This window comes from Amaranthus tricolor, chromosome 7 (assembly GCF_026212465.1).
Source record: "Amaranthus tricolor cultivar Red isolate AtriRed21 chromosome 7, ASM2621246v1, whole genome shotgun sequence".
Taxonomy (NCBI): domain Eukaryota; kingdom Viridiplantae; phylum Streptophyta; class Magnoliopsida; order Caryophyllales; family Amaranthaceae; genus Amaranthus; species Amaranthus tricolor.
The window spans coordinates 29,612,922-29,896,295 of record NC_080053.1 but is presented as its reverse complement, the minus strand read 5'-3'; the positions used below and the strand labels follow the sequence as shown (position 1 = coordinate 29,896,295).

General features: G+C 33.7%; 31 protein-coding genes, 4 long non-coding RNA genes, 1 other non-coding gene and 2 pseudogenes across 48 annotated transcripts; 21 read left to right on the top strand and 17 right to left on the bottom strand.

Moving 5' to 3' along the window:
• Nucleotides 1-5,964: 5,964 nt before the first annotated feature.
• On the top strand, nt 5,965-9,319 carry LOC130818140 (uncharacterized). The gene is made up of 3 exons (XM_057684190.1): nt 5,965-6,323; nt 8,132-8,337; nt 8,575-9,319. The coding sequence occupies exons 1-3, from the start codon at nt 6,234-6,236 to the stop codon at nt 8,792-8,794; spliced, it is 516 nt and encodes a 171-aa protein (XP_057540173.1). The 5' UTR covers nt 5,965-6,233; the 3' UTR covers nt 8,795-9,319.
• A 1,002-nt stretch (nt 9,320-10,321) lies between these two features.
• Nucleotides 10,322-14,303, top strand: LOC130818121 (uncharacterized). The gene is made up of 9 exons (XM_057684165.1): nt 10,322-10,634; nt 10,727-10,836; nt 10,920-11,038; nt 11,119-11,216; nt 12,549-12,636; nt 12,707-12,823; nt 12,994-13,105; nt 13,272-13,411; nt 14,112-14,303. Exons 1-9 carry the CDS (start codon nt 10,573-10,575, stop codon nt 14,154-14,156), a joined length of 891 nt encoding a protein of 296 aa, XP_057540148.1. The 5' UTR covers nt 10,322-10,572; the 3' UTR covers nt 14,157-14,303.
• Nucleotides 14,304-15,648: 1,345 nt separating this feature from the next.
• Nucleotides 15,649-21,630, top strand: LOC130818681 (uncharacterized; annotated as a pseudogene).
• A 1,080-nt stretch (nt 21,631-22,710) lies between these two features.
• Nucleotides 22,711-24,943, top strand: LOC130817784 (uncharacterized). The gene is made up of 3 exons (XM_057683675.1): nt 22,711-22,907; nt 22,990-24,042; nt 24,121-24,943. The coding sequence occupies exons 1-3, from the start codon at nt 22,727-22,729 to the stop codon at nt 24,798-24,800; spliced, it is 1,914 nt and encodes a 637-aa protein (XP_057539658.1). The 5' UTR covers nt 22,711-22,726; the 3' UTR covers nt 24,801-24,943.
• Nucleotides 24,944-33,457: 8,514 nt separating this feature from the next.
• Nucleotides 33,458-36,214, top strand: LOC130817564 (protochlorophyllide reductase, chloroplastic). The gene is made up of 5 exons (XM_057683336.1): nt 33,458-33,616; nt 34,150-34,248; nt 34,773-35,313; nt 35,410-35,768; nt 35,863-36,214. The coding sequence occupies exons 1-5, from the start codon at nt 33,563-33,565 to the stop codon at nt 36,016-36,018; spliced, it is 1,209 nt and encodes a 402-aa protein (XP_057539319.1). The 5' UTR covers nt 33,458-33,562; the 3' UTR covers nt 36,019-36,214.
• Nucleotides 36,215-36,708: 494 nt separating this feature from the next.
• LOC130817563 (lanC-like protein GCR2) lies at nt 36,709-40,631 on the bottom strand. 4 transcript variants are annotated; one of them, XM_057683333.1, is made up of 6 exons: nt 40,171-40,631; nt 39,781-39,959; nt 38,079-38,190; nt 37,871-37,987; nt 37,444-37,755; nt 36,709-37,334 (listed from the first exon to the last, which is right to left on the bottom strand). In XM_057683333.1, the coding sequence occupies exons 1-6, from the start codon at nt 40,327-40,329 to the stop codon at nt 36,996-36,998; spliced, it is 1,218 nt and encodes a 405-aa protein (XP_057539316.1). In that variant the 5' UTR covers nt 40,330-40,631; the 3' UTR covers nt 36,709-36,995. The 4 variants fall into 4 exon arrangements, with proteins under 4 accessions (XP_057539316.1, XP_057539315.1, XP_057539317.1 ...); XM_057683332.1 differs by having other exon boundaries at nt 37,871-38,005; nt 40,171-40,594; XM_057683334.1 differs by lacking the exon at nt 39,781-39,959 and having other exon boundaries at nt 37,871-38,005; nt 40,171-40,596.
• A 1,053-nt stretch (nt 40,632-41,684) lies between these two features.
• Nucleotides 41,685-43,840, top strand: LOC130817965 (peroxidase 5-like). The gene is made up of 2 exons (XM_057683957.1): nt 41,685-42,012; nt 42,924-43,840. Exons 1-2 carry the CDS (start codon nt 41,698-41,700, stop codon nt 43,698-43,700), a joined length of 1,092 nt encoding a protein of 363 aa, XP_057539940.1. The 5' UTR covers nt 41,685-41,697; the 3' UTR covers nt 43,701-43,840.
• Nucleotides 43,841-47,069: 3,229 nt separating this feature from the next.
• Nucleotides 47,070-47,141, top strand: TRNAE-UUC (transfer RNA glutamic acid (anticodon UUC)). The gene has a single exon. It is a non-coding gene; the product is annotated as a tRNA-Glu (tRNA).
• A 3,547-nt stretch (nt 47,142-50,688) lies between these two features.
• LOC130818249 (CBS domain-containing protein CBSX5-like) lies at nt 50,689-55,883 on the top strand. The gene is made up of 2 exons (XM_057684347.1): nt 50,689-51,263; nt 54,819-55,883. The coding sequence occupies exons 1-2, from the start codon at nt 50,893-50,895 to the stop codon at nt 55,675-55,677; spliced, it is 1,230 nt and encodes a 409-aa protein (XP_057540330.1). The 5' UTR covers nt 50,689-50,892; the 3' UTR covers nt 55,678-55,883.
• Nucleotides 55,884-56,864: 981 nt separating this feature from the next.
• On the bottom strand, nt 56,865-63,062 carry LOC130817958 (uncharacterized). 2 transcript variants are annotated; one of them, XM_057683948.1, is made up of 6 exons: nt 62,268-63,062; nt 60,942-61,154; nt 59,862-59,972; nt 57,906-58,274; nt 57,694-57,801; nt 56,865-57,609 (listed from the first exon to the last, which is right to left on the bottom strand). In XM_057683948.1, exons 1-6 carry the CDS (start codon nt 62,589-62,591, stop codon nt 57,268-57,270), a joined length of 1,467 nt encoding a protein of 488 aa, XP_057539931.1. In that variant the 5' UTR covers nt 62,592-63,062; the 3' UTR covers nt 56,865-57,267. The 2 variants fall into 2 exon arrangements, with proteins under 2 accessions (XP_057539931.1, XP_057539932.1); XM_057683949.1 differs by having other exon boundaries at nt 60,942-61,151.
• Nucleotides 63,063-65,902: 2,840 nt separating this feature from the next.
• On the bottom strand, nt 65,903-74,638 carry LOC130817688 (choline transporter protein 1-like). Of its 2 annotated transcripts, XM_057683537.1 has the most exons (11): nt 74,219-74,600; nt 72,620-72,978; nt 72,133-72,278; nt 71,397-71,580; nt 71,140-71,213; nt 70,243-70,356; nt 69,333-69,453; nt 69,097-69,218; nt 68,067-68,327; nt 67,169-67,396; nt 65,903-66,400 (listed from the first exon to the last, which is right to left on the bottom strand). In XM_057683537.1, the coding sequence occupies exons 1-11, from the start codon at nt 74,398-74,400 to the stop codon at nt 66,215-66,217; spliced, it is 1,977 nt and encodes a 658-aa protein (XP_057539520.1). In that variant the 5' UTR covers nt 74,401-74,600; the 3' UTR covers nt 65,903-66,214. The 2 variants fall into 2 exon arrangements, with proteins under 2 accessions (XP_057539520.1, XP_057539519.1); XM_057683536.1 differs by having other exon boundaries at nt 69,097-69,453; nt 74,219-74,638.
• A 2,534-nt stretch (nt 74,639-77,172) lies between these two features.
• LOC130817502 (putative F-box/LRR-repeat protein At3g18150) lies at nt 77,173-82,490 on the bottom strand. Its single transcript, XM_057683239.1, has 5 exons — nt 81,435-82,490; nt 80,776-80,818; nt 78,306-79,318; nt 77,932-78,108; nt 77,173-77,797 (listed from the first exon to the last, which is right to left on the bottom strand). Exons 3-5 carry the CDS (start codon nt 79,293-79,295, stop codon nt 77,498-77,500), a joined length of 1,467 nt encoding a protein of 488 aa, XP_057539222.1. The 5' UTR covers nt 79,296-79,318; nt 80,776-80,818; nt 81,435-82,490; the 3' UTR covers nt 77,173-77,497.
• A 63-nt stretch (nt 82,491-82,553) lies between these two features.
• LOC130817503 (vicilin-like seed storage protein At2g18540) lies at nt 82,554-88,039 on the bottom strand. The gene is made up of 8 exons (XM_057683240.1): nt 87,418-88,039; nt 86,430-86,475; nt 84,832-84,881; nt 84,719-84,760; nt 83,626-83,739; nt 83,249-83,327; nt 83,076-83,147; nt 82,554-82,972 (listed from the first exon to the last, which is right to left on the bottom strand). The coding sequence occupies exons 1-8, from the start codon at nt 87,939-87,941 to the stop codon at nt 82,925-82,927; spliced, it is 975 nt and encodes a 324-aa protein (XP_057539223.1). The 5' UTR covers nt 87,942-88,039; the 3' UTR covers nt 82,554-82,924.
• A 754-nt stretch (nt 88,040-88,793) lies between these two features.
• LOC130818094 (3-deoxy-manno-octulosonate cytidylyltransferase, mitochondrial-like) lies at nt 88,794-94,196 on the top strand (annotated as a pseudogene).
• Nucleotides 94,197-95,110: 914 nt separating this feature from the next.
• On the top strand, nt 95,111-98,248 carry LOC130817507 (ferredoxin--nitrite reductase, chloroplastic). Its single transcript, XM_057683248.1, has 4 exons — nt 95,111-95,704; nt 96,287-96,641; nt 96,902-97,190; nt 97,283-98,248. The coding sequence occupies exons 1-4, from the start codon at nt 95,302-95,304 to the stop codon at nt 98,021-98,023; spliced, it is 1,788 nt and encodes a 595-aa protein (XP_057539231.1). The 5' UTR covers nt 95,111-95,301; the 3' UTR covers nt 98,024-98,248.
• A 348-nt stretch (nt 98,249-98,596) lies between these two features.
• LOC130817506 (protein WEAK CHLOROPLAST MOVEMENT UNDER BLUE LIGHT 1-like) lies at nt 98,597-104,197 on the bottom strand. 3 transcript variants are annotated; one of them, XM_057683246.1, is made up of 5 exons: nt 103,875-104,191; nt 103,663-103,735; nt 102,848-103,038; nt 101,133-101,368; nt 98,597-100,867 (listed from the first exon to the last, which is right to left on the bottom strand). In XM_057683246.1, the coding sequence occupies exons 3-5, from the start codon at nt 102,990-102,992 to the stop codon at nt 98,957-98,959; spliced, it is 2,292 nt and encodes a 763-aa protein (XP_057539229.1). In that variant the 5' UTR covers nt 102,993-103,038; nt 103,663-103,735; nt 103,875-104,191; the 3' UTR covers nt 98,597-98,956. The 3 variants fall into 3 exon arrangements, with proteins under 3 accessions (XP_057539229.1, XP_057539230.1, XP_057539228.1); XM_057683247.1 differs by having other exon boundaries at nt 104,050-104,167; XM_057683245.1 differs by having other exon boundaries at nt 103,663-104,197.
• A 3,210-nt stretch (nt 104,198-107,407) lies between these two features.
• Nucleotides 107,408-117,130, top strand: LOC130817638 (probable histone-arginine methyltransferase 1.4). The gene is made up of 13 exons (XM_057683465.1): nt 107,408-107,597; nt 109,971-110,114; nt 110,366-110,469; nt 110,604-110,702; nt 110,785-110,854; nt 110,963-111,059; nt 112,965-113,019; nt 113,337-113,420; nt 115,216-115,293; nt 115,669-115,772; nt 115,871-116,043; nt 116,124-116,281; nt 116,697-117,130. Exons 1-13 carry the CDS (start codon nt 107,591-107,593, stop codon nt 116,778-116,780), a joined length of 1,257 nt encoding a protein of 418 aa, XP_057539448.1. The 5' UTR covers nt 107,408-107,590; the 3' UTR covers nt 116,781-117,130.
• A 942-nt stretch (nt 117,131-118,072) lies between these two features.
• LOC130817457 (vesicle-fusing ATPase-like) lies at nt 118,073-134,671 on the top strand. Of its 2 annotated transcripts, XM_057683166.1 has the most exons (24): nt 118,073-118,300; nt 118,814-118,973; nt 119,614-119,709; nt 119,791-119,875; nt 120,036-120,086; nt 121,686-121,853; nt 122,015-122,169; nt 122,252-122,360; nt 124,533-124,632; nt 124,752-124,807; nt 125,796-125,861; nt 125,958-126,040; nt 126,139-126,272; nt 127,424-127,634; nt 127,768-127,899; nt 127,972-128,032; nt 128,126-128,185; nt 128,460-128,518; nt 128,605-128,692; nt 130,336-130,458; nt 131,513-131,578; nt 131,746-133,268; nt 133,539-133,586; nt 134,333-134,671. In XM_057683166.1, exons 2-22 carry the CDS (start codon nt 118,816-118,818, stop codon nt 131,887-131,889), a joined length of 2,205 nt encoding a protein of 734 aa, XP_057539149.1. In that variant the 5' UTR covers nt 118,073-118,300; nt 118,814-118,815; the 3' UTR covers nt 131,890-133,268; nt 133,539-133,586; nt 134,333-134,671. The 2 variants fall into 2 exon arrangements, with proteins under 2 accessions (XP_057539149.1, XP_057539150.1); XM_057683167.1 differs by lacking the exon at nt 133,539-133,586.
• A 3,783-nt stretch (nt 134,672-138,454) lies between these two features.
• LOC130818047 (uncharacterized) lies at nt 138,455-139,957 on the top strand. The gene is made up of 3 exons (XR_009043914.1): nt 138,455-138,857; nt 139,485-139,526; nt 139,615-139,957. It is a non-coding gene; the product is annotated as an uncharacterized LOC130818047 (long non-coding RNA).
• A 365-nt stretch (nt 139,958-140,322) lies between these two features.
• LOC130818046 (uncharacterized) lies at nt 140,323-142,824 on the bottom strand. The gene is made up of 2 exons (XR_009043913.1): nt 142,682-142,824; nt 140,323-140,793 (listed from the first exon to the last, which is right to left on the bottom strand). It is a non-coding gene; the product is annotated as an uncharacterized LOC130818046 (long non-coding RNA).
• A 905-nt stretch (nt 142,825-143,729) lies between these two features.
• LOC130818378 (peroxisome biogenesis protein 5) lies at nt 143,730-158,474 on the bottom strand. Its single transcript, XM_057684540.1, has 16 exons — nt 157,997-158,474; nt 156,238-156,357; nt 155,989-156,145; nt 153,974-154,167; nt 152,942-153,178; nt 152,252-152,374; nt 151,193-151,360; nt 150,479-150,648; nt 150,086-150,332; nt 148,610-148,694; nt 148,170-148,279; nt 147,147-147,371; nt 144,566-144,631; nt 144,265-144,359; nt 144,059-144,186; nt 143,730-143,978 (listed from the first exon to the last, which is right to left on the bottom strand). Exons 1-15 carry the CDS (start codon nt 158,114-158,116, stop codon nt 144,108-144,110), a joined length of 2,196 nt encoding a protein of 731 aa, XP_057540523.1. The 5' UTR covers nt 158,117-158,474; the 3' UTR covers nt 143,730-143,978; nt 144,059-144,107.
• A 1,621-nt stretch (nt 158,475-160,095) lies between these two features.
• Nucleotides 160,096-167,109, bottom strand: LOC130818379 (probable hexosyltransferase MUCI70). 2 transcript variants are annotated; one of them, XM_057684542.1, is made up of 10 exons: nt 166,812-167,109; nt 166,133-166,575; nt 165,211-165,447; nt 164,643-164,856; nt 164,352-164,461; nt 164,074-164,273; nt 162,593-162,696; nt 161,219-161,406; nt 160,873-161,072; nt 160,096-160,624 (listed from the first exon to the last, which is right to left on the bottom strand). In XM_057684542.1, exons 2-10 carry the CDS (start codon nt 166,395-166,397, stop codon nt 160,409-160,411), a joined length of 1,734 nt encoding a protein of 577 aa, XP_057540525.1. In that variant the 5' UTR covers nt 166,398-166,575; nt 166,812-167,109; the 3' UTR covers nt 160,096-160,408. The 2 variants fall into 2 exon arrangements, with proteins under 2 accessions (XP_057540525.1, XP_057540524.1); XM_057684541.1 differs by having other exon boundaries at nt 166,133-166,498.
• Nucleotides 167,110-170,468: 3,359 nt separating this feature from the next.
• Nucleotides 170,469-179,388, top strand: LOC130817597 (probable serine/threonine-protein kinase At1g54610). The gene is made up of 8 exons (XM_057683398.1): nt 170,469-171,243; nt 172,571-172,855; nt 173,095-173,412; nt 175,257-175,484; nt 176,348-176,448; nt 176,655-176,766; nt 178,330-178,806; nt 178,910-179,388. Exons 1-8 carry the CDS (start codon nt 170,830-170,832, stop codon nt 179,114-179,116), a joined length of 2,142 nt encoding a protein of 713 aa, XP_057539381.1. The 5' UTR covers nt 170,469-170,829; the 3' UTR covers nt 179,117-179,388.
• Nucleotides 179,389-180,621: 1,233 nt separating this feature from the next.
• Nucleotides 180,622-182,100, top strand: LOC130817598 (thaumatin-like protein). Its single transcript, XM_057683399.1, has 2 exons — nt 180,622-180,779; nt 181,173-182,100. The coding sequence occupies exons 1-2, from the start codon at nt 180,707-180,709 to the stop codon at nt 181,844-181,846; spliced, it is 747 nt and encodes a 248-aa protein (XP_057539382.1). The 5' UTR covers nt 180,622-180,706; the 3' UTR covers nt 181,847-182,100.
• Nucleotides 182,101-187,284: 5,184 nt separating this feature from the next.
• On the bottom strand, nt 187,285-190,638 carry LOC130818036 (beta-glucuronosyltransferase GlcAT14B-like). Its single transcript, XM_057684062.1, has 5 exons — nt 190,349-190,638; nt 189,038-189,832; nt 188,880-188,955; nt 188,682-188,797; nt 187,285-188,152 (listed from the first exon to the last, which is right to left on the bottom strand). The coding sequence occupies exons 2-5, from the start codon at nt 189,621-189,623 to the stop codon at nt 187,653-187,655; spliced, it is 1,278 nt and encodes a 425-aa protein (XP_057540045.1). The 5' UTR covers nt 189,624-189,832; nt 190,349-190,638; the 3' UTR covers nt 187,285-187,652.
• A 7,529-nt stretch (nt 190,639-198,167) lies between these two features.
• LOC130817783 (proton pump-interactor 1-like) lies at nt 198,168-203,277 on the top strand. Of its 2 annotated transcripts, none has more exons than XM_057683673.1 (8): nt 198,168-198,361; nt 198,975-199,334; nt 200,231-200,422; nt 200,614-200,793; nt 200,909-201,103; nt 201,351-201,452; nt 201,535-202,047; nt 202,607-203,277. In XM_057683673.1, exons 2-8 carry the CDS (start codon nt 198,981-198,983, stop codon nt 202,922-202,924), a joined length of 1,854 nt encoding a protein of 617 aa, XP_057539656.1. In that variant the 5' UTR covers nt 198,168-198,361; nt 198,975-198,980; the 3' UTR covers nt 202,925-203,277. The 2 variants fall into 2 exon arrangements, with proteins under 2 accessions (XP_057539656.1, XP_057539657.1); XM_057683674.1 differs by having other exon boundaries at nt 198,170-198,361; nt 198,980-199,334.
• Nucleotides 203,278-205,027: 1,750 nt separating this feature from the next.
• LOC130817676 (uncharacterized) lies at nt 205,028-206,568 on the top strand. The gene has a single exon (XM_057683522.1). The coding sequence runs from the start codon at nt 205,468-205,470 to the stop codon at nt 206,362-206,364; it is 897 nt and encodes a 298-aa protein (XP_057539505.1). The 5' UTR covers nt 205,028-205,467; the 3' UTR covers nt 206,365-206,568.
• A 581-nt stretch (nt 206,569-207,149) lies between these two features.
• Nucleotides 207,150-208,654, bottom strand: LOC130818680 (uncharacterized). The gene is made up of 3 exons (XM_057684839.1): nt 208,369-208,654; nt 208,159-208,288; nt 207,150-207,159 (listed from the first exon to the last, which is right to left on the bottom strand). Exons 1-3 carry the CDS (start codon nt 208,652-208,654, stop codon nt 207,150-207,152), a joined length of 426 nt encoding a protein of 141 aa, XP_057540822.1.
• A 1,689-nt stretch (nt 208,655-210,343) lies between these two features.
• On the top strand, nt 210,344-215,955 carry LOC130818241 (dynamin-related protein 5A-like). The gene is made up of 8 exons (XM_057684336.1): nt 210,344-210,953; nt 212,338-212,529; nt 212,636-212,842; nt 213,054-213,482; nt 213,902-214,129; nt 214,214-214,409; nt 214,657-215,311; nt 215,404-215,955. The coding sequence occupies exons 1-8, from the start codon at nt 210,570-210,572 to the stop codon at nt 215,588-215,590; spliced, it is 2,478 nt and encodes an 825-aa protein (XP_057540319.1). The 5' UTR covers nt 210,344-210,569; the 3' UTR covers nt 215,591-215,955.
• A 1,105-nt stretch (nt 215,956-217,060) lies between these two features.
• Nucleotides 217,061-218,314, bottom strand: LOC130817736 (uncharacterized). The gene is made up of 2 exons (XM_057683594.1): nt 217,650-218,314; nt 217,061-217,564 (listed from the first exon to the last, which is right to left on the bottom strand). The coding sequence occupies exons 1-2, from the start codon at nt 218,312-218,314 to the stop codon at nt 217,417-217,419; spliced, it is 813 nt and encodes a 270-aa protein (XP_057539577.1). The 3' UTR covers nt 217,061-217,416.
• Nucleotides 218,315-222,738: 4,424 nt separating this feature from the next.
• Nucleotides 222,739-236,013, bottom strand: LOC130817593 (probable bifunctional methylthioribulose-1-phosphate dehydratase/enolase-phosphatase E1 1). Of its 2 annotated transcripts, none has more exons than XM_057683389.1 (12): nt 235,449-236,013; nt 234,626-234,762; nt 234,073-234,168; nt 232,721-232,840; nt 232,326-232,415; nt 225,236-225,409; nt 224,913-225,068; nt 224,525-224,674; nt 224,354-224,467; nt 223,598-223,707; nt 223,272-223,390; nt 222,739-223,181 (listed from the first exon to the last, which is right to left on the bottom strand). In XM_057683389.1, exons 1-12 carry the CDS (start codon nt 235,693-235,695, stop codon nt 223,090-223,092), a joined length of 1,605 nt encoding a protein of 534 aa, XP_057539372.1. In that variant the 5' UTR covers nt 235,696-236,013; the 3' UTR covers nt 222,739-223,089. The 2 variants fall into 2 exon arrangements, with proteins under 2 accessions (XP_057539372.1, XP_057539373.1); XM_057683390.1 differs by having other exon boundaries at nt 224,354-224,455.
• A 1,209-nt stretch (nt 236,014-237,222) lies between these two features.
• LOC130818015 (protein RALF-like 4) lies at nt 237,223-238,560 on the bottom strand. Its single transcript, XM_057684033.1, has 2 exons — nt 238,238-238,560; nt 237,223-237,569 (listed from the first exon to the last, which is right to left on the bottom strand). Exons 1-2 carry the CDS (start codon nt 238,456-238,458, stop codon nt 237,422-237,424), a joined length of 369 nt encoding a protein of 122 aa, XP_057540016.1. The 5' UTR covers nt 238,459-238,560; the 3' UTR covers nt 237,223-237,421.
• Nucleotides 238,561-240,561: 2,001 nt separating this feature from the next.
• On the bottom strand, nt 240,562-244,683 carry LOC130817985 (protein DETOXIFICATION 18-like). Of its 2 annotated transcripts, none has more exons than XM_057683994.1 (7): nt 244,173-244,683; nt 242,880-243,424; nt 242,225-242,311; nt 241,996-242,052; nt 241,659-241,897; nt 241,279-241,397; nt 240,562-240,907 (listed from the first exon to the last, which is right to left on the bottom strand). In XM_057683994.1, the coding sequence occupies exons 1-7, from the start codon at nt 244,425-244,427 to the stop codon at nt 240,776-240,778; spliced, it is 1,434 nt and encodes a 477-aa protein (XP_057539977.1). In that variant the 5' UTR covers nt 244,428-244,683; the 3' UTR covers nt 240,562-240,775. The 2 variants fall into 2 exon arrangements, with proteins under 2 accessions (XP_057539977.1, XP_057539978.1); XM_057683995.1 differs by having other exon boundaries at nt 240,562-240,849.
• A 4,604-nt stretch (nt 244,684-249,287) lies between these two features.
• Nucleotides 249,288-256,558, bottom strand: LOC130817639 (uncharacterized). The gene is made up of 4 exons (XM_057683466.1): nt 256,147-256,558; nt 254,401-254,622; nt 253,100-253,212; nt 249,288-252,835 (listed from the first exon to the last, which is right to left on the bottom strand). The coding sequence occupies exons 1-4, from the start codon at nt 256,330-256,332 to the stop codon at nt 252,469-252,471; spliced, it is 888 nt and encodes a 295-aa protein (XP_057539449.1). The 5' UTR covers nt 256,333-256,558; the 3' UTR covers nt 249,288-252,468.
• Nucleotides 256,559-258,399: 1,841 nt separating this feature from the next.
• Nucleotides 258,400-259,934, top strand: LOC130818044 (uncharacterized). The gene is made up of 2 exons (XM_057684071.1): nt 258,400-258,550; nt 259,480-259,934. The coding sequence occupies exons 1-2, from the start codon at nt 258,434-258,436 to the stop codon at nt 259,846-259,848; spliced, it is 486 nt and encodes a 161-aa protein (XP_057540054.1). The 5' UTR covers nt 258,400-258,433; the 3' UTR covers nt 259,849-259,934.
• A 449-nt stretch (nt 259,935-260,383) lies between these two features.
• Nucleotides 260,384-265,666, bottom strand: LOC130818043 (bifunctional aspartate aminotransferase and glutamate/aspartate-prephenate aminotransferase). Its single transcript, XM_057684069.1, has 11 exons — nt 265,502-265,666; nt 265,125-265,285; nt 263,053-263,287; nt 262,679-262,772; nt 262,484-262,587; nt 261,960-262,208; nt 261,760-261,873; nt 261,562-261,645; nt 261,290-261,460; nt 260,929-261,042; nt 260,384-260,812 (listed from the first exon to the last, which is right to left on the bottom strand). The coding sequence occupies exons 2-11, from the start codon at nt 265,238-265,240 to the stop codon at nt 260,672-260,674; spliced, it is 1,422 nt and encodes a 473-aa protein (XP_057540052.1). The 5' UTR covers nt 265,241-265,285; nt 265,502-265,666; the 3' UTR covers nt 260,384-260,671.
• Nucleotides 265,667-270,816: 5,150 nt separating this feature from the next.
• Nucleotides 270,817-273,091, top strand: LOC130817749 (uncharacterized). The gene is made up of 3 exons (XR_009043851.1): nt 270,817-270,859; nt 271,814-271,892; nt 272,730-273,091. It is a non-coding gene; the product is annotated as an uncharacterized LOC130817749 (long non-coding RNA).
• A 6,391-nt stretch (nt 273,092-279,482) lies between these two features.
• On the top strand, nt 279,483-281,966 carry LOC130817734 (uncharacterized). Its single transcript, XR_009043850.1, has 3 exons — nt 279,483-279,735; nt 280,690-280,768; nt 281,606-281,966. It is a non-coding gene; the product is annotated as an uncharacterized LOC130817734 (long non-coding RNA).
• Nucleotides 281,967-283,374: the final 1,408 nt, after the last annotated feature.

The window sequence follows — 283,374 nt, the reverse complement described above, 5'->3', positions numbered from 1 at the left end:
ATCCAAATACACAAAATAAAGTTTTAGTATATTAATACTGATGCAATTTAGAGATAAATTTTTCATTAGAAATGAGACACCTATGAATCAAATCTAAAGAAAATTTAATGATGAATGTGTTTGGTAGATAAATTTGGACTTTTGTTGATTAGTCAAAAAGCTAAAAAAAGTGTCAAAATAAAAAGGTATCAAGGTCAACTTTTTTCATTATAATATAGCTTGTTGGCCCACTCTTTCTTCATAAACAACTAATAGTAAAAGACTTCTCCTGTTGTTCTAATTAATCTTATTTGACTTTCATCAATTTTTTAGGTGGGTCAAATGGAATCACTTAGAAAGGAGAGAGAAAGAAAATAAGTAAATCGTTAATGATTCTTCATTTAATTAATTGTAATAAGGTAAATGGAACCACTTAGAAAGGAGAGAGAAAGGAAAATAAATAAATCGTTAATGGTTCTTTATTTAATTAATTGTAATAAGGTAATATGAGTAAGGGTAATAAGTTAAAAAGACATATTATATATAAATATCAATGAGACTAATAAGGTAATTCAACCATAATTGAAAATAAGACAAATAGAAAGAGTAGGAGGAAATATTTAAGTTTACCAAACATTTTGCTAAATTGTTGACCTGTATCAAACTAGCTTAAAAAAATTTTCAAAACAGTCAATACTTTCAATTAATTAAATCACCAACTAAAAAGACCAAAAACAAGATGATGCACCAAAAAATCCAAGTATCAGCTGTGTCTTGCATGTTTGTTTTAGATAACCCTTACATAAATAATATGAGTACGTGGTACGTGTGAGATTTAAGTAGAGTTAAATAATCAAAGCAATGTAGATAGAATGAGATAGTGAACTCATAAGTCATAACGTACTATTCCATTTATAGGGTGTCTTTTTCGTTATTGTTTGGTAATCATCGATAGCTGATAATTGTATATTGTATAAAGATTAAAAAATAATAAAATTGTTTAAATGTGGATTATTTTAAAAAAGTTTCATTTGAATTCTTAGGTATGACGACCTAATTCTCTTAAAGTTGAGTTAAAATGTTTAAATGAGAAAAAAATGTATGGACACGTTTCTATAAAAAGAATTGTAATAAAGTTAAATAAACAGATTAAAAAAGGAAAAATTGTCGAAAATAATTCAATATTTTACTTATCTGCTGTGAATAATTCCACCTATTGATTATTTTCTAATAATCTCATTTTTAATATGTATTAAGGTGAGGAAATGATGGGGTGCGGAGGTTTAGAGGGTGAGGTATGTTTGGGAAAAAAAATATAAAAAGTTAGATTATTAGACATCTTTTAAACACTAAAGTCCAAATGATTGTTATGTTTGGAAAACGGGAGTGACAAGTGTTGAGATAAGAAAGTGTATGAAATCATTATTGGACGGTTGTGTTAATGATTTGGCTTTATGATGCTGTCATGCAGATCCTTTGCAGACTGTTCTACAGCTTATCTTATCTCATCTCATCTTCTCAATTTTTATGCACTAAATAAGTGAACTCTTGATTCACCTTCTGAATTTAGTTGGTACTAGTTGAGATGAAAATGGGTCTGGTTGGCATCCGGGTCTTTTGGGTTTAGTCGTGTGAGACGGCAGAATACAGTTTACAACACAATTTTACATAGAATGATTCGATACAACTCTCGAGATATAAGTACGACGCATGAATGTGTATACAGTTTTCACTGTTAAACTGTACTTTATTTTTAGGTGGCTATTAGCCAAACACATTACGAAACAACTTGGCACGAGACACATAAGATATGTCACGTGGTGGCCCGACATGATAGGATTTTCATGATTAGTAGTATTAGTATGGCCTAATTGGCTTTGCTACACTTGTACTTTTGAGATATATCACTTATTTTGCCACATGTAACTCTTATCTTAAGTTTCTGTTTCCACGATTTTCATTGTCATTAATTAATATCACATATCCACATAGTAATTAGACTACCGAACTATGAATGTTTAATCCCCCATTACCCAAACAATGGTCTCAAATTAGATTAGATTAGTTCAAAAGATTTACACAATGTCTTAATCAAGAAAGGATGACAGTTAATTATAGCACTCAAATAATAATGGGGAGATTAGGGCACGTCTAAGATGTATAAAAATGGAGTTCTTTGGTAGGTCAAAGTAATACCTATAACAAAATACTTTAAGGGTGTTTGGAAAACGGCTGATAGCTGATTATAGTGGCTGATTTGATTAGCTGATTTTATTAACTGGTTTGATCAGCTGATTTTGAACCCACTGCTATGAGCAGCTCGTTCAAAAACAGTTTATTCATATCAGTAAGCTGTTCTAACCAGCTAGTTCACCAAACACTCGCATTAGCTGGTTTGTCCATCTAACCCTCTATTTATATCAAAATAAGCTAAAATTGCTTAATAAACTAATTTACCAAACACCCCTTTATGTGTGGTAGGGAGAATAAAGTATATGTGCAACAATTAGCTTGAAGATAGCTAGTTGAGTGCATAAAAAACTTTTAAGTCTAAATTCTTTTCGTCTTTCTCGTTAAAATTTGCTTTATTTTTTATTTAATATGTTCATTTAATTTTGAAATATGATATAATTTCTTTATTTTTGGACATCACCTTAATATTTTTGTTTTCATACTCTCTCTTATTTTAAAGGATTATACCGATTTAAGTCACCAAATTCAACCTTTTAATCACCATATCATTTGCAAATAGGGCAAAATAATCGTTACGCGATAGTAGTATGTCTTTTAAGTCAAAAGATCCAATTAGTATATTATTTTTCTTTGTTTGCACGAAAGTAAGATATATTGGTGTGGTATTTATTCTTTGCTCAAATTATGAGTTAAACAAACCTCTTTCTTTTAATGTTATAAAAAATCAAGTTGTTGTCATCCAATACACATTACTTAGCTTAGTAATTAAATTCACTTCTTTTGGCTATCGTTTTTATACACTCATCTGCTTGTTACGAACAATGATGTCACTTTAGACGTAATCCCTTACGTACATTTAACTATTTAAGCCTTTTACTTGCATGTTTATTTGTATTTCATGTGGGTTTGCCATGAAGTTACATATTTGGTATAGTTGAGAGTTGAGACATAGCTTAGCTTAAATCAAGAGAATTAAGAATCTAGTACGTTTAGGTTTGCCTAGGTTATAATTTGTTGTTTCAAGCGAAACTTTGCGACAATTTCTATTACAGCTCCTCTCCTAACAGACGCCTTTTAAGTCTAAAGTTTAATTCAAATTTAATTTATTTATAATATATGATTTATAATCTATTTTAATCTATTATAGTTGATATTTTAACCAATTGAAGTTTATATTTTAGCGCATTAAAGTTGGTATTTCAAGTTGTTGTTTAAACTTGTTAAATTGTTAACATATTAAAGTAAGCATTTTAACCTAGAGAAGTTGTTTTTTACCCATTGAAGTTGGTATTTTAACCTAGAGACCTGTTAAAGTTGGTATTTTAACCTGCTATAGTTGGTAAAAACACCAACACAAAAATACCAACTTCCACAGGTTAGAATATCAACTTCAACATTTAAAACACCACTTTTAATAGATTAAAATACTTACTTGAATAAGTTAAAACACCAACTTAAATAAGTCAACATATACGCTTAAGCAACATAAAATACCAACTTAAACAAGTTAAAATACCAACTTTGACAGTTTAAAACACCAACTTTAAGTTAATAACTTAACAGGTTAAAACACAAACTCCAAATAGGGTAAAACACCAACTTGAACTAGGTTTAAAATGCCAAATTTAATATGTTAAAACGCCAACTTAAGCAGCATAAAACACCAACTCAAACATGTTAAAATACTTACTTGAACATTTTAAAATAGCAACTTAAATATGTTAAAAATGCCAAATTCAATAGATTAACAACTTAACAGGTTAAAGCTCCAACTCGATATAGGTTAAAATATCAACTTTAATACACCAACTCAAATATGTTAAATATCAATTTCAATAGGTTAAAACAACAACTTTAATAGGTTAAAACAATTACTTCAATAGAGTAAAATAGGTTAAGAAGCAAGTGTAATCTTTTAATCAGTTTATGAGTTTGAATTTAGAGAGAGTATTATTCTGTTTGATTGCTGCGACTTTCTTTCTCCTTTCTTTTTTGAAAATTTGAATTGAATAAGAAAAACAATATAAAGAAGTAAAACAGTAAGCCATGTAAAAAACTATTTCTCATTATAAACACATTTTACCCGGAGCTGTGATTTGGTATCTGTTTGCACTTACAAATAGCGATCCATTATTAAGTTAATTGGCCGCTATTAGTAAAAGCGGCCCATCACTAAGATTACTTGCACTTTGTTTTTCGGTATATATTATATAATAATTTAATTATAATTAATATGATTATATATATGTATATATATATATATGTATGTATATATATATATATATATGTATGTATATATATATGTATGTATATATAATTAATATGATTATATATTTGAGTTCTGTTCAATTAAAATAAATCCTTTGTTTTTATTAGTGTTGAAGCTTTATTTGCTAACTCACAATCAAAATTAAATATTCCACAAGAACTAAAACCCAAAATTAAATATTCCACAAGAACAAGCTCAATCAAATGGGAATTTCACCCTAAAATTCAAAACACTAATTATCAGTTTACCCAGAAAATGGATGCAAAAACCCAATATAAATCCAATGCCCACAAACAAACAAAAAAATATTAAGTAAGATAGGTCGATTTCACAAACAACAAATCAAGAGCTAAACACAAAACCCATTTGCTAGAGTCCAATACAACAAGTATTAACAGTAAACTATGATTAAATATGAAGAAATGGAAATAAAAAATGGGTAATGAAGAAAAACAAAAAAGATTTAAGAATAAATAAGATAAAGAAACGTATCAGGTATTTTGAAGATTTCAATCAGAAATTGGGGAAGTTTCAAATCCATAGAATGAAAAAATTTTAAAGTTTTGAGGAGAGTGCTTAGTTTAGGTCAGAAAAGATTAGATGAATGTGAGATGAGAATCGTATTTGAAAATTGATTTGGGGGGAACTGATTTGGGGAAGAAGAAGGCTGGAATTTATGTTCGACTAACGCCTACTGTTAATAAGCTGTTAATAAGAGTGGCTTATTTATGAGTTAAAGAAAGTCACATTAGCAATGGACCGCTCTTACTAACAGCGGCTGATTGCTAAGGTGAAATTTTTTGACTCAACTTAGTAACATAAAGATTTTTTTTTAAACAAGCATTTGAATTCACACTTTAAAATTACAAAGTGATAGATGATTTTAAATTATAATTGTATGAGTCTATTCAATAAAAATTAAGGGTGTTTGACAAATAGCTAATAGCTAGTAGCTTGAGTATAATGACTGATTTGACCAGCTAACTTTAAACCCCGCTATAAGCAGTTTACTCAAAAACGACTTTTTTGTTTCACCCTGATTAGTTGTCAAACATTAGCATTAAATTGTTTGATCATCAAACCCTATATTTTTATTAAAATAAGCTAAAACTATCTAATAAGAAATTTTTCCAAACACCCTATGGTTTCATCATGAGACAGTCCCATTTAAGTATTTGTGTTCCGCAAATAAGCGTCTTTCACCCGAACCTCGGGTTTAATTCAAACACAAAATGTTGTATATGAGACGGTCTCACCGAGAGATACACCTCATACATGGGTTAAATAAACCATTCAAATACATACTCTAAAGGTATAAGTTCTTTTTTTATGTTGTTTTACCAAAATAATTATTGTATCAATTAACAACTTAAACTAACAATTATTTAACTGTGTTAATACAAGATACACACATTTCATAAGTTAAAGAGATATATAATATCTCAAAACCATAACAATGAAAAGAAGTACACTAATAACTTATAAAGTGTGCTTACTATATTGAATTTGTAGATAAATCATCCATACAAGCTGGCCAAACTACAGAGTCGAATTATTGTCTGTTGCAAACAATTTCGACTTCCAACGATCACATTACATGCTTTCACTTCTCTTCTTCTTTCCCACTTAATTTTAGCCCTCCATTTGTAAGTATACATACCCCCCACCGACTGAGGAAAACACAGTATAAACCCACAATTACGATTTACAACTACCCAATTACAAAAAAGAGAATCCCAGTCCCAGATCTGGTTCATTTGATTTTGATTGGAAGCTTTGAAGATCTTCAATTATGGCTTCTAAGCTTGTAATGCTTGCTGTTTTTGTCCTTAATGCCATTGCTTTTGGCCTTGCTGTTGCTGCTGAACAAAGACGAAGCCATGTAAGTTTCTCCTCAGCTAGACCGTTTGTCGGTGAAACACCCTCAAATTAAAAGAAATAATTGTTGCAAAACGTCTCGAACCATTTTGCTGTAAAATTTGTGTTTTCTCATTCTTTTTCTATTATTTGTTTTTGTTTTGTGAATTATTATTATTTGGGGTTGAATTTTAATTTGTTGATGGGTTATTTGGTATTCTCTTTGTTAGTTCATTTTTGTTTTCCAATTCTTTTGGAATGTTCATGTTTTGGTTAATTTTAGTGTTTTTTTGTGCATTTGGTGATGGGTTAATTGAAATTTCTAATTTATATTGTTGGATCTAGTAGAACTTGACATTTTGATATCAAAATCAAAGCTTCAATGTGGTATTATGAGCATTTTTGTTCAATAATTGGGTAATTCTGTTAGTACTTCCTCCGTTTTAAAAAAATATAGTCATTAGTCAAAATAGATCTTATTTGAATCGTATAATCACATAGTTTCATAATATTAAACTAAACTTTTATAATTTTTAGGCGTGTATAATTCAATATATAAATGATCAAATAATGGATTAGATTGCGTAAAAATTTAAATGTAACAATTATAATGATGGCGGAAGAAGTATTTGTAAACACTCTGGCCCAATGTCATGGTATGATACCAAGAAAATAAGAAAAGCGGGTTAAGTGTGTGATTTATGGAAAATTGGAAAAATTGTTTGGAAGACGTTACAATATAATTCAATGTGCGGATGTAAATTAGAGGAACATAATAGTGTATAATAAATAATAAAAATAGAATGCAGCAAATCTCCTACAGGTTTTGCTACAATATTTTCACGGGTTTTAGTATATTTCTATTTGGGAAGTCCTTTGTTAGTATATGGTATCGGGAAGGGGCATAAAGAATACGAGAGTTAAAGTGATGTATTGAATTGAGTCTGTGAACAGCTGAACTCAATTAAGTTGAATTGCAAACAAAGTGATCTGAACTAAACTAAATTAAACTAAACTGAAACTTATCAAAATTGGTAACATGCCCTAATTCTCATGTTTGAATTGACCTAGTGGATCTATTAAGTCTCGATCTCTCAAGTTAGAGGTGTTTTTCCACTTTGTAAATGATCTTGTTCTTGGGCGTGTTTGGGCAGGTAGCAGATTAGGGCTTGCTAGTATATTGGTTTTGTTTTCTTTTTATGGCTGAGGCTATTTCAACAAACACCGTCCGCTTCATGGGTGCAAAAGAAAAATTAAGAAAACATGTATTGTGTTGTAAGGAAGCATATGCACTAGTGGCCTCCGCACCACAAATTCTTGTATGAGACGGTCTCACCGTGAGACATGCCTCATACATGGATGAAATGGCCTAATAATAGAAACTTTTAGCTTATAGGCTTCTTGTTTTGAGTTTTTCTCACGGTGCGACGTTCTCATACAAGACGGGCTGCCTCTGAACCAACTATGTTTTTGAATCATAAGTTTTTGAGCTACTATTGTAAGTTGTAACCGTCTCTCGGTCAGACGACCTCAAAACAAGGAGCTCATATGATAATAATTGTTTAGTTGGGCTATTCAACCCATATTTGATTGTTTAGTTGGGCTATTCAACCCATATATGAAGCGCGTCTCACGATGAAACCGTCTCACATGAATTTGTATAAGTTTGAGCTTAAATTGGCAACATAATTAACCTCTATAGTTCCTATGCTTACTTTTTGTGGGGTAAATTGCTACGAGGTTAGCTTGTTTAGCATATAAGTTAAGTTATAATCACACACTTGTAGCTAATGATCATCGATTAATATGTGTTTGGTCACCGTGTTTCGATAGGCCCAGGTTATTTCAGACCCGAATGCAGATTACAAATACTGCAAGTACGATTCAGACATTGCCACAGCATATGGGCTCGGTGCCTTTTTCTGCCTTCTGGCTAGCCAAGCAATTGTTATGGTAGCTAGTCGATGCTTTTGCTGTGGTCCGACGCTCAGTCCTGGAGGATCACGGGCTTGTGCTGTCATGCTATTCATTGTCTGCTGGTACGCGTATTCTTCTCTTTTCTACTTCTATTAGTTAAAACTTAAAACCCGACTGAAATAATCATTTTTCCTTTTTGCTCGTTTCGAGTTTAAAAGGTTATAGTCCTAGATCTTAAGGTTGGCCCTTCTGTGCACCAAAAAGTCTTCGATTTTCATTGAGCTTTTGAAATCATCCGAATCTTGTCTCTTCGTAAAGCAAAATCTACTGTTAGTTCCTGATGAAATTGATGCATTCAGGCTTACATTCTTTATTGCGGAGATATGCTTATTGGCCGGTTCAGCTAGGAACGCGTATCACACCAAATACAAGCGTTTCTACGAAGAAGCTGCACCATCCTGCGAGACTCTTAGGAAAGGAGTCTTTGCAGCGGGAGCTGCTTTCACTTTCTTCACTGCGATTATCACTGAGTTCTACTATGTATGCTACTCAAGGGCAAAAGACTGCGTCCGATCTTGAGGTGCACTTCGCGGATCAGTTGGTTGGTGTGCTCGTCGATTGTTCGTTTTGACCACAGTCTTAGTTTTAGGCATTCTTGTGCGTCTCGTACGTCCAATGTTGTGCAGCTGTTTGTGTATTGTTTGATTGTTATGTACTTATGTTAGATTCTTGTGGGTTGTAAGAGAAACAAACAATAGTAGGTTGCAATTTCTTATCCTTTTGGCTATTGTGTGTTAAGCCTTTCTTCTTTTGGAACCCTAAACACTCGATGCGACGATGCCCGAAGGTATTGGTTCTTTCACTTAAACAGCATAGTCGAATACGCTTTCTTGGTTTCGGTTCTTTCACTTAGGGGTGTTTGGTAAAAAGAGCTTATTTCGTGGAGGTTCGGCTATGATTGCTATGTATGCTATGATGGCAAAAAATTAATTAGTACGTACATTAGCTAGCGAATAGCTACATTATTACTTAAGGATGATGATGATAAGGAAAGGTGCGAGTATGACATTTGCAATGAATATACAATTAATTTCTTAATTTCAATATTATTGAAGTTATTATTATTCTTATTATTATTATCATTATTATTTTTGCACAAAAATCACTTTAACGATAACGACGCTAAAAAGTGATATAAAAAATATTCCATAGATTAAATTTAGCAAAAACCTTCAAGAACTAAAAACACAAAATACAAGTTAAGAAAAAAACATCCTAAGATATAAAAAAATTAATTTGTATATTGCATGAGTTTCAAATTGAATTTAAAATAAAATGTCATTGGAATTAATAAAAGGCCTATACTAAAAGAAATAATAAAATACTTAAATATTTTTTAAAAAATAAACTGGTTTAATAAATGAAAGAAACATTTTATGGACAAAACCCTTTGGTCAACTTGTCCATTGGTTTTAAAATTGTTAATTAGTCAAAAAATTATAAAAATGTATTTATGAATAGTTGTTTAATCAGCTGAAAAATGACATTCAAGTTAAAAAGAAAAATTGTTATGATAAGTTATTTTTTATTGAATTTAGTGTATTAACTTATTTTTTAATAAATAAATAATAACTAATATCAGGAACATTTGGATCAACAAATAACTTATACTGATAACTTAACATGTTAACAAAAAATTATCTACATTACCAACTGATCAAACATGTGAATAATATCGGCTGAAAACTAACAATTGATTGTAATAGGTCCTATCCTTAGCTGGTTAGCCCTTATTACAAACAAAAAAATGACCCAAAATTTAGACGCAGTTTTTTAAAGGAAGAGAAGGTCTTAGTAAATAACGATTATTTGTGAGATTAACAAATCACCCTTATATGGTAGGATTTAATAGAGTGAAAATTTTGTTATTTTAATTTATCTTTTTTTATCTTATTTATTTTATTATTATTTTATTATTTTTTTTTATAGTGATTTACAAATCACGATGATTGAAAAAAAATAAAAAATATACTATACTCGTTATAAAAATTAAAGTGACGAATTAATGAAAAAAATACAATCAATTTGTTTTTTTTGGGAAAAGAAATACAAGCGATGTCACAGATGGAGTATTCCAAATTAACATAGATTGAAAAACCCTAATCTGGACTCTCAGTTCAGTTTCGGCCGACCCGCCGGATCAACCCAGCAAAACTCACCGCTTCTCCAATTTTTTCTGTAAAAAAGGGGGAAAAATCTAGTTCTTCTCGATTGAAACGTTTCTTAAGGTGTAAACCTTAAACCCTAAACCCTTAACCATCTATTTTAATTGTTCTTCAATTATTCTTTAAACAAAGATGCAGCACGATGAGGTCATTTGGCAAGTTATTCGCCATAATCATTGCAGTTTCATGTCAAAGTAACCCTAATTTCCCCCCTTATTAGTCATCTTAGATACTACTACTAAAATTGTTTCACTTAACTAACTCGTTTTTTCTGTTAATTATTTAGAATTGAAACTGGAAAATTTTGCCGAAATCCATATAATGTAACCGGTGTTTGTAATCGGAGCTCGTGTCCTCTTGCTAATAGTCGATATGCCACAATTCGGGAACATGATGGTATTTTTTTGTATTTATTGATTTGTTGTGATTTATATTTCTGATTTGAGAGAAATTTAACTTGTTAGGGTTTGTGTATGCAGGAGTATTTTACTTGTACATGAAAACTATAGAGAGAGCTCATATGCCTGATAAGTTGTGGGAAAGAGTTAAATTGCCCAGAAATTATTTGCAAGCGCTTGGAATCATTGATAAACATTTGGTAATTAACTTTTTGTGTTCGTTTTTAAGTTGAATATGAGGGTTTTATAATGTATTGATTGAAATTGGGGAAATTTTCAGATGTTTTGGCCGAAATTCCTTGTGCATAAAATGAAGCAACGATTGACAAAGATGACTCAAATGCGGATACGGATGAGGAAGCTTGCTTTAAAGACTAGGTGATTCTTTTCCCATTTATTTGTGTTATGTATATGCTTGGGTGTTTGCATTTGAGGGTCAATTGTATATTTTTTCTTTGTTATTACAAGAGCAAGGTACATTTGACACCCTAAAATTCCATATGTAGCAGCCACTTAGTGGCATTGGGGCTGGGACAATGCAATATTATTACTGTCGTTGTTGTATGTATATGTATGTTTCATAGTTTGTTGAAGTAGAGGTATTAGAGTAATAGTGATGGTTGATATAGGCTATATATGATATAGCGATTAAATGATGCATTTGTTTGAGCGGAATTAGAGAATTTTTTTAAGTAATGTTGTTGGTGAAGGTGTCATACGGTTGTTTGTAGTTTATTCACAATTCTTTTCTCCAGTCATGAGTTGTGAGAGGTTTGGTCTAGTGATTAGTAGCATAACCTAATCAAGTGCTCTTATTTTTAAGGAATTGGATTGGATTGTTCCACAATGTTTACTGATGGCATCTTATATCTATCTTAAACATGGATCACAAGTTTGATATTTCAATTTAGAGACTAGTTATGTGCTGATAGCTGATTTTATTTTTTTCTTGCCAACAATAATAACATTTTCACTCATCAGTTTTTTTTTATGCACAATAATAACCCATCATTTTAGTTGCAAATAGGGATGGACATGGGTCAGGTTGGATTTGGATTGGGTCCACCCAATTTGGAATTAATTGTGATTATTTGTGGAAGTTTACTTGTGTTTATTTCAATCAATCCTTGTATTCCCTGGATGTGTTGGTCATAGGTAATTTTAGTTTGCATTCCCTTGTACTCCATTTTATCCCTATGTATATCTGGGGTTACGTGAGTGATTGTTTGTGGAAGATTACTCTTTCCAAAATATGTTCATGTACTCCATTTTAGTTTGAATTTGAAACAAAGATGTAGATAATGGTTTAGGAGTTGCAAATATGAGGAAAATATAAAAGAAAAATTGTTTAAGATTTTTGAGCATTTGCAAAGATGGGTATTAGTGATCCGGTAAGGACTAAGGGCAATAGAAAGTTGGATCCTGGAAAACTTAAAAAGAGGGCAAGGAAGACTGAAAATGACCGTAAAAGAGTAGAAAGCATATGAATGACCTATACGTACCAATTGAAATGGTCGAAAATTAGAATGAAGAAGAATATCCATGTGTATGACCATTAGAACTGATATATTGGTTCATATAGCCGATCTCAATCTTTTGTGATCAAGGCTTTGGTATTGTTGTTGTTGTGCAAATCATTGTATGCAGACTTGTTCTTTCAGTTATGTATTTTCTCTTATGTAAATTTTAATTATTTGCTATTTGTTATAGGGAAAAGATAATGACAACTCCTAGGAAGGAGAAAAAGAGAGATGCTAGAAGATTGGAGAAGGCTGAGAAAGCGGCATTAATAGACAAGGTTACAGTCATTCCCAAAGAGCTGTGTTTATGGTCTTTGAAGTTATTGATTAACTTGGTGTTTGCTGTAGAAAATTGAGGAAGAATTACTTGAACGACTTAAAAGAGGCGTCTACGACGACATATACAACTTTAATAAAGAATTATGGGATAAAATTCTTGACAACCCTGAAGAGGAGCTTGAAGAGGTATGTTTTGAAATGCTTGATTTTCAGGATGTAGTAATATTGATGGACCACTTCTTTCCTAATATGATAAGGCATAGAAGAAATGTCGTTATTATTATAACTATGTAGCTATTCTGGGTGCATTTTGCCCAATTCTATTGTTAAATGACCTTAATCTTCGAATTATTTAGGAACATGAGGTGGAGTATGTGGAGGCTGATGCAGAACTTGAAGTAGAAGACGATGATATAGAGGATTTTGGCAGATATACAATGAATGACCTGCAGGATGACGATGGTGAAGGTAGTCTTCTGATTCTTTCCATTTTCACCTACTTAAACGTGGGGTGTAAAGATGAGAATATGAATCTCATATTGACTTTATAATATCTCTTCTGTGCTGATTAATTTTCTTATTGTGTTTAGTTCTCATCTATGCTCACCATTGTCTTATTTTGTTCATGTAATAGATGATCCAGATGAAGATGATGACTCTTCAGAACTTGCTTATGGAAAGAGAAGTCGAAAAGAATCAAATCTCGCAAGGAAGAAGATCGAGAGAAATGATCCTACATCCAAGTCAAAGAAGAAAGGAAAGGTTCTCGTTGAGGTATATATTCACAAATTTACAACATGATAATATTTTGTGTTTGGAGAGTGTAGGTATAGACTAGGGAAGCTCTTGATCAATCATAATTAGAATATTAACATGTGATGTTCAGCTGCCGAAGGCATGCATCCTCCTTGATCAAATATGACTTCTAATTGGTGCTGCTAATCCATTTTCTATTTGACTTCCAATGGCTAAAATCATTCAATCTGGAACGTCTTTGCATCGTCTCTGACGATTACATTAGGGAAATTGAGGGAGGAAAATGTAACATGAGATGACCTAGATCCATCCAAGAAGATTACCAAAGAAATGTTATGGCCTGAGTTTTTAATGTTAATTCGGTAAATCTTTAGATTGTTGGAGGAATTAATGAATGTTTTAGTGAGCATTCTATGAAAGCCAATTTTCTGTTCCGTTTTTTTTTTGACGCACTTTTGATTCTAAACTTTCCATTTTGAGCTGCATCCGACTGGCTAATGAGCTCCAAAAAACCTTGTATTAAGCTGCATCTCTCGGTGATTTTACTGTTTTGAGATTTTCACAAGCTAACACAGACTGCCTCCCCAACATTCATTAGTACAACTTTGAAACCTTGTGGTTCACTCGAAAGAACTTTAGTGTGTCGGTATTGGAAAGTCTATCTTCTTTTGGTCACCGGTCTTGTATATCCATTAATATTGAATCCATTTTTTTGCAGGTTGAGCACGAAGATGCTGAAGACAGACAGACGACAGTTCAGTGATATTACGTTCGATTTTGTAAACTAAGTTTAGGCTATGCGACTAATGACAAGCATCGTTGACAAACGAATTTAGCTTTAAAGAGGTCTTGGTAACTTATCGCTGTTTTTCGAGTTCGCATTACCTTGTTTCGTCTAGTGTTGCTAAAATGAGGCAAAAACCTACACATTTGGAGTATTTTTTTTGTTGTTGAAGCAAAGGAGCAAATTACATATTTTCTGGTTGATGCTATAGAGATTTTGAGTTTTGTCTGACAAAATACAAAAGAAAAATCTGAACTTTTTAGAAAAATTAATTCATAATAATTTTTTCCTTTGGTTTAATTTATTTGCTACCTTGTTTTTACTTTATTCAATAGAATATTTTATTCCTTAATATTCTTGATTGTATGTAATTAAAAAGTAGTACTATAAAGAAATTTATTATGAAAATAAGAATTTAGATAAATCAAATAATTTTATTTTTCCTACATAAAGAATAAGAAAATAATATTGAATGATGAATAATAGATACCTATTGTGCAAGTAAATAATTTGAAATAGAGGTCGTACCTTTCTAAGAAAACCTAATAGAAGTAGTGATTAAAAGTCTATCAAACTTTAAAATAAAAGTAAAATTTACAATTAGAACAAAAGAAAAATAGGATTCAAATATGTGTGCTTTTCAAATTGGTTTAAAAATTAACACGTTTTCTCGTTAAATTTTATTCTTATTTGGCTTTCAAATCGTTTAAAAAATAATGTATATTGTCCATTAATAAACAAAACCACACATTAATAAAGCAAATCGAAATCATATATTGAATGTGATTAGGAATTAAGTGGTCTATCCAATTAAAATTTTATCAAAATTAATCCTAATTAGAGTTTGATTTAATTTAATTTATAGACCGTAAGTCAAATCATTATATTACTTTTTCCATCCCAACGCAAGTGTCCCTTTTAACTTTTAAGGGTTATTTCCTCCGTTTCGAAAATTTTATATTAGACTTTCACGCAGTTTAATGTTTTAATTCAATTTTTAATATAACTAAGACGAATCAAATAAAATTTTATATGATTATGTTTTAACTTATAAATTTACTTATTAATAATCAAAAATTAAAGATTTTAAATAAATAATGTTATTTTTCTAATATTATATGCAAATTGGAACAGAGGAAGCAGTAATACTCTAATGGACTCAATGAGGGAAAAGAGGAAAAAAAAGCGCCATCTCAAAGCACAAGCCAAAACCTTGTACCATGAGCAACCTGTAATTTTACACGTCAATATATTTTTTCTCATTTCCATTTTCCGCCGGTCTCTTTTTCCAATCTCTTTTTTTTTCTTCTTTGAAGTTTGATCCCATTTTTCCCCAAATCAACAATCCAAATCCCTGACAATTTTAAACTGAAATTCAAACAGTGAGAGAGCAAGAGAACTGATACCCATTGTAGTTCTCTTTCTCTGTCTACTTGGGTGTTTCTCATTTTCTTCTAGAAATGCATTTACCATGAGCAAAAACACTAATACTGAAGAAGATGAAGATGAAGAAGAAGAAAACAATTTATCTTTACAACAATCTGAACAAGAAGAAACTTTCTATGAATCTCTTGATCGGACCCTTTCCTCTTCTAATTCTTCTACTTCTAATTCTGATGATGATTACGACGTCGTTTTACCCTCTTCCTCTCCTCGCCGCAATCGAACTCATCTTCGTTGTAATGGAAAGATTCCTACATTGCCAATGTCGGTTCAGAACTATGATGCTTGGATCTCTTCTGAGTCCTTTTCTCTTTCTACAATTGACCAGCGTCGTGATCGTCTTCTTCGTGCTCTCGGGCTTGCTTCAGACCCGTCTTTATCTCGTCGTGGAATGAAAAATTTACGATCTGGGTCGGTTGATCATCGGTTTTTGTTTGGGGAAACTGTTGAACAAGTTGGTAATTCACCCCAGGAGGATAGTGTATGTGGAGCTATAAACGGGTCAAAACCCAATCAGTGTAATTCTTCTTCTACTACTGCTTGTTCTACTTCTTCGATTCGTTCCATTCATTCTGTTTCTGATAAGTATACTGTAAATAGAGATAGCAAAAAAGATTAGCAATAAATATAATGCTGTTGATAAATTGGTTGGTAATGGGTGTATTGGGTCGGGTTTGAGTTATTCGAGTAATAAAGTGTTTGATCAGGCAAATGGTGGGCAACTAGGGATCAATGACATTGAGGGAGAACATGATTCTGAAAAGAAGATTATTGAGAGTGAAAATGTGTGTACTATTAATAATCTTGATACAGGAAAAGAGTTTGTGGTGAAGAAGGTTAGAGAAGATGGGATGTGTAATAAGCTTAAGGAGGTTGGAACTGGAAGGAATTTGACTATGGAGGAATTCGATATGTGTATCGGGCATTCCCCAATTGTTCAAGAATTGATGAGACGCCAAAATGTGGAGGATCAATTTAATTGTAGTAATAAGGATGATGGGGAATGTAATCTGACTGGGGAGGGTGGATCAAAGTCAAAGAAGAATGTTAGTTGGTTTAAACGTATTAAGAATGTGGCTAGTAGTGTTACCGGGTATAAGGAGAGGCGTAGCAGTGACGATAGATATACCTCATCGGAGAAAGGTGGTCTAGTTCTCCCGCTGATGATAGTCAAGATACCTCCTTTCATCGGCCAGAGAGAGTTCGGGTTAGACATTATGGTAAATCAATCAAGGATCTTACAGCATTGTATAAGAGCCAGGAAATTCAGGCTCATAATGGTTCCATTTGGACTATTAAGTTTAGCTTAGATGGAAGGTACCTTGCAAGTGCTGGGGAGGATTGTATGATTCGTGTTTGGCAAGTGGTGGAATCTGAGAGGAAAGGTGAGCTTTTGATGGATCGACAGGATGATGCATGTTTGAGTCTTTTTTTCTTAGCAAATGGATCACCTGAACCAATTTCTCTTTCCCGTAATTTGGATAATACATTGGAGAAGAAGAGGAGGGGCAGGCTATCCATTAGCCGGAGATCTGTGAGCTTGGATCATATTGTGATTCCTGAGACTGTTTTCGGCTTGTCGGAGAAACCTATCTGTCTATTTAAGGTGCATTCAGATGACGTGCTTGATCTTTCTTGGTCCAAATCTCAGGTTAATGATGTTTTATATATATACTTTCATAGTTTCATTTCCATTTTTTCCATATCATTGTATTGCTTTGCTTTGCTTTGTTGACCATATTCTTGCAATCAGCTAGTTATACCTGTGCGAATCGAAACCAATGTGTGTTCTATTGTTAGTTTGAACTTTGGGTATCGGAATTAATATGGGATCCTATTGTATGCCGGGGTTGTTTATATTTGTCATAAAGGTTAAAGCTTGTTTATGCATGGCGTATGAATTGATGTTGATGAATTCTTGTTGAATTTTCTCTTTGTTTACGGTTTTTTCTAGAATTGTCGTCTACTGAATGATTTTACATCTAACTGACAAAAAATTATTACCAAATTGAGAAGTATACTAGGTTCTAGGTAATTCGCATTTTACAGTACTATATAGTATTGGGGCGTCATTACATGGATGCTCATAGAGCATGTTGTCGCACCTTGAAATTGGTTTCCTTAGCTTGCTTGTATATTCGGTTTCAGCTTTTGCTTTCATCCTCAATGGACAAAACAGTGCGCTTGTGGAACTTATCTAGCAGGACTTGTTTGAAAGTGTTTTCGCACAGTGGCTATGGTCAGTATGCTTCTTATTATCTAGACTTTTTTGGGGGAATTTTCAATGAAGATATTCACTTTTGCTGATCAGCCGCTGGATGTTTTCTTATAATTTTTTTTGGGATTGCACAGTTACTTGCATCCAGTTCAACCCAGTTGATGATAGATATTTCATCAGCGGATCTCTAGATGCCAAGGTTCGCATATGGAGCATTCCTGATTGTCAAGTTGTTGATTGGAATGATCTGCATGAGATGGTCACTGCTGTGTGCTACACTCCAGATGGTCAGGTACGCTGGAAATGGAATGTGTTTAACTAAAGGCAGAAAGTGCTTCTAATGTCTTTAACAAAATCTACTGAGTTTTTATTTTTTTTGGTTTACTCTTGAAGGGTGCATTAGTTGGTTCCTACAAGGGAAGCTGCCGTTTATACAAAACATCTGGTATAAATATGCTGCTGTCTCTCATATGTTTATATGATTTAGATTTATATTGTGTTTATTGATTTTTATGTACTCAAAAAATCTTATTGTGATTCCAGAAAACAAGTTACAACAGAAGTGTTTGATCAACCTACAAAACAAGAAGAAATCCCACCTTAAAAAAATTACTGGTTTTCAGGTGGGGAACTGAAATCGAATATTTTTGTGTATTCTTAAAATCTAATCTGTTTGTTGTATCATTAGTTCGTTAGAGTGTTTTGTTTATACTAATTATGCTCATATTTATCTTCCATCTGCTGAACTGCTTTCTTTTGTTTATCAGTTCGCACCAGGAAGTTTTTCAGAAGTTCTCATAACATCTGCAGATTCAAGAGTTCGGGTTGTTAATGGTGTGAATCTGTATCACAAGTTTAAAGGTACATGACACAGTGGCTCACTTCTTTATTTCTCTGCTGTTAATTTTTTGATCATTGTGCTGTGCTTGAAATGCTAATTTATCTCATTATGTGGGGCACAATTTGGCTCTGGTGTGTTTCTGTAGACGTTCTTGCTCCTATCTTTAGTCATTAGATGTTGGCTTCTGTCGTTTGTGCATGAGCAGGGAATCTCCACACTGTATGATTAATGGTTTAAGTTGCGTGAGATCATTTTTTATTGACTACTTTTGAGGAGACAGAAGTGAATGGATGGATTTTGTACAATATTTACATAGGAACCTTTGATTTTGTGGTGCTGTTAGCACATCAAAATGTGTTATGTCTTGAGATTGTGGGCCTCAAGGTACTGACACAGGTTTATCTATACTGGTTTGAGGAGTTTTCTGCTCACTCACAATAGGTGTGAATTGATTATGTTTATGGATACACATATTGCCCCATAGAGGACAAGCGTAGGTTCCATAGTGTAGCAAAAGTCTTTTTCAATGGTAATTTCAGTGGATTTTTTTTTGTTGCCAAATAATTTGGCATTCTAATGGTAATGATTTTTTGTGTCAATTATGTGTCTTTAAGGCTCCGAGAAACTGCTTCTTTTCTGATTAGTTTTGTAGATGGTTCATGTTTGAGTGATGCCAATTACATGAATTAGTAAAGGATTTCACCTAAAGTTGCTGAAGATGAGCAATTTCTGTGCAATTTATGTGACTTGTTTTTCGAACATTATTCATTTGTTCTGTAACGACGTCGCGGTAAATGATGAAATCATATATGGTTGGGAGCACAAGTACATGGCATTGAAATTCGGAAGGATGCATTATGTACAAGAAGGCTGTTTTCAAAGTGATATATCAATGATGAATGCTTACAATGCTTTTTACATGAGGCTTTTCCCATTGATTAGGATGCATGTTGGGCTGTGTAAAGCTCACATTAGGAATCATTGGAAAGACTTAGTATATGGTGCACCAAGGATGTTCGTCTATGTAATGCTTCTGGATACTTGCTGACAAAAGACTGGTTAAATATTGAATGTAAACTAGAACTAATAAGGTGTTAAGCGTTGCTGAATGTCTATTATCATTATTTTCTGTTTGCTGTCAGGACATAGATATTGGTATTTGTTATTCAAGCTCAGTAAACTTTGGGTATTATGGTTGCCGGAATGTTTGATACATTGTTAGCGTAGTAATTGTCCTCTCGGGATGAGCTATGGATGTTAGGATATGACTTCTTGACCGAGAAGTCAAGGATCAAATGTTCGGAAATCTTTTCCACTATTTGATAAAAAGCATTTAAAGGGAGCGCGGGCTGTTCTAAGCATTGGCTGTTTAGATTGAATTATATTTCTTTCTCTATTTTTTTATACTTTTCAAATCGTCAATGTAAATCTGTTAAAGCAAGGATATATTTTGCACAGCTATTTGCTCTCTTGTGTTGGATTCTTCGGAAAAAAACTGATTCCGTTGTGATATCGCTAAAAATTGATGATGTGCTATTGTCGTACTATTTCTGTGTGTTCGAGGAGGATTCATCTTATTTCTTTCTTTTGTAAAAATAGGATTTCGCAATACAAACAGTCAAATCTCGGCTGCCCTCACCGCCAACGCCAAGTATGTAGTGTGTGCCAGTGAGGATTCTCATGTGTATGTATGGAAACATGAAGCTGAGTCTAGGCCTAGTCGAAGCAAGGGAGTCACAGTCACACGCTCTTACAAGCATTTCCACTGTCAAGATGTATCCGTGGCTATTCCATGGCCTGGAATTGGTGAATTATGGGGATTGCAAGATCTACGTTCTGAGGAACGAAACTCGGTTGACCATCATATGAATGAGGTCTCGACAGCCAACCACCCTCCGACACCGGTGGAGGAGTTTAATGGTAATGACAGCTCTTCTGCTGCTTCTGGTTGCAGTTATAGTCCTTTCCATGGTACGATATGTAGTGCACCCAACACTTATTTCTTCGATCGAATGTCATCAACATGGCCCGAAGAAAAGCTTCTTCTAGCCACCAAGAATCGAAGTCCTCGTGTTAGTTTAGACTTCTCCAATGGAGTGCTACAAAACCACACTGCTTGGGGGATGGTGATAGTAACTGCTGGCCTCCGAGGGGAAATCAAAACTTTCCAGAACTTTGGATTGCCATTCCGAATATAGGTATGTTTTTTGTTCGCCTGTGTTACCATACCGTGTACAGAGAAATTTGTATTATTTACGGGTTTTTTTTGTTCTTGCTTGCTTGTGACTCATTGTCGGATGAAGTGTAGAGAAGCTCATCCGACTTCCTAGCATGGAAGAAGTACAGATTTATTGGAGGAATGGAGAAAAAAAAGGTTTAAAGGAAAACAATTTATACTCTAAATTTAGAAAGTGATGGATATTTTTATGTAATCCAAAAATGTAGAGTTATGCCACAAAGCTTATAATATTTTGTTAATTGAATTCATTTACAAAATTGATTTTGACTGTATTTATGACGTAGGAGTACTAGCCATGTCCATTAGTGTAGTTTTATAGGGGTGATGTTATTTTTCGCTACCCCTTTTCATTTTATCGCCATCCCCTGTAAAATTATATTTTTGCCCCTTTTCATTTTATCGCCACCCCCTGTAAAATTATATTTTTGCCCCTGTATTTAAAAAAATTACAAAATTGCCACTATACTTAAAAATTAATTAATAAATGTAAATCACGCTTAATAACACTAATAAGAATTTAATGCGTAAGATTTGTCTATATATATGGAATTCTAAAATGCGTATGAAATACGAATTCAAACACGGTACTATCTCTCTAAAAACTGGTATTATCTGTCTAAAAAGTGTTAAAGAAGTGGTAACCCGTAATTGGTTAAATATGGCTAACGAAAGCGACTGTGAGTCGGTTGCGGTACGTAAAGTTGTCGTTGGAAAATTAAAAAAAAAAAAAAAAGGGGCACAAATCTGAGCGGCTGAACCATGGTTCAGGCGCACAGATCTGTGCGCCTGTGAATTTTTTTTTTTTTCCGTATTAATTTTTTTAAATTATTATTATTATTATTGTTAGTACTATTTTTTATTTTCCGTATTAATTTTTTTTTATTTTCCGTATTAATTTTTATTGTTGATAAATTTAAATTTTTAAGATTTTTTTATTTACGTAATGTTTTTAATTTGTTGTTGTTGTTGTCATTATTATTATTATTATTATTGTAGTCATTAATGTATTTAATTTATATTATTTATATTTCAAATTTGCAGGAGTTTGAAAACTTTGGAGACAACGTAGACTACTCCGGTAGCTTTGTTACGGATAGGGAATTTATCTCCTTAGATGAGTTACATAGTTGGGCCGATGCGATAGCAATAACAATCGGTTTTCAATTTACACGTGCTTCTTATAAAAAGAAAGAAGGACGTTCTAGAGTTAGTGTCTATTTAAGATGTCACCGCTATGGTAATATTAGGGGTGATGTACATAATCTAGATAATATTGCCCGACCTGGTTCTAAAAGTAGAAGTTGCGGGTGTAAATTTATGATTGTAGGAAGTAGTCGTAAACCACCAGAAAGACCTTGGACGGTAAGGGTGTGTCCTGGTGAAAAGGGAAAACATAACCACCCGTTCTTGGTGTACAGAGATGGTCATGTAAGGGCAAATAGGATTAATATAGACATTCGGGAGCACATACGACAGCTTAGTGCAACCGGAATGCAACCGGCCTTTATTATGAATTCTATTAGAGATAATTTTCCTGGTTTTTATGCTAGTATGAATCAGATATATAATATTAGACAATCAATAAGGAGAGAAGAGATGGAGGGTAGGACTCCCCTTCAACACTGTCTTCATATGGCCACAGAACTTAATTATGTGGTCTGGACAGACTTGGATAACGAAGGGCAATTGAGCAGACTATTAATTGCAAATCCTACCTCTATCCAAATGATACGTACGTGGCCGTATGTTTGACAGATACAACGTACAAAACGAACAAACAAAAGTGGCCACTATGTGAAGTGATCGGAATGACGCCAACCAATCACAATTTCTTGGTTGCGTTTTGTTTGATGCGAGATGAGGCGGCTGTGTCGTATTCGTGGGTGCTGCAGGGATTGAGAGATATTTTCGGCACTGCTCAGACTCCTAGCGTCATTGTAATCGATCGAGACGAAGGTTTATCTGCAGCTATTTGTGACGTCTTCCTAGGTAAAAAGGCTTTGCTGATTCATTATTGTGGTTATATCTAATGATAATGTCTTAATTACGTTCAATGTTTTGTTTAATATAGATGTGCGGCATTTGTTATGCATCTGGCATATTGGCAACGACGTTGAGAACATGGTGGACAAGTTGTGTGGCGGCAAGAAAAATCAACAAGGGCAGGTATTCAGGAAAAGTAGATGGAACCCCTTGGTTGAAAGTTCTACGATCGAGGAATATGAAGATAAATGGCAAGTGATCGTCAGTACGTGGTCGCTTAGGAACAAAAAGGTCGTTCGGTATTTGACTGGAACATGGATTCCACTGAGAGAGAAATTTGTCCGTGCGTGGACGAATGATTGTTTACACTTGGGTAACCGGACTACCAGCAGAGTTGAAAGCCAACACTCGTCTTTTAAGTATTACATTGGTAGCGGTAATAGCTCATTCGATATCCTTTTCAAAAGGGCGCACGCACAGATTACAAATCAGCAAGCTACAATCCGACAAGCGCTACAGGATTCCATGTCTTCTGTACAAAGATCGATGCGACAACATTATTTTAGACCTCTATATCGCCACGTATCTCTCTATGCCTTGGAGCAGCTCCAGCTTGAGTATAACCGCATGTTAGAACTCGGTGATTTTGTGTTTAACAAATGTGGTTGTGTACTTCAACAAACCCATGGATTGCCGTGTGCATGTTATTTACATATGTCCATCGGATCACATGGTGCTTTGTATTTGGATGACATTCATGAATTCTGGAGTACTTTGAGATACACCGAGGTAGGAGACGAAACCGATGAAAGAGTACGATACCCGAACGCCAATGACAAAGAGTACTTTCAATCTCTGGTCGATGAAGTCCTCAAATCTGATCCCGCTGTTGTTCGCCGAATGTCTCAGTTACTTGAATATGAACTACACCCAGATGGCGCGGAAATACCTGAGCCTTACGCTAGTCCACCGAGAAAGGGAAGACCAAGCACAAGTAAAAACATGAGAAGGAGAAAAAGTTCATTTGAATATAGCAGATCATCTTCTTGCGGTCGAGGGTCTACATCTTCTTCCCGCGGGAGATCTAGTGGTCGAGAGACGCAATCCTCAGTAGGAATTAAGTTCAGTTTCAACTTTTCCGGTACTTGACTATATTTTTCGTTTTTTGCATTAATTCGTCTCAGTTTACGCATATTAACTTTATTTACATTTATTGTAGATGATCCTGGAGGTCGAGATTTTTCACACTTTCCATGGCCTAATAACATCCCATTTATCCTTCCTCCTTACTTGTTCAACTGGATTGATGTGTTAGGTGATAGTAACTGTGGATTTAGAGCAATTGCCGTCACAGAGCTGGGAGGCGAGGAAGCATGGCCTCTTTTAAGGCGTGCTATGAGTGTGGAAATGCAAATGAATAGAGTGCAATACCTAACTTTGTATCTATCCCAGGAGTCACTAGACGATTCTATATTCAGAATAGGTTCACACGCAAACGGACCTGCTCCATTCATGCACTGGATGGATGCACCGATGGCTTTGTACTCTGCAGCAACATTTCTAAACATTGTCATTGCTTATTATGGTTCTGCTGACTGTAATCCACAATACAACTGTTTGATTCTCCCGTTAAGGAAAGCATCGGGCGTGAATAGTGTAAATAAAGTAATACATATATGTTGGGTTAATAGAAATCATTTTGTTCAACTTTTAATGAACGACGATTCGTCCCCTCTACCGCCATTCCATCCAAGTTGGAAACAAGCAGCTGACAATTTCACCAAACATCTTGACACACATTTCAGTACGAGGATTATGCTCTGGAATAATCTACGCGGGCCACGTTCACAACCAACTAATACCACCGCTGACGATGCTGTAAATTTAGATACTCCATAGAATTTATACACGACATTCATTATAAATTGTATATAATCCATAATTATACTATTGTATATACGAATGACATTCATTGACGAAAAGAAATGCAATAATTAATGTAAAATAGTTTCAGTACAGACTATGCAGGGTCATGCCCTTTAAAAATTTGCCATTCTTCAAATAAATTTCTACAATCATTAAGGTATATTTCTAACGCATGTCGTTGACGGGGGTTCAAATCCGCAACCTTAGCAGGTAGTCTTGCCAGTGGACCGAATCGACTGTGCCATTCATTCAGGAACTGAAAACACAAAAGGATAATGTCCGTTATTAATTCATTAAAAAAAAATCTGAAAAAAAAATGATAATAAAACTCACGTATTCAGATCTGCTTTGAGAAGGACCAGGACCGGAAGTAGGCCCTTCGTCCGGGGCTATGTACGGGTGTGAGCACACTTTGAACCAATCAACGTAATTAGGTTCAGCCTCAAAAGGAACAGAAGCCCGACGATGTCCCTGCTCAAAAAGGCGGGCACTATAGGGGAACCCACACCATGCCTCCAAATATACAGCAGAAGAAGGAAAGGTCACGTAGTAGGTACCGTGTGCCGGTCAGACAGCCTTGGCTGGTCTAATAGGAGCGGGAGGAATAGCCTGCACGAACCCAATCTGTCGCAATGTCCGCTCCGGCAAATACACCTCCACAACATCAAAGCACGTGATACCCCCGATTACGGTGGTGCGTGGGTGATCATTCAGCAACGCACCAGCAGCAGAATTGTAGGGAGTCCATTCAACCTGCATACAAGAGAAGTTCACAAAAAAATACTATAAATTGAAAACAACATGCATGACAAAATGTAATGTATAGTACCTGAGTCTCCGTCATTGAATCAAGAACCTTGCGGCAGTCCCTCAACCTGTCCAGCTCACGACATGGTTTTTTCGGTGTCCATATCTCCGCCCTAGTCATGTTTGGCACATCTTCTCGGCGAGCATGAGGGCGGAAAGCGGGAAAGTACTCATAGATCCATGTCTGGAGCAATGTGAAGCATCCAGCAATGGTCTTGCAACCAGCCCTAGATGCCATTCCGAGCTGCCTGTACAAGAACGCCAAGGTCACCGCACCCCAGGCCACGTCCTGCTGATCGTCGTTCACGGCAAGTATCGGGTGAGGTCACATGCCAATTCTGGACTTATCCGCCAACAAGGTAGAGCCGATGACAGCCATGTAGTACGCTGTCTTCTGGGTATCCATGGCCTGCGACCTATGACACAGCCGCATCAATTCAGCAACGGTTATGCATCCGCCGGTGAATGAACCTTTACGCCGAAGCTCAGACAGAGGCTCCCCGAACAGATTGGTGATACCAACCTCCCACTCCGCCTCCGAAGGCTCAGCTGGCAGAGAACCTTCAATAGAAATACCCAATATGCGTTGCACGTCGTGCAACATAATCGTCATCTCTCCCCAGGGCATGTGGAAGGTGTTCGTATCCGGCTGCCACCTCTCGACGAACGCAGATATCAAAGCACAATCGATGCGCTGGTGCATAATGACCGGTAGTCGGCCGAGGGAAGTGGCAGGTAGAACATCGTTTAGCGCATCGGACATATCCTTCAGTCCGATGATGCACTCCACCGGTCTCTTCCTAATACGGCATTCTAGAATCGGAGGCGTACGCTCGGAGCCGTCATAAATAAGTTTAGCTATGTGCCCGCCATAGCTAGGGATCAGTCGCGTATCTGTCGGCCCACCGGGCTGGGGTGATGTCACTAACCAGTCCGTGTCAGTGGACTGTGAGGGCCTGCTCTCCTGTGGCGGCTGATTATCGACAAAACTACGTCCTGCGCGCTCAGATGCGGCAGAAGAACTCGGGCCGCCCCGGGCAAATCTGTCGTCGGGGCCGCGAACAACAATCCAGTCCAATTGGCGACACCCAGTACCTTGGAACTGAACATCATCAGCATCATTATCATCATCACTATAAACCCCCCAACTACTCTTGAGGCTGTCAGCCTAGTCATCAATAGGAGTACGCACTTGGTTCAGCGTACTCGACCTTTGGGCCTCACTGTGTCTGACAGCCTCTTCATGCCTAGCCCTCCTAGCAGAACCCGTCACCCCCTCTCATGCGGGTCCCCTCTAAGTAAAGTAGGCCTTGAACTATTACCTCTCAACAATTGCCTAAAAAAACCTTTTCCTTTTCCTTGATTACCAGCCATTTTCTACATTTTTTACAGTTTTATTCAAAGATAAATAATAATTTAACAACAAAAAAATTAACATACAAATTTACACTAATAATTTATAAAACAACACATGAACATATTTATAATAATAAAAAAAATAACAATCACATTAATAATAACATAATTAATTATAATAACATTAACATGTATTTAATAAAAAAAAATACAATCACAATAATAATAATAATAAAATTAATAATAGTAACATTAACAACAATAATAACATACTTCAAAATTTAAATTAATTATTCCTAAATATAACGAAAAAAAAAAAATTAAAAAGGGAGGCGCCCAGATCTGGGCGGCTGGACCCCGGTTCAGCCGCCTAATTTTAAGCGGCTGAACCGGGGTCCAGCCGCCCAGATCTGGGCCCCTCCCTTTCAATTTTTTTTTTCTTTTGCATTCAAAACAATATATAAAATTTACTAAAAAATATAAAAATTACACATTACAACATACAAATTTACAATAATAAAATACACGAAAAAAAAAAAATTCAAAACGAGGCGCCCAGATCTGAGCGGCTGAACCCCGGTTTAGGCGCCTAATTTTGGGCGCCTGAACCGGGGTCCAGCCGCCCAGATCTGTGCGCCTCCTTTTCATTTTTTTTTTCTTTTGCATTCAAAACAATATATAAAATTTACTAAAAAATATAAAAATTACACATTACAACATACAAATTTACAATAATAATTCAAAATTTATATTAATTAATCCTAAATACACGAAAAAAAAAAAAAAATTCAAAACGAGGCGCCCAGATCTGGGCGGCTCTACCCCGGTTCAGGCGCCTGATTTTGGGCGCCTGAACCGGGGTCCAGCCGCCCAGATTTGGGCGCCTCGTTTTGAAATTTTTTTTTTCTTTTGCAACTAATTAAATTAAAAATAACTTACCTCGATTAATAATTTGGGGATTGTACTTAATTTTTGCTTCGAGATTTAGCTTTAGTGAGTTGTATTTAGTTGTAGTGAGAATAATTTTAGGTGGAGTGTGGTATATATAGGAATTTCACCCTTAATGGCAATGTTGTTAATTTTTTATAAAGTAAGGGTAAAATGGTAATTTACTCAGGGGTGGGTGGCGATAAAATGAAAAGGGTGACGGAATATAAGGATTGGGTTTTATAATTCATGTTTTGGAAAGGAACAGATTTCAATGTGTAATGACATTCTGTAATCATCATTAATTGTGCAAATGTCACTAATCATTCTTTTTGTGGGGGTTGGAAATTAGAAAGTAAGTTCCTTCCTGCTGGTTGCTGCTGGAATTTTTTGAAAACCGTAGGCGAAAAAAAAAATAATTAAATAAACTCAAAATCAAACTATTTCCAAAAGTAAGCGTCAAAATCCCAAATTTATAGTTTGGAGCTATTCACAGTTAGTAACTGCGAACAGCCATAAAAGACAAACTAGCTGTTCGCAGTTAGTAACGGCGAACAGCTAGTTTGTCTTTTATGGCTGTTTGCAGTTACTAACTGCGAACAGCTAGTTAATATTTTTTTTTCCTTTATTTTTGAGTTGTTGTTTGTTGTATTTGCACTAGAGATATTAGAATATGTAATTGCAAGTCGATGTACGTTTAAGGCGGCATGATTCATCGCTTAAACTCCGATCATTCATAAGTCAAAGATTGGAGGCTATGATAAAGTAATTAAACATATATATACAATAAAATATATACACATGTTTGAAATATACAACACAATTAAAATATATATATATATATATGTACATAGTCGATTCAAATACACAAAAGTTAAACGTTAACGCTCACGAACCCTCATCTACCCTATCCAACTGGGTTGGTCTCCTTCGCCTCCTACAATAGTAAGAGGTGTTCGGGTGTCGCTCTGGTAGTGGAGGGGACTGGTACTGTGATGGCTGTGATGGCCCAGCTGTCAACGGGGTATGAATGATCCATCTCCTTCAAATGGTACTCATAAGCAGAAGATGAGACGTGCGTATGGGCGGTAGTCGGTGAGGACTCTGCAGCGACTTCCTGTATGAAGTACTGGAACTGCAAGCCGACGAGCATGCCATGCGCAATCTCCCTCACCGGCTCCTCCTGGTTGTACCGCATCACGTCTGCCGCACCTTGTGCCTGCAATTAATATTTAGTTAATGTAACATTATATTATTTAATCGGCAACTTAATCATATAAATGCAAATGAAGACTTACAAGACTTACGAATACAAGCCATGAACCAGGACCATGCACTTATATTATCCTTCTCTACCAATGCAAAGGCCAACGAAAAGATTCCCTTATCACCATCTTGGGCAATGGCAGTCAATAAGGTATGACGATATTTACCATACAAGTGTGTGCCGTCAATGGCGATAAGAGGTTTATAATAATTGAAGCCTTCAATGCAAGGTTTAAAGGCGCAAAAGACACGTTGGAAGGTCCTAATATTAGGAATCACATATACACCTATGTCATTGTCCTCCTTAAAATACCACTCAACTACTAACCCCGGGTTAGAATGTTGCAAAGTTTCTAGAAAGCGGGGAAGGAGTGAGTAAGAACCTTCCCAGGTCCCGTAAATGGATAACAACGCTTGTTGCTTTGCACACCACGCTCTCTTATAATTTACATCCACACCAAAACGATCTTTAACCATCTGTCGTACGACAGATACCTTAATGGATGGGTCTTTAGCAACACAATTTCTAATAACATTGTTAATGACAGAAGATGTCAGGTGAATGTGTCCAGCCGAAACACTGTCACCACCCAATACACAAGAACCGTGCTTACCCTTATAGGTAACAATACGCCATGAAGATAAATAAGAGTCAAATGTAGCCCTAAGTTTCCACGAACAACCCCGCTTGCATTTCAAGGAAAGGACAGTTTGGTTCGAGGTCTCCGTTTTGTATTAGACATTTCTCCCAATATGATACACTCTGATAGCTTCCAACAACGATTCCTTGCTATCAAACATCATACCCTTCTCAAACTCTCCCTGTTCGGTGTATGTAGTATCACAAGCCCAAGTCCTCCATGAGTTGTCCTCCGCATACTCGTCTAAAGGTGGACAGAGGGCATAAGGTGTAGGAGGAATGATTGTAGGAATGTTGCCTAGAGTCATGTCATTTGCTAGCGCATCCTCATCGACATCCACGTCGTCCTCAGAAGGATCGTCAATGAGTTCATTACTATCATTTCCATCATCCTAAGGTCCCATCTCAGGAATTTCTCCTAAGTTAACCATTGAATCAATTGGAACTTGATTCGTAGGGGGTTGAGAAAAAACACAAGATGCAGAAGAAACGGTAGGATTTACAGTTTCCTGAGTTAATATAGGCATAGGGGTAGGAGTAAGATTAGAAGCAACTACATTCTCTAATGGTACTTATTCTACGTATAACTCCAAAGAGGGAATTTGGGTGGACTTTGAATGCTCCCACATCGCATCTATAGCCTCATCATCCTCAACAGGAAAGGAAATAAATTCTCCACTCAAGGCATATTTAAAGCTTATATTTACGGTACTTCTAGTAGGGTCCAATCCAATCTTAGAACATATAAAACGTCTAAAGTGGTTCAAATCCATGTTCGAATTGCAAGCAAACAACTTACGTCTTCCCCCAACATAATGAACTTTGCCATTATTTTCTCTAATACAACCATTCCAAAAACATACTATAGTCACGCGAAATGATGTCATTTTCTACATTAATACAAAGAAAATCAACATCAACATCAACTCATGCCCATACAAGTACATTATATTCATTTGATTATAATCTTTTTTGGTCTAAAAATTATTCAAATCCATAATGTAGCTAAGTTCATACATATATAATACACATAAAATCCAAATAATAAATCAATTTATAAGTTCACAAATAATATTTCTAATACCAACATCAACATCAACATCAACATTTCTAATAATATTCAACTAAGTCAACAACATTACTTCAAAATCCAACATAAAGCTATAAAAACAATTAAAAATTACCTTCAAAGCTTATGGATGATTAAGAATAGTCTTGATTTAACAACTAGAAACCTGCATTTGAAAAAATAAACAAATTTGGTTAAAACCCTAAAAACAAAAATATAAACAAAAAACACAAAAAAATTTACCTTTGAACAAGCTAGAGAATCCCACACTAATTTTGAAGTGCCAAATTGAAAGAGGAATGCAAGATTTGAAGGAATGAATTAATGATTTTAGATGGAGAATGTCGAATGAATTTAGGGTTTGCGAAATGGGAAGAATGCGTATAAACAGAAACTGACCTGGTATTTGTAGAACAGGTCTGTTCGCAGTTAGTAACTGCGAACAGCAAATAAGACAAATTAGTTGTTCGCAGTTAGTAACTGCGAACAACAATTTTGTCTTATTTGTTGTTCGCAGTTAGTAACTGCGAACAGCCCCAAATCATAGGTTTGAGATTTTCACGCTTACTTTTGGGATTTTTTTAAAAGTTGGTTTATTTAATTAATTTTTTTTTGGCTTAAGAATTTTCAAATTTTCATTGCTGCTGTGGAGTACTGCCTATCTGCCATTTTTTGGTTGACCCAGCTTCTTGTTTCAACACTTTCTATTTCTGGATGTTTCATGTTACTTGCAATATTATTCTTTTTGGCAAAAAGTAACTATTTAGTTCTCTATTTTACCCTTACTTTATTTTTTTTCCCCACATGTCATTATCAATCTTATCCGTGTAACATGGGGTAAAATAGTCATTTTGGTTCGGTAAAAGGTGTCTTAAATATTGCGCAAAGTTGCTATGTTGCAATTAAAACGGAACAGAAGTAGTAACTGTTAATATTAGAAATTGTATATTACCCCTCTATTTGATGAAAATAGCCTCAATGACAATTGGTGAAAAAATTATGAAAAACAATTAGTTTTATTTTATGGAAAGTTGGAAATAATGTGTGGATGATATGAACAAGTTAAATGTGTGCGATGAGAATTATAGGGGTGTTGATCATGGTTAAAAATTAAAATGAGATAAATTTTGTGTGATTTTAAGAGATTTTTACCCTTTTCTTTTTAGTTTGTCCTTTTTATTTTACTATAATTTCCTTTTATAAAAATGTTTCAACACTTTCTTTTATTTTTATCCACACATTTTAATTCTTCTTTAATATTACTTACACGATTCAAATGGTTTACCATTTCTTAATATGTGTAATAAACAACTGCAATAATTTTTTAGAGTTAGGGTGACTACTAATCTACCCCTTGATTTGCATCAATTGCAAATGAGGGTTTTTTTTAAGGAAATATGAGAACAGTTAGTCACTTGAGAGACCGTCTTTTTGAGAGACGTATCTTAAGTCTAGCTCATTAAAGATTAATGTCTACTTACCGTATTCTTAATGTCTACTTATATTATACGTAATTCTTACTTATTGTATCCTTAATGCCTACTTTCAATATCATAAATGTTTACATCATTCTTAATGTCTACTTACAATATTTCAAAAAATATACAATAGACTCACCCAATTAAAGATGGTCTCTCACAAGAATTTGTGAAATAAGAATTTGGTGATAAAAGAAGAGAAATACTTAATTGAGTGAATGATATTAAAAGAGAGTTGAAATATAAAAATGAGATCGAAACAATGTGATAGGATGGATAATCCATTATGCAAAATGAGTAATACAACTTTAAATACAAAATGAGACAAATTTAGTAGAATAGAGAAAATATAGATTAATTTTTTGAAAAGTATTAACGATGATAAAATAACCAAACCACTGACCCTTCAAGTTGAATTAAATCTAATCAAATTGAAAATAAACATACCCAAAAACAACCAAATTTAAAATTTAACTAACTCATATTAATTCTACCCAAAACCAATTTGATCAACCATTTTAATATTTACAAACAAAGTATCTTCTAACAATCACAATAACTTAGTTTTGATCTTGATCATCAGCGACGGTACAAAGTCAAGGAACAATCCCAATAGCTAGGACTTAAAAGTTGGTTTTAGCCCATATCATGGTCCCACCCATGTACTATAATTTGGGAGCCTAAAACACACATTCACCACCACAAATTAAAAATCTCAATTCTCATTGTTTGATATTTTAGTATTTACATAAAACTTTATTGTCATTTCTTCCCATGATCCCATCATATGCTAATCTTATATCCTTTTCATTCATTATATGATATCCTATAAAATACATGACCAACCCATACTAGGAGTGGTTCATCTAGAAATCTGAGCCATCCATAGTGTACATTTATTTAATCTTAAATATAAAGATTTCAAAAAACTTGTGATGGAAATCTAAAGCTCATATTTTGATTGGCTAATGAGTAATGAAGTGGCAGATATATTCCTCAAAATTATCTTATCCACACAAATCTTGAAACCCTCTTCACTTTTTTTTTTATTTGTTCAAAATCTTGCTATATAAATAGTTGGCCCTTCCACACCTATCTTAAATATCCTTTCTTTTTACAATCAAACTTGTAGCATAAAAAAAAAAAATACCCTTTTGTTAGTTTATTGGACTTCACATTATTATACCAAGAAATGGCTCTACAAGCTACATCTTTTCTTCCTTGTACATTGTCCATCCCTAAAGAGGTAATTTTGATTATGTGTTTTTACTTTTAATTATCAATATGTGAGAATTTATGAGAGCTTTTTTGGATGAGTTTTGCAAATTCAAAAATTATGGGTAGTTTTTCCATTTCATTATACCAATATCATGAGATGGCTCACAAGTGTTCGAGGGTTGGATGTATGCAATTTTACATTTGCTAGTGATAATAAATTATAAACGAATTATTTCCAATTGATCTTTGATTGCTAACATTATCTGAAACTTCGTATAAATAAATAATGCACCTGTTTTAATGAGTCATTTTACTATAATTCATTACACTCCGCTACCAAAAACTATGAAATCTTTAGTTCCATCAAAATCATATACTTCCGTCAATATATTACAAGAGTTAGGTTACCTGTTACCTACATCTGACCCTTCAAAACTATTTCCTTTGTTTTGAACATGTAACATGTAAGCCACAAAGGGAAGTAGTTTTTCCCAACTTGTTTATAACACAAATGATAGTTTTTGTGCCAATTTTAAGAGTTATGAATGTTGGATTATGTAGGGAAAGTCAAATGGTTGCCTCAAGGACTCCAGCTTTTTTGGGGTGTCCCTTTCAGACTATGTTAAGGCTGACTTCAATTCATCTGCTTTGAGGTGCAAGGTAAAATCATAAGACATGATTTGAGCTCTTTCTATTTTGCTGATACATTTGTCTGCTTGTTTGATTTCTTGAACTTTAAGAAACTCTACTCTTTAGCAGGGCGATATTTAAGGACATTTAATAATGTCAACCGACAACATTTAACTTATATATAAAAATAAATACCTAGAGATACCAATATATGTGCTGGTTAAGTGGATAGAAGCTTTGCTACGTGAATATTGATGCAAATAATAAAATATTGTGAAATATCGAATTACAAACAACTTTTCGAGTCATAATGTGAGATATTGATTCAAATAATAAAAATTTAGACGAAAAATACTCGATTGTAACTTGAAAATATTAATGCAAAGTTGAAGAATTCACTGAACTTTAGGAAAATGAGCCACAAGTTGGTCGGGTTTTTGGGTCGGGTCAAAATTTGATAGGTATAGTTTGACTTTAAAGCCATTCTTCAACGGAGAATCTTATTAGTGAAAGCTACATTGTTTCAATCTAACTGACATTTGTGTATATGGCAGAGAGAATGCAATGCCACAAGGCCAACTGTAGCACCAATCAGAGCACAAACCTCTGCAGTGGCAACACCAGGAGTGACCAAATCAACATCAGAGCAAAAGAAAACATTAAGAAAGGGCAGTGTTATAGTCACCGGTGCATCCTCCGGTCTAGGACTCGCAGCCGCCAAAGCATTAGCTGAGACTGGGAAGTGGCATGTAATCATGGCGTGCAGGGACTTCCTTAAGGCCGAAAGGGCGGCTAAGTCGGCTGGTATGGCAAAAGAGAACTATACCATAATGCACCTTGACCTTGCTTCTCTTGACAGTGTCAGGCAGTTTGTCAACAACTTTAGGCAATCGGGAAGGCCCCTTGATGTGTTAGTTTGCAATGCTGCTGTTTACCTTCCTACTGCTCGAGAACCTACCTACACGGCTGAAGGGTTTGAGCTCAGTGTTGGTACTAACCATCTGGGTCATTTCTTGCTCTCAAGGTTGCTGCTCGAAGACTTGAAGAAGTCCGATTATCCTTCCACGAGACTGATCATAGTTGGATCTATAACAGGTAACTCCCATCTTGCTGTGAATTCTACAATTTCGTAAGTCATTGTCACGGAACCAACTCAATTGAAAGTTTCCGTTTATTGTTTGTGTTAATTAGGTAACACCAACACATTGGCCGGAAATGTGCCTCCAAAAGCTAACCTAGGAGATATGAGGGGACTTGCGGGTGGTTTGAATGGCCTAAACAGCTCAGCCATGATCGATGGCGGAGACTTTGATGGTGCTAAAGCATACAAAGACAGCAAAGTCTGCAACATGCTCACAATGCAGGAATTCCATCGCCGCTATCATGAAGAAACAGGAATCACATTTGCCTCTTTATACCCAGGATGCATTGCTACTACAGGGTTGTTCAGGGAACACATCCCCTTGTTTAGGCTTCTTTTCCCTCCTTTCCAAAAGTTCATCACAAAGGGCTTTGTCTCTGAAGACGAGGCCGGAAAACGACTTGCACAAGTAAGATCATTAGACCTTATAGATTTCAAGTATTGGATAAGATGGGTAATTTTCATTGAGTTCATAAATTTTTGTTGGTTGATGTGTGATTCAGGTTGTGAGCGAACCGAGTTTGACAAAATCAGGTGTATATTGGAGCTGGAACAAAGCTTCTGCCTCGTTCGAGAATCAACTTTCGCAAGAAGCCAGTGATCCCGAGAAGGCTAAGAAAGTTTGGGAGATCAGTGAAAAACTAGTTGGTTTGGCTTAATATCTTGCGATGTTATTTCATCACATAGATTAGTGCAGATGCTTAACAAGGTTGCATCCAAATTTCTCAGGGTTTAGCTAGGTGCGAAATGATTGAGAATTTGTGCAGTTTGTAAGGAAACTATTGTTTTTGTAAGTAGTTTTCACATGTTTGCAAATCATAATAAAAAAACTACTACTCTTGTCTCTTGGGGATTGAGGTATTCTCAAACTAAATACTGCAATTATTATAAAAGGATTTCTTACCGAAAGAATGATTTTTCCATCGCCTCGTATTCAAACTGTAACGAAATATGCTATTCCTTAGAGCCATTGGAACAATGAGTAAGGGTGGTCACGAGTCACCACCATGTATAAACGTCTCAGCATTGAGCCATTAAGATCCTTTCAGTGATTCGCAAACGCTCATCATCAGCAGCACCAAAGGCTCATACGCCAAACGGTCCACATACCAAAGCAACACTTTAGACATCAGATTACTGTTAAACAACAAAAGTTTATGTATATTGTATATCGACTTGGAAACAAACAACGCAGCAAACGTTTGTAGAAAAGCATTCCAAAGATCCTTCATGATAACCGTAACAAAAGGCGGTTTCTGATTTGTTAATCTGTGCAAACAACAATTACGCATTCTAAGCAACATACAATATGATATCAAAATCAAAAGTTTGCTCAAACTAAATCATTCCACATAAATAACCTTAATCATAAATCAGTCATGTGTAGGAAATCAGTCACACCGTTCCATAACATTCTTACACCATTGTTATATATATATAAACGTTAGAAGAAGAAAATGTATTATAGGGACTACATATAGTACGATTGCAGGCTGTTTGTATGTCTTGCAGCTACAAACGTCGCTGTCATGCAACATTTACATCAGTAAATCATAAGCTTTCACCGGCCTTTTTCTATGGTTTCGAGTATTTCTTTACAAAAGCACACGAAATGTACAAGCACTTGTTAAAGAAGCTACAGTTCATAAGCAGGGAATCTTGCTTCAGCTGTTTCAATCATGTCAAAGAAGAGATGAGCCGTTCCTCCAAGCCCTTCGAACAATGAATAAGGGCGGTCACCACAATGCATAAACCCCTCAGCAATGAGTCTCTGAGATTTATCGAGTAGGAAACTGGCAAATGCTTTAGCTCTATACAAATACTTAGCATCTCCGGTTATACGGTAGAGAGCAAGAAATACATAGGTGTTTCCGCTTATACCATGGCAAATTCCAACTCTTTTTAGCAGACCTCGGTTCCAAACTACCTCTCCCGCATCTACAGCAGCCTGTAGGAATTCTTTATTGCCAAAAACCTGCACGTTTAAGATAAAAATTAGTCTTGAAATAGATTACCAAACCAAAAATTTAGAAGGAAATTAGCTACGATAACAAATCGTGATCCCTGCAGCAAATTGGTGTTACCTGATATGCTTTTGCAAGGGTAAGGGTTATTCCAGGGGCACCGTGGCACCAATGGACAAGACGATCTGATTCACTACCTTCACTAGAAGGATAGTTTCCACTAGGGAAACGACCTTTAATCATGTAGCGTAACACAGATTTTACATCTTCTTGCTCGTCTGTTGTCATCTGCATATCCATTAAGACGTGTAAAATTCCAGCCAAACCATGGGCAGCACCCCAATACTTTTTTCCGTGCCACTCATACATTAACGGGCATCTTCCCTTTCCTGAATTTCTTCCAGCTTTTATAATGTCCGCAAAAATTTCCCTCTGAAGAAAGTTTCATCGATATTAGTGCATCAAAATCTAAGCACGATAAAGTATTCACAATGAATGAGAATGATCTGTTCATAAAAACAGAAACAAGATATTTATTTAAACATACCATGGTTGAATTTGATACGGTGCCTTCGCCGATATGCTTGTTTAGGAAAGAACATGACCACAAGAAACCAACTTTTCCGTAGAGCAACTCATATGGAAGGTCAGAAGGAAGCCTGATCTGCTCAGACCAATGACACTGAAACTAAATATTCAAGTAATCCAATGTTTTAAAGATGTGTACGTTTAGTCGTTTACAATCTGGAAGGTACCTGATTGAACTCTGAGAGGTAGTGACTGAATAAATGTTCATCACCAGCTTGTTTTGCAACCACAGCACCAAGAGCACAGACACCAGATCGTCCACATATGAAAGTAACATTCCTGACATTATTTTGCAATAACACAGCAAAAGTTATTAAACATGTTTTCCGTAGTGCATAAACCGAAGGTTTGTAACAAAGCACAACAAGCGGCTTAGTTTAGAGAATATATACTAATTTAATATCTTGCAAAGAAGAATGCCATCGATACAGATTCCATGACAGGAATTCAAGCAACTGCAAGGCTTAATCAATGTATGTACCATCAAACCACAGAGGCATCTTGATTACATCTATTCTACTCTCTGTTTTCTTCAATCCCAATTTCTGACTATAAATCACTTTTCTTTTCACCACACAAAATAAGCTTCAACTTTAATAGCAGCTAAAACATTCAGATAAGGGCTAAGTAACGTGTAAATACAGAACTATTTGAGCAAACTTGTCCTCTTCGACTAACAGGGACTATGCAGCTATACTCTGTTCGAGAATAAGAATCATCTTATCTTAGCTCCTCACCATTAGGCATGAAGCAAGTCTACTCAAAGAATCTTCGTAACAGTCAGAGTGTTCTCATGGCGTCCAATCACTCGGTACCACCGATAGCACACCATAGCAAGTTTAGATAATGTAACAAGAAATTAATTAAGATATACTATCTATTTTATTATTCTTGAACTCTCACATGCTTTCGGCTTTAATTAGTTGAAGCGGCCACATGATCTCCATCCATACATCAGACACCAGTTATTGACAACTTGGATAGAGTCTATATCAGATAGGAAGCTACTTAAGCAAATTAAGTAAAATTTATCATTAGGCTGGGGAAATCTGAAGATGACCGACACATCATTATAGCCAATATAGTAAGGTTTATGACTATGGTATTAAATTTGTTATTGAGCTTGTAAACAACAAGACCCGCAACGGAGGAGAGTTGGTTGCACACAAACCCGATAAGGTTTCATCCTAAACCAATTGCTAATAGGAGTAGCCCATCAAGCATATATGTTATACAACTCTCTCTAATACTTCGATATGGGATACATATGGGTTATTTTTCCAACATTTGGTAGGATGGCCCATAGTAATCATGTCAGCGTTTGAGGTATGCACAAATTTAAACCCAGAAATTATCTTTAATCCTGTATTACTCGGAATAGGAAACTAATATCCAACAGGTTATGTGCCTATGTGCTCAGGTGTCGCATTTGACTAATTTATGGAAAAACTCCAGATTTTTGGTCCAGAGTAAAACTTACAAGGTACTACCTTTATCCAAAAGTGCACATTCTTTACTAGAATGCAAAAGTACACACTATTCAATCATTGTCAATTTAGTTAATTACCTTCCCACGGTATTTAATTAGTCATTAATTTAGTTAATTACCCTCCTTCCATAGTGTTCTATACACTTTACTAACACGTTCTTTGTTCCTTGATGTGAACTTCAACTTTTTGACCGATTTGCCACTTTATTTAACCCCCCCCCCCCAACCAGAAGCATACAAACAAAAAGTAAAAGCTTCGACAAATTCTGCTTATTTTAGCAAGAAAGCTAAACAATTTGCCACAAACAAATGTTATTTAACAATCATTAGGAGAATGAAATCAAGCAAAGATGAACTAGAAGCATAAAAATAAATATTACTTGGAAGCACGGGAAGCAGAATCACAAGCCTTAATGATCTGAGAAGACAAAGCAAGATCATGTTTATCACTAATCACTTGATAAGCTTTGAAGAGCAAGAAAGCAGTCCCTAAAGCACCCGTGTAAAGTGTATAATCTTGCACTCGTTTTTCACTATTTATCCATGTTTCTCTCACCACCTAAAACAATTGTCATAAACACACAATTCTAGCTCAGTAAAATCATCGAACACTTGGTGTGCAGTGTGCAGTGTGCAGTGTGCAGTGTGCACCCATCTTCACAGAATTAAAACATAGCCAAAATACAAAAACAATAATTTCAAGCTTCAACCAAAACCCAAACACAAAACAATAATTTCACCAAAACCCAAGAAGATAGAAAAGAATTTACAGCGTCTTTGAGATCCAAAGCTGAATTCTTGAGCAATTCACAAACAGACTTGAAGGGGAGATGAAGAAGCTTGGTAAGTCCATCCGCTGTTTCCGAAATGATTCCTGAAGTTTCTGGGATGTAATCAGGCATTTCATTGGGGAAGAAACGGTCAGCCATTGTTTGTGGACTTCTTCAAACTGTTGGCGGTAGTTTTTGGTTTTTCTGCAATGATAAACGGTGGGTTAAGGGGAAAAAAGCAAGGAATAAAAATGGGAAAGATTCATGGAGGTTTCGAGATTAATGGACAGGTGGTTCATCCTAGATTGCTGCTTTTTTTTTACGAATTCAAGAGTTTTTCGTCACCACTGTCATGCAATTGAGATTCGTGTGGAATGTGTTGAATGGGACAAGTAGTAGAAGAGAACAATTCTTCTGGCACTTAAAAGGTCAAAAAAGTGTCATCAAATTATACCGTTTCCACTCCCCCACACTATGAGAGAACCTTCTAAAAGACTGAATAAATTTAAAAAAAATTCATAAATTTTAATTTTCAAAATAAGGTTTGTTTGTTAAGGTAAAGTTTGTTTGTTGTTATTAACAGTGAACAAGAGGGAAAAAATTTACGACAACTTTATTTGCTGTTATTAACAGCAAATAAAAGGAAGACAATGTCATAACGTCTAAAAAGACAAAAAAAATTAAAATAAAAACAAGTTTGTTCGTTGTTAGTATCTTGTTCTCGGCCTTTCATTGCAGGAATCCATCTTTTTGAGGATCTTTCTCGAGCCGATGAACTCTTTAGTTGCATGCTTCTTTATGAGTATGGATTGTCGCTTTCCTTCTTTCTCCATATCTTGATCATGAGATCTATAGACAGAATATACCGGGTATGATGATGATTTGTTCGCGGATATCTTATAATTTAAGGTAAAGTAATAAGATTATAAGTGTTTTTATGATTGAACACCCTTTTATTCAACTTTTTTGGTACATACAAATAAAATAAAGTTTTATTAATCAATAACTCTAGACAGTGCTGTTTCTAGTAATTTTTGGGTCTTAGGTGAAAATTGAAAAGGGGCCCTTATATAAATAAAGTGTTGGTTATTTTTTCACCAACTATATAGTTCAATTGTAATGTACTTAAATAAAAAATCTAACGCTGCAAGGTTGTTCCATGTTAGAAGCTACTTATGTAAATACTGATTTCTAATTATAAAGATTAACTCAAAATTTGAGCCCTTTCATGAGTTGGGCCCTAAACGATTGCACCTCAATACTACCCTCAAGAAGGGCCTTCACTCTAGAACAAATGAATGATATTCAAATTTAAAAAACAAGAAAAAATATACAACATTTTGGTATTTATTTTTAGTTGTAAAAAAGAGAAAATAATACCAACTTTAGGCATCCAAAGCCTTGATGTTTACCATCCATTTTCTTAAAACTCTAAAAATAACATCAATATATAAATATAATTATTTCTCTTATCAAAGGTTTATTGTCTTTTCAAAAGGCCTTCAAAACAAAAAGAAAATTTATAATATGTGCTCAAAAACTGTATTTACCACACAATTAAAATTAATTCTTTTTGTTTTATTTGGTGTTGTTTCCCATCCAACAAATGCATTTTGGGTTGATTTGCCAAAATGGTTGAAATGGCCTCCCCCTCCTCCATGGGGAGATGGTTGGCATGAAAATTATAGCGGCGGCCGCCATAGATTGAATGTCGGATTCTATGCTTACTCATGCCCCCAAGCAGAGTTCATCATTGAGGATGTTTTTAGAACTGCAGTTCGTAAAGATCCTGGTCTTCCTGCGGCGTTAATTCGTCTTTACTTTCATGATTGTTTTGTCAACGTAAGTTATTTATTTAATTTGTTCTCCCTTTTGCACAAATAATTGGGTTAAATAACCGAATAATAGAAACTTTACTTGGGCTTATTGTTTTAAGTCATCTCATTATGAAACTATCTCATACAAGAAATAACCCAATAACAAAAACTTTTTACCTTATATGCTTTTTGTTTTGAGGTCTTATACAAAACGGACTGTACATGCGATTAGAGATGTTTAACAGGCCTAACTCCCCCGTTTATAAAAGGGTTTGCATGGGTTGGGTTGAAAATTTATCAAGCCGAAAACGGGCTCTAGTACATTTAAAATAAATTAAAAACGGATTATAAAAAGGCTTACTAAGGGCGGGTGGGCCTTTATAAATAGCATAATTAATAAATAATTAATTATTATAAATAAATGCAATGGGAATTATTTACGTCTCTCAAATTTAATAATAAAGAATTGATGATTGATTAATGGAGATTATAATAATTTCTAGTAATAAAAATGAGTTGGTTTAGGCTTTCAAACGCAAAGTGTATAAAGCCCATATTAAATTTAAAAGACTCTTATCTAATCCTATCCCTATTCGACCCATTGAACGGGCTACTTTTCTCGAGTTCTATTGGATTACATATTTGTGGTTTGATACTCAAATTTATTAAGCACAAACAATAATTTTTATTGACTTCTAAACTTAAGTTATCATATTTTTATTGCTAAAAATGTTTCAAAAGTGTGTTTCTAACATGTTTTTTTTTATAAATTAGGTAGAAAATTTACGTACTAGTATACTACACATTTAATCATTAATATTTTTAACTATATAGAAGTATCTTTTTTTTAAAAAAAACTAGGTAGAAGTATGAATAAAAATATTTCAATACGTTCTGTAGTACCTCTCACCAATCTTGATTTTCTCTAAATTGTAGGGATGTGACGCATCAATTCTTTTGGATTCAACACCATCCGGGGGACCAACAGAAAAAAGTTCCAAAGGAAACATAGGTGTAAGAGGCTTTGAAGTCATCGATGAGATGAAAAAACAACTAGAACAACAATGCCCTGAGACCGTATCTTGTGCCGATATAATCTCTTTCGGTGTCCGCGACTCAGTAACACATTCCGGTATCCCATACTACCACGTCCCTGCCGGTCGACGCGACGGGCTAACTTCTAACCCAACTCAAGTGTTAGAAAACCTTCCTAAACCATTCTACAATGTAGAACAAATGAACCACATTTTCACTAAAAAAGGAATGACCCAACAAGATCTAGTAGTATTACTTGGTGCACACTCCATAGGAATAGCTCATTGTTACTTATTCCTAAACCAATTTAACCATTACAATGCAACATATGACATAAACCCAAATATGGATAAAATGTTTGCTATGAACCTTAAAAAAATTTGCCCTATACATAATATAACTAATTATAATGATGTTATGCCCTTAAATATTTATAGAAATGATAAAGAAAGACTTAGTAATATATACTACTCAAATGTTATAAATGGTAGGACAGTTATTCCTGCTGATCACTCATTAGTTGATGATCCTAACACTAATTATATGGTGCATGTCTATGCTAGTGGATTGTACAAATGGGTTGTTGATTTTCGTGAAGCTATGCTTAAATTAGGGCAAGTAGATGTGCTCACTGGTACACAAGGTCAAATTAGGAGATCGTGTCGTTTTGTTAATTAATTATATACAGAATTTTTTTCGTTTCGAGTGAAGGATAATTTCCTACAGTAAAAAAGACAAATTAATCTTTTTATAGATGGTAAAGAATAAAACTTGACATTGAGTAAAAGAAAAAACCTTTAATAACTAAACTAACTCATCTCGGGCTATACACATAATTTCAAAGTATCAAATTCAATTAGAATATTGTACAAATCTTCTTATGTAATGTAACTAATGATAATTTTGTAATTAAATAGTTAATTACTACAGTTTCATTTTTTTAAAAAGTATTATTGTTTTAAGATATAATTCTTTATATATATTTAAAATTTTTTTTTGCATTTCTTTTTATTTGTCAACCTTTATAATTGAGCATTTTTTATATTGGTCTACTTTATTTTCTCAAGCTAATCACAAAAATTCTATTCATTTTTATATGTTCTTTTTATTTTTCACAAATGAAAATTTCAAAAGTTATTCTCATTCGATTCTTTTTAATTTGAGATTTTAACTTGAACAAGATTAATGTTATTTGTCTAATAGAAATACATTCTATTAAAAGGACATCATGTATTTACGTTTCCAACACCTAAAATTTATTTGATACTTTCATATTAGTGGTACCTCTTATCTCCTTAAAATAAAACGGTACTCCTCCAATCCTCTCTTTATAACGTCGTTCACTTTTTACTAAACCCCTTTATTCATTTCTTGAATTTTAAGTAATAATAATCATTATTTTAAAATTAATAATTACACGTAATGAAATTTTATTTCGCATTTACTCTTAATAGGTCCTCCTCATATTATGAATGAGAAGAACTTAAGAGAAAGTAGGGAATAGTATAATTCATTGGAAAATTTACTCAGAATAATTCAACTTATTCACGATTTTCTTACAATAATCTCAACTATCCATTAACCATTAATAATCCCATTTAATTTCACATTTGACCCCTGGTGTTGTTTGGTAACCCAGAACCGGTAAAATCAAGTAAACCCTTCTTTTTTTTTTATTTTCCTTTTTTTTGGATTTAAGCAATTAAACTAAAAAGTCACCCACTTCATTCACATACCCGCTTCATTACCTCACTCGTCTCTCTTCTGTAAAGTCATCTTCAATTCCCCATTTCTTAATTTATGCTTCTTCCATTGTCAATAAAAAGGAGGAACCTGCAATTGCATCAAGAAGCTGGGTGGAGCGCATACACACTGTCGAAAAATGGGAGTATGTTTCAAGAATCGCTTGAGCCAACATTTTTATTGTTGAATCAAAAGTACATGATGTTCAAGATGATAAACAAACAGGAACTAAGTTTCATATAATCCACATTAAATACATTCATTGTCTTACATAAGAAGCTTATTAAGTTAACATAAATACGAAGATCTAGATGATAAATAAGAACTATGATGCAACAAGCACAAACCCTAAAGCTTTGTTGCATTGGTTTGTTTAGCAAGTTCTATCTTCAAAAGGGATTCACACTTTTAATTTTTGTTTCTTCAATTTCAACTTGTCTATTTTGGCAAGCAAAATAAAGTTTTGTTCTTCAAAGCCAAATGACAAAATGTCATCTTCTTCATCTAAAGAGAATGAATGAGAGTTTTCAAGAAAAAAAAAGGAAAAAAGATGGTATTAATGGAGGAAGGAGCTTAGTTGCAATGGATATGGCTGTGTATTAAAGGAGGAAGAGTTGTATTCACAAACGGTCAAAATGTGACCTGCTACAACCGGTTGCAAAGATCCAAACAACACCACGGGTTAAATGAGACAATAAATGGGATTATTTATAGTTAATAGATAATTGAGATTATTGTAGAAAAATTGTGAATAGGTTGAATTATTATGGGTAAATTTTCCTAATTCATTTGGTTACGTCTTTTTTTACTTTCTTGATTTCTTTAATAATAGAAAAATTTATCTGATTTTTTCGTGAGATCAGAGCAATCTTCTTAAAGTGTTGCTCTTTTTTTTCATTATCAACCGATAATCTTTCAGACAGCACATTTCCTTGTTTATTGTTGTTGACCCCAACTTAAAAACAGGTTGTCGTAACAACCCTATGATGTGGCAAGCAACTCTAGCAAAATCACCCTAAGCTTAATAACAAACAACGTCGCACATTTAACTTATTTTTTTCTCAATATATATTTTATTCACCTTTCACGTAAAATAGATGTATTATTTTTTCTGATATTTATCCGACCTTTTAATCAAACCCAATTTGACCCGAATGAACATTTCTACTCCTAACTAAATATTTATAATTTAAATCCGTTTTGCATGAATATCTATATTTTTTCTTAATTGTCCTCAATATAATATTTTAGTTGTTTAAGTAAAATAAATGGTGTACTTTTTCCTTTTTATTTGTTTTCAAATTTATAAATTTTAGTGTTAAATTTTAATAACTATTATTTCGCATCAAATTATATGAAAAACATATTAATGTGAAATTTTAATAAATTCGTCTCAATATATAATTATTATTAATTTTTTATTATTTTGAAAATTTACAATTAAAATTATTTAATTTTTAAATTTATACTTTTAAGTTTATGTTAAAATATGTGAAAAATGAATGATAAGAGAACAGCAAATAAAAATTGAGTGAGTAAAATAATACCGGAAGTAGTATTACAAGTTACAGGTCTCCCCTATTATCTAAGAAAGTTTATTTACCTGCTAAACGACGTTGCGGTACAGCTTTTGTCTTCTTCCTACATCTTCATGTGAAGAGCACGTATTTTTGTGTCATGGGACCCATCATCCTTTTTATTTTCACATTTAAATGTAGCAAATTTAAAAAGATAGTTGAAATATTAGATTGAAATTTGAGTAGAGATTTTTATTATGATGAGTTGGACTTGAGTGAAAAGATATATTTATCGTTATCAAAAAGTAAAATAAAATATTGAGACTCAACAATCAATGCTCTAATAATTGTTTCACATTTATGGTAGAATAATTAATGAACTTAAAGCATATATAGTAGGTGAAGTAATAAAGAAAATAAACCCCGTAAATTGAATAAGAGAGCAGTGCTCGAACTAGCACAACTGCACAAGTAAGCAATTTTAGACAAAAGTTTATAACTCATTTAAGAAAGAACGCTCAGATAAATGACACAATTATATGAAGCATAACACTTATATAATTGTATTTATCATTTTTTTAAAATTGATTTAGTAGGTAAATTGCAAAATGCAAACAATGAAAACCAAGAGGCTTAACTCTAGCATTTTTTTTTAAGCAAAAGAGTAAAAACTGTTTTATGTGGAGGGCAAAATATAATTGATGTAGAACGCTAAATATATGTTGGCGTATCGAAAGAAAAGAAAATGCAGTTAAATTAATGACACATTAAAACACAGATATCAACTTCCGTTGTCGTCCAGCGGTTAGGATATCTGGCTTTCACCCAGGAGACCCGGGTTCGATTCCCGGCAACGGAATTTTTTATTTTTTTAGTTATTTATTTATTTTTGCAGACATTTGAATGCACATTTACAATCAAGAAATTTTACTTTTTTTAATCAAACATATTGGGAAATATTCACTAATTCATATATATGTTGAAATTCAATTTTTTATGGGCTTTTGTGTTCTTTTTTTACTAATAGGCTATTTGTATGGGTTCGTTTCACGGTGAGACGATTTCATAATGACATCCTAAAAAATATTTGGATTTGAGTATTAAGTTTCTAGACAATACCCACCCACTTATCCAAACAAGAATCACGATCCTCATCAAACCCAAAATCCAACCTAATATCTTGAGACCCAATGTGTTAAGAGTTAAGTCTTGATCCTATAATATGATCTGGTTCGAGTCTAATATTTTAAACCAAACTCGACTTATAGACCAAAACTCGACCTACATGCAAATCATATGTGACTCCCAACATAACCCATTTCTGACTTAAATTTGATCTTAGAGTAAGTGTCTAAGTCTATTTTGAGATCTAAAGACTTAGAATCGGGCCATAAAGTTGGGTTTGGGTTTGGGTTTGTTAATATCTTCAAATAACCAACCCACTGAATCAAGCCTACTTATATTTGGCTCATAGTCTGAGACTAAGACTCGTTTTGAACTCATATACTATTCTTTTTCTTTGTCATAATGGAAATACTAAATAAACCCTTGATCGAAATAATGGTATACACCACTCAAAAACATAGTACCGAGAATTATAAGTTGCGCTATTACTTACAAACTTTCAATTTCATTATTGTAACAGAGGTTCAATTGTCAGTATACAACTAATGTTCTTTTATGCATGAAAAAAAAAAGAAAAAAAAAAAGATAATACTTTAAATTGGTTTGATCTAATTTTTATCTATAAAAAACTCTTTTTCTTTTTTATTTTTCTTTTTTCTAAATCTCAAATTACTTTGATTGGATATGTCAACATTTAAAATAGTGTTACAACGTTAATCAAAAAATATACATGTGATGTCTGATGTATCGCTCACATGGAATATTCGTAAAGTTGGACTAATAGAAGCAGTCAGCAAATCAATACGTAATAAGTTATCATATTGTGATACATAATTTAGGAGTAAATGTAAATTAATTAATTAGAATTAGAATAATATTAATTATAGTGAAGGCATATTACTACATAGTACTTCGTCCCAGTCATTTAGCTTTATTGTTAAATGATACAAAGACTAAAAAAATTATGTGTAGTGAAATAATAAGAAATAAGAGAGAGTTTATAGAAAATAAAAATGATGAAGCCATATCTAAAAATAGTAATAGAATAAAACGGACTAAATAAATGAGACAATTAAAAGTGGCGCAAGTAATTGGCTTGGTACTTGGTAATAATGATATCGATCATAAAACTAAAAACTAAACTAGTTATTTTTTTTAATAATATCTAAACTATTCACAAAGTATAATTATGAGTATATTGTGTCTAATTATTAATTTCATCATCAAGATAATTTTCACTTTGTCATTCAGACCAATTCGATTTTATGTCAGGAAGGTTAACTATTGAGACAATTCATGTTTTGAAGAGACAGATGAAGAAATATAGAAAGCAAAAGAAAGATTTGCATATGGTGTTCATTGACTTTGAGAAAGCGTATGATAGCATACCACGACGTGTCATCTAGGATAGCCTCAAGGCTAGAAGTATTTCTTCAGTGTACATCGAGGCTATACGAGATATGTATGACAGAGTTTCGACTAACATCCAAACACCGGTGGGGATAACAGAGCTTTTCCTGGTTAAAGTTGGACTACATCTGGGATCGACACTAAGCCCTTTCATTTATACAGTCATTATGGAAGAGTGTAACACCCCGAGATTTTAATGACGTAATTAGTTAATATTTTAATAACTTTTAAAGATTTTACAATTATATTTAATTATTTTTGAATTAGTTTTAATAAATTTCTTTCATATACGAATTTAAACATTAACATACTTATATTAAAAATAAATTTGCGATTACTAAATATAAAGAGGTTGAATCGAAATCATTCTATTCATTAGAACTTGTGAGCACACATAAGTGAGCTTTCTTAGTTGGGCACTCCATAGTTTTTCTATTAGTGGGATACACTGGGTAGGATGATGATGATGTCTTATCTACATATTTATCAAATCTATTTGTTTTTTATTCCCCACTACAATTAAAAAAAAAAAAAAAAACTTTTTTTATGAATAAATCAAAGAGACTAACAAAGTATTAGTCATATCATATCATGTGATAGATCACTAGCAGCACGACCTAACCAGCGGCATGTTGCTTCGATAGGTTTGTCTAGGCATGATCCGCAAGCTGGCTGGGAGCAACCCGCATCACAACCGTGCAGCCATGCTTAGAAGAAAAAGTTATAATGATACTCATTTCGTCCTTATTTGCCCTAAAAATTTAATAAACTTCTTTTCGATTTGAGTGTCTTAACATATTTAACTGAACGTCATTACTACATATAACATATTGATGTTTTTATGCCAGGATTTTACTTGATTATTTTATATTAACTATACCTTTTTTTCTCATTATAACACTCCTATTTTTATGATAATAGTTACTTATTCCAAATGAAATTTTATTCTTTATTATTAATTTTTTTTTATTTCTTTCCAAATACTAAATAGCATCAACATGAGAGCATGAAAGGAGAAAGCATACAAAATACAAATTAAAAGTAATTATTAAAAATATTACTAAAAAACAAATAGAACATAAAAACACAATGTTAGAACAAATAGTAAGGTAGTAGCTATCTAACTATCATATCCTCCAAAGTCCAAACTACTACAACCCTCCTCATTCCATCAAAAGAACAAATAAAAGTCATTCTCCTTCTCCCTTCCCTTTCTAATTAATACACATCTAACTCAAACAAAACAATACCGTTTCTTATCAATTCTTTTCTTCTCCAACCATGCATTTATTTAGTATTACATTAATATAATTTGAGATCATATAATAATTAAGATACCTATGCACAAACTAAATTTTAATAATAAGGAATATTAATTCAATTTAGACCCCTTTATAAACTAGGTTATAAACAGTTACATCTTAAAAATACCCTAAAAAACGACCCTGCAAACAAATAACCCACTTAATTTAAAATCAAACAAAAGTTCATAATAAAGATTTTTTCTTTCATTGTTATTATGATAAGCTAGATTATCACCATCTTTAACAAATAATGCGAATTATCTAGCACACCCACAATTTTAAATTTATAATAAAACACAAATTTTATGAGATGATCTCATGAAGAGAATGAGACTATCTTTATTAAGCTAATTCATATATATTTAACATATTAAATTAATCAATTAAAATATTAAAATAATTAATTAAAAAAATAATTAAATATATAAGTCGATCTTAATAGGTAAAAATTGTCCAATAGTACTATACCTAACCACATGTCCTATACCCTTTATTTGTAACAACACAATCTCTCTTAAGTTTCATATCTCTGAAAGTGACCATCCTATAATAAAAAGTTCATCTATTTATTTTCTATTTATTTTTTATTAATTAAACTATTAAATCTATATATTTAATGTATTTTTCGGAGACACCGTCTCTCACCGCAAATTGTGCTCAACTATATAAACACACCCTTTTCTGGGTTCTTATCAATTATCTCATTTCCTTACCATTTCTTCTCATTTCTTCATCCATCCCCATTTCCCCACTAAAATTTCTGAACTTTGTATGGCAATCAGCTTACTAAACCATGTTATATCAGACCTTTGCCTGGGAAAACCAGCACTAAAATCACTTTCATTTTTCTCTGCAACAGTAGCTGATGCACTTTCTGCCATTAAAGCTTCACAAGAAAACTTCATTACTGTGTGGTCTTGTGATCATCATACTATCAACAACAGAAAATCAAATTATGATGATCATGATCATGAAATGGGATCATTATGTAAATGTGTTGGGAAGATTTGTATGGTAGATATTATTTGTTTTCTTTGTAGGGAAGATAATTTGAAATCCCCTTCTTCTGCTCTGCTTTCCCCTGTTTCTGCCATTTTCACTCATCATTCGCATTTCATCAAGCATGTGAATCCTTCTACTGGGTATGTTTAAATAAAGTATGTTTTATGTTTTTTCTTTTTGTATTTAATTTAGAATTTTGGGTTTAATTTGGATTTTTGTTTGTATTTTTATTGATTTATTTATTTGTTTGTTTGTTTATACCCACTCCGTTTTAATTTAATTGCATTAAACAATAGTTTATTATATTTTATATAGATTTGGTTATAGGTTTGGAATATTAATTTGATAGTAAAGTAATTAAGTTTCATTTATACATTTATTTCTTCTTTATTAAATTTAAATATATTTATTTTTAGTTCGAAAAAATTTATTTAGATTGACTTAGCGTATAATTTTTTTAATAAAAAATATAGTAATTAATTTGTGAAGATTTAAAACCGTAACTAATTTAGACACATACAGTGAAGAATATTTAGATTTTAGAGTACAGTTTTAACTTAAAATAAAAATTAATGAAAAAATTATCTAGAATAATTCAATATTTTCATGATTTTTCTATAATAATGTCACTTATTGATTAATCACGAATAATTCTAATTTTATGGGTATTTATCTAGAGTAAACTTGGGTAACCGGATGATCTACTATAACAAATTTTATTTTTTTTAAAAAAAGATAAATTAAAAAAATGGTCGAAAAAATGTTAAAATAATATTAGAATTTTTAATATAAATTTTTAAAATTTCATTCTAACTTTATATTAATTTTCAGTTTATTTTTTTGGTAAATTATCAACTATAGCAGATCATACAAATATTTATATTTATTCTAGACAAATATTCCATAAAGTTGGGATTATTCCTGATTAATTAATAAATTAGGAGTATAATAGAGAAATTATAAAAATGTTGAATTATTTTAGGTAATTTTTTTTATTAATTTGAGTTTTGTATTTGCATTGAAATTTATGTAAAGCCAAGTGCAAAGAAAGAATATAGAGTGTGAAACTAGTGAAATCAATTTTAAAATAAAAATATATCAAATTTATTGGGACAAAATAAAATAAAAAAATATTACAAACCCATTAGTACAATAGAGCAGACGATATTCAGTTCTTGTTTGTAAGTATTGACCACGTTTATTAGACTTTACTAGCCTAACATCTACCTTAAACCCTACGTATTGGTTGTACCTTGTAACTCTAATTATACTAATTTATAGCAATATTCATTTTATTGTTAAATGAGTTATGATATATTTTATGTTGATTTAAAGTCAACCTATATTATTATTAAGATTAAGGCGTTAATAAGTAATATTGTAAGTTATTTGTCTAAATCTAGATCTATTAACATTAATATCAATATGTACATAAGGCATTAATTATTTTTTCTTTGCATTATTTTTATTTTTAAATAAATTCACCACTTTTATTTATTTTTATTCATACATTTTGACATTTTTTTAATTCATTAAATACAAAATATCAACATTGTATTTAAAACACCCGATTTTCGCTTTTGACATACTAATTCAAAAAGTTTTATAAGGCTTATTTAAAAAAAAAAAATCAATTTTACAAGGGGAATAAAATGTGTGTGGGTAAATAACATTATGATTCATGCATGTATTACAACAAGGTCAAAACTAAGCGCCAGTTTCTGCTCAATTTAATGCTCATTATATTATCAAATTCATTCTTATTAGGAGTTTAATATGACTAGCTATTAATTTAAGTAAGTATTATATTGGTAAATCTCCATTATTTCAAATTACAATGTATAAATTTTTTTAAAAAATAGTGTAAAATGAGTAAAATAGAGCATTATTATATTTAGATTTAAATGGGTGAAATGAACAAGTGGACATTTATCAATGGTAAATTTTTAAGCATGGAACGCATGGGCATATTTAATTGTTCGTTTTGATTGAATACAATTGTATTAGTATTTAGTTATCAAGTTAATCTCGGGAAGTATATGGGCTAACTTAATAGTTAAAAGCTTTGCTATTCATCCCGGGCGAAGCAAATATTGAAATTTTTTTTAAAAGTTTTGTGCAATTTCAAAAATTATATATTTTCTAACATTTTTGTGTTTTTAAACACTTAACATATACTATATAATTTTATGTTAAGGCTTTTAATTTTTTAAGGTCCAGTACAGTAAAATAAGTTGAATATGCTTAGAACCTCCCCTGCTATTCATGAAAATGGGTCGATTCTCGATTCACTTTCTTTGTTGTTGATATTCTTTAGTCTATTCCCGAATTTAAAAAGTTATGGTCAAATTAATCTCATTAAAATTTATAAGTGGCAAATTCGCAATAGGACATCCAAAACGATTAGGTGAAGTATTTGTGAGGATAGAGCAAATTCATTTTGTGCTCAAGTATTCATACATATCCATGGGAATCCTACTAGCTACTTGTGTACTTGTGGTCCTTATGACATATTGTGATATCGCTTTCTTGTAATTACATCTAGTCCATTTTATAATTTTATAGTATATCTGTAACAGATTAGGTTAATCTGCTTTTAATCTACTTATCAGATTTAGAGTTTTATTTTTAATATTGATTACAATTTACTTTTTAGATTTAATTTTAGTTTTAAGTTTATGAGTTGTTTATTTTGTGTTTACTAAGAAAAATCTTTATAAATTAGTTTTGCTTATATTGATCAATCTTACTCAAAATAAACGCATTTAATCAAATGAGTTATACAGGTTTGTTTTAGGATTAAAACTTTAACCACAACCTAACACATTTAATTAACACATAAGTTAATTATGTTAAAAGCCTCAATCCAAACCCGCCTATTATAAATTAAATTAAGATGGAATTAGCTAATTGAAACATAATTTATTGGACCACATTAACAATATAAGCTGATAAGTATGTAAATATTTTGGATTTTTATTGAGGTTTGATTCCTTCTCACTTTTGTTAACTTATTTAAATATGTTGGCGCGACTATGCGAAAATAGCAAAGTGTTAGGTGAAGTAGATATCATTCATATGCAAGACATTTTTTTTCGGATCTTAGTAATTATTATGAATGTGGTTTCTATCATTTTTGCTATATTTGTGTTTTTTCTTATATATTAGTTTTGATCAAATTTGCATATAAAAGAGAGAAAAAAATAAGTTGATGAGAATGACTATAAATAAGATGTAAAAATAAATAAATTTATGAAATGATAAATCTAACAGATAAAAGTTAGACGTTCGAAATTTTATACAGTAAAATTATTATTAAAAAGTTGCGACCTCATGCAATATTAAAGCTTCTCTTAGCATTTAACTACCAAATTTTTATTACTTCACCTAATACTTCTCTTACCATTTAATTAGATGGAAAGAAAGAAGATTTTATTACTAAGCTAAAGACTCTATGTAGATAATGTGATATGTGAACCAACATGCAAAATAGATATAACTTTTGTAGCACTTGTAATAGCCAACAAGAAATGGCCAATTTTTTTTTTTTTTTTTTTTTTTATTATTATGATCGAATATCTTACATGATGTGTAAAGTCACATTCTGTTTGAGTATTAACTATTTGATTGCAAGCAGAAATAATTTCATGCCCATTTCTAATTGTTTCCTAATTTTCTTGGTGTTTAATTTTCAGCTTACTAGAAGCAATTGATCTGATCCTGGATGGTGCACAAAACCTAGTGGTGCCCATACAAATTACAGCTAGCACATGTTTTAGAAGAAAACATCAAAAGACCAAGGACAGTACGACCCATAACGGGCGTGAGTTCTGTTGGTTGACACAAGAAGACGTGATTCAATTCATCCTTAGTCGAATCGGGTTGTTCACCCCGATCCCAAGCCTCACTGTCGAGGAGCTTGGGATCATCCAAAGCAAAATTCTAACAGTGGACTATCACGCCCCAGCAGTGGACACGCTTGAGGCCATTGCTCAGTCGTTAGTCGAGCAAACCTCTGTTGGGGTGTTGGACGAGCAAGGCATTTTTGTTGGGGAAATATCTCCATTCACACTATGTGCATGTGACGAAACTATAGCAGCCGCACTTATGACACTGTCCTCGGGCAACCTTATGTCCTACATTGACCGGGGCGGGCCTCCTGAGGACATTGTACGAGCTATGAAAGCAAGTTTAAAGGAGAAAAAACTAGATGGGTTGCTAGAAATGTTGGGTGACGACTACTCATCATATTCTTCCTCGACATCCTCCTCATCAGACGATGAGTCCTTGTCCTCCTCATCATGTTCCTCGAGACTTGCACGATATAATAGGTCATGGAGCTACTCGGCTAGAATGGTAAGGAAGGCTGAGGCAACAGTTTGCCATCCTAAGAGCTCGTTGGTCGCTGTTATGATCCAAGCTATCGCGCATAGGGTGAATTATGTTTGGGTTATGGACAATGATTGTAGCCCTGTCGGAATAGTCACATTTCGAGATATGCTACATGTTTTTCGAGAACATTTGGTATCGATGCTCGAAGAATGGGATGCTTAGTATTATGTCTCTAACACAACAAGAGTAGTAATTTACACATTAAGGGCAAATCTAGTTGGTTTTGATACCCATGTTTAGAATTGTTTTTTTAGTTTATTTCAAAGTGTAATGTTGTGAATTGTTTCTTATATAGATTTTAATTCTATTTATCTCCTTTTCAAATTCGTAGGCTCATATTAAGCTTTTTCAACGTGTTTTTGAGTGTTTGGCAAATAAATTTTTAATTAAGTAGTTTTTTTGGTTAACTTTTAACTTTTATTTTCTGGTTCGATAATAACATATAAGTCAAACGTTGACTTTCAAACCAAAATCAAAAAGTTGATTTGTGGGCGTTTTGTATTTGCATTTAGTTTTTTAGCCAACGACTAATATTAATCAAACATCTCATAGTCATAATTAGGAATAACAACTAAGTTATACAATTGACTAATGACAACTAACGAAAACGTCAATGATACAATATTTATCACTTAAACAAGTCAACTGAATAAAGCAATAGCCAACGGTCAATTTTCAAAAGCCTTTCTTATCATCAGATCGGGAATTTGTAGGGCTAATAAGTTGGAAATCTGGTGTGAGGTTTTTGGCACAGCCAAAAGTGTTGAATCATTAAAGATCCTTTTGGTGAGTTTATGTTGTTTTCTTGATGTAAATGACATTTAGGTACAAATGAGTGTGAGAAGGTCAAATCTAATAGTATTTATGATAGCTGCAGCCTACATCAATGAATGGTCAGCTAACTTATCAGTTATCCACTTTGCAGGTAGTATGGATGGTCACTATTCACTCATCCTATGTTGTGGGGTATTTTATTTATTGTGCTTGTGTTAATTTAAAGATCAAACCTATTGAATTTGTTATAATATGGATAGTGGGGTGTTTTGACAAATAATTAATAGTTAATAACCGATTAAAATAACTGATTGTTTTAAATAATTCATTAAACATTAGCATAAGATGTTTTACTAACCAACTCTTTAGTTGTGGCAAAATAAGTTATCGTATTAGACATTCCTAATACGTAGTATAAAGTTCAAATTTAACCAGATTAATCAAAATCGAGTATGATTATCTCAACAAATAAAGTAACTGATGATACTCTTTATTTTAACATGACCCAATACACTATTTTAACCCCAAGAGCTAAAAAAAACAATATGGGACAAATAATGAAGATAATAGGAGTGTTCAGCAAAATAGCTTATCGAACTATTTTAGCTTATTTTAATATAAATAAAGGGTCAAGTGGTCAAATCAGTCAATACTAAAGTTTGGTAAAGTAGCTGATTGAAACAACTTATCGATAAGAATAAGTTGTTTTGGAACAAGTTGCTTATAGATAGTAAATACAACAGGAACAAGAGAAGCCATTAAAGATTTACTCCATGTAATTTTTTTTATGAAATCCTGCACACTAGGAAAAAACGAAAAGCTTCGGAGGGGGAAAAGGCTTGTACGGTTTACGCAAAGATATGTACTTACAGCTACAGACATTTCTACACAAACCCGACTCCAGTACCAAATCTAGCAAACCATGACGGAAGTTTACAAAATTCAATCATCCCTGGCTAAAAGAACACTTTCGTCGTGTTAAGCATTTGCATGGGAAGAAACACCACTCTCCACCGTCTCATCGACAAATATTTCAGTTGGTTGAAGGCACCCTCTCAAGGAATCGTGTCCAAGTTGAGCTCTTTCATTATCCCCGAAACCAAAAATCTGGCCCCTGCTGGTAATGACAACCGTGTGATAAAGGCCTGTGCTTATCTGAGAGACATAGTGAGCTCTCAAACTATCAAGGATCCGTGGCCTAGTGATCTTATCAGACACTCCCCTATCCGTGAACCCAAGGCTGCCAAAGCCCATCCACCCAAAGGCAAAAACGGAACCTGTGTCAACTAGAACAAATGTTTTCCTCTTACTAGCACAAACCTGCGGATAACAAGAGGACACGTAAATTGTAGCAGAAGCTTTCCAAATGTTTTGCGGGTGAAAGGAGGACAGCAAGATACTAACCTGCACGGCAAGATGATTCTTCAGGCTGCTGACAAGCGCTGGACTTGTCTTATCAATCTCATCTTCATGGCCCAATGCACCACAATAACCCTTGCCCCAAGTATACACCTTTTGAAATTGATTTTTATAAGACAGAAGATGGGAAAAGGTCATGTTGAAGTCTAAAAGTTCAAAAAAAGATCATAAGAATCAATCAGTGTTAATACACTTACATAGCCAGAAGAATCAAGGGCAACAACATGCTCATCGCCAGCTGAAACGCGCAATACATGGATACCCTTTCTTCTAAAAGACAAGATAGCCCGTGGATGGTGTTCATTATGCTGATCACCATGACCAAGACAGAAATTAGTACCTGAACCAAATGAAAAGACTGTCCCGTCACTAGCCACGGCTAAAGAGTAACTTGGGCCTGCCGAAATCTGTACTATAGAGCCAACACCAGCTAAAAGTTCCACCAGTGTTGGAGAAGGTCTATCCATCGTGTCACCGTGACCAAGCTGCCCGTGTGCATTTGTTCCACATGTGTAGACATGGCCATCTCTTGTGAGGAACATAGTAAAACTGAGTCCAGCAGCAACCTGCACAAGTCAAAGATTTCAATTAGAATTATCACGTACAAGAGAACAAAAAAATTATCAAAACACATTTTGCAAACTAAACAACAGAAGCAAAATGTACAAATGAAGCCTCATCCCAGCCGATTGCACACAGACAAATCATGATTTTTTTTCCTTCCTCCGAAGTTTTAGATAAGTACTAAGTAGTGACAATATTAAAATCTGATGGGCAATTAAGCGCATAAACCACTTAAAAAGTACAAATGGCGTCTTATTCATCAAGACTCGTTAGAAAGAAAACTTCAAGATATACAAGAACAGGTGCCTTATTAAGATAACAAAAGAATCAAAATTTTAGAACTTATTCCATCCAAATTCCATATACAATCATTATCCCAAGGTCAGCATACTTCGGTGGTCGGATCACTGATGTACGCAACATGCCATCCAGATTCTATATGCCCAACTCGTCCTTTATACTATGAAACGTCTTCCTCTGAGAAAAAGATGCTTCAAACATATTCCCTATTTTAGTTTTATTTACATCATTAAAAAGCATGAAAAAAAATGGATTTTAAAACTAGCATCAAGAAATGCTACACTTGTTGAGGATGTAAACATGAAAGATGATTGTGCAACCACTGTACTATGTTCTTCACTTCTTTTTTTCAAGTGAAGTATTAAATTCACAACAAAGCGCGTTTCGAAACCTTCATTTCCGAAACTCTAGTTGAACGTTTCAAAAACTACATTCCCCATTATTTTCTACCCCAAACCATATATATTACCAAAGCCCGTCTCATCTTTTCTTTTTAGTCATTTTCTTTTCTCACCTAAGCACAACCTAAGAGTACTACAATTCATCACCCCATTGCTAAGGGGCTTCTGCTCAGGTAGGTTTGAGAGGGGCAGATGATTCAGGAATCAGGAAAACAAAAAACTCAACAGCACACCACTAGAAGTCATTTACACTAATACAATTAAGTTTACAAAATGCTAATCAAACCTTTGAGTAATCAACAAAAGCCTGGAAAATATGTAATAAGGTATAAACATTTATGTTACTAGGACCTGTATAACCATGACGAACACATATAGTCGAAGTGTCAGACTTGACTGTTTTATGAAAAACCCTAAAATTTTACCACGTTTAAGCTAAACTATAAAAGTGTTCAAGTGTGGTATCCATGTTCGAGTGACAAGGACGAATACATAAGATGAAGTGAAAAGTCCAAGGAACATAGCATTTTTGAAAACAATTCAAAGCAGCATACTCATTAAAAGTGGACAATTGATAATTCAAGACAAAGAGAGACAAAATAAGTTATACATAAGAACATAAATATGAATATTAGTCTCTTTGTCCCATTTGAGTTGCCCCAATTTCCATATTGGATTACCCCACTTACTCTAGATGAAGGTCCTCACAATTCCCTAATACACATTCAATTTCTCTTTAAATCTCATGAACTTATTTCTTCGACGCACTTGTCATTTGTCGTATTCACAAAATACAAATTAATATTTACACATTTACTCACAAAATACAAATTAATGGCACAAAGAGAGTAGCTCTTAAGATAACAAAAATACAAAAACAATCCTTACTTGATTACATGGAATGCCTTTCAGAGCTTCAACAGATCGAGGCCGAAAAATGGGACGACCAGTGTCCTTATGCCCACAACAAAATGATGAATTGTCCCCACAAGTGAAAACCTAAGAGCAATAAATTAAATCAAGAATTTTGGTAAATGAATTGGAGAATAGCACTATCCCTTTTGGAGAATAAAGTGATGAATTATACCTCAACACAGAAATGAAAACCTTTTTAGTAATTATATAAAGCTTCTAAATAAACATTCATTCATCACTGAAAACCTTAACACATAAATTTCTTAAAAATTTTAAAACTTGCATTGGATTGATGAGCTAAAAGGAAAAAAGATAGTTCTAAAATTAATATATCCGAATAGTTTTATGTAAAAGGGGAACTGCAAGGGGAACTGCAAGGGGAATGTATTACTAGCTGGTTCCCATTCAAGATGGCACGATGGTGATCCTGAAAAAGCCAAAATACAAGCTGCAACATGAGCTCTTGATATAGCAAAGGAAAAGGGATGGAACAAAGGGAAGAATAAGGGATATGCCAAAAGTTTGATAGAAGGCTTGCAAAAGGAAGCAAAGAGATCACTTTATGCTAAGTACTTGATAGATAGACAGTTGCTTCTTTAGTTGACTATTATAACAATGTCTCATTTAAGTTTTGTGTTGGAGAATGTAACGAAGTGGCTCATACTCATAGACTGGCATCGCTTCAGAAAGTCCCAGGAACATGAAATTGCAGCTCAAATGCACTCTTTTTCAATGTAACAGTGACAAAAGAAAATGTATAGCTCTAACCCCCAACTTTTCCCCCTCATGACTTTGATTTGTAAAACAAAGGATAGCAAATATATCAAAAAAGTTATTAACCAAGCAGCAAAGATATCCAAGTCTAAAAGGTCAGTCATTCACCAAATATCAGACAATCCTACCAAAACTCAAAAAATAGTCCATATAGTTTTATCTAAGTTCTAACCAATAAAAACATAAACCAAAAGGTCCTTGTTTAATATCAAGTACAAAGCTAATATAGTTCAATGCCGTGACTTCCTAGTTCTTTGAAAGAGGTCAAATGTCACAAACCTCTCCCGATTGCGTGACAAAAGCAGCATGATTGTGGGAAGCTGAAACTTGAACGACAGGCGAAGAAGAAGGAAAACTGATCCGACTAAATGATACACACTGTGTCGTTTCTGAACCCTGACCAAGAACACCACACAAGCTGGAACCACAAGAGTAAACAGAAGAATTGCTGACAAGCAAAGTATGATACCTTCCCGCCTTTATCTGCATCTGCTGATAAATTTAACAACATATGCAACAACAAAATCATTCATCAATAAACAAATAAAACCATTGAGACCATGTTAACAAAAATACTACTAATCAGCAAAAGAAGAATCCACGACAAAATGAAGCAGGATTCAACCAAAAAAAGACAACAGCCTTTTATTTCAATAGCTACTACCCATACTCTACAATCTTTTCAAAGTGTAAGCTAGGATCTTTAAGCATTCATGATTCTCCACAAAAAGCAAAACTGAAAAACAATCCAACCAAAAGACCATAAATATGAGTCAAAATGTAGCAGTTACATGCTAAAATCTTCTATTATGGAAATCAACCTAGAAACATGTTCAAAACAAATTTACCGATATAAGGTAATCTTACAAAACAACTAAATAGGTGCAATCGCAAACCGTCAAACATGATATAGATGGTATTATAAAATCAACAAAAATAAACCAATAAAACAAAGTTTGAAACGAAGTTTGAATTTAACCAATCACTATAATACAAAGCCAAACAAACGAGTAAACTAACAGCTGAGCTCAATGTAAGTATTACAAAGTCAAATGAGTCGGTAAATAATCATATGAATTTGCTTTACGAATTAGCTATTCACCATTAATAATGTCATGATCATAGGACCATCTCAACCAAAAAGAGGTGGTTGACCCGTCAAGATATGTTAGATACTATATGACATCCCCTCACACGAGAGCTCTTAGGCTAAGTGTAGATGCAACACAAATTTTTCTCACACACATGCTAAATATTCCACTTGAAGTGAAGGGTTGATAAAATTCAAGCCCAGTGCTCTCTGTCAGGTTAATTCTGATACCATGTCAAGAAACAAACACAACCAAAAGATTAAGTAAACGTTTGGAGCCACAAGTACTCAAGATATGTCATATATCTATTAGTCAAATTAGCTAAAAAAAGAAAATCACAAGTTTCAATTCACAATTGGCAAGGAGATTAGCAAATAAGGTAACAAAGAGCTGAAATGATTAATGCATCAATACTAATATAATCGGAATATATCAACTACTTATCACACAGCTTCAATTACCAACTAAAACTCTGATCATAAAAATAAATATACAAACAAGAAGAATGTAATACATTGCCGGATGATGTCTCAACAGTGTAAGAAGCTTGTTCAACAGAGTGCAAGAACCTCAAAACCCTCTTCCAATTTCCACTGCAACGATCAAACAACTCCTTACGAGCATCGAAGCTCATAGGATCGAAAACCGGGTGCGATACACATAGCTGAAACGCAGCTAAATCAACCAAAGAACGAAACTTGAAAGGATATAACCCTTGATTCCCTCCAAAAATGGAAGACGCTAATTCCAGACACACAAGATCAACAGCATTTAATCTTCCTGAAGTCAATATTTCCAACACTATATGTGAAGGTAACTCCTCAATTGATGCCGCCATTGTTATCACGAATCAAAAAAATAGGGTTAATTAATTGAAATGAAAAAGATTGGGGAATTTAGGGTTCAAATTTTTTGGCGAAAACGAGAGCAGTTGAAGTAGAGTATTAAGAAAACATCAGAAGGGAGAAAAATTTGTGAAATTGTGTAGAGAAATGGAGTTATTGATGTGAAATTTGCAGGGGAATTAAACATGAGAAGTAATCAAATCAATTACCCAAACCCTAATATCGCGATTTCTTATGGAAATAATTGAGAAATCGGAACGGGTTGAATAAATTATGGAATCTGAAGGAGGAAAAAGGGGGAAATTATGGGATTTTGAGAGTGGAAAATGAGGAAAATGTGCCGGGAATTCGACTTTTTCTTGGGAATGAAATGGTGGAAGAAGGAAGCTTCTATTATTTGAAATAAGAGAGAAGAGAAAGTTGGTGACAACTGACAAAGTCTCCACTAGAGAGAGAAAGAGTCCAAAGTTGATTGTAATCATTCTATGCTTAAATAATTTTTTTTTTCTTTCACCCAATCATCTAATAAATATTATTATTTGAGAACTAACTTTGATTTGTTTTATATTAAAATAAATAAATAAGCACTTTAAAATAATATTTAATAAATCTAAAAAAAATAATAATAATATTTGATAAAGATAATTTTTAGATTTATCTTTTCTTAATAATTTGTAAAAATCATATGTCTAATAATTAAAATTAAAAATCGTATCTTGTCTTGATTGAAGTTAGTACCATTTTTTTTAAGTAAGGTTTTAATTTCGTTTTTTATCTAGTTGTCCCTTTTACTTGTACTATCTTGTAGTTAAAAAATTTTAAATTAGCTTATATTAAAACTCAATACCATATCAACACCAAATCCAATAAATTATACTCCTATTAAGACAAAATAGAGAATAAATGTCAAAGAATTATATTTTGGTAGTGAAAACTTTATTAACTTCTAAACTCAAATTTTAGTGCTTTAAAACAATTTTTCAGAAATATTAATATCACAATTTGAACAATTCCCAACCTTTTTGAATTATAATATTTTATTAAAATTTTGTTGCAATAAGGTTATCATGCCAGAAGAAATTTCTTTTTTAAGAGAAAAGGTATATAACTCTTCAAAATTTGAATCTAAGACTATTTAACAAATGATTGATAGCTAATTAAAGTAACTATTTGACCAATTAATTTTATAAGTTTGTTTCAACAGTTGCTATTAAACACTTACTAAGAACATCTTATTTAAAATTAATTTATTCATTACAATAAGCTGCTTTAACTTTAAATATGAGTATATTATACTTTGATTACTTAACTAGAAAGGAAATAGTTCCAACAAGTACTATGACAAGATACTTTGAGTAAAAAGGTGATGATGGGATTTTGTAATTATGAGCATTGATTGGTGGAGTTGAGCTGGTTCTTAGTTCATAGTAGTAGCAGCTAAAACAACATGTGCATGTATTGAATGAAGGAACTTATGTTTAGACTAAGAAGCTTCCTAAGAAGTTGCTCAACTCATGATCTTTGAGACTTCACGACATGGAATAAAAATAATAAAATTTACAATTAGAATCATCAATGTGATTTCAAAATCTATTTTTTTTTTTTCATATCGATTTTACCTATATTCAGTTTGTTTTTTTAAACCCCTGATACAAATGAGTTGAATGCTAACGGCCTTCAAACCACTGTCCGGACATAAATATGATGTATATTTATAATGTTAACTTTTGTCGTGCAGTACCAATCTATTAGTGTGGGAGATGATCTGCATGTATGTATGTTTGTCGTTGTTCTTTGTTGTATTCAGTTTTGCTTAGTTTAAATTTTCTTCATTTCAGCTATGCATATTTTAGTCACCTCTAATTTCGAACAATTAAGAATAGGGAAAATTACAAAAAACTACCTAATCTATAGAGCTTTTTGCAAAAAACTATACCTTGTAATGACATAATTGTTTTCAAAATACTACCATTTAACGTCAAGCGTTAATTGACCGTCAAGTTGTGCGTTGACCTAGTATGTGTGTGGCACGTGAATTCACTAAATGTACCCTTCTCTCCATTCAAATCGAAGTAATTACATAAGAAATTAAGCAGCTGAGAAAAAAAATCTTAAAAATCTTGTTGCAGTTTCAACATGTATCCATCTCTAATTCACCTTTTCATTTCTCATCATACAAATATTACTTTTTCCAACATCAATCAATGAAACACACCAATTTACTCCTTTTGGAATCCCACCCATATTATTCAACCCTTTTTATATCTTTATTTCCCAATTAAACTCCATTATTTCCCCTTTATTTACATCCCACCATATTTTCTTCTCTTCTAACTAAACAACCGCACTCAATTTTGGGTTTTTTATCCTAATTTTCAAAGAGAATGTAGAGAGGAAAAAGAAAATATTGGATTTTTGGTTTTTATTTGAAAATATGATAGTGAGTATGGGTGTGACTGTGTCAAAAGGAGAATCTAAAAAGGAAAGAGTTTTTTAATTTTTGTGACATAAAATAAAAGAAAATTGAAAAGAGCGAAAAGAATAAAAATCAAGAATGTTGATTCATGAGAAGAAAGAAAAAAAAAACTTTATTTAAAAACTTTATGTCGATATCGGTTGTAATTCAACAATCCGATTACATTAATCAGTTGTTTGTTTTCCTTGATGTCGATATCCATGAAATCTGACTCTTCAAAAATGGTGAATTTTGTCAGCAGATGGTGATGAAGAGAAAACTGAATTAAGAATATATGATTTTCATTGAAGTTAGTAATTCGATGGAGAGAGAATAAGGAAGGTTAAAAATGGTGGACTTCCGTTGATGAGAAACCAATCTAAGAGTTGCATGAAAAGTGAATGGTACTCTTAAGAGACATTTCATAGACAAGTCGTGTGGTAAGCCGAAAATCAATTTGTCAACAGAAGAATAAAATTGAAAAAATTTAAATGTTGATTGAATTGTAGCAGTGAGTGAAGAGTAATCTCTCTCCATGAACAATGAGAGAAGCAATGAGTCACATGCCGCACACATGCCAAGTCAACGCACAACTTGACAGTCAACTAACGATTGACGTTAAGTGGTAGTGTTTTGAAAACAATTATGACATACAAGGTAATTTTTTGCAAAAGGTCCTATAAATTAGATAATTTTTCGTAATTTTTCCTTAAGAATATTATTGTTGAGAATTTGGTATTCAGTATTGTCTAAGTTGGAGAATGTATCACTTTCTTAAAGAGGACTCTCGATTCGAATCTCGTTGCCCCTACTTTAACCCTCTCACCCACTTAGCCTACCATGTACCGGAAAAAAAAAAAAGTTGCCTGAATTCCATAAAAGAAACAAACTACTTAATGGGCATCTGTTATAATGTTAGACCCCAGAAGTTCTCTTTTCAGGATTACAATATATTGATATACCATTAAAATATCACCTGCTTTAGCAGGATCTTGCCCTAGCCCCTAGGCCATAATCAAATTTGCTAGAAATGAAAAAATATATACATAACAAAATAACTTTGACCTACCCAAAACAATTACAAATGATAAGCTCACGACAGGCTCGGTTCTTCTGAATTCAGAGCGCGATAAACCAGACTGCAAAATACCGGTATTTGTATCATTGTGTGAGTCTTTGTGTCTCATTTTGGTCGTTAAGAGTCTCGATGAGAAGGGGCGGAGCGTATTGAGCATTGCCCTGGTGTTCCTCGGCATCTTGGCAAAACGAGAGGATTATGGTATCAATTGACATCTCAACTACACCAAAGAACAATGTGGCGACAACGTAACCCAGAGCCCAACATGCCTGTGGAAAAGGACGGCCATAGTCAGTAGAAGTAGGCAAGTCGCATTCCGTGAAGACGAATTTTTCAAAGAAAATACGAGAAAAGCATAGTCAAATGTGTGGAGTTGATGAGGATGAAAAAATGGCATGTAGTACATCATAGCATTTTGTTTAATGTACATGATTACATCATTGTATTGTTATACGCAATTGACATGCAATACTAAGAGTCTAAGACCATGATCCGGTAACAAAACCGGTAATGCGGTAACAGGAGTGAATCAGAATTAAGACAAAACGTAATTATGTACTATTATTAGCAAGATGGACCATTTTATGTAACTCGCAAATCAACTTTCCACTTGAGCAGGAAACAATATCTAGGGTTTACATATTCTCTTTATGGATGGAGAGTCAGTTTGAAATTAATATTAGCAAGAAATCATCAACCTAAACTAACCCGAGAGGCCGAGACATAATATAGCAAAAAACAATTTCTGATTTTACTGCCAAATATCAAACCGCGTTTTGGGCCTTTTCGAGGGATATCTCATACTTTTGGCCGACATCTGGCGTTATGAATATGATAACCATGTCACTCCCGCTATCGCATCACCGTGTCTGTTACCGCAATTTCGAACTATAGATACGGGAAATAGAGAAAAACACATGACAAGTAATGGTTAACAAACTGTTCATCAATTAGTCATTTATAGGACGCAACATCTATAGCGCACAGCAAATTAACCATATCAAATGCTTAGAGTGAGATAAGATGAAAAGTCATACCAACACAGGGAATAACGGAGAGGAGATCTTGTTGTGGGCCGATTTATATCTGTGAGTATCCAACATAAGGAATCCGAACAACACACTTGATAAGCTGACACATAATTTTCCAAGAGATAGAATGACATCTCCGATAACGTTAACCTTCCCTATTCTAAGAATGTTATTCATAATCAATTCTGTTGCAATAGCAGATGACTTGAAGAAACTTTTACCAGTTATAGCAATCTGTAAATCAAAGTAGTAAAGTGAAAGAAACGACGTAGTACATACACGAAAAGATAATATAAGTAACAATTACAAAATTTATCAAATATATTGCTCATGCTTCTAAGATTGAATTTCGACCATAATAACAACAAACAAGGCATAACTTCAATGTCAAGTTGCTCCCGCTTAGATTTGGGGGTCAGATGTACGCAACCTTACTATTGTAATAACAAAGAGGATGTTTTCGAAGTTTATTACTATTATGCAAGTAGGTATGCATTTTGTCTTGCCTATGGCATGTTCTAGGTCTATTGTTTTCAGTTGCGGGTCTTTTCGAGATGAGAGTCTCATTGGCCGCAACCTCATTATCTACTTTAATAGGGTTTAGTATGTTGTCTTTCAACCCTCCCAAGACCCCCTGATCATTGGTATGGCACTTAGACACTTCATTTTAGGCGTAAAATTGAATATTTAGACATATCCAACACTTAGACACGTACCAGTATCCAACACTAATAACCGAGTCCAAGTAACATAGACTGAAACTAATAGACTCAAGTCGCTTTGTTTCAGGTGACATAAATCTACTTAACCGGACAATTGCCCTAGCTTCTTGATGGTCTTTTCAAGGTAAGCAGCAAACTTAACTCGGGCAAAAATTCGAAAACACTTAACAAAATCGGCTTACCATTATATAGGCATAACGATTCACGGATTTGATTGTCCACTCAACACACTTTAAGCAACACTTGGAAGAATGATGGACCATCTTCCCAAACCAATTATCTGGGGTAGTATAAGAAACTTTTATCTTCCGTCGAACTGACTCGAGTATAAAACGGATCGACTCCACAAATGATAGAATCAAAGAGCCAAGCGCAACAGAACCCAGGTTGTAACGGAGTAGCCTCTTCATGGAGGCAAAAACTGGTAGAAATGTGATGTCTGGCTGTAAATGCAAACAATAAAAGTGATTTCAGTTGACGTATTGTAATCGGTACCAATCATAAAGAGCAGTCAAAGAATATTTTTGTAGCAACCAGGACAGACGTATAAATCATTCTATGCACTCAATTTCATTAGTCATAGCATACCCCAAGGATCAAGCAGGACTCGGGTCAAGCACGTTAGAGGGCTAAGACTAAATGGGAGGCATACAAAAATTGCAAATTTTACCGATCTCATATGATAAAAACATAGGCATTACTATTTCGTGGTGGGGACGATTCCCCAATGTGAAAACTATTAGTGTATAGTACCTAACACTTATCAGTGGAGTCTCATCCTAGTCAAAAGAGGCAGAACTATTATACATTTAGATCCCCTCATAAACCATATATAATATACGTGATGATATGTGATCTATTCACGCCTGCTGATCCTACTTTGACTTTTATTTTTCCCTTAAATATTTACACTCAATCCAAGCGAGCCCTTAAATTAAGTAATTTATGGTTTGATCAGGTTTGAATCGACCCGAAAAAGGGTTAAATTTTTTTCTTATCGTCAAAAATTTTCCAAAAAGAAATGTATAATTTATTAGGTTGTACAGTGCAACGAAAATAGACAACCCGAAAAAATCTTTGATGCCCAGGCAAATAAGCTCACCAAATCTTGGCCTTCATACATTTGAAAAATCATAGAACAATAATAGAGTACTAAAAGCAATGTTAACACAAGCATTAATTGGAAAACATTTTAGCTAATTGGTCACCTACCGAGGTATCACCACGAGCCCAATAATACGAAGCAACAGATCCCGCAATGACAGTGGACGAACATGCAATGAAAAAATGTGTTGCCCAATAACCACCAAGCATGTGGAAGAGGATGGCAATTCCTATGTGAGGAGTATAATGAATACTGTAACCACAACAGCGTTCACAGCTGACCCTTTTTGATCCAAGATCATAAGCGCAACAATTAGATTCACAATTATTTTGACGAACCTCACCAGAGCTAAATAAATGGAATGCTGCAGATAACCATATCATGTAAAAGATTGCAAGTATGGCATATGGTATGACTGGAAATATCATAAGAGCTTGAACTTCTCCGATAACCTTAGCAGCAACCTGTAAAATATTAAATCAATCTGTCATCAGATGAAAGCACACTATAGGCGTTATTCTTAGCCAATTTCTTGGTTAGATTATTCGAACTAAAGAATGGTTTCAAGTAGAGGTGTTCAAAACAGAACCGATAGTTACCCGATCTTGTAACCGAACCCGACTTGACCCGACTTCAAAATAAATTTACAATAATGCAAAAATTAACATGGACACAAAAACCCGATTTTAAACCGACCAGAAATGGACCCGATGAACCGAATGAACACCTCTAGTTTCAAGTTACCTCTGGTTTTTGTCCTAAAGTTCATGATATCACCACTTGATCAATAAGGCAATTGTTAAGACGTAATTTTTGACAATAGACGCAATACATGCCAACTATTATAGTATCTACCACGGAATCTTTATGAAAATATCCAATACAGGAGTAATAGTTGAGCTTCAGAAGTTTCCTCTCTCATGCACACACCACTACGGATTCTAAACTTTGGGGATCCAACACATACAAAAGATGGTTCTAAGCAATTGCACGAGACAAATCAGGCTTTGCAAATGATTCCTTCAAATTTTAGCGCAAAAACCATCAATTTAAACTTGAAAAACTTCAGAGCGACTGGAATTTGAATACGATTGAAATTTTCAGTATTTTACCTAACTTTGAAGTCATGGGGTTTTAGTGTTTTGGACCTTTGACATCAAATAAGCAAATCTCAATCTCCAGGAATCAATACAAGAAATACTAGAAATAATTATTGTATCATAAAATATGTAAAAAATAGTGGGTTAACTTGCCTTGAGAACCGATGTTGCCATGAGGATGCGTCTGACTATGGCAATAGATGCAAGGATGGCAATTCCCATAACAGCAGTCATCACGATAGCAGCAACACGAAGATGAGTTAACTCCTGCAATTAGGTATACTTTAATTGGGCTAGTAGAGGTTTGAAACCGCAGGTTATCTCACAAGAAAATTGACAAGTGCTACAGAATCAAGTCTTTACCCTTTCGGCTTTTAGGTACCGTTATTATTAATCAGCCTTTGCACAAACTATCAACCAATTTGGTTTTGGGCGTGTAAGAAGTACATTTGTACCTTTACTCAATTAGAAGCAATACAACATCATCAACAACTACTTCCATAGTTAAATGACTTTAAAATTTTCCTTTTTCTCTTTATATATCACTCTCATTTGCAGATAATCGAAACTCGGTCCTAGTCATTATTTCTAAAATGATACAACAACAATGCCAGAGCCTTAATCCCAAAAGATTGGGGTCGGCTAATTGCTAAAATGATAGTGCTACAAATATTTCTCTTAATTGAAACTTTTTTCTTCTTTTCACGTTTTCATTTTGCATATTTCCACAAACTACTCATTACTTTCTCCCATCATCTTACCCACACTAGGGGGGATACAATCTCTATTACCATCTTTTTCAGTAGGTCACTGTAGTACGGAGAGTGGATGGTGCCTATGATTTGACAACGAATTGTTTGTTTGCAAATCAAAGTATTAGAATTCTTATGCCAATGGCCGAAGTAAAAGCAATTTACCAAACAATCAAATTTAGTTGCGGCTTAAACTTCACACCTAATCTTTTAGGCTCAAGATGACATCTCACCATCTCTAAACATTTGATAAACTTGTGCATTTCCAATCAAGTCACAGTTCAAGAGCAAAACTTACCCTTCCATATACGTGAACATATGGGTCATGCTCTCCAACAATTGGTGTGACGGCATCATTACCCATCCATCCAGCTGAAGGGAAAACAATAGAAAAATTAAACATAAGTAACAATTAATGGAAGCCTCCATGAATTAATATATGACCCTCTATTTAGTAATGAATAATTGAAATGCCCTTAATTGATAATAAACCAATCATGTTTTAGACTACTTCACGGAAAAAATGAATATTGTGCTAAAAGAAAGATCGCCAACCTTTAAGATAAAAGAACATGGTAACTGATATTACGAGAATGTTGAAAAGTACAACTGTTATCCACGGCATCCCAGAAACAAAATGTCGAATGAGCAGCAGCCAAATCACTGACAAGAAAAGTGGCAGGATTCCACCACAAACAATGAGTACCGGCCATGACTTTCCAATATCAGCCATGTATCTCTGCAGACGAAACAGCTAAATCAACAAAATGGCCTAAAAAATAGGAAATACTAAATGATAATATGCCTTTAGTCACATTCATTCATTCACCATAGGCATTATCACAGAGACACGACAAGATCCCGATGAAAACTGGCTAATTATGAAAATTCCACAGTTTTGGTCCAAAATCCTGTGACCAAGTGTCCTACCATATCCGAGTGTTGCGAATCCAACGTGCACGCATGCACTTGAAGTAAAATGAAAAGTTTGAATAACATAGACGATGAGTAAACTTGTCTGATACTATGGAATGGTTTGGTAAATGGGAATGGGAAGTTGGAGAATTGGAGGTGAGACTTGGTAAATTTCATATCAAGTCCGAATAATAGGGAGTATTAGTCATGTGATCATGTCACATTCTAGCATCCATGCAGCAGAGAGACAGCACCAATATATTTTGACAAGGAAGTTTACGACGAGAATCCCAAACAAAGAGAAAGGCGACTTTACAATATTGAACGGCTTTTCGCATGTACAAAATAATCACTGCAAACCAAAAGAAAGGATTACTTTTAGGACAGCAGATCGAGAGTTGATAGTTTTGTGGATTGTATTGTCAATTTCAAGGCCGTCATTGATGTTTACTCCTCCCATCTGTTGCCAATGCCGTAGCGACATATTTGATGGACGAGCTATAAATTGGCAGCTCCAAAAAACTACAAATCAAGCAAACAAAAGGACTTTTAGGGATATATTTTATGATATAAAAATCAAAAAAAAAAGATACATAATAGCTATGTTACTTGGACTTGGGTACTGATGTCAAATGTCGAGATACTGGTACGTGTCCAAGTGCCGGATACACCTAACTATTTAATTTTAGGTCTAAAATAAAGTGTTTAAGTGTCATACCAATGTCCGAGCATCAAGGATCGGACACGGGTACATGAAGCAAAATGAGGAGTCCGAGTAAAATAGCATAAGAGGTAAGCAATAAAACGTATAGATGACTACACGAGCTACAAGCACATCGTACAATAGAAAACCTTATACATACCATTAACACTTGGGTAGATGACAGGGTAACAAGGCCCTTGAAGTTGAAGTGAGCTGTTTCTCATATCTGAGGTAAGAAATTCAAAGTAATCATAGTTTCTGTCAATCCATTCATCTAAAGTGAGCTGAATATCTCCATCAGGATAATCACAGACCCAGTTAAGTGAATCTTCAGCTGGAATAGGACAATCTAATAAACAAATACTTCTGGCATCAGCTAGCTTGAACGCGCTGTTTTTCAATCCACTTTCATGAACCTGATTAGGGTTCACCCAATATCGGAGTTCCAGTTCACGGAGATTCGGATTGGCATGCCTGTCACCACATAGATTCCCCTTGTAATCCAACCCGTGATTTAACCTGAAAAGGCATTGGAGTTATTACTTAAACAAGTAAAAAGCAGGTTGAAGATAATGAAACATATTTAGAAGATCTTCAATGAGCAGCTAGCTAATTTGCAAACATTTAAAAATGGAAAATATAAAGAAAGGAGGGGAAGGAAGTCATGTAGATTGAATGAAACTATTGTACACATTTCGTTACCCCTAATCCCCAATACCTTTAAGCGGCTCCCACCTAGGCGGGGTTTGGAGAGGTCGGACGTAAATCACTTCCATTTTTCACCAACGTTATCTCTTATAATCTTATCACTTCCATTTTTCACTTGATTTTATATGGGTCCCTATGCTATTGTACAAAGCTCAGTACATCTTTTATGCAATTTGGGTAGAAGTTGTTGAAGGGTAGGAAGGAGAAAAGGTGCTTACTTTTTCCGGGGTCACATCTCCTTAATATCATCTTTCATGATGAATTTTGATTGGAGATCAAGCATCAGGGTATTCTAAAAGGATATTGGCTACCAGCCACATGAATAGCCCATATGATTAAGAATCTCAAGCTTCACTAAACACTGATAACCTATGTTTCTTGGACTTGGACTTGGGTACTGATGTCGGATACTAGTAGTGTCCAAGTGTCTGATACGTCAATTTTACACCTAAATGAAGTGTCTAAGTGTCATACCAATGTCCAAGCATCAAGCATCAAGGATCAGACACGTAACTAGCCAAAGCAATACATCTTCTGTCAAGACCTAAGCTTTCTTTACAAATCATTAGCAATGGCCAATAAGTACTCAACCATCAGTAAACTATTAACAACAAAAGACAAGAACCCTAGTCAAGTAGCAGAGTAAAAAAGTCTCAAAATTTACTCACAAATCATCCATCACTCAACTTCAATTCTACCCAAAAGCTAATCCAACTGTTTAAACTTAATATTGAGATCTTTTAGAAACTTATATCTTCTCTCTACCTTCTCTAGCTTATTTTTAGTTCTAAATAGAGGAGAAAGATTTCAATTTGACCCTCTCCATGAAACAAAGGTCACAAATTTACAATTTTCCATGATATTTCAAGCTTTACTCAAACAAAAGCTACAAATCTAAAATGGGAATTTTTGGAAAATAGAAAACAATCAAGAACTTACCATAAAAGAGTCACATCACATGCATTCCAAAAAGGGTAAAATTGAAAAGGAAAGTAACCCAATAAAGAAAACACAAAACTAAAAGCAAAGTTTCAATCTTTCTTGAAATTACCTAAGTGGGTTTCCTTTGTTGAATCCAAAGCTAGAATTGACAATCATGCCAATCCAGAAAGCAACGAAGGTTACCAAAAAAACTACATCTCTACATTTCCTGTTTTGCTTAATAACTCCACCACCAAGTTGCCCTCCATCACTTGATGGGTACCTTCCTATGACAGGCCCTAAAGGCCTCATTTTAGAGAGAGAAAGCTTGTAAGTGAGAAATGAAAGAAGGATTTTCAAGGGGGTGAGATTTTTGTGTGTAAAATGCTAGCAAGCAGCTGCAAAGCACTTGAAACAAGGAAGAATGGTGAAAGTGTGAAAAGTAAAAACAGGCAGTCATTGAAAAAAGATTCTTGTCTTAAAGAACCCAATTTAGTGTTTCATGTTTCACCTAGTACACGAGTAGTTTGAAGCAAGTGTACTAGTAGACTGTCTAGTGGAGAAGTCACTTTTTCCATTTATCATGCAAATATAACAATCAACTATATAAATCAATATAATTTAGTAAAATTACTTAGAATATTCTAATTTTTTATTATTTTTCTAAGGTAATCTCATTTATTAATTAATTATAAATAATTTTAATTTTAAAGGGTATTTGTTTATAGTGAACTTAGATAAGCGAATGACCTGCTATAATTGTAATTTATAAAAAAATGAAACTAAAAATTATAGTAAAACTAGAGAAAAATTTTGAAACTTAACATAAAAAATTCTGAATAATAAAAAAAGTAAACAAAAATTTTTACATCATTTTTACATATTTTTTGGCATTTTATTTTAGTTTATTTTTTTAAAAAAATAAAACCTGTTATAGCAAGTCATCCGGTTATCGGGTTTACTCTAACCAAATACCTCCTAAAGTTTGAATTATACATGGTTAATCAATAGGTGGGATTATTGTAGGAAAATCATACAAAGGTTAGATTATTCAGGTAATTTTTCCTATAATTTGATGATCGTTCACATAAAATTTTTCTTCTATATTAATTTTTCAATCAATTTCATTGAATTTGCAATATTTTTGCTTTTAGTCCATTAAATTGAATTTGCTACAAAGACGAAGTAAAAATTGACAAATTTTTTAAAAGTCCTGTGCAATTTTAAAAATATGATATTTTTCTAACAACTTTTACATTTGAAAACTTAACATATATAAGATACATAATTTATAATTGAGGCTCTAAATTTTTTAAAAATTTGTGCAATCAAACATATTAAATATGCTCAAAATCTCCTTAATTGGCTATATTTAATTATAATTAGTGCATATTAATATAGTGTAGACCAAATATTTACAAAACTTTCTCCTTTCTAGTAATACCTTAATTTATCTCGATTTTTTACAATCTATAACAAAATTTGTATCAATCTAGGCAAAGTTGTTAATACTCCTATGCTATTTGTTCTTACGTGAAGTATTTAGCAACTATAATAAAATTGTTGTGTTCTCTTACTACCCAACATCATTTAGTTTTTGCCTTTTTTAATACCTTAATTTATCTTAAATTTTACCATTTATAACAAAATTTGTATCAATCTACGTAAAGTAATTAATAATCCATTACTATTTCATTTTCACATCTGAAAAATATTAAAATTATTAAATAAGACATAAAAATATTTACTTTACAAATCAATTTCATTATATATAAATTTAAAACTTTTATCAAAAACTTACTCTCAAAATATAATACATGGTAATATATTTTAATACATATTCTTAGTGGTTTATTTTAGGTTAAAAAATGATGCATAAAAAAAGTGAGAAATATCCGTAATATCACTAGCACTACTTTATACAGTTTATTCATTCTCTTTCGTTTTTCTCTTTAATAGTGAATAATTAAAATTCAAAATTAAATTTTAATAGGAGTAGATTGGTTCAACGTATGTTTTTTATTATTTACGTTTAATCAAAATTTAAATTTGATATTATTGTGAAAAAATTAGTAAAAAGTTGTAAAATTCACACGAATTTTTCCTTATTATCATTGTTAGAAGGTATATATGGGTCACTCAAAGTTAACAATGCCAATAGTTAGTTGTATATTGACTTAATTATACTGATAATTAGGTCTATTTTAGTAGATAAGAAATAATTGGGTACATAATAGTGATATCAAAACTTTCCTTTTTAATTTATCATGAAATTTTTTTTATTAAGGAAGTTTAGATAATTGAATTCAATTAATACACATAATATTTTTTATTAAGAAATAAAGAAATAATTATTCATTAATACGTCATTTACTTATTTTGTTAAAAAAGATCATCATAAAATATTTTTTATTAAGCAAGATTTAATTATTGGAATTATTTTCTCATGGAATCTTATGGCTATAAGGAAATAGTAGATATAGTTATCATTTCTAAATTAGGAAAAATAAATTATGTATAAGACGGTCAAATGTCTTTCTTGAAACAATTAATTATTGTCAATAAATGTTGGAGTATTATTAAAATAACAATTTTTCTAACTTTATCTACCAAGTGCATGAATTTAGATTGCAGAATAAGTAAATTTATTGAATTTTTTTTAATATTCTCTAAAATTAATTTAAAATTTATTTAAATCATAAATAAAGATGTTCAAAAATCTAAAGGTTGAACTTTGGTAAAGAAAGACCCGTTAAGTTCAAGTAGACCCAAACAAAAATATTATTTAGGTCTAAAACGCGTTTTGTTAGCAAAATCCTTATTCTCAATTAATAACCCAAGAGAATTGGGAAAATGCCGGAAGAAACTCTTGGTTGCAAGTTTGAAGTAAGAGGACATTCAAATTTGACTCGCGACATAAGTTATGACGGTGTTTAACGCTGATTGTCACTAATTTACCGCAACTCTCCAGTTGAGATAGAGGGGCAATGAATGTAGAACCACGCCCATGCAAAGTTAAAAGGGGATGTGAAAGAAGTAAAACAGCAAAACAAAGCAACACGGAGGAAAGGAAACAACAGAACATTACAGAACAGAAATTTGAGATATATCAATTCAGAAAACCAAAACAGCCACTGGTAAACCGAGTTTTCACGAGTTCTACAGTTCGACATGAAACTCAGATCAAAAGAGTTGCCAGCATTCGGCCAATACAACAAATTCAAGACATAAGACTAAGAAAACGAGATTAATCGACTAGAATGTACTAGTAGAAGAATCTACCCCTGTATAACATAAATAAGATAACTAGAAAGTTTATGTCGAAGATTCGACCACCTGTGTAACATAAAGACAATTAAGCAGTAAGTATACTTCCAACAGCACAGAAGTATGGTTGAGCGATGCACGATTATGATGCTTGACTTAATTTAGGCATCAGTCGATACTTTTCAAATTGGTTGAGCTCGAAGGACTTTTCTCTTGTAGTAAATACTATCTTCTTCAGATTAACTGTGAAATGCATGAGATTCCACACTAGAAAATCTCCAGAGCTGTAATTCCGAAAAAATTTGTCCAGGTCGAAGTTGTCTGCTTCCCACGATTCATAATTACCAGAAAAGTTTTTGAACTCAACTGTTTTTAAGGCTGGCAAACCCTGGTCAAAAACATTATACCCCACACTACTCATCAATGTCGCCGGATGGTTGCACTGCAAATTTAGCAAAGACCAAAATCAGAAACTCATTGAAATTTCGGGAATGAATGAAACAGGCATGTTTGAATCGAGAGTAAAATATTGGAGCATCAAAATAGATGAATAAATTTAGAGAACTAAAAATGTACACTTATTTCTGCTGTATCTCCCATGACCACCACAAGACTCTCAAGTTTCCTAGCGCTCAAAAGCAGGTAGGTTATTCCTAGAAACTCCCATAATTCCAGTCCTGTCTCCAAGGTGAGATGCCTGAGATCAAAGCTTAGAGGACATTTCCTCCGGACGATAAGTTCTATTGATAGAACCTGCGATTAAACACAGCATATAAGGAAAACAAACTCCGTGGCTTTAAAATCGAGAAAAGTACACAATATATAAAAGAATGTAGTATAATAAGTCACATCCAACTCATTTTGATCCACATGCTAATAAACAAGATCATGAATCATGAGTTGCTTGATCAAATCATAAAAAAATATAGAGGAATAAAAGATATATGTACCTGAATGCACCAGCTACTCAATGTAATTGTTTCAGCAGCTTTGAATTTCTCGAGAAGCCCCACAAAATTATCAGTAAATTTCCCCTTGATTCCTAAACCAGAGACTCTCATTGCTTGACGGCTTTGATGCATCTGATTCAATCTGAATCTTACCTCAGAACAAACTAGAGCTCCTTCTATTTTATATCCTTTTCTGGGCAAAGCTAACACAAATTCAATAACTTTCACATTTTCAGCTCTGATAGACAACTCCGTTGTGTTTGCTACCTCTGTGATTTCCTCCCTTATTATCAACTGAAGGAGATTAGCAGTAGCAGCAATAACAATTTCCAGGTTTACTTTTGGGTTGCAATTGCAAAGACAGAGCAGAGAAAGAGACGGACAATTAGTAGTAACAATCTCCACAAAGTAATCGCCCAGTATCACTCTCTCAAGAAAAAGTTCCCTCAAAGCAACAAAGCGTGCAGGAAGAGTATCCAATTGCACTGACTTCAGACTCAATTTAACCAATGAAGAGCACACGCAATCCTCACATTCAGTTAGAAAGAAATAAGGACAACGTCTTCGCTGCCTTATTTTGCTGTCACTCCTAGCATTGAAATCAATATATATCTCTTTTGCATTTTTTATACTAGCATATGTAAACAGTAACTCCATATCAGTTAACATAGAAGGGCAATATCGAATAGACACACTCAAACAATGGAGTTTTTGCTCTTTGAGATAACAAAGAATTCTTTGAAGCGAAGGAAGGACATCTTTACCAGTTTTACTGACCCAGTCATTACCTAATTCAATGTTACTCTTATACTTCCATAGGTCCTTCCACCTTTTCGATAAAAAAGAGGTAGTCATTGCATCTTCCATTGGAAGTTTATCTAGTATGTCTATAAGAATATCATCAGGAAGTTCACTCAAGGAGTTAAGCTCACTGTTATCATCTAACACAGCTGACCTTGGGCGTTTAGGAATCAACTGAAGGCTGTCCATTAGCGAGAACTTGCAAGTTGCAACTGCTCAAGGATCAACAACAGAAAACATCATTGGAGTAAACATGCCTATGAATAATGTCGTTCTAAGTTAATGATTTAAGTTATTAATTTACAAGTCTATTCGGTCAAAAATCAGTATATCTTTATTCATGTAGCCAAGATGGCGTTGAACTTTGATATTCTCAACGGCTTTCTACCTCTAAAGCAAGCAAAGTTAAAACTGCCAAAGTTCATCAAAAGTCTCCAATAATTTGTAAAATTAAAAGTAGATACAAAAAAAACTAAGGTTACAATTTTCATCATAATTCTTTTAACACAGATAAATGCCTAGCTGATGAAGTGACAACTCAATTCAAGCCAAAAAATTCAAAATTTCATGCATGATTATAGTGTAAAAACAAGGTCGCATCGCATCGCGGCTGCATTGTCAAGGTGTTCAAGAAAACGAACTAATATTTCACGCGTCATAAAGATGTAAAAAAACCCCGCATTTTGGGCCATATCAAGGTTTCAATTGCGACAATTGCATCAATCCCATTACCGCATCATTATTTTGTTACCTCGATCGTGGCCGTTACCGCATTTTTACTCTATCAGTAAGAGCCCATCAAATGTAATGATTCCACATCATTTGCTATCAACAAAATACAAAAAGCTTCTCTAAAGTAAATGGAGTAAAATACATTGATACTTATTTTCTTCCGAAATGTATTCCATTAAGAATGCGATTAGCATCACCAATGAATCATGTAATGAAAACAAATATACTTCTAGCCAAAGGAATATATAAGATTGGTAATAGATGAGATTTATATAAAATGCTTTACCCTTCCAGTCACTTAACTAGCATAAAACATGGTTGTGACTTGCGACTCTGGCACAAAATTTGGACATGATTCCTTTACCAATAATTTTTTGAAAAAATAAAATTCGTTCCATCACAATTAATTATCAATACCTCAAAAGAAGTTCCAATCTACCCTCAAAACCAACACACATGTAAACTAAACAAGCAAAAACCACCCTACAAGATTAGAGAGGATGAGTTCACAAAGGACAAATACATAAATAAACACTCCTTGAATCATGAGATGCGTGCTCCTGGAGCCAACTGTTAAAAGAGGCTGATTCCACAAGGCCACTTATCAAGATCAAGCAGCACGCAACTTATCAGAGTAATCAAAATTCACAAACAGCAAAAACATTGAAGCAAATCAACTAACATGAACATTCAGGACAACACAAGCAAATTCAAGAAAACTTTGTTTCACTTTTAAGCAACAAGATATCATCACAGAATGTGAGCCTAAACAACTCCAAAAGAATACTATCCAGAAATTTAAGATTGCAAATAAAAAAATTATTGATAAGATCAAAACATGAGTGATCCAACATGAAACACAGGGTTTCTAGGGGAAAAGCACAGAAAATTGGAAACAAAAAGACAAAGGAGTCTGGATCTGAGAATCACGTCTCACCTTTGTGACCTGCGGCTTCCTCCACTGGGAAATCTTCAGGTAGCTAATAAAACAATAGAAATTTGTTAAAAGAATAGAACATGGGAATTTATAGTCATAATGTTTGGTCAGAATCACCCCTGCAACTCCCAAGGACTAGAAATGTTTATGTGACTTTGCCTTTTATGGGACATAATACAAACATAATTGGTAGAGGATCAGAATTATTATTTTCCAAAAATATTTGATTCACTTTCCCCTGCTAGCTAACACGTTAATGATAATAACGTGTCAACCTGACCTCCGGAATATGTTTGGATATATGCTACTGGTCTTACACGTGTTCCAGGTTAGAGGGAAATTAAATTTCAGAGACAGTATACAAAACATTAGTACAATAGGTGACAAAAATTAGAAAATAGTATTTCCCAACATCTATATATGTGACATGACACCCTATATTTGTTATAATCTCCGTTAACATTATAACATGTTGCAAAATCTTTAACCTCTCCCCAACAAAACAAAGGACTTGTACATTCACACTCTTGCTATTTACACCTACACCATGTTCATCAATGGTACGCATGTGTTGCAGGATCCTAAAGTGACATATTCAAATTAAAAATCATTAACATTAAGCAAGAAGCCAATAATAATATTAATGCAATGAATACTACCTGTAGATGCTAGAAGACGTCATCATATTGCAACAGCACTAGGTGGGAGCCACTTAATGACATTGCGGTATCGAATGATGTTGTATTCACCTTGCAATCCTCAGACTTAGGAAGAGAAATAGTTCCAAAATCAAGGTCTCAATTCTATAAGCAGGCTGCTATCATGAATTACAAAGCAGAATGTACAGAAGAAAACTGCTCTATTTAGAATCACATATGGAATGGCAGTCTAAAAGCTATATTAGATAGAATCATGTATGGATCGACAATCCAAAACCTAACTAAGCTCTTACATTTGAGGCATATTTCCAAGCATCAAACTAATCTGCTACAATGGCCTCTAAGACTATCTTATACAGGAAATATAAATATCAACAGCCATTGCCATCACTTATCACTGCATTGCTCAACATCACATTCAATACTGCAGCAAAGGTTACTAGTTAACAAATCAATGTCCACAAAGTACAATTGAAAATTATGAAACTGAGGTGTAACAATTCAAAAGTACTTCAAAACAGAAAACATATCATTCAACACAAACAAAAACCACAAAAGGAACCACAAAGATTCATGTTGCTTGAAAAACAATATTGTCTGGACAAACTTAATAATGTGTTTTTTGAAGACAAGGGTTAGGGAGAAAAGAAAAAATCATTCTGAAAATTTTCCAATTTCAGAAATTTATTCATTAAAAAGGATGAAATTTAGACCCTACAACTCCAAATGCATCCCATCCCCTCACATCAAAAAAAGAAAGATTGACCCCTTATTGTCCATCTACTCGTATTCTACACCCTTACTCGAACTAAACTATAAAGGAATATGTTAGCAGCATCATGGTCTACAATGGCACAAATTCATTGACCAATGTAAAACGAAGCATACATTCACACCTAGTAAACGGAAACAGAGTTGTTTTGGCTGGGTAGTATCACAGTAGGCTTGACAAAGATGGATTCTTACTTTCTCCATCTCTTGGAGATTGGGCAGAGGGAACGAGAGTACAAGGTATACTTCCAAGAATTCTAGTTGGTTGGGCAAAGAGAGGGGGGGGGGGGGGGGGGGGGGGCACAAGAATAGCAGGGCTACCACTCAGCAGTACATTCTAGTTAAATATTTCAGTTCAGAGAAGATATTAAGAAAGCAAAATAAGCTTGTGTAGAAAAACAAATTATATGTTATTATCTACCCTTCTAAAAAACAGAAATTCAACAAAGGCATACTTGCCACGCAAGTCCAGAATTTGAGCAAAATTTTACTTGCCTCACAAGTTCAGCATAAGTAGAACTCAGGTTAACTCAGCTCTTCCAACTTATTTCAATATAAGTGCCCAAAATGATAAAACTGCATCCCTAAAATACTACCCAACTACACTCATGCACCCTATATAGAAATGGCCCAATCTAGTATTTTGTCGCCTACCGGCTACCACTTCAAGCCTTCAATCCATGAAAACCAATCAGAAATTTTCTTCTTACTGTCCCCTTTCACATAAGAACATCAGGGTCCAATTTTTTTTGTATAGCTGTTGCCGCCTACAAATTCACATTTCAAATCATTACAGACTACAACAAAGTCCACAGTACAACCTCAGAAAGTGCACCAAGGAAAGCAGAATTGTCATTACTCTTTCCTCACCTCAATGTTTCCGATTTTAAATAAATAAGTCATTTCCTCCTTGAGCAGAGCTTGTTCTTTCATTGCTTGTGCCTAAGATACCAACAAAAAGACACGGATACACAAGCCCCATTACACGTGCAAAAATAACTCACTAAGATCAGATGATAAAATATTCAGTTACAGACACTAACCATGCCACTCTTCATAGCACACTTCAATGCTTCCACCTCTTGTTCCTTCTGTTTCTCACGTGCTTGCATCAACTCTTGCCTTCATAAGTAAAGAGACAATCACAAATGTTCGATAAAGATGACATGTTCAAATCTTGTCAAGCAAGATATACATAAAAGAAAAAAGAAGAGCTACTAATTCCAAAAGCCAGAAAGATAGAGGAAGTCATCCAACCATAATGATCCTTTCAACTACTAAGAGACAATAGCCACACTTTTTTGCAAGTGCTTTGACGACAATTAACAACTTCAAGAATAAAAGTGATCAAAGAACCAAAAAGATAAAGTCACAGGTCCAAGACCTCATCAAATTTAAATCAATGCACAGGAAAACATACCGACGCTGTTCTTCATCATTAAATACAGTGCGCTCTGATTTCACGACCTTTTTAAAACCTTTTTTCATCTCCTTTTCCACTTTACGACTGTGATAAGCATCGAGGTCATAGTACCTACATGAGAATTGAGGATTAAGGTAAAGCATTTGACAACTTATCACACAGATCCAATATTATAGGACTCAAGGTCCGACCCAAATTTTGAAGGATGGGGTTGCTTAAGTTTAATTACAAAATTAAAGAGAACAACCAAAGCAATACAAAAGTGCTAATCAAATGATCATATTTCCAGCAATTGAAAGCAAACATCAATAACCAACACAGATGAAATATTACGAAAACATAGGGAAATGTAGCTGTGACCAAGAGTCAAAATCTTAGTAGATTGTCGTGAAAATTATCAGCAAATTGCATCTGAAATTATTTCCAATTTTATAATCTAACAAATTTGAATAGAAGAAATTGCGCCAATACATAAAAAGTTAATATAGCAATTCGGATAAAAAGGGCATGTTCGAACTCTACTCTAGAAAACCCCAAATTAAACTAAACACATTCAAAAATGACTAGAGCAACATTAACCGGGATCTCCCAGTAATAAAAAGAGCTAGGAGAAAAATGTTAACAGAAAAATTAGGTACAGTACAGATTACACAATTAAGTCTTAAAGACAGGTTAATATACAGAAAAATGAGCACAAAAAAGCAAGGTCTCGGAATTACCATAAAAAAAAAAAAAGCAACTTAGCATTCTCTCTGGTCCTCTTCTACTGCCATGAAAGGCAGTGATGACAGATGTTTAATATATGTCATTTTTACATTTAGTGTTTATGAGGGGCTGTAAGTTTGAATCTCTATTATGTTTTTTTCGTGATAATTTTTGGGAGTCACACAACTCCTTGTTCATGGTTGGGTCCGCCATTAGGAATGGTAACATTGCATAAAAAAAACATCTGAGCAGTTTCAAAAGAATACAAAAAAAAGCGGGATCAGAGATTCCTTTGAATCATTTACATCCCTTGCCAAGTATTTCATACTCCCTAGTCTCTCCTAACAAACCAACAATGGAATAAAATATGGTGGAAAACACTCACTTTTTTGAAGGAAATGTAGCCGTATTGTAGTCCTCCATGTATCTGTCGAAAAGTTTGCAATTAAATCTATATCCCATACTTAATAGCTCAGCAGTATTTGAGATATTACTTACTCCTTGAACATCTTCTTCTCTTCCCAATTAGAAAGACTTTCAAGGTTCACCTAAAAAAGAAATTATGATGTCCAAACATCAAGTCCATAGTGTTTGAGATAATATAACCAACCGAAGGCACCACAACCCCAACACAACTTTGCAGGGCATTGGTACAATTGAATAAGCACACCCATCATACATGCACATCCATTCTACACATACATGATATTTAATAAAGAAACCAGCAGCTGTAGCTCCATATAAGGTATAACATGTATCGCTTGAAATGTGGAACATTTTGATATTCAAAACAAATGCAACAAAAATGAGATCACTTCATCATGCAATGTAAGCAGTAGAACATTAATTTTCTCAATGCAACGGAAGGCTCCCACCTAGACAAGGTAGGAAAGAGGGATCATGCACCTCCATGTAAGAACAAAAAGGTAGTTCTGGTGACCCTTGATGCAAAGAAAATTACCTCCTTCACCTAATCTACGAAGCACAAATGGTTTGATAAGCTATTCTGCTTTTGGTTGTTATAAGCCAAAACCAAATAACTAAGAATCTTTGACCTTAAAAATGGACAAATGGAATATAGAGTAGGAGTACTAAATATGATTATCAATTACTCCCTCTGTCCCCATAAATTTGCAATATTTTCTATTTTTGTCCGTCATTTTAACTTTACACATCGTATTATGAAAATATCCCCAACACCTTCTTCAATTTTCATTCACACATTTTCTCTCTCTTTCAATATTGACCACAATTTCAACGTCCCCACCACTTTCTTAATAATTGTGTCATTCCATGGTGTTGTGGGTGAAAGGAGTATTAACGACCAAAGAATTGTATGAAAAAATTACTATATTTTCAACAATAACAACGATGTAACCTTAATCCAACAAAATAAGTTTTCCATAATCCATTTAAACAAACCATGTGAGTGAACAAATCACGAAAAAAATTTGTTCTAATATCCCTATTGCTCATTCATATAACTAAAACAAAGGGTCATAAGCAGAATTCACTAAATCACCCATGATCCCAAATAGGATTCTTGGTGACAATCGTACCTATAAATCACTTCAAATAAGCAAATCTTCTAGGATAGAACAACAATGAACTAACAAGCTAAAAAAGCAAGACCCATTGTCATTATTGTTTCATACATTTGCTACTCGAACTTCCATTGGTTTTAGTAACTTTATGTAACAAAATAATCATCCAAAAAATACATTTGTTCAAGAATATGTAACACTCCAGCAACACTAAGTGGAGAGCTGCTTGATGACATTGGGATAATGAAATGTTTGTTGCCACAAGTCATATGCACAATATGACATTGCACTTTTTTCAAAAAAAAAAGTTCCAGCAAAGACTTAATATGAAAGAGCAAAGGCAAGGATTCGTTATTCAAATCCAGCTAAATTGGTGAACTAAAAATTAAAAAGCATAAAAAAAACAAATCCTGTATTTTGATTGAGATACAAGTTAGTTATTTGTCTTTAATAGCATTTAGACAATCAACTAACAAGAATAAACATGAAACATCATATACAGACAAAATGCTTTGATGCAAAAATTTAATACATCAGTTCAAGATAATATACCTGCTTCACTTCAGATAGCCATGCTGTGAACTCTGGCCGTTTACTCCTACAAAACAGCATATAATTGGATAATTTAAACCACAAACAAGAAACAGAGGCTTACATTAAGCAGTACTCTTATTTTAATGACAGTCACAAAAAGATAACTGGTGAGTTTATATAGGCTCTGAAGCTTAGACCCTATTCAACTGGTAGATTGCCATAATAACTTTCCTGCTCATCCATCCTTACAACTGAATTAGTTCCTTCCATGAGTATTTGTTCATGAATATAAGTAATCAAGAGACATTCTAAATAAGCTGTAGCATCTAGAAGTCTGAGCTAGACCACCTTAATCTCTATAAATGTTATTGCTCTCTACCTGGACCTGTTTACTTTTTGCTCTATCATAAATGATGTACTTACATCAAAATAACACATTAGAACCAACAAACGAGAAACCAATTAAACAACTAGCATTCCATTACAGCATTACCCCAACGCCATTAAATTGCTCCTACCTGGAGCAGATTTAGGGGTCAGAAACCTTACCCTTGTATGCAATTTCAAAGAGGCTGTTCCTGAATGACACTTGTTAGTGATAAGAACCAAGAAACCAATTCAGAAAAAAATATTTTAGAAAAAATAAATAAATTATCTCCATCCACAAATCCCAGTCATAAAACAACCAACCTCCAAACAAACCTACACAAACAAATCCCAAATGTTTCTGAAGGCATATCGCGCACAATCCCACAAAAAATTAGCTCTCAATCAACATAGCACAATAAGACACACATGAAGAGGAAAAACCCTAATTGTAGTTGTGCTTCAGAATAACTCTTCGACCGAAAACGAATATTAATTCGCAATTGAATATTGCAAATTAGATTTTAATCAACAATCAATGTGTAAGATGCACTAGCACTGATAATAAACAATTGAACAATTAAAATCAGACAAAATTAAATTTAAAAAAGTAACCCTAACTCTAAAATTAGAAATATACCACATATCAACTTCTCTGACAACTCCATATTTCCCCCAAGAATCAGTAACAGCTCCAGGTTTCCCTTTCTCTTTTTTCTTCTTCTTCTCCTTCTCCTTCTTCATCTTCATCTTCCTCCTTTTCCTCTTCTTCTTATCATCGTCATCATCATCATCCTCATCTTCACCTCTCTTCCTCCGTTTTCTATCTTTCTCTCTCCTCCTTCTCTTCTTCTCCTCTCTCTTCTTCCTCTCTCTCCTCTTCCTCCTCCTCCTCCTCCTTTCTTCCTCACTTTCAGAGTCTTCGGACTCTGAATCCGAATACTCCGAATCACTCTCTGAACCTGATTCGGACTCTGAGCCCGAATCTGAATAATCGTCATCACTGTATCGTTTTCTGGATGATGAAATTCGATGCTTCCTACGCTTGGTACTATGCTTTCTGTGATGTTCAAGCTGGGAATCCATGCTTGATTCGGAGGAATTCTCGGAATCCTTTGCATTTCGTTTGGATTTCTCTGGTCTCGAATCTCCATCCCTCGCCATTTCGGGCGATTTCTTATTTAACTTCTTTGTGTTTGGCACGAGGAGTTTAATTTGGTTTTAGCGATTGGCATTTGGGACTCGACTTCGGGACAAAAATTACTACTTTAGTTTGGCACCAAATTTGCATTATTTAAGTAAAAAAAATTTATTCCAAATATTTCAATGTATTGTCAATTTGTTGTAAATAATTTACATTTTTTTGTCATTTAAAATAATTTAATATTTGTCTTTTATTAGTTGGCGGTATACCTTGCAAATATATATTCGATTACTATAGGTCATAACTAGTCATTACTCGTTAAACACAATTCCTTTCTTTCTACAATGATCTTTTTGAAAATTAATCAAACATTACAATATCATTATTAATAAATTAAATACTAACTTCAATGGTTCTATACATATTACTTTAATTGTAAAATACTTACAACTTAATATGACGTATTACGCATAAAAATATCATTATTAGTTGCAGGTATAATAGAACGAATAAAGCATGAGACTTATCTACTAAGACCATATTGTTGTTCATGAAAGACATTATTGGACTTATTGTCAAAACAATAAGCCTCATAATATTTTCTAGCAAATTTATTAGAATTATTAATAAATTATAGTTGTAAATTTTAATATAGCCATAAAGTTTAATATTACGAGTATGTCCGCTATCAATTAAAAAGTGCAATCACTGTAACCATGTCAACAGATTATAATCATTGTCGGTTATAAATTACATTTAACTCTTATTAATCATATTTGACATTTGCTCTTTTAAGTTACCAAAACTACCTTTCTATAGACAATGGCAAAAGAATTACTTGAATTGAACATATGAAATATTCCGGTGGTCATGTGACTAACACGAATCTTATTAAACCAAAACATGAACAGACCACTCTCATTAAAAAATAAAAAAAAATAAAAAAAAAAAACTCTCAAACACAAATCATAAACAAAATTTCCAAACTTAAATACTAAAACAATTTTACAATGAATCCCATTTCGATTTGCTCATCATCATCATCATCATCAAGCTCCATAAAGACATGGATTGTTCATCGGCTAGTACTGGGAGTTACTGCAGCGGCAGCAATTGGTGCACATGCATACTTCTTTCTTCGCTGATCTATTAAGTATCGTTCTCGTGTAATCGGAATTATTCCTGCTCGTTTTGCTTCTTCTCTTTTGAAGGCAAACCTCTTGTCCATGTTCTTGGCAAACCTATGATCCAGGTTTTTAATTTATAATTTTACTCACCTTTTTGAAATTTGTTTGTGTTTTTGTCTCAAATCACAGTTTTATGATTTATAATGGATTAATATTAGAAATTAATTTTGCTTTTGTGTTGTTTTCAATTGTGAAATTGTTGATTGGATTTTGGTCTTCCTTCTAGTAGTAAGGTATTGTGTCATTGGGATGATGGGAAGCTTTATGTTAGTGTATATAACATATCCCAGAGCCTCAACTATCGGCTTAAGTTATGATATTAGAACCAGGAGGTTACTGATTCAAATCTCAACCATCCCTGGAATATTAAGCATCAGATATAAGGAGACTATATGTTGCATTCAGACTTCTAGCCCAAAGGGCTCTCGTGTGAGGGGGCGTATTAGAGTGTATAATATATTTTGGGGCTCAAGCTTTTGGTTGTGTTGGTTCCCGACAATGTGTAATTATAATTTGTAGCATTTCTTTTCTAATGTGGGAATCTATGGAGTGTTTGTTTGGCAAATGTCCGATACCTGGTAGAACTTTGTTCAAAATAGCTTATTCAACATTCCACAACAGTAAGATGTTTTAACCACTTAAGTTAGCTAATCAGAAAGTAGCATTAGATAGTTTATTCACCCAGCCATATATTATTTCAGAATACTATGTTTTTAGGAAATTAAGATATTTTAAATATTTAAAATATTAAGGTTATTTTATTTACTAATTATTTTGGTTTAGGTTAATATTTTTTTTCCTTATTTTAGTCCTTATTACTTGAATAAATAGAGGTAGTACCTCTCATTATTATTCGATACAAACCAAGTATTCAAAACCCAAATCAATCTTTATGTCCACATTATGATTTTCTACATATCCAACATGACTAGATGTACGTCCTTTGGTGCCATGCCTACTTGTTAGCCATATAAATGGTGGAAACAAGAATGCAGTTCTAGTGTAATTTTGCATATGGTAGTTTCTTCAGTTCCAAACATGTTTGTATATGTATCTCATTCCATCCATTACCCCATGAGAAAGTGATAAAATATATTCTTCTGTCCATTTGAATTTGTTACTTTTGAAAGTGACATATAACATATTATGAGGAGAATTGTCACTTTCAGTAGCAGGGTGATAGGTTAGTGTAAGAGCCAAATCACCAAGTGTAGAGGGTGATTTTGATCACATTATAGCTCCCACCATATCATGCACATTAGAGGAAGATCAAAGATGATGAGTCTATATTGGGGTTTGAGCACTTGAGATTTGGGACATTGATTGAAGCTTTGCAAGAAGCAAGGAAGTGGTTTCAATGTGTAACACAAATAGCAAGCTTCCAGAGACTAAGTTGTTGAGTGCTCGAACGAGTGGGTGTGATGCTCGAACGAGCATTTGCAGTCAGGCCTATACTCTTGCCTTCTTATTCACCAATGTGAGCAGCCCGGAAAAGTTTTTTTCTTGTTTGTTAAGGCCTAGTAACCAAAATAAATACCCTAATATATTTTGTAACAAATTTTACAATAGATAAAAAATCATTTTTGTAGAACAATGGTGAGGCCCCGGACCTACATGTCAAATTTTACAATATATTTTGAATGTGAACTCCTATTTCGTTCATTTCACTTTTCAATATATGAAGAAAAACACATGCTTGAAAATTAAGCTTCATTGCTATGTTTTTTTAAGGATGGAGGCTTTCCATGTACAATTTTACTCAAAGTTTATTACCATGAAATATTTTTTGAACCGGAAGATTTATATTTTAGGTGGTTACTGGAATTGCTTCTTGGTTGCTTATGTTGTTGAATAGCAGTATTTAGAATCTAATTTCTTGTGGATTTAAAAAACTTCTTTGGTATTAATTGTTTTTTCTTCATAGCTTTTCTCTTTCTTTGCTCAGTGCACATATGAAAGAGCAAAGCTGGCTTCTATGTTGGATCAAGTTGGTAAATTTTCTAGCTTAGTGGGACAATGAGGATGTAAGAGCTGCATGTTGGACTTCTGCTTCTGAGTTCAATTGTACTTTCTTGCAGTTGTGGCTACAGATGATAATAAGATTGCAGAATGCTGCCGCGACTTTGGTGCTGATGTAATAATGACCTCAAAATCTTGTAGAAATGGTACAGTTAAGTTTTGATTATTTTCTTGTTTGAGTGAGTTTGACTAATAAAGTTAACATGACAATTTTTTTTTGTTGCGTATAGTTTCACGGTGTTTTGCTCATGACCCATGTTACAGGTGCTGAGCGTTGCAGTGAAGCGCTTCAGAAGCTTCAAAAGAAGTATGATATTGTCGTCAATATTCAAGGGGATGAGCCGTTGATTGAACTTGAGATTATTGATGGTATAGTTAAAGCTCTGCAGGTTTGTCTATGATTCTACCCAGTGTTCTATGCATCACTTCTTGTGTTGTCCGATTTCAAACTTTCAAGAGATCATGTATCTGAGTATCTGTATCTAAACAAGGGGATATATGAGAAGTGTATACAAATTGGTAGTTTGATTCCTGGTATTCTTTTGAGTTACTACTAGTCTTGAATCTGGATTATCCACGTACTCATCTTCACATTTTTAATTTTTGCAGTCTGCTCCAGATGCTGTCTTCAGCACCACAGTTACACCTTTGAAACCCAAGGATGCTTTTGATCCAAACCGGGTGAGATGTGTTGTTGACAATCATGGATATGCTATCTACTTCTCCAGAGGCCTCATTCCATATAACAAGTTGGATACCGTGTCTAATTTCTTTTTTTTTTTTGTCTTTTTACTTCTTCCGGTCCTTCTGGATTAATGGTTTTTCTTTTTCATATTCTTATAACCCAGATTAGAGAAGGTCAATTCGGATTTGCATATTTGCTTCATCTTGGTATTCAGGTTTGACTGTATCATGTCAATTATGTCATTCATATATGATATAGTTTTGGGCAATTGATGATGATGACAGTTGTTTACTATGTTATTCGACTCTCCATTTTGCTTCACGTACCCGTGTCCAATCCTTGATGTTCGGACAGTAGTATGGCGATTAGACACTTCATTTTAGGTATAAAATTGATATTTAGACGTGTCCGACACTTGGACACGACCCTATATCCGACATTATGAATCTATTGTTCATGATTTTGCAGAGCTATGATGCTGAGTTCCTTAAAATATATCCAGATCTGCCTCCACACCATTGCAACTAGAAGAAGATCTGGAACAGCTTAAAATTCTTGAAAATGGCTATAAACTGAAGGTATTTTTTAAATTCAGGGGGGGAGGGTAGGGTTTTATTTCATGTATTTGCTGCCTGGGCCGGTGAAGCTCCGCATAGCCATAAACATTCACCAAATATTACTTCTATTTGATTTTACTTGGTGTCAAACTTGCCTTTTCACTTTGTTTCCATCATTCAATATTTAAATTGATTCAAAAACGAGGAGTTTGCCTTCCATTACCCAATACCATTAAGTGCCTCTAGGCTTCCCACCTAGGCAGTGCTTGGGGGTTGGATATTATCTTTATAATAACTATTGTGTTGTTTTTGTGGTTGAGACCCTTGGAAGAAAATAGCATCAGCCGTTTTTAAGAAATGCACATGATTGAACGCCATTGTACAATTGTCAATTATAGCCCTTAATCAAAGAACTAAATCTTTGGTACCATATAATTCAAAAACAAGTAGCGCGTTTCTTATTAATCAATCTATACAATCATTTAACAAGTTAAATTTTACAATCAAAATGCCAATGTGTGAATGATCACTGCGCCTTCACCCGGTCTAGTACTATGTACTGAAGCCTGAGTTTGACATTCTGTTGTATTAAACCTCAGGTTATAAAGGCTGAGCATGAAGCTCATGGAGTTGATGTTCCTGAAGATGTAGAAAAGGTAGAAACATATATGCGCGAGAGAAACCTATCCAACCTTTACGGAACTGTTCACATTTGAGCCGACCCTATATTGTTAAGATTAATGTTTTGACGTTGTTGTTCTCACGGAAGTACAGACAGCCAGTATGATTTACAAAGGTTTGTCTTAATCTTCTTTCGGTATAGATGACCAAAGATAATAATGTGTCGTCACTCTGATTTAATACCTTATTTCTAATCAGAATTTTTTTCCGTAGTTTTTAGTCTAACCAGGAAGCAGGAACAGTTCAAATATGGCTTCGTTTCAACTGCTGTACACAAAATAAATATATATTCTAGGCTTCTAGCAGAAACAAGTAGGCAAGGTTTGGGACGTGAGCAGTGAATTGGTGGAGCATATAAGAAAGATCTGGTGAAGTACAAAGCACATTCTTGCAGGCATTTGGTGAATTGGTGCATGTACGTACTCCCTAGTCCCTCTGTACCTTTGAAATTGCAATAACGGGTGCCAGTCTGCTAAGACAAAGATTTAGGACTGGTGGGACGTGTGGTGAAGTCATAGAAACGAATTAAAAAGGAAAGTGAAGTTTTCAAAGGGATATAAAGAGTACATGAAAGTCGACACTCGTTCCTTCTATCTCAATAAATTTGCTATGGCGATTAGGAGTGTGGATTTGAGCTATTGGTCGCATCATTTTCGGCTATAGTTATTTGAACGAGTACAAAGATTTGGATGAAAAAACAATCTAATTTTCCACTTCCGTTCCTTCCCTTTTAAAAATGTTAACCAAATATAGCGTTACCCTAAAGTTATAAAGATCGTGTATTAGTACCATTCCTCTTTGTTGAATTGTTGGATTTCTTCCCTTTCTTGTAAAATCTTTATCCAAATATATGGTACTGAAAGCATTATATATGAGTATATAATGTAGGTTCGTTTCTTCATATACTTATGATTATATATAATAAAAAATATAGATCAAAACATGTTTGATTATGTATTATGATTCAACGTTAAAAGAGAACCATCAATAGACTTGTTTGAATTTAGCCTTATAAAGAAGTGAGAATAAAAGTAACTAAAAACTACTTCATTAAATTAAATTAATAAATAAACCCATTTAAATTACACCTATAACAAAATTCTATACTAGATCTAAAGATGAATAGAGAAAGTTGAACAAAAGCAATGCCACTCAACATAAAGGTAAAGATTTATCATAATTCATACATTAAAAATGTTCTCAAAATCAATGAGTTGGTTATGCATAGACAAGTAGACAAATTTAAAATTGTAAATAAAACAACCTTATTCAAGGAAGGTCCTTTAGATGCTAGATTTGGGTAGGAAAGAGGAACCATCCAAATAAACCAAAATTCAAAACACAAGCAACAAAAACATAGTCATTTGGGTAGGATGAGAGGCAATTATGCTAAGCTTTTATGTAGATGTTAGGAAGTTTGGATCTCTTTGATACAAGTTAGTTGTAAAAGTAGTTGTTATATGATTGATAGCTTCAAGGTATTCAAGTAGATGTTTAGCTCTTATACAAAATAAACATGAAATATTTTAAAGTACTACTTTCACCACTGATGTTTAACGTGTTAGAAATAACAATAACAATATAAACCGCTAATTAAAAATAAAAAATATTACCTGTCAAGTACTAAATTTTTGTTGATAGTGCTTCAAGCTAAACAAATCACTAAAAATTATTTAAGCTGTTACACAAACATATTTAAATTCTTATGCAGAAGAAAAATAAATTAATTTTCTTTGGTGAAATCATTTTACACAATTATCAAAACATTCAATAAATATCTTGTACATCTCATATAAAATTTATTTAGATTTATATCTTTATGTTCAGAAGCTCGCTTGACCTGTTAAATCGATTTAAAAGTAATCCAACATATACAAATTAATTTTAAGCGATATATTTTAAACCTAAGTATTTTACATAATTTTATTATATTAATTTATTTTTATTTTTAAATTTATATTAAATTCACTATAGATCACCAAAAAAGTAGAACCACAATCAATCTCAAAAAAAGTGTCCCTTAACCTTGTCCAAAAGACCTGTTTGTGCTTACTATTCCCAAGCATGCTAACATGTCGCCACACTCCCTCTCTTTGGCCTTTTCCCACCTCTTCCATTCAACCATTTTGTCTTTCTCTTTTCTCTTTTTCTGACCTCATTCTTCAAATCACAAACAATCTGATTCTCACCACTATATTATCTCTTCATCTTCCATTTCCACACTCCATAATCATCTTCAAAGCAATCAACAATGGCTTCTCTTCCAGTAAACAAGCTTATCCCATCAACAATATTACCCTCAACAAGTAGAAGATCACCATCAACCTTCATTATAAAATGCCAACAACAATCAGCTAAAGCTGTTTCTCCCGCAGCTGAATCAGCCCCTGTTTCGAGTGTTGAAGCTTCTAGATTAGAGCCTAGAGTGGAGGAAAGAGATGGGTATTGGGTTTTGAAAGAGAAGTTTAGAGATGGGATTAATCCTGCTGAAAAAGTTAAGATTGAGAAAGACCCAATGAAATTGTTTATTGAAAATGGTATTAGTGATATTGCTGGTTTATCTATGGAGGAAATTGATCAATCTAAGCATTTTAAGGATGATATTGATGTTAGACTTAAGTGGCTTGGACTCTTTCACCGTCGCAAGCATCACTGTATGTTGCTTCTTTTCTTTTGTCTTATCCTGTCTCATTGATTTTGCTGCATTTTGAACTTTCGCATTGCAAGTTGAGTCTTGCTTCCTATTGTGACATCGACTGAGATTAGAGTACATATTGGGTAGTTAATGATTTGCTTATATTTTGATGTTTATTTCTGAATTCTGATTGAATTGGTAGATCATTGGCATATGTGTGGATGATTAAAATTGCTTTTTTAGTTGTAGATTAGTTTGAGATAGGGCCGAATAAAGTATAATCTATAGCGAACTTATATTAGTGGGATTAAAGCTCTGGCATTGATACCGTTAGCCTGAATAAGTTGTATAAAATGATGATAATTAGCCAAATTAGGCATATACCCTCGGTCCCTTTGGAGGATTTGCAACACTATACCCAAAAAGTTCTCAATTTGATTTGCGTAATGTAGCAAATTTAAAGAAATTTAAAGAGACAAAGAAGTAAGCATAATGTAGTAAATTTAAAGGCACCGATGAAACAATAGTCTTGAATCATGATCGTTATGTTAGCATAAAGTAGTAAGTTTTAATGAGGGAATGTATAATATGGTTATCATAGATGGGAGATTCATGATGAGGCTGAAGCTGCCAAATGGGGTAACAACAAGTGAGCAGACAAGGTACCTTGCTAGTGTGATCAAGAAGTATGGAAAAGATGGGTGCGCAGATGTGACCACTAGGCAAAACTGGCAAATCCGAGGGGTGGTACTTGCTGATGTGCCTGAAATCATCAAGGGGTTGGAAGCTGTTGGTCTTACCAGCCTCCAGAGTGGGATGGACAATGTACGAAACCCTGTCGGAAACCCTCTTGCAGGAATTGATCCACATGAAATCGTTGACACTCGCCCTTTTACAAATTTAATATCACAATTCGTCACTGCCAATTCGCAAGGAAACACGTCTATTTCCAATCTGTAAGTCTCGACCCTTTGGAATCTCCTATAGAAGTTTTTTGCACGCCCTCACTCGAACTATTTCTTCTTGTTGCTTATCAGTTCAAGTGTAACATAATTCGCTAGTTAATCGCTTTTTGAATTCACGATTCGCTCAAGATGACTCTAAAATAGCCCAAACCGACCTTAGTTCGCTTATTTTGATTTCGCAAGGACATTAGTGAATTATGTGATAGTGATCAGCCCTCAATCGTTACCTTTGTTTTTGAACTTTGATACAGGCCAAGGAAGTGGAACCCATGTGTAATTGGCTCCCATGATCTTTACGAGCATCCTCACATCAATGACCTTGCTTACATGCCTGCTACAAAGAACGGGAAATTTGGGTTTAATTTGTTGGTTGGAGGATTCTTTAGCATGAAAAGATGTGAAGAGGCAATTCCGTTTGACGCTTGGGTCCCTGCAGAAGATGTTGTCCCAGTCTGCAAAGCTGTACTTGAAGCTTTCAGAGATCTCGGCTTCAGAGGGAACAGGCAAAAATGCCGAATGATGTGGCTTATCGATGAGCTTGTGAGTATCAGTAAATCCTCGTTGGGTTAAATCATTGTTTCAATTTAATGCAAAGTGATCTTATTGGGTTGTTATTCTTCTCTCACTGGCAGGGTTTAGAAGGATTCAGGGCAGAGGTAGAGAAGCGAATACCCAACCAAGTTTTAGAACGAGCTTCGTCAGAAGAATTGGTTAAGAAGGACTGGGAAAGGAGAGAATACTTGGGTGTTCACCCTCAGAAACAAGAAGGCCTAAGTTTTGTAGGCCTCCACATTCCTGTCGGTCGTCTGCAGGCTGATGAGATGGAAGAGCTAGCTCGTTTAGCTGATGAGTATGGATCGGGTGAGCTCCGTCTGACGGTGGAGCAAAACATAATCATCCCAAACGTTGAAAACTCCAATGTAGAAGCACTACTGAACGAACCTCTCTTAAAAGAGCGTTTCTCCCCCGAGCCACCTATCTTGATGAAAGGTCTTGTAGCTTGTACCGGGAACCAATTCTGTGGCCAAGCCATCATCGAGACCAAGGTTAGGGCACTCAAGGTGACTGAGGAGGTACAACGATTAGTCTCAGTGACACGACCTGTTAGGATGCACTGGACAGGGTGTCCTAATACTTGTGGGCAAGTACAAGTGGCTGATATCGGCTTCATGGGTTGCATGGCTAGGGATGAGAACGGTAAGCCTTGTGAAGGGGCCGATGTGTTCGTAGGAGGTCGTATTGGCAGTGATTCGCATCTAGGTGAAGTGTACAAGAAGGCAGTTCCATGTAAAGATTTGGTGCCCGTCGTCGTTGAGATTTTGATCAACCAATTTGGTGCCGTTCCTCGCGATAGGGAAGAGGCAGAGCAGTAAGCTAATCTGGGTGCCTGTTGGCTTTTACTGTAATCTATTCAAAGATCCCACTTGTATTATTTGTGTTGTTGAATCTTCAAGTTTGCATACAGATCCCATAGATTATTTAGGCATTGTAAAATGTCAATAGCAGATCTTCTCTTATCTGTAGTTTAGTTCTGTACCAGAACTACTGTATTTTCTATACTTCATTCATTTATCTAGTTTCATTGATTATTTCGTTCATCTTCGTGGGATCGTGCATCCCTATCGTCATTCATCTACGAAGTTAGATGCACTATTGGGATAATGTTTATCGTTATTGGTTAAGATTCACCCGTGTTCATTCACGATGGAGCCAGAAGTTTACAATTATTTGGTTTCAGATTATAACAGAGTATAGTAAATTGTCTTGTTAGATCATATCTACTTTTTATTTATGTTAAAAGAATCGATCAAAAGAATTTTCTTTGTTTGTACAATAGTATTAGTAAGATTGCATACATTCAATTGCCAAACCCCGCCTAGATAAAAGTCACCTAATAACATTAAAAAAAACGGAATATCATTGCTTCTTGTGAATTTAGAAAATTCGTATAATTTAATCATTTTCACATAAAATAGAAGAGATTATCATTACACTTCAACTTTCAAGTACATAACTTACATATTTTTCACTCACCAACAACAATCCAAACTCCTATTCCAATGGAGTTGCTTTCAGAAGTTTCATAGAAGTATATACATTACCGGCTTACACCTCCCTCGACTTCTACTATAACAATCTCCGAAAATAGGCGTACTATGTGCCTTGAAAATCTCTCGAGTTTTTAAATTTACAAGTACATAGAAATTTGAGATAAAAGGTATAAACAGAAATACAAAATCCATAACCATGTACAACATATAAACTGTTAACAATGCTTTAGAAGAGAACTTTGTGGCAAAAGGAGCTTATGATGTCTTGGACGGCGATTTTCTCTTAGTAAAGAACATAAAGAACCTCGGAAAAAGAGATCTCCGCTTTTTCTTCAAGGTGTTACTTGCCCCAAATGTTGCCCGAGGACTTCTTTCATTATCGTTCGGGCTTCCTGACTCATGGGAAGTCTCCGCGTTCTTCAATCCAAGCCCGTGTCCATACTGAGCAGGAGCGGAAGAAGAATCTGCAACCCTATCGAATTTAGTTCCTTGTCCAAACATGTACGCATCGGATAACTTGTCGATGCCTTTACTTGGGCTATTAGCAGCACTTTGGCTTAATTCAGCCTTACGCCGTTGTTCATGCTCAGCCCTCCATTTCCTCAACTCCTGTTCTACGCCTAGTTTCCCTTCTTTAGCCTTGTCAGCCTTTTCCGTAGCGATTCTCAGAGCTTCCTTTTTCCCGTTCAACTCTTTGTTTGCTTCTTCCAATTGGGTCAAGGATATCAACTCGGATTCTTTAGCAATCTCAATTTGAGCCATTGCGGCAGCTACCTTCATGTTGGCGTGCTCCTCCATCTCATGAGCCCGTTTGCTCAACTCGTAGTACTCTTCTAAAGAAAGTGTGACTCTGTTAGTCGAGTCGTCCTCATTAGCATCACTTTTGGTTGATTCACTCTCTTGAAGAGCTTTAATAGCTGCTATAGCCAGCTTCACCGAAGCTTTCGAAGCCTCCATTTCCTTCCGAGCTGCAAGCAATCGGCTCTCAATGGTATTAGCTCCAGCTTTAGCTTGTTCCGCATCCTCCTTCGCCTTCCTCAACTGGTCCCGAGCTGAATTAACAGCTGATTTCGCCAAATCCGCTTCTTGAGACGCATGCTGTAATAGTTTAGGCAACTCCGCCATTTTTTCTCGAGCTTCTTTCTCCCGCATTTGAACCACAACTATTTCCGACTTGATTTTCTCCAACTCGGCCTCAAGTGACGCAACCGCAATCGAAGCCATACCTTCTCTCTGCCTTAGGCTCGAAAGTTCCGATTTTTCCTTCTCAAGCTCAACCTTCAATGATGTAGCCGCCACCTTTAAGCAAGTTACTTCATCGGTTGCTTTTTCAACATTGAGCTTCACTTCTTCAAGTTCCTTATTCGCATTAGAAACTTCCGCTTCCATATCCGCATGAGTTTTGCCCGCATGCGCTAACATAGTATCATTCCCACTGATTTCTTCACTAATTTTCGACTCCATATATGCCGCTAATTCAGCTTTCAAGTCAGAAAGTAACATAGATGCCGAGTCCAATTTTGTTTTCAGTACCTTAGCCGATTCAATTTGCTTGTTCAATTTTTCCAATTCCTCTTCTGCCTGCTTCAACTCCTTATCCCAGTTAAGACAATCTTGCTCCTTGGCCATAGCTGCTCCGATCCTTTGTTCCTCCGCTTCCAGATGAGCAGTGTGTGCAGACTCTAGAGCTTCCTTGGTAGAAATCAGCTCGATTGTTAGTTCCTCCACCGTCTTTTCGAGAACCTTGGATGCCGAGATAGCCTCTTCGGCTTTCTTCGCAGCATCTTCTTTCTCGGTCAATAAAGAAGCGTGTTCCATTCGCAGCAACCGCAGCTCTTCCTTAACAGATTTCAAATCGGAAATTGCAGCGTCATGACGAGCTTTAGCTACCTCGAGCTGTTGCTTGGCCACCACACTGACCTCATGGGCAATCCCCTGTTCCATCTCTTCAACTCTGAGCTGAGCCAGCTCAGAATCTTGTTTAGCCTGACGCTCCTCCGTTTGTGCTCTTTCAAGATTCAACTTTAATTCTTCAATAAGTCTCTTGGTATTTTCCAAATCCTTCAGTATTTGATTCTTCGATTTTTCTGCCATCTCAGACTGTTCTTTGTATACAGGGATCTCCTGCTGCACCTTCGCAAGTTCTTGTTCAATGATTTTTCGCCTCTGTACATTCAAACGCACAAATTCTCAGGCGGTGAATTAACAGGTAAATTCAAAGATGTTAGTAGATCAGTCAATTTCGGGTTAGTCGGGTTTGACCCAACAGATTATAACTCGAAAATATTGATGTAGGAAAAGGGGTGGGGTCGGTAGGTCGAGTCAGTTCTGACGGGTTTTCTGCCAAAATTTGACGGGTCTAGCATTAGTCACAAATTATTCATTTGTTATTCCGATGAGTAGTATACTCTCTGTAATGAAGCAGACATACCTCCACAGTTTGGGCTTTATGAGCCTTCCAGTCAACAATGCCTCCAAACTTAGAAACTGCTTCTTTTACGGATTCAAAAGGTGCAGCCGTATCAATAAGGATCCTATCCAAGTCGTACTCAGCAGTAAGATTGGAGGTGCTAACAGGATCTCCGCTTCCAACCGCAGCCTTGATCTTCGTGCCACCATCTCCATCAGAAATAATTTGATGGTCTTTTTCAGCAAGTCCCACATCATCTGAAACGACATAATGTCGGGAACAAAGGCAAATAAATGTTAAAAGAAAACAGAAATTAATATGTAAGAATGACCATCAATCTTCTCTAAAATGAGATTCAGATCAATATATACATTATCTTTAGCGATTAAACGACAGGTTTCATCCAGTTAAATAGCATAAACCTCCTCCGCCATTGTAGTGATTTTCATTGATCAAGATTTTTTATAAACAGTTACAATCTCAGTCCCAACTATTTTAGCATACATGCGTTAAAGAAAAAAAAAAGAGCAGTAGATCATTCATGTAGAGATGCAAGCACAAACAACTTCTGCTCATCACATTGCCATGCCACCTTTGCGATCAAGTTCAAGGTAGAAACAGCACCAGGTGGTGATCCCCTTCATAATCATCAGAAAATTACCCGAATCTCCGCAGACTAGTTACAAACAGATTAGCAGAGATGCAAGTAATCCAGTTTTCTAGGATGGTTTATTTATAGTCCTAGCTTCACATGATCACATCATTGATTGTGTGTGTCAAGGAACCAAGTCAACCAAAAGCTTAAGCTGATGGTTGAGGGTCCAGGATATGTTATATACTCTAGCACACCCCTTCACACAAGAGCCCTTCGGGCTAGAAGTGTGGATGCAACACAGGCCCTCCTCATAACCGGCGCTAAATATTACACTTTAAATGAGGGGTAGTTGAGATTTGAACCCGTGGTCTCTTATCACACTGGCTTCTGATACCATATATAGGAACCAACTCAACCAAAAGTTTAAGCTGATGTTTAAGGGCCCATGATATGTTATATACTCTAACAGTGTATCGTCAATGAAAAAGAAAATCAGCATTGTTCCACACATGACATTCAACATTTTCCATTGTACATCTGGGCCAGTGTGGCGCGCACACCTGCATTTCATATGCAGCGCATGCCACGCAAATACCACTAAGAAACAACCTCAGTTGTTTCGTTGTTATTCCTTTGTTAGGTACTCTCAGATGTACACCACAAGTCCACAACTGCTTCCTCATCAATTCAAGCACACAATCTAAGTCATTCTGAGCACATTCCTCCTTACCCAGAAAGCAACTACATATATCCCCATGTTCTTCCCCTTGATACAATACTAATCAGTTTACAAGTACAATAAAAGTGAATGTTAGATTATATAACATACTCTAGGGCTTCAACCATCAGCTTAAGCTTTTGGTTGAGTTGGTTCCTTGACAAGGTATCAGAAGCCACCGAGGTCACAGGTATGAATCTCAACCACCCCTCATTTAAAGTGGAATATTCAACGCCAAGTTTGAGGAAGATTTGTGCTGCTTCCACATTTCTAGCCCAATGGGCTCTTGTGTGAGGGGGCGTGTTAGAGTATATAACATATCATGGGGCCTCAACCATCGACTTAAGCTTTTTGTTGACTTGGTTCCTTGACAGTGCAACATACAGATAGAATAATCAATCAAGTTTAAAGTACAAATAGTACCTGATTCCAAGTGATTATCCAAATGTCCATTCAATGTACCATTTGACCCAATGATTCCATCAGAAGGAAAACCCGAATCCTCAACAACTGCTACAGGTGACCCAGTTGTGTTAACTAACACTTGTGGGGATGATGAGTCTTCCATAGATTTTGCATTTTCCTCTATTCCATTAGGGGATTCCAAATGTTCACTGAACCATCAATTATCACCATATAATAATTCTTAAGCATACTACATTGTGAATACAAAACACTACACAGCAACAACATGCCATTACCCGTGGCTCCCACCTAGGTGTGGTTTTGAGGGGCCAGAAGAATGCAATCTTCACCCAATTAGTCAATACAAACAAGAATGAAATATTTAAACGGCCTGTTTGGTTGTTGGTATTAAATGCTGGTAATAGGAATATTTATTGTGTAAATTTTCATGAAATGTACCATTTCATTCCCATAGTAATGAAAAAGTTGATAATAAAAAGTTTTTTTTTAATTACCACCTAATAACACCACTTCAAATAGTAATGATTGAAATGAATTTTGTAAAGTAAATGACATAATTAAAGTACAAAAAGCATTAAAATAAACTTGTTCAGAGATTTTCACACTAAAATTACACTAAATTTTCATCTAACATTCTCACCATTTAATATCGATTAACAAACGGACATAAAATGAAAATTGAATAGAAATTCAAGATTGCAAAGTGGGATTATTAAGCATACAACTACATAATCAACACAAAACAGGAAAGAAATACTTTAAAAGGAAATTTGAATCAAAATTCAAGATTTAGAAGGGGGATAATAAATTACCTTGAATATTTTGCGTCTAGCTGTTCTTGTTTCTCAGATTGTTCCACTGAAAGTTGTTGATTTTCTTCAATTTCTGTACCCATAACAACAAAACCCTTTCTTCACCACAAAAAATATAAACCTTAATGAAACATCTATCTAAACAAAATACCAGCTTCTTCCAGCAACAATAATCTCTAAATAATTGATCGAAAAGATTAAATAAAAATTACCCAGAAAAATTTACAACCAAATTCCAAATACAATGATGAAAAAGGGCTAAAAAAGAATTAAATAAATAAATATCAAAACCCCAAAAGAAATTGAATTTCAAAAAAAACCCAGAAACCAAATTTAGCTGATGATTAGCAAAATAATTGTAATTTAATTGTTAATTAATTGACTAACTTTTCTTTATGATTTTTTAGAAATTGGTATTGGTTGGAGGGAGGAAAATTGGGGTAAAGCAAGAAAAAACCAGAGAATTTGATGGGGAAATTTTGAGTTCAACCAAAGGCGCAAAACAAGTTCAACCTCTCTTTTTGGAGAAATTGTTGTCAATAATACAATCTATTTTTAATTACTGCTAATAATTCTATATTTTAAAATTTTTTTAATAATTTAAATTTTGCTTTTAGTTTTTGTCAACAGACCTTTCAAAGAATTGACCTACTGTATCAGGTTACTTCTTACATTCTTTCTTCCTTATGATAATTCAATCAATTTTTCATTACCTATCAATAATCCCTCCTTTAAAATTTTGTTCAATAATCCAACCTTTACTTTTTGTTTATTGTCAATGGACCATTCAAGAAACTAAATGAAATTGCTATTACTTCCCAAGCTTATGCAGTTGATCATTGCATACATAGTAATTGTTTTTACATACATATACCATCAAAAACCCGTTATGTATTATTTTTATCAAGTTAAAATTTACACGTTAAAATATTATAAAAAATCAATAATAGTCGTAAGTTTTTCACTTTCTTTCAAAGTAAAATATCCTTTTTAATCAGTCCCAAAGAGAATTTGAGTATTTTAAAAATTGTGGATTTTTTGATAATAATTGAAGAGAAAATATGTTAAAAAAAATTAAAAGAGACTTGACATGTATAGATGAAATATGTTGGATTATTATAAACTAGTGACAAAGAGAAATTGAGTATTTAGCTTCTTGAAGGGTCCATTGGCAATAAAATGCAAACAAAGGTTGAATTATTAAAAAAATTCAAAAGGTGAGATTATTGGCAGGTAATGGAAAATATGTTGGATTATTATAAAAATTGAGAAGGTGAGAGTTAACCTGATATAGCATGTTATTTTCTAAAGGGTTCATTGACAACAAACAGAAAACAACAGTTAAATTATTGTAAAATTTTCAAAAAGTAAGATTATTCGCAAGTAATTAAAAATAGGTTGGATTATTCAAAATAATTTTTTTTTTTTATGTTGATTTGTTGTTAGCTCAGCCTCACTTGGATAATTATTATTACTGCTACAAAATAATTATTAATTTAATTTTAAATTAAATTATGTAAAAGAAAAGACAAAGGCTTCATCAATCTGTCTCCATCATTGTCTTTGATGCCATGATTTTTGATTGGATTTTCTTTTCTTGATTTTGTTCGACAATTTGGACCTCACTCTTATGGAGCTTGTAGTCACTATTTAGTTGATGGTATCAAATAGAGAAATTAGTGTAATTTTAACAATAATTTATTAAATTATCACAAAAACATAAAAGAATAATAATAAAATAAACACAACCCAAAAGTAAATTAAAATCACAAAAATTCTCACCATATCAAATCCTACTATATTTGGGTGATTTGTTAACTTTATAAATCATCGTTATTGACTAAGACATCCTCGTAATTTTAGTGCAAAAGTATATTGACAAGTCAATGAATATGCTTATTTTACTTTAAGTATCTTTTTAAACAAAAACCATGTCAAATCAAGCGTTGCTATCATTTGAAATGTAATATTATGATTAATGAAAAATTGTGAACAAAAAAATAAAGTTTCGTCACCACGACAATAACATGATATATTTTATTTTTGAATCAATCTGATTACCACCATTTAATAGCAATAACCAAAACATAACCCCATAACTCTATTTTACACTGCAAAACAAGTAGAAAGAAGCAATGATCAATGAAGTTTCAATGGACTTTTATGTATAAAGCGTTTAATTTAAAGGAAAAATATTTATTATATATTTTAGTTATTAAACATTTACTAGTTGACTGTTAAATTAACAACTTAATGCAAATAGCTATTTTCATGATTTTTACTAGCTATTTTCATGATTTTTACCATTTTAACGGTCATTTTAGATTTTCTGGCACAAAAAGTCACGTGACTATTAATAACATTTGCGGTATAACATATAATTTTTCTTTAAATATTTTTGGATAATGATTGAGCATTAAAAAATACTCCCTCTTATTCAATGTAGGTGTTTTATTTATTTTTTAGACATCATTTATTGATCACTTTTAAATTGTGTTTTATTATTAATATATAAGTTAATACATAATCATGTGAGATCTTATTTAATTCGCTTTAATGTAAAGTTTATTAATATCAATTTTTTATAATTTATAATTATATATAATTAGATATATCAAGAATTGAATAAGCGTATAAAGTAAATGAGACACTTAAAATAAATAGTAGGAAGTATAATTTATTATACAAAAATCAATTTTATGGTTTGGTATAAAATTAGAAAGCTAAGATTTAAAATTTGATGTGTAAAAGGGAAAATGCATTGATATTTGGTGTCTTTCAAATTTTTAAAGGAACACTATATTTAGAGATTTTGAATAGAAAATATTTGTCCCTCACATATTAATTATTATAACACCATGATTTCATCTTAGTCTGCATATTAGCTTTATAAATTATTAGTGTGCACGTTGTGTTTATTTATACTCACTTTTAAAACTTACTAAAAGATTACTCATTCGACCATTATTTTAAGTCGAAAATTTTACTAGCATTCAGTTTTGTCAGTGGTAGTATTTTTATAAGATTTTTCCACGTAATAGCATCCAGTTTATACACTATTTAATTGCCGTAGCATTTTCCGTTAAAATCTTGTTGATTTCTGTTTAATTCATTATTTTATAAGATTTTTTCACATGGTAACATCCTATTTTTGCTCTCAAATGTTTAATTCACCATCTTAACGTTTAATTCACCTATTAATTTATTAATGCCCTTAAATGTTATAACAATTTTATTTTCATTCAAATTAATGGCATTATAAAGTTCAAAAGGTGCATTACAAACACTAATAAATAATTCAAAAAATCATTTAATAAGTTCAAAAGATGCATTTTATAAATTCAAAAGGTGCATTCCAAACACTAATACATATCCACTTAATTGTTACAATATTTAAGGGTGTTGATAAATTAATTGGCGACTTTAACGATAAAATGGTGAATTAAACATTTGTGAGCAAAAACTGGATATTACCCTGCGAAAAAATCATACAAAATGATAAATTAAACGAAAATTAACTAAAATTTAACAAAAAATAATACAATTAGATTGTATAATAAATTAAATCTTACTATATAAAAAAATCTTACAAATTAACATCTCATAAAAACTGAATGCTGGCTGAAAAAAATCAAATATATGATAGGGTAAAAATAAAACCAAATGCAACAGTAAAAACACATGGAAACAAAGAAATTGTAAGAATGGCAACAAACTGTAAAAATCGAAGTAGAATTAAAACACATCTCAACTCTAAACCCTAAAACTTTCCCAGTTTAAGCCTCTGTCTCCCCTGCTCTTTCTCTCTCTAAAACTTCTTGAAAAATCTTTGTTGAATTCCTTATACTTGTTTTAGGGAGTTTGCAATTTATACTTTGGATACAAACAAATACCATCTTTGATCTTTCCTTCAACCTTTAGTTCAGCCATGGAAGGTAAGTTTTCTTTCTAAAAATAATCAATAGTTATGGAGAATGGTATGAACTGTGTATATATGCTGTTTTTAAGATTGGTTATGTGTTTTTAAATTTGGGTTATTTTATATGAAGGGTTTTTATTTATGCAAATTTGATTTGATGTATTTTGGGTTTTTGCTTTGTAGTTTTTGGTTTCGGCATTGCTTCAAACACTTAATACTTGTTTTGGTACTGTTAATTTTAAGCTCTGTAGTTTGTATTAGCATTTCTTATTGTAAATGAAAAGAATACATGATTATCGAGGACTAAGGTATTAAAGTGGTGGTGTGCTTGTTGAGCATGGAGTGGAGGTAAAACCTTTGGGAGTGTACTCGGGTTATTATGATCAACATGCTTCGTTAGCATCCCTGGCATAAACAGATTTTGGTTTCTTGAAAATAGAAATCGAAAATAAAAAATTAACTTGGTTTCTTTGATTTTCCCTATTGAATCTAAGGTTAAACTTTGAAACCCATTCGACCAACAATTTTTTATGTGATTCTGTTTGATACTAAATGTAAATCACTTGATGAAACATTCCCGAGCAAATGTGTGGATTGAATTCTAATTAGGACCATTCTGTCACTGAAACTTCTTTTCTTGGTCTTATTGACACCCAATTAAACAGTACAAGTATTGGAGTTACCGGAGAGAAGGAATCCAGGCATTGTAAGGAAAAAACTAAGATATTTGAAATAGATAAACAAATTAGGTGGTTTGATGGAATCTTTTTTTTGGGGGGGGGGGGGGGGGGTGGGGGAGTGGAGTGGAGGGGGACATATAATCAATTCCTCCACCTGAATGAATGTGCTGTAGCATATGTAGTAGACTTCCTTAATATTTGTGAAAATTAAAATTGAAAGACGATAAAGGAAGATTAAAAGGCATTTTAAAGGAAGCTTTGGAGATGCTTGTTAACCTGGGAAACGCCCTAGTTTTAGTAACCAAAGAAGCAAGTAGCAGCAGAGGGGATTTTTTTCCGCTTTGTAGAATGTTCTATTTTTTTTGGTTCATGTGTCCTACTATAACTGGAATTAAGGCTCTAACTTTCTTTTTTTTTTTTTACAATATTTGAGATTATGGGCCTTTCAAAGGCCCTTTGCTCTTGGGTTTTTTGTACACCTTTATATCTTGGTGAGTTTATTTAATCTAATTTCAAAGTCCACACAATAGCTTTCACCTAAGAGTTTTAAAACAATACTGTCGAACCTGTAAATATGGTACCTTTGAGTAAGGTCAAACAGACTTACAAGTGCATCTGTCAGAAGAATCATACTCATTATATATATGTTAAATGATGAAATTGGCTAATTTAAGTCAGAAGCTGCAACTTAATTGTCCATCTATAGGAGCTTTAGCTGTCTGGAGTGTATTTTATTGATTTCATCTTTTTGTTCAGAGGATTATATTTACCAAAAGAAATTTCTTTCAGGGTTTTTCATTTGAATTTTCTTTTATTACCTCCGAAGAGAATAATGGTCTATTAAGCTAGGAATCTATCTGGAACCCCGGAATTTGATTGATTTTAGTCTTTGGCAGATAATGTATTTTGCACTTTTGTTTCATTCGAATCCAAAAACTCCGGAACACTTGTTTGGGGGAGAAATACAAATGGTACATATAACTTTGTCATTTCAATATCTCACCCACACAAGATACAACCTCTTTTCTTTTTTTTCCGCGTTGCATTGATCTCTTGTCTCTCCATTTCACTTTAACCTTCTAGCTAGAGCTTGCAATGTTCTAGCTCAACGTCCTCCTTTCCAGCTCAATCTAATTGATAGCATAGTTGATAGATGACGGATAAACTGTCAAGATGGTGATTGATGGACCTGCCAGCTGCTAATGTTTAACACCTTGTTGGGTCTTAAATGAACAAGATTTTATGGGGTTTCCAGCCTTCCAAACGATAGTCTTTCTCTCTAATTCGCAGAATTACAATTTTCAGGATATGTAGAAAACCATATCTGAAATGGTTCCTAGGATTTACATGTTATAACTGAATTAAATAAATTAAAATGAAATCCGTGCATCTAAATGCTACATGATGCACTTTTTAGACTCTAAGTGTGAAAGGAAAAGGAGGATTACCTTAAACAACGATTTTTTTGTTCTTGTGGCCAATCCCACCTTTTGAAATTAAGGCTTTGGCATTGTCGTTGTCTACCTCCTTGTAGTGATATTAAAAAATGTTTTTTCTCTTTTACATGCGGCCATATTTCATAATACTCATGAGCCATCAACTTGCTATTTGAAGTCAAACTGACTACATAGAATAGGCTTTAGATGTCACTAACAGATTTTATCTATTTGATTAAGAATATACTGTCTAACTACTTGCTTTGCTCTCAGAATCGCAGCTACCAAATGGTGAAGTTTCTGCTCCTACAAGCAAATTTGATTCCAAGACAGAGGCATCTTCTGCTAAAATGTATTTTCATTATTATGGACAGCTGTTACATCAGCAAAATATGCTGCAGGACTATGTGAGGACAGGTTATGTGGCTATGATCTTATGACTTGTTTTGTTCCAGTATAGACCACTGTTTCACATACTGAGAATTTTTCTTAAAATTTGGGATCATCTCTTTTGACGTTATTTTTGAAATTTTATGATTACAATATCTTATATAGAAAATAAGGATACTTTTTTTTGTCTCAAAAGCTTTCTAGAGATTTGAAGAAATCATTATGCAGTGTTGATAAGGCTGCTTGTAAGCTGACATGATTAGTTTTTCTTCTTGCAGGAACCTATTACGCTGCTGTCATGGAGAATCGTGTAGATTTTTCTGGGAAAGTAGTGGTTGATGTTGGGGCTGGTAGTGGTATCCTCTCATTATTTGCTGCTCAGGTGAAAATGGATTTTATTGATCAATTGATTTCATAGTCCAGCATGTTTATTTTGTACACAAGAAAGTCCATTTGGCAGTTTTTTTGAGCTGAGTTTATTGTAATCTCCATTTTTGATTAATATTTTCAATCCAGGCTGGCGCAAAGCATGTTTATGCTGTAGAAGCTTCTGAAATGGCTGAATATGCACGTAAGCTTATTGCTGGCAATCCCTCTTTAGCTGATCGAATAACGGTGATCATATTTTAGTGTTTTTCTTCAAATTCGTTAGATTTTATCTGCTATTACCCATGTACTAAATTGTGGATATTTTCAGGTTGTAAAAGGAAAGGTTGAAGAAGTGGAGCTGCCTGAGAAAGCAGATATATTGATTTCTGAGCCCATGGGTAATCTATGATCTCTGATAGTTAGTTTTAGTAGTTGTAGGATCCATTTCATAGATTCCAAGATTCCTGAGAGGACATTACTGAAAAGTTTTTTCTTCTACACTACAGGAACTTTACTGGTTAATGAAAGAATGTTGGAATCTTATGTTATTGCAAGAGATCGTTTTCTTATTCCTAATGGAAAAATGTTTCCCGGAGCAGGAAGGTAAGTACTTGGTTACATGTTAGTCCTTGGCTTCTGCTTACAATTTTTTGTTACTTACTGATGTGTCACTGAATATGTTTGCTACTTTAGATCAACTTTTAATTTATATTTGGGGAGTCATATAACTAGAGGCCTCAACTTATATGAAGGAACCTTCGGGGATCTTGGAGTAAAGAGCCTGAAAAGCGTTCATTGCATTTGAGCTCGTTTTAGAATGATTCATATGCTGATTTCTAGGTAGCTCAGGCTTTTGGCGTCCGGATCAGGTATGACACTGAGAGTCAAATTTGGAATTTACAAAGTGAAGGATTTAGGGGCACATATAAGAAATGTCCAATCATAAGATATTCCCCTGTCTTATAAAGTTTTCTACATTGTGATTTTCTATGTGAGAGCTTTTTGACCACAATGTATCAAACTAAATGGACGGAGAATCAAATTTGCAATACTACAATTCTTAATTTTTCTTGTAATTTTACATGACAAAGTTTTTAAATTGATTTCTTTTCCAAAATTCTTGGTAAAAGTAATTAAAATTTCCAGATTTCTAAAACAGAGAGAGAGAGAGAGAGAGAAGGAACAACGGTCATTTTCTTGTTGCAAGTCTGTCATGTGGGTGTTGATTACCCACTTACAAGTTACCCCTCCTTTTCTCCCACCCTTAATCTAAAAAAGGAAAGAAAAAGAGAGATAAAGAATAGAAGCAGCGCATTGCAAAGAGGTAATTAAAGAGATCAGGCTTCATCATGAGCTAAATCAGAATGTTCTGATGGTCTGACTTTGCGTTGGTGACCAAAGGCCCAAATTTCCATTCGCTGTACAGGCATACACTTAATTATTTCCTCGAGTTTCAAATCTAGAGCATTTTTTGGTGCCCTGCCTGTGTTCTACCGATAGTGAGTCTGACCTGTATTCCACTTCTAGGGGTGGATGTCGAGTCCAAGCTTTGGAAGGGTCAATATTTTAGTTTTTTTGTGATACTCTTTGTAGCATAGTGCGAAATGCGATAATAAGGGATGATTTGGTTTGCGTACCGCCAAGTATCGGTCTAAACGATGAAATATCGCTTGTAGAGGCCTGAAACGCAATTTTTTAACACCTTTACGATGCGGGCTGGTTCGGTAAATTTGAAAACTTTTATGATACGACCGATATGATTACGATGCAGCCTCGTGCCTTGTTTTTGCCTTATGTCTTGTAGTCACTTTTTTAAAGCTTCACATTCAAATATCATTTGCAATGTGTCTTATGTTTAGCATGTGGATTCAGATCAAATGCTGATTGATCTAGAACCCAAATAGAGTTGTGTTACCTGATGTTTGTCTGTAGTCTAAGGCATGGTAGCTATTAGCTTAGAATTTGAAGGCTTGTTCTTTCCAAATTATTTAAGGATTTTTGTTGCTTATTCTTATTTCAATTAGATCATACAAAAGATTCAGACTAGACCTGATTTTTTTTTTTTAATTCACATACTTATTTCCAAATTTATAAATTTTCAGACCTGCCCAGATGTGGTTTTAATAGATTCAATTTAGTTAGATCACCATATTTTAGGTGAAGAGATGCTCAGCCTTTAAGCGCCTTATGTCTTGTCGCTTTCTTTTTGGCAAGGGGATTGCATGTGTCAGTGCCTCACTGAATCGGCTGCACAAGTTTCTTGTAGATGTTCAATCATACGGCCATAGTGTTGGAAATTTTGGGTGAAATTATTGATGGTTTTGGGAACTAAGGGGCCAGAAGAGATCCTTTGGCAGATTTCTGTTTTCCTATGACCGTTTTTGTGTGTTGTGGTTGAAAAATGAATGATGTATCTTCCAAATTAAGCTTTAGATTATGTCTTTGAGGTTTACTTTTAGTGTCATCTTTTATTTGGCTTTTATAATTCAAGATATTGTGTTCATGTAGGATACATATGGCACCATTCAGCGACGAATATCTGTTTGTTGAGATTGCAAACAAGGTATTTTTTTGTTCTATACGAAGATATCTTTCAATTTACGTAAATTATAGAAGATTTAAATATGTTTATCTGGATGAGAAAGAAAGAATTTGGGACTGTAAAACGTCACTTAATTGTAGATTCAACGCATAGTTTGCTATAGAAGACAAGGCTTTGACATTGTTGTGGAATGTAGGACAATATTTTGATCTATGCAGTTTGGCTTTTCTTTAATAGCATTATTTGTCAGTGATGTTCTTGACTTGTATCTTGTTTATGCATGAGCCAAACATGATCTTGATAATGTGCTGCTATGCTTTTTTTTTTTTTTTTTTTAGGCACTCTTCTGGCAACAGCAAAATTATTTTGGTGTGGATTTGACCTCGCTGTATGATTCGGCATTCCAAGGTTACTTTTCACAGGTACTTTATTGTTGGTATTTCTTTTCAAATATAAGTCTGGGTTCATGTTTCAAGTGAGTATGTTCTTTATCGTGGTTTTGATAACAATCTCCAATTCTCTACTCTCCACTTAGTATATGGATCGTGAACACCATAAATCTTGAATCTTCTATCATATATATTTTGAAAGTCTGCAGTTCGGAAGTATAACTGTTTTACCCGTTTTTTATTTCTCATTTGGTTTCCAAGTACTTGGGTGTTTAAAGGGTTTTTTAGTTCAGAAAAAGAATGCTTGAGCCTTGAGCATTTATGGGTAGCTATGGAGCAATTTTCTTTTGCTTTCTATTTTTTAAAATAAGTATCATAAAAGCATTCAATGGATGCCTCTATGTATACAAGAAGGACATATTCAAACATTCATTACCTTGAGCTATCATGTACACTTTTATCATCCATTGTTTAAAGCAGACATGAAGAACACATACTTGCATGAAGAAACTTGAACCAAATGAACCTCTCCTCTCTGTGAGCTACCAGCTGGCGGCTTGAAACTTGCATAGTTGAAAGATAACCTGAGGTCAAAAGAGCAATAGCCCTCATAGAGATAGAGATTCACCCTTCACGTTTTGGATTGCTCCCGTGTGTAAGAAGTACATTAGGAGGATTCTTTGTCTTCCATTTTTCTTCCAATCTTCTCTTACTTGAAAAAAGAAACAAAACATTCTCCCTAATAAGGTAACAGAAGCAAACAATTCATCTCATAATCTCCATGTGGACAACACACTTGTAGATAAGCAACTCAAAATTTATGTTTATCATTTACTGATTTATTTGATACTTTATAATTGACTTGCTAATGCTTTATGCTTGTAAAAGTTACCCAGAAATTGAACCTTTGATAGTAAATCCACAAAGAATGCTCCTCGTACACCGTAGAATGCATAATCGCCACCGTGGAACCATTCCAAGATTGAAACTGTTCCGTCACTTCTAGGGTTAGGAAGTCTTGGACCCTAAAGACATCTAATGTAGACCATATAATGCATACTGGATTGAAAAGACGAAATACATAGGCTGGGTTAATGATTTAAGTGGATCAGAGTATCATCTATCATGGACCAGCATACATACCCTGGAATGCCGGTTTTAGATCCTTCAAATGGTGCGAAACTATGTTAGTGGGACACAACACTTGTGACTTCCTTACCTATGTCAACATGATACGGTATAGGCACGAACATGAAACACAAGTCAGACCTGCCTGTGCAGTGAGACACAAGTCACGACTAACCTTGTCATCTTTATCTTTTACCTTATATTTTGATGTAACACGAGCAATTCATTTGTTGTGTTTAGGATTTGTTCTTTTTTAAAATTTCAAAGTAAGACAACAATAAATTAAAATATTAAATATTAATTTCCTTTCTTCGTACTTTATGAATAGTAGCTCATATTAAACTAAAATTTAACATACATATAAATTTATACCTTATATTTCATTTTGATCCCCAAACCCCAGCGTAGGTGGGAACCAGCATTGGGCTAATGAAATGTGATGTATATAAACCACTCCCGTAAGTGTAATGGACAGGAATAGATTGTATGATGAACGATAGATATCTGGAAGACTAGCTTTACCACGAACAAGTACATGTGAATTTCATAACCAAATATAAAACTAGAGATATCGTCACTTGTTTTCCTGCTGCATGCTTTGTTTATTTTTTTGGTGTGATTTTCATGTTGTATGCTTGTTGATCTTCCGACCATTAGTCAATTTTTTTCATTATCTGTTTCTATTGTTGCTTTTACGCAGCCTGTGGTAGATGCTTTTGACCCAAGGCTTCTTGTGGCACCTGCTATATGTCACGTGCTAGATTTTAACACCATTAAGGTAGTGTTTATTTTTTTATCTTTCACTTCTATTTTTTTCCTCTTTGATATTGAGCATTTTTCTAGCAAAAGGGATATTGCTATGCAATTTAATACGATTTTAATTAGTTTTAACTCTTAGAGTACTATCAGACATGAGGATGTTATAATATTATTATCTTAAAACCATTTCTAAACAATCATTGTAACAGGATTACTTGGCAGTGGTTGTAAAAAGGCTGCACCAAAAGTTCATATTGAAGTTGACGTTATCTTTATTTTACTAAATGATGATCCAGAGTAGAAAATGTAGAATCTGCAAGAAAGGAAGGTTTTTTTGGTTTAATTTCTCCTCATATTTGTTGATATTGACTTTTGGAGCATTATGTTATTGCAGGAGGAGGAATTATACGAAATTGACATTCCATTAAAATTTACAGCTACAGTGGGCACAAGAGTGCATGGGTTAGCTTGTTGGTTTGATGTTTTGTTTGGCGGAAGGTAGCTTGCGATATATGAAACCATATTCTTGACCATTCAATCATGCTTGTGTTTCGATGTATTGTAGATATTTCAATACTGTAATTTTCCGTTTGCAGTTCGGTCCAGAGGTGGCTGACCACTGCACCTGGTTCACCAACTACACACTGGTACCAATTACGCTGTGTTCTCTCTCAGCCTATATACGTCATGGCTGGACAAGAAATCACTGGACGCCTTCGTATGGTTGCCCATAATAATCAGAGCTATACCTTAAATCTGACGCTGTCAGGTTGGCCTTTGTTCCTTCTTTCGTCCGTTGTTATGCTTTACACATTTTAGCTTAGTTTGAGGAGCTGTATTTCCATGTAGCTAAAATGTGGGGTGCCGGAGCTGAGCAAGGAGGAATCCTTCAAACTTCTTCCGGTAAGATGGAACTAAAGGAACCCTATTATAGAATGTCCCAACCGCAAATACAACCTCAGGCGTATGCGGTAGCTCAAGATCAGCAACCACAACAGCTTATACAGGTACCAGTCAGCTATACTGCCTTCAAACTAAATCTCAAAGACATTCAAACTCAAGCCCAAACAATTTGAATTAATTGCTTAAATCTAAGTGTTTCGATTTGATTGAAGATCCACCGAGCAATCTATCTAGTTTTTGAGGGATTTCTTCACGAGGCAAACTAGCTTTACTCACTAAATTAATTAAGCGACCATGTGACATTTTGCACTCACCTAATTTGATGTTTTCTTATTGGTATTAATCTACTGTGTTGTAGTTGTCTGATTTCAATAAGAATAAGTAATAAGTTCAAAAAATAAGCTGAATAGAACATGTTTTTAGTCTTCAACCATAGCTTTTGTAATCTTAATTCTTTCCATGCCCAAGTTTTCCGATTTTCTTCTGTGATTGCTTCATATCTTCAATCTGGCTCAACAGGATATGAACATCCAATCACTGGATCTTGAAGGAGCCGACTTACTACAACACGAATTGGAGAACACAAACGTTCAAATCCAGTAGAAATTACCGAATATTCAAGTCTCAAAGATCATGTTCGGTAGAAGCGTTAGTGCACACATAGAAAGGCTGGAGCGGAGAATTTCAGGACCATGTTGATTATGTTATACCATAGAGTGTTGTCGTCTATGGCGCCCTCGAGGACTCTCCACCTTTCTTTCAGTCATGGTCCAGTTATGTTAACCCCTGTGCATTATGATATCTTTGTTAGTGATTTTAGAATCTAATGTATTGTAATATCTTAGCTTAGAGCTGAGTTTGTTTCATTAACTTGGTTCGAGTTTTCGGCGATTCTAATATTTGTTTGGCGGTTTTCGGTCATGGATACTCATATCATGCAATTGGAAGCTCAATGTTGAAATTCCCGGTTGATACTCATTCGCAATGTATTGATAGCAGCACGAGCTAGTCAGTTTTCGTGCAAGAAAGCAACATGAAGCACAATAAAACTTTTGGTATTAGTGAAACATGAACTTGTGTTTCGCGACACTGGAATTCAATTTTATGATATGGAGAAAATTTCAATGAACGGTTTTTAATTATTTGATTTGATGGAAAACTATTAAACTAAAAGAAAAAATGAAAATATAAGGAATGCAAATACGGTGTATATTTTTGTATTTTGGAGAAACGGTTTTTAAGCAACTAAACACCCAATTAGCTTAATAAAGGTTCATGGTGTTAGATGTACTTTGAATATGCTCCTACAACAATTTGAAATTGATTTTAAATTTAATTGGAAATTATTGGGTTGTAGTTCCCAAATTTAAAATTATAATTCAAACATAATTTGATATGAAAAAAGGAAAATAAATGTAATTAAATATTTCGGGTCGGTTAAAAATTGAGTATTGTGTTCATATTGATTTTTATATGATTTTATATTTACTTTAAACTGAGTTAAAGTCGAATTCGATTATAAAGTCAGGTAAATATTAAGCTGTTGAATTTATTTTGAATACCTTTTGTTAAAATAATGCTATGTAAAAATGTGTTTATTCAATTAAATAACAAGTGTTTAATTAAAAACAAAATTTTTTTTAATGATATATACAACTAATTATTTTCAAAACATTGAAAATAACAAGGGATAATATAGTTAAGATTACATTTATTTTTTTTTTTAAATTACATTTTAACCGCCATCATCAATATAATTTAGAGCATGAGTCATGACTAATATTTTAATGATCAATATTAATTTATCACGATTAATTAGAATTTATGAAATATCTAATATCTAGGATTATACAAATATTTAGTGCTACAATTACTTGGACAGATCTTCATTCTTCTGCTGTCGAGCGGCAATTCGATACTTTATGCTATTCTTTGACTATTCATTCATACTCATATAACTAAAATTTTATTGTTGTTTGAGGAAAAAAAAAAAACAGAAAAAAAAAAAAACTAATTTTCTTCTTCAAATTCGTACTTTGTACTGCCTGATGTTGCTGATCAACATTTGAACTGCTTTTCTGATTCATTCCACTGAAACTTTGCACTGATCTACGTTGCTCCAGGTTTGATTCTTATTTCTTTTGTTTGTTATTGAATTGCCTGCAATTTTTTTTCTGGTGGAGGGAGGAACTCGTACGAGTAGAATCGCTTTTGGGGGTAGATTTTATTGGTAGGATTCAATGAAAACGATCGTCATTTGTCAGTCATAATCTGGGTTTTCTTCAGAATTAGCTTTTACATTGTTTAACTTTGAAATCATCTGAAATTACTGCCGATTTTGTCAAGTTTATTGGGTGGGAGATCTTTCGAGTGGAATCGGTTGCGGGGGTAGATGGTAGGCAGCAATGATCGTAATTCATAAGGTTCAATTCTGGGTTTTCTTTAGAATTAGGTTTTGCATTGTTAAATTTTGAATCGTCCGAAAATACTGCCAGTTTTGTCAAATTTCAAGCATGTAGTTGGTAACTTTAGAATCTCAGGAATAATGAACTACTTTTATATGATAATTGATAAGCATATTTAGGTATAGATGGATTATTTGAAATCTCTCCGTCTTAAATTTTTATGTTGCACAGAAATGGCGAATGATACCATGATTGTCACGAATACTCCAGCGAGAGATCTTGTCTCCACCAATTTTGCCTATTGTTCCCTTATTGATCTTCGTCGTCTTGCTGCCCCTGGATCGCGCCTGGTTTTTGCTTATGTTGGCGACTCTTGGGTCCTTTCTCTTGGATATCCTTTGCCTATGTAGTTTAATTGAAATCAAAGATGAGTCTTGGTTTAAATTTTTCGTTTTTAGACTGCCACTTTTTGCCTTGAATTTGGTCTTTGATTGGATTCTGCTCTTTATGTAGTAGACACTGTGAAACAATTGAATGTAAGTGATGTGTTACTTTAGATTATATCGGTTGATTTTGGGTGTGAAAATATTGTTAATAGGAAGTCTTGATCATGTTGCTTCTCAGTTTTATTACCTAATTTCATGGATTATCTTTGCCTGTATATGGGCTTTAGTGAAACAAATTTCTGAGTACATTTCTTCTGCTCGAGGATAACTACAATGGACTGTACTCCCAAACACGTATTTCATGTTAAGTCAAGTACTCTAACGATGAAACTACATCTAAATGGCTCTACAATTTTTATTTCCTTAAAACTTAAATTGCATATGATGCATATTTGATCTTTCTGGTAGAGATATAGGTATGAGTCTTGATTTTTCTTTGTAATTGCCTTGAGCATGAGTTTCTTGTTTGTACTTGAGGTTTTAATATGTTTTTTTTGGCTAAGATGTGGTTCTTTGTGCGCATAACATTCTGGTTCATATTATTTACTATTACTTTGAGTTGTTTTCTCCTTAATTGTTGAACACTGCCCATGACGATGTGCCCAATGGGAGCATAGGTCTCAATGCTGTCCAGCGCAAGTATTTGAGAGTTTCCACTGGGGATTCGATTAGTGTAAAAAGGTTAGATGTTATATTGTGTTTGTAGTTCTATTTGTTAGTGCTTTTTCTTATCAGTTTTTTTGACATTTTGTTTTTTTATAGGTTTGTTCCTCCTCAAGATTTCAAACTTACTGTGCTTACTCTTGAACTGGACTATTTATCAAGAGCAAAAGCCAGAGATGAACAAGTGAGTTTACCAAATGTCCATTAAGATTATTAGTATTATTTTTGGGTTTGTAATGCTGGTTAATATTTAAAGGCAGACTTTTTTCTTTTAAAAAAGTGTTCCCTAATTATCAATTTGATGCTTCTATCTTCTACGTTCTCTGAGTTGTTTTTGTACTCAGGTTGATTCTGTTGTCGTATCTCAACTAATTAAGAGACGGCTAGTTGACCAGGCAAGCATTTCTTTTTTCTTGCATCCTTTTTGTTTGTTTGCTTTAGTTTGCATGTATGTATATATTTGGAAATTTGGAGCTTCAACTTGTATAGTTGGACCGTGGAAGCAATTATAAGTTCTAACTTTTAACCATGATTTCCGTTTCATGAGCTATTGTAACTAAGGAGCTGAGAGCCTTGGACCCTTTTAATCATCGCTTTCATTATTATAGAAAAAAAGTTAAATTTACCTTATTCAGAAAACCAGGATGGCATCCCGTGGTACATCCTTCACATGTTTAGTGTCTACTGTCTTCCCACAGAAGACAACTGCACTAAAGCAAAGTGCTTTGTAAAGTTCTGATCAAGCAGCCACTTGAAGGTCCTTCCTTAAGCTAGTTGCTTTTACTTTGATACCCTTGAGAAATGTGTTTTTCACTGTCACTCTCAGATTTATAGGTTGTAGGATATTCTCTTTGTGATGTATCTGACTTGGGTATTTGAGGTTAGTCCAAAATACTTATATAGCCTAGCCTTCTAAAACCATTTGTTCAAATTGAAAAGTATCAAAGCTATTGATTTATTGCTCCTCGACTTTCATCTTTGTCTTTCCTGTTAGTGCTTTTTGAGTCAGTTGAGTCCTTGTTTCGTTAGCTATGTGAACTAGGAACCTTCCTAGTTATTCTACTTCTAAGCCCTACTAATTACATCACTGTCCTTTGTAGCACACATTTTTTCCTATTGATGGCTTCTTCCTAGCTTCAACATTTCTCCCTTTTATTGGGTAATTTATCACATACTTATTTTAAGCATAATAGCACACCTATTTCTCTTGTATTACATCTTGACATTGTCTGATTTTCAGCCTGGATCATTGATTTTCCTGAAAGACCACACAAAGCCTTTATTTCATGTTGATCATTGAAATAGCTAAAAAAATTGTGTACTTTTGATCCTCTTGATTTTTATCTCCTTGGAAAGATTGGTATAAATAGAAAGGATGAAATAGTCCACACCTCATCACACATTTCCTGCATGGCGAACGTGCCTAGCTTGAAATAACCCTCATGTAGATGAACAAAGCTCTTCTCATGTGCGTTTCCTGTAGCTCTCTTACTAAAGTTTTCTCCTAAAACAGTTAGCTTGGAAACTGATTAAAACCTTCTATCCCTTTTACCTCTGAAGTCCAAGGTTGATAATTGGTGGTTAAAAACCAATTTTTTTAATTATTTTTATTTTATAGTTTTTGCTCAAACCAGCTCACACTAGAGTCCCTATTGAAATTACCATTTACATCCAAAAGAAAACCACCAGTGTGCTTTAGATACGAGTCTTTGGTATATCGTGGGAAGGGGATTTTTAATTGGGACGAGATATATGATTTAAGACAGTAAATGATTTACCTTTTTGGGCTGAAATATCTAATCTTTGTTTATTTCTTAAACAACAGAAAGAAAAGTAGATTAATGGATTAGATTAGTGATCTGTCTTTTAGGAAGAAATGCTGGTATGTTTTATATTTTGGGTTATATTTCAATAATGTTTGAAGATAATTTTTCTGGTCTTTTTTCTTGTCCAATGCACATCTTACAGAAGTTTTTTTGACTTACTTTCTGCAGGTCATGACAGTGGGTCAAAAGGTTACTTTTGAGTACCTTGGTAATAACTTTCTTTTCACAGTTAGCCAGGCTGTTGTTAAGGGACAGGAAAAATCGGATAATGAAAGGGGAATGCTGACAGCGGACACATATATTATTTTTGAGGCAGCAGGTGGCAGTGGAATTAAGGTACGGTCTACCTTGGTAGTTGTTCCTTGAACATATATTGGTAGAAGTTGACTCTTAATCTTGTAATTGTTTTCTGTTTCCGATTTGCTAATATTCTAAAATGAAGAAATATATTTTATCATTGTAAAGTTGGAAAAATGACTTTCCAATGTGCTTATCAGATAATTAATCAGCGTGAATCTGCAAGCAGCAACCTTTTCAGACAAAAAGAATTCAATTTGAAAGCACTTGGTATAGGTGGTCTTAGTGCAGAATTTGCAGATATCTTTCGGAGAGCTTTTGCCTCCAGGGTTTTTCCTCCCCATGTCACTAGCAAGTAAGTTCTCAGCTTTAGTTGACAGGTTGTAAAATATTGAGATTATGGTTCACTTCATTTTGTGTGTTTCACTAACTCATAGATTGGGAATCAAGCATGTTAAGGGAATGCTTCTTTATGGGCCTCCTGGTACCGGCAAGACTTTGATGGCTCGCCAGATAGGAAAGATGTTAAATGGAAAGGATCCAAAGGTACTTCCAGTTAAATTTGTATGGGCTGCTTATGTTTGAGAGGATGCTAGGCAATTTATTTTGCCTTATAGCTTGTTATTTGACATTCATATATTATGAGTAGCATCTTAAAAATGCATATCTGTTCAGAGTTATTGATATTTTGCTGCTCGTTTGCTAGTATTGTGTGGTTTATGTGATCTTGTTTATCATGGTAACATTTGCAAATTCTTGTTTGGTTAACATTTACAATCAAACATCCCATGAAACTGCAATTACATTTCACCAGAAGTGTTTTAAATTTCAAACTTTTTTTTGTCCTTGTTGACAACTTATCTTGCTGCTTTTAACTGTTTATGTACCTATTCCTGTCAAATCCTGTGCTCTTTTTATCTGAATCACACTATTATTGAAGGAAATTTGGAAGAAAAAAAACCAGAACAATAGAGAAGCTAGGGGAAAGAAAGGAAAGTTGATATATAACGTAGAATAATAGAAAAAAGATGAACAATCTACAAGAAAGATAAAATTAGAAAAAGGAAGGTACCTAGTGGTGGTGGAGGCACGGGACAAATTTGGGAAGTTTTAGGACAATATGACATAACTCTTTTTATGTCTATTTCTTCTATCTTACTTTAAAAACAAGAACAAATCCTTTCTCCCTTTCTTTTTCTTTGAATAAGACGTAACTCTTTTTATGTCTATTTGTTCTATCATCTATGACAATATGACATAGTTTTAAAATGCGTTTTCTCCGCATAAAAACCAAACGTACAAAAAGCAAAATAGTGCAAAATGATTTCTCTCGATCCTGCCTTGGAGGTGATTTTTTAAAACTAAACATGCTAGTAGTTTAGCCAAACTTGCATCATGGGAAGTCTTTTGAGAAAAAAATTTGGAAATCTCATCATTGATTAAATTAGTAGAAGAGAAGATTCATTTTCCTTAAGTGTCATTAAAAGTGATAGCCTTTAGAAGGCCATAACAATGGCCTATCAAAGATAGTATAAGATGTTTGCAAGTTATGAGTCTTGTCCCACATCGTTTGTGTGGGCAAGATGAGGGGTTTATAGATCAAATGAGCTCTCTCACCACCTACTAGACTAGTCTTTTGGGACGAGTTTTCCGTTTGTTATAACATTTAAAACATTAGTTTCAAAGACAACTCTTAGGGGTGTCTTATGGAGTGGTGGTTCACAGAGTTTGGCCTACAGACTGGAGGTTCATAGAGTGATGACCTGGATTAAGCTATAGCCATGACAAACAAGGATGTTGGGTTTTAAAGGGGCCAAATATAATGAATTTGAGTCCATTGTAGTTGGGATTTTTCCCTGATTGGTTTTGAATAATGAGGGCATTTTAAATCAAATGGGCTCTCTCACTTACTAGACTAGTATTTTTGGGATGAGTTCCCCTGTTAGATTTGTTACAACTTCATACTTACAGTATGTGCACATGGCCTATCACTCTTTAGATGGTATATAAGATACAAAAAGTTAAACTTTGCGGTTCCTTTAATTGTCTAACAATGTATTGTCCTGCTATATGTAGAAGAATTTAAATGAGCCCTTTAGGGGTGGGAAAGAAATCGTCAGTGTTGTATGATCTGCACTGGAAAAGAAAGAATAGTCTGAGTTCTCTTAGCTTATTCTAGAAGATTTCCAGCAAGCTTTGTCATGATCCAAAAACTTTTCTCTTGTTGGAGACGATTGACGAGTACCTAGAATCCAGTCTTTACTTTTCTGTTGAGATTTTAGATTGTGATCTTCAATTTTTAGATCAACGATTATCTGTTTGTCACATCCAAACTCCGTGAGGCGTTATTACTGCTTCCTCTTTTGGGAATGGCCCATTGTTTTTTTTTTCTAGAGGAATGGATATGCTAATTTTAGAGATTCTTATCACTAACGCGCTAGAAGCTCCAAGGTACTGAATTGTGGTCCTTTTGTTCTTGGAGAGGGGTGTGTGTGTGTGTGTTTTTAGGGGAGAGGGTTGAGATAGAGAGAAATTGTACTTAAACATTGGTCTTTGTATGAGAAGTATACTTTGCTTCAAAGCGGTCAAAGTTCTGAAGTGGTGGAGTTTGCTACATGTACATAATGATTTGTTGAAATTTGTTGCTTGATATCAAACTTCCAAGACCATTCCTATCTCTGCTGCAGTAAATTTATTTGTGTGTTTCTTTTTTCTCAGATCGTCAATGGGCCTGAAGTGTTGAGCAAATTTGTCGGTGAGACCGAGAAAAACATCAGGGATTTATTTGCTGATGCTGAGCAAGACCAGAGAACTCGAGGTTTGCTTGTACTTTTTTAGGGTCACTGATCGCAAAGGAAGTAGTTATGTTATTTCCTGCATAATAGTCTTTCTGTAATTAAATTTATTTCTTTATATTATAAACTTTGCATATTTCAGGGGATCAGAGTGACTTGCATGTTATTATCTTTGATGAAATAGACGCTATATGTAAGGTAAGATATTGAAACCAATGAGGGATCTTCATTTTTTTTGCATCAGTTGTGTATAGGTTATTACCTCATGGTTAATCTGGATATTAGCTGTTGTTTTCTTGGCTACACACCTGTGCGTACTTGTTTGTTTATGAACTTTTAGATATCAAAGCATTCCTTTTATATTCGTAAAATTGGTGTCGTTAATTCTGCGTGTTCAAAGTTTGTGTCTACCAGATAGCTCTTGTGTCATTTTGTTGCTAGCATTTCATAGTATAATCAAGGTCATACAATCCTGTTTTTTCCTTAATTTTTTGGTTGTCTAGGAAGCATTGTATTTGCCCCCTGACTACTATGTGTTTACAGATATTCTTGGATCAAATAAATGTCTTAGTAGGCTTCTTATGCTGACGTAATTAATCGGCAAGTTTAATGGGTGGTTTGGTCTAACCTGTCTAAGTGCGCAGGAATAGTTTATAAAGTTTGGAGAAGGCCTTTATCTGTTTGTGGGGGATTTGGCGTATGAAAGATTAGTTATCTAGAACATTATTAGGGGACTTTTGACAGTTTAATGCTGGATAATGTTACACGAAATGAAATTTGATTGGAACGAGAAACAAAACGAGAAACAAGAAACATTAATCTAGTGTTTCGAAACACATGAAGCGAAATGTCATTCAATATTAAGCTAAGATAGGGCCATGGTGCTGTCCAAATACATTGATTACAAGTTGGTAAAATATAAACATAACACTAATCATAAATTAAAAGCCGTATATCATAAAAGTATAGCACAAGTATGACCATAACAAAAAAGGATAAAAGACAAGTTTTCCCATCTTGATGCAAACAAGAAACGGGAAAAGTTAGTGTTTCAAATGGAGTTTGCATACTATTCCAGTTTGAACAGTGTGAAATGCGGTACAGGGTATAGTTTCACATTTCACCCTTCAATCTGATAGCCACTTTAGAATGGAAGTAACATTTGTCTTTCTCTATATTTTTCCAGTCAAGAGGTTCTACTAGGGATGGTACAGGTGTTCATGATAGCATCGTCAACCAGCTCCTAACAAAGGTATATTTGAAGACCAACCTTTTTCATTTTTCTGAACAGTATTTTATAAGTATATCTGTGTGACAAAATAATTATTCAAAGCTTCTTGCAATTTAGATTGATGGGGTGGAGGCCCTCAATAATGTTCTGTTGATTGGGATGACCAACAGAAAAGATTTGCTTGATGAAGCTCTTTTAAGGTGAGCTTTCTGTTTTATGGACTTCTGATTGTTGAAGATTTCAAGTTCGAGTTTAAAGGCAACTATATGACGACTGTATTATCTCATTCCCTGGACAGACCTGGACGTTTGGAGGTTCAGGTGGAGATAAGCCTTCCTGATGAAGCTGGTCGATTGCAAATTCTTGAAATACATACAACCAAGATGAAAGAAAATTCATTTCTTGCACCAGATGTCAATTTGTCTGAACTGGGTATGTGGGTTGGTTTTTGAATACTTTTGGGTTCACATTTTCTCTTGTTTGTGAGCATGGTGTGGGAAAATGTCACTTTGTTGGGCCTTGGCTTAGCTTCATTGGCCTGTAGAAATCATGTGTTTTTGTTTCATAATAAGCTTGTAAACAGTTACATAAGAAGGATATTCTAGTTCATTGTTTATATATTTCATGGTTACATTTGTGCTTACATTAAGCATCCGATAGATAAAATGAAGGGAATATAAAATTGTATTCATACAAGCATTGTGTATTCTGCCTATTTTACAGATTCTTGGGAGGTAAGATATATGCAGAAATAGTGTAAGTTGTAAGTTATAGAATATGAAGTGTACCATCTGTTGAAAAGTTATATGTACGAAATCTGTTGTTTATGAAATCATGTCTGTCATACTGACACTTGAGAATTATATTCTCCTGATTCATAACAAATCTCCAAATGAAAATTATTTACTAATTCTTACCTGTACTCATGGTTCAAGAGAAAATTTGTCATTTTATATGGTGTTTCCTTTATCATTCCATGTTCACTGCTACATTCTTTCTATATTTGCTGTGCATCCGAAATTCCTTTTTTTTGGATGTAAGGGTTAATGTTGTTGGTTCGATTGGATGAGGTAGAGGTATCACAGGTTGTCCTTTATTTGGAGTTTTTAATTCTATTTCTCTCGTTCACTTCTTCACTCTTCTTTTGGACTCAATAACGTAACCCTGATTTATCTTTTTACCTATGTGTTGATATCGTTCTTTTCACCACTTTAAACAAACAGCCTAGTTTGCCTGGAGGTTTTCTTTCTGTTTTTGTGGTGAATCGAACTGTGATAGTTGGTTATTAGAAAAATAGGTGGCTTTTAAGCTGAACAATTACATTGATGTTTCAAGTTTAGATGTTCTGTTAAGCTTGCGGATTCTTTCTTCAGTCAAGTTTCAGAAATAGGAATATAAAAAAAAAAGAAAGAAATGTAGATCTGCTCAATAGCCTGTTTTTTTTTTGTTTATTTTTTTTTTAAATGTTTATGGTGAATACACTGCTGTGCTACTTCACCTTTTACCCTTTATAGGATATACTGAAAGCGATGTTGATGTTAAAAATATATTATTGCTATTCATACTTGTCCACGTTAATGTAGCTGCCAGAACAAAGAACTACAGTGGAGCAGAGCTTGAAGGTGTTGTCAAGAGTGCTGTTTCATATGCTTTGAACAGGCAATTAAACATGGATGATCTTAATAAGCCTGTGGATGAGGAGAACATTAAAGTTACCATGAATGACTTTCTGGAAGCTCTTGAAGAAGTTAGACCAGCTTTTGGGGCATCTACTAGTGATCTTGAAAGATGCAGGTGGGACATGGCATACTGATTTTTTTAATCAAGCCAACAGTTCAGCAGATTTGATCTTTTTGTTGTAGCTAACATGCCTCTAAATGGTAACTTTACTTTTCACTTTACTTTACTTTTCTTATGTGACTTGTAGGCTTAATGGCATGGTGGAGTGTGGTGTACGACATGAGCACATCCAGCAACGTACCATGCTACTTGCAGAACAAGTAAAACTTAGCAAAGGCAGTCCTCTACTAACTTGTCTTCTGGAAGGTCCAAGTGGCAGGTAATGAATATATCTGCTTGGTTTTCTGGTTTTTGTATGATTAATTGTTTCCTGATCTTTTTCCTTTTATAGTGGGAAGACTGCAATGGCAGCAACCGTTGGTATCTGTAGTGATTTCCCATATGTGAAGATTGTAAGTTGTTAGCTTCTTATTATGATAAAGGTATCTTAAAAATTCAAGGATCAATGATTAATATGTAATTTGTGTTTTGAAAATTTTGAGTAGGTTTCAGCGGAATCTATGATTGGTCTCAGTGAAAGTACTAAATGTGCACATATTGTCAAGGTTAATTATTAATACTATTTCTTATATAATTCTGACTTTTTTTTTGTAAGTTTCATCGTGTTTATATCATAGATTATATTACCTTTTGGTTGTTGTGTACACTCATTCTGTACTTGGTATGTTATGCATGTATGAGCACACAACTATCATATCAAGGATGTGACATATTTATTGCATACCTGCTCCTTTTCATTTTTTCTGTCCTTGATATGGTTTTGTTTTCTTAGGTGCATGTGTGCTGACGTTACTGACTATTGCACTGTTTTATTTTCAGGTTTTTGAGGATGCTTACAGGTCACCCTTGAGCATAATTATACTTGATGACATTGAGAGGTGAATTGATCAATCGTTTGATTTACAGTTTCCTTTAATTTTGCTTTCCTTGTTGGATCAACATGAATTCCAATGTTATTGTGCAGGCTCGTAGAGTATGTGGCTATCGGCCCTCGTTTTTCAAATATCATCTCACAGACATTGTTGGTTCTCTTGAAACGACTTCCTCCACTGGTGTGTATCGGAATCTCTGTGCTTAAAGAGTTAGGCCTTTAACAGATATAACTGACTAATTTTGAATTTTTATTATGCTTTTCTCTGCTTATTTGCAAGTTTTTTTTGTTGGCATATGTTTATCTGCCAGTGATTTTCAATTTGTTCATTGAATATGATCTTATATACTGAAAGATGGATTTTTCATTTTCCTAGCCCAATAATAACCACTAGGTCAAGACTCAAGGCTTATTTTATCCTCAGAGTGCGACAGGAAGTGGAAAAATCTCTTTTGTCTCAAAATATAAACAATTTAGAAATGTTGTGTCCTGTGTTTATTGCTAAGCTTTATGTATTTCTGTTTTTTAGAGGTAGGCAGATGAAGCGGAAGCAGATTAAGAGTTGCAGAGAATCTAGAGAGATAGGAGAGTGGAATTCATCTTGGTTGGTAATATATGCTCGTAAGCTAACAGGAACCATACCTTGGAGTTCAGTAGAACAAAGGCATTTTCTCAGGACACCTGATACTTGTTCCAGTGATAGGTCTAAGTATGGTGCATTAGTTACTGTAGCGCTTAGTAGGTCAGATTAGGAGCTGTGAGGGTTAGTGTTTTTGTATATGCACCAGTAATTACGGAACTTCACTCTATATTTTTTGGAAAGTATTAAGGAGAAGTATTAATAAAACATCAACGACAGTCACTCATTTACTTAAAGAGAATTAGACATTCTCCTTCCCAATTGGCTCATGTTTAAGTGACTAGAGAACATCAACAACAGTGCCTCATTTATATTTTTGTATATGCATTAGTAACTACGGAATTAGACAGTCTCCTTCCCTAATTAGACATCTGAAAAATCTAATTATTACCATGCCAGAGAGGTTCTGGATATAGTAAACTACGTAACGTACCCCAATACTGTAGTTTAGTCTGTAAAACTGACTAGTAATTTTTCGTTTTTGACTGGTGAATTTCTATTTTTTAAATTCATTATTCCATTCCACCACCCCAATGCCATTAAGAGAACCCAATTAAGTGGGTTTGGGGAGCATTATATGGATTCAACTCTATCTTTGTGGTTCAATATGAAAAAGATTAAAAAAAACTGAAGCGCCATATTTGTAAAATCTTTTGTTGCATCATTTTTTCAACATCTGTATATGTGAACATTTAGCTGTTGTAAAATAGTCTTTCTCAAGTATATGTCATACCGCATCTGGTACCAGAAGTGTTAATTTGGAATGAATATTGCAGCTGCCCGTGCTTTTATTACATAAGGGTTCTGCTATTTGTGTGCATAACATGCAAAATACAAACATTCGTGCGATTTTGCCTTGTTGGTGGATACCTGCAAGTTTTTGTAGAAATTAATCCAATATATACATGTTACTACTTTTAAGCTTATGGTGCAGGTCGACTCAGATGTTTCTGTCTGGAACTTTGCCTATTAAAAGATGTTATGTTTGTAATTCGCTAATTTGTGCATTTAAGTCACCCATTACTGTATCACTCATATGTTATTAAACATTCTATAATTGAAGGAATCTTCTGTGATAATTGCAGCAACTCATATTGTTCTCTTTTATCTGCCACTGGTGCTGTCTTGTATTTCCTACACTCCTAATTCTGTTTTAGTATAAATAACATTGTCATTATCTCCAGGGAAAGAAACTTCTTGTGATAGGGACAACCAGTGAAGTTGGTTTCTTGGATTCAATTGGCGTCCGTGATGCGTTCTCAGTCACCTATAATGTACCAACTCTGAAAGCAGAAGATGCTCGAAAGGTACATAAAATCTCTTTTTCTAAATACATCTAGGGGCTTTTTTTGTAAATACAAATTCTAAACTGAAGATGATTTTATTATGTGCAATTGTTGTTAAAAGATATAATAGAATCAATAAAAAAAATAGTGCATTTAGTTTTTGAAAGAGTTAATTGAGTTGGGAACTCTTGTACAAGTATTTAAGATTATTTATGATCATACTCAACAGTCAACATAGAAGATTGTTTGGTATATGATCATTCGTGTGAATCCTAGATTTTGGATTATATGCTTATGATGGTACTTGATAGTATTAATATTGATGATGTGGTGTGATGTGATGACTTTAAAAGCCTTTGGATTCTCCAATTCTCTTTTATAGAGAGGGTGGGATATGATTGTGGACCCTTGCAGTCTTTAGGCCCCGTTTGGTACTTGGTCATAAAAGGTGGTAATAAAGATGAGTTTGTGTTAATTTTCATTAAATGACTGTCATTATCATGGTATTGAAACACTTATCCGCAAACATGTGTTTTTCTTCACAATTTTCGTTGCTATTTCCACCATTTAATGCCAGCAACCGAACATGATGTTAATGTTTTGCCTGAAAGAATTTCATATGATTTCTTAGTCTCTTATACATATCTTTTGACTGCCAGTGCAAAATGTTAGCTGTGGTTGTCCCGTTTCAACGGAAGTATTTTGTCTCTGGAGGCTGGGCTATTAAGTATCAAATATCTTTAAATTTTGGGATGCAACACCAGACTCTTCTGTCCGCGTGAGTTTGCCCCATGGAGACGTAATTGTTTTTTAGAAGAGACTAGTGTATATGGGTGGGGCTAAATGAGAAGGAGAGAAATCGAGTGAAAAAAGTGGGGCGACCTTCTAAAATAGGAAAAGAGACGAACTCAAAAGGGAGACCTGAAACTAGTAATTGGGGGCAAACTCATCAGGACAAAGGGAGACTTGTCTAGTGCAATATTCATGGATGGACATTTGAATATTGTCATGTAAAATCCTCTTTTAATTATATTTGCTTTTCCTCGGATTCGTAGTAAATTCTTTTGTTGTTCAGGTGTTGAAGCAACTCGATGTCTTCTCGGAGGATGACATAGATTCTGCTGCTGACGCGCTAAATGATGTAAGTTTACCCTTCTGCTGTTTTCCATCTCGTTTCGATTCAAGTATTAACTTTTATAATGCTACAATTGCGATGTTTCGTTTCTTTAAGGAAACCTTTTAGGTATAATTTGTAATAATCCGTGCAAAAATTTATGTAGTCCCTGATTTACTTTTGTTGGTTTGCAGATGCCAATCAAGAAAGTTTACATGTTAATTGAAATGGCTGCTCAAGGAGACCGAGGTGGTAACGCAGAAGCCATTTACTCAGGCAAAGAAAAGATCGACATATCTCACTTCTACGACTGTCTACAGGACGTTGTACGCTACTGATTCGCTTCAGTATCATGCTTATCAAGCGTCTAGCTCTGATTTTTGTTACACCATATTTCCGGAGGTTTTGATCGACGATTCATACATACACATTCTTTTATCTTTTTGTTTTTGAATTTTTGGGTATGAAATTCTCTGAAACACTCCTAGAGTACTAGTCTTACCATTGTTTTAGTCTTTAGCTGGAGTGTAATCAGTTACTTACAGATTTAAACCTTTAAATCAATACTTGCTATCATGCTTGGTGAATTCGGATTTTAATTAAATTAATTTGTAAATTCGGTTTGTTATTTATAGACTTTTATTCTTGCGTTATCCGATATGTTTAAAACTTGTTGTCGAATAGTTTTAGTGAGGAGGCTGTTGTCGAATCATAGGCAAAGCTAGGCTTGGCTTGGGTCGGCCACCCCCCTCAACTTTTGAAAATTTCTTTTTATGATATTAGGCATTAGCTATGAAGAATTTCTATGAAGTTTGGTCTCTTGAACAACTATAGTTTGGTTTTTGTTTCAGCCATCGTCTCAAGTGTTGGCTTCAAAGAACATTTTTTTCTTAGCCCTTGACTACCCTACTTATGAGAAAATGATTCTCTAATATATTGGTCATACTCATCACAAAGTTACAACTATGATCTAAAGCTTTCTAAACTTTTTCATGAATCATACGAGATTGAGTCACAAATTTATGATAGATTTCATGTAGGTTTATTATTGGTGTAAGTTTTCACATTGGAGTCATAAGCTTTCAAATTTATCAGGTTGATACAATCGATCCATACCAATAAAAGAAATTCGCATATTAGACGAGTTTTAGAGATATCTTACAGTCTTGGCCAATATTTGATTATACGACAAATACATTACTCGATTATCCCGTTAACGTATTATTAGTCACGACAGAAAGCAAACAATACACTATTAAAAAGAAAGCAAAGGACGAAAGGGCAAAATAGGGGGAGGAGAAGAGACCATGAGTGATGATGACCTTCACCAGTTGAAATTTTAAGAAAAAGAGATTCGTTTTGGATGGTTGAAGCACTCTTATGACGTAAAAGTATTCTTTTGGACCCACAAAATAGAATATCAATATGCTCTCAAAGGTGGTTTTAGGCATGTGTAAGATACCCGATTGCACAAACGACCTCACATATTGATAAGTATTGTGTATTTTTGCTCCGCCTCTGAATCTCCTATCAGCTAAATCTAGCTCTTGTGTGGTCTATAAATACAGTTCTGTGTTGCATTTCTTCAAATCCACAGCAAATTCATTCCAACAAATACTTCTCTCGATCTAAATTAAGCTCAAAGTCAGTAATCTAAGTTCATAATCATGTCTGGCAGTTGTGGAAACTGTGACTGTTCTGACAAGAACCAGTGTGTGTAAGTTCCTTTAAACAAAATTTACTATTCTAAGTTCGCATTATCACTGTATTACGACCGTATTCTAAAGATTTTAAGTTTACCGCGATTGAAATATAAGCCGTATTGACTGTAAAATCATCTGGCTGTGATATCCATTTCGCGACTATTGCCGCAACTTTCCAAACCGTATTTTTGCACTATAAACAATTATACGTTATGATAATAAGTTTTATAATATGCACATGAGATTCTTGCATTTAATTTAGCTTAAGCTCTACACTTTCACAGGAAGAAGGGAAACCAGTATGGAGTTGAGATCATAGAGGATGACACCATGTAAGTTAACTAATGTCTTATGATGTAAACTATTCTTGACGAAATAAAAATTTTAAGCTGATGGTTGAAATTTTAAAAATGGTTACATAATTTTTCATGTCCCTCCACATGACAGCTTTTTAGGCTAGAACTATGAAAATATGAGTGAAAATATATGAACTATGATTTGTGCTTAAAACCATGTAAAGCAATAAATTTAAGTTGATAAAGTATCAAGATTGAACTTATACAACAGTGATCCAAAACTTTAATTCTAAAAGATTGATTTCTTCATATAAGATTCTTTTAGGCAAACAAGATTGCTGAAGCAATATAAGTCTGCCTCATACGTAACGCTAATTTTTTTACTTTAAGGAGGGGTGAAATATCTAAACATGATTTGTGCTTCTAATACCATGTTAAAATACCATCGCAACCACGGTTGAAGTATCAAGATCGACTTTATACAACAACCATATCAAAAATTAAATCTCAAAGATTATGTTCAGCTACATGAACTAATAAATTTGTCTCAACCGGTTTAACATAATTTGCCAGCTAATTCGCTTTTTGAATTCCTAATTTGCTTAAGTTTGTTCAAGAATAGCCCAAAACCGACCATAATTCGTTTTTTCAATTGCAATTTTCGAGGAGATTCGTGAATTATTTAATACTGATCTGAACTCCCAATGATTGTCCACGTGACTTCTCCTTTTCCATTTATTTCGATAATCTAATCGATATTTTACGTTGACGATCTTGTGCAGCTACTATGATGGCATGGTGGAGGAAGGCGGGAACTGTGATGGGTGCAAGTGCGGTGCTGGCTGCTCATGCACCAGCTGCTCCTGCTGCAGTCACTAAGCAAACAACTGGCCTGCTTATTATCTCTAATTGCATGCCTTCAAATCAATGATTAATCATTTAATTTAGAGCCTTTAATCGTCTACTTAATATGTACTAATGTATCATGCTCTCCTATAAGAGAAGTACTTGATCATGGAATAATTTCTTAGTTATTGTCACTAATATGTAAAATGTAATGGCCCTTTTGTGCCTACTCCTTTTTTTTATATTGGTATTAATATATTTGGTTTAGTTTATTACTCCCTCCGCTTCAACACGTGTGTTTTATTTAATTGTGCATATTTTGTATTTTATTTAATTCTGCATATTTGTTATGTATAATTTCAATTTAAAAATTATAAAAAGTTAATATAATTAGACTTTTTATTGTGACAAAATAAATCAGATTACACTTGGTTTTGTTTTAACTTTAAGATTAAGAATGAAATACAAATTAAGAGTGATTATAAATGATGAAAAAAACCTCGCTTTATTTTACGTTATGTGCTAAATTCAAAGAGACGGAGTATTATTATTATTATTATTGAAAATGATCGCCAATAACGTTACGATGCTAAGAACAAACAACAACGAACAAACAAAGTTTGACAATGTAACTAAAAAGGACACAAAGATTTAAGGAGGTTCACCCAATGATGGCTACGTCCTCCGTGGTGTGTAGTTTCTGTTTATATTATATCAAAAGAATACAAACAACACTTCAATATGAAGAATTACAATTGAGATAGAGATAACAAACAAGAAAGGCTATGTGTTTGGCTTAGGGGTTGTGTTTGATGTGTGAGTATGAGAGCTCTATTTATAGTACTAGGTACATGAATATGAATAGCTCACTTGAATACATAGTTAATATTGAATAACGAATACTATGAAATAACTCTAAGGATTTGAAAGGTCGAAAACAAGCATCCCATGCATATCAGAGAATCCGCTCGATTGAACAGAGAGCTCGCTCGGGTCGAGCGGCTCGGTCGAGCGAGAAGTAGCAAAAACTGGAGCATTCTGACTGACCGCTCGACCCACCAAAAAGCTCGCTCGGTCGAGCGAATGGGTCGAGCGACCCTACAGCTTCCTCTGACAGAACTTGATCGAGCATACTTAATCAAACCTTTACATATTCTTCATTAATCTTCATTAACACCCATAATTCTGCATGAATACTCTACACATAATTACACCCATTTAGTTACCAAAGTACCAAGAGTCACACTAATGAATTCACCCCATTTATGTGCACTCAAGTCACACATTAGTATACTACCACATTAGTATACTACCATTCATAACAATTATTATTATTATTATTATTATTATTATTATTATTATTATTATTATTATTATTTAACTATAATTCACAAACATTTTGTGATGCTTTTCTTTAAATGATCACTAATTTAAGGTCTATGCAAACTTGTAACTAAGAAATTCTTTTACCTATTTTAGTTTAGTTGTTTCTTACTATGACATTGCTAAACAATCAAAGTGGTGAAATGGGCACTACATTCTAAGGTTTTAGCTTCTTTAGCTCTTTAACCTTTTATAATTTTCAAATGGTACTTTTTCTACCTTTCTCTCATATATATATATATATATTTAATACTTAGTAATAAACTTTCACAAAATAAATGGCATCAAAAGTCAAAACTTAAAATTAGGATCAAATAATGCCCATTTGACTATTTGATTGCTCATATCTCGTTACTCACTGGTCTCGTAATTATATCTTTACACTTTCATCATAAGTTAAAAAAAATCATTTTCTTAAATCATAAACGCGTATAAGTAATTAATTGGAATTTTTTGACTCAATATATATATATTAGAGGACATTTTAATCACAATAATGTCAGATTTACTAATAAATTAGTTTCATTCCAAAATCATTTGATAACATATGAAAGAGCTCACTAATTAATTTGTCTACCATCCTTTCTCTTATGATTCGATATCAACGTATAGCTATGAAAATTTATTTTTAACTATTATCATTGCAAGGTCTAATTTTTGGCATCTATCCATCCTTGCATTTTCTCAAAGAAAGTTGCATAATTACTTCTCCACCAGGGAGATTGGGAGTCTTGATCAAACAAAGCTCCAAGTACAAAAGTCTTAGATGAGAGTCTTGATCAAACAATACTCGAAAATTTGAAATACATAATTGAAAAAATAAAAACAATTAACAAAATAAACTAAATTTTAAACTTATTCCAAAAGTAAGCGTGAAATTTCCAAACCTGAGGTTTGAGGCTGTTCGCAGTTACTAATTGCGAACAGATCAAAACAGACAAAACAGCTATTCGCACTTACTAACTGCGAACAGCTATTTGACCTAATTTGACCTGTTCCCAGTTAGTAACTGCGAACAGCCTCAAACCTCAAGTATAGAAATTTCACGCTTACTTTTAGAATAAATTTAAAACTTTGTTTATTTTGTTAATTTTTTTATTTTTTTCTCTTTATGTATTTCAAATTTTCACATCAAAGCATTTCTAAAGTTTTAGATGAGATTCTTCAATTTGCTAAACTTTACTTGCAAAAGTGTTCTTTATATGATTTTGACCAATTGATTGGAAGAATAATATACATTTGGTAAACGATATATGAAAAGTGTTTAATTCGATGATCAAATTTTTTGATTTGACATTTTTAGTCGGGCTAATTTTTTTTTTTTTTTTTGTGTATTTTTGAAATGTTGTATCAAATTGGATTACTTTAGTTTAGATTTTTGGTTCGAGATTTGAGAGATGTATTACAACTTTTTTTAAAAATATTTTTATGTACATAAAGATTGTATAATAAGTTTACTCAAATATATTTGAATGGTAGTTCCAAATTCCAAGCAATTGTGATTTGGTATACTCGTAGCCATCCAATTTAAAGAAGCTTTTGAATTTCTTTTTATCCTAAAATTATCTTTTCATGACTATGAAAATTCATTTATTCGGATTCCATTGTCGTTTTGTTACGTTTCTTTTTCTCAATCTGATGCCATGTATGCTACTTTGTTGAAACGTCAACAATACTCTTTTTCACCCAAAAGTAAGATTATATTTTTTGAATTATACACTTAGAAAAATAAATTGCTATCACCATCATCATAATCACTAAATCCCACTTATAAAAATCATAACTAGAATTTAAAAAGTGTCAGAAAATAACAAATCATACCCTTATCAAAGAAGAAGAGAAAGTTACAGCCAATAAGACCCTTAAGGCCTCAATTTAAGAAAATATTAGATTTAAATTCATTTAAATCAATAAGACCCTCAATTTAAGAATATATTAGATTCAAATTCATTTAATGAAGTCATATAATTTGATAATCTCCGTTGAGGAATATAATTTTCTAACAAGTATCAATAAATAAAATAAATTAAAATAGTACATGATGAAAAGTGAGCATATTTGTTAATCGTTGATAAAAATATGTGCAATGATTCTATAGACAAACAATAGTTTCCCCAACAAAACTGATTTTGCTCTAAAATGTCCATCTTAAACAAATAATTTGACAAGCAACCATCTTTTGCATTTCCTGTTTTAATTTTTATTTTAATTTGACAAGCAATTATCTTTCATATTCCATCTATCTTGAAGTAAAAAGATTCTACTTTAATTTCCAAACCCAGAAATCAATGGTACTCCAAAACAAGGATGGACATACTTATTTCGAACCCGAGACACCACCTCAATCTAATATAAACAAGCTTAAATGTACGTAACTCACTTAACCAGAATTTGAAGAAGTTAGATTTACGCAACCTTAACCTTATTAGTTGTTACTCAAACGAAATTACGAATTCGTTTGTTGTCGTTACCAAATTATTTTTCACATGTATAAGTTGATATCTTTCCTCCTGTGATTCTGCCTAATTAAACAGTACAGTAGTAAACACTAAACACCAATAAAACTTAATCTGTTGTACCAGGTTTGAGAGTTACCCTGAAATGGGGCAGAGAACAAATTGGCTACAGCTGGACATAAGTCTAAGATGCATGCAATGCAGAAGTAAAAAAGATAGCAGGAAAGGAAAGTGATGAAAAATCATTCTGCCCTGAAAAGGGGGAGATGACAGGAGATGAGAATAGATTGCCGAACACACCTTTACTGGTCTCAACACTTCTAACCATCAATTGATCAGATTCCCTTTGAATGCCCTTCTCTATCGAAGTGGCATGTGGCGTGTGGCGTGTGGTGTGTTGTGTGTGGCTTCTCTCTGCATCCAACTTACATCCTTTCACCTAATCTCGAAACTTGACTTTTCCTCTATAAATACCAAGCTAGAGTGAATAACATCATCTCATCATCCAAACTCGCAAAACACGCCTCTAAAACCATAACTAGCAGCTTTTAATTTTTAATTCTCAATCAACGATGGCAGACAAGTGTGGAAACTGCGACTGTGCTGACCGCAGCCAGTGCACGTAAGTATTCTTTCATTTGATAAAGTCTATATTATTTATTTTAGTACACTATTTACATCCCATCACCCTAATGTCTTTGAGTGGATTTCACTTAAGCAATGTTAGGAGAAGGGTTTGAAGTACGCAACCTACCCTTTTAAAAACTACAAAGTTGCGTCCAGTTGAACCTAGATAGCAATCATCATCTATAATTTCACATGAACAAGAATTGTGCATAATTGAGCGAGACATTTTTTGCTATTTCCCATTATAACTTAAAATTAATGAACTATAAATCTTTGGCACCATCGAAAATTGACAGTAGTATACTCTCTTACAATGGAATTTTTCATAAGGTTGACTTGTTTCATTGTATACTATTTAAAATGATATTTTTTTCATAAAGTATAATAGTTTTCTGAATCTACTGTCAAATATGAAAACTCATCTTGTTTTTATCAAGCTGACCCCTAAGGTGTGATCATATAAAATTCTTGTTAGCTTCTTTCGATGGACTTTATAAGATAGGATTTTTTTTCATTTTATGCTCGTCGTCTAAACCAATTCTAGAACTACATATTTTAGTATTCTAAAACTTTTTCAAAGATAATTGGAACTGACACTGATTTTACATTTACTCTTCCTCAGAAAGAAAGGAAACCAATATGGAGTTGAGATCATTGAGACAGAGTAAGTTGTATGAAATATTCATATTCAACATTTAAAGACTCGGTTCTACAGAGTATTACTAAAAGAACATCTGGGTATGATTTTACAGGTATCCAGAGTTCGCGATGATGGATGGTGCAGAGAATGACTGCAAGTGCAAGTGCGGCAGCAGCTGCAGCTGTGCTGACTGCCACTGCCACTGACCACCTGGAAGTAACCTATACTCAAATGATCACCTTAGGGTTCATTTTGAGCTACATAGGAAATAGTAGTCAAATACGAAATATGTTCCTACCGAGAATAAAATGTCACACTTCATTATCTTCACCTGAGGAGTATGTTTGAAGTGTCCTATATGCGTTCTTTCTTAAATTACAGTCTTGTAATGGTTCTATGTGCCTAGTTGTAGTTATACTGCTATATCATATGGGCTTTTAGTACTATTAACATAACTTTATTTCTCTTGCTCTTTTCTTTTTGGTAACATGATTATTTTCTGCGTCTTCTGTTATATCAGAATTTAATTAGCAAGAGGTTTCTGTTTGTTATTTGTGGTAAAGCTTCAGCTATATTCCTCGTATCAGCTGAACTCAAGGCTACTAATATAATGGAAAGATTAAGACAATTGAGTGTAGTTTTCATTAATCAGCCCTCAAGACAACTGACCATCAAGCACAAGCAGCCAACATAGTAAATTCACTCAGAAGCAAAAATACAACATAAGAAAATGAGACCATTATCTGTGCACGAGTATCCCCTGCCCCTCGCAGCAAAATTGTCACGAAAAGAAATGATAGTCGGTGAATCGAGATGAATAAGAATCGGGGAAAGATAGGCATAATGTATCATAAAATATAAATCTACTTGAGTATCAGAAAATCAATGCTTCACAAATTTAACAGTATGGATAAGACATCTAATAATAACAGAAAAGCTCATCTCAAAATTGCTGTGATACTTTATGTGTTAAACATGTGTATAAATCTGAGAAAAACCTAACTATATCTGCATAACTGAAGGAGCTCAATACCTTCAGAATCTGACTCTTCATCATACGTTAAAGCCCTCTGCACGAAGACATTGGTTATGCGCTTCAATCCACTTGGCACATGCAGCTTCACCGTGCTCTACTATACATTCATCTCGCAACTTCTTAGTCTCAGGACATGCACAACAAATCTTCTTTTTCGGTTTTTGATCCTTTTCGGAGACTTTGGTCAACACTTCCTGATTCCTTGCAGCTTCAGGTACAATCCCAGATGAGATATATCCTCCCATAATTACAAACCTGTACAGACATGTATTAACTAAGAGAGCAAATATATAAATATGTAGTATAATGAAGCTGTAATAATCATCAACATTTCTCATGAGTTTGTAAGTCCATCCTCCCAGTTCCTCATATGTTCCAACAAGACTTGTGAAAAGTCACAACATAAAAAGGGAAGTGACTTCAGCACTAAAACATAACTTGTAGAAGAAAAATACAAAAGTGGAGAAAACTTGGACAAATTTCACCAACTAGAAAATCACGAGTGGGGTTTTTTTATCCAGGTTGAGAAATATATAATCAGAAGAAAAGGAGGTAAAGATAAATGAAGATAAGTGCATGAATGACAATGGTCAAAAACTTACAAAGGATTCCAAGTATTTTAAAAGGTAGATTAGATTATGCATCCTTAGAAACTAATTACGAGTAATGTTAATGCACTTAAGTACTCGGTAACTGCTCAAACCAATTTGTCGCTAGTATGTAACAGGTTTTAAACACAGTTCATAAATTGGATAGAAATTGGAAACTGCAAAGGTAAGTGGTGCAAGACAATGGATGACATGTTTATATATTCATATATTATCAATTCCTATTAAAGACGAACGCCATATGATCAAGTTTGATCAAAAAAAGGGTTGGATAAAAATCATAACCAAAAAAGCATTGGTTTCCTACTATTCCCCAACTTAAGCATATGCATTAGTAGCTTCATTCCATGTATGGAAGAGCTTGCTCTTTTTGGTGTTCTATCTATTAGTCTTACATAACTCTCCTTTTTCTCAAAAATTCTAATGGACATATCAGGAGCCTTCTAAGAACTTTGGTTATTCATGATCATGACCAACTATCTAGACTATCACCTTATTAGCCTCAATCTCCAAATCAACATGTTCAATATGAAAGGATCCAAATAAGCTCTTCCCTAAATAAACAAAAGCTGAGAAAAATGATGTGGAAAGGACAAAATTTTCATCTTGAATAGCATATCTATCAACTCACTGAATAGCTATGTCGTTCATCACCATAAGAAGATCTCTGATATCATTTCAAGGATTTGACTCTGACTACAAAAATTAGAAAAATTAGTGTGTGGTTTTTTTTCATAATATATCAAGCCCTCTTTCTTGGAAAAATTCATGGTTTTGTGCTATAAAACACATCTCAAGTTTTGTAGCGAGTTGTATAGGCCGGTCATCTCATAGTCTAAAACCAAACCCTGGACTAAAATTTATGCTAACAAGACACGCTAGTCCATTAGAGGATGTGTTTTCCTTATACTTAACAATAATCCATTACCCCCAATGGATTTCGCCTAGACTTCCACCTAAGCAAAGTTAAGGGGTTTTGAGGGCTCGAATGTGAGCAACCTTACTTTTATAATAACAAAGAGTTGTTTCCAATTGAAACCTTGACACCAAAAATCATATAACTTCACATAAATGAGAAGTTTACATAACTTAATGAGCCATCTTACTCCAATCCATCAGAATTCCAAATCAAAAAACTAAATCTTTGACTTCATCGACAATGAACAAAATTTCCCTAATCTAAGAGCTCAAGAATGGTGATTCCATGAACTTATAAAATGTTCAATGATCAAGTATCAATTAACAATTCAAATTACAACCAATTCCTAAGTTTTTGTTTCTTATCGCATCTTTCAAGGTAAAGGAATCATTTTTTCTAAATAACCCAATTAATAGATAGGAAAATCAAACATTTAATCGGACAATTAAACAAACAGCTCGCCAACACAGAAATGACTAAACTAAACACAAAACACGAATTATTCAACCAAAAAACCAAATAATTGTATTGACAAAGAATATGACTTAAAATTAAACAAAAAAATCCCTAGTTACAATATACTTCTTACATATGAAGTTAAAAAAGCAAAACTCACCTTCAAACAATCTGAAGAAGGAATACAGAAAATAGGGCTTTGAACTTGGACGTTTACTTTGGAGGGGAATAATACACCGAAGTTCGAATTTTCTTTTTATATATAATTTTTTTTTGGAATTATGGTCGACAAAAAAAAAAAGACCTACGTTAAATTCGAATTCAATATATATTACATGGAAAATGGAACCTTCCCTTTTAAGTTTTAACCTACACAAAACTCCACTTTGAATTTTTAATAATGACTAAAAATACATTAGATATTTTTCTCTTTTATTTTTTAAGTGTAATTTGAAATTAGTAAATATTTAAAATAATAATATGAGGTGCTTAAATTTTAAAAATTAAGGATTTACAATGCGTACATCTGTGTATTACAATTGATTTTACTTTGATAAGGTATACATTAAGGAAAACAACTTGGTTGGATTTTGAAATAACAAAGTTTTTATCTACTTAAGCACTATAATTTCTTAATCTATAAAATTTTGTTAACTTTGTTAATATGAATTCTCTGAATCATAAAAGTTTTATTGATTTTTCTAACAGTCAATTTTATTGATAAATCGTTTTTTATTAGTATTATTGACACTTATACTAGTGACAATTTTCGTAAATTAACCGAGTATTATTATACTTACATGTTGCTTAGTGACATAAAATATTTGTATCGATTTTTACCTTAAGCTTTCATATGGTTTCAAAAATTAAAAGTATCGAGTTAAGATAAGCATTTTAAAGAGAAGAAATTAACATAAATAATTAAAAACAATCACTAGTTTGCTCAAGGTTTTATATACAATTATATTGTCACTAAAAAATAATTACTTGAAGTAGTCATCCCTTATATTCATAAAAATTCTTATATGAAAGTCTCACCGTAAAATACGCCTCATATATAGATTAAGTAGCTCAGTAATACAAATTATTAACCTATATACTTCTTATTTTGTCTTACCAAAAAACGGTTTCCAACAAAAGTAGTTCATTCATCAAAAAATGATGATGGGCTTGATCGTTTCATATGGATTGGGCTCAACAAGATTGAATTTTTCAAGTAAAATATAAGTACTTAAATTGCATGTTTTTAGAAACTTCAGATATACAGCTTTATTTATGTGAAGCATATCAACATTTGATTTACATTTTACAAACATAAACTCAACTTTATAGATGCTGAAAATGCTAATAATCTTCTCCAAAGATAATTGCACTATTGGCTACATCATTTGAGCTTAGTCTTTAAAGCTTTGCCAGCAGCTGATTGTATTCTCATCAAAATGCTGATAAGGAACAGCCTGCATACATTCAAACCTCGCTTCAGAAATCAAGCAAAAACGAGAGGATTTCGAAACAATATAGGGGGAGCATCTCATACCTCGTGGGGTAAAAATGAGCAGATTACGAAACTATACAAGGGGAGCATCTCAAAGTGGAAACTCTTTTTGAAGGACATCGAGATTACGAGAATCACAAGCTTCCAACATGTCGTCCCTTGAAGCACAACTACAATACACAAAATGTTATGTGAGCATTGATAAAGTCCCAATAAGTAGATAAAATATCGTCTACAATTCAGGATACCTCAAAGAAATCCTCAAATACTGCCATGCATTATCTGCTTTTGGATTCATTGCAAGTGCACGAACGTAATAGCGGATTGATTCCTCGTACATGCCCTGCCAATATTAATTTAAACATTAGCCTAAGACATACGAGATATATCCCGTGTAAGTTGTGCACAACATGTGCCAAAACCGGGTGATTATGTATCAGAAAAGGAAGGTTCCGTGCAGTTGGATGTAAAAGAATGGAAGTGGCATGAAAAAAGAAAGTTTCTATATTATGTAGAAAAAGCTGGTGATTAAGAATAGTAAAGCAAAACCTGGTTGGCATAGCTGATACCCATGTTTGCCCACGCACGAACATAGTTAGGCTTTAAATCCAGGGCCTGATAGAAAACCAACAAATTTAAACATTAGTCAAAAAGAAAAGAATATATACTCTTCATTACCAATCATCCACATGTATAAACAGAGCAAAATTTTGGGATTGCCCCTCGGAAACATAGATTAGAAACCGTCAGACATAAATCCAAAAAATAACACTTTGCAGCTCATTTATATGCGATTTTGGAAAGGAAAGGCTAGAAATAGAAGAGTATTTCAGTCTTTCAAGTGCTGGAATCAGTAAGATATACTCCCTCTGTCTCACGAAATTTGCCCTATTTTTCATTTTAGTTTGTCCCACTAAATTTGCCCCATTTCAATTTTTAACGATGACCCACAATCTCTTCAATTTTCATCCACATATTTAACTTACAATTTCATCTCAGCCACACATTTCTCCCACTTCCCCATAAAATAATACCTTTTTACCACCTTTTACCAATTACCTTGGTTTGCTCACCAAATGTACATGGAGTAAATTTGGTGAAACAGAGGGAGTAAGTGATCAAATGCCGCACACGAAAGAAAATTCCAACAATCAAGGCTAATCAAAAACTATGGGGCATTTGATAAAGAGCTTATTTGGTAGATATTCGGTGAAAAAGAGCTGATTTGTGGTATATTGAAGGTTTTAGTAAAATCAGCTATTTGTAGTGTTTGGGGTATACTGGACGTTTGGCTTAAAACATGAAATGAACTCACTATGATATCCTCTTAACCCAAAAAATCCCCTCAAGTCCCTCAAATGCTTCTGTTGAAGCCAGTTTAAAATGGTTGAAAATCTTTTCCTGGTCCATTGCCACCCCCAATTTGAAATAGTATGTCCCCAAAAACAACACCTCAAATTTTTCCAAGTCACTTTTTCTTTGCATTGGCATACAATTCACTTTCCCTTGATGTTTGCAGGATGATGGTCAAATGTCATTTATACTCTTCCTAAGTGACTGTAAATCAAGATATGATCAAGAAAGCAAGAACATATTTAAGAAGGTACAACAACAATGCCAAAGCCTTAATCCCAATACCAAGCATGAAAAAACTCTATCATCAGGGATTTGAAGGTTTTTAGGTGGGTTTGTAAAAGGTGCAGAATTTGAGATTCCTGGATCGCTGAGCAATAAAGGTGATGAAGGGATTTGAAGTTCCTCATGAATATACTGGATCTCTGAACGGACACTCTTGCTACATCACCTGAAAGCTCTCAAATTTACCCAATAAATATATACTCAAAGAGCCATGGTTTGCTTCGAGCAAAAGCAATATCATAACACAAAAAGAACAAGTTTAGTTTAGAAATTGGACGAGTACTTGGGTTATATGCATAAGTCCTTCCTTTCGCACCTACAGAACTATCCCTTTATTTACACGGCTACAATATGATCCCACAATATCATTTATAGCATCTTTTTATTAGAGCCAACCACATTAAATCTATGATTCACAGCTTAGTCAATATCTCCATTGAAAAACTCATCAAGAAGTTCCTCTACTTATCCTTATTTTGTGTTCATCTTATGCTAGGACTCTATGATCCTTACCATTGATACATTTAACCACATCTTTTCATACACCTTTGACCTCGCTTCTTCCTTTGCTTAACTTTACCCTCTTCGTATGACAATACTTCTGTAATCCCGACACTTCCTTAGGGTTCTGTAATGTGATGGATTATTGTGCACAAAAATGTACCATTGGATTCCCCCACTAGATTCCTTATCCACAAGAATTTTCTTCATTTTCATCAAAGTTAAACATGGATCGGTTAAGATTTCCAAAGTCTTTCCCTCAACTACAGCTTTAATTTATTTATCCTTAAGTTTCCACCGTCTATTTTGTATTTTCCATTTAGCATCGTACTTTTCTTATATTTACTTGGATCCTATAGTTGAGACTTAAGAGGTAGGATTCTATGTTGTGTTACTAAATTTGTCCCCATGCATTACCTTACATCAAGGCAACCACCCCTACCTGCTCTCCATATTCCATAATACAGTTATTATTCTCTACTATGTTATAAACTAGTAGTTAATAATAGTTTATACTCCATATTTATTCTTTTCCCTACGTAAATACCAAAACTTGTTTAATGGACGTTGCTTAAGCCTTTCCTCCTACCTATCTAGATTCTTGTAGAAACAAAACGCTGATCATCCAATAATTCATTACGTCTTGAATCTCATTTAACAACATATATGAGAGCATCACTTATGGACAACAACCTAGCAATCATTGCATACTTAGACTATACATTACTAAACAAGATTATACCAAGATAACAATTAGTAACAGGGAAAATAATATATGATTAACGATCCTGGGAGATGCCTAAATTTACTTAAATTCAATAACCAAGAGCACATACAAGGTACGACGATGTGTTGCAGCATAGATCTAGAAACTATGTGGTTGACTTAACTTTTATGAACAACATAAACTCCACTTAAATGTGATATTTAGGATACAGGCTCATAAAATTTTAAAAGCATAAAAGGTGTCATGAATTGCAAAAGAAGTTACCTGTTGATAAGCTTCTATGGCTTCGGCACTCTGAACACTATTAGCCTGTGTGGCACCAAGTTTATTCCAGAGAGAGTAATCTTGAGGTTTTAGTTTTAAAGCCGTCTTAAATGAATCAATAGCTTTGTCATATTCCCTAGATAAGTTATAAAGGACTCCCAATACTATATGGACATCAGCATCCTGGGGCGACATTTGAGCAGCCTCATTAAATATCCTTGCCACCTGCATGCCATGCGTTTTTAGGTCATAAAGAGTGAATGCAAAAGATTATATTGAAAAAATACAAACTGTTCATGATATCAGGGTGAGAAAATCATGGCAATCGTCTAAAGAAGAATCCATAACCCTCCCATCTTCCCCACCCTTCAGCAGGGAAAGAGGGTAAAACATTAGAGCTACAATAAGAAATGATACTTGCATTTATTATCTACAGCAACTCAACAAGAGTTTTTTATACCACATCTAAGGCCATTACAAAAATACATTTTGTATCCTCATCATTTATAAAAATAAGACCATATCGTATCAAATCGGTTGCGTTGTAAACGTTCTTAAAAAGACGGAACCGATAATCCTGTGTTGTTAAGGTGCGGAAAAACCGTGTTTTGGCAGGTAACAAGGGGCATCTCATGCTTTCAGCCGATATTTAGATGTTACAATAACCGCATCAAACGCTCCATTACCACGATCGTGATCAAAGGCAAATCACACTTGGGTACACATCATGTTTGAATTTTCTCAATATCCTTTCTCGATACCTAAAATCTACTACAAATGCAACAAACATGAGACTACATACCCCTATCACACTCACATTAGCCATTATTAACATTAAATTAACGAGACCTTTCAGGGAATTTTAATATGTTCATGAGGTATCGAAACTGGAAATACTTCAAAAATATGTGTTGAGCCTTTTACAAATCATCATAAACTTCAAATTTTGGTCCAAACACAGAATAACAGAATCACGGAACTCATTAAGCAATAGATGTGAAGTTTCAAAGTGATGACACGTACATCAGCATAATAAAGCGAATCTGGCATCTCTCCAGGTGAAAGTGTCCCATACTTAGGGTGGTGACGAAGCCACTGGTACAGATACTTCAGTGCAGCAGATTGCTCCAATTCTGTAATAACACATACACCTTCTATTACATAACATCTCAAAACCTTTAAAACAGTTTCACTACTGATGAGCGTTACAATAATAAGATTATAACAATTGATATGCAGACACATTCATAGACTACAAGCCTGACGTTGAACAAATTTCCAGAGTATGAAGATGTTACCACTTACCATTTCAAAGAAATGAAGCACTCAATAAGTTTCTAATATTTCCAAATTACAAAACCAACAACAAACAAACTTTGACCAGGCAAGCAAGTCCAGAGATGCTATATTTACCAAAAGCACAGTAAAATATAGATTGAAGAAAAAGAGAAGGATCATATTACCATTTGTATGACTCACACCAAGAGCAAGAAGCACCTCTAGGTTTGTGGGGTCAACATCTTGAGCCTTCATCATTGATGCAATAGCCTGCAACCTCATAAATGACTATGATAAGAAGCTTCAACAGACCAAGTAATTGCTCCAACAAAGCAAGACCATCCAGCAATTACAAGATTTAAAAGGTTGCCAAAGCAATGTCACTACCATTTGCGGCTCAAACTATAGCCTTACAAGTTCCAATGGAAAAAGGAGTAAGGTATCATATTCTCATGGCTATTTAACACCCTGGCAGTTTGTTTAAAGCTTTTCATAGTACAATGAACAATGACGAGCCAACAAGCAGTAGAACAATGATGGCAAAATAATAGATCTTCTACCCACATAAGGAAAGGGCATATCCAAATAAGCTCAGACCTACCACTAAGGCTGTTACAGAAAGAAATTGAGGAAGGAATGGAAAGAAATAAAATCTCTTTCCCTTTACGTGTTTGGTTGGGATGGGGGAATGTTCTCCTTTGTTTACATCCATGCACCCACGTTCTCTCTGTTACACCAAGATTTCCCAACAACTATCAGTCTCAACTCAATCACATACAAGCTCATTTATGCCTAGAGCTCAACCTTTGGTTTTCTGAAAAACAAGACATGAACACCAAAAGAAAATATTTTGGGACATTATTCCGAGGAAAACAGCAGCAAGTTTCTAGTAAGTTAATTTATATGTAAATCTATTATTTTATATTTATTTACTCATCTTTATTAGTGGTGGGTTGTAGGATGGCTCCCCCTAAGGTGAAGGCTGGTGGAGTGGAGGGAGTAATGTTGCTGTTCAAAGTCTTGTAGAGGTAAGAATTGGCTGATGAAGGACATGGCTGTTGTGGCCTGCATGCAAGTAAAGGAAATTAAGGAAAGTAATGGCCAGAGGCGAGGAGGTATGGGCTTCGAGATGAGGAAATAAGATCCCTGGAGACAGAGTTCTGTGTGGTGGTGGTTATACTGCCTCTGAGGGGCAAGTTAAAAATGGAATGAAGCTTAGGTCATTGTTGAGGGTTGTGATCTTTCACACCCTCATGGTGGAAAAATAGGGGTTCGACAGTTTACCTAGTACAACGATAGATCTAGGGCTTGATATTGATGGTAACTGAAAATGAGAAGGTGATTATCAGGGATTGAAGAGGAGGATGTCAGGTCGCATTGCTGGAATAGGGGAGAAAACCTAAGATGGACAAGGTTACAAAACCTAAAAAGAGAAAATTCAAAACACTATGAGGTTAGGGGATTAGGATGTCACATTTCAAAATAAAAACAATCAAGAAATATAGGTGAAGGATAACAAAAGAGGGAAAGAAAAAAAAACACCTGTAAAGGTAAATGGGAATTATAATAACCTATACACATTCTGAATACCCCAAACAAAACAGCCATAGAAAGTGATGAAGCAATGAGCCATCAAAATAACATATTGAGCAAGTGCTGACCTGCTGATCATCATCATTTTCAGCATGAGCTATTCCTAGCAACCTCCAACCTTCAGCATTATCAGGATTCTTCAAGACTTCAGCCTCCAAAGCAAGGACTGCTTCACTCAAAAGCCCTTTCCTGAACAGATCCTGCCCTTCTTTTAGAGGATCAGGATGACCAACATAGGGATTCATGTCAGAGAACACATAGATGCCCTTCGAGGAATCTGAATTAAGATTGGCAGCAGATTGCTCATTGAGATACCTACATTTCAAAATAAAAAAAAATAAGGTTTTGTCCTAACATGCATGATTCTCTGCAAGCTAAAAGTTATTCACTTAAATTTTTTTATTGATAAATTCAGAAAAATTTTCTGACCAAGTTGATTTTTCTCATATGGATAAACTTACTCATCATAAGCACTAGCCCAGCTATCTTTTTCAGCTTGTTGCTCAAATTCTCCAGCCCAATCTTGAACATTTAATTTGGAGAACTCATCGACCCATTTCTCTTCAGGTAACAATTCCTGGTTGCTTCCACTAGCAAATTCATTAACCCATTTACCACCATCACGAGAGACCTGAAAACATAATTATAAAAGACAACAAAAGTCAAAAAACCAACCACTCCAATCAGAAAACCCAAGTTGCAGTTGCAGATATTGAAATGATCCCGGAATCAAGATATAAAGATGTAATCATTATTATTTCCAAAATGATGAATGTAAAATTTCCAAGGGTATAAATATGTTGAGAATAAGTTCAAGCTTCTTAGTGAAATGTTTGATTAAAACAAAAAAGTTTTTTCGATGGAGACCATAAGCCACTTTCTTACATTGGAAACTAATAAGTAACAAAATGACTGGAAAACAAGAGGTTGTTGCGCCAACAAGATGTTCCATCTGAAAGCAGAAGGAAGGTAATTTAAAAAAGAATAATATTCAAATCTTCAATGCCCAGGTCGCCAACTACTGAGGTGTCCCCCCTTTTTCCCACCACATTCTTATTGGCATCTTTAAAGAAATTAACATATACATGCAGACAGGACATAGAATGGTTATGCAAACTCATATTTTCCAAAAATTCATTGCATTGCTAGTAAAATTTCAGAAGCGGTAGACTTGCCGCTTCATGAGAAAACTGGTCTGCCCAAGAAAGACCCCCATCATGCTGGTTTTGGAATTCTGCTGCCCAATCCCCTGACATAGCTGCTGAATTCTCTTTGACTTGATTTCCTTCAACAAAAAGTTCACCACGACTCATCTTTGACACAAATTGGAGGAATCTCGAGTTCTGCAAGTTGCAGTGAGCACAAGAGTATAGCAATGAATCAATTATCAACAAGAAAAAAACAGTAAATAATTATATACTCAAGTAAGAAATGGATGTCCATCAAAATCACAACCTCTAAAATTCAAAACCATAGTTTCCAATTAAAAAATTCTATAGTTGACTCTTTTATACAATAAATCCAAATACAACCCCTCGAGGAGCATAAAATTAGCAACCACTCAATGCATGTGTTGGACTATTTTTCAAAGTTGTGGCTGATTTACCTGAAGAGGAAGAAAATCATTCTAAAACCAAGTTCCAATAAAAATTTCTTCACAGGAGAAAGTACCGATAGGGTTTCTTTCTGCTCATGTTCAAGAAGATTAATAAAAATGTCACCAACATCAAGATGTACTACATGAAAGCGGGCTGAATAGAAAATTATTGAGATGAAGAGATATCAAATCATTCAAACAACAACAAAATACTATCTAGACAAGGCATCCTCTTCAAACTCCCTTGTGTGTTAAAGGGTGTGAGTAAGTGACTATGTGTCATCAAATCTATAAAATGTCACCCCCAATTTTCCCAGCTCTATCAAGCAAAAAAGAAAGGTAAAGAGGGGGGGGGGGGGGGGGGGGGGTGATCGGAAGGAGACATAGCAGATGTCCCCATCACCCACATTTGTTACAAACCACCCACTTTCAAAATACCATCCTCTATCCTTTATATTTTAAAAATCGACTTGTCATTTATTGTAATTAAGTCATCCAAGCGGCTTGGACTGCAACATCTATGCTTAATTTTATATTCCCTAATATCTACCTTGTACACTCTATCTCACGAAATTTCTTGTCCAACCAAACTATACTCATGCTATGTAATAATGCAACCCAAAGAGAGTATACAAACCTGAAACTTGGGGTCATTGTTTTGGGCTAATGTGTGCGCAAGCATACGGGTTTGCTCCATTGCAGCAAATTGTGACATATGTGGACTTGGTGATTGAGTAAGAGATGCAGCTTGAGCTTGTTCCTATAAAAAGCCAGAAAGGCGTCAATTTAGAGAATAAAGTGAGCAAATCAGCATAAATAACAATTTCACCTCATTAAAAAATAGCGAAAAAAGATGAAATTCCATGCGGGCTTTGGGGGGGTCAACCTTACCCTTGCAATTACAAAGAGGTTGTTTGGTATTGACTCTTGATAGCAAATATCATTAGCCACTTCACATGAATAAGCGATACACTTCACATGAATAAGCGATACACTTCACATAAATAAGAGATACACATGATGTAATGAGCAATTTTATTGTAATTCATTATAATTTGAAACCAAAGAACTATAAACCTTTAGCGTTATTGAGAAAGGACACATATAATATCTTAAGATCTTCAAAATATTGGCAATATCAAATAGATGAGAAATGAAACAAGATAGCAAGCAAGTGACGCAATAGGGATCTGAAACAAATATGAGAATCCAACACATACAACATCAACACCCAATCACAAATCCTACTTGAGCTCCTAATACTTCTGAAAGCAAAAGAAAAAAAAAAAAAAGAATGCCATTTCAGGCTGCGCTTCTTTGTTCTTACATGTTCAAACTCTGAGGCCCAACCATTACGACCATGTTCCTGCTCAAAAGAATTGACCCAACCATTAATGGGAAAAGGTTCTGGCTGTTGAGGTCGAAACTCTGTGACCCACCTATCGGCAACAGCAGCCTGTATACTTTGTGATTCATTCCAGTATTCTTCCAGCTCTCTACCAGGAAGAGGCCCCTTTATCTGAACATCGTTGTCAATGTCCAGAGAATGCAGTAATGCATCCACCTGAAGAAAAAAAATTAGTAATTCCTCGACCTCCATAACAAATCAAACAGAAAAAATAAGCAGCTGCAAGCAAATCAAAATAACCCATAAACTGAAAACAGCTTCGCAAGGCCAGATTCTTTCTGTACATAAAAGACATCTGCAATTAATAGTATATACCTATAAGAAGACAAAAATAACTCTCTTTCCAATCTGCAAGGACCAAACACCACACCCCCCCCCCCCCTATCTTTAGTTTTCCTCCAACTTGTAACTGTGTTTGGTAAATGATGCATATGAGTGAGACTTATATATCGCTTCACACTCAAGAGCACATGTATATACTGGAACTCCAACATGGGTCAGGACATTATAATACATAAACTTTTGAAATACTGAAATGGTTAACACCTAAATACTTGTAAAATCCCAGTAGCCAAGTCTTAATAAAATATTGCATACATGAGGAATATCTTTGAGGTCATTTTTGTGTTATCTACTTATCTATCTCACACACACACTATCTACCTCTCCCCCTTTCTAATTTCTTGATGAATGCCTTCCGTTCAGTTGCAACCAATGTCCTTGCCCAACCAATTGAGGCGTTAGATGTAACCTTACCCTTCTAATAAGAAAGGTCATTTCCACTTGACCCTTGACTGTAATGAGTAACTTCACATAAATAAGAACCAAAAGTGATTTATTAAGTCATTTTACTATTATCCATCATAATCTAAATCCAAATAATTACAAATCTTTGATTCCATTGAACAATATTTGTAAGCTCATGATTATGAAAAATTAAACATGACAAACCTGTGCATTAATGAAATCTTCACTCTTGTCAGAAAAAAAATGTCGAGCCATAATGCTGCTACGGTTACGGATACATTGTTTTTCACCTTTGCTCAATCCCAACATAGGTAGTGGCGCAGGACGAAATGGTACACCAAAACGGCTACTATCAACAAAGGAGTGCAGAAAACCTGACAATATTTGTTGTGGTGGCCCTGCATATAGTACAATCAGCAGTCAGGAGATAGGTACATTTAGGGATATGCGTACACATACCAACTAACCATGCTCTAAAGGTAAATGGAGCATTTAGCATGGCAACAACGAGCTTTCATCTTCTGAGAAGATCGGTCCAGAAGGTGAAGATGATATCATGAGAAATATTCCAAAGATACTTCCAAGACTAATTCTCATCCTAAAGCATTTTCTTTTGAATAACACCATCAAAGAAAATAACGCAAGGAGGTATGTTCTTAAGAAATCAAATCCTATTCTAGCTAGTCATGCATCATATGTCAAGCAAAAAAAGAGTAAGTAGATCACTTTCACACTCCTCTTCCCTTGAAATCATCGCTTTGCCACTTAATTAATACTCTCACTATTTAAGAGCAAGTATCCCCTTTTTTTAGAAATATTACTACATGTATCACATTTCCATTTTAGAACACTATTTGTAGTTCATATTGGTTTGAGCCCAACAAGATTTTCCAACTTTAACTTCTGACCACCAAGGCACCAACTTATAATTTCTTTAAATTTGTGCACTTCTAATTTATGTTGCAGATGATGTTTACCACAAGGCTCAACCAGAAACAACCTTTTTATTATCACTAATATGTGTATAACAAGGGCAAGAATATGTACATCCGACCCTCCAAACCCCATTTTAGGTGGGAGCCGCTTAATGGCATTGAGGCAATAAAATATTGATGAAAAGTTGTTGTGCAAAAGTAAATGGAACACTCCTATTTCCCAACTTTTGACCTCTCCTACTCTTCCTTTCTAATGGTGTTTGCTCAAGTGCCCATATTTGCAATGTCCAAATGCACCCTCTAGAGTAGGATTTGGATCCTATGCACGTTTCATATGTCATTAGACACAGCTATGGCGAGCTCTTAAGACATTTGCGGGTAACAGATACGTTAAATATCAAACTGCCAAAGACAGTGGATGAAACAGCGGTGACATAAGAGGAAAATAAACTATCATCAAGCAAGTGTTTCAAGCACCGTTCACCTTTCCAAAAAGACTGAGAAATAGATTAAGCCATGATTGTAGGATTCGATGCCTTTAAATGGGAACAATCACATCGATATAATGCAATCAAAGTGCGACTTAAAAAGGGAAATATCAAATAAGCTTAATATAGAGAGCATAGAAAAAAAAATGTAGGTAGCTGAGATGTGTATGTTTAGGCATGGACATGCGCTAAGAGATAAAATTTGACATGAAGATATACCAAAAAAAAAACCTACTTGTCTACCGTCCAGCAATAAAATTGTAGTTGAAGGCAAATTGATTTCAATGGTTCAAACATATGGGAATATGGGATAAGCTAATTGCGACTGGGGAAAGCCAAAGTGACTTGGATAGCAAAGTTAAAATAACAATATAGTACAATGGCATCAAGTATGTTGTGCCATATGACATTAAAAGTGAACAAATGAAAAAAGATGAATTGCTAGACAATCTCTTATGTCAATTTGTTTCAATAACAAACATTAATATGAGAAATTTCATAGCTATTAATAACTAGTAACTAATAATTGAGATTCACTAATACTATTTTTCAAGAGGTATCCTAATGATTTCAGAAACTTCACAAGGTACCCTTACTGTTTCAAAAATGCACAAGGTATCCTTAAGATCTGGAAGTTAAATAATCGGAAAGGTGATGCGGAACAGCTGCAAGCAATTAAAACAGATATGTATTAACTTAATTAAGAGTAAGACCTAGACTTCTTGTTATGATGTCATAAAAGGGTCAGCAGCCCTAAAACAACTACAAACAATAATTGTAAGCCCTTCATCATTACCATCAGTAGAAGGTTGAGCATCAATCGCAGATCTTCCATTGAAAACTTGTCGTGACTCAGCAAAATTTGGATCCCTCTGAGGAAACTGTATATCGTCCCAAGCTTCAGTCAAGCCACCATGACTAGCAGCACGATAGTTTTGAAGAAATCCGGTGTCCTAATAAAATTTACTTTATCTATTAGAGGCCATATACAGTAGCATCATGTACCGTGATAATACACAATGGCAAGTTATATAGAGTGAAAAACCTGGCCATTAGATAATTGATTATATTCTGACTCCAACCCAGGAAGAGTAGTATCAGAATTCGAGTACAATTGGCCACTGGCACCAGAGGAAGTTGCTGTTGGAATCTCCTTCAACCTATCCTGTTGAAAGTTAATGATAATAAGAGAAATACCATGAGCGTTACTTTCTCACGGGAAAGCAATTCAAAAGCCAGAATTGTGCATAATGCTATTAACAGCAGCAATGAAATGACATACGACAAGAGTTCCCTGCATAAATGCTCCAAACCATGTATTCCCAATCATAAAACAAACTCAATACATCCATTTCCTACTTAGATATATGGAGACCCAATGAACCCCCAAGTCAAAAGCTTTGGAACATAGAAGGGTCGCTATGCTGGTTTACATTCAACATAATTTATCATTATAACTAGGAAAGTATAAAGGGCTATAATGAATCTCTTACCTCAAAAGTCAAGACACAACATGCTATTATTTTCCACCATTAATTGACATCATCCTATTGAAAGCTATAGTTTACTCTGATAAATACAATAACCCTAAAGGTGTCCTTAATCGTTTGGTTCAACATAGGAAATTACACTTCCTATGAATGTAATTCCCACCTCGTGTAAAATGATTTGCTATACTAATCATACAGTGATCTGAAATTCCACTAACCAAAAGAGGGTAATAAGCAATTTGCCTTATTACTTCTATTAGCTTCACAAAAAGTGCAATACTTGCGTTCATGCCACCCAAATAACTTCATAGATCTTTACTTCCTGAGAAACTAAAAGCCAACCAAAAAACGGTAAGATATTTCAAATGCAACACTAAACATCAATGAACAAGCCTGTGTAGATTATTAGCATCTCCTAAAAGTTCTTATCTTGTTTGCTTCTTCATAACACAAGTGCATTTTGGTCTAAGTAATTCCCTAATGAAACCAGACCTGGGTACCTTCATAGGTCTTCAACATCGCTAATTTAAGATGTTCTAAACATGTACGGCTGATTATAATGTAGTTTTCAATTCATTGAAGCAACCTTGAAATGAGGTTTCATCCAAGTGATATTAGAATAAATACTAAGGGAATAATCTCAAAACATTGTGTAGCTAACACTTTTATATCTTGTCCAATATAAGTGACGGGTAGACATCTAACATCCTTAATGATCATGTACAGAACGCATCGACTTCAAACAGGTTTTCCTACTAAACACAATCAACTTCATCCCAGAAAGAGATATTCCTCAAATCCTTGAGTTGCAAATCTTCACTACAGAACCCTTGCAACTAAAAGCACCGAGTTTTAATCATCCTCCCATCAATTCTACTTCTATCTTTGCACACAAATTTATCCCCCCCGACTCATCTCCAACACAATATATTCATAATCTTTTTTAGAGTAGGGGAATCTAGGCCCGAGCCTACCTAGGCCACGACCTAGGACATAAGAATCTTCTTAATATTGAATTGGCTCGGTAGGGAGTATTCAGCCTACCCTAAAGTCCTATACTAGTATACCAAATTCGCTACTGTTTTAGAGGGGTAAAGTTTTATAATTGATACAATCACCACCAATTTTGAATGCCTTGTAACCCACTATAAGCACATAATTACAACCCGGTCTATGTACATAAAACTTCAAAGAGTGAACCCAACTCTTGAAATCAAGAACTTCTATAATTTTTACAATTGATCTAACATATAAGAATTAACAGTATAGTGAACTACAACATCACAAAAAGGTATCAAAAATTCAATCAAAAACCTGGGTTTTGGAGGAAGAACCAATAAGGGCATTAGCAAGAGAACCAAGTGGATTGGAAGATGAAGAGGAGCCAGGAACTGTGCAAGAATCACCTCCAGTAACCAAATCCCGAAACGCCATGATAGATCCAACAGTTTAGCTCCAAATAACAAACAGAATACGACCCCGAACCCGTTTCGGCAACCTTGTCGGATTCCCCTTCACCGCTCGTTACTGTTCTCTATCGGCCACTTCTTTCTCTAATTGATTGATGTCGTTATTTCATTCGGGTCAGACCTTTGGTCTCCTTTACTGGTTTTTTTGTCTTACTAAAAGAATGATTGGTATCAATGGTGGAAATAGGATAAAATCAAAACAATTACAAGAAAGAATATGATAACAATTAAAATTACAAGTTCTTTTTTTAATGGGAAATGTAGCAATTTTTATTTTCTTTTTGCAATATTTTTTAATGAAAATACTCTTGCTTTGATTTTCAAAAAAAAATATTCTTGCTTTTTTTTAATTTACATTTACATATATTTATTTATTTTTAAATTTTTTATATTATTATATAAAAATTTAAGGAAAAATTACCTATAATAATCCAATTTTCTTTTTTTCCACGATAATTTCAACTATTAATTAACAATAAATAATCACAAAACTTTTAACTCACCTAACCAAAAATAATTCACCTCCACCCCCTTCCCCTTTCCCACTGAAAATGTTAGACCTCCAATACTCCATCACAGACATTCATTCCTCCCTCCCTTATCCCCACACCCCTATCATCACACACCCCCTCCCCTTCCCTCATCCTGATGACCACTTATATCGTACTGAAACTCCTTCATAAAACAGAAAAACAGAGGATGCTGATGGGCTGAAGGTGACGTAGCTTCGTGGTTAGGTTAGCATTACAAATAGTGGTGGACATTGGTGGGAGAGGAGGTTGAGGTTATGGGCACTAGGTTGTGAGGGCCAGGCAATGGTGGGGGTTTGGGAGAGTGTCAGCTTAAGGTCATCATGGTGGAAGTCTGGAAGAGCAATCTCGCCTGATAATTCATGATTAATCGATAAATTGAATTATTATTGGAAATGCAAGAAAAAATTGGATAAATTTTCCAAAATTTAATGTAATCATCACTTTATTAATCTTTGTGTTATTTGAAGATTGTGCGATTTTATAGGAATAAAGCAGGTACTACTTTATGGCTTTGTATAGATCGGGTTTTAATTTTCGATTTTTAGCTTATTGGTTAGTCAAATATAAAAAATATTGAATTTCAAAATTGGATATAAGTCAAATGAATAACTGATTTTAAAGCCATGATGAAAAGGTTGTTTTTAATAGTTTTTTTAATTGATTGTTTATTTATTGATTTTTTTTATCTTACTAAAGGCGAACAGTTAATCTTTAATTTTACCAAACATTTCTATTAAGAGTTAGCTTAGATAGTTTGGTTTAAAAGCCAAAAATGATAATAATTTTCCATGAGACCCTCTTTATTTGTTGATATAACAAAATTTTGTATTAGTTGTTTACTTTTAGTTTATCATAATATTCAACTTAATGATAAATTGAAAGAAAGAGCGACAACAAATAGAAAATTTCTCAATTTATTTTGAGTTTCACCAGAAAATTCTCAAATTTTAGAAACATCAATATAAAATCATAATTTCATTATCAATTCTTCACATTCGATCCATAAGTCATATGTAAATGACAAACATGGCAAAAATAGAAATCATTCTAAAATACTATTACAAGACAAACGTGACATAGGAGTACATTGATTAAACACTAATTATGAAAAACAAATAAAAATAAATTTGCAATATAATAAGTTCATAATCTTGATGGTGACAACTTTTCTTATTATGACCCAAATTCCTCTTGAATGTAATAGAGAACGTCCTACACCACTCCGTTTCTTAGAATCGTTGACAATTAGTTTAGGACACAAGATGACTACGGGGTGTTTGGTAAATAGTTTCTGGGTGAGGCGGTATGTCGAAGAGCAAGACTTTGATTTCCCATAAATAAGATTTCAGCCAAGGTACTTTAATTAGTCATGGTTCCATCACCCATGACTGTTGGCAGACAATAAACAATATCAATAGAATTACTTTGTATGAAATAATTTCATAAGAAGGTATTTACAAAGAATGGCAAAAAGATTAAATTCAATAGTTATAAATCCATGCAGCAACAAAAAAAGGTTCTCCCTTGAACATTTTCTTCTTTCTCTAACTGTCCTACAAGCAACGTCACTGTACTGCTAATCAGTCTGGGTTCCTGTACTGTTAATGAGTCTTGCTGTAATGTTCACAAAGTCGCAAATAATTTTCACTGTCATCCGGTTTATACCAAAAGCGAGCTTAAAAAGGAAGGGAAGTGACTGAGAAAGAGAAAGAGAGAACAACCCCTTAGGAAATATTGGTGTCCCTGCTACTAGCAACAACTTTACGTCGACGCCTGGAACCTGATCTTCTGTCTCTTCCACGCCTGGATGGAAGTCTCCTTCCCACTTCTCTATGTAATGTTGGAACTGCACGTATAGAAGGCTGTTGATGAACTATGATCCGAGGAGGTCGAAGAGGTCGAGGAGGTGGCATATGCTCCAACAACTCTCTATGGTATGCCTGCATTTCGATCTTTTTATCAAATTTATTTAAAAAAACCTAATTTGATCATTTGTAGTTTATAATAAAAAAAATCCCTAATTGATCCCTTGTTAAAATCAATTCAAAATAACTTAAAATTCATAGTTTACTTAAAAACATCTTTTCTAAAATCATTGGTATGCAGATATAACGGATCACTTAAATTTTGACCAAAGATTCCTTAGTGGCCGCAAGAAGAATGCAAATTTAAATTATGAAGTAATTACCTGAACAACAAAGTTCCGTCTTTCACAATCAAGAAACATATTGATACTCCAGCTAACTTTCGACATTATTTTGTCTCGGACTGTGGAAAAACTTAGCTGGTCCCTAGAAGTGAAACGATCAACTTCGTTGAACCATAGACAGGTAAATAAGTTTGTAATTGGAATATGTTCTCGAATGATCACACAACCTTCAGGGACATCTGCAGAAGGACAATCATTAAGGTAATTTACTGCTCTCTTCAAATAACAGATGAGAAAAGAGAAGAATAACTTTCATATAATAAGATACACAGAAAGTAAGACGCAAGGAAATCATTGGATTTTCGCTCCAAACTGACATACGCACCACTAGTAATTGGAAGCTTCGCCTCTGAATATGGAGTCAAACCATCATTGCGATAGAAGTCAATCTGGTAATCAATAGATGCATTGTCATATTTCCCACCAGCTTTGTTTGCCTCAGCTTCTACAAACACATCAAATCTTTTATAATGCCTAGAGATGGCAAAGGTGGCATTCTCACGCCACAAGAACCTGAGAATAAGATAAAAATAACAGGCAAAAAAGAGATTATAAATAAGAACGAGTTGGACGTTTGGGTGATAAAAATATATCATTCCAGTTAATTTGCATCGTTTGTTGAAAATGGAAAATTCATAAAAACATCTTAAACGATGGTATGTGAATATCAACCATATTGTCTAGCAAAAACGCAAAATATATTCCTTGGAACCACAATAAATATGAAGACACAATACATTCCCCCAGCCTCCTCAAATTTAGATCTCCATTATTTGCCTGGCATTCAGAAGATTATATGCATCAAAAATTTAGCCATATTGAGTTCATCTAAAGATCTATGACCTCCAATCAGGTCTTAAAATTGACAGGATGAGAACTAATTTTTACAATTATATTATTTGGGACGATTCTACTTGACTATGCACCTGTCAGTTACATTCCATAGTTCCATGAACTCATCATGCCATAATCATGTGAGCAGCAAACACAAAATTATAGTGAGGTGGAAATGCTATGATTCATAAAAAAGATAACGAAAGAACTGATAGGATATGTAATGCCATCAAATATAGTTAATTGACCGTGTCAACAAGATGATATGGACTCTTTTGCCTATCCAGCACACTATACTTGCATATTTAACTTTTTAAAAGGTGAGCCATCTAAAGGTTGGAATCTGAAAAATATTCAACATATGACCATAGGAGCAAGGCTATTATATGAAGCTCAGACTCTACTTTACCCCCATACCCATGTTAGATTTTTGAGACTTGGACATGAGTAGGACTCTTCAACATTTCTTTTTAGACCCAAATTATGAAATATTTTCATAAATAGCCGAAGTTTTGATATTTGAATACCTACTAGTTTTGTTGAGACACTCGGACTCTAGAGTCCATGTGACAAATGATCAACTTAACTGAAGTAAAAATGATCTAGCGCCCAATCTACCTTCCCATTTATTTTGAAACATTTTGTACAACTTTTAAAATTTTAAGTTTGAAATTGTTTCAGTTGTTGCAACGTGTAAATGATAGTGTCACAACTATAATCCTCAATTCATCAATCCCTCTTTCCAAGTCCTTGTGTCAGTGCTCTGCATCAACAACAGCTCTCTATAACCAAGCACCATCTCTATTACAAGTAATCACACTGAAAATGTACACACAACAAATCATATTCTGCAAATACAAGTTACCTTTCAAGAACTTGATAAGGATCCCGAACAAGCTTAAGTTTTCCATCGATCCAAATAGAATATCGAACATTGGGAAACAGTCTGTGCAATAGAAGCTTAGGGACCTGCCATAAAAAATATTAATCATCAACAATAAATTCTACATTAATTCACCCTGATCTTTTGGAATTATGGCTCCTTGTTGTTGTTGTTGTGACCAACAGATTCTAAATAATACATTAAAATTTATAAATGATACTACCAAGTCAGTCTTGTACGATAATTTCCCTCACCTCACCTGCCCTGTCCTAGTAAACCAAAAAAATCCCATGTCATCAACAAACAAAAACAGGTCTCCTGGATTGGATTTGATAGATTCCAAAAAGCTAACTATCCATATGCAAGAAATTTACAATACCACATTTAATAGATTCATTATAAAACTTTTAATTATCATTGATCAACAGAATGAATGGAATTGACAAAAACATATGACAAATGATATGAATGAATGAAGAAAAATAATATGTAGTATATGGATGATCAATGGAACTGATTTCGTTCGAGGTAGATTAGTAATAGATATATAGGCCAAATCATCTTTGTAAGAGACATGTTCCCATGCACTCGTCATGGTTAATGTAGCAGACTCAATATTGTTAGAATCAAGGTGTCAACATTATTGTTGTTGTGATTAGCAGGAAAACTTGCTCACACAGAAAATTACACTACTAGTGTACGTACCTTTATTTTCATTCCTCTTCGTCCCACTTTAAACATATTCAAGCCCAGTTCCTAGTTCAACCCTCATTGATGCTATGTCATGTCTAACATGCCTTAGCACTCTCTCTCTCTCTCTCTCTCTCTCTATTTCTCTCTTGCTAATTTGGCTCCAAATTGCCCTAAATCTCTTAATATTTCCCAAGAAGCGTACAATAGAAAAAAATATCACCTATTTGATCCATAATCAACATGTATTATACTAATCTATGTGCATTGCAGGCAGCAGCAGTATACATTGCCTCTTTCTGACTTTCTTTTTCTACTTTCTTATTTCAAGGCCTTGCGGAAATTGCGAAAAAGCAATTGTATGCTATGTTATGTTACTCAAGACATTTAATTACACCACAAGTTATCGTGTCACATTACATAGGTAGGACACTTGGACACTATTTTGGACCAAAAAATATGTGTTTTTTTATAATTTAGACGAGTCAAACAGTTAGACATGTAATCGTGTCGGATATGAGTTCTCGAGTCCGTCAACACTCGACAAAGCTCGTACGAAGGATAAAAAGAGATTTGTTTGATGTTTGTGAGAGTTCTTCATTAATCGTGAGAATCATAGACAAATTATCATCAACAACGCCGGAGCATGAATCCCAAAAGATTGGCATGCTGAGAACATACTAATTGAATATCTCGTTAAGCTAGTACAACTAGACGAAAGGCTTTCAGTCACAATGTTGGTTGTTTTAAAAAGAAAAAATAGAAAGCACTACCTTCCCATTGCGCCTAGCATCATTGTATGGAACATTGCGGACAACAATAATTCTCCATATGCCAACCATCTTGCTGCTACTTATAACACTCTTATTTTTCATATATTTTTCTGTTTCCTCATCAATAAACATATAAAATGGAACATTCCTCTTTGCACTCTTGCTAATATTAACTGGCTCTTGTATAACATCATAATTTCCTATAGAAAATCACATTTTAAAGAATATCAGACTGCGAAACCAGCATTCACAAACTCCAGATAAGATATCAAAGGTACCAAAAATTGCAGATGCCACTATGACATCGTGATACTTGTCCAACTCAAGAAGATCATCTTCGTCAACATCAAACTTACTTCCGCGACCAGGTCTACTACCTTTTACAAACCTGTACGAGAGCATATCAGCACACAAACATAAAACAAACTATCCACATGGTCAACTAACATTTTTACACCTCCAGACTACATCACTTTAGCTCTTTTTATTACAATAATTAAAAGATGGGACTCAACACCTGTGAAACGAAGATACTTGCTGTGTAGGTAACTGTAATAAATAGCACTTACCCACAGTGCACAGTCATTGACTCCTTTACATCAAAGGCATCAGTCCTCTGATTCAAAGAAGGATATCCACCAAAGTCAGAACCTCCATATATTCCAGTTTTAGTAGAGTTTTCCTCATGTACAAATGTCAAGTTTTGAAGCACTGGAGATGATGACGGAAAACTAGGCATATTTGCTACAGCCTGCTCATCTGACAAGTAACACACCGGACATGCTGGAGAAGAAAAGAAACAAAAGAGCTAATACAGTGAAGTACACCCATAAGCAGACCAACAATCAAAAGACATATATATCTTCAAATCCTTAGATATTTGATGTTGGACAATAAAAAAGTTGCACTTTAACCATTCAGAGACTTTATATTCTCAAGAAACTCACTACTGCACAATAGATAAGTGATGAAAAGAAGAGTAGTTTATAGCCATATAGGATAACAAAACATACATTTACTAGCTGATTAAAATATGTTAAAATCATACAAGATTAAACCAAATAACAAGAAACCTTCCCTTTCTCACTTCTATAAAAATCAAGATAGCTAAGACGTTAAAAAATTCAAATGACTTACGTCTTGGTCCAATACGTTTACTATTTGGTGGAAGAGGAGGGGGAAGTGCAAAGTTTTTGCATGGATGTTCATATGCAAGAAAATGTCCATTGTTCTTTCTCTTGGTATGTGAATAAAAATATTTTATCTCCTTAGTTGAGTCCTTTGCAGTAGAAGCTGAAGCCATCGCAATTCTTCCACGGGATTTTGATTGTTGAAGAGCTTCAACGACATTTATATTGTTACTTCCTATGGTTTCTACACAGAATAAGCAACAACAGACACCAATAATTAACATCACAAAATTTGTATAACGTATCAATCACAAAATTATGTTTTAGTCAGCTTGATTGCATCAAATATGATTTCATAAAAAAAAAAAAACTAAATATTCATGAAGTTTGGCAAACAAATGTCAAGAAAAAATATAAGAGAGAAAGATAAACATATAGAAGGCAAGTCACATGAGTACTATCAACTTCAAAAATGTTCATAAACATTTTTGTACATCAAACCTTCTGGATTAAGCAAGATATAGCTCGTGGTAAGTGACTTTTGTGCAACAATTTAAGAACTTGACAACTTTGTTATCAACTCGGGAAGTCATATCCCACACATGACACGAGTATTTGGGCGTGACTCAACTAAATGATGGGGAAATACAATATTTTTGGTTCAAAGTAAAAAGTGTCCATTTGCTATAGCCATGTCGTGTCAAGGATCTGACACGATTACTTGCGGTTAAGACGAAGAATTTTAGGTAACAAAGCTTGACAAGAAGCATTCATTTATCAGTAACATAAATTTGCAGTTCCCATACTACACTAGTTATTGTCGAAAAAATGGCATACAATAGAAATACATTAACACTAAAAGCTAGCAATGACAGCAATAAGATTACAGTGAACAACAACTAAGGGTAATAAACAAGAGTTTAACTAACCTTTGTTAGCTGTAAAGAAACCAGAAGCAAAAGCTAGGAGAGCAAAGGCAACCAAAATCGCCATTCCAGCTTTACGGCGACACACAAATCTGCAACTACATGGAAAGCATCTCTCCCTTTCCTTTTCCCTATAACTTGAAAGTGAAACTTTAGATGACCTCCTTGGGAAGACAGAGGATGTATGATTCTGCAAAACACCATTGGATTGTTGTAGTTGCAGGGATCCATAACTTCCGGTACGTAATCCCAATGACTTTAGGGTCATTGTATCTCCAACCCCACAACTGCACCTCTCATTGCCTTAATATCCCGCTACTACTACTTCCACTACTACAGCTACTACCCCTCACATCAAGGACAACACACCTAATTTTTATAGCAAAAAAAATCTACAACAATTAATGTCATAAGATTGATTCCAAACAACAATGCAATTCACTGATCTGTACCATAGAAAATCATACAAGAATGTTACAAATCTAACATTTTACTCAATTTCCAGTTTCTCAATAAATCAGTTATGATCCAAGCAGAAATATATTTCAGTAATCTAAAAAAAATATTATCTAAGCATATTCTCATTACAATACATCATACATGTTACAGAAATTGCCATTAGAGTAACAATGCGAAGTATAACAAAATAGATCATCATTAAATAGAAAATAGGCGACATTACCAGAAGAAACATGAGCGTATTGCTCAATTTTTTTCTTTCATCGTCGACTGATAACCGTCAATTTATTTCAAGAGTCAATAACTAAGTAGTATGAATTGATAAAATAAAATGAAAATCAAGGGTTCTTGCGTTAAGAAATCGATAGATTTAGGGTTAATTTTCTGCTGTATGTGTGGATAATGATGAAGATGATGAACGATTAGTAGACGATTAGGATTTTGGAATTAGTGATTGATTAAATACAAAAAATACTTCAATGCGATTTCTAACAAGTATGTCAGGGAATATTTCTATAAAAGAATGAACTCTATGGTCCATATCCATTGTTTAATTTATTGATTATTGAAATTGAAATTTGCGATTAAAGAAATAGCTCCAAATTGTGACACAAAACTATATGAATAATTTATTATTTTAATTAATTATTTTAAAATTTTAAATAATTATTTTAACGCACAATCTAATAAAGATAGTAGACCGTTTATTTAAGAATTTGTGTTAAATAAATAATACTTGAATGTGTAGATAAAAATAAAAGAGAGCGTAGATAATAACTAGAAATATAAATATAGCAAATTCAATGAAACAAACTAAAGTAAAAAATAGTAAATTTTGTGATACGAACTGAGTACTTCATACTCCCTCAATCCCCGAAAGATTAATACCTTTCACTTTAACTTGACTTGTTAACTTTGTAATATTTTTATTTTAATTAGTGTCTCTAACAATTATTTTAAGTTTTTATTCCACACATTTTCTTTTATTTTCTCACTAATAATCATACCACGCAATTTGTGGTCACTACTGAATTCTTAATTGTTGTGTTAATTGGGGGTGGTGCAATCTTTACAAACGCAGTTATTGTATCTATTTTGTAGACTTCTTTTATAAATAATGTCTGAGAATTTTTACTTTTCTTTTTTTTATTGACTTCTGGCCTTTAACTTGTAAATTTTTATCAGTTAAACAGTCAAAAAATAGTTGGTAAAATTTTTTTAAGCTAAAACCCGAAAGTTATTCATTGATTTTAACATAATTTTTCTCTATTATATTATCAATAACTAACAAATATTATTTTTACCAAACATCTCTATAAACATATGTTTTAAACTATTATTATATTTTTTTAAATATTAAACTACTAACTTATCAACTAATATTTTAAGTTGATCAAACCAACCAATTATTTTGGGCAACAAGTTCAAGTAATAGCAAATTTCCAAACATATCTAAAGATTTTAGATTTGTTAACACTAGAATGGTTATGGGTTGGATCGGATTCAACTCATACTCAAACTCATATTTTGTGTTATCTTAAAGAAGGTTCGATGGAAAGTGTCTAGGTTTTAAATAACGTCTTAACTTTTAACTTTAGCGAGTCCAATATAGCCCCACGTTTATTAAACAATGACTAATCCTACTTTGTAAACAAAACCATGCCATATCATCATATCATATTATATATTATAGCATATATAATACTCTAATTAAACAACCAGCTTGCCACATGAACAATTGAAAAATTAGAGTTGAAGAGCTTTTAAATGATGCCATGTGGCTTGCTTAGAATTTATTTCAAAAGATGTTAATTAGAGCTTTTATATTAATTAATTAATGACATATTTGAAAATAAAGCTTTCCTTACAAGCTAAAGTACTTTTGCCTTTTGAAATTAAATAAAATCATATTCAAATAATAATTACGATTATCTATATTAAAAAAAATTTGTCATAAATTCACATTTAAATTATAACTATCACAATTGCAATATAAATACAGTTAATCAGTCACACATCATTCCCCGCTAATTTTTCAGAATTTGAAAAATGTTTGATTTGCATTCGAACAATATAGAAGAAATTTTAACCTTTTCCAAATACTCTTGACCCGATTCAAAACTTGATAAAATATCACTAAAAATTATGATAAGTATAAGATATTAATGATCAAACATGGAGTCATTTGACAATGAAAGTCAAATTAAAAAAAAAATTATATGGTAGAAATTATGAGCTATATTTATAAATGCGACTTTGGGAGTTCAATATGTTATGAGATATCAATATAATTATAACTTGAAGAATTTAGGATTATTTAAAAATTTAATTTTTATTTGTTCCCACATATATTATATTGGGTATAAAGTTGTAGTATTAATATATGTTTCGCTTTACCGGGCTACCCATCAATGTATCTAATTTTTTTTTTCTTGTACTATTTTAAAAAAAATTGTTTACTTATGTTTCATTATTTGCTAAATGACCTGTAATAGTAGGTCATTTAGTAACGAAGCTTAATATGAGAAAATATCATTCAATGTTCAGATTATTCATAATTAATTAATAAATGATATTTATTGTTGAAAAATCATAAAAATATTGGATAATCTTTGATAATTTCTTCATTTATACAAGACTATAAGAGTATTAGATATACACCCATATTAAGTATGAAAAATTCTAATATTAAATATATTGCAGTTTTAAAATATTTAAACTATGTGTGATATACTATCCAACTATAATTTATAAAAAATAGCTTTAAAGGTTCAAGTGTATACAATTCGCATGGCATGAGTATTACACTAGTTAATATTAATAGAGCAACATGAAAAATAACTAGCATAATTCAAGATAGTTGTGATCAAACAACACTCTAAATTAATATTAATAAAACCACTATAGTTGTGGATGAGATCGGACATTTCTACATCCCATTTTCACATAATTGTTTGATTCCGATTTAACCTATGCATCCATTTTTTGACATTATTCACCAAAATATTCTTATTTTGCATTTTACACTCTTTTTTAATATAATGTAGGACGAGGGGGAGGGGGACTAAGCGAGATCAATCCTAAAACCTCGTTTAAGTAATGTGATACTTATTTCAATTTAGATAAGACCTAATTCTCAAATTGTATTTTTACTCGTAGATTATCAAATTGTATATTACTCTTAGGGGTGTTTGGTATGGGAATATAAAATGTAATAGAAAGAAAAATGATAAAGAGGAGTAAGGGTAAGGGTTTGGGTTGTAGTTATATGTTGTTTGGTATGAAAATATAAGGAAAACACTTAATTGATCATAAAAAAGGGAATTTGTTACTTGACATAAATGGATGGTAACAAAGTAAGAGTATCCATTACCCTCAAGAAAGGGATTGAGTTAACCTAATATCATACCAAATAAATATGTGTAGTAATGGTAATTAAATCCCTTACTTAGTATTAAAAAGTTCATACCAAACACCCCTTAATGTAGATTAACAAGTTAAACAATTAAAACTTAAAATAATAGGACGATTATTTAATACTTTTATATTAAACTAGGCGGACTAACAAATATACTGATACATGCTGGTCTTGTTTTAATTTCGCTATCCACCCATTTATCTTGACGGAAAAATATTAACCGTCTAAATTGTTTTTTTTTGAAAATTATTATCTAAATCCGTTCATTTTTTAAGCCGAATAAATCCAACATGACACATTCGCCCGCCATAAACAACTCTAGTTTGGTGTTTGATTTTGCATCGCTAACCCCACCGGCAAATAATCCTTCTAAAAAGGGAAATCCACGCGTCAAAATGAGCGATTGTAACTCATATAAAAAGAATGTCTCTTTCTATTTCCCCTTTTCTCCCTACACACACACACTTCCACTCTCATCTCTGCCGTCTTCACTCACAATCTACACTGCTTCATATAAATTCCTCAGTAAAAAAAAACCAATAATTATAAACTCTCTCTCTCTCTTCACAAACCAACATTACACTTTCTTTCTCTCTCTTCTCAATTCCCAATTACCAATTAATGCCTCAGATCCATCTCTTATGTTTTCTCTCCTAGGGTTTCATGATATTCAATTCATTCTACTCACATTTTATTCAAACATTCAATTTTAGGGTTTCGAGGGTAACGTCAATGGCGGAATTGAGTCAGATCTTGTGAAATTGAGATGCGTTTTTTATGTGGAATATTGGATTTACTGTGAAACTTCAAATTAGGGTCAATTATGGGTTGTATATGCTGTAAACCTTCTGCAATTGAAGATGATAGTAAGGATTCTTCGAGAGAGAGACTTGCAATTAGTAAACCGGTTTCTTCGCTTAGGAGTGAAGATCAGAGTAGAATTGAGAGTAATGAAGGTTGTTGTAATAATGACGATAAGGTTTTGTTGATTGATAAGCAGGTAAACAATGGTAGTCGTGTTCGTTTACATGGTGAGAGTTTTGATCGGAAGAGGGATAAAGCCGAGTTTATTGTTGGTAATCAATTTCAGTATCATCCAGCTAGTGGGACGGTTCCGAAATCACTTGAAGGAGAGCAGGTTTCGGCTGGTTGGCCTACTTGGCTTGCTGCAGTTGCTGGGGAAGCTATTAAAGGATGGGTTCCTAGAAAGGCTGATTCCTTTGAGAAGCTTGATAAAGTATGGTTTTATGTTTTTTGGTTTCTTGATTTTGATAGTATAATTCAATATGGGCTGATCTTTAAGTGAATTGCTTAAATGACTAAATTGGTGGATTTATTACGTTTTAAACTTAATTGGTGGAATTAATTAAATTTGTTTTATGGTGTTATTCAAGATAATACTTTATATAAACCCAATTCCAATAAGTAGATTCTGCCTCAGTGCAGTTAGGGGTCCGATGTATGCAATCTTAACCTTCGTAATATCAAAAAAGTTGTATCCCATTAACCCCATTTTTTAGCAAACATCACCTGCACATCAATAAACGATGGCCATGATTTGGTGAGCTTTTTAAGTAAAGAACTATTAATCAATGGGTCAATCGAGAATGGACATAATCACATAAGTATTGTGCAGGAAACAAAAATATAAATGGAAAATTTGTTGCTTGGTGATATTGATGGCTTGATACTCTTTGGTTATGTAGGAATAAATGGCATGGACTAGATTTGGATGGAGGTTGATGTTTAGGTGGGAGAGTTTTATTGGGTCAATTTATTTATTTTGTTGTACTGGAGTATTTATGATAATTTGGTGGGAGTTTACTGGGTCAAAATTCTAGTATTTTAGTGTGCCGAAGAATTTTTGTGTGACAAGTTTTCTAGTGCTAACTTTGATCAACTGGTTACATATTACCACTCTAGTTCTCTTGAATATTGTTTTAAAAATATTTATTTGCTTCTCTTCATGAAAATTGATTTACTCAATCAGCTCAAAAATTGCGGAGGAAAACATTCGTTTACTAAGATTTTATGCATCACTTGAAATACTAGGTCTACACAATTTGACTTAGCAAGGACTTATTCGTCTACCCTCAAGTTATTTTTTTGGGAGTAAGTTGTAGCTCTTGACTAAGCTTTGTGGGTTACATTGTCAAAAATATGACAGCTCTTTTGGAATGGGGAAATTGCTTACTTTTTGACAGCAGCTAGGTAAATATATTGATAAATGGTGCTTGAGCTGTTAGAGGTTTTTGGCTTTTTGCTGCTTTTGCGTCGCTTTGATGGAAGTTATATTTAACTTATGTTGTTACATTGAAGTCTAGAACGCAAAATTAGTACTGTAGCTTAGAGTGGACTGGTTCTGGTGAATGCCTTTGGCTTCTTTATTTAATTTTAGAAGTGGTTTTGTTGTATTTGGCAAGTGTACAAGTTTTCTGCTTGCAGTTTTGAGCATGACTTATGAAATTGCTTATTTAATCGAATTTGTTGTCTTGATATTACTAGTATGTTCTTTGAGTTTTGACATATTTTATAATATATAATTGTCAAACTTGTCTTTGCAGATTGGCCAAGGAACTTACAGTAATGTTTATAGAGCTCGGGATCTTGAACAAAGAAAAATTGTTGCTTTGAAGAAAGTTAGATTTGACAACTTGGAGCCTGAAAGTGTGCGCTTCATGGCTCGAGAGATTCATATTCTTCGTAGATTAGAACATCCTAATATAATAAAACTTGAGGGTCTTGTTACATCAAGGATGTCTTGCAGCTTATATCTTGTTTTTGAATATATGGAGCATGACCTTGCAGGGCTTGCATCACATCCAGCTGTAAAATTTACTGAACCACAGGTATTGATTCTTTGAGTCCTCCATTTGGATGTTCTTATAGTATGTATGTGTTATGAATGTGGATGCCTCAAAGTTTATGTATGTGTTATGAATGTGGATGCCTCAAAGTTAAAGTGTTCCTATCAGATTTTGATGGTTAATAAACAATAATTAGATCTAAGCATTTGAATTTCTAGTGTATATCCTCTTCCATGATGCTTTAGCTTTCTAATCTTGCATATACATGCCCACTTGCCCAGGTTAAATGCTATATGCAGCAGCTGTTATGTGGACTTGATCACTGTCATAGCAGGGGTGTTTTACACCGAGATATTAAGGGGTCTAATCTTTTAATTGATAACAATGGGATACTGAAGATTGCAGACTTTGGTTTGGCAAGCTTTTATGATTCTCATCGAAGCCAGCCTCTGACAAGCAGAGTTGTGACTCTTTGGTATCGGCCTCCCGAACTTCTACTTGGTGCAACTTATTATGGTACAGCAGTGGACTTGTGGAGTACAGGTTGCATACTTGCTGAACTCTATGCTGGGAAGCCAATAATGCCTGGACGAACTGAGGTATTCTGTTTTGTTCTACTCATGACTAGAACTTTGATTTCTATGTGCATGCGATATTCAGATAATTCTTTGCTGAAACCAATTCCTGGCTTATGGTTCCATTTCCATCAATAATTCTTTGTGGGATAGGCGCCTGGAAAGGCTTTATGCTGAATATTTTCAGAAAAGGATGAGCTAAAACCCAGGAATGGTGATGGAATAGGTTCAATTTGGTGGAAAAATTTATTTGAAATTGCGTAAATAGGTATTGAGTTTGTTTCATCCATTCACAAACTGTGGTTGCTCAGCTTTATTACAACGAACTTCTGATTAAGGCTTTAACCCTATCCTATTTAAAGAGCTTGTGTTTCTGATGATTGCATTAGAATAATTCATTGCCACACAACACAATATATGCTCCGTGGAGATGATTACTACTTATATTGGAGGGTTGGTGGTTAAGGGTCTTATAAATTTGCTTTTAGGTTTAGGGTTTTTTCGGGTCGGGTTAAACAATGCTTGCAACTTGTTCAAGATTTGGTGTCTTTGACTTTGGGTTAATTAACCTTATAGGTATAGCACTATATATAGGGAGATGATCACGTGAAAACCAAACAATTGGTGAAAACTATGAAAACCATGGAAAAAGGAACCCAATTGGCAACAAAGGGGTACGCACACCCTTATAAATGGCAAATCAGTAGATCTTGTCAATTTATGTTGTAACAATGACGGTAGCTGAAATTACCCTATTAATACGCATAGATACACTTCAGTTTTCAGTTTTCAGTGGATCTTCTTTATACATACAAGTATACAACACAACAACAATGTGAAAACTTTAATCCAAAAAGATTGGGATTGTCTAGATGACCCAATAGTTCATGTGGTCTTCCCTATACACACATACACACAATGTATAGAGAAAAGATAATTCATAGCCAAACTTACAGTTGAAGGAAACGTAAAGAGCATTCTCTTGATCCTTTTTTGGTATAAATGTAATATTTAGAGGTTTGTTGGGTCAAAACAAAGATAATTTTTTTTTCAATTTTTTTTTGTCACTGATATATCTTGGGTTACTCTGATTCTTGGGAAAACAGGTTTTTGGTTGCAAATGATTTTGTAAAACCGAATATCTTCATTTACGTTTCAGATTTAGTCAATTTTTGGGTACGTCTTGTGATGGTGAATGGTGATGAGGTGGCTTTTTGCTTAAAACTTCAATCATTATTACCTGAAAAGCTTGTATTTGTTTGGCTAATTGTAGAGTAATACTCCCTCCGTTCCTTTAGGTTGTTCACATTTGCCATTTGGGTCGTTTTATATGTTTTCTTCTAATGAATCTTGTTACTATATCGCAAATTTTGGACATAATTAATCTAATTTATCCTCATTTTAATATTTTATTAATGTTTACGGTCTTCACATATTTTCTACTAGCTCTAATTTAACATTTTAATATTGCTTACATGCTTCTCACTAACTTTATTTATTTTAACATTTTTTTAATAGTTGTGGTCCTTATATATTTTTCACTAATTTTATTTTAATATTTTTTAATGCTTATGGTCCTCACTTTTCTTTCATTAAACTTATTCAATAAAATAATATATCAACCATCTAAAAGATTCTAGTTTTCTTAATTCCCGTGAACTTACCTTGTGTGAACAACTTTAAGGAACAAAGGGAGTATAATTTTGTGCAATTGAACTTGTTGCACAAATAAACTGAAATGTTGAGACTTGAGTTTTGTTTTAAGTTGATCCTATGTGTCACAAGTATCTGAGTATCCTCATTGTGTTGGTTTTTCAAAACATGAACAGAGAATGATCTATTGTCCTTATTGTGATCTTACATTATAGGTGGAACAGTTGCACAAGATTTTCAAGCTTTGTGGCTCACCTTCTGAAGAATATTGGAGAAAATCAAAGTTACCTCATGCTACTATCTTTAAGCCCCAACAACCATATTTACGTCGTGTTGGAGAAACATTTAAAGACTTTCCTGCTCCAGCTCTTGGTCTTTTGGAGATTTTGCTTTCAATTGATCCTTCTGACCGTGGTTCTGCTTCTTCTGCCCTTAAGAATGAGGTTGGTTTTCCTTATTATTAAGATTGTTTTTGAGGAGTTCAATCATGTTATGCTTCTTCAATCACAATTTATGTGTTTTTAAGAGAAGTCTGCGCTTATTGCAAGTTCACTGTAAAAACTATTAGACTACTCTCCAAATTCTGTTGGAAATTTGATTTTTGCCCTATTCGTGGTAATCGTAACCATTATGCTCCTTTTAAATTCAAATTATGTGCAACATTAGGGTGTTTAGTACTTTTATCCCCTCTTTGTTATGTATGAATATGACATTCCCCACCATCTATTTTCTGAATATATTAGTGTTTCATGCTTTGCCATACTTCTGTTTTTACTTAGAGAGTTAGAGTGAAACTTGCCCCACATTCAGAGCCTGGAAATAGAAAAATTGAGGGGGACTATGGTTTAAACTCTTGGCGTATTATTGGTTGTACTAAAACTAATTTTATTTTTACCTTTCTGCAACTATCACTTTGTATCTTGTAAGGTAAAATTATACGTCGTAACTTGTAACAATGAAAATGTTTGGGAGGGCCACACCCCTGCCTGTTTATGGGACGTTTGTTTACTATCTAGTGACTATTTTTTTAACTGTTATCTGTCAAGTTCCATGTCCTACCTATATTCAGTCCTTATTTTGTGGCAAACCCTATTTTTGAGTGTAGATGTTATTAGGTTTAGGAATGACAAATCTATCAAAAAATGTAACCTCATATGCTATGTTCTATCTAAAACTGATGCTTTTGGGGATTAATTTTGTAGCTTGTTCACCCACATCCTCAACTCCTTTGCAACTTGAGCTATTTAAGGTTTCTTTTATTGTTTATTTATGGCCTATGCTTAGTGGTAGTTTGTTTGTTCTTCAGTTCTTTACCTCAAAACCACTTCCATGTGATCCATCATGCTTGCCAAAGTATCCTCCGAGCAAAGAGTTTGATGCAAAACTGAGAGATGAAGAAGCTAGAAGGTGAGTATGCTTGCAGTTTTTATTTCCAATTTACTTTGGCTCTGGCTGTCAGCATGTGATATGAGAGAAGAGACTATCTGAGGGTTACAGGGTCATTTGGGAGAAATTAATCACGATTAACATCCTCTCCTCTATTTTCTTATCAAAAAAAATTTGCAGGGTGGGATTTGTGCACACAAGCTTATCTAGTTCTTGCTTTTTTGCAGGCAAGGAGCTGCAAGTAGGGCTCATAGAGGTGACCCCAATAAGAGGGGAACAAGAGAGTCACGTGCCATTCCTGCACCAGATGCAAATGCAGAATTAGCTGTGTCTATGCAGGTAATTTATATTTTATTATTTATTTTGCTATATTTTATTTTTCTGTTTGTGATTCTTTTGTAGTCTTATTTTTCGTAGACTATCTTTTGGATGCTCAGTCAGGACCCGAAATTATAAGATTTAGCTCTGGGATTCTTTCATGATACCCTCTTCATGTCTAAATGTTTTCCCACCTTTCTCAAACGAGCTGATTTAAAATGTTTGTCCACTTTGAAATAATTTTTATTTACTAATAAAATTTTGCCCATAATACCCTCATTTCTTCGGGCTATGGTTACTTCAATTAAAATATTTTCCCATTAGGATCAAGGTGTTGATGTACATTGCACAAGTCATCTTATGAAATGATGGCTTATTTACTTTGTTCAAGGCAATAATTAATCCATTTCATTTTTCAAGTAAAATATTATCCCACATCCTACTCCAAATGTCTAATTAAATCATGTGCACTTCTTATTTATGTGAAGTTGCACATGACATTTTCTACCAAGGGTCAATCGGAAACAACCTCTTTGTCGGTCATATCATCGACAAGTGTAACGTTGCATACAACCAACCTCCCAAATCCCATCCTGGGAAGGAGCTATTTAATGGTATTGGGGCAATGGAATGTTTTCTATTCCAAGATTTCAGTTTCATTTTTGGGGTTTATTATGGACAGTCTTTTAGGAATGGAGGGAGTACCTTCTTTTTTTATTAGTTTTCATGGTTTCAGTATGTATAAATTTAGACCACTTTGATTTACTTTATCACTCTTGATGGAGTTGCTTAAATTTTTACCCTTTATCCTTACCGTAACTTATATATTTTCTAAATATTAAAAAATCCTTTTAAAAGGGTTGCTAATAAATTCTTAGTTTGACACCTTTAATTCTAATAGCTCATCTTGGTTGGTGCATGACCATGTCACTCTGGACTCATGGGCACTGCACATGGATTTTCCTTTGGGTTGATGTGGTGTTAGTGGTGCAAGGTTTAGTTTAGTTTTAGAATAGAAGGGCACTAAAGATGTGCAGAGTTGCTTATGGATCTTATAAAATCTTCAAGTTTAGGATTAGGGTTGGAAACTCTCCGTGAAAGTACAATACTCATGATATATGAACCAAAAAATAACCTTATTCAAAACTAATACACAATGTTGGTGTTTGCACAATTTGGGTTTATGCTAATCCGTGCTTTTCATGGAAAAATAGCTTAGTTAGATTCATCTTTATTTTTCACATGTGCTAGAATTTCTGACCTGAACAGTGTGGTTAGCCTGGAAGTATGCAGAAGAGGCCTGAGGCTAAATTTTAAAAAAGCTGAATCACTTTGCTGATGAAATTTTTTGTGCTGATAAATATTGTCAAGGCTCACTATGAAATGAATTTCAAAATTGAGACAATTGCGCACTAAAGATCTCTTTGACTGGGGGGTTGCTCTAGTTTATATATAGTTTAGTTTTCCATATGCTGACATTCTTTTCCTTTTTATATGGAGTGTGTCTATAACTTTGCTATCCATTCATCTCTATTGTCCATTTTGTAAAGTTGGTTGTGGTACTTGTGTGTTTGCTATTCTTAGAAGAGGCAAGCTCAATCTAATTCAAAGAGTCGAAGTGAGAAGTTTAACTCTCACCAGGAAGAGGTTGCTTCTGGCTTTCCAATGGAGCCTCCGAGAGCTTCTCAAGCAGTAGAAGAATCTAGCATAAGCTGGCAAGGGAATCATTTTAAGAGAGCATCACATTCAGGACCACTTGTTAACCCAGCTGCATGGGTGAAGGCTGGAAAAAACTTGGATGAGGCCCCCAAAATTTCCAATGGGGCTGATTTATCGGCAGTATCGGGTCCAATGGCAGCAAGGAGGAGCTTCTTATCTGAGGAGAAGAGAGAAAAGTCTAGCTCTGTGCAAAATGGTGTGCCAAAAGTTGCTAGGTTCCCTGGATCATTCAAAGAAGCATCGGAATCCATGAATAGGCGAGATCGAGCAGATTGCATGCAGGGTCCTACAAGCTCTCACCGAAATGAAGATGGAAGATGCAGTGAAAAAGATCCTGTGCTTGTAAGTTCTTTCTATCATCAATTCCATCTTTTACCATGCTGATCTCAAATTTCCAAGTTTTCTTTGCACTGCTCCTAATCTGTTGCCTTTCTGTTTTCTCCAGCTTGGTTATGGGTCCAAGGGCAACAAAATTCACTACTCAGGCCCTTTAATAGTCCCATCTGGCAATATGGATCAGATGTTGAAAGACCATGATCGGCAGATCCAAGAAGCTGTAAGACGAGCACGTATAGACAAGGCAAGAATGAGAAAAATGCAGGCTGAAGGAAATAAGGTATCAACCAATTCGTTGTTTGTCGCGGGTCGTTAAAGCTGAATAGTAGATAATATCATTGTAAAGATTAAGGCGCAAATTTGGCTAGAAAGAGATTCACCACAGACAGATAGCTGAAATCAGTGATTTTTTGCTTCTGGAGAAGGAGTCACATTCCGTTTGGGCGAAACCTTTCTTTTTCCTCCTTTTTTTTTTACCCTTTCCCCACTATGTACAGGTTGGTCTCGTCAAGTAAACATGGCTATTGGCCGTTCTGCTGCCAAGCTTGTGGCTCATCCGATTAATTTCAATTCACTTGTAATCAGCTATTCATGTGCAATTTGTGTATCCGAAGATGCCATTCTTGTAGAGATTATTCACACGCTGCAGTTTTTGCGGATATAATATTAAGATACCCGGCAGTAATAGATGTAATTGAGAATCATAACTTGTCTCAGTTGGAGCTAAGTACCCTCTTTTCTAGACGAGATTTCGGGATTGAAAAAAAGATGTTTCTCAGCCTACCCTATAATTCAAAAAATAGACGTAATTGAAAATTTTACCGGTGCTGGCTGAAAAGTTCCAGGTATCGTGATTTTCTCAAGTGTATGCAGCTGCTCCATGGTAAATTTTGGCTTTAATATTTTGACAAGTTTTTCCCAAGAGTCTTCTACGTAGATTTTTGTCAACTATTGTCGATATCAATCGTTTCTTCGTCAAATTGATCTAAATGTAGAATTTCTTCTTCTGATTGATCAAAATGTAGAATTTCCATTACGACATGTCGAGTTTTTAATGATGCCTTGTATATTATAAGACTCAAACAGTGGCAGAATTTGAGGATTTCGGTCAAGGTTTCAATGGCAGAGCGAAAATTCACAACATTGTACTGAGTTTTGATTATAGAACTTTGTTATATATTTCATCTTTAAGTGTAAAATACACTAATATATCGTTACACAAATTATAGTACTATAACATAATGAACCATAATACGATCTTTGTTAACAAAGCTAAAAATATTGGTTCATCCGAAACTACCTCTCCTTTACGAATTTCTCTGCCATTCTGCACTGATTCAGACGGACATAATAATCAATCTGATTCGGTTCTCTGTTGCTGCATCAAAGTCATAAGTCGCTTGTCGTTCTGTGAGCAATCCATGTCTTATACACCTGACCCTCGTTATTTCGCCATGTTTTTTGTTTCTTTGTTTTCATTTGCACGTCTTTCTCGAGGAAAGGATCTCTTTAGTGGCAACCTTCTTATTAAAGTCTAGTATTGTACTGTCTACTACTAACTTAAGTATAACTCCAGCAAGAAGCAACCAAGACATTCTCTGGGGCAGACAAAACAGGATACAGATTTAGTATAATCACCTCAATTCTTCACCAGATTGTCCAGCAAGTAAAGGATATATTTGTCTCCTTTATTTGCAAAACAATTTCTTTGTTGTTTATAAATTTCTAAAGGTTCCATAGGGATAACTTTAAAAAGGATTAAAATATTTAAAAGTACTTTTAAATATTAAAACTGATTTAAAGTGAAATAAAGATTACCCAATCTAAATCTAAATTCTATATAAATCTTTAGTCACTGGTTTAAAGTTAATACAAACACTAAAACTTAAGCTATTCTATCATATTCATGGGGAAGAACTTGTTGCTTTCATACTGTTTTTTTCATCCTCTACTACTACTATCTTCCATTTTTGGAACAGGTATTTCTATCTTCAGGGAAAATTTTGAGTATGTTCAACATGTTCGCTGTATAAGATTCCAAAAAATTAGGACCCTTAATTTATTAATGTAGTATGTGTTAAGCTTTACAAGAATTTGTTAATTTTTACTTTGCCTCTGCCTATCTTTCTGTTTTTTAGTTTGAATTAGCTACATATATTCACTACTCGGTGAAGTTGCAGTTTAGGTAATGTTAAGTCGTGCAACTAGTTGTTTTCAGAACGTTATAGCGTTACAAAAAACTAACGACTATAGTTGCCCTATAACTACTTTACTCCGAGCAGGCTTATAAATGTGTTTTTACGTTTAAAGCAAGCTCGTATTATTTGAGTTAAAACTTTGACATAGTTGTGTCTTGTGTGTTTCATTAACAGATGCAATTCAACTGATAGTAGTTAACAACTGTAACCAAGATTTGTGGCCGGGGATCCTAGGTAACCCAGGTCAGCAGAACCCAAAAGAAGGCGGTTTCCATCTCTCGAGTGGTGAGGAAGTTGTCCTAGACCTGCCCGAAAAATGGGCAGGAAGGCTATGGGGTAGACAAGGTTGCAGCTTCGACAAACAAGGAAGAGGAGAATGTGAGAGTGGCGACTGTTCCGGACAGCTTAATTGTCGCGGCACAAGTGGAGTTCCACCAGCCACAGTCGTAGAAATGACATTTGGCTCGTCAGTCTCCCCTCTTCACTACTACGATGTTAGCCTTGTCGATGGATTCAACTTGCCGGTTTCTATGAAGCCAGTAGGGGGTGGGGTCGGATGTGGTGTCGCTAAATGTGACGCGGATATCAATATTTGTTGCCCTTCAGCATTGGAAGTCAAGAAGGGGAATAAGGTTGTGGGGTGTAAGAGTGCTTGTTTAGCTATGCAATCAGCAAAATATTGTTGCACAGGGAAGTTTTCTGACCCTAAGACTTGTAAGCCTACTGTTTTTGCTAATTTGTTTAAGGCTATTTGTCCTAAGGCTTACACTTATGCCTATGATGATTCTTCCAGTCTTAATAGATGTAGAGCTCCTAGATATGTTGTAACTTTTTGCCCACCAAATTAGATCAATCTATTGATCGCGTAGATTATTGTCTCGAAATTTTATTAGATTACGAATTAATCATTTTTGGAAAGATTGAATGCATAATTGATAATAGTACGGTGTTTTAGAGATCTCAATTTAGTTTTTGTATATTACTCTTTATATACTATTGGGTTTGTTATATATCTTTCGAAAAGTTCTCATATAGAGAAATGAAATGTTGCAAATTCAATGAGATGAAAGGATCAGAGATTATCCCAATTCTCGGAAGAATGCATAAAATTAGGCATAATAAAGAATGTATGGTTGGCAACACATAATATGAAAGAATATAAAATGGAAAAGCAAGGATTATCAACACTAACTAGCTAAGTGCCACATTATTCGTTGATCTCTGCGTAAATTGTGAATCAAAAAAATGTATTATGCTCATCTTGCGATTATTTTTAAATAATTTTGAGTGAATTATAGATTTAAAAGGCAAATTAGCTCGCAAATTTTTTAATCTTAATAGTTGATGGAGTACTACATGTAAAATCTACACTTTAAGTGTAAGGTAAAATCACAAGGAATTCTAGTAATTATAAAATACATACAATTTATTTATTACTCCCTATGTTCTGCCAATTTTGCACCAAAGTCGTGGGAAAATTAAGAAAATTAGATAAGTATTTTATGGAAAAAAAAATGGAGAAATTTATGGATTATAAAATATGCCTGTGTTCTCATATGAATTTCTTTGCATAGTACATGGGTATATCCGTATATATATACAGGAAATGTAGTACAATAAAATTATTCTACAAGATGTTGGTTAACTAAAGATCACGTGAGATGAACATAGAAAAGGATATAAAGCTAACTTAAAATGGAAGATTACAGTAGGGATTTGATAGTTAACCGAATAATTGGGATTTGATAGTTAACGAACAATAACTCTCATTCGTAAATCACCCTTAAAAAATAAAAATTATAATAATAAAATAAATAAAATCAAAAAAGTAAATCAAAATAATAAAGTTTTAACCTTATCAAATCGTACCACATAAAAATAATTTGTTAACTTTATAATAACCGTTATTTACTAAGACTTCCTTATCCCAATAATCACCCAGAATTAGATAGAATAATTTGCAAAGTATTGATGAAAATAAAAAAAAAAAATATGAATCATGATCATAAAAAGAAATAGGATAAATTTAATAAAACAGACTAAAATAAAAGGTAGAGTGAATTTGATAGGACTGAGAAAGTATTGGCTAACAGTACCTAATTAATGAAAAATATTAGCAATGAACTAAAATTTAATTGGAATTTGAATTTATTTTACATTTAGTGAATAAATATTGAAAAATTATGTGAATATCAAATAATGGAGTTGGATTTTGAGCAAAGATTAAATTAATTTAAACCCATTTAGATAAATATTATTTTTCTTTAATGAAATGGGGAAAATGGAAAATAATTAAGGAATTGAATAGGACATATAACGCTATGGCAGAAGGCCAAAGAAGGTGTAGAACAACGAAGATTCAAATAGCATTGATTTGATTTGGGACATATAACAGAAAATTCTCAACATAATACTACTCCCTTTGCATATTAGTTGTTACGCTTTACTTTTTCGTCTTTTTCTTTCTACTTTATTACAAAAATTTTTATAAAAAATATTTATTTATATAATTTAACTCTTTCTTTATATCATTAAACATTCTAAATAATTCAATTATTTTTAAATTTTTATTTAATGTATAATTGTACGTCCTCTATTCCATAATACTTGCACTAAAACAATTTTATCATTCTGTGTAATTTATATATTTCGGCTATTATACGAGAAAAAACATAGTCATGTGGAATCTTGTTTTATTCGTCTCGTCACATATTTTCATAATATTAAAATTTTATAATATTTAGTTATATATAACTTTAGATATAAATGATCCGACAAATGCATTGGATTACGCAAAAATGTGTATGATGTAAGTATTTTAGAACGGAATCCCAATTCTTAAAGTTCGCCACTCTTTTCATTTTTTCGCCACCCCTTTTTTATTGGAATTACTAAAATGCCCTTAAGTCTATTTTTAATTATAAAATCAACCATTATTATTACTAAACTAAATTTTTTAATAATAATTATATTCAAATAAAAAATATTAATTTTAAAAAAGAAAACAACTTTTTAAAATCGGAAAATAAGTCTAATCACATGTTTTGTGTTGAAATTTGATACATGATCACTCTTTTGGTCAAAACTTTTGATTGAAAAATCACATTATTGCAATGTTTGCGGCATTAGAATCTAAGATTCAAGATCTTTACAATGATATATTATATACCCAATTTCGATAACCGAGCGAGAAATGATGATCGTTTAAAATTTGCTTGTGCTAAAATTTGATATATGTTCAATCTTTTGGGCATAACTTCTTATAGAATAATTGTATTAATGCAAGGTTTGCAACATTAGATTTTAGACTTCAAGAGCTTTCCAACGACATATTATATGCCCAACTCTGACAATCGAGCGAGAAATGACGACTGTTTAAAATTTGTAGTAATGTCTAACATCCAGTCGCGTAAAATGTGTGACCGAACTGCAGTGGAGTCACGCTTTTTGCGCGACCATACACGGTCTGGTCGTGCGTTTTACGCGACCATACCGCAGTCCTGGATGTTAAAAATCCCTGCAAACTTTAAATGGTTGTCATTTCTTGTTCGGCATATAATATGTCGTTGGAAAGCTCTCGAAATCTAGTTTCTAATGACATAAACTTTGCATTAATACAATTTTTCTATAAAAAGTTATGCTCAAAAGATTGAACATGTATCAAATTTCAGCACAAACAAATTTTAAATGATAGTAATTTCTCACTCGGTTATCGAAATCGGGCATATAATATATTATTGGAAAGATCTTGAAGTTTAGGTTCTAATACCGCAAATATTGCAATTGCTATTAAAATTTATAGCAAAAAAGGTGAACATGTATTAAATTTCAACACACATTTTTTTCTTAAATTAACGATCATTATTGATGCTTATTGAATCATTTTGGTGATTATTTTCATTTGCCACAGTAATTCGATTTTTAGTTTTAGCTTGTTTTAGTTTAATGATTATTCGGAGAGATGTTAAAGATTAAAAATTTAAAAAGTAATTAAAGATAATTTTAAAAGTTTAATATATAAAAGATGACAGACAAAATGAAAAGTAGTTAAGTACGAGCGACGGATGGAATATAAATTTGACAATGCTTGTCGTGAATTTAGCCGCGTATAAATGCTGAACCTTTTTTCACATGTGAATTCCCTTCCTTTTCCCAATTCTGACACGCCAAATTATAGTTGACGTTGACCAATGGAATTGCAAGTAGGTTGATGCAAAAAATAAAAAAAATTAAATAAATAATAAGTATTTTATTTAATACTCCTTTAATTTACTACTAATGTCCCATTTGCTTTATGCACTCTATCTAATATACTTATTCAATTATTAATATTTCTAATTGTGCATAATTAAAAATTATGGAAAGTTAATATGAATAATCCTTGCATTGAAACGAATCATACAAGATTCCACTTGACTATGTTTTAACTTATAGATTAATAATAAAATATAAATTAAAAGTAAGAGATGAATAGTGTCCAAAAAGTAAATGTGACGTTAGTGCTGAATTGGAGGGAGTATTAGGATAAAATAAAATTCGAATTTGTGGTTTGAGATATGATATCGTATTGTTGAACAAATTAAAGTTTATTGATTTCTTTTCTTCCAATGATTAATCATATGAATTGAAATCAGATTAGAACAGACAATATCAGATTAAACTAGACACATTTAAATTAATTGGGTGTAAATGGCGACTTTACACACATTCTAATTCTTGTGGCTTCACTTTTGCAAATAGAGTATGAGAATGTCAATTTTTCTAAGCAGTTGATAGTTATAAATAAATATTGATCAAATGTGGCCAATTTGTTTGACTATTACGTTAATTATACCTTGAAAAAGATTAGCATATAATAATACTTTTCATTACTTGACAATGTCAAGTACGGAATTCCTACTTCCCTTGCTAATTAGACATTTGTGCCAAACACCATTTATAATATTATACTATAACAATTACTAATTATATATATATATATATATATATATATATATATATATATATATATATATATATATATTCATCATTTGTAAAAATTTATTACTAACATGCTTTAATTGGGCAAAGACGAATTCAGAATATCAATATAAGACCATAAACAAAAAAAATTAATTTTCTCTACATGTATGTAGAACCATCTTAGTTTTTTTTTCGTATTGTTGAGTGTAATTGGGCCTAATCCTATATTTCAAAGATGTAAACTTTAGGTTAATGGAGATTATTAATTGCATTGTATAAAATAAGAAAAAGTCTATTTAAAAATGAGGAATAAATATGATTATGAAAGCTTGACTTGGTGGTTCATGGGAGTTGAGTCATTACTCTATTGATGTGGTTGCTCTTAGATTTTTTTGATTTTTTTCAATTTTGAAAAGTCATGTTCAAATCTAGAATACTTAACAAATAACAATATAATGGCCATTTTGAATATTTGTGGACCCCTGCATACAAATTTAAATATAAGACTAATGAAATTATAAATCAAATCAATAATTTTATATTTCAATAACTAGTTTAAATTTTGATGTACAAAATAGTAAAGCAAATAATTAATTTTTAAATACTTCATTAATAATTTATTTTCAACAAACAAATCTTTGATATAAAAATATAAAAACATTTCACAAATATACACACTCAATACGGCTAGTCTCTTGAGATATCGTCTTTTTAGAGATGTATTTCAAGCCCAGCCCATTAAAATTAATACCTACTTACCGTATTCATAATGCCTACTTACATTATTTTTATGCTTACTTACCGTATCCTTAATGCCTAATTTTAATATCTTAAATGTTTACTTACATTATTTTTAATGCCTACTTACAATATTTAAAAAAATATATAATGAGCCAACTCAATTAAAGATTACTTCACAAAAATTTGTGCACTCCATATACTTGGTGAGAGCATAAAGGGATTGTCATCTTTAATCATGCATTTGGCTTTAAGAATTTTCTATATATATATATATATTTTGTTTTAGTGAGATCCAACTAAACAATTAACTGTACCTTATTTGATACTCAATTATAAACAAAAATAAAAAAAAGGTCATTATCCTAATAATTTTGAGATTTTACCCTTAAAACAATGTGTTTTATCTTAACAAAATTTTTCTTACCATTTAATATATTATTGATTAATCGTCGATGAAAAATAATTTTGAATATATATATATATATATATATATATATATATATATATATATATATATATATATATATATATGATACTCAAAAATTATAAAAACATTTAAAGGGATCAAAATCAAAATGAGGGCTATTGGTAAATGTGTTAATGTTGTATAAACATCAAAGGTAGTAGTTTTCTGCACAAGAGTAGCACTATCCTTTCCTTCAGAACACTGAAGAAATCATATGTACCAAAACTGTAAACATACATCATAACAAGTGAGACTAAAATCAGCTATGGCCTAATCACTGCACTGTTAGTAACTAACCCCAACCGCAACAAATTCGTCAGCAGTTCAGCGTGCAAAGAGCAACCGATACATACTTGAACACCCGCCAAGTAAACGATCACTTGTCGGGTGTTGCCCTCTCTCCAGATCGATCTTCTACCTTGTATGCCAAGTAGCATCATCTTTGCTCTGTTACGTTCCGACAAGTAAGTTTTCTGGTGTAGATTCTATTTACATTGTCTTCTCTGAAATGCTTCTGCGGAAACTATTTTTGACATAAGTCGAGCGAGCCTTTCAGCACCAGGACCTGGTTTAACCTTGTCGGGGTTTTTAACTTCGCTACAGCGTGGTTTACCGCCACACCACTTGCCAGGAGTAACACTCACATTCACCCGGCCAAGAAGTTCTCGATCAATTTTATCCAATGCAGGATCATCTTGCTTGAATTTCCGAGCAAATGGGGCGTTGCTGGCAATCATCTTATTGGTGTCGTTCAAAGTGAGAGTGTGCGGGTGCTGTTTGGGTGGTGAATCCCAGGAAATATAGTGAAGGTCGTGATTAACAACGGTTTTAGCAAACTCGGGTGCATTGCAGATGACAGTATGGAAGTAGCCTTCGGGAGAGGATACGAAGTTTGTGTAGTACATAAGCATCGTTCTAGGTAAGTTATCCCATCCCCAAATCAAGTATTCCACGAAATCATGTGAAAGAGCCATCCATGCCGAACCTGAATAATTTATGCGAAATGCTTGATCATACAATCATATATAAACCAGAACAACTAGGCATTAAACATGATCTTGATGAGAAGCAAAGCTGTTAAGAGTATTTAACATATCTTGAGGCCTTAACCATCAGCTCAAGCTTTTAGTTGAGTTGGTTCCTTAACATGATATTAGAGCTAGCATGAAAAGAGGTCACGGGTTCGAACATTTAGCGTCAGGTATAAGGAGCGTCTGTGCTACAGACACACTTCTAGCCCGAAGGGCTCTTACGTGAGGGGCGTGTTAGAGTATATAACATATCTTGAGGCCTCAACCATCAGCTTAAACTTTTGGTTGAGTTAGTTCCTTGACAGTTCAATTAAGGGATCAATTTGCTCTCAAATCACGCTCATCCAACCAACGGTAAACAATTAACAAACAGAAATTTGAATGAATTAACACATCATTTAATCAGTATTTACGCGTAACGATCATCGCTCATACGTAAACAGATTTACAGGTTTACCAAGACTAGTTTCACGAAAGACTAACCAGTAAACAACTTAAACGATGTAGGTAAATTTCTCCTTGGTTGAACCCGAAATATATCCGATTTTTTTGATGAGTAAAGTCCCGGGTCTATGTACAATGGCATAGCCCTTGCACCCCTGCAACACATAATCAATAATAAGCAAATTGCTAATCCACATAAATTTCGCCTAAATTCTTGCGCAAATACTAAAAACTTACTCCTTCCAACCTAACCGGCCAGTATGATCGATAAAGTTCAGCTTCCTGTCTATCTTCGAAAACGTATATATAAGATCTACAAAACGTCGAATAATCATCAATTAACACATAACCATCATCATTTTGATAAATTTCAGTTGATAAGAAACAAAATTTACCATCTTGGGTGACTAAAGGATAATCAGAAGCACTGAGATTGATAAACCAATCCCAATCATTATATTTCTTGAGAAGGATAGCACAAGCATGTAGTGTATTGGAAACCATAGTAGGTCCTCTATAAGTCACAATATTTGCTTTTGTTATCATGTGTACATTCCCAACACTAACAAACAATGGATCACTATCAATTAGTGCAGCAAGATCCAATCTTTCCTCTGGTGGGGACTCTAAATCCAAGTGAACTATATACTGGTTTCTTGGATGATACAATGCCTGCAATGTCCTCCATAGCTTACGCGAATCGCCCTTAGACCCCGCAATCAAATATGCAAAACGAGGGAGCGGGGGTGCAGAAGGTGGAGGGGGAGGCTGAAATAGTACTGATTCTACAAATAAAGGATTTGTTTGGTTCAAGGATGATCTAGAATAGTGTGATATGAGGGCATTTATAGTATGGATTGAAGAAAGTAGACTCATATTGAAGAATGTAGCTATGAGAAATACACATATTACAGAACTTATCACAAGAGGAAATGCCCATCTCCTCTCTATGTTTAATGAAATTCCTTCAAAAGCTTTCATAATGACCCTTCAACTTAAAATTTTCTCATTCAACAAAAATCAAATAAACCCTAAAAAACCCTTTAAAGAATCACTAAATTTGTAGAGATTCAATCATCAACTATGTAAGGATTAAGAGGATTTCCAGGATTTCACCAGCATCTAAAGCAACTTCATCTCCTTATTCAGGCAATTCTCTACTATGATGAGATCATAGGATTAAAAGAAATCTGCCAAAAGATTGATGGGTTTTAGTAACAGAATCTCAGCATAATCAAGTAAGATCTCATTAAGTGGTAACAATTAATACTTCAACTGACTCATAAATTGTAATAAAACAAACAGATATAACTCAAAAGGATCAATCAATCAAGGCAATTAGGCAACAAAACAGAAATTGAATTAATTGGTACTTCATACAATACAAATAAGTATTAATGAAACAGAAACTTCAATCAGGCAAGTATTCATAAAATGGCAAAAACAGAAACATACTAAAATCAGCATTAACTTTTATATTGGGAAAGCAACAGTTATAAACAACCCAAATCAATTGCATCCATGAACTGACAATAATATGAAAAATGAAATTACAATGGATTTCAAGAATAACCCAACATTACCCAGAAAAATAAAACTGAAAAAAGATAAACCCAGATAAATTAAGCTGAAAAAAGATAAACCCAGAAAAATGAAACTGGAAAAAAGATGAACCCGGAAAAATTTAATAGAAAAGAGAAAGAAACCTTAAGAGAAAAGAGCTGAAAGCATCGGAAGAAGAAGAGTTGAAGGCTAAATAATGGGAGATCTCATAGTGGAAGGAAAAGTGGGAGAAATTTATAGGAAAGTATGGAGATGGTTGACAATTTTTTATTTTTGTACTCCAATACTCAATTTCATACAGATTTGGAGAGAGATGGAGAAAGTATGCTTGTGGAGAATGGAAATGACTAAAATAGAGTAACATAGTTGAATAGAATTATAGAAGTACATTTGTGACTTTGGGTATAGGAGGACTAGTCTAGGACCCCATTTTTACAACGCACAAGTTCTTGACTCAAAATATAATAAAGCACTTAAAAAAAAAACTTGCTTTACTTGATCTCACAAGATCATTCTCTACATGTTCTCTCGAAACATTGTCTTTTTCAAAATAATTTAAGTTTAACTATGTAAATCGTATCGTATTGGGTGGTTCACGTATTGTGAGTAGTATCGTGCTTTGAACGATCTCTTTGTGAGTTTGACAAGTTTCATATAGTTTGTTGTTATACTTTAGACAAGATTCTTTAAAATGTTGATTGCAATAAAATATTCATAAAAAATCAAGGTTGTTATAATCGCGATCCGGATCGTAAAATCGTACGATTTTACGATTCCAATTGCACCTATCGAGTTGAATCGGGGTTAAAATCAATCCTGGGTAAAATCGCTGGAAAAATCATTAGAATCGGTTAAAATCAGTAAAATCGTAAAATCATACCGATTTTACAAAATGGACATTTTAAGCGATAATTTTTAAATATTATAGGTCATGTGACAATTCTTGACCTATTTGATACTTTTAATTAGAAGAAACATTTTTTTAAATCTTCTTTTCACCTTTATTTGTCATTTTCTGCAATTATTCTCATCATTTTTCTTCTATTTCATATTTACTCAAGCTTTTAAATCATTCTTCCCCAACCCTACATGTAAGTAATTTTTGTAATGCACCTAAATCTAAAAGTTTCTTAGTGGTGAAAATTAATCTGTGCACTCTATTTGTCTAGGTTTGAATAGACTAACTAGACTCTAAGTCAATTTGTTTGTTTTTTGTTAAATGATATAGAATTACAACTAAGAATTAGATATTTTATGAATTATATTGCAAAAATAATAGATAAAAATGAATCTAAGTGTATTTTACATTGAAAATATCTCAATAATAAATACAAATAACAATTACGTCTTAAACTTGTAAAATTTGTAGAATCGATCGATTTTACTATTCGACTTTACGATCCGATTCTGAGAGTTGCTTTCGATTCAAAGCAAAATCCCGATTTTAATAACGTTCAACAAAATATTACATATTCAATGTTGACTCTAAAATCAAGCTTTGATCTATATCTTTATCTAAAAAGTAGAGCCTAAGACGATGCAATCATGCAATATAATAGTAGTTTAAATTACCTTTTTTCATCATTCTTTTCTACAATGAAACTATCAATTTTTGTACACAACATGTTTGATAAAATGCAAAGCCATAATTGTTGAGTTTTTTTCATTTCTATGGTTTTAGTCATTTGTGAACAAGTTCTTTTGCACCCTTCAATTTGAAGAATCAAGCATCACACAACTTGATGAAGCCTAACGAAAGAAGGTAATTGAATCTTATGTTTTGATAGTTGGATATCAAGGGACTTTGTGAATTTATTCTGGTATATGATGAAGGCAATGATAATGTGATGGCATTAAAGATGTTTGTTAAAATGCTTGAATCAATCATGATGAAGTTCTTGATGTAGTGGTTGAAGGTTTAGTTTCCCATAAATTATAATGGTGTAGTTGAAAACTCATTATATGATGGTAAATTCTAAATGTGATTGCACAATAATCAGATTATACTTCATATTACGTTCAATAATGAAATTGATTATTCCACTAAGTTTCATTCTAGTGCTGAAAAACGTTAAGAAACCAATGAATAGCACAACAAATGTTCATAGAGTTCCTAAACATCTTACGTTATGGAGCTAGCACTACATCACAATAAAAAAAATAATAAAAAAAAAAAACTTTCCGACTAAAACCCACCGACTAACTACAAACAGTCGAAAATTGCTACTGAATCAGTTTTTAGTCAGAATTTTAAGTTTAAAAAAAAGAAAATTTACCATTTATTATTTTCCGACTAAATTTTAGTCGGAAAAATTACAAACCATTTTCCGACTAAAATTCGGTCGGAACTTAGTCTGTAAAATTTTCCAAATAAAACTAATTTCCATTTGGTAGGGTATCCTTAAAAGAATCAACTAATACTAGCCACAAACACAATTTGGTTGGGGCCCACTATTGAATTAATCTATTAATCTTACAATTTTGGTTTCTCAGAATATATAATCTTACAATTTTAATCTATTATATAACCTTACAATTTTACCGACCATTATTATTATTAGTTTCTCATTGCAACTAATTTTGTTCAACTAATTAATAATAATAATACTAATAATGGACTAATACGAGTAATAATATACTAATATGACTATTAATTATATGTTAATACAACTCATAACACACTAATACGAGTAATAATATACAAATGAACTAACAATATACTAATACAACTAATATTATACTAGTGATACACTAATACGACTAATAATAACTAATACGACCAAATAACTATACTAAAGTACTAATAATGAACTAATACGAGTAGTAATATACTTATACAACTAATAATATAATAATAATACACTAATACAATTAATACGAGTTATAATATATTAATACAAAAATAATATACTAATACAACTAATAATAATACTAATAATACACTAATACAACTAATTAAATACTAATACTACTAATACTACACTAATACAACTAATTAAATACTAATACTACACTAATACGACTAATACGGCTAAATAATTAATAAAGTACTAATAATGCTCTAATACACTAATACAACTAATACGAGTAATAATATATTAATACAACTAATAATATACTAATACAACGAATAATAATACTAATACTAATACTATACTACTACGACTAATAATACACTAATACAACTAATACTACACTAATACGACTAATAATATATTAATAGCATTAATACGACTAATAATACATTAATATGACTAATTATATACTAATAAACTAATAATACACTAATACAACTAGTTATATACTACTACAATCACTAATATATCAATATTATTACGAGTAATATTATTCTAATACAACTAATATTATACTAATGATACACTAAAACGAATAATAATAATAATAGTAATACTAATAATAATAATTATAATAAATACGACTGATTACATTAATAATAATAATAATAAATACGGCCAATTACATTAATAATAATAATAATAATAATAATAATAATAAAATACATTAAATGGTAGAAGTGTTATATTATAAGTATAATAACATTGCTTAGAATATCACAAATTAACATATAATCTAGTGGTTGGAGATAACCAAGGGGTTTAGAGGTTTGAAACCTCTTCAAGCATTGGTGTGGGAAGTAATTGTGCTGATTGTTGAGGTGTAATTTGGGTGCCAGGTGGGCGCAAAATAGTCTTTTCTGTTTTTTTTTTTCGACCAACTAGGTGGTAGGAATTTGGTCAGAAAATTTTTGAAAATCTTTTTTCTTGTCATTCTAGGATAAATTTTGAAATAGTGTTTTCTGACTAATTTTAAAAATTAGTCGGAAATTTCCTACTAATTGCCGACTAAGATGATAGTCAGAATTTCCGACTAACTTTTCGACTAACCAAAGTTAGTCGGAAATTCCGACTGTTTTCCTACTAAAACGAATTTTCGACCATTTTGAACCGACTAACTCAAAATAGTCGGAAATCATTCGATATAGCTCTATACCGACTAATTTCCGACTGTTTCGGGTAGTCGGTAAGTTATCTTTTTTTTTTTTTGTAGTGTAGAATTACAGAGAACTTCATAGTAAAGATTAACATATATTGAAGCCTCAATATATGTTAATATACTTCAATAACTGTTTGCTAATGGGTTGGATATAAGCAACATAGCTATAGATTTAAAATATAGGGAGAAGATAAAAGAATAAAACTTTTGTAATAAAACTTTGTTGGAGATCTTCGAGTTTGTGGTCAGTATTAGCGATACTTTCATTGAAGGCACATTCTTTTTTATTTCTGGTGTTAATTGGGATGTTATGAGAATGTTAAGAGAGGTTCATGCATGTGTCCAACACATGATAGTAGTATAGATTGGTAAATAAGTGTATGACACATGATATTAGTATTATATTATTAATGACTTCTACTTTCTCAGTTTTATTGAATTTGTATTATTTTTAATTTTGGTTTGTCCCGTTTAATTTATATTTTTTTTTACCTTTTTTATCACTTAATTTGCATTATTTCTATCTTTGGAAAATGGCCCACCACATTCTTTTAATCTCATTCATATATTTTAACCCTCTTTTAATTTCATCCAAATAATTCATTTTCTCTTTATTTATTATTACTTTCTCTTTGATATAAATAATTCATCATAGTTTCAATTTATTTATCCAATCAATTTAACATTTTCCAAAAACAAATTCTTAATATCTGTTCTCTTGACATATCTCAAAATTCCTTTAAAAATTGTATGAGACTCTTTGGGCCAATTTGAATACATGTGCTAAGTGCTATGCCAAATATGATATCTACTCTACTAGTGGTTTGATAAGTAAATTGAGATCCAAATATAGCTCTATTGGGAATCCATGATTGAAAATTTAATGAGATTAAAGTATGAGATAACAAATATACTTTGTTAGGTGGATGATGAGTATAGATAGCAAAAATAACTAAAACATTCCTACTCCCTCTTATTCTCCACAACTGTTTCATTTGCTTTTTGCACACTGTTCATCACTTACTCTAATTTGTATTTTTTTTATTAATCTATAAGTTAAAATATAGTCAAGTGGGATCTTGTTTGATTCGTCTTAATGCAATGATTATTGATATTAATTTTCCATAATTTTTAATTATGTACAATTAGAGATATTATGGATTTAATAAGTGTATTGGATAAAGTATATAAAGTAAATAGGACACTTGTGGTGAATAGGAGGGAGTAATACAATGTCCTCTATAAACAAATACTCACTCTAAGTCACATGAAACAAAATACAAAATGTTGAAGAGAAAACTAAAAAAATTACTCCATATGCCCATCTTAGAGTTAAAATTTTCTTTTTGTTAAGAGATAAGGAGAAAAGTAGCATAAGAGATAAATTTATATCGGTTTATCTTCTATTCCATTCACTATCAAAGTATTGTGGAACTTGCACATATATATAGTGCAAGATGATAAAGGGATACAAAAGTGTTACTATTGAAAGGGATTGAAAAACCCACAATCCAATGCATTCAATGTGTTGTCCCATCAATCACAATACTTTTTTATAAGTTTCTCTCTTTTTGTTATATTAATCATTAATTATTAACCCATAATTTTTTTTTCATTCTCAAATACATTTTTTTTGAGACGGAATATGATAACAAATCTCTATATGCAAGGAATGTGAGGAAATTAATGTTTAACATAGGTGGTGAAAATTGTACCATTATAACAATAATGAAAGGAAAAACTTTCAATCACAAATCTAAATTAAACCATGATTTTCCGAACTAATTTTTTATAATTATATGGTAGGCTGAAAAAGAAAAATTAAGTAAGAATGGCAGAATATCCTATGTGATCTCAGCACATTATTCTACTAATGCATAGCATATTTCCAGTAAAATTAAAATTAAAACCGATTACATGACCTTGTAAAAAAAAGTAAATTAAAACCGATTCTCTTAACTTATTTCTAATAAAAAAAACATTTTGACAAAGTAGCAAAATAAATGAAAAAATACTCTATAAAAAACCAAGGATAGATGAATTAAAGTTATTAAACCACGCATGTTCTACATGTGTTGCCAATTTTGATTATAGCAACAAAAGTAAAAGTACATTTTAGGAGTATAACAACAAAGTTTAAAAGCCATCTTATTCCTTTGTATCCACAAAAACTATTTTCACAAAAAAAAGTTTTTAAATAAAATTGTTTTATGGTGAAGTTATTTTTATTAAAATGACTTAATATATATTTATTCTTTAAAGTGATCATTTATAATAATAAAATAATTACTTAAATGAGGAGTGTTATATACTTTAACACGCCTCCTCACACAAGAGCCCTTTGGATTAGAAGTGTGGATGCAACACAAGCTGATCTCTTGTCACGTTGGCTACTAATACCATGTCAAGGAACCAACTCAACCAAAAACTTAAGCTGATGGTTAAGGCCCTATGATATGTTATAAACTCCAACACTTTTTATACTTTTATAGTGATTATTTATAATCTTAAATTAATCAGTTGTAGGCCTGTCAAACAGATCAGGTTGGGTCGGGTTTGGGTCATATATAAAGAGGTCAGAAAACCCATGACCCAAACCCAACCCATTTAGTTAATTGAGTCGAAAATCACAGCCTTGACCCAACCTGCAATAGATCAGGTTGACCTGATTTCGACCCACTTAACCCGTTTATAATTTTTTTGTTTTCGTTTTTAAGGTTTTTAACGTTGATTAAATCTAATATTTTAGGCTTTAATTTTAATTTTAACTTTATGTTTTTTTGTTGTTTATTTTGTATTTACTATGAAAAATAAGAAAATATTAAATGAACCAAGTTTAACTTATACTTATTGATTGAACTCGAAATTAATACATTTAATTAAATGGGTTATACAGGTTTTTTTCAGGTTTAAAATTTTGACCTGTACATAACCCATTTAATAAACAGATCAAGTTGGGTCGACCCATTTAATTAATTGGATTAAAAGTTTCAACCAAAATCCACTTATTTCGAATTAGCAGGTCGGGTCAACTTTTACCAACCCTAATCATTTATAATCTTTAAGTAATTAATTAGAGAATTAAATCAATTATAGAACTCATCTCATAATAAAAATGTCTCACATAATGAGCTGATTTCTAAGTGAAGTTCACAAATTATAATCATATCATAAAAGTTTCTTTCTACTTCTACACTAATTCTCAAATCTCAACGATATCATTTAATCCTTCTTGATAAAGAATTAATCTCATTTTCTTTGTCTCATTAAATTTGGCTAATTTTAAATTTTTGATTATAATCAAATCTTTTTTTTTAATTTTCATTCCACATATTTAATTTATTGTTTCTTCTATCTACATGTTTCACTATTTTGTTTTATAAAATATACTCCATATTTTAGCATTTATATTTTAACACTGTTTATATTGAGACTTTTGTTATTAAGTAATTTTATAGTACTACATTTTTACAATCTCTTATATCCAAAAATGGTAAATTGAGATTAACTACTAAAAAATTGGAATAAAAATATCTCACTTTCTCTATTCAATTTGTCTTGTATGAATAACATTCTAAATACGACACAAATTTATACTGCCTTAAATTCATCACTAATGTTTTATTTGCTTTATATATTCTATCCAATGCACTTATTCAATTTTTAATATTTTTAATCGTGCATAATCAAAAATTATGGATAGTTGATATAAATAACCCCTACATTGGGACGAATCAAACAAAATCATACTTGACAATATTTTTAACTTATAGATTAATAATAAAATACAAATTAAGAATAAAAGATAAATAATAATATTCAAAAAACAAATAGAACATTAATAGTAAATTAGGGAATATAATGAGTCCCTTTTTATAATTAATCAACTTAAAAATTATAATTTAGTATACGCTAAATATACTTGAGTAAACCAATAAAAATAATTTGATCGTAAGTCCGTCTGCTTTTGTTTCCTCCGTTTCCCCTGTCTTCTTCCATTATCAAAAAACTCACATAAATACTTGGGCCTTCTCTCATTCTCTCTCCTCCATTTCATTCCAAGAGATCTGAGTCTTTTTTAGCCCTTTACATAATAAAGGGTCTGATTCACAAACAATTCTTACTTCAGGTTTCCGTTTCAGGTAATTTGTTCCCTTGATTTGCAAGTTCCCCTTTTAATTTTCTAGTTTCGATCTGTTAAAGTTCGTACCTCTTTTTGCTTTATGTTGATGATTTTGGGTTTTCTTTTAATGTTTTGATGAACTTTGATTGAATTACTTGCTTCTTTTTCTTGCATGCATGTCTATAATTCATTTTGGGTTGTTTATTGTTTTTTCTTTCTGATTTTAATGCACTTCATTGACTTAATAATTCATGTTCAGAGATCTATGGAAGTTATGATCCGTAGTAATAGTTAAAATTGGCTTGTTTGTCAAATTAGGGTTTATCCTTTTTCACTTCTTTTTTTGAGGGAGTAGTTTTGATTGATCAAATTAATCTTGAGCAGTAATTTTGATTTTGTAATTTGTGAAATTGGACATGATGTTTGTTATCGTTGAGGTGTCAATTGGAAAATCAATGACATTGGGTCATTGAAATGTTGATGAATATGTTTTTGGGTCATTATGGTTTTGATTGTTTCCTTTTATGGGTATGAGTATCAGTTGTCGCCTTTCTTTTCTCTCAGACCCTGATCATAGTTTTATGTGGATGGAATATACTGGATATGATGATGATGGTTTTGATTTTGTGTAGGATAGTATGGGTACTGAAGTTGTAGGATCTGAATTGCCCAAGATGAATGGTAAAGTGAAATCTAAATTGAATGAGCAAGAAGCTGGGACTATCAATTCTTCTGAGGGTATTACGTTTGGCTCGCATGGGGTCGATGAACTTCAAGTCAAAGGCGAGGAAGACAATGTCTCGAGTACGAACATATCTAAGGATAATGCTGCTGATGCATGGGCTGAGGTGCAATGCCATTACTTTTGGTTTGTCAAGCATCGCCCTTTGGAGGACGCGAACTTGAAGGCGAAAATTGACAATACTGAGAAAGAAATTCAAAAGTATCAACAGCAGATTAGCAAATTATTTGAGGATATCAGGGTTAAATCGGTGAATACCAGACCTTTTACTTTTATTTTATTTCAAGTTTCAAATTGCTAGTTGGTTGAAACTTGCATATACATGTTTACAAATTCTTGTATGAGATTGTCTTACCGTGAGACGAAAGACCCATTAGTAAAATAACATAAAAAAACAATGAAAACTGTATTCCCACTTGTATGGGAAGCTTTTTTTTTTAATAATTTGGGCTGATCCAGTTGAAATCATGTCTCACGATGAGGCAGAATTAGTGATACATGTTTGCTCTTTATTGTAATTTGGAATGCAATTTGACTTTTTTTACTTGAAATGGTTGAATACTTTACTTTAGCTGGGGTCTCACCTAATTACATTTTGAGATTAATAATCATGAAGTATTGACTTCAAATTAAGGAAGCCATTAGTAATGAAATGGTATTTTTCCTGTTTTTTTCTATTTGATGGGGTTAGGTGATCATTGCTTTGGGGATTGCCTTAAATCCTTGATTCTGCTATTGTGAAGTTATAGAACTTTGTGACTATAATGACTACATACATGTTAAATCTATCTATAGGGGCTATAATGACTACATACATGTTAAATCTATCTGTACGAAGAATATCTTTATTCCTATTGGCTTAATTTGGGATTGATGTTTTATCAGTTTGAAACTGTCTTATATAACCATTTCTCTAGCTTCGTTGGCCATCTTTGTCTCCAGATTTTGATGTTAAATCATGTTACTACTGTGTTTCCTTCTAATTTCAAAGTCTTTAAATCGTTATGAATTCTTAGACAATAATGGGTAATTCAACTTTTAAAAATACTAGTTGCAAGATCTTGGGTTTATCTTTATGGTAGTAATATGCTTTGTTCATATTTTGATCTTAATTTAGTGACTTTGCGCATCATTTCTGTCTTGCAGTCGGAGAAAAGTGAGCTGTTCGGTGAGATGAATGTTTTGAAAAATGAGAATAATCAATACCGAGAATTCATCTCCGAAAAAAGGAAAGAGATGAAGCCATTGCAGACTGCTTTGGGCACCTTGCGTGGTGGTGGCAGTGGTGGAGAGAAGGGATTTAGCATATGTTCGAGTGAGGAGGAACTTAATCAGATTGTGAGTCTTGAGTAATGAATTTTTGAAAAGGATTTAATATTTTATGTGTATGTTCTCGAGCTGAGGGAGTCTTGGCCGCACTCTCCTTTATGGTGTGAGTTGCCGCCTTCCTTCCCTCCCCAGACTCTAATTATAAGTTCCTCGGGATATACCGGGTATGATGATGATGATTGAGTATTTAATGCATGCAGATCCGAAGTTTGGATTATCGAATTCAACATGAAAGTTTGATGTTGAAGGAGGAGAAACAACTTCTTAGGGAAATTAAAGAATGGGAGGCAACACGGCCTAAGGTTATTGCAAGTAGTGCTGAAAGGGCGAAGATTCAGGAATCGTTGGGGCAGAAAGAAGCTATCCTCGATCAGGTCAAGGTACATGGCTTAGTTTGACATCTCAAAGTTTGTGCGGTGGCCGGTATCTATCTATTGCTGTTTCTATTGTTTCTTAATTTCTAATATTTTGGGCTGCTTTTTTTTTTTTTTATAGCTTTTAGGTACTGACGTGGACGAGGTGCGGAAGCAGCAGGCTGCAATAAAAGCAAAACGAGATCGTTTGAGCCCACAATTGGATGCAGTAAACTCTCAGCTTGATGCTCTAAGAAGCAATTTGGATATTGCCAAGAAAAGGAAGGCGGCAGCAGTTCAAACAATGAAAGAACTAAGGGAACAACGAGATAAAGCGGTATACGATTTACTTTTGTTAGGAAAGAGGGCTTATGTTGAAGTGAACCTTGGGCACAATGCATTTTAAGATTTTTGGATCGCACGATTCTACCAAATTAAGATCCTACCTGTGATCTGGATTGGTCACTTATTTTTGGATCGTAGGATCGTAGATCAAGATTGAGATTCTAATAACTTTGTTTGTGATCATGACAGTTTTATAAGTGATTTAGTAATATCTCATGCTGTATTGTAATTTATTTCAGAATGCGCATTTTTATAATGAATATCGACCCATGTTCACCAATGCGAAGGAGATTGCAGTGAAGAAGGATGTGAAGGCTCTTGAGGAACTTTGTTCTGCTGAGGTTTTTTCTAGATTTGTAATCTTTTAGTTTAGGTTGACTTTCATGTGTTTTTCTAATGTGTATTCATTTGAACATCTACTAGGTTGAGAAGTTTATGTCCCAATGGAATAGCAGCAAGGCTTTTAGGAATGATTACGAGAAGAGAATCTTAAGATCGTTGGATTATCGGCAAATGAGTAGAGATGGACGAATCAGGAATTTCGATGAGAAGCCATTGGTGACGGATTCGCCACGACCTGAGCCAGATGTGGCAGCTAAAGCAAACATCCAACAGCAGAAAGACGTTCCGAATAATACTTCAAAAGTAGAAGATTTGCATGCGGCGAGGGTTCAAAAAGAATCGAAAAAAGGAAATAAGGAGCAAAAATCTGTTTCGGAACGAACGGTGGAGGAAGAGGATATTTTTGTGGTAGAAAAACCAAAGAAGGATGTCCAAAAAGTTAACGAAAAAGACGTAGCGAAATTGAGGGAGAAGATGAAGGAAGAAGAAAAGGAAAAACAAAAACAGGCGTTAGAGAGAAAGAAAAAGCTGCAAGAGAAAGCTGCGGCTAAGGCTGCTGCTAGAGCTCAAAAAGAAGCCGAAAAGAAGCAAAAGGTAGTCCATATCCTTCTCTTACTATTTTCATCAATTTATCTATATTCATCAACTTCTTTCAATGTTTTTTCATTCCGAGTATTGAATCTTCGGTTTTAGATTAAAACCAACTATAGTAAACAACAACAATAACAATGCTAAAGCTTTGTTTGTATAGAGCAGTGTGTTTGGTAAATGGTTGCTGGACTAGCTGAAAGTGTTGACTGTTAAGCGGATAAGTTGGCTATTTAGAGAAATGTTCTAAGTATTGCATATTGGCTGTTTATTAGAGAAGAAGTGGACTGACAAGCTAAAAGCTAATGAAAAAAGTTTCATTTTGACTTATAAAAGATAGATTTTCCGCTGGCTGAAAAGTCATTAACCAAAAACGTTTTTTTTGACTTTTTGACCAATCAAAAGTCAAAAGCGAAAAGCCAAATAATAATTTAACACAAGCCATTTACCAAACACCTCCGGTATGTTTTGTTTTATTTTGTGCTTTAAGGAAACATATAAGGCTAATTCGTTAAAAATCTCGTTATTTGTTATTGATTCCTGAACAAAATGATACTCATTTCAGGAGCGTGAAAAGAAACTAAGGAAGAAAGAAGCCACTTTGCAGCCAAACACAGAAGAACAACCAACTGAAAAATCTGAAACCGATGAACCCAAGAATTCTGAGAATGTGGAAGAGGCCATTGAAACTCCTGCGCCCGCTAAAGCCAAGGTGCAGCAGAACCCGCTGAAGCACAGGAAACCCATAAAAACTCGAGTTGGTCCCCCGAAAGGTATACTCAAAAAGAAAAAGTCAGATAATTATTTACTTTGGGGATCTGCGGCTGCTGCTGCAGTGGCAGTTCTGTTGCTTCTTGTTCTTGGTTACAAGTACTTCCTCTGAGTCGGAAATCTATTCCTCGTGTGATCTACACACCGATACTTGGCCACCGTAATGTAGTTAAAACCGAGAGACAGTGTAGAAGTAGTAAACGTTCATTTTATGCTCTTTGCGATCAATCCATAAGGACTTATCTGTAGCTCAGACAGGCAGAAATATGCTTCTACAGGGGTGCCGATAGACACACATTTTAGTTTTTTTTTCTTTTGTTTTTTTGCCTGTATTTTAAAGTTTTGTTCCTTTTTTCCATTTTGTTATGATCTTTTGACACTTGAAAAACTTGAATATTGTAAGACATTTTAATTTTTAATCAATAAATTCGAGTTAAGACAGGTTTAGTTATGATTAAATATAAATTGTTCATATTTGTTACTAATCAATACAAGTGGTAGAGCAGAGCAGCTTCTCCTCCCTCAGATCACTGTAAAAAACTACTTTGGAGAAGGATTCACAGCGGTATCGAGGGTTGGCCTGATCTTATTGCTAAGTGCAGGTGTACATATTGTCTTTGCAGAGCATGGATTCGGGTAAAGGAGGCAAAGCCGTCTGCTGCCAACACCCGAACTCGATGAGCTTTCACCGGTTTCTCCTGATTGTATGTGAACGTGAGGGTCTGCTTTTAAGGCGTAAGCATAAATATCGGTATGCTGCACACATTCTTTATTGTTTGTTCTCAAAAAGGTAGTGATCGTGGTGGTGGAAGTAGAGGTACTGCTGAGTTCATTGCAACTCGGCTCTGCTTGACACTGTCTGTGATCGGCTTGCATTCGTTTTGGTGAATTTTTGAACGTGCAAGTGAGCAAAATCCTCGACAGAATTGACAACTTTGAACCTTGTCTAATGACTCCTTACATTTTCAAAGATCTTGCAAGTTGCAACGGTGTAATGACTTGTATACAGAGGTGCTCATTTGGGTCAATTTCAGGTCATGTATTTCGTGTTACGTGTTTCGGGTCGGTTTAAAATTTGTCTTGTCCACTTTGATTTTTATATAATTTGAAAATCATTTTAAATTCGAGTCAAATGTTCATCTTAATTTTGAAGTCAGGAGTTCATTACGTTTATTTTGAACACATCTAACACCATAGTGAATCAGTAGCAAATTCATACTCCCTTCGTTTTTTTTCTCTTCTCGTTTACTTTTTGAATAGTTTTCTAAGTAAATTTTAAGCCTCTATATTTCTAAATACGAATAATAAAAAATTATAAAAAATATATTAGAAAAAGTTAACAATAAAACAAATCTAACGAGATTTCATATGGATATATTTTATCATCTATATATATATCTTAAAAATCTTAAACGAATTTCTCTCACCAAAATAGAATATTTTAAACGCGCTAATATGCTTTTCATTATTATAATTACTTTCTTAATGATCATAAAATCTTACACAAAGTACTCCTAGTCTGTATACTGTAACCAATAAAAGAAAGAAAATAGTTAATGAGTGAGGGAAGATCCCAATAAGAGATAAGTAAGCAAAGGATAATCTGCACTAATTTAGAAAATTAAATAAGTACCCTACTTATTTGGGATCCCCCAATCTAGTTCATTTGTAATAATGCACTTTCAAGAGTGTGATGCTATTTTTTTTTTTTTTTTCTAGAAGTGGAATTTTGGCCCTAAAAAAAAGTAATCAAATGATTACTTCTTCCCGTTATAGGAAAGACGCAAAGAATAGGCAAATTATTCAAAAATGTCAGTGCAAAAATAATAAAAATGGAAATAGGAAGCTAAGTTTTAAAGTTTTGATTGTTGGCAAAAGAAAAAGCGTGACAAAAAGGAAAGAACATGAACATGAGACAATGATCCATGCTCCTAAAGAATATATGGTGAAGAAGACATCACCTTTTTTATACTCTTTTTCTATTTACAATGAACAAATAATGTCGCTATAAATAATAAATCAAAAATAATATCTTTGTTATCACTCACAAGGTCTCAAACCTAATAGAGATAAAAGTTACCTAATAAACACAAGTGTAACGAAATGTTGCATTGTCATTTTTTCTTTCTTATCTCAAGTTATTACTGATAAAGATAAATTACCGAAGAATGCATACATTCAACCCATTATCCACTCAAACCTCAAATAGGTGAGAGCTACTTGAGGTCATCAATAATGAAATATTTGAAATGTTGTTTTTCCCTTTTCTTTAATGTTATTACTAGAATAATAAGATATCATATGGGGGACCTTTCAAACTCCATAAAACCGGACCTACAACATACAATTAGCAAAGCATGTTGTACTTGAATCGATTATGCAACTTTCAATCAGCTTCTAATCTAACAATCACAATAATACCTGCAGGCCTGGGGCATAGGAGTACTTCTCTTTAATCAACATAACGTAAAGCTAAAGTTATTCTCTTTTCTTTTCTCTTCATATTCTTCTCAAAAACCCCATTTTCCCTGTTTTCTTGAGACTTTAGACCTTTAATCTTACCTACCCAGTTCAATTCCTTATTTAAATACCCCAATTCTGTAGTAATTTGATAAACCCAGATCATAAAAACTGAGAATTTCACCTCACAAAACCATGAAAAACAGGGGAAAAAGAGGGGTAGAACTAGAACCATATATCAACAATGGTGATTATGAAAATTTTCCAGAATTTCCATGCAGAAAACACCCACCTTCATCTTCTTCAGGTGGGATTTGTGCTTACTGTCTTAATGATCGATTATCTCAACTAATTTGCCCAGATTGTGGCGAACAAAGAATTTCTTCTTCTTGTTCTTGCTCTGATGTGGGAAGAATCTCATTATTGCTTGAAAATGTACCCAAAATGGACCCAAGATCAGCAGAATCAGGGAAGTTTTGGAAGATTGGTAAACTATTCGGGAAAAAAAGAGAAAAACCCAATCGCAAAACCCTAAACCCTAATCAAATCAACGCAGAAACTCGTGATTTTAATAGGATTTCAAGATCAAGATCAGTATGCAGTTTCCGAAGATTCCATACAACAGAAGATAATAAAAATGGGGATTTCCCCAATTCTTCATCAGCTGCAAGAGTTTCAAGTGTAAGCACAGGAAATTTCATCATAGATTCAGCAAAAAGAAGTTGTTTCAGTGAATCTGAAGCAAGAATTAGCAACTTTGAATTTGTGAATAGTGATGATCAAGCTTATATTGATTTGAAACTACATGATATATCATCATCATCATCAGATTACTCAAGAGTTCCTGTACCTGATCTTGCTGCTATGAGGAGGAGTGGGTTTGGATTATCTACCAAAGATTTCGAGTTTCGAGGCGATGTGAATTTCGAGATGTTTAACAATGGCGGAAGATCTTGTAGGATTAGTAGTGTTGGTGATGGAGATTTAAGGAAGTGCAGAAGAAGTTCTAAGGTCTGGAAATGGTTTTTTAGGCATCAGCAGAATCATCAGACTGGTTCTGATAAATTTGATTATCATGATTTTAACTTATAAATTTGTTTTGTATTTTGGAATATAATGAGGTTTAATTGTTACTTCTACTTGATTACCATAAACTGTATTGTTGCATAATTGATCCCATATTCAAGTTAGTCCAATATTGATGTTGAGTACTGAATGCTTTATCTAGCTGAGTGCTGAGAATGCAACATTATGTCTTTTTATTGTGCTGGCTCCAATGTTATTGTCAAAAAATCAATTCACGTAAAAGTTCAAACTGATGTTGTATTCTTAAGATATCTTATATATTCTATTAATAATACTTTCGCATAAATGTTTTAGAAATATAAATTGTTAAATGAAAATTAAAGTTAGGGAATCTTGTAGGATTCAAATGAATGCGAATAAAAAAGAACTTTTTAGATAAAAAAATAAAATAATTATAATTTATTCGATAAAAAATTAGACACTTATGAAATTGAAGATTTATATATTGCTCTTAACCTAAAAAATATTAATCCAAACATGAAATTTGACCAAAGATAATATAATGAGTTTAACTTAATGGTGATCATGTGAAGCATTAAAAATAGCCAAATTCAAAGTGTTTGGTTTAAGTTACTATTAGATTTAATTCACTTTTAAAAATTTTTTTTTAGGATTATTAATATTTTTAGATAGTGACCCACTAGAGTGAAATTATAAGTTAACTTAAAATATGATTAGAAATTGATTGGTGTGCATTTATGCCCACTAAAACATGCTTTTATCTAGATGTATGGTGGCATGCTAATAGTCCACTCAATATGTGCATATATTGATTGTGTTGGTAAAGTGCATTATAAGTATCTATCAACCATCAAGAAATTATTACAAAATTAGGATTATATAATAGACTTATAAATAATTATTATGGGTAAAGTTGTGAGATTCTAGTGATAGGTTCAATTTTGATCAACCATGCAATCTACTTGTATTTTATTTGTGCTTAATTAGTACTTCTACTTCATAATTGTGCATTAGTGAATTAGCTAAAATCAAGTAATATCTTTATTTCTAGACCTAGTTTTCCACAAAGGCTTGATATTTCCATCATGAAGTAAATGTTAGAGGAAGATTCTAGGTTAACAAGACTTAGAGTGTTTAGCACAAGGAAATGAAACTTGTGAGACTTTAAGATAAGACTTCGAAAATAAAAAAGTTTCATCCCTTGTTTGACATGTTAGAGACTTGGAAGAAGAAGATAAAAATAAAAGTCTCAATCAAAATACCCATCCTCTTCCAAGACATTTTTCTTGGAGACTTTAACTATTTTTAGTCTCATTTTCTATTCTCATTCCCTTTAAACAAATAAGAACTTGGATAATTTTTTAAGACAAAGTCTCGTTCCCTTTCTTAAATCCCACATGCCAAAAACCCCCTTAGAGTATTAATTAGACAGTTTGTAAATATAAAAATTATTTAAATTTTTAGTTAATGTAATATTTAATGTACTAAATTTCACAACTTACTGTTACTAAATATCAGTGAATATATGTTATTAAACAATATCCAATATATAATTGAATATTTTCACCCATTTAAGAAGGGTTTTCCTATATTAGAATAAAATAGTAACATGTGATTTTTATTAACAAAATTTATGGAGTATTTACGTGGAGGTAAATAGACATAACTTAAATTAAAAAGCAATGTTAATATCAATTTAGGGGTAACTTGCAACTCTTAAATAGAGTTTCTGTAAAGGAAGAGGTGATTGATATAACGAACGATGAATACCTTTACTAACGAACATGATCGATATGTTGAATTAGAAGAATAGAATAAAAGGATAAAACTGAAGAATACCTGATTTCATGTTGTTTCTTTTGAGAATCCTTATCTACAGCTTCTTTCTTTTGTGGTCTTTTCCTTTTAGATTTCGAGATAAAGGTAAGATGAGCACTTTCAGTCTTATCTAGCTTTAACCTTCCTCTTCCTGTACACAGTGGGAGATGAGCTCATTCAGAGACCAGGTCTCTTTCTGACAATTATAGCTCACCTTAAACTGATTAAAACTTGCAGGAAGAGATATCAAAACCAAGTACACTATTAGATCCTCAGAAATTTCTAGGTTCAGTATCTTTAGTTTTGAAGCTAGATGAGACATTTCCATTATGTACTCCCTGATATTACCATTACCTTTATATCTCATTGAAATTAAGTTCGTCAAAATTGTACCAATTTCAGCCTTTTCATTTTTGACTGACCTCTTTTCAATATCTGTAAGGAAAGCTTTAGCTATAGTTATGTCATCAGATATTGTACCCCTGAATGCTTCAAGAATAGCCCTTTTGATAATCATCATACACATGCGATTTGATCTCTCCTACCTTTCAAATTCCCTCTTTTGATCAGAGGTCCTCAAATCAGTAACTGGTGCGGGAGAGTCAACCCTTAGCGCAAGGTCGAGATCCATAACTCCTAGAACAATCGAAAGATTTTCTTTCCATTCTTTAAAATTTGAGCCATTCAACATAGGAATTGAATTGATGTTCGAAGTAATATTAGCAGGATTAGATATAGCTGACAGAGAATAAGAAAAAAATAAAACAAACATAATAAGCTCACATACTTTAATTCTTAAATCAATAATAATAAGTTTAATTTAGTAACATCCCATTACAAGACGTCAATTTTCTATTAATATTCTATCTTTGGATGAAAATACTAACTTCTTAGTAACATCATGTTTCAGTAAATAAACACTGATAATAAATAACATGTCGACTATAAAACCTTTCTTAGGGATGATTAAATAATCATATGTAATCCTTATAATTATCACATGTTTATCACAACCCGAAAAATTTACATAAGTATAATATTAGGGACCTTCTTTTGAGCCGATCGATAATAATATAATTTATATGAATCATCCTTTTATACTGTTAATAATTTATTTTTATTTTTTTTTACAAAAGAGGTCACTTTGGCGACTTATTGTGTCAATCAAATTAACTCCGGTATATATAAAACCATACTATAATTAAACTTAAATTATTCCGAATATCCTATTTTACAATAACATTAAAATTATTGTAATACGAGAGCAATTAATACTTCATAATTCCAAAAAAAAAAAGTATTTGTCATAACTTAAAATAAATAGATAATATTTCCATAAAAAGAGGGGATAATAAAACCATAAACCAAAATCAGGAACTTAATAATCTGATCAAATTGTTGCAATAACCGAAACAATGAGTCAACATCAACACCTTAAGAAAAAAAACTGAATTTCCTAAAATAGGAAACATGCAAAGATAAACTGAAAAAAAAGGGGAATGATAACTTCTAGAAAAGAGAAAACTGATTTCTTAATAAATATAAGCAAAAAATTAACGAAACCAAATTTTTTGATTCCATTGACAGAAAACACATCAAGAAAAAACACTATTTAATTACTCCATACCCACTTAATCCAAAAAACAAAGCATAAATATGCGGCGGAAGACTTTGAGATCATGAAAATAAATGACTGGATCATGGAATTTTCACGATATTCTATTAAATAACCAGTGAACAAAACGATTGTCCTAAAAACTCGAACATAAGAAGGCGACTGATATCACTTTATGGGTTAAAGGGTGAATATCTTTACTAACGAACACGATCAATTATGTTGAATTAGAAAAACATAATAAAATGCTAAAATGAAGAATACCTGATTCTATGTGTCGCAAGAAATAATCTTGGAAACAAAAGCGATTAAATCTTCTAGATTAATATGTATTTCTGATGCTATATATATAATAACTTGTAAATGGTATTCGGGTCATCATAGAACCCAGTCATAAAATGAGTTTCTACACATTTAAAGCTCATAACCTATTAATACATTTAAGCCTAAACCTTTTAATTTTAATTAGGATATAAAGACAATTTTAATTAATTATAATAACAAAAAAAATATTTACATAGCCCAACGTTGGACTTTGGTCCAACAAAATATATAGCTGACAATGAGCATTTTTTCAAATTCCCGTGTCATGAAATAGATTTTCAAATTTCCGTCATTTTTAGTCGAGTTAATTTCGAGTTTCGACTTTCCATTACGCCATTGTGGGCTTTGTTTGTTTTTTTCAGGTAATTTTTGAATTAGTTTATCATCTGAAACAGTGAAACTACCAGTCTCCCCTCCACTCCAACGGTCGATTAACCTACTTTCAAATTTGAAATTCTCTATTCTCTTCCCCCTCTTTTCTTCCTCTCCAACAATGGCGACTCCAATTACACCCACAAAAAACGCATCCAAACCATCATCATCATCAACAACAATACCTTTCCAATCCTCCAAAAGACAACACCAGCAAATCTCTCAAAGCCCTAATTATACCTCTTCAATGTCATCAAATAAGGAGTTTAAATCCAGATTTGAAGCCTACAACCGCTTACAAGCTGCTGCAGTTGCTTTCGGGGAAAATCTACCAATACCTGAGATCGTTGCCATTGGTGGACAATCTGATGGAAAAAGTTCTCTTCTCGAAGCCCTTCTAGGGTTTCGATTTAATGTACGGGAAGTAGAAATGGGTACTCGGAGACCTTTGATTCTTCAAATGGTTCATGATTCTTCCGCTTTAGAGCCTCAATGCCGTTTTCAGGTTCGTCTGATTATGATCAATTGTCAGTTTTCATTTCATTGATTGAATTTATTGATTCATGCTCGAAATTGTTTAATATTTTCGTTTATGGTTTTTGCTAAATATTGATGTTATTTGTAAAACTTTTTTGATATTTGGCGACTTTAATGTGGTTTAGTGAGTAATTTGGGAATTTCTTATTCACAATTTAAACAATGGAGAAAGTAATTAGGGAAAACCAGGTTAGGCAGTTGTTCATGTTTTTTCCAGTTTAGTTTAATTGAATTTATGAATTCCATGGAGCTTTACATTGCTTCAAAAAAGATAATATTGGTTTGGTTCTTTTTTTGAGCCTTATATATTTGAAGGATATAACAACAAACAAACATTAGCCAATCCTTTTTCCCCACTATTAGTAATATACATTGATTGGACAAATTCACCTTTTATGTCAAATTTTGTTCTTATGCGACTGAGGTGTGCCATTAAGGTTAAAAGGGAAAATTCTAGCTTATTGTCATAACATCAAAAAATGTTTGATCAAAAAGTTGGGCTTTCATTAGAGATCATTATAGGAAGATAGGGGGTAGTTGAAATGCCTATTTAAAGATGGATGAGTGGACAAGCCTTAAACGATAGAAGTCAAAATGATATACATCCGTTTAGATTGGTTTTTTTATGGTCAAAGAAGTTCGAAAATCGCACAAGTTAAAAAGCGGAAGGTTAGGAGTTAAGTGGAATAAGAGGAACCTATAGGCCAATCATGATGTGGATAAGAATGACATGAATTATAAGGATTTACATGAGCATATGACAATCAAAGGAATGAATAGAGGAGGAGAAGGTGCGTGGAATTGTGGATGATCATTGGAGTAAACTTTCTTAATTATAAATTAGTATTTATATATTTCGAATATAGTATAATCTTTCTTATCGATGATATCTCACGTTGATTTGTTTTGGTTAACGGAATTAAGGCTTAACATTATTGTTAGCTTTGTATCATGATTCATGAACAATTATTTAAGAGTAAGAAGTTCATAAAGTTTTTTGTGGCTTTCCTAAACTAGTTTGTATGTTACTGCTAACTCCAGAAATGAATGTATCTACTTAGGGTTAAAAACCAACTTCACATCATTTTTGTAGGCGTAGGTTCTCCTTGCAGTCACAGTAAATTCCTTCATCAGTTAGGTTTCATTGGGTTTGACGGAAAAGATTTTTGTTAAATGACACAGTGGAAGATTAGTTTTTGTTTGCTTGATTTGATGCAAAACTGTTTTTGGAATTAAGGAAAATTAGTTTGCTTCAGTGTTTATGTTTACAAATCTCCTTCCAGCCAAACAATGGAAAAGAGGGAAACGCTGCAGCATTTACTTATAGTAGTATTTTGCAATCGTTTGGGCAGGATGAGGATACCGAAGAATATGGGAGCCCCATTTCATTGGCATCTACCATCGCAGATACGATTAAATCACGTACTAAGTCGCTTCTGAAAAAGACCAATACAGCAGTTTCTTCCAAGCCTATAGTTATGAGAGTTGAATATGCTTACTGTCCAAATTTGACTATAATCGATACCCCAGGCTTTGTTCTAAAGGTAAGATTTTTGTTCACGGTGGTGTTATGTCAATCTTACAACTTAAGAGCCTGTTATTGTTGTGGTGATTGGGATAAGGATAACTGGTTGGAAATATGGTTTACAGGCTAAAATGGGAGAGCCAGACAATACACCTGACGAAATTTTATCAATGGTCAAGTCACTGGCAAGTCCACCCCATCGAATTCTCTTGTTCCTTCAGCAAAGTAGTGTTGAATGGTGCTCATCGTTGTGGCTTGATGCGATTCGTGACATCGATCCAACTTTCAGACGAACAATAATTGTTGTCTCAAAGTTTGATAATCGGCTCAAGGTACAATCATGCATACTTGCTGCAATCGCTTATTAGCTGCTTAGTACTGGACTAGTTGCTGTAGTATAAGTTTTAATGCTTGAAAAGAAAAGGTGGGGTGTGCAGATATGAATAGGTCCTGTTATGTAACGGAGAATGATCAATAACCATTACTTATATTATTTCTTCAGCATGGTGTAGTAGTTTAACGAACAGGTCCCATGTCTTTCAGGAATTCAGTGATCGCTGGGAGGTTGATCGGTACTTAAGTGCAAGTGGTTACTTGGGAGACAATATAAGGCCCTTTTATGTTGCCCTTCCCAAGGACAGAAACACAATTTCTAATGATGAGTTTCGGCGTCAGATATCTCAAGTTGACTCTGAAGTTTTGCGCCATCTTCGTGAAGGAGTTAATGGAGGTTTTGATGAAGAAAAGTTTCGCCCCTTTATTGGATTTCGTTCTGTTAGGGAATTCTTAGAGTCTGAACTTCAGAAACGATACAAGGAGGCTGCCCCAGCAACACTAGCATTGCTTGAACAGCGTTGCTGTGAAGTTGCTTCCGAGCTGGCTAAAGTGGAATCAATGATACAAGCAACTTCTGATGTTGCCCTTCTCAGAAGATCTGCAATGTTACACACTGCTTCTATAAGCAGTCACGTGGTACATATCTGTATCCAGCTTCAATTAGAAAACATTTTTTAAGATTACCCACTTAAAGTATAGGGATACCCTTTTTCGCACTCCATCGGTTGTTTTCTGTACTTACACTAACTTTCATCATAGTTAAGCTGTGCTGTATGTGTATTCCTTGAGTGCCAACAAAACTTGGTTTTAAAATAGATACCCTGATTTTTAAATGCCTTTGTTTATTTCTCTAATTCCTTCCTGCTAATGACTCCTAGTTTCAGTTTGATTTCTGAATACTGAATCCTTTTCATGTTTCATTTTCTCCTTTCTTTCATTTGATTTTTGAAGTTGTTCGTTTAACATGTTAAATTGAGGCATTATTCATTTCAATAGTGTTCTTCATGGTTATATTTTATGATCCTTTTTGTTTATTTCTTCATTAATTCTTGAAGGGATCATTAATTGATGGAGCAGCTGATCCACCCCCTGAGCAATGGGGTAAAACAACTGAGGAGGAACGATTGCACAGTGGTATTGGTGGTTGGCCTGGTGTTACTTCAGACATTAAACCTGCAAATTCTACCTTGCGGCTCTACGGAGGAGCTGCTTTTGAAAGAGTCCTGCATGAATTTCAATGTGCTGCATATTCCATTGATTGTCCTCAAGTATCCAGGGAAAAGGTAACTGTGTTCTACTGTAATACATTCAGGAATCTGATGATGGACCTCTTCTGACGCCTGAATTTTGGATGTATTCTCCAACAGGTGGCCAATATTTTGCTTGCCCATGCTGGTCGTGGAGGAAATAGAGGTACAACAGAGGCAGCTGCTGAGATTGCTCGTACTGCTGCCAGATCATGGCTCGCGCCCCTGCTTGACACTGCCTGTGATCGACTTGCATTTGTTTTGGTGAATCTTTTTGACCTTGCAAATGAGCGAAATCACTGCCACAATTCGGACTGTAAGAAACTCAACTTCGAATCCTATCTAGTTTCTCTTTATTTTTCCGAAGGAAATCTACTTTGAATTTTGAAGGTGGCTGTTTTTTTCTTTTCAATTCTGTTCTTTCTGCATCTTAAAATATGTGTTGTGTTCAATGTATTATTCTCTTGCATACTTTCTATTATGATGATGATACGGCGAAAAAAGAATGGATTTTTGTTGTCTTCGAATGAGATTAAGGCTTTGGCATTGTTGTTATCGTCCAGATGGGAAGAACACAGGAGGCATGGATGGTTATGTTGGCTTCCATGCTGCTTTGCGGCACTCATTCAATATGTTCATCAAAGATCTTGCAAAACAGTGCAAACAGCTAGTGCGGCTTCACCTTGATTCAGTGACAAGTCCATATTCTCTCGCCTGCTATGAAAGTCATGTCCATGGAGGCTTTCGTAATTCACACAGACAAGTTTCTCCAGCATCACTTTTTCCTGATCTTTCTGACAGTGCTAAAGCTTTCCAAGATGAAGCGGTAGCTAATCAAGAGAATATTCCTCCAGAAAACAATGAACAGGAAACTACACCAGGCAAGGTTCCAGATGGCAGAGAGGTTCTTCGAGAAAGCCAGATGACAGTGCCTGAGACCCCATCACCCGATCAGCCAGGCGACTTAGTTTATGGTTTATTAAAGAAAGAGAAAGGAAATTTAATTGAAGTTGGAGCAAGGAAACGGCACCCTAGAATATCAGCCAACAGAATACATAATGGCACTAGTCTCTATGGAAGTTGGGATACTGGTTCAAGATCAAGTTCTGCTTATGCTGACATTTGCTCATCTGCTTCTCTGCACTTTGCTCGTATACGTGAAATTCTGGTCGAGAAAAGTGTGACAACAGCACTAAATTCCGGGTTTTTGACTCCTTGGTTAGTGACTTCATATGCTGCACTCTTCTCCCTGTTTTATGTTCTATTGATGTATACTATATAATCCTATCGTGTTTATATAATTGTTGCAGTCGAGAAAAGCTAATGGTATCACTCGTGATGGATCTATTAGCTGTAAACGATGAAAAATTCATGGATATGTTTGTTGCACCCGGTGCAATTGATATCCTGCAAAATGAAAGACAGTCCTTACAAAAGCGGCAAAACAGTCTCCAATCTTGCTTGGATGAGTTCAAGAGTGTTGCTATGACACTCTGATTCAGCTTTAACTTCAGGTCCGTTTTCTGTTGCTGCTGCTAGGATACTGCAATGCTTGTCGTTCTGTTATTATTTGTCAAATTTGGTTCGATGCCACTGCTTTGTGCCTGTCAAGTGTCGAGTGTGTTCCAATGTACCTAGGTGAACAAACAGCCAGCAAGAAGTCAGTTCTCTCTTGTATAGTAGTAGATGAAAACGTTCTTATGTAGGCTAATATTATGATTGTAATTACTGATTACTTATTTGTTTGACGAGTGATTAGCATTTTAAGATCAAGTGTTCGGCGGCTATGACACTTCTTTACATCATGAATATAAGATTTCATCATTATTTTCTTACAAATGTGATTCTATTTTTCTAATATTTACGTTGTAAAAATATTTCATTTTAAATAGTAACTTTTTTGATTTTAATTATTATGATAGCTAAAAGAATAATTTGTAAATTATAACCTTTAAGTTAGGAGCTTTATGAATTATAGTTGATGTTTTATTTTTTGTGAGTTACTACCACCAAAATATAAATATTAAAGTTTACAGATTAGGTTATCGAATTTTGGCTAATTAATCTCTTAATAATCGTTGAACATCCCTAATTACCAATAACTTTAAAGTTTTTGATTTTATAAAAAAGAAACCCTCCTACCACCCTTTACACCACCCCCCCATCTCACCACCGTTAACACTACCCTCTTCCCCGACAACTCCTCGACAGCCCCCTTTCCCTGCGACCCCCCTCCCCTTGTGAACCATCTTTCAAAATCTCTCAACTCCTTCCATCAAGTTCTCACCATTGTTATCGTTTTTATTCTCATTTATATATTTAATCTTATCTTATTCTCTTATTTCTCCCACTTTTCATTAAAATATAACTTTTACTTATTTTTCTTGATTTTCACCCAATTTGTGCTTGAGACTTTTTTTACAATTAGGAATACTAAATTTTACTCTTTTCGTCTCATCATTTTGCATTATTTCTATTTTTAAACAATAAACTTACTTTCTTTCAATCTAATCCTTAACTTTTTTTAAATTTCAATTATACCACTATTCCTTCCTTTTTTCTTATCAAATATGAATCTTTTCCCATAATATTGCTAAAAAAAAAATAATTCCCACTTTGTATTATGTGGGAAAGTATTTTCCACAATACCGTCCATGTGGAAATTTTTTTTTTTTTTTTTTTCAGACAAAACCTCCACTTGAGAGTTAAGATGGCGGTTTGCCTTAAGCACTAAACCGCCGCATGAAGTGGCGGTTTGGTCAAGGCAAACCGCCATCTCATGTGGCGGTTTGGTCCCTGGTAAACCGCCACTTCATGTGGCGGTTTGCTTGTAGCCTGCAATTTTTTTTCATTTCGCCAAGATAGTGAACGCAACCTGCATTAAACTAGTTCAATACTATCTATTCCATAATAATCAATTACGAACCAACTTGATTTGAAAAAATTAATTATGAAAATAATGCGAAGATATATTACAATCATGGAAAGTCATACAAGAAGTTCAAATCATATAAGAATATACAAAGTTTGTTAAACTACAACCCCCGGCCCCTTTTGTTTTGCGCACCGGTGGATGATGATGGTGTGAACTCGTCAACCTCCACAATGACATTAAGAGCAGGAGCTCGTCGTTGACTAGCACGCTGATATGTGATGATCCTTTGCGGAGGCGATGGATGTGGAGGAGGAGTGGTGATGGAAGTTGGAGGAGCGAATGGTGACATAGTACCGGATGTCGATGGCGATCTGGAAGACTGACTTCGAGTAGATGAACGCTGGCGACCTCTTGTGGTCTGACTAGTTCGACTACCTCTAATACCCTGTTATCCACCTCCCAATGTAACGTACTCGCCTGGTAGTGCTGACGAGTAACCGATTGGGCAGTGGAGCCCTCCCACGCAGCTATGCTCCTGTATGTTGCCTGAAGCGTAAGCACTGATGGATAAACTAGGCCCGGCATCGCCATGATCGCTGTTACATACATAAGTGTTATAAAAATCATATAAATATTATCAGACTCAACATGATATTACAAAATATTAAAAAAAAAACATACTTTGTTGACCTTCGAGGGCATGTTTTCTTATTATGACCACTAAATCCACAAAAGCTACACGTGTTACGAGGACACGTCAACGGTGCATCCATTTCGTTCCGTATACGAGTTGATCGCGGATGACCCTTTCCACGCTTCGTTGAGGGATCTGGAACAACTGTAGGACCGTTCCAAGGATCGCAGGTGAACATGTCTGGAACAAGCATGAAAGTCTTCTTATATGTCAATACGTATTTTGTAGTGCGAAACGAAGGGTCCACAAAAGCATCGTACGATATGTTACGAGCTCGACATACTGCAAGAACATGTGAACACGGTAACTTGAAGATGGTTGGTTTCTGACAGGAGCATGATGTTACTGTGAGGTCAACCATGTAGGATTTTCCACCTTTTCCTGCTATCCTGTTGCCACAACCAGTGGTGACCTCAAATATCCCTCGCACTGTGTCATATATCCTAACATCATGAAAGCGTGCTTTGTCAGCATTCTTATCAATCGTATCAGTTGGTTTCTTGGCATACACATGTCCATTGTCTAATCTGTTTCTCCCTAAATCCCTCGTTGTGGCAAAGTATTCGTTAACCCGGAAGAATGTCATCCTAACCAATGAAGTGATTAGGAGTGACCTGGCCCCCTTCATTACGCCATTGAACGCTTCCGACATGTTTGTAGTTCTCACTTCATATCGATGCCCACCGTCATGAATCAAAGTCCATTGGCGCTCTGGAATAGAACCATCCACTAAGTACTTATACGCGTCCTCATTAAACTCTTACTGACATAATGCCTTATACAATCCAAGAACCAACTCCATGTGTCGTTGCTCTCTCTCTCCACAACGGTAAAGGCAAGTGGGAACAATTGAGAATTTGCATCTATCGCCATAGTAATCATAAGTGCGCCTCTGTCCTTTCCGTACAAATGTGTATCATTTATAGAAATAAGGGGACGACAGTGGGGAAAACCCTTAATGGATGGTCCGAAAGCCCAAAAAATTCGCTTAAACATCACTCTGGTAGGATCCATTGCCGGTTGGACTTCCCATTGCACCACTGTTCCTGGATTAGATTGTATTAACGCCTGCAAGTACCTTGGAAGCTCCTCAAAACACCACCACCAATGCCACGTGAATGAGTTGGAGAGGTAAGCTCATCCAAGTACTCATTAACGTATGTTAGGTTACTTAACATTTCTGTGAATGTATCATGGTATGCACTAAGACCTGATTCTGGAAGTTCCATACTAGTCATGACTTCCCTCGCATTATCCAAATTTGCAACCAATTCAACATAAACCTCCATTGCCGTTCCAGGGGCTTGTGATGCCGCATAAGCAAGAGCACTTATGCTTTCATCATTCTTAATCGGGACTAACACATTTTTCCCAGTCACCGGGTATTTCATCTTTATTTTTAACATAAAAAAGTTGCGATCACAACCAATTACATCACAGATTTTGCTATAAAACACCTCAAAATTAGTATTCTGACAATGGATAAACATCACTATATTTAATCCTCCATTATACACAACATCAGATCCAGTATAACTTACTTCCCCACCCCAATACACTATAACGGAATAATGATCCATATTCTGCAAACACAAACATGTTTTTTATGTGATTTCACATATACTTTATTGTTGATTATGAGTAAGGGAAGTGTAAATGTGAATACAAGAATTTCTCATATTAAGGTATTAGAACACTTATTAGAACTTTCAATTCAAATATAAAGCTAAAAATACCATGAATATATACTAAAACCATTAAACTAACCCAATAAAGTAATAAACTTTCATTGAAGCATTTCATCAAACACTTTATATGCATACAAACCAAATCATAAAATTCAACTACAAATGTGTAAAATGTAAGCTTAAATCATGAAATCAAGAGAATGTAACAAACAATCAATGTATTTATAACTTCAAATGACAACAATAATGAAAAAAATATTCAATTTGCAAATTGAAATAAATTAGGGTTTATATTAATACCTTAAATAATGATGAAAATGAACAAGTAAAGAAGGAGAAATTGAGAATGTAGTTGATTAATTTAGTTGAAAGAGAGGAATTGTGAATATGAAGTAAATGAGGATTGAAGAAATTTTTTTTTAAACAAGAACCGGCAGCTTGAGAAGGAGGCAAATGAAATGAAGTGAAGAAATTAAAACAAAAGCAGACATTTTGTACAGCTATAAAACCGCCACTTCAAGTGGCGGTTTGCTTCAAATAATTTTTTTTTAAAAAAAAATGAAATTCATCTAAACCGCCATTTCATCTAACGGTTTAGTTCAGATTCCTAAACAAAACAAGCCATTTCATATGGCGGTTTTATTAAAAAAAAATAATAACCTCATCCTATGTGGACGGTATGTGGGAAATACTTTCTCATAATACCTAAAGTGGGAATTATTTTTTTGAGGGGTAATATTAGGGGAAAAGATTCATCAAATATTCACATTTAAAAAAAAAATGTAATTGTCTCTTTGGTACCATGTTAGAGTGAGATGAGTAAATTAGAGTTAAAAGAGACAGAAAAGCAAAAAACAAACGTAAGCAAAAAGTGTAATGAGGGACCTTCCTCCCCCTCTCCTCTTGACTCCCCTCCAACCTCCCCAAGCCCCATCATTCATCAATTCAAACCCTTCTTCTTTACTCAATACTTATCCATCTTCTCCATTCTTCCATGGAAATCACCTCAAATTTCAAAGAACCCAATAATCTTTCTCCCTTAAATTCTCCTAATACCCATGTACTTAACTTCCCCTACTACCATTAATAATGATAACCCATCTCCTATACCCTTTACCAGATCCGACCCGAATAGCCCATACCCAACAACATTTGTTACTGCTGTTACTTCCTCTTTCAAACAAGTAGTCCAAATGTATACACAAAGTATATTAGTATATGTGATTTTTTTTGGATTATAAAATAGACGAACAGAGAGGAGGGTTATGTAAGATTTGATTTGAATACCTCATTAAGAAGATTTACTCTCCACCCGAGACCAGACTCGATAATGTGTATAATGTGAATTTCAATTCTAATTGTAGATTGCTATCTTCTTTTAGGTGGATGGGATCATGCTTATGGTAATTAATGTAGGAAATCTTAGATTTATTACTTGATATGCCTACCATTTTCAGATTTAGTTGTGGTGGAGTAAATTGTTCTAACTTGTTCCAATTTATCACAAAATTTACGATATTTTAGTACAAGAGAAAGAGATAGGATAGAAAGTCCATAGATTAGCTATTTTAAATTAATATTTTAGGATTATCCCAAGAAAATTAGGGTTAGAAATAAGTAAATTAAAAGTATAATATCTCAATAGATTAGTTTGATTTTCTACACTTACTTTTTACTTGACATATTATTTTAACTTTTATATTATTTATAAACATTGTTTTAATCTTATATAGTAAATTAATTTTTAATAAAATAATCATGTAAGATGTTATTTGAGTTTTTTTAATATGTGATTTCAAAAAATTAATTTTTTATAATTTTTAAATGTGTAACTAGAGATATTAATTAATAGTATAAAAAGTAAATTGATATATGGGATTTTAGAAGAGTTGCAAGTAAAAAATAAACAAAGGAAATAAAAAATTAATTAGTAAAAAAATAGGTAAAATTGATCATTTGGAATATTTACGTGTCATTTTTTTTTTTTGAAAATATCTTTTAGTGTGGGTCAAATGTCAATTTGTTTGATGGTGGTAAGCTTTTACTCTCAATTGACAATGCAAAACACTCATTTGTAAGAACCACTTTTGCCTTCTCTGAAAAATGTAGATTACCTTTTTCTTTTCATTTTTACTGTGTGTTCACAAATCACAATGAAAAAATATTTTACTTTGTTATGTTAGTTTTTATTACAAATTAATTTAATAAAAAATTTAAGCTCATGGTTAAAATTTAAAAATATATTATATTCCTTGCTTTTAACTTTGCTATAATTCTATTTTTAGTAGTGTTTTTGCCATTTTTTAATTTATATATTCACACATTTATTATTTGCTCTTAATTTTGAACTTATCTATACAATTTAATTGTCTGTGTGAATTCATAATAGATTCAATTATTAAACATATATTCGATTTTGATTCAACTTTAAATTGTATTTACAAATGCAATCATGCAAACTAATGTAAACACAAAATCTAATTTTAAATCGATTTAAAACATTTTTAAAATTGATTTGATGATGAAAATGAAGAAATATATTTATTTGCTTCTATGATTATTAACATTGAAATAATACATAGTATTTGCATAGTGTTGTCCTGAATTTCAGATACAGATGCCTCCTACTCAGCCTGAGCTTTTGTGGGAATTTCACACTTGATCCATTCTTCCACTTTGCAGGCCTCCCAAATCCCAATCTTCCAATATCAACGCTTTTATTTTTCATTTACATTTTTTTTGTTCTTTTAATACATGCTATAACTTTATATAGAGTGGAAAAATATGTATAAACTAATGTTCTTTTACTTTTTTCTTAACATATATAATGTTATATACTTATGTTTTCATAATACATATATACATATAAGTCAAAAATCCATTAAAACTTTTATTGCAAATGATTTATCATTTTGTATTTTAACGATTGAAATCTCATTCTTATTTCAGCTGATCTTAAACGAGACGGCCTCATAATAAGACCGTTAATTTGGGCCGGCTCAATTCGCGCGTGTAATAACTTGGGTATTTTTTTCATTTTTTGAGCATTTTTCCATTTTGATCTTAAAGGTATCAATTTTCAAATTTGATACCTTTAAGGTCAAAATTGAAAAATGCCCAAAAAATTAAAATGTTGTTACACGCGCATGAAATGGGCGGCCCACACTTCGTCTTAACTTGCGACGGTCTCGTTCAAGTTTTTGTGTTCTTATTTTGGTCTTCACGATGGGCTATTCTATACCCATGGGCCACGGTCCATGCTCTTCTATATATGACGGTTTAATTTTATGGAAATTATACCACTAATTTCTTTAATTTTTGTCCACATTTTGTCTCACTTTTATTACCATCCACACAACTACACAAACAAAATCACAAGGGCTACGAATTATGTAATAATAGGCTGTTTTCATCACCCTGTATATCCTACCTAGAGTTCTAATCAACCCTTAATCATCCAAAATGCAACACACATGACAAAATATGTTATTTACTCAAGTATTGAATTCTCAAGGACGAGAAAAAATGTAGACGCGAATTTGACATTGATGCTTTGGCTAAAGCTAAGATAGATTAGTATAGCATGCATAATGCAACTTTCGTAGTCGGATGCATTCTCACTGATTCTCATCCTCGTTCGAGTTTTAAACGAGATGGAAGTACAATGAGATTAGTAGCACATATTATTGTAAAAGGAGACTGACAGTTTCGGAAGCACAAGATCACAGAAGTTGAAGCATTATATTTCTGAAAATGAATTCACTGTCTTGAAACCATGATTCTCCGGAAGAGGTCCGTTTCCAGGCCGCACTGAAACTATTACGTCAAGCCCTGAGACGATAAGTTTTGAACAGAATTTAGGAAAAAACCGAAAAGCATAAGATGACACAGAATTTAGAAATCTGAAGTACGAGCAATTACCAGCTGCTTTTGCAGCCGTGGCTTCCTGATACACATCCGTTACGAATAGTATCTCAGACGGATCATCTACCCCCAGTGACTGAGATATCTCTACATAACTGCGTGTTTCTCGCTTGTTTCTGTAACATAAGAACACAAAGTACAGATAAAGGAAGTTTTGCGATTACATTGATGATACTTCACGAAAGCTAAAAACGTTTGAAGTGGGTCTAAATAACTAACTCCCGGAAATATGAAAAACATTTCCCATCCACGAAACTTACTTAAATGGAATTTCACCAGCCGTAAGCTTGGCATAATTCAGTTACAAAAACATTAGAACTCACCCAACTGCTGTATCGAAAAACCCGGACAAATATTTCCTCAGATCACCATATTTGGTGTTTCCAAAAATAAGCCTTTGTGCAAGTCGACTGCCGCTGGAGTAGATATAAACCTAGAGCAAAAGCATCGAGATGAATAAATAGAAGTTCCTTGTCACAAGTGCAAAACATCGAGATGCATGAATCACACTAAAGGTGTTCAAAACAGACCCGATGAACCGAAATTCATCCGACCTTGAAACCGAACCAATTTGACCCGACGTAAAAATGAATTTACAAATATATAAAAACCAATGAGGACACAAAACCGATTTTGAACCAACCCTAAACACTTGATTCGAAATCAACCCGATGACCCGAATGAGCACCTCTAGATCAGACCAACACATACAGTAACATTGTTTACAAGCATAACCAACAGAAAGACATCTATTTCTAGTCATGAGTTCTAGTTGTGCATAAAAGATGTTTCCTTGTGAAGAACTAACAAGTGAAAGCCGATCCAGTATAGTTTATAACGAAGTCTCGATTTTGACAGACGGTAAAATGATAACGATTTATTCAATAACATTTCATTACATCAATGCCATTAAATGGCTCCCAAAGGGTTTGCGGAGTCCGATGTTCACAACCTTAACCCTGTTAGTGATAACAAAGAGGTTGTTTCCATTAGACCCTTAGTAGTAAACGTCATCCGAATGTAAAGGCCCTGACATAAGATGCGTAGAACAAGAAACATAATGAATAGAAAGAACCAACTTTTATGCCTGAAGCATGCCATCTCTCCAAAGCTTCTGGTACATCCTCAAAGACTACACCCTCAAGTTCATTATTTTGGAATCCTGTTCTCCATATATGACCCTGTGTGAAAAGCTATCATCAGTAGTCAGGCAGCAGCTAAAGATGTTAGATTATTTTTCATCTACTCACCTGCAGCTGCTTCAATGCAGTAATTTTCCGGTCAGCTTGGATCATAGCTTCTATGTTAGCAACCAAAGCCGCAATGACCTCCTCTCTACCCTCATCAGCGGAAGGAACGGGAACAGCACCAAGAACACCACTGTCAAGATCCTCTTGAATCTGAAAAAAGAATCATGTAGTAATGAAACATGCAGCAAAAAGAATCCTCGAACAATGACCTCCCTTACTATAAAAAATAGAGTTCTTGATGATGATTACAAACAAATTACAGCAACATCAGGTTGCATCATATTTTCACATTGACACTTGATAGTGATCCAGACAATAAGAAATGACGTAGCAACTTGAGCAATGTATCACTGACACCGTATATTAAGAAGAGAAAGTGTGGTCTTACTTGAGCACGCAGTAGCTTAATATCATCTTGTGTTTCTTCAGTATCGTAAGTAGAGCTTAAATGTCTACCAACATTGACACGAGCATATGGAAACAGAACATCAGTAACAAAAGATATTGGCGTCGTGGTTCCTTCAATGTCAAGAACAACGCAACGCTGCATAAAGAAATTGAACAAGGAAAAAAAATGAGCCTACTAAATCAACCACTTCCTCCTATCTACACATCAAAATTACATATTTATCAAATCAGATCTTAAGTTACTCAATGCAAAATAAACAGTTACAAACTTTTTTTACGACAGAAAATGATCATATATCTTACTTGCACCGACTCCCCGGGAGTAGAAATCCCAGCCTTAGCAGATACAGCTCTGCTTTCACCACTTCTCGGAATTCCTTGAATGGTCTTAATAGGGCCATGAGTAGGAGTTGACCAGTCCAGACCCATTTGATAGAGTTTGAGTGCAGCATCAAATAAATAGTGGTAACATTCAGCCTGGAAAGTTCACAATATAAACGAAAGTTGAGAAACAGAAAACTCAATGATATCCACCAAGAATAGGAACTAATTAATCACGATAAATCTTGAAAAAAGAGCAAAAGAAATAACATATTTTCGCTTTTATGAGGCAAACATAAAGTGTTGCGTAAAAAAAAAAACATCTCGATATGAATATGACTGTGCTATGGCCAGCTATATTCCACATACAGAAATATTTTCTTAGGGTTCAATATTCCTTATTCCAGTTGTTAAAATTGAGTGGAAATGAAACTTCTTGAATCTCGAGAATCATACCCATCACTTTCGGCAGCAGTAATAGAGACCTATGGGAGTAAAATTTGTTAATGCTCATGTTCGACTTGATTAGGATGTAGTAATATATATCAAAAGTTGCAAAAGTGCATCAAAAAAATGATACACCAAGAGGCATGTGAAATAAATTCCAACGTCAAAAGCTCAGCAAACCCTGAAATTAGCTTTAGCAGCGCAAACAGTACAAACCAGGCTGGGTGAAACACATTTTGGCTAGCATTATTATATGATTTGCATTTGTATTGCGTATGGAGCAATGGACTGAAAAAAACTGCAAAACTTAGAGTAATGTTGTTCAAAAAAATTTCAGGCTTTGTGCTGCTGAATTTGCTTGCATTATCAGTCATGATTCATACTATATTATCGACTCCTTGATTAATATTTATGACAAAGAGTCCCAACATATTTAGCATCTTTGAAACTCCTAGTAGTGTCACATAAAAGACTGATTCTGCCATTGTTGTGAATATTAGAAGAATACAGAAATATAAATGAGACTAAAATGAAATTGTAGAGTTTATTGATATGATAGGAGGAAACAAGATACACAAGTTTTCAAGAGGCTTACACTCTCCCAAAACATGAGTATAAAACTCATTAAATGTGTATACAAAATATCTGATGTCTTTCTCTACTTCCACATCCTTTATTTATACTGATTTCTCTAACTAACTACTCATATTAAAATACTCATAATACCCTTATATCCAATATATCACATAAAGATGGCAAAGTTGGTCTTTTTACAATAAAACTCAATAAGAACAATATCTTTTTAGTTAATGACAAATTTTGGAGTTGTATTATTCTAACAGGCACGAACGCGCAAGATACCAAATCATTCTAGTCCAAACAAGAAATAAGGCTACAGATGGAACTCAGGAGTCACGCCACCACTTCAAAGTATCTATGGTTTCTGAAAAAATGATCGCCAATAACGTTACGATGCTAAGAACAAACAACAACGAACAAACAAAGTTTGACAATGTAACTAAAAAAAAGGACACAAAGATTTAAGGAGGTTCACCCAATGATGGCTACGTCCTCCGTGGTGTGTAGTTTCTGTTTATATTCTATCAAAAAAAATACAAACAACACTTCAATATGAAGAATTACAGTTGAGATAGAGATAACAAACAAGAAAGGCTATGTGTTTGGCTTAGGGGTTGTGTTTTATGTATTTGATGTGTGAGTATGAGAGCCCTATTTATAGTACTAGATACATGAAGATGAATGGCTCACATAAATACATAGTTAATATTGAATAATGAATACTATGAAATAACTCTGAGAACTTGGAAGGTCAAAAAACAGCATCCCACGCATATCAGAGAGACTGCTCGACTGAACAGAGAGCTCGCTCGGGTCGAGCGAGAAGCATGCACCTTCTGGATACATTCTGTCTGACTGCTCGACCAAACAAAGAGACTTGCTCGGTCGAGCGGAGAGCTCGCTCGGTCGAGCGGACAGGTCGAGCGACCATACAGATCCTACTGTCAGAATTCTGATCGTGCTTTCATTAACCAAGACCCTTCTTCTTCTTCATTAATCTTCATTAACACACATAATTCACCATGAATACTCCACACATAATTACACCCATTTAGTTACCACCATCCAAGAGTCACACTCATGAATTCAATCCTTTAATGTGCACTCAAGTCACACACTACCATTCATAACAATATCCACCTTGACTTGAGTTCACCCAAGTCAAAACATTCATCAATCCACTTCATAAAAACATACACACCTCAAAATGCCCAAGAGGGCATTATATCAAGCAAGGAGCTAAACCTACCAAGTCAACACATAATTCAAACTTGGTAGTAGGTAATGACTTTGTCATCATGTCGGCCGGATTTTCCGTAGTGTCAATCTTCTTCAATAACACCCTTTTGTGCTCAACTTCATCCCGGATAAAGTTATACTTAATATCAATGTGCTTGGACCTTCTATGAAATGTGTTTTGATTCCTAGCCAAATGAATTGCACTTTGACTATCACAATGCACACTTACTTCACACACCTTATTGCATATTTCACCAACAAGACCTTTAAGCCATTTTGCTTCCTTGAATGACTCGGCCACGGCTATGTACTCCGCTTCGGTTGTAGAAAGTGCAACCACATCTTGCAAAGATGATTGCCAACTAATCGTCGAACCACCCAAAGTAAACACAAACCCACTCGTGGACTTTCTATTATCTAGATCACCACCATAATCCGAGTCACAAAACCCGGTTAGCTCACTTGAATTTTTCCCATACATGAGACAAACATTTGAAGTATCTTTCAAATACCTCAATAACCATTTTAGTGCCCAATGTCCCTTCCCCGGATTAGACATATATCTACTCACCAAACTCACCGCATGAGCAATGTCGGGCCTAGAACATACCATAGCATACATAACGCTACCAACGACACTAGTATATGGAATTCTTACCATTTGCTCTTCTTCCGCCTTTGTTTGTGGACACAAATTCTTGGACAATTTGAAATGTGAAGCAAGAGGAGTAGACACACCTTTAGCATCATCCATAGAGAAACGTTGCACAACTTTCTCAATGTACTTCCTTTGACTAAGGTATAAGACACCCTTAGCCCGATCTCTCAAAATCTCCATCCCAAGAATCTTCTTGGCTTCACCAAGATCTTTCATATCAAATTCACTTGCAAGCAACTCTTTCAAGTTCTCCACCTTAAACAAAGAACTACATGCTACAAGCATGTCATCAACATATAAGAGCAAATATAATAAAGAACCATCTTCAAACTTCTTAAAATAGACACAACTATCATAAGAACTTCTAATAAAATCATGTGAAATCATAAAGGAATCAAACCTTTTGTACCATTGCCTTGGAGATTGCTTCAACCCATACAATGACCTCTTTAATCTACACACATGATTCTCCTTACCGGCTACCTCAAAACCTTCCGGTTGTTTCATATATATTTCTTCTTCAAGCTCACCGTGAAGAAAAAGCCGTCTTTACATCCAATTGATGTAATTCCAAATCCTCCATCGCCACCAAAGCAAGCAATGCCCTTATAGAAGAGTGTTTCATCACCGGTGAGAAAACCTCATGAAAATCAACACCCTCAATTTGAGAGTATCCCTTTGCAACTACCCTTGCTTTGTAGATGGGAGGAATATCACTAGAAAGACCCTCCTTCCTCTTGAATATCCACTTGCACCCCACAATCTTCTTTTTCTTTGGTGCAACAACGATATCCCAAGTTCCATTCTCTGCAAGAGATTCCATCTCTTGCTTCATAGCAATCAACCACTTGCTTGAGTCATTTGAGGCCATAGCCTCCTTGTACGTACTTGGTTCATTCAACCCTTCGACTTCGCTAGCAATGTTGAGAGCGTAAACAACATAATCACACTCTTCAATATACCTCCTTGGAGCCACGATCTTCCTTCTTTGCCTAGTTGTGGACAAAGGAGGAGACCTTTGTTGAACATCATCTTCTTTCTCATCATCAATATTGGAAGATTCAACCTCCACTTGTGCATCATTATTTACATCATTATCAAAAGGTTTTTCAACATTAGATACAAGCATACTATTTTCATCAAAAACGTCTCTAGAAACAATTATTTTCTTTGAATCATTACACCATACCCTATACCCTTTTACACCCACTCCATATCCCACAACTTTTACACCCACTCCATATCCCACAAAAATGCCTTTTCTAGCCCTTGGTTCTAACTTACCCTCATTTACATGAATATAAGCTGGACAACCAAAGATCCTAAGACTAGAATAGTTTACTGGAGTGTTGTACCACACCTCTTGTGGCGACTTGAACTTCAAGGCGGTATTAGGTGAACGGTTGATCAAATAACATGCCGTAGCCACCGCTTCGGCCCAAAATTGCTTCCCCAAATTAACTTGTTTTAGCATGCATCTAGCCCTTTCTAACAATGTTTTATTCATCCTCTCCGCTACACCATTTTGTTGAGGACATCCTGCACAAGTTCTATGTCTAACAATACCTTCATTAGAACAATATTTGAGAAATTTACTATCAACAAATTCAAGACCATTGTCGGTTCTTAAGGTCTTGATGCTCCTACCGGTTTTCTTTTCAATCATCTTCTTCCATTAAGGGAGGGCATTCGAGAAGGCCCCCACAAATCGGAATGGACATAATCTAAAATTCCCTTAGTGTTGTGAATGGCGGGTTTAAAACTAACTCTCTTGTGTTTCCCATAAACACAATGTTCACAAAAACCAAGGTTCCCAAATTTCTTCCCATCAAATAAACCTTGTTTAGAGAGTTCAAACATACCTCTTTCGCCCATGTGACCAAGCCTCAAATGCCAAAGTTTGGTGTCTTGATCGGACATTGTGCTTGTGGATACATTTGCCGAGCCAAGAATGGTTGAACCTTGAAGAGCATACAAACTCCCATTCAACTTCCCCTTCATCACCACTAGTGAGCCCTTGGCAACCTTCATAACTCCACCTTCACAAGTGATTTTACACCCGATTTTATCAAGAGTACCCAAAGATAATAGATTCTTTTTCAACCCCGGGACATACCTCACATCGGTTAAGGTCCTCACAATCCCATCAAACATTTTTATTCTAATGCTCCCAATCCCAACAACCTTACATGTAGTGTTGTTTCCCATGGTAACGTTTCCCCCATCAACACTTTCATAAGTTTGGAAGAAAGTTTTGTTGGGAGTCATGTGGAATGTGCACCCCGAATCAAGAATCCACTCATCATTATCTTTGTACCCATGTGTGGCAACTAAAACATCACCATCATCACTATCATTCACATAACTAGCATTAGCATTGCTAGTTCCTTCCCTAGCCTCTTCCTCAAGCTTTTTCTTTAACTTCCAACAATCCTTCTTGATGTGGCCCTTAAGCTTGCAATAGTTACAAGTTTTATTTTTATTTGGCCTCACGGACTTGGACCTCCCTTTACCCTTGTTTCCACTCCCACTAGTGGAACCTTTCTCTTGTGACCTCCCCCTTACAAACAAACCATCACTGGCATTGCTTGGTGACTTTTGTGACAATTGTGTATCAATGAGGTCCCTTTGTGTTAAGGCACTCTTTACATCATCACTACTCAAATTATCTCTACCATAAAGTAGAGTTTCTCTAAAATTTCTATAAGAGGGGGGGTAAAGAACATAAAAGGTAAATTGCCAAGTCTTCATCATCAAGCTTGACATCAATGTTTTGTAAATCCATAACAATGGAACAAAACTCATCTAAGTGAGGTTTTAAAGGTTTACCTTCCTCCAAGCGTAAGTCGTAGAGTCTACTCTTCAAGAGTAGCCTATTGGTAACACTCTTGGCCATATAGAGTGATTCCAATTTCTCCCATATACTCTTGGTTGTTATTTCTTTAACAAACTCTCTTAGAACATCATTGGAAAGGCATAATTGAATTGCCGATAATGCCTTAGTGTCTATCTCTTCCCATCTCGATGTGGTCGTTCCTTCCGGCATATTATCTACACCATCAATGGCCTTGTGCACACCATTTTGAATCAAAATGGCTCTCATTTTGACTTGCCATAAGCCAAAGTTTACATTCCTATCAAACTTATCAATGTCGAGCTTCATTGTAGTCATGATTTTCAAGTAATAATTTCTTAAAACACCGCAAAAACAACTTGGCTCTAATACCAATTGAAAAATGATCGCCAATAACGTTACGATGCTAAGAACAAACAACAACGAACAAACAAAGTTTGACAATGTAACTAAAAAAAAGGACACAAAGATTTAAGGAGGTTCACCCAATGATGGCTACGTCCTCCGTGGTGTGTAGTTTCTGTTTATATTCTATCAAAAAAAAATACAAACAACACTTCAATATGAAGAATTACAGTTGAGATAGAGATAACAAACAAGAAAGGCTATGTGTTTGGCTTAGGGGTTGTGTTTTATGTATTTGATGTGTGAGTATGAGAGCCCTATTTATAGTACTAGATACATGAAGATGAATGGCTCACATAAATACATAGTTAATATTGAATAATGAATACTATGAAATAACTCTAGGAACTTGGAAGGTCAAAAAACAGCATCCCACGCATATCAGAGAGACTGCTCGACTGAACAAAGAGCTCACTCGGGTCGAGCGGCTCGGTCGAGCGAGAAGCAGGCACCTTCTGGATACATTCTGTCTGACTGCTCGACCAAATAAAGAGACTTGCTCGGTCGAGCGGAGCTCGCTCAGTCGAGCGGACAGGTCGAGCGACCATACAGATCCTACTGTCAGAATTATGATCGTGCTTTCATTAACCAAGACCATTCTTCTTCTTCATTAATCTTCATTAACACACATAATTCACCATGAATACTCCACACATAATTACACCCATTTAGTTACCACCATCCAAGAGTCACACTCATGAATTCAATCCTTTAATGTGCACTCAAGTCACACACTACCATTCATAACAGTTTCCATCATCTACTTTGTAAGAGCTATGATATTTGTACTTGAAAATTAGAGGCAAAATACTTTAGAGTAAAAAAACAAAGAGTTGTTATACAACAGTTATAGATCAAATTGGAGATAATAAGTCCGCCAGAAACCTAACCTGGGTCTTGGCACTAATCCAAGAGTCGCCCCATACATAGATTCCATGGTTTCGAACAAGTACAGCTGTAGCGTTGGGATATGCTTCAATCTGAAATTGAATGATATTTGACTGATTAAGAACCATATTTGCAGATTATGCAGCCTAGAGTTCAATTTTAAAGTTACTTACACTATACACTAAAAGGGTCAATATTCTCTTTTCCAAAGTGAGAGAAAGTGTATAATTATTAAAAGGTAAAACAAATGTTTTTTTAGTAGGCCTCACAGAAGGGCGTAAATCTGACAGGAATACTATACCAGTTTGATCCATTTGACCGCCATTCAAAAGCTGTAAATTAAAAATAAATTATCCACCGTCCCAATTTTTTGTTAGCAGTGATCATTGTAACTTACAGCAGCAGCTAGCGCGTCTGTGAGATCTCGCTCATGAGCAGAATTTTCTATGATTGGAACAACAAGCTCATCATAATAGCCATGCCCTTGAATACCTTTGATCATTTCCATATGGGTGATCTATCAAAATAAAAATTTAAAAAAAAAGTAAGAGGTTTAACCACAAAAGTAAATTTTCATAAGTTACAATCCGAAAAATAGCTCAACAACCAGGCAACAGATAGAAGAATCAGTGTCTATTGGAAATGAAACATGTATAAGAAATGAAATGAAATAAAAAAGAGAATATACAGAGGACACTCTTGGAAAAAACACTTTCAAGTTCCATATGATTAAAATATCATGCAAGTACTATAGTCACCTTGACCAGGTTTCACCGTAATTTCAAGTAGATAAGAAGATAAAGTCAACATCTAAGAGCATGTGATCAAAAGGGGGCATAACATGTTTCTGTAGTCTCCATACACAAGCCACCATCAGAAACTATCTATATCAAATCTTTTAACTAGAAAGAATAACTGATTCTTCAAACTAATGTGCATCGTAATGGTCCTCCATCCCGGAAGATGTTTTTGTCTTCATTAATTTCTACTACACTCAATAGTCAACATCACCTCTAAAGTAGTAATCAATGATAATTACAATTTGTGAAGGAAAAAAATATTTTGGTGTGTGCAAGCCATAGTGAAAAAAGAAGGCTGCACCGCATCGCATAGGCCGTGTTGTAAGGTTTTCAAAAAAAACTCAAAACCGATATTTCCCGCGTTATAAAGGGGTAAAAATACCGCTTTAGGGGCTGTTTTGAAGGATATCTCATGTTTCGGCTGATATTAGGCGTTACGATAACAGCATCACTCCAGTTACCACATAGTTGTGGTGTTATAGTGATCTTGATGGTTAGCCGCATTTTTGCACAATCAAGCATCACCGTAGACAATGACATGGGACTTTTTTACAAATTTAAACATAAAAATATTTCTATAACCATAAATTATATTTCCTACCAAAAAAGCCGCTAAAAAGCTAACAAGTCATATAAACTTTAAAGAAAATACTATATGGTGCTCATTTAAATGCGTCCCAGAAATTCTGATCCACTCATCCCTCGAAAGGCCTATAATATCACAAAAGTACTAGAGTAAATGACTATTGATTGCAGAATATCTAGGTCATTTTCCGAGTTCTTGTGGCCGTTAAACTACACAAATGAATAAACAGTTATAGTCAACCTTTCATCACTGTTATCTTATACACCACTGGCAATACTAAAGAGAAAGGAAATCATTGAAAAGATTGAAAAACTATCAAAGTAGATGCAGAAATGTTGTACATCAATAAGTGGAAAAACTAACCCGAAATTCTTTTGATGTAGGATTCATCATGGTTACTAAGCAACTTTCCATCCCATGGCTGTGTATGACAGCTCCAGCATTACGCATATGGTATGCCTGCAATGGGCAGAGGCTTTACATCATAAGATTTTTCTCATTTGTTACATTTGAATATCAAAATAAAGTTCCAACAGAAGAATTCACTTGTAGCATAAAGTACAACTCTCGAGCACAACAATATCATCGTTAGCTTTTGCCTAACTGTTTTTCTAGCCTTCTAGGTATTTACAAGATGAACCGTTCGGAAGAATAGATGCTCCAACTAGTCATGGTAAGACCAGCCACATAATTACTAACCAAATACTATAGCAATGAAAAGACAATAGAAAGCTTTTCACACTCAATTATAACTCAAATGCTCCGGACTCTGAAAATTCGAATAGACTGAAGCAGCAAATCTCTAGTTGTTTTATGAAGAGTACATCGGCAGCCAAAAAACTAAAACCTTAAAACAAATCTAACTCGTCTAAGTACAAACCATATCATGAACTCAATGATATAGGGAACAGATTACCTTCATAAACAAAGGAGCACAATCGGAACATTTAGGTGCCTTATGGGGGTAAGGTTTGGGACTGGGCGTCCAAATTATGGACCCGTCTGAAGAAAGTATATACATATCCTCTGGAAGCATTCTTTCCTTCTGGACTCCTATTCACAAACACAAACTAAAACTGATCACAAGCAACACAACAAAATCTCTACAAAACTAAAAAATTGATTCCTAACAAAAAAGGAAGAACAAGCTGAATTGACCATTGGTCGAAGTATCGAACACAAAAAACAAAGCATGAAGCAATAGATACTGGGTTGTTGACTATGACTACTATCTAAATAAAAACATAGCGTACCCACATCATGAATTGATTCCTAACAAAAAAAAAGTAAAAAAAATTGGAAGAACAAGCAGAATTCACCATTGATTGAAGCACAAAAACAAAAACCCTAAAGCTTTCATACTTCTACAATCAAACACTTGCACAACACTAAACACCAACATCTGAACTAAAACAAAGAGTACCCACATCATAAATTTGAAGAACAAGCAAAATTGAGAATTAATTGAAGCACAAAAGGCATAAAAAATTCAAAGCATAAAATTTTCATAGTTCAAACTACAATCAAACATTTGCACAACATTAACCACTAACATCTAGACCAAAAAAAAATAGTACCCAAATCAAAAATTACCCAATTTGATCAACCCGACAGTTGCAAAACCTAAACCATATCATTTGATGAATCAAAAATCCAACCCAAATCACAAAATCACACGAATGAATCAATAAAACAAAGAAAACAAAACATTCTCAGAAAAAAAGAGTACGAAATCAAACCAGAAGGAGACATGATAATGAGTTGCTCGGGTTTAGGAATGGAATCATCATGAACTTTGATAGTAATGCTGCCACCAGTACCACCAACCCAACCAAGATGATAAAATTGACGACAAAGTTCAGTGATTAAAGACTTTGCTTCTTGAACCGGCTTGCTTTCTAGGTATGCTTGGGTTGTCGTAGACGCCATTTTCAGGCCGTTTGATGGGAGTAATGATGCTACAGCTGCGGCTGATGCAAGCGCCATTGTTAATTTCTCCTAATCCTTATATAAAACCACCCACTAGAAGGAGGAATCAGTTGATTTTTCAGTTTTTCAACGAGGTTTTTGATTTATTATTGTTTACTATTTGAAAATATAAAATCTTGTGATGATCAACAAATTTCCAAGGGCCTCTCTTCAAAGATTTTCAGGCTCAACAATACAAAAAAAAATTTAAAAATTGACGACGCGCGTTTGACTCTATTTGTAGTTTGTGTTATAACCTATTGAAGTTGGTGTTATAATTTATTAAAGTTGGTATTATAACCTATCAAAATTAGTATTTAGATTTGGTGTTATAACTTATGAAAGTTAGTATTATAACCTATTTGGAGATAATAACTTTAATAGGTTATAATACCTAACTCTAATATGTTATAATACTAACTTCAATAGGTTATGACACCAATTTCAAATAGAATTACACAACGTGCATTAATCTAGTAATTGTCTTTTATTAATAATGGACCGACCCATTTGAAACGCGTCTTTTATAAAGACAATCTCAAATAAAAATTTGTGTTATTTATTTATTTATTTTCTTTGTTAAAAAAAATGCTCCATTGAAATTAAGGACTATGTATTATTCCTCTTAGGCTTGGGGCTGAGGCACATGTGGTTCCAAGAAAGTTAGGGTGTGTCTTGTGTGAATAACGAGGACAAACTCTAGGGAAGGCATCTTGACTACAACTTAATATTTGATCCCAATTAAAATTAACTCGAAAATCGATTTGGTTAATCCGAAAATTCTATCAATTATTACTGTAATTTCAATAAACTATATCAACTATTTTTTTGAGTGGGTGCTCACGTTGAGACATCCTCAAAATATTCAATTTATATTTTTATAATTTGTAGTTAATTTGACTATTTAATTCATATATAAAATACATATAATGTTAAGATTGTTTTATACAATAACTTATGAGTCATGTGTGTGAATTGTGATTGAGGTAATATTTATTGATGATCTCTCAATTTTTATACTCCCTGCTATTCATAGAGAATAAGACATTTTCTTATTGGACCAATTCACTGAAAATGTCTCATTTTTATTTTTGTTATTTTTTTTTACCCTTTTACTCTTACTACAACAACACAATAACACATAAATATGAATGTCCTTTATGGAAAAAGAGTATTTTTCACTTACTTTTAAGTGGTCCCCCACCCCTTCTTGGTTTTGATGCAAAATCCAAATATCGCATTCTCCATGAATAGGAGGGAGTATATCTATAGTTGTGTCATTAATTTTGTTATATTCATTATCATTACTATGAGTAGTTTGATAACAATGGAACACCCTTAAGGAAATACATAAATCTATAAACAAATGAAATCACCAATAGTAATCATAAACACAATTACAAGCAGATAAGCTCAATTTTGAAGAACGCAAATAAAATATGGTTCCTAAACCCTCAATTAAGTATTTTTAATGAAAAAAGAGATTAATAATATGTACATCATATTTATTATGCACTCGGTATACGCAGTATTTCCAAGCAACGAGAGAAAAATGTCCAAATATATAAATGTTTTTCATTCTTGGTACATAAGAGTACAAAATAACATATCAATATTGTAAAAAGAGGAAATTAAAACATATAGAATAGAATATATTAAAACATACAATAAAAGGTAAAAAAGTCATAATTATAACGTACAAATCATGTGGTATAACAAGTTATTACATTAGTAAAGGAGAAAATTAGCCGAGGTTCCTGGCGCAATGGGTGATGTAAGTGCAACCTCTATTGTAAGGGTTTGCCCTAGCATTTGAGTTGCAATTGTAGTAAGATCGCCCTCTCCTGTTGCATGGTACATTGTTCTTCTTCAATGCATCATAGCTTATGTACCTACATATATCCATGCACATATATTTATATGAGACACTACATAAAAACTTTGTTTTTTAAATACTATTGTTTAAGTATTCATTATTATCCATATGTGAGTTGTCCTGTATTAGATAAAACGATAGATATACCATTTTATACACTTGAGGAGTAACTCCTCCTACTACAAATTGGTTTAAGTATTGAACTTTCTTTGAGTTTCTTTGTGGTTCACGTTTTCTCTTCCTTGTTTGGGTTGCCCAGACTCATTTTCTAAATTCGAATATGGTATCAGAGCCCGATTTGTTGTTGAGAGGTGTTGTATTACCCACATATGAGATGATATATATAACTATCTTATATCTTATTTTATATTTATATTAGTCTTATTTAGAATTAGAGGTAAAAATAAGAAAGATAAATCTATAAGAATCAAAAAGTGTAAATCCACATTCAAGATTGCTACAAACGAAATTACATGTATGAGCGGTGGTAGACCTATCTTATGACATGGTAGGTCTGCGACTCCATTATTATTCTAAAATAATTTTAAAATTTGTAAAAAGAAATAAAAATTTATATTAATATACACATTTATTTGATTATGAGACCCTATCAAAAAAATTTTTTGGTCCGCCGCTATTATGTGCCATGCACGTACGTAGAATAAAAGACATCAAACATAATACCTTCTCCTACGAGCCAACTGACGACGACCAAATTCAGAGTCTTCTTCGTCCTCATCACCTATACAATCTCCTACACTTCCATTACATGTACGAATCATGGGAAAATCTCCATCACCATCAATCAACAATGGAGATATTCCCCATGTCGATTCATCCAACGACATCGAATTAGAAACCATCACCACAGCCATAAGAACAAATATCCATAATTTTGAAGCCATGCAAAAAGATGATTAACTTAGTTAATCTCCAAATTAAAAGGATATATTTCTTAAACAAAAATGCAAAAAAAATTGAAAAAGAGAGAGAAGTGGTAATTATAGATAATTCTTTTTTAAGGGTGTTTGGTTTTTTTTAAAAAAAAAAAAAAAACTTTTCTTGTCATTTATGATGTGCATTTTAACGTAATTTTCGTACAATTATGGTTGTATTGTTTTTATTTTCACATATATTTAAAGAATTAGACTTGCCTAAATATAGCTATTGTTGATGTTTTAGTTTTGTTTGGATAATTTATGTACAAATATGTTTTTCATAATTGATTGATTATTATAGTTAACAATTTGTGTTTGTAAAAATAAATAATATTATAATAATATGTATGTGCATTGTGTAACGTGTGAGTAGTATTAACTATTAAGTCAAAGTCAGAGTCATCAAAACTTCATTTATGGATTTAGAGCACTATTTTAAAGTGGATTGAGAGCCACAAAAATTAAGAAGAGAGCTTGCTGAGTGAATATCCACTAGAAATTCTTCCGGTTCGGGAGCGAGATTAGTGAGAAATTCTTTCTTGTAATGTTTTGTATCGAAGGATCAATCACTACAATAAATTTAACTTTTTGCGATATTGGATTTAGTGGCATTAGAAAAATGCCACTGATTTATATTTTTAGTATAATAATTGTTGGTTTTTATTTTAAATTTCACTATTAAGTGATTTAGTTATACTTTATTTGGTCTTTAGTGACATATGTAATTGTTTCTATAGTCTATAGTAACATTTGTGAGAAATGTCACTAAATCCTATGTTGCGAAAAACTTTAGTGTGATTTTTTGTTATGCTACTAAAGGGTCTAATAATTGTCACAAAATCTACTATATACACTATTAGAAATTTAAAATAGTGACATTTAAATTAAATGTTGCTAAATATATCCCACTAAAAGAAAATTATGTTGTAGTGAATTAATACAATTTGTGAATGAGATTAGTCAGAAATTCATTTAACAAATAAAAATGAGTGTGTTCATCTTTTGTTTCTCCATCTTCAATACTTTGTTTCTTGTTCATGTACACTTTTTATCACGCTTTGTTATACACATCTAAGCATTGTTTCATGAAGCATTTTGTTACTTTTAATTGTTCATGTACTGAAATAATTTGCCAAGATTGATACGATGTTAAGAAATTTGATGAACGATAACAATTTGAATGAACTAACAATCGTTTGATAAAATAAAATTTGCAAAATGACACAATGATTTAAGGAGGTTCACCCAATGATGGCTGCATCCTCCGTGGTGTGTAGTTTCTTGTTTATATTATTTCAATGGAGTAAAACACTCTTACAAATGAAGTATTACAATTGAGTAAAAGATAAAACAAAAGACTATGTGTTTGGTTTAGGGGTTGTGTTTGATAATGTCTTAGATGAGTATGAAAGCTCTCTATTTATAGTATTAAGTACATTCAATGATAATTACTCACTTAATACATGCTTAATGTTGAATAATGAATGAGTTGAAACAGCTCCAAGGACTTGAAAAGACAAAAACAGCATCCTAAGCGCATTAGAGGAACCGCTCAACCAGAACAGAGAGCTCGCTCGGTCGAGCGGGCTACAGACAGCTACTGGATACATTCTGTTTGTTCGCTCGACTCACCCAGGAGCTCGCTCGGTCGAGCGACCTTCAAAGTGCCTTCTGACAGTGTTTGCTCGACCAAACATAGCAAAGATTATTCAAGAAAAACTTTTACACTTCTTCATTAAACATCATCAAGACCCATAACTCCCATGATTACTCCAAGTATTAAATCACACATTAAACACCATAAACATTAAGTTACCAACTTAAACACCCACATTAACATACTCATAGGATTCCATCCCAAGAGACACATAAATATACACATCAAATGTGCACTCAAGTTACACCATTCACAACATGTACACTTTCTTTTTCATGCTAACTTTGGTAACCTGTTCAGATTTACAAAGCATTTTATCACTTTTATTGATAGAATTACACTAAACAAACATCAAAATCGAGTTGTGTATACTGTATTCACAAGGATCACGATAATAAATCAAAATTCAAAGCTTCCTAAATTTTCGTATCTCACTCATATTTGTTCATTGAACCATTAGTTGTCAAATACAATGACAGTGTATTTCTACACAAAAATGTGCGTGTTTCTAATAGAGCTAAATAATCAGAGATTGTGCAATATATGCAATTGAAAATGATGCATTTTTTTCATCTTAATTGCAGTAAATTGTTTTGTTTGTCATGGTCTATTCCTAGCTTACAATGATCAAACAAGAACAAGAGTTTCATCGTCATGAGTACGAGACATCCCAAGTGTTGTCCATTTTTGTAGACGAGTAACTAGAAAAAGTGAACCAGATTGAGCAGTAAGGCCACATACTAAGCCAATCCAAAGACCCTACAATTAATTTGCCACAAGAAACCATAATATCAAATAGGGTTTAGTATATATCTCTTTGATTTTGCTACATTGTAGAATTTAAAGTGAAAGTTTTTTCCTGTATTGTGTAGCAAAATCAAAGGGATATATTATTAATTCAGCGCGTTTATACGAGATTTTTTCATTGTGAGATGAGTTCATACAAACAGCCCAATAAAAGTTCTTTTTAAAAAAAATAATTAAGTAGTGAAAAACTTTTTTTTTTAGATTTCTTTTAAATTACAACTGTCTTACAATAAAATGATTTTAATAAAGAATTTGTTTAATTAAGGTAAATATTGTTACATGAGAAATGTAGATTAGCTTGATGAATTAACCAAATTAATTACCTTGGCATAGAAATGATACTTGAAGGCAAGTAAACATGCAATTGGCATACCAATGAGGTAAAATGTACCCAAATTTATGTACATGGCTAAGTGTTGCCAACCACATCCCCTGCATACACCTAATTATATGACAAGAAAAACAACACAACTTCAAAGTCATAATAAAGGACAACATTCTTATTTTGCCAAAACTTTTCGCTTAATCTCAAGTATCCTTGTCAAAATCTTGATACGCAGACATGGATATAATGTAACTCTTTATTTTATTCAAAAATTCAAGTCGAATGTTTAGACATTGTCAATAAACCAACTCAAATTTTGTTAAGTATGAAAATTTTAAAACCATACGTCAAAAACTAATTCAACCAAAAGGTTATTACCTGATAAAATGCCTTGGATAGAGTCAAAGAATATAGAAAGGCAAAGCAAAGGAGTCATGGAAGCATATAATTTGATAATTGTGTGACTATCACTAAACAAGCCTGCCCAAATGTTATGGCCTAAGCTTAGACCAAGAAGAACAAGAGCAGCTAGCAGAATTGATAGTTTTAGTGATACATTCATTGCTTGCTTTGCTTGATTTGATTTCCCTGCTCCAAGCTCATTTGAAACTCTTGTGCTATCATTTTTTATGAAATTTTTTCATCAATAATAACTCCAAAACATATATTGATTAGTCAAAGATTAATTATAATTAATTAATTAATTAATTAATACCTTGCTGCAGCACTTAATCCGTAAGTAAACATGTATGCAATCGCTTCTGTATTAACACTGTTTAAAGGAAAAAGTATGATTAATGACACGATTCAAATGATTTCAATCTAAAGAGAATAAGGAGTTCCGATCAGGTATACACCATTTTATTTAAAAATAAAATCCATCAAATTAAAAGTGGATATAAGTCATGATTTGAATAAATGTAATAGAAAGTGAATATTCTTACCAAATTGCAATGAGAGAAGTTGTGGTTTCTGAATTGGGCAAAAGACCAGCCAACAACACTAATATCTCAAAAGCCCAGTACTCCAGACTGGTGAAACAAAACAAACACCACATTGTTCAGTTATATTTAGTTGCACTTGTCACAAATTTAAGGGATGTTTGGTTTGGGAAAACATTTTTTTTTGTTGAAATATAATTAAGAGTGTTTCGCAAAATAATTTATTGGTCAATTTTAGCTTATATTGATACAAATAGAGTGTTAAGTGGTCAAATTATTCAACGATGCTAATATTTGGTAAATTAGCTGGTTGAAACAACTTATTTTATAAATAAACTATTTTAGTACAAGCTGCTTATAACAACGGGTTCAAAATCAGCTAATCAAATCAGCTTCTGTAATGAGTTATTAGCTATCAGTCGTTTGCCAAACACCCACGTTCTCTTTTGTTTTGGTAAGTGCATAGTATTAAGGGTTAAGTATCTCATTGCTTAGGATATACAGAGCTCATTAATAATTACGGGTATTTTGAATCAATGAGCAAGAGAGTATTATTTATAAATTTTCCAAAAATTTTATTTTCACAAAGCATATTTTCCGTCAAACCAAACACCCAGAACAGAAATAACAATAGGATGGACAAGTAAAGTATACTAACCAAACCATAGCAGCAGAAGGCAAAGCCAACTTCAGATTGACAGAAACATAATGTAATGCTTGTATAGATAATCCACCCCAAGTAAGTTCAAACTTATTATTACACTTAACATAAACCATCAAAATCAAAATAGATACCCAAAATGAAATGGAAGTACCCAAAGCAGCTCCTTTAAAACCAAGGGTAGTACAATGAACCAAGAAATAAGTAAGCCCACAATGGAAAACTAAAGGCACAAAGGAGAATAAAACCAAGGGAAAAACCACTGATTGTGTCTGAAGGAACCTTAAAATGTTATGTAAAATGCCATATGCAAATATTCCTGGTATCAAAAATCTCATATAAATTGCACTTTCTTTTGAAATATCAGGATGTTGATGGAGTAGGATTAAAATCGGTTCAGTAAACCACCATAGAATGGATATGATTATGGAGAATATTATTGAAACAATACATGATGCTTGGAGATATATCCCTAGAACTTCATATAGTTTTGCACCATATCCTTGCCCACATAATGTCTCTAATGCTCCACTTAGCCCAATCTACAATATATATATATACACAATTTGACAAATGTTAATGGAGATTAATATTACTCTTTCTTTTTTTCTATATGTTCTACTCAAATTGTAGAATTTACTAATTTTAGTGTCAAACTTTAACTATGATTTCTCATTAATCTAAAAAAAAAATATATTCACGTGCGATCTTGATAAATTTTATGACAAACATTTATATTAATTAATAAAATTTTATAACAAACATTTGTATTAGTTAGTATATATGTATAGTTTACGTGCATACTTTTCATATTTAAACTTTAAAGGCCTTCTTTATATATTATCATCACCTTTGGGTACACTTTTTAACATGTTAGATGATAGAATATAAGTAGTACAACATATATTGTAGCTTGAAGTGCTTAACCACTAACTTAACTTAATTTTTTGGTTGAATTGATTTTTTGACGTTGTAACACAAATTCATGCATGTTAAAATATATAATATATCATGAGCTTTAATAGTCAGTTTAAGCTTTTGGTTTAGTTGGTTTTAATGTGACATCAGAGCTAACGTGTCAAAATATATGAGTTCAAATCTCATTCATCCATCTGATAAATAGAATTAAAATTCAACCATAACCTATAATTCACTTCTGAATATTCCTTACCACAAGTCCAAAACAAAACAAGAATATCATCAAATGACTTCCAATTAAGCATATAATAATAAATAAACATGATTTAACGTGTTATTTTTAGTAGGGCATGCGGGGTGATAAAAACTAACCATAAAAGCAAAACCAGTAACAGTAGCCCAAGAATTAGCAAGAGTAGAAGCAGCAAGCTGTAAAGGACCAAGATGACCAGCAAACATAACAGAAACGAGCGGAATCATATAATAAAAAACATTGGTTAAAATCATTGGCAACGAGAATATTATTTGAGATTTTGCTTCTTTTTCATCCACCCATTTTTGTTGATCTCTTTGATGTTCCTCGTCTACCAAAAGATGTGTCGTCGTTGTTTCGTCGTTGTTACTCATTGTGTTGCGTCTGTTTTTGTGTTTAATTTGGTGTGTGTGGATCGAGGAAATTAATTAAACCACTGCAAGTAAATGAAAAATACAAGTCACCAATTAATATATGAATGAATGAATGAATGGGGCGTGTTAATTTGTTAGTTGTTGTAATGTTGTGTCATCACTTCACGGGTTTTAATTTCGTGCAACTACTTTTGTTTGACTCCAATTTTATTCAAATGATTAGGTTGATTTCGGGTTAAGTGTTTCGGGTCAGTTTGAAATCGGGTTTCGCATTCATTTTGTTTTTTACATAACTGTAAATAGAATTTGAAGTAGGGTCAAATCTATACGTGGTCAAATAAATTTTAGGTTATCGGATCTGTTTTGAACACATGTATCTCGATTTCATCATGAAACATGAATGTGAGTGTTAGGCCATGATAATTCGTCACATAATCTTCATTTCATGGGTCTATTCGTGTAGACGTAATCACGGGTATCTGTGGGCTTGGGCCCACAAATTCACGGATAATGAGCATTGGCTTGCATACCCATCAAGCATTATATACAAGTTTACAATTCACTATTTTAGCGATGTAAGATTTTTCTCACATATAAAGTATGTCTAACAATTAGAATTTTAATATCTTAAATATAAATTTTAATATTTAAAATCACGTATTAGATATTAATTAAACAATTAAATATAAATATATTAGGTACCTAAATGGGGGTTTTAATTGATTTAGTTGAAATATTAATCTAAACTGGAATTTTGTTGCGGTGAGACCATACAGAATTTGTGTTTAATTTTTGACCAAGTTTTGAATTTGAGGTTTGAGATTTGGGTTTTAGATGTGTGATGGAGTTTATTTTTTATTATAAAGCACGATTTATAATTTTATATGTTTTTTGTGTGGTGTGCGAACAAAAGATACAATTTGGAATTCGTTGAATATTGGATTCTAGGGATTTTATTCTAGTCCTTTTGGTTTTATTTACAATATTTTAATACTTGCTTTTTTTTTTTTTATCATACTATTACTTATTATATTATTGAAATTTTTTTAAATAAGTAATATGTTCTTTAAGGAAAAAATTGACTAATTATTTAAGAACCAAATACCAACTTCATGTTTTTTAAAAAAGTTATAAAATAGCTTAATAACATTGGATTAGTAATGTTAACTATTTCTAATCTATGTTCTTCCCTCTAATTGTAATCCCATAATTTAACTCTATCTTAAAAAAAAAAAAAAAAAAAAAAAAAAAAAAATCATTGTGTACCATCTTAAAAATTTCAAAAATAATATTTTGTTCATCAACAAACATGAAAAAAATTAGTTGACTTGGTATGTAAACTATTCATTATTAATAGACAAATAAAATATATTTGTTATTGATGATTAGGATCCCACTACTTTAGATCTATTAGTGGCGAGTAGTTTACCCGATAACTCGATGAGTAGATATAGCTAAGCTCATTAGGGATTTTAATCTTGTTTTTTCCCAATTCAGTTGAGGGCAAGCTCTAATCTTTAATCCTAAGGTACTTAAGATATTTTTAACTACACACTTATATCATCTTGCAATCAATAGAAACATATAAATGAAGCATATGATTTGACATTGTAATCTTACGAAGTACTATAATAATCAATGCAAATCAAGGTTAATAGGATAGGATGGACTAATAAACAGCTTTATCTGTGCTAAACCAACTCAACTATTATTATTTATTTTTATATGTATCACATAATTTTATCATTCAACATAAATAAAGTTTTTTATCATATGATCTGAATTATAATCTATGTAGACCTGAACCTATATTTCTCCCGATATTATTAACCTAAATATGAATGAAAGTTTTACTAAATCTATCAATCAATTAAAAATGAGAAAAAAAAGACAGAAAACCCATACAAGACAATAAATACCTAGGCCATATGAAGGTGGAATTTATTGCATTCGGACAAAGAGACAAAGTCATGCATTTGTTAGCCAGAAATTTATTGCTTGGATTCAACCATGTTTGTGTTTTATGTGTCATTTGAGTTTCTTAATCTTAATGAAATAGTTTTTGAATCAGTATTCTCAATAGAAAGATAGAACATTTCCTTTTTTAGGAAATTATTTTGCTCTATTTTGTTGGATCTAGGATTCTAATTATGTACTTAATTTTTTTTTTTCATTTACATTCGTATTGATTTTTTTGTTTTTTTGGTTAAAAAATTCAAGATGTTTCAAATGGTATCTAGATAGGCTTTAATTTTTTTTGGATTATTATAAAATAGTTAGGTGGAATTTGATTTCATAACTTTACCTCTAATAGAGATATTAATTATCGTTTTTAATCCATTCCTCATAAGTATAACTTAGGATCAAAAGTTGAGTGACTTCAAATTATCATGTTAAAAGAGTATTGTGTCTCTATGTACTGTGTCTCTGGGGGATCTGACTAGAGATAATAGTTAGAAACGTCGTATTTATTATTTAGACTTCTGATAGTTTTTATCTAGGTTTTTCTTTTCTTTCATAGTTTTTTTCAATATATCTTTTTCTTTATGGGCCTCTCCTGTTTAAGTGTGCGTATTTCTCTTTGCCCTCTCCTTGGACAGCGGGATACTAGATTGATGATGATGAAATAAAAATATCCTTATTTGTATTATAAAGTATGATCTGTGTGCTATCTTTTTTGGAATACTAGAATATAGATTGATGATGAAAAAAAATATCCTCATTTTCGGTCTTTTAACAGAATGTTCGTTGAAAGTTCTAAGTACAAACTCTTTTTTAAGCATGGTAAAATGCAATAAACTAATATATTTATATACTTCTATTTTCACAGCTTCAAAGAAATTGCTTATTCAATGTATTTTACTCTTCCTTCCGGTTCTTTTTCATATCCAAATCCAAATGTAGAAAACGAATATTTCTTATTGGTGTTTATAAGAAATATTCCATTTAAAGAGAGATATTTATACGTATTTATTGATACTTACAAGTTAAAATATATTTATATGAAATATCGTTAAATATGTTTCAAGTTTCATCGTATAGAAAATTATTATATATTTTTTATAATTTTTTATCAAATATATTATAAATACTTGACGTCGAACATAAACATTGAAAATTATGCAAAAAGTAAATAATAACATCAAATCAGAAATTTCCTTAGTCACAAGAAATTAATTTAGCACAATTTCTGTATTTCTTTATCAAAATATTGATTGTTGGTGCTAATTGACTGATATTGCAAATGGCATCTATATTCCAAACCGGACATTAATAAGAGATTACGATCAATTGAGCCTATAAACTAAACTACACATATACTTAGTGGCTTAGGGCCTATTCTCTTCATCTTATATGAATTTACTAAGATTTGATCTGGTCTTATCTAATCTGGTCTGATTTTGTCTAATCTGATCTGATCTAAATTATTATTATTATTATTATTATTATTATTATTATTTAACAAAAAACTAATTAATAATATATTATTATATTTTAATTAATTAATTAATTATATTATTATTATTATTATTATTATTATTATTATTAGAATTATAATTTATTTGGTCATTTTTTATTATTATTTAATTAATTAAGTTATTAATTAATTAATATTAATATTTTTTTAATTGATATTATTATAAGAATTATTATTTATGTACATATAACTATTTTTAATATTTAAGTAATTAATTAATATTAATATAGTTAATTGATTGATTAAGTTAAATTAATTAATAATTTTTTAATTAAGTAATTATTATGTTGTTATTATTATTATTATTATTTATTATTATTATTATTATTATTATTATTATAACACCTACAATAATAATGATAATAATAATAATAATAATAATAATGATAATTCTTATTATTATTATTATACTAATAATAATAATAATAATAATAATAGTTTTTCAAAAAATAATAATAATAATAATAATAATAATAATAATAATAATAATAATAATAATAATAATAAGTAACCATAATCTGATCTGATCTAGTTTGATCTGATCTGATTTGGTTTAACCTGATTTGATCGATTTCAATAAGAATAAGTAATAAGTTCAAAAAATAAGTTGAAGAAAACATGTTTTTAGTGCTAATTACTTATACGTCCTATCAAATTTGGTACATTTATTGCAAATGAAGCAAATTCTATAAAATAAAGAAAGTATAATGAAAAAAAAAAAAAAGAAAACATAAAACATAATTACCCCAATATGTTGCTTCAAATTTTTCATTTTTGTGGAACACAAACCATCTGTACTTATTAAGTAATTCGATCAAATTACTGATAATAATCACACTGAAATACAAGGGTTGGATTAATAATCGAAGATTTTTCTATTCACCCTTGTGACGAGGGTTCAATGACAACCTACAAGAGTGAGAATTTGCTCCTTTCCCTTGCCCATAGGAGATTCTCCATCCTCACTTCAATCAAAAAATTTTTTATATTGCGTATATTCGACATCCTAAATCTCATCTACTCAAAATCAAATAATGACATTGAGATAATAAAATGTATAAATCAATTGCTACATCAAGCTAAGACTATATCCCCCCCATTGTTTGGCACTTATTTACAAGATGCAAATGCTATTTTATAAAAGAACATTCTGGACAATTCCAAAAACAGCAAGAAGGAAAACTAAAGACTGAGCAACCACAAACACAAGTACAATATACCCAAGTTAAACCATATACTCTAGAATCAAGCCAAACAAAAGACAGAGCCTAAGGCATCAGATCTGTACTAGGACACTAAAAATCAATCGACTCGACTTTTCTGTAAGATCTGACCGTGGAATATTCCATACTTATCTGCAGAAAAACCCAGAAAAAAAAAAATCCAAAAGATAAAATGTACTTACATTTATTTGAACATATAACAGTAACCATTTTGCACCTGAATTTTGACATTGATGCACAATCTCAGAGTACAAAATCACACATACATTGCCTTTAATCACCGACATTTTAAACCCGACTGATTCGTTTTAATTACAATTAACTATCCTTCTTCTCTGTTGATGCGTCCGCTGGTGGTGCATCTGCCACGGCTGGTGCAGCAGCTGCAGGCGCAACTTCAGCACCGCCAGCGCTTTTCTTTTCTTTCGGCTTACCTTTCTGAGGCTTCATGAAGCAGAAACATGAACAGCAAGGACACTGGAATAAGAACTTCATTATGGTTTCTTATGTATTCCCCAGAAGATTTCTGAATACTAAATTTATTCTCTTTATAATTTGTTCCTTAAAGTTTTAACTTTTTAGAATTTTCTTTCTATTATTATTGTCATCTTAATCAAATGGGCAAATTGCATAACCCTTTGGATACTAATCCTATCACTATCAGTCAGTCCCACCTATGAATGATTCCAGCTCTTATGTGGGGAAGACTTGTGGGGCTAATTGTTGGCACTAAACAAGAGATAGTCAAGACCATAAAGGCCTGTTTTATGGATCATGCTAAACCAATTAGAGCAAAAGGATTCTACTTTATATCTTTTCTTGAGCTGGCAAGCAGTAGTAAGTTGGCTTCTAGACCTTACAATCACAAGTCATATGTCTTTTCCTTTTTTTCTTAGGGAGGCTACTTATCTATCCTAGAGTTGCGGTTTCTATTGATGGTGTAAAAATGCGGTAATGATCATGGTTGTGGTAATAGGGATGATATAGTTACCGTACTGCCAAATATCGGCCTAAACCACGAAATATAACTTTGAACGACCTAAAATGCAAGTTTATTTACACCTTACGATGTGGGTAATATTGGTTTGGAAAATTTGAAAACCTTAACGATATGAACGGTATGATACAATGCAGCCTTGTATTTGCACTATAACTGTAATGCATGTGACAAGATGATACATTTTTCACACCATTAAGTATCTGTTGATACCAAGAAGTATCCCATAAATTAGTCCGAATCTTCATTTTAATACGCAAGTGCAATCGGTATCGGTCCGGTAGATTTGAAAACCGATATGACTGAAGCTATATGATACAGTGCGACCTTAAAGTTCATTTTAATATTACTAAATCAACATTGACACTAATGACAGGTTCTAATTGGTCCGAATCTAACAAGAGTGATGCGGTTATCATATCGCCTAAATATCAATTGAAACCATAAGATATCTCTTGATGTGGCCCAAAACACGGTTTTTTTACACCTTAAATCAGTTCATTTATTTTGAAAACCTTTACAACACGGCCGATGCGATGCGATGCGACCTTATTGTTATTCTTTGGACAGGAGTACTACACTGACAAAAAAAGGATTTACCTAGGATTAGGTGGGAATACACAGAAAACATCAGTTTGTCTTGAGGCGGAAGGGGGTATTCTTATTAGCGTCATAGCATGTGGTGGGGTATATGTTAAGACTTTGTGCAAGTTTTAATGTGTTGCATACCATATTCATGACTATGTATGACATTATGAGAATAGATTTACTTGGGAAAAAGGAATGCACAGATCTGTACAGCTATATATGCAGAAGAAAATAATGAATGTACTAGTGCATATCACCCATACGACGATCAATTCCCCCCTTCCTTTTGCCAGTAGGAAACTATCCTTACCCCGGAAAAGTTTTGCACTAAAAATTTCTTGTGCATAATTGTGCCATATTGTTGGTGCTACCCTCTTTCAAAATGTAAAGAAGATGAGAGGGTTTTGGCAATTTTCCAAAATAAAGTAATGTAACATTTTGATTAATTGATACTGGTTTAGTTACGGAGTCATATATTTAAAAGTTACAAATGTACTCGCTAGTAAATACTATTCCCTCCGTCTCTATGAGAATGCACCCAAAATTTTAGGTGGAATTTAGTGAAAAGTGAAATTTAGTTGGAGATTTAGACAAAAAAACACAAGAGGATGATAAAAATAAGTGATTAAGATAGAAAGAGAAAATAAGTTTGTAAATGAGATTTAAAGAAAAAAAGTAGAGTTATTGCCAAAAAAGGAAAGAGTGCAAAATGAGTGGGACAAACTAAAATAAAAAGAGGTACAAATTGAGAGGGACAGAGGGAGTAATTATTAGTAGTGGCGGCAAATAGATACAAATTTTCAATTTATGGGCTTACTCATTCTAGTTAGGGCATGTACTACTAATATGTGTTTGGTGAGTAGTGGATGAGTATGAGTTTCAAAAGTTAAACTCGTAGGATTGGTGTGTGGGTGATGTTATTAGGGTTTAATCATGGCCCAAATCTGCCTGTTCTGCTTCATACCCAACCGCTCTGCACCCACTCGCCCTCGCCCTCACCCAATACTGATAAATTTACTATAATATATAAGCTCCTTCAATATTTTAAGAACATTTTATTTAGTTTGTAAATGCTGATAATTTCACCTTAAACATGAGCTTCTTCAATATTCTAAGAACATTTAACCTAGTTTGTAAATGCTGATAAATTACCCCTTAAAACATTTATGATTGACCATCAATGTTTCGTTAAATAAACGTACTTGTTTTTTTCCTCAATGGAGGGCACACGGATATATATAGTATGTATGCGGTGGGTATGAGTCGTAAAGGTTTAAAACAAAGCATAAGCCGTAAAGGTTTTCAAATCATCAAATCAATATTACTCGGATCGTTAAGGTGTAAAAAATGATATCTCATGGTTTCGTCCGGAACGACAAGTACATCCAGCTACTGCATCACCATGCCGTAACTAAATCATGATCAAACCCACCATTTTGACTATTAAAAGCCAATTTTATCATCATCACACACCAGTAATTGGATTAGTACTCTTCACATAAACTTGCACATTCAGCGTTAAATCTGTTAAAATAACGACAACAGATAACTATAGCAACAGCAAGCAAGTATCAAGAACAATGGTAAGAACATATAATATCTTTCATGATATTCAGTAGAATCTCAAACCATTCATGGTAAATATAGAATTTACAAAGGGAAGAAGCAAGAACATCTAATACCAATTACGTTCACTTATAATTGTATGTACAGAGGACTGATCTGTTTACCTGATAATGTGACAACACCGACGGTTCAGAGTCTGGCTACCACTTTGGTAGACTTTGGTTTACGGTAATCATATACCCCAACACCAGACTTTCTTCCGAGACGATTAGCATCAACAAATTGAACAAGAAGAGGACAGGGAGCATACTTTACCTCCCCAAGTCCAGCATGAAGGACCTTTAGAATTGACAAGCAAACATCCAAGCCGATGAAATCTGCAAGCTCGAGTGGACCCATCGGCTGGTTTGTACCGAGTTTCATTGCTGCATCAATGTCTTCCTTTGTTGCCACCCCAGTATATAACGTGAAAAACGCTTCATTAATCATGGGCATTAGGACTCGGTTTACTATGAATCCAGAGTAATCCTGAGAGCATACCACAGTTTTACCAAATCTGCATAATCAATAACACGCAAGATGATTAAACAAAAGCAGTTATAATCTGAATTAAAAGGAAGAAACGTGAAACGCAAGGAGAACAAGGAACCCATGTGAGGAAGAAAGTAAAGCCAAAAAAGGAAATGTTGCTAGGAATAAGGGACTTTCAAAAGAGGACATGTGAAGGAAAAACAATATGGAACGATGGAATGAGTATCAAGAAAGGCAAGTCGGCACAAAATGAGAAGAAAAGAAAATTTAAGCTTATTCATCGAGTCACCTCTCTGCCAATGTTTTTGTTGCGTTGAAAGTTTCATCTGATGTGTCAGCACCCCTTATTATCTCCACCAATTTCATTATAGGAGGAGGATTCATGAAATGCATGCCGATGACCTACAAATTAGTTTATCAGTCTTAATACCAAAACTTTAGAATGATAAAGGCATAGCAATGTAATCCAACTCCAGCTTAAAGGGATTGGACCCCTCATATAAATTGCAAACGAAATAAGGACAGATAAGTATTGTAGTCTGAAAAAATCTCAAACTGGAACATTACTCGATACTATAATTTTACCCTCTTTCTATTTTCCGAAATGTCCCAAACTTCAGATCAACATTACGTAAACTTCTTATAGTTTACACTTTACTCACCCACATGTAACATGACCTTGTTTATATAAGGGTAAACTTCTAATATCCTAAGACGTAAATAAGTTATATGTTACGGATGATTTTGTAGTTGCATTGGCGTATATTTCGGTCCCAAAATGGTGATATGGACAATATTTTGCACTATGATAGCAATAAACTACCAACTATCTTTACAGCCAAGTCATTGAACATATTTTAACATTTGAAAAAACATTTTCCTTTCCGGTTAACCTTTTCTATGAAGCCTTGACCTATGAGTTTTCGGCATAAGTTAGAAGATTAACTAATGTCAAAACCTATTCATGTAATATCATCATAAGATAAGAAAATTGTAAATAGGTAATTAGGTAATTACAATATTAGGAGTAACTTGGGAAATAAGTTAGTTTTAAGTGGTAGTTTTCTTATAAATAAGAGCAATTAGAGGCTTATTAGTATCATGAAAATTATAATACACTTGCGGGATGTGTTTTACTCATTTTAGGAGATCTCAAGCTTCTCGAATTGCTTGATCTATCTTTCGTTAATTTTGTAATCTTCCTTTAATCATCAATTTTACAGCATATTTTCTCTTTTGTCATTTTACTATTTCTATCTCTATTTTACTGTTTTACTCCAATTTATTAGTTCATAGCAAAAAATTAGGATTGAATCATTGAACAAGCTACATGATATATAATCTAACTCGTTCATTATCTACCTACACACGTGATGTAAATTGTAAACAACAGGAGTAAAAACACTATCCAAATTGAGAGATTGTTATTTAAGCTAGCTTCTATGCACCACATAAGTACTCTCAGTCGCTAAACATCATTGAGACCAATCAAACATTTAAATTTTTTTTCAAGATTCCGTAAATTACGAAGGTAAAAATTCAGCATGCAGATACACATTTAATACATGATAAAACTATATTAGAACAGACCTGAGATGGACGACTTGTTACGGAAGCAAGTCGGGTAATGGAGATTGAACTAGTGTTTGAGGCTAAGATGGCAGAAGATTTAACTTTCTTGTCCAACTCAACAAATAGCTTTTTCTTAGCTACTTCTGACTCGGCGATTGCTTCAATAACCAAATCTGCAGAATGAAAATCCTCCAGGCTCACAGTACAATGTAAGTGTTTCAGTGCATCAGTGATGGCATCCTACGATAAGAAATGGACGGCATATTAAGATTTGAGCATAATAAACCACATGGACAACAGGTCAGTAAACATGGTGTAAATTTCAGATTTGAGCATTCTGTCTGGAAAGGACACTCAATTTGTACAAAGTCAAGTCCAAAGTCATTCCGAAAAAAGTCATAAGCCAAAATTGGACTTAAAGTGAGGGAGATAAGCTCGTTCAAGGTTGAGCTGTCATAACCCATAAAATGCCAGATATATCATTGATCAGCATATTTCAAGAAGAGTTTCAGACCCATTTTCTGGTGCTTATTTTTAGTGAGTTTCTAGTCCCAATTTCAATAATCAGAGCCATTATCTCCAAGTCTTTTTGAAATGCAAGGGTTTGGGATGTTTGGTGAAGAGCAAATGGCTAAAAGATTGCAAAAAAACAGAGCAACAACAAAGAAGAGCAAACACACAAGAGTTAAGAGGTGTCTAAGGATACCTCCCCCTCAAACAAAGATTACTTTCATTAATGTACTCAACAATACATCAATGAAAAGTCTCACAACCTTTGAGAACAATCTCTCAAAGTAAAAATTGAACCTTTGATGTCTATCTCTCACAAACAACCTAATACAAGGAAGAAAGAACTCTCTTAGCTAGACCCTAGTTGGTTCTATGTATTAGGCTCTCCACACTCATCTAAGTATGTTTTAAAACCCCTATATATAGTCTAAGACATATAAGAAACCCTAAGACCAAAGGCCTTGCAGCCCAAGCAAATACGCAACAAAACAGAAAAGTCGACAGTGAGTGGACTGCTTCTCGAGCAAGGACTTCAGTGAGCTTCTGAACTTGTGCGAGGAGCTGTCTTGGTCGTGCAATGCTTCCCTCGAGCCTTGCCTTGATCAAGAAACTCCATTCCTTGCCCAAAGCTCCCCAAATCATCAACATTAATCACTTCATCAAGTGATCCAAAGCTAATTCTCCCATACTCCGTTGTACACACTTCATCAGCCTCAAGTGTGCATGCCATTGAGTAAACTACTTAGTGATCAAAGTCACCTCCAACACTATGAGATTTGGGACTTCTCACAACAGTGTACACACCATCTTTAGTCCAACGACGTGGGACAAATAATCCAACACTGCATACTAATTCACTATTAGAAATCATGATTAGCCAAAAACTGGCCCAAAAAAACACTAAACCAACCACAATTCGCTTTTTTCATTTGCCATTTCGCGAGTAGATTAGCTAATCAAGTGAAACTGAAACCACCTCTCAAAATTGATCAACATTTGTAAACTCCAATTACATTGAAACAAAGAAACAAACAATAGCGAAACCAAAGTTACACAATTCCATATTAACAGCGTTCATAATCAAATGACCCGGCTCATATCCTAGACAGTCCTGAGCCTAAATTTCCTTTGTCAAGGAAACAACTCAACCAAAAGCTTAGGTTGATAGTTGATGCCCCAGGATATGTTATATACTCTAACACCCTTCAAAGATTGATATAAACTTGAGAATCGGCATTAGAAGAAGAAAAGTACCTGTGTAAATTGGCCCTTAGAAACAAGGCGTTGAAGAGAATAGGTGATAGATTTGGTAGCCTTGGTAAGAGCGTCAGGATCTGCATCCAAAAGAAAAACGTCAAAACCGTTAGCTGCCGCAAGCTGGGCGATTCCGGCGCCCATTTGGCCGGCACCCACCACCCCTATTATCTTCATCTCATTCATTGCTTCCTGTATTTTCCGATTCCGTCGCTTTTGATGATTTGGGCAATTTCTTGACAGAAAATGGAGTAATAACAGAAATAATTTGCAATAGCAACCTTATTTTCGTCGGTTAATGAAGATAAGAGCCAAATGCAAAGAATATACGCCAAGATTTGCAATAAGTGCATATGATTAAGTATTAAGGACGTTGCAATGTCCAAACAGGATACGTACTTGCAAGTTGCAACTTGCAACTTGCCATAGTTAAAGAAGTTAGCAAGTTGACAAGCCAGAACTACCGTTTTTATTTTAGTTGGAAAGTAGATATTAAATTTTAAAAAAAAAAATTGTAAGTTTTGATATTATGCAAGTTTTCAATGCTTTTAATTGTTAAAAAGAACCATATAAATGTAGATTAACGGCTCGTTTGGTAGATGATAATAAATGGTGGTGGTAGGAATGAAAAACTAGTGTAATTTTGGTTGAAAAATATCTTGGTTAAATTGATGATCATGCTTGTCCAACTTAATCATCTCATTTTCTTGAAGAGGTGGTATTAGATGGTATTGAAAATTTGTAAATAAAAAAACCTTTTTTTATCAAAGTTCCATTAATATAGGAATGATATGGAACTTTTTTGATGAAATTTTACACTATAAATCATTCTCATTACCACAATTTAATACCACTAACTAAACGGACTACTTTTTCATGTCCATATGAGTAAGCAACATACAAATATTGTGAGAGTTTTTTGAGTCATGTAAACTCAAAGGAATAGAGGAACACATTATTTTCTGTTTAAAAACTCTTTGTGTTTTTATGTTACCTCGCCATTTATTTTACTCTTCCTGATTACTTTTTACATAATTTTCAAAGCAAATTTTAAACCTCAATATCTCTAAATACACATAATAAAATATTATAAAAAATACATAATAAAAATATATACATTCATGAATCGTACGAGATCTCATATATAAATATATTTTTTCTTATAAATATGTGTCAAAAACATTAATCAAATTTTTCTCTCCTTAGAATGAAATATTTCAAATAGAAAGAACATTATAAAACAAAATAACCTAATAAAATTAGTCTAATACCCTACACACATGAAAATTTTCCGAAAGTCTAATTGTGAATTTGTGATGTTAATATAGAAAATTTTCCAACTATAACCCTATTCCTAGCTTTGCCTTACATACAAGTTTTAGAGAAATAATATTAAATTTGAATCTCATTTACTATTGCTTTAACATGTTTTATAAAAAAAGTTAAGTTTTTCAAAAATAATTAAATTCGGGTAGAATAAATATAATTAATAATTATTTATTTAATTATGTAATTATTATTTTATTATAAACAATTTATATTCATTATTACATTTCTGTAAAAATATTATAATCTTATAATGATAATATACAATTGTATGTTTCTTTGAAATTTATATTTATATGTACTTTAAATTTCAAACTAACAAATTTTACATATTACATGAATTTCCATACTAATATATTATTATGATATAATGAATTATTTATTTTATTTACATATCATTTTCAAGTCGAGATTTTGTAACACTCCAGAATTTTCGACCCCTTAACGTAACCAAAACCGTAAAGGATGGGAGGAAATTTGGGTGTTATAGATTTTTAATAGCCCGTCTTGTATAAGACTGTCTCTTTTTTTAATTGATTACTTTAAGATCATAAGTAATTGTTTTAAGATTATAAGTAATCACTCTTATACTATAAAATGTTATTATTTTAAAATTATAAGTGATCACTTTAATGTTATAAGTGATCACTTTAAGACAGAAAATATATATTAGGCCAGTCCAATAGAGACAGTCTCACCGTGAGATCTCTTATCTAAGAATTAGTAATTTTTTAAATAATTTATAAAATGACACGTTTACTTAAGTGTACGTGTCAAGCATTGGCCGCTGTGACATACATGATACGACCTTATAATTTCATCTACGTGCCTGCCCATTTGTTTGGTTTCTACTTTCCAATATAAAAGTTAGTGGGTTGTATTTATACATGTTGATATTACTAACTTTTATAAGAGAAAAAAAATAAATAAAGAAAGTAAAAATAAATAGAAATTAAGAAAGATGATAAAGATATGTTTGTGTTCAGCAAAAAAAAGTGTGGTGAATGTGTTAAATTCTAAGATATCTTATATGCTTATCAGAACTACCAGCTTCTCCTCTGTTAACTACAATCCTCAGGCAAGTAATTTACAATTGTTATTGCGTTTTATATGAACCAACTCAAAATAATCTAAAACATACTTCTACAATATTAAAGCTTTTCCCATGTTTAAGTGTCAATAAATCAACTCAGTTAAATACTTAATTTTAATTTAAGTTGATAGTTGATATTTAGCATATGTTTTATACTCTATCATACTCTTTTATATGGAAGTATTTAGAATAGAAGCGTTAAAAGTGTGCTTTATTATAAGGAAAATACGTAGAATAATTTTTTTCATGATTTTCCTCCGCATATTGATTTTATTGTGATTAATCATGAATGATTTTAATTTTAGGAGTATTTGTGTATCATAAACTTGGGTAATACGATAAATTTTTGTAGCAGGTAATTCAAAAAAGTAAATTGAAAAAATTAAAATTAGAGTAAAATTTAAAAATTTACATAAAAAAATTCTAAATAACAAAAAAAATTAAATTTTTTTATTTTAATTTATTTTTTTTAAATAAAAAGGTTATTAGGTTTACTTTAGAAAAATGCCAAATAAAGTTAGAGTTTATTTCTTCTTAATTGGATTATAGTAGAAAAATCATAAAAAGATTGAATTTTATATAATTTTTCTTTATTATACCTAGTGATTAATATTTCACTTTGAAGTGAGCGGTGAATAAAAGTTAAACCCGTATATATAACCTTTCATTATGTGTCATGTTTGCTTTTTAATATCATATTAAAAAAATCGAACACAATTAAAAATTTAAACTAAATTTAAGCTAAATAGTTAAAACTTTGATAGAATGTTGTATAGGCTGTCAATATAACAACAAAATTAGTAGTAGGTGCTATGCTTGCCTAGTTGTCTTATATCATATTACCAATTAATTAATTAATTAATTAAGACTAATGATATTTATCTTTTTTAAAATATTGATACTAATGATATTAGAACATAGATAAGAAGAAAGTAGATGTAGCATTAGCAAGATCGGATCCAAAAGTAACAACACCCACGTTAGACGAAGACGAAGAGACGGATGGATCTGGAGTTGGAGGTAAAGCTATGAAACAAACAAGAATTGTTGTGGAAACAGCATTCAATGTAGGAGAAAAAATGGCTGAAGGAATGCAAGAAACCCTTGGAAGCATAAAGGATACTACTAAGAGAGTGAAGGACACTATTGTTGGAAATTATGATGATGTTTCACCAATTGATGATCATGATCATGATCATCATCATCATCATCATCCAAAGGTTGATAAACATGTTCAAGATTTGAGGAACAAAGCTGGTGGATATGATAAAAGACTTCATTGATTTCGTTTTTTCCTTCTATTCTGTTATATCACTAAGTAGGATATGTTCGTATAAATTTGATCCATAAACACTTTTTACGTTAAGTGGAATGCTATTTTATCATTTTATGGCGTGGGGTTATGAAATGGGGTTTGTTGTTTCTTTTCTTTGGCCAATACAACAATATCACCAAATAATTCAACCACTTTCGTCCTTTTGAATTTGCAATAAAGTGGTACTGTATTTGACATACCTTAAACTATGATTAGGACCCGGAGAGGAAAGAATAACCCATATTCATAAAAGATAATGTTGCCAAAGAACCCCTCGGTTCAACTAAATTCTAAAAAAATAATTTCTATAACTAAAAGTCTCAAAATAATTTTTAATTTCTATAAAATTCTCAAAAAAATAATTTCTATAACTAAAAGTCTCAAAATAATTTCTATAACTATTCGCAAGCACGTATCTCACAACACAAGTTTAATTCTCACAACTAAAACAATAAATATAGTTAAAATAAAAAATAAAATTAAAAAATTAAAAAAAAAAAATATCAAGTAAAAGAAAGCATTATCGATCTATTAGTGAAAACCAAATCTCTACAATAAGTAGAGAAAAAAAGCATTATTTTGTTACAAGGAAGTTCGTTATTCATAGACGACCTTTCCCTAAACTTTAATTTAGCTAATTACTCAAGAGTCAAGACACATCACATATAAAACACAAAGACAACTCTTTCTTTTTTATTAATTTTTAAAACAATTTAATAAAAATTTAATGTTTAAATGACACTATAGGAAAATGGTACTTGTGTAAATGGTAGTTTTATAAAAAGTAGGCTTTAAACAGACACTGGAATTTTGAGCTGAAGAATAGCATTCCTGATGTTCTCCATGGCTTGCTCAAGTGTAGATAGTGATTCTGCATACGAAATTCGTATGCAACTGTCATCCCCAAAAGCATCTCCCGGAACTAGCGCAACCTGCCAAAACCGAAAGCTAACTTTCGTTAACTCGTTGATAATATTTCATGATCAATGTAGTTTGAGAGTCGAATGTACACAACCTTTATCACTATCATAACAAAAGTATTACATACCTGAGCTTTGTCGAGGAGATAACGACACAACGATTCCGACCCATTTATGACACCAAACCCTTCAGCTTCTGAACCATAATAAGAGCTGAAATCTAGGAACAGATAGAAAGCTCCCTGCAATAAGTGCAGTTATATTAGATTGACTCTCAAACCAGCATCCTAACTTGCATGCTATGTTACCCGTGTCCGATCCTCAAACCTCGGACATTGATATCGCACTTAAACACTTCTTTTTCAGCGTAAAATTGAATATTTAGACGTATTCGACACCAGGACACGTACCAGTATCCGACATAGTACCTGTCACCCGAGTCTAAGTAACATAGCTTGCATGATGCAACAGCTGATCACAAGAATTTACCTGTGGGTCTGATATCTTGACACCATCTAACTCACTGAATCCTCTGATTAGGAAATCACGTCTCTCTCGAAACGCTTTGACCATTGTTGCTACTGCCTCTCCGCCAGCCTTGCCCATTCCGAGTGCAGCAACTGCCGCTTTCTGGGATATGCTGCTGGCACCAGACGTAGACTAGAACAGCCAAACAAACAAATCAAAGGAAACTCGAAAGCTAAATATTAAACCCAAGTTTACGACTTTATGTAACTTGCTCACAAAGCTCCATGTTATACCTGACTCTGGATCTTTCCACATGCAGCAACAAAGTGTTTAGGACCGGCAATATATCCAAGTCGCCAACCGGTCATAGCAAAGGCCTAAGATTAAAACCCAATACCATAAACTATTTTTTCTCGGAGAATCTCAAAGATTGTTCATCAACTACAATACAAATGAAGTATAAAAGAGACAGATCTCAGAATCAAACTTACCTTGGAAAAGCCATTGACAGTCAACGTCCTCTCCCACATTCCCGGTAATGAAGCAAAGCTAGTATGCTTTGCCGGTGAATATATAATATGCTCGTATATTTCATCAGACAAGACCTAACAAAATTCACGATTCAAAGGTAAATAACAAGCCGAGAGGCAGGCATACGTGTTTGTTTGTGTGTGAAGTAGACTGCTATTACCAGAAGGCGTGGATGTCGTGCCACTATTGCGGCAATTTCTTCAAGAAGTTCCTTAGGGTAAACAGAACCAGTAGGGTTGGATGGGGAACATAGAATTAAAAGCCTTGATTTCTCACTGAGTTTTGACTCCAGATGTTTCGGGTCTAATAAAAAATTGTTAGATACTTGAGTGTTAACGATCACCGGAGTCGCATCCGCCAATCTCGCCATCTCCGGGTAACTAACCCAATAAGGAGCAGGAATTACAACCTGGATTTGAATAATAAGCAAAACAAAATGAGACCTAAATCAAATAATCAGCTTTACAACCTATGTTACTCGGACTCTTCATTTTGCTTCACGTAATTGTGTCCGATCCTTGATCCACGGACATTGGTATGGCACTGACATATCTGACATACTAGTATTTAACATCAGTACCCGAGTCCAAGTAACATAGTTTACAACACTAAAAATGAGGAGTAAAAAATAGAAACGAGGGAACGTAGCTAACGAATCAATTAGTGAATATGAAACCACCTCACCTCATCGCCTGGTGAACAAACAGCAAGCACTGCTTGAAGAATTGATTGCTTGGCTCCATTACTCACTAAAATCTGGTCTGGCGAATAAGAAATTCCATTTTCCTCTGTAACAAGACGATTAAACCGTAAGATATTTGCTCTAAAAAAGAAGGAACAAGAAACTTTCGGATCAAAACATACATGCTTAGTGCCAACCTTTAAGTTTACGGCAGATGGCAGTGCGGAGTTCTAGGGTTCCAGCGTTTGGAGTGTATCTCGTATGACCTTCACGGATAGCATTAATGCCAGCCTGTAAAAGATAAGATCACATTGCTTGTCAAAAAATAAATATATTACAAGTAACATCATCATCACACCCAGTGTATCCTGCTCATAGGCAACTATAATCAGGATCTAGGGATGGAAGAAAGGCGGCAACTCATACCCATAAAGGAGAGTGCGGTCAAAGATTACAAGTAACCCGAAGACTAATAACATAAAAATATGATATGGTGCAATATATCATGAAAAATTCGTAACGGATAATTGTGTCATACAGAGAAATACATCAAGAAGAGTTGGTATATGACCTCAGCTATGACCGATGGGGTATCAAAGTCAGGCTCTCCTGCAGCCAATCTAATAACTGGCACACCAGCTTGTACAAGGGAAGTCGCTTGGTCGGTTATAGCAACAGTCTTGGACGGCTTAACTGAGTTAACCCTGGGACTCAATGAGATATCAAGTTCCATAGGATCTGAACTGCTTTGAGATCTCACTATGACACTTAATCGGGGAAAAGTCATTTCTCTTCTGGTCGATGATCTGGTGGTACGCAATGGAAAGATTAAATAAAGAAGTCCTTCAAACAATAAATCATAGAAAATAATTGAATTTCTCCACCTTGAACTTATTTTCTCAAATACACATAACTTGCAAAGAACAAACACATCACTAGAGTTTTGACGATTACCATCAACAGTTTGTGGTACACAATATGCTAAAAGATTGGACTAAACTCTGGAAATCAAAAGATAGATGGCACGTATGGTAATAGAGCATAAACATCAATAAACATCAATAGAGCATAAACATCAATAACAGTAATAGAGATTTGAAACTGCTATTGACCTCAACATTCACTTTTGATCAAAAAAAGATAGAAATTCGCATCAAGTCGTATCGTATCCCTACCAAGGCCCAGCTCATGATACCCATGTCCATAAAAGGTACATAATACCCTAGCAGAAGGCCGTAAAACAATGTTGATAGAAAAACATCTCCTGAGGTAACCATTACATGCCAAGTGAGCCAAACAAGCTACTATTCTGGTTGTATGGGGGCTAAGGCTCAAGCTAAGAAGTTTTTGGGGATACCATTGAGCTAAAAGATTGATTGTTTTAACAACCGAACCGAAAAAATAATTAAGACCCGATGTTATCCTCCTTATTAACTACAACAATTGCCTTTCGTCAACCAACCAATTGCCCAAGCCAATCAGTCTCTAATTTCAAAATATACAAAACCAGTTAATTCTTAAACATTTTCTAAGAACTAAAACCATTACTGTTTGAATTTTTGACTTCATAACTTTCACTTGCGCCTCAAGAAGTGCTCAATTACTAAGGGAGTGGGAGTAGCTCGAAATACTCAACCGTGAGAACTTTTGCTCACTATGAAATATATTCCACCATGAAATTCTACATCTTGTCCTCTACAATCACTGTTATTTTTCTGATTCACTGTATATATATATACCCCATCAATTACAGCTTTGAGTGCTTGCCTTCTAGCATTTTGATAATGCTCGCGACATCACTCGTCAAAGACATCTCCAAAATATAACAAAAAAACACTAGACTACAGATCATCAAAGTAACATTTATAAACGAAATGGAATTCACCAAACAATGCTTCCACTTTCCCAAATTAAGAAAAATATTAACAATAGCAGACAATCCCAAGTTGAGTTACTCTAGGCTCATCATAATAGTAACAAGAACACTATTTTTTTCTACTAAAACAAGAGCATCCTGCATCCAGTCTACTACATGAATTTTTTATTAGGGCTTCATCCATAATTATTGGATATGACTATCAATCTATCATGGATCGAATTAAGGGAAGGATCAAATTAACACCATGTTTGAATAGTAAATTAGGCGAGAAAAGAAAGAAAGGGAAAGGAAGCGGAGGGGTAAGGAGGGAGAGTGCACTGTGTTTGATTAGGAAGGGAGGGGCAAAGGAAGGAAAATGAGTGTTTTCCTCCAAATCTTTCCACCTTAGGAGAGATCGTATTCTTAAGAAAACTTGTCAATGTTTTCCCTCCAAATCCCTCCCCTCCCTTTTCATTATCCAAATAATTGATCCTCAATCCTTCCAAATTTCTCCCCTTCCTTTCCCTCCATTTCTCTCTATCCAAACATTGTGTAAACGATTTTATGAAAAATTGTAAACAATACTAGCAACAAAATCACAAGCACTTCCAAAAACCCAGGTCAATTACTAAAATAAAGTCGATTAAGCAAAAAAATGTAAAGCAAACTAAAGGGTACATTACAATTTACAATCTACATAGAATTATTACATAAAATAACAATACGAATTGAAATATTTTCAAAAAAAATAAAAACAAATAAAGAGAATGAAGGGAAAATCTTACTGGAAATAAGAAGAGAAGGAAGCAGGTCGAAATTGATGAAAAAAGGAAGCATCTTGAACAATGCAATGGCGGTGAGATTGCTGGGAAAGGGTTGCGGAGCATCCATGGAGTTGCATAGTTACAGGGTCGGATCCACCAATATAGACTCGGGTGATTCACCGCTTGTAATCCAAGAACAAAATTGAAAACACCATTGACATATTCAGTAAATTGCAAGGTAAATTATCAAACCAAATAGGAGCGATTCATCAAACAAATTGACATATTAAAACCCAATAATTTTACATAATAAAGTACGGAAAAAACCCAATTAAATGGTTAAATTTATAGATATATAAGAACAAGAGAAGCATAAATTAGAGAAAAATTAAAATTACCTAGAAAGATATAAATTGACTTAGATTGAGCAGAAGAGATGGGAAGTTAGGGAAAAGAAGATAGGAAGCTAAGTTGAGGAGGAAAGAGTGACAAGGTAATGGGGGTTAGGTGTTGTTTTATTATTTCCATAGTGGTTTTGGTAGGTGGAAGTGAAATACCATAGGAGAATGGTGAAAGTGAAGATGAGGAGTTGGTAAAGCAAGAAATTACAAAGAGAGGTTAGGTGGGACCCTTTTTCACTTAAATATTAGATTAAACTAGTTGGAATTATGTGATTTGACCTAATATTGTAAATATTTTGGTGGTTGTAATTAACAAAAAAAATTAACATTAAGATTGCTCGTAAAAGTCAAACTTTAAAATTATAAGTATTCATTATAAAAGTGTTTAGCAATTGACATTTTTATTGTTTTTAAGTAAATGATTTTTATTGCCTCCGTCAACTTTTCTCTCTTCTCTCTCTAAAAAGCCCCTAATCTTCATAATTGGTCTGGGGTTATTATCAACTTTTTTATCGATGGTAAGCCTTTAAATTTATCCGTTTTAAGTTTTTTGAATATAATTAGTATAAATTTTTGTCCTCTTCGTACAGGAGAATTGTACCCGTTCATTGGATTGATTCTACCCATATATTGGGTTTTGATCCTCTCTTTCATGAGAGTTTGGAGTTATAAGGTTTGGTTTGTAATTAATTTATTGGTAGAGATTAAAGCGATAATGCAGCAAACACCAAAATTGTCATTACCATCAACTACATTAAATTCATTCTATCTCAAAACTAAAACAGATTGAAAGAACTCCTCGTAGAAGGTTGTGTCAAACAGCAATGTGAAAGAGGATATTCAAAACTGTCAGATCTCATATACAACTATCGTAGTTTTGTAATTAAATATCGTATGACTCTTTATTAATGAATCATGTATTATTCAAAAAAAAAAAAAGTGAATAATTTTTATTTAGGTAAAATTCGATTTTTAAATTAAAATCTAGATGAATTTTAATTTTTAGATCTATTTTTTCTTTAATAAACATGTAACAATCAATAAGTAATATTTTACTACGCATTTTTATAACAAATGCTTAATCAACTAGCTGAATAACTAACAAAGTCATTTGATTCTTCTTGCTAGTCAAACCACTCAAGAGTTCAAGTCAACAATCTTTTGTTAAACACTCTGTGTGAGACAATTTAAGTATTGTGTTTAGGTGTACTTTTTAAATAGATTTGGATATGATATAATTGATTTGGTGTACTCTTTAGAATAGTTGAATATATGAATGAAAATAAATGAAAATGTGAGGACATTTCGATAAAAAAATTGTAGCAAGTAAAATTGATGAATTAAAAAGAAAAGTATGACAATCTCTTAAGAACAGAAAAAAGAATTACTAAGGATATGTTTTGATTTTTGAAGGTGTGTTTGAAGATATACAAGTTTCTAAATAGATTAGTATGCTTATAGATATCAATCTACTTACGTATTTAATTTGAATGGAGGTGCAATTAGTTGAAAGAGTTATGAACAAAATTGTTCGGATGAGATCTTTGAGTTTGCTGTGGTACGTGACAATGTTAATCCGATTAAATTATATTGTGACAATGTTGATGCCATTATATCAGTAAAGAAAGTTAAGTTGCACAACAAATTCAAACACGTGTTCATAAAAATTTATTTAATTGAGGTGAATTATCAAACTTTTTTGAAATTCAGTCAACTTCGATTCGACATCATAGTAATAGAGTTAGATTCTTCTTTCACAAATTCAAATTATATATTTTTCACGATTCGAATTAAGATTAAATTTAAATTATCATCCCTAATTAGAACTTTACTAGTCAAAAAGGACTAGCATTGTTGCAAGCATGTCACGCTCGACTAAAGTCCAGAATTACAGAAGGTACGAGTGATCCATATCCGACTTTGGTTGACCCATTTTCCAATTTTGGTAATTTTTCAGTTTCACTTATAATTTTTCTGTTGTGAATCGTGACCCATCATATTTATTGTTAACAAGTTTAGAAATTCGTGCACTGGAATGACTTTTAACATGGAATTATATATATATATATATATATATATATATATATATATATATATATATATATATATATATGTATAATTTCAAAAATTGACAATAATATATTATGTAATATTTTAGTCTCTGGTTTACTCAATATAACTATAAATAAATAGTAGTCAAAGATACTTTAATGGTAGATATATCAGTCAAGATCAAATGTCATGTCATTTTTCTTAGCCAATAAATAAGTTTCATTTGGCAAACTTTATTTAGTTGTGACACTTGGAATGTCTATGTTTTTTAGTATAATTAGTAAAGAAAAATGCCAATTTTTATAAATTAAACTTATCGAATATATAAATTTTCAAAGTAAAAATTGAATACTTATTGTTTAAAATTTTTTTTTAAAATTGCAGGTTTCTCTCTCTTTGAAGATCTTTCTGGAGTCGAGAGAATCTTTGACCGCACTCTCTTCAATGGGTATGAGCTGTCGTCGTTCTTCCTTTCCCAGACCCTGATCATAGTTTTCTATTAGCGGGATACACTGGGTATGATGATGATGTTTAAAAAATTTATACATCAAGTACATAAATTTTTCATTAAATTAAACATATATATATATATATATATATATATATATATATATATATATATATATATATATATATATATATATATATATATATATATATATATATATATATATCAAATTTTAGGTTATGTATATTGTATTGCTATAATAAATTATATAAATATTGTACTTTATCTAATTTAGTTATAATTAGAAAAAATTAAATTTTAAATTAGGTAAATTTCATCATGTAATCAACTATCATCCACTAAAATAATTTTATTTGTCAACGTTTTGTAAAGATGTTATTTGTCATTTTTCAACATCTTTATTAGTAAGTATGACGTATGATTTTTGTATATTGAGTTTATATTATTTTGGTGAAGCCTAAGAACAGTATATTAATTCTTTTTAAAAAAGGTTTTTGCATAAACAATTTTTTAAAAAAATAAATACTTAGCTTTAGTGATAATTTTTAAAAGGTTTTAATGTATTGGGTCAACCTAAACTAATCAAAATCCAATACAGTCTATTCCAAAAATAATTTGTCCTAAAATTCCTTCGATTGTGTAGCTAACAATCATAGTTCACAAATTAGATTGCAAGATTGCCAAGTTTGAATCGGATTCGTGATGGATAAAAATTGTAGGATTCCAATCTAACAAGATAAGATGCTCTAGATATGAATCGTAAAAGTAGTCTTTTTTAGATTGCAACAAATAAACTTTACATAAAGATTAAAAAATTGTGAAAGTCAATTTAATATTAAAGAAAAATTAAAATATTTGAATGACAATTAAAGAAAGTGATTAATAAGCAAATTAAAAATAAAATAAAAAGAAAAGTGTAATAAATTCATATGACAGAGAGTAATTTGTAGACATAAAAGACAAGAAGGATGATGTACATAGGAGCACATAAAAGAACAAAACAACATCAAAATTTATAACCTCATATGGCTTTACATTCATGTTTCACAAAGTCAAGAATGCTTACTATATCAATTACCAAATATTGTCTTTTAGGGGACACTATCAACCTTAATTGACTCTAGAATCTCATTTTCTTCAACTATATATACTCCTACATAGAAGTATATAATATCTTAGTTTTGGATCTCTTTTTTAGTTTTTAACTTGTGTCATTTGGTCTTTAGTATGGTTTTTTCTTTTCATTTCATGTTATAATAAATTATATTGCACAAAATTTTTAAAAATTGACAGAATAGAAAAATAAAGCAGAATATTTAAAATTAAGAGGATGCCGAAAAAAATTTAAAATAAGAATGAAGCAACATAAATATAATAATATTGCAATTATTTATATGATATTTTTCAAAGCATCGCGGCTACGTAGAGATTGAGTATAAAAGGTGTTATATCAATTTCATTTATTTTTTTATATTATTCACATATTTTTTTTCAATATTTCATAATAATTACTTTTATCCAAGTTTTTTTAGTTTTTCCATAAAATACCTAGAGGAAAAATTTGGTGAAACATATAGAGTATAAAAAGTGTTTGATGTCATTTTCAGAAAATATGAGATTTGTCATTTGAGAATTTCCTTGTTCAAATTAAATGCAAACGAACAACTTTTTGCACTTCATACGGTTCTAATTCAAAGATAGAGACTCTTTAAGATTTTGACTAAAAGTGGGTCGAATAATATATATGTGACTTTATATTTATGAATTTGTTTTACTTTTTATTTTTAAGTGGAGTATTTCTTAAGAAAAATTAGTTTTTTTGAAATTGTAAAAAGTTGCTATTGATTGAATAAAAATAGACCCTTTTTGTTTTTTATTGTTTTTCTATCAGTTCAAGCAAGGAAGATAGGGAAATGGTTAGATGGATATGCTTATTTAAATGGTTCGTATTTTTTTTACTTATGTCCTTCAAGTCATTTTCACTCTTATTTTTTTTAAGTAAGTTTAAATATTTTATATCTCTAATAGGCTCGGTATAATACTTGGCATACGTTACACATGTATGCCCAACCATCATATACAATTCTATTTCATCTTCCCTTTACTATTTGCGACCCTTAAAACCTTTTTTAATTTTCTTACGTCTAATGTTTTGAACTCTATCTGTAACACCCCGAGATTTTAATGACGTAATTATTTAATATTTTAATAGTTTTTTTAAAGATTTTACAATTATTATTTAATTATTTTCGAATTAGCTTTAATAAATTTCTTTCACATACGGATTTAAATGTCGACTTATATAGATACTAAAAATATAGTTACGATTTCTCAAATAAAGAGGTTCGAATCAAAATGATTATTTTATTAAAATGTGTGAGGCCGCAAAGGTGAGTCTCTTAGTTGGGTCTCGCAAGAAAAATAAACCGAGATAAAAATAAATAAATAAATAAACCTAATAATAATAATAATAATAATAATAATAATAATAATAATAAAAACAAGTATAAAAGAAGCTCATGAAACCCTAAATACAAAAGCTAGCCGTCATCCTCTTCTTCTTCCTAGTTCTTTCCCGTGCGCCTCCTTCCTTCCCTCCTTGCACCAGCAGCCGTCCTCCCCGCAGCCGCATCTCTTCTTCCTCCAAACCGGCAGCAACAGCCGACTTTTCTTTCCCCACGCAAGCAGCAGCCACAGCACACTCTCCTCCTCCCTCGCTGTGTCTCGCCAGCAGCAGCCATGATCGCTGCCTTCTCCACAATCGCCAGCAGCCGCCACGGTCTAGACGCTTGGTGTTAACCGTCTAGTCTTCACTCCTTTCTAATTACCCCATTGTAAGCTCTCTCAAGTTCACTCTAAGTAATTTTGCTAGTTTTTAATCAGAATTTTACTAAGTTTATGAACTTGGTGTTAAATTTGTATGATTTTCATTAAATTCTTTTGTGGGTAAGAGTTTGATTGATGAATTGAACCTATTCATGATTTAAAGTTTGAAGTGTGATTAGAAATTATGGGATGTGTGTTGATTGTGTATTAGTTTGGTTTAATCTTATCATAGGTTATAGAAATAGTATTATCTTTGAATATGAAATAATTAGGGTTTGGATTTAGAAATGAAATTACAAATGATGTACGTCTATCTTATATTTTGATGGTGTGATGATTGATTAAATAACTTTAAAAGTTGTTTGAAACTTAGTTGATGGATTTTGTTGTGAAAATTAGTAATGGTGGTGATTGTAGTGCCTATGGAAGTGATCTTAGTTGTTAAATTGGGATAAATAGCTGCTAGTTGTTATGATTTGATTGTTGTGAATTACAAGTATTCTTATTAGGTTGTTATTGAAGTCATAATGCATAATCTTAGTAAGGCCATGAGAATGATGTCAACTTATTGTAAAAAGTTGTTAAGTTGCTTGTAGTGATGCTCGATTGTAGTCTCTCTAACTTGGGAGGATGTAGTGAAGAATGTTGCGATCTGACCACTTTAAGAATTGTCCTCACGTCATAATAGAGTTATATGTAACTTCGTGAGACTTAAGTGTGAATCGTCATAACTCAAAGTTAGTTGATGTAATGAAGCAGTCGACATAATCCTTTTATTCTTTGCCGATGGAAAAACTTGTGTTATTGTTGAATTGACGATGATGCTTGGTGTTGAATGAGATGCGTACGTGCTAAAAGTAATTGGAAACTTGTCGTGAATGGATGATAGAGGTTACTTGGTTTTTAGCTGGTATAACAAAGTAGTTAAGAGAACTTATAAGTTCTATTCCTAACTTGTATAGGTTCCCAGTTTATAAGAGGAAAGTAGACCCCTTAGTTGGGCGATTTTTGTAACTTGTGGTCGTGCATTGACGCTTGCAGGTACGTACACGCAGTAATTAATTATCATATTCATTGTTTCAAAGTATTATTCATATTTCATGATTATATGCATCGTATTAGAATTATAGAACGTCAGAAAGTAAGTCATGCTAGTGGATGGTCATAAATAGTGATATAGGCAAGTAGAGTGGAAGCATTAGGAGACTATGAGAACAAATTTCTAAATAGTAGAGAACGCACCATAGTTGTGTGTAGTATCGAAGTGTTTTTCCTACTTATTGAGCCTTGATTTATGATTAGTTGGCGTGACTCAGCTGGATTATGTCCGATTGATTTATTAGTCCCCTAGGTGAGGTTCGACGGGACCACCGTAAGGGGGGTATGAGCATGCTTGGGTCATTGGGCGCCGGGAGGCCGATAACGCCCCTTGACCGAGGTGTTACCATGAGGGCCTTGCAAACCCCAATATGGTGGCCTCTTCACTGGTTTAGTACCCCAGTGTGTTAGTTTTTCCCGAAGGTAGGACCCGAGTGGGTCAGCTGGAGGGGGCATGAGCTCATACTTTGCCAATGGGCGCCGGGAGGCCGATAACGCCCTTGGCCGTGTCACTATGCCATGAATAGAGAAAGGATCCACTACCTTGAATATACCTTGAGAGGTTAGCAGTTGAAAGAGAAATTATGAACAAATAGAAGTGTTTAGACAAGTGAGTAGATTCATTATTGCCATACTATATCGTTACCTACAGTTTGTTCGATGACTATAATTGTTATAATTGTATTTATTATTGACGTGTGCATGTTGTTGTTGTTTGCTCATGACTCTCTATGATGTTCCTGCTATGACGCATATGACTATGGTCATTATGTTGAGCAGCAGGAGGATCATAGCTTGGCATGTCAGGTATAGGAGCTTCTTTTGCTTTGCGTTGGGGAAAGAGCGGAGTACGATCGTAACAATTGTGTATAAATCGTCTTAATGCTTGTAGCTTCCATGATACTTGTAAAGTTTTCTTTTGGGGTTGTAAAATTTCTTTTGTATGGAGCCATGTGACTCCTCGTATGATCCATAGATCCGCTGCGTAGTTTTAGATGTACAGTAGGGAGAATACTCCTTTAGTATCCGTCAGATCGATGCGTTAACACTTGAACCACGATCCTCGTTAGAGTTGAAGTTTTGTGAAGCCGACGATGATTTGTTCCGTCGTGACGTATTCTTTTGAAAGGCGTTATAGGCCTTAGATTAGTTTAATCATGCTAATCAATTATAGCTACATATATTCTATTCACATCCTCAGTTTTCAGTAGAGATGCTGTCGAAATTCCGCTCACTCACCCTTTTTAATTAATCCTTAGCGTTTATGTTAAGTATTTTCTCTTCTTTTCTTTTTTATGTAACACCCGAATTTCCTCCCTTCCTTCACGATTCTGGTTTCGTTTAAGGGGTTGGAAATTCAGGGGTGTTACAGGTGGTTACCAGAGCCAGTGGTTCCTACTTTGACGCTCGTATTCTTATGTCTTTAAGGAATTGTTTGAAGTTAACGTCACGCGTGAGAGCTGGGGCAGATCTAGGATAGATAAACGACTTATGTTTTGCGTTGTGGTGATTATTGCATGTGCATAAGTGGAATAAGTCAAGTAATTTGATATTAGAATCATAAGTGTTAGTTGCTCATACTTATGACTCCCTGGTGAACATGAGTTTGTTTAACAGATGCTAATTACATTCTTTGCAATATTGAGTATTATTTAGTGTTAGTGAAGCTTTTGGTACAATCTACTAAATTTGTATAATAATTCTTAAATGTGATTTTAATTGAACCTTATTGGTATGAGAAGGTTAATACATTACGTGATTTGTTACTTGAGAATCTAGATACGACAATTTTCATTTCTTATATGCGAAATTCTGTCTTTTAACTGCTCATTTACGAAATTCTTTAAGACAAGTGTATATAGTACGTGTTTGGAATTCTTTAAGATAAGTGTAGTATTGTTTAAGGTTGATTATCATAGAGGTAGAAGTACACATGTAGACATGTTAGATCGTGGGTTATATCTCCGACCCCACTCTTTCTCTTCTTTTATCTTTGGAATAGATGAGAAATAAACTTATATTTGTGTTGGATGATGCTGACAGGAAATGCCTCCTCTATCTAGCAAACGTTTGAGGCAACGCTCTTCTAACAAGGCACTACGTGAGCTAGTTATGGAACTGGCCGAGGAAAGGAGGTCAAAGTACAAGCCGGTCGCAGAGACAGCTTCCTCTATAAGCAAGAGAATCTCTCAGAATAAACCTCCTACGTACTCAGGGACTGGAGAACCTGCAGCTTTGGAAAGTTGGTTACGGGAATTTGACAAATTGTTTAACGTGGTACAATGCCCAGAGCACTTGAGGGTAGACCAGGCTGCATTTTACCTTCAAGAAGAGGCAGATTATTGGTGGTCGAATGCAAGAGATAGTGTGATGAGTGATCCTGATAATTCGCTAAGTTGGAAGGATTTCAAGACGATGATTCGAGAAAAGTTCTACCCACCGCATATCAGGAAGCAGAAGTCCAATGAATTTGCCAGGCTTGAGATGGGAGAGATGTCCGTGGATGAATACTATAAGAAGTTCATGGAATATGTCAAATACTGCCCTGACGACGTCCCTACCGAAGAAAAGAAGATGCAAAGATTTGAATTGGGATTAGTGAACCAGGTGCAAGTTCACATTGATAGTGACAGGTACACCACATTGGATGCGATGTATCAGAGAGCCGCTCAAGTTGGGAGCTTGCTCAAGTTGGATAAGGGAAAAGAGCCCGAGGCTAGTAGTGGGACCGCCCCAAGTGGGGAAAAGAGGAAAGAGAATTTCCATCAACAACACAGTTTTCATTACAGCAAGAGGCATCGAAGCTTCAATGACCAACACCTTGGAAATAGGAGAAATGGTAAGCCTCAGTCTGGAGGTGCTAGTGATCGAAAGGTTGTCAATGATCGTCATGGCAAGGAGAGGGTCTTCTTTTGCTCTAAGTGTCCCAACAATCACCCGGGGAAAGATTTTAATGGAAATTTGGTAGAGTACAAATATTGTGGCAAGCTGGGACACCGAGAATATGAGTGCTTTGCAAAGCATGGACATCCAGCTCAACAACATAATGGGCAACAAAGCTCCAGACCGGGGAATTTCAGAAATAACAACAATGGAAATGACCACGGTAGTAGGAAGCCGAACCACCAGAGAGATTGGAATGGAAACCGCACACCTCAAGGTAGCTTCAAGCCTGGAGGGCTTAATGGGAACAACAATCGGAATGGCAATGGAGGAGCCAGCACGGCGGTAACTCATCCAACTACTGGGAGGTTGACAGCTATTAGCAGTAAGGAGGCAGAGTCGGCAAGGGATGTGGTGACAGGTACGTTCCTTGTGAATTCAGTACCTGTTAAAGTATTGTTTGATACTGGAGCATCTGATTCTTTTGTATGCAGATCAAAGATTGAGAAGTTAGGATTAAAGAACCCTGAATCCAACTCTAATGTAGTAGCGATTCCATCGGGGGAGTTATTCCAGTGTAATAGGTTATATAGAGGAGTTTCTTTAATCATAGGAGGAGTTGTTTTCCCTAGTAACTTGTATGAGCTCGATATGGATGACTTAGACATCATTCTTGGGATGGATTGGTTAGGTCATTTCAAGGCAGAGATTGAGTGCGTCAAACAAGAAGTGAGGCTTGTAGGACCTAAAGGAAAAAGGGTAAAGTATAACAAGGGCACTCCGGGGTCACGGGCTAAAATGATATCTTCTTTGAGAATGAAGAGACTGCTGAGGCAGGGATTGCCTTGTTACTTGTGTCACGTTCGAAGAATAGAGGATAAGGTTGTGGCTCTTGAGACCGTTCCCGTCGTAAACGAGTTTATGGATGTCTTCCCAGACGAAATACCTGGAATGCCACCTACTCGGGACTTTGAATTTACCATAGACTTAGTACCGGGAGCGGGACCCGTATCTAAAGCGCCCTATAGGATGGCACCAGCAGAGATGGAAGAATTGAGAAAACAAGTAGAAGAGTTGTTGGAGAAAGGGTACATACGACCGAGTGTTTCGCCCTGGGGAGCACCTGTGTTGTTTGTTCGCAAGAAGGATAGGAGTATGAGACTATGCATAGATTACCGTGAGTTGAACAAGGTTACTGTGAAGAACAAATACCCTCTACCGAGAATTGATGACTGGTTTGACCAACTTAAGGGAGCCGGAATGTTTTCGAAGATTGACTTGAGGTCTGGCTATCATCAATTGAGAATAGCGGAGAGAGATATACCCAAGACGGCCTTTAGGACTCGCTATGGGCATTTTGAGTTTACAGTGATGCCATTTGGGCTGACGAATGCACCAGCAGCATTCATGTGTTTGATGAATCGGGTATTCAGTGCATGTCTTGATAAGTTTGTCGTAGTCTTCATCGATGATATCTTGGTGTATTCAAAGGATGAGGGAGAGCACGAGCAACATTTGAGGCAAGTATTGCAGATACTTCGGGAGAATCAATTGTATGCCAAATTTTCTAAGTGTGAGTTTTGGCTTGAGAAAGTATCATTTCTGGGGCATTTCGTATCCAAAGAGGGAGTTACCGTGGATCCAGCTAAGATTGAGGCAGTGAGGGATTGGCCTACACCGAAAAATGTGACCGAGATTCGAAGTTTTCTGGGTTTGGCTGGTTACTATAGAAGATTTGTGAAGGATTTCTCGAAGATTGCCCGACCGATGACTAATTTGATGAAGAAAGACAAGAAATTTGAGTGGACCGAAGAGTGTGAGGGAGCCTTCCAAACATTAAAGGAGAGATTGACTACTGCACCGATTTTAACCCTTCCAGACAGCACGTCCGAATATCTTGTGTATAGTGATGCCTCGAAAAATGGGTTAGGGTGTGTGTTGATGCAAGATCGAAAGGTTATTGCTTATGCATCACGACAACTTAAACCGCATGAAGTCAATTATCCCACTCATGACCTAGAACTAGCAGCCATTGTCTTTGCTCTGAAGATTTGGAGACATTACTTGTATGGAGTGAAGTGCAAAATTTATACTGACCATCAAAACTTGCGATACTTGTATACACAACAAAATTTGAACATGAGGCAACGAAGGTGGCTAGAGTTGATTAACGATTATGATGTGGAGTTTAATTACCATGAGGGTAAGGCCAATGTGGTAGCCGATGCTTTGAGTAGAAAGACTTGTCATTCCTTAGTTTCCTTGACTGTTCCTATAGAGTTGCAGAGAGACTTGGAAGGATTGAATCTCGAGATTGTACAGCGTGGGGAGCTAGAGTCCCGGTTAGCAGCCTTATCCATTCGACCTTCAATTTTTGAGGAAATTTTAACAAATCAAGCGGGTGACTCCTTATTGGAGAAAACGAGAGAGCAGGTTAGAGAAGGAAAAGCTGAAGGATTCATGATATTCGAGGATGGTAGCATTCGATATAAGGGTCGCTGGTGTGTACCTTCTACTTACACAGAGCTTAAGGAAAAGATCTTGACAGAGGCTCATAGCTCAAAGTACTCTGTTCATCCGGGAGGAGATAAAATGTATCAAGACTTGAAGCAGACATTTTGGTGGTCGGGAATGAAAAGAGATATTGCTGAGTTTGTTTCCAAGTGTTTGACTTGCCAGAAGGTAAAGAGCGAGCATAAAAGGCCTGCGGGTTTGCTCCAACCTTTGGATATTCCTGTATGGAAATGGGATGACATATCCATAGATTTTGTTTTGGGTTTACCGAGGACTAGGTCAGGAAATGATACGTTATGGGTGATCGTGGATAGACTCACCAAGAGTGCTAAGTTCATTCCGATGAATAATCAGTGGGATATGGATCAGTTGGCTCGAGCTTACCTTAAGAATGTGGTACGATACCACGGTGTCCCTAGATCTATAGTGTCTGATCGTGATACAAGATATGTGTCGAAATTTTGGGAAGCATTTCAGAAAGCTTTGGGTACAGAGCTTCTTAGGAGCACATCTTTTCACCCGGCTACTGATGGGCAAACTGAACGCACGAATAGAACACTTGAAGATATGTTGCGAGCAGTAGCCTTGGATAGGCAAGGATCTTGGGATGAGTGCCTAGACATGGTGGAATTTTCATACAATAATAGTTACCAGGCAAGCATCCAGATGGCACCTTTTGAAGCTTTGTACGGTCGTCGTTGTCGTAATCCAGTATGTTGGGACGATTTCAGTGAAACTGTCACTCTAGGACCGGCTATGTTAGAGGAGATGACTGATCAAGTAAAAATGATTCGAGAAAGACTTAAAGCGGCCCAGGATCGACAAAAGTCCTACGCAGATCTTAAGAGGAGACCTGATGAGTTCGCCGTAGGGGATTTTGTGTTATTGAGAGTTTCACCGATGAAGGGAGTCATGAGGTTTGGCAAGAGGGGGAAGTTGAGCCCAAAGTTTATAGGATCTTATGAGATCACAGAGAAGGTAGGCAAGGTCGCTTACAGACTAGCATTACCCAATGAGTTGGGTAAGGTCCATGATGTGTTTCACATTTCGCAGTTGAAGAGATATGTTCCCGATAAATCTCATGTGCTAGATCCCGAACCCTTAGATTTGGATGAGAATCTATCTTATGAAGAGAAGCCTATCAAGATCTTAGATTCTAAAGTGCGTAGTACGAGGAGAAAAGATATAAAGATGGTGAAAGTTCTATGGGCTAACCAGCGCACACAGGAGGCAACGTGGGACACTGAAGATTCCATGCGTGAGAAATACCCACGCCTTTTTCTTGAGGTTAGTAAGTTACGGGGTCGTAACTAAGTTTTAAGGGGGGGTAGAATGTGATAGAACTTCGCGCGTTTGCATGCATTTCCTTCTCTATGATACCGACCTATTACAAAATTGCATGCTTTTGATTGATCGTGTCGAGTCAATTGTATGATTTTTACATGCTTTTGATTGATTATGTTAAGTTAATTGTGTGACATTTACATGCCTTGTTTGGGTGTTGAGTTAATTCAGATGATTATGAATGTTCGGAACGAAATACGTTTGAATATTTGGATAGAGCGAGTATAATAGTGTCAATGAGGTCATGATCTTTGAGTTAATTCTTTATGCTAAAAATCGTTAAGACACCTTATTGAATTATTAGAAATATAAATTTTCACATTTAGCACCTTGGTTGCTCTAGTTTCGGGGACGAAACTCCTTTTAAGGGGGGTAGTCTGTAACACCCCGAGATTTTAATGACGTAATTATTTAATATTTTAATAGTTTTTTTAAAGATTTTACAATTATTATTTAATTATTTTCGAATTAGCTTTAATAAATTTCTTTCACATACGGATTTAAATGTCGACTTATATAGATACTAAAAATATAGTTACGATTTCTCAAATAAAGAGGTTCGAATCAAAATGATTATTTTATTAAAATGTGTGAGGCCGCAAAGGTGAGTCTCTTAGTTGGGTCTCGCAAGAAAAATAAACCGAGATAAAAATAAATAAATAAATAAACCTAATAATAATAATAATAATAATAATAATAATAATAATAAAAACAAGTATAAAAGAAACTCATGAAACCCTAAATACAAAAGCTAGCCGTCATCCTCTTCTTCTTCCTAGTTCTTTCCCGTGCGCCTCCTTCCTTCCCTCCTTGCACCAGCAGCCGTCCTCCCCGCAGCCGCATCTCTTCTTCCTCCAAACCGGCAGCAACAGCCGGCTTTTCTTTCCCCACGCAAGCAGCAGCCACAGCACACTCTCCTCCTCCCTCGCTGTGTCTCGCCAGCAGCAGCCATGATCGCTGCCTTCTCCACAATCGCCAGCAGCCGCCACGGTCTAGACGCTTGGTGTTAACCGTCTAGTCTTCACTCCTTTCTAATTACCCCATTGTAAGCTCTCTCAAGTTCACTCTAAGTAATTTTGCTAGTTTTTAATCAGAATTTTACTAAGTTTATGAACTTGGTGTTAAATTTGTATGATTTTCATTAAATTCTTTTGTGGGTAAGAGTTTGATTGATGAATTGAACCTATTCATGATTTAAAGTTTGAAGTGTGATTAGAAATTATGGGATGTGTGTTAATTGTGTATTAGTTTGGTTTAATCTTATCATAGGTTATAGAAATAGTATTATCTTTGAATATGAAATAATTAGGGTTTGGATTTAGAAATGAAATTACAAATGATGTACGTCTATCTTATATTTTGATGGTGTGATGATTGATTAAATAACTTTAAAAGTTGTTTGAAACTTAGTTGATGGATTTTGTTGTGAAAATTAGTAATGGTGGTGATTGTAGTGCCTATGGAAGTGATCTTAGTTGTTAAATTGGGATAAATAGCTGCTAGTTGTTATGATTTGATTGTTGTGAATTACAAGTATTCTTATTAGGTTGTTATTGAAGTCATAATGCATAATCTTAGTAAGGCCATGAGAATGATGTCAACTTATTGTAAAAAGTTGTTAAGTTGCTTGTAGTGATGCTCGATTGTAGTCTCTCTAACTTGGGAGGATGTAGTGAAGAATGTTGCGATCTGACCACTTTAAGAATTGTCCTCACGTCATAATAGAGTTATATGTAACTTCGTGAGACTTAAGTGTGAATCGTCATAACTCAAAGTTAGTTGATGTAATGAAGCAGTCGACATAATCCTTTTATTCTTTGCCGATGGAAAAACTTGTGTTATTGTTGAATTGACGATGATGCTTGGTGTTGAATGAGATGCGTACGTGCTAAAAGTAATTGGAAACTTGTCGTGAATGGATGATAGAGGTTACTTGGTTTTTAGCTGGTATAACAAAGTAGTTAAGAGAACTTATAAGTTCTATTCCTAACTTGTATAGGTTCCCAGTTTATAAGAGGAAAGTAGACCCCTTAGTTGGGCGATTTTTGTAACTTGTGGTCGTGCATTGACGCTTGCAGGTACGTACACGCAGTAATTAATTATCATATTCATTGTTTCAAAGTATTATTCATATTTCATGATTATATGCATCGTATTAGAATTATAGAACGTCAGAAAGTAAGTCATGCTAGTGGATGGTCATAAATAGTGATATAGGCAAGTAGAGTGGAAGCATTAGGAGACTATGAGAACAAATTTCTAAATAGTAGAGAACGCACCATAGTTGTGTGTAGTATCGAAGTGTTTTTCCTACTTATTGAGCCTTGATTTATGATTAGTTGGCGTGACTCAGCTGGATTATGTCCGATTGATTTATTAGTCCCCTAGGTGAGGTTCGACGGGACCACCGTAAGGGGGGTATGAGCATGCTTGGGTCATTGGGCGCCGGGAGGCCGATAACGCCCCTTGACCGAGGTGTTACCATGAGGGCCTTGCAAACCCCAATATGGTGGCCTCTTCACTGGTTTAGTACCCCAGTGTGTTAGTTTTTCCCGAAGGTAGGACCCGAGTGGGTCAGCTGGAGGGGGCATGAGCTCATACTTTGCCAATGGGCGCCGGGAGGCCGATAACGCCCTTGGCCGTGTCACTATGCCATGAATAGAGAAAGGATCCACTACCTTGAATATACCTTGAGAGGTTAGCAGTTGAAAGAGAAATTATGAACAAATAGAAGTGTTTAGACAAGTGAGTAGATTCATTATTGCCATACTATATCGTTACCTACAGTTTGTTCGATGACTATAATTGTTATAATTGTATTTATTATTGACGTGTGCATGTTGTTGTTGTTTGCTCATGACTCTCTATGATGTTCCTGCTATGACGCATATGACTATGGTCATTATGTTGAGCAGCAGGAGGATCATAGCTTGGCATGTCAGGTATAGGAGCTTCTTTTGCTTTGCGTTGGGGAAAGAGCGGAGTACGATCGTAACAATTGTGTATAAATCGTCTTAATGCTTGTAGCTTCCATGATACTTGTAAAGTTTTCTTTTGGGGTTGTAAAATTTCTTTTGTATGGAGCCATGTGACTCCTCGTATGATCCATAGATCCGCTGCGTAGTTTTAGATGTACAGTAGGGAGAATACTCCTTTAGTATCCGTCAGATCGATGCGTTAACACTTGAACCACGATCCTCGTTAGAGTTGAAGTTTTGTGAAGCCGACGATGATTTGTTCCGTCGTGACGTATTCTTTTGAAAGGCGTTATAGGCCTTAGATTAGTTTAATCATGCTAATCAATTATAGCTACATATATTCTATTCACATCCTCAGTTTTCAGTAGAGATGCTGTCGAAATTCCGCTCACTCACCCTTTTTAATTAATCCTTAGCGTTTATGTTAAGTATTTTCTCTTCTTTTCTTTTTTATGTAACACCCGAATTTCCTCCCTTCCTTCACGATTCTGGTTTCGTTTAAGGGGTTGGAAATTCAGGGGTGTTACACTATCCCCCATAGTATGTCTGTTCAACTGTATAATCGTTAAATATTTATTACTCTCATCTTTCTACAATGATCCCTTTTAAGAGTCAACATTTTGATCTACATAATTTTTGTTGGTCTAATATGGTGTTTGTTTAATGGCTTTTGGGTTGAATTTTTAGTTAGTCAAAAATCCAACTGAAAGCCAAAAAAATGTATTTGATAAATGACGTTTTAACCAAAAGGAAAAAAAGCTAAGGAAGTTATAACAATGGTTTTTGGTTTGTTAGCTCAATATTTCTCTAAATAAACAACAAACAGTCAATACCTAATCTTACCAAATATCTCTCTAAACAGTTGGTTTATCCAATTAGCTTAAAAGCCCAGTCAACACTTTCAGCTGGTCAAGCAAACCAACTAAAAAAGCCAACAGCTAAATGGACAACGGCCATTTGCTAAACACTTCCAATGGCTCTCCAATAAACTTTTGCCTTTAGATTTAGGAGACACCTCGATCACACCCTTTTCATTTTTGCCATTCATACTTAATATAGTGTCTCTATTTATCACATTTGTGATAAAATATTATTAACAAATAGCATATACTAAGATACGTCTTTTTGAAAAGATGGAATTGTTTTATATAGGACCACTAAAAAAATGCATTAGAATTGAACCTACATAGGTGAAGACAAATTTATAGCTATGTTTTTTTAATAAAGTTTTTGTGACCATAGAAAAGGGTCTTTTGTGACGAAGAATCCATTTTCAAATACAGGTTAAACTACAATCCTCTAGATCTTTACTTTTGTGTAGCATATGATGAGCTTAGGATGTGACAAGAAAATGCATTATTTATATGCTTCAACTAAGAATCATAGTGTATAAATACAGTATCGAGCGCAATCATAGTAACAGATTAGAATTTGTGATGTTGTTATCGTAATACTTAAATATCTGTCAAGTCATAAAATATCTCTTGAAGCGTTTCAAAACGTATTTTTTACACCTTCAATTACAAAACGGAAAATATCAATTCATTTTTTAAAAACCTTTACAATGCAGTGCGACACATCTTATTTTAATACTATGTATGCTAAGACCTAGTTTTGCTGATATAACGACAACAGTAGAACAATAACTTCAAAAAACAAAGAGACATAAACATCAAACCAGCTTTTGGTGTGGTTGGAACCAAATA

Excerpts from the sequence above, each read along its gene's own strand:
- LOC130818140 (XM_057684190.1), top strand. The coding sequence starts at position 6,234 with ATGGCTTCTAAGCTTGTAATGCTTGCTGTTTTTGTCCTTAATGCCATT. Across the intron at positions 6,324-8,131 it reads CTGAACAAAGACGAAGCCAT|GCCCAGGTTATTTCAGACCC; the intron begins GTAAGTTTCTCC and ends GTGTTTCGATAG. Across the intron at positions 8,338-8,574 it reads ATGCTATTCATTGTCTGCTG|GCTTACATTCTTTATTGCGG; the intron begins GTACGCGTATTC and ends TGATGCATTCAG.
- LOC130818121 (XM_057684165.1), top strand. The coding sequence starts at position 10,573 with ATGCAGCACGATGAGGTCATTTGGCAAGTTATTCGCCATAATCATTGC. Across the intron at positions 10,635-10,726 it reads CATTGCAGTTTCATGTCAAA|AATTGAAACTGGAAAATTTT; the intron begins GTAACCCTAATT and ends TTAATTATTTAG. Across the intron at positions 11,217-12,548 it reads AAGCTTGCTTTAAAGACTAG|GGAAAAGATAATGACAACTC; the intron begins GTGATTCTTTTC and ends TATTTGTTATAG.
- LOC130817784 (XM_057683675.1), top strand. The coding sequence starts at position 22,727 with ATGACGCCAACCAATCACAATTTCTTGGTTGCGTTTTGTTTGATGCGA. Across the intron at positions 22,908-22,989 it reads TATTTGTGACGTCTTCCTAG|ATGTGCGGCATTTGTTATGC; the intron begins GTAAAAAGGCTT and ends TGTTTAATATAG. Across the intron at positions 24,043-24,120 it reads GTTCAGTTTCAACTTTTCCG|ATGATCCTGGAGGTCGAGAT; the intron begins GTACTTGACTAT and ends CATTTATTGTAG.
- LOC130817564 (XM_057683336.1), top strand. The coding sequence starts at position 33,563 with ATGGCTCTACAAGCTACATCTTTTCTTCCTTGTACATTGTCCATCCCT. Across the intron at positions 33,617-34,149 it reads CATTGTCCATCCCTAAAGAG|GGAAAGTCAAATGGTTGCCT; the intron begins GTAATTTTGATT and ends TGGATTATGTAG. Across the intron at positions 35,314-35,409 it reads CATAGTTGGATCTATAACAG|GTAACACCAACACATTGGCC; the intron begins GTAACTCCCATC and ends TGTGTTAATTAG.
- LOC130817563 (XM_057683332.1), bottom strand. The coding sequence starts at position 40,329 with ATGGCTGACCGTTTCTTCCCCAATGAAATGCCTGATTACATCCCAGAA. Across the intron at positions 39,960-40,170 it reads CTTTGGATCTCAAAGACGCT|GTGGTGAGAGAAACATGGAT; the intron begins GTAAATTCTTTT and ends CAATTGTTTTAG. Across the intron at positions 38,191-39,780 it reads TCTGCTTCCCGTGCTTCCAA|GAATGTTACTTTCATATGTG; the intron begins GTAATATTTATT and ends AAATAATGTCAG.
- LOC130817965 (XM_057683957.1), top strand. The coding sequence starts at position 41,698 with ATGTGCTCAAAAACTGTATTTACCACACAATTAAAATTAATTCTTTTT. Across the intron at positions 42,013-42,923 it reads TTCATGATTGTTTTGTCAAC|GGATGTGACGCATCAATTCT; the intron begins GTAAGTTATTTA and ends TCTAAATTGTAG.
- LOC130818249 (XM_057684347.1), top strand. The coding sequence starts at position 50,893 with ATGGCAATCAGCTTACTAAACCATGTTATATCAGACCTTTGCCTGGGA. Across the intron at positions 51,264-54,818 it reads CATGTGAATCCTTCTACTGG|CTTACTAGAAGCAATTGATC; the intron begins GTATGTTTAAAT and ends TTTAATTTTCAG.
- LOC130817958 (XM_057683948.1), bottom strand. The coding sequence starts at position 62,591 with ATGGCGGCATCAATTGAGGAGTTACCTTCACATATAGTGTTGGAAATA. Across the intron at positions 61,155-62,267 it reads TTGAGACATCATCCGGCAAT|CAGATGCAGATAAAGGCGGG; the intron begins GTATTACATTCT and ends TAAATTTATCAG. Across the intron at positions 58,275-59,861 it reads AAGGCATTCCATGTAATCAA|GTTGCTGCTGGACTCAGTTT; the intron begins GTAAGGATTGTT and ends TGACTTGTGCAG.
- LOC130817688 (XM_057683536.1), bottom strand. The coding sequence starts at position 74,400 with ATGAGGCCTTTAGGGCCTGTCATAGGAAGGTACCCATCAAGTGATGGA. Across the intron at positions 72,979-74,218 it reads AACAAAGGAAACCCACTTAG|GTTAAATCACGGGTTGGATT; the intron begins GTAATTTCAAGA and ends ATGCCTTTTCAG. Across the intron at positions 68,328-69,096 it reads GGGCTCGTGGTGATACCTCG|CCAGACATCACATTTCTACC; the intron begins GTAGGTGACCAA and ends TTGCATTTACAG.
- LOC130817502 (XM_057683239.1), bottom strand. The coding sequence starts at position 79,295 with ATGGACAGCCTTCAGTTGATTCCTAAACGCCCAAGGTCAGCTGTGTTA. Across the intron at positions 78,109-78,305 it reads TGAGTAGCTGGTGCATTCAG|GTTCTATCAATAGAACTTAT; the intron begins GTACATATATCT and ends GTTTAATCGCAG. Across the intron at positions 77,798-77,931 it reads GAGATACAGCAGAAATAAGT|TGCAACCATCCGGCGACATT; the intron begins GTACATTTTTAG and ends CTAAATTTGCAG.
- LOC130817503 (XM_057683240.1), bottom strand. The coding sequence starts at position 87,941 with ATGGCGAGGGATGGAGATTCGAGACCAGAGAAATCCAAACGAAATGCA. Across the intron at positions 86,476-87,417 it reads GTCAGAGAAGTTGATATGTG|GAGTAAACGGCCAGAGTTCA; the intron begins GTATATTTCTAA and ends GCTGTTTTGTAG. Across the intron at positions 84,882-86,429 it reads GGCTATCTGAAGTGAAGCAG|GTGAACCTTGAAAGTCTTTC; the intron begins GTATATTATCTT and ends TTTCTTTTTTAG.
- LOC130817507 (XM_057683248.1), top strand. The coding sequence starts at position 95,302 with ATGGCTTCTCTTCCAGTAAACAAGCTTATCCCATCAACAATATTACCC. Across the intron at positions 95,705-96,286 it reads TCACCGTCGCAAGCATCACT|ATGGGAGATTCATGATGAGG; the intron begins GTATGTTGCTTC and ends TGGTTATCATAG. Across the intron at positions 97,191-97,282 it reads TGTGGCTTATCGATGAGCTT|GGTTTAGAAGGATTCAGGGC; the intron begins GTGAGTATCAGT and ends TCTCACTGGCAG.
- LOC130817506 (XM_057683245.1), bottom strand. The coding sequence starts at position 103,745 with ATGGGTACAGAAATTGAAGAAAATCAACAACTTTCAGTGGAACAATCT. Across the intron at positions 103,039-103,662 it reads CTAGACGCAAAATATTCAAG|TGAACATTTGGAATCCCCTA; the intron begins GTAATTTATTAT and ends TTGATGGTTCAG. Across the intron at positions 100,868-101,132 it reads ATAAAGCCCAAACTGTGGAG|AGGCGAAAAATCATTGAACA; the intron begins GTATGTCTGCTT and ends TTGAATGTACAG.
- LOC130817638 (XM_057683465.1), top strand. Across the intron at positions 110,115-110,365 it reads GCAGGACTATGTGAGGACAG|GAACCTATTACGCTGCTGTC; the intron begins GTTATGTGGCTA and ends TTCTTCTTGCAG. Across the intron at positions 116,282-116,696 it reads AACCACAACAGCTTATACAG|GATATGAACATCCAATCACT; the intron begins GTACCAGTCAGC and ends CTGGCTCAACAG.
- LOC130817457 (XM_057683167.1), top strand. The coding sequence starts at position 118,816 with ATGGCGAATGATACCATGATTGTCACGAATACTCCAGCGAGAGATCTT. Across the intron at positions 121,854-122,014 it reads CAGGTGGCAGTGGAATTAAG|ATAATTAATCAGCGTGAATC; the intron begins GTACGGTCTACC and ends TGTGCTTATCAG. Across the intron at positions 126,041-126,138 it reads CTTGATGAAGCTCTTTTAAG|ACCTGGACGTTTGGAGGTTC; the intron begins GTGAGCTTTCTG and ends TTCCCTGGACAG.
- LOC130818378 (XM_057684540.1), bottom strand. The coding sequence starts at position 158,116 with ATGGCGTTTCGGGATTTGGTTACTGGAGGTGATTCTTGCACAGTTCCT. Across the intron at positions 150,333-150,478 it reads TGGGCTAGTGCTTATGATGA|GTATCTCAATGAGCAATCTG; the intron begins GTAAGTTTATCC and ends TTTGAAATGTAG. Across the intron at positions 148,280-148,609 it reads TGGTGTGAGTCATACAAATG|AATTGGAGCAATCTGCTGCA; the intron begins GTAATATGATCC and ends GTGTTATTACAG.
- LOC130818379 (XM_057684542.1), bottom strand. The coding sequence starts at position 166,397 with ATGACCCTAAAGTCATTGGGATTACGTACCGGAAGTTATGGATCCCTG. Across the intron at positions 164,462-164,642 it reads TCAATGACTGTGCACTGTGG|GTTTGTAAAAGGTAGTAGAC; the intron begins GTAAGTGCTATT and ends GCTCTCGTACAG. Across the intron at positions 161,407-162,592 it reads CCTTATCAAGTTCTTGAAAG|GTTCTTGTGGCGTGAGAATG; the intron begins GTAACTTGTATT and ends TCTTATTCTCAG.
- LOC130817597 (XM_057683398.1), top strand. The coding sequence starts at position 170,830 with ATGGGTTGTATATGCTGTAAACCTTCTGCAATTGAAGATGATAGTAAG. Across the intron at positions 172,856-173,094 it reads TAAAATTTACTGAACCACAG|GTTAAATGCTATATGCAGCA; the intron begins GTATTGATTCTT and ends CCACTTGCCCAG. Across the intron at positions 178,807-178,909 it reads GTGAAAAAGATCCTGTGCTT|CTTGGTTATGGGTCCAAGGG; the intron begins GTAAGTTCTTTC and ends TGTTTTCTCCAG.
- LOC130817598 (XM_057683399.1), top strand. The coding sequence starts at position 180,707 with ATGGGGAAGAACTTGTTGCTTTCATACTGTTTTTTTCATCCTCTACTA. Across the intron at positions 180,780-181,172 it reads ATCTTCCATTTTTGGAACAG|ATGCAATTCAACTGATAGTA; the intron begins GTATTTCTATCT and ends TTTCATTAACAG.
- LOC130818036 (XM_057684062.1), bottom strand. The coding sequence starts at position 189,623 with ATGAAAGCTTTTGAAGGAATTTCATTAAACATAGAGAGGAGATGGGCA. Across the intron at positions 188,956-189,037 it reads TCCTTTAGTCACCCAAGATG|ATCTTATATATACGTTTTCG; the intron begins GTAAATTTTGTT and ends GACGTTTTGTAG. Across the intron at positions 188,153-188,681 it reads ATCGTTTAAGTTGTTTACTG|GTTCGGCATGGATGGCTCTT; the intron begins GTTAGTCTTTCG and ends TAAATTATTCAG.
- LOC130817783 (XM_057683673.1), top strand. The coding sequence starts at position 198,981 with ATGGGTACTGAAGTTGTAGGATCTGAATTGCCCAAGATGAATGGTAAA. Across the intron at positions 199,335-200,230 it reads AGGATATCAGGGTTAAATCG|TCGGAGAAAAGTGAGCTGTT; the intron begins GTGAATACCAGA and ends TCTGTCTTGCAG. Across the intron at positions 201,104-201,350 it reads GGGAACAACGAGATAAAGCG|AATGCGCATTTTTATAATGA; the intron begins GTATACGATTTA and ends AATTTATTTCAG.
- LOC130817676 (XM_057683522.1), top strand. The coding sequence starts at position 205,468 with ATGAAAAACAGGGGAAAAAGAGGGGTAGAACTAGAACCATATATCAAC.
- LOC130818680 (XM_057684839.1), bottom strand. The coding sequence starts at position 208,654 with ATGATTATCAAAAGGGCTATTCTTGAAGCATTCAGGGGTACAATATCT. Across the intron at positions 208,289-208,368 it reads TTTGATATCTCTTCCTGCAA|GAAGAGGAAGGTTAAAGCTA; the intron begins GTTTTAATCAGT and ends CACTGTGTACAG.
- LOC130818241 (XM_057684336.1), top strand. The coding sequence starts at position 210,570 with ATGGCGACTCCAATTACACCCACAAAAAACGCATCCAAACCATCATCA. Across the intron at positions 210,954-212,337 it reads AGCCTCAATGCCGTTTTCAG|GATGAGGATACCGAAGAATA; the intron begins GTTCGTCTGATT and ends TCGTTTGGGCAG. Across the intron at positions 214,130-214,213 it reads CTCAAGTATCCAGGGAAAAG|GTGGCCAATATTTTGCTTGC; the intron begins GTAACTGTGTTC and ends ATTCTCCAACAG.
- LOC130817736 (XM_057683594.1), bottom strand. The coding sequence starts at position 218,314 with ATGTCGGAAGCGTTCAATGGCGTAATGAAGGGGGCCAGGTCACTCCTA. Across the intron at positions 217,565-217,649 it reads TGCCCTCGAAGGTCAACAAA|CGATCATGGCGATGCCGGGC; the intron begins GTATGTTTTTTT and ends TGTATGTAACAG.
- LOC130817593 (XM_057683389.1), bottom strand. The coding sequence starts at position 235,695 with ATGGCGCTTGCATCAGCCGCAGCTGTAGCATCATTACTCCCATCAAAC. Across the intron at positions 234,763-235,448 it reads CATTATCATGTCTCCTTCTG|GAGTCCAGAAGGAAAGAATG; the intron begins GTTTGATTTCGT and ends GTTTGTGAATAG. Across the intron at positions 234,169-234,625 it reads GTGCTCCTTTGTTTATGAAG|GCATACCATATGCGTAATGC; the intron begins GTAATCTGTTCC and ends TGCCCATTGCAG.
- LOC130818015 (XM_057684033.1), bottom strand. The coding sequence starts at position 238,458 with ATGGCTTCAAAATTATGGATATTTGTTCTTATGGCTGTGGTGATGGTT. Across the intron at positions 237,570-238,237 it reads CAGTTGGCTCGTAGGAGAAG|GTACATAAGCTATGATGCAT; the intron begins GTATTATGTTTG and ends GGATATATGTAG.
- LOC130817985 (XM_057683994.1), bottom strand. The coding sequence starts at position 244,427 with ATGAGTAACAACGACGAAACAACGACGACACATCTTTTGGTAGACGAG. Across the intron at positions 242,312-242,879 it reads CCTTCTGCTGCTATGGTTTG|TCTGGAGTACTGGGCTTTTG; the intron begins GTTAGTATACTT and ends TTGTTTCACCAG. Across the intron at positions 240,908-241,278 it reads AGTATCATTTCTATGCCAAG|GGTCTTTGGATTGGCTTAGT; the intron begins GTAATTAATTTG and ends AATTAATTGTAG.
- LOC130817639 (XM_057683466.1), bottom strand. The coding sequence starts at position 256,332 with ATGAATGAGATGAAGATAATAGGGGTGGTGGGTGCCGGCCAAATGGGC. Across the intron at positions 253,213-254,400 it reads TAACAAGTCGTCCATCTCAG|GTCATCGGCATGCATTTCAT; the intron begins GTCTGTTCTAAT and ends ACTAATTTGTAG. Across the intron at positions 252,836-253,099 it reads ACAAAAACATTGGCAGAGAG|ATTTGGTAAAACTGTGGTAT; the intron begins GTGACTCGATGA and ends TTGATTATGCAG.
- LOC130818044 (XM_057684071.1), top strand. The coding sequence starts at position 258,434 with ATGATAAAGATATGTTTGTGTTCAGCAAAAAAAAGTGTGGTGAATGTG. Across the intron at positions 258,551-259,479 it reads CTGTTAACTACAATCCTCAG|AACATAGATAAGAAGAAAGT; the intron begins GCAAGTAATTTA and ends TAATGATATTAG.
- LOC130818043 (XM_057684069.1), bottom strand. The coding sequence starts at position 265,240 with ATGCAACTCCATGGATGCTCCGCAACCCTTTCCCAGCAATCTCACCGC. Across the intron at positions 263,288-265,124 it reads TCCTTCTCTTCTTATTTCCA|ATCATCGACCAGAAGAGAAA; the intron begins GTAAGATTTTCC and ends GCGTACCACCAG. Across the intron at positions 261,043-261,289 it reads TCAAGATATCAGACCCACAG|GGAGCTTTCTATCTGTTCCT; the intron begins GTAAATTCTTGT and ends CACTTATTGCAG.